The sequence below is a fragment of the Bufo bufo genome, chromosome 4, assembly GCF_905171765.1.
Source record: "Bufo bufo chromosome 4, aBufBuf1.1, whole genome shotgun sequence".
Classification (NCBI taxonomy): Eukaryota; Metazoa; Chordata; class Amphibia; order Anura; family Bufonidae; genus Bufo; species Bufo bufo.
In genome coordinates, this window is record NC_053392.1 from 69420929 (window position 1) to 69691065 (window position 270137).

At 44.6% G+C, this 270137-nt stretch overlaps 1 protein-coding gene across 1 annotated transcript; it reads left to right on the plus strand.

The window, feature by feature from the left end:
- Positions 1-56335: 56335 nt before the first annotated feature.
- Positions 56336-217964, plus strand: VSNL1 (visinin like 1). Its single transcript, XM_040427360.1, has 4 exons — positions 56336-56562; positions 128174-128342; positions 200223-200438; positions 215621-217964. Exons 2-4 carry the CDS (start codon positions 128181-128183, stop codon positions 215816-215818), a joined length of 576 nt encoding a protein of 191 aa, XP_040283294.1. The 5' UTR covers positions 56336-56562; positions 128174-128180; the 3' UTR covers positions 215819-217964.
- The last annotated feature ends 52173 nt before the right edge of the window (positions 217965-270137 follow it).

The window sequence follows — 270137 nt, forward strand, 5'->3', positions numbered from 1 at the left end:
AGGCAAAGCACGACTAACAATATATATAAACTTTATTATGGTTCCCAAAGAGGGAAAATCGGATAAAATACAATAACGGACAATACAGTGGTGGGTAGGAGACACACAGGGTGGAAGAGGATCACAATATGGACAACATGTAAAAACAATTGATGAAAAGGTCAAAGGGATACTAAATAATAAAAAAATACCCAAATGGAGAGTGTACAACAATGACCTAACCAAGGCATACACCCCCTGAGGAAGCTTACGGGAAACGCGCGTTGGGGCTTTTGGATCCCTATTTTTGGTATTTATGTAATTCTTTATTTATTATACTGTTCATTTTATTGTCCATGTACATTGTATCTTTTTCACTTTGCACTTTAAAACCTATGTACTGTGTTTGGCTCCAATATCTTGTTCATGGCTTTGGTTAGGTCATTGTAGTACACTCTCCATTTGGGTATTTATTAATTATTTAGTATCCCTTTGACCTTTTCATCAATTGTTTTTACATGTTGTCCATATTGTGATCCTCTTCCACCCTGTGTGTCTCCTACCCACCACTGTATTGTCTGTTATTGTATTTTATCGGATTTTCCCTCTTTGGGAACCATAATAAAGTTTATATATATTGTTAGTCGTGCTTTGCCTTTTTCCTCCTTTTTTGGTGTTGATACTTGGTGTACGGCCCTAGTATGCATACTCACATCGGGAGTTATCTATTATTGGTGTTTATTTACATGACAAACCAGGAAGTAGGATTCAAGCATTGGGGATAAGAGAAAACTGCAAATGAGGAAAATCTGGGGATAAAAGGGGATAGCAACTGATGAAAATAAATTTTAGAGTGAAAAATAGTTTACGGCACAACCCCTTTAAGGCCACTTGCAAACGAGCAATAAGGAATGTGTCAGGGTCTGTTCAATAAACTGATGGTTTTAAACGCAGCTTGAATCAGTTTTATCTGTGATTGTCTTCAGTGTTTCTTATCTATCTGTAGTGTACGGGGACTGTAATGCCCGTCACTACAGGAGGGTCACTTGTGTGCTGTCGCCCCCCTTATTTATGGGGAAGTTGGTATAAGTCATCTTTATAAACTGTAATGCTATGTATTTCCCTGTTACTGTGAAACTTGCATGTACAGGCCTGCTAGGGATGTCATTCCAGCTCTTAGTCACTAGAGGGAGCTAGGGAGTCCTAGGTTATATAAGGCCCAGTCAGGGAAAGGAGAGAGAGTGGAGAGAGACTTCAGACTGAGTGAGAGATCAAGTCCAGGCCTGAAGCCTGCAGACCAGGAGAGGGTATTGCAGTCCCTGTAACCGGGTTCCAGATTCAAAGAGAAGGTTCCCCTCCTGAGTTCACCTATGCAGAAGCAGGAACCCCTCAATTAAAGAGCCTGAGGAAGCTGAGGGAGAGACAGAGGCAAAGCTCAGAAAAGCAAGAGGTACTCAAGACAACAGAGGAGGTACTTGATAAAGATAAAACCAAGGATATACGCCAGAGCTAGGGTATTGGGCCTTGGAGAAGATTTTCTATGTTCCAGGATCAGTCAGGAATAGAGTGCAAGCCGCCTGTACTACAAATCCTGTGTTTAACACTCTGAAGTCACCTTGCTATACATATATTGCCTGCATCAACTGTATTGAAAATCAACTGTCTGCAAAGGAACTGCGTTTCCGTTAATGTCCCTATATGATGACTACTAAAGTTTGAGTTCTGCTTTAACATCACGTGGTTCCTCAGTTATTCCTGCTATCAGCAAACGGCGTGCCACCGTTTAATTGGCACTGGCGTCACGAACATTTTTCATCATCACCTGCCCTTGCAGAGAGTCAGCCGTCTCAGGTTAGTGTCTATTGCACTACAACACCCAGGAACATTTCTAAACCTAACTTGAGTACGCTGCACCTCTATCTCCTATCTATCTATCTATCTATCTATCTATCTATCTATCTATCTATTATCTATTATCTATCTATCTATCTATCTATTATCTATCTATCTATTATCTATCTATCTATCTATCTATCTATCTATCTATCTATCTATCTATCTATCTATTATCTATTATCTATCTATCTATCTATCTATCTATCTATTATCTATCTATCTATTATCTATCTATCTATCTATCTATCTATCTATCTATCTATTATCTATCTATCTATCTATCTATTATCTATCTATCTATCTATCTATTATCTATCTATCTATCTATCTATCTATCTATTATCTATCTATCTATCTATTATCTATCTATCTATTATCTATCTATCTCTCCTATCTATCTATCTATCTATCTATCTATCTATCTATCATATCTATCTATCTATTATCTATCTATCTATCTATTATCTATCTATCTATTATCTATCTATCTATTATCTATCTATCTATCTATCTATCTATCTATCTATCTATCTATCTATCTATCTATCTATCCATCAGGTTTGCATTTGTTTTACATCTGTTTTTCAAACATTATCCTGGCTCAGATGCAGCAAAACAGACCCAAACCATGATACTACTACCGCCATGTTCACAGAAGGGATGAGGTTTTTATGCTGGAATGCAGTGTTTTCCTTTCTCCAGACATAGCGCTACTTATTTATCCCTTTCCTGTCGCATTTTTGTTTTTCGTTCCCTGCCTTCCCGGAGATATAACTTTTTACATTTTTCCATTCACATATGAGGGCTTGTTTTTTTAAGTTGTACTTTCTAATTACATCTTTTAATATTGTATACAATGTAGTGGAAGCGGGAATATAAATCTCAAATGGGGTTGAATAAAAAATTTAAAAAATGCAATTTCGCCAGAATTTTACGGGTTTTGTTTTTAAGGCGGCCACTGACGGTAAAACTGACTTGTGCTCTTCATTTTCCAGGGCAACACCACATCCATATAGTTTTTCTTTCATTTTAACCCCTTAAGGACTTAGGGCATACTGGTATGCCCTGTTTCCCGAGTCCTTAAGGACTCAGGGCGTACCAGTACGTCCTAAGTTTAAATTGTGATTGCGGCACGGCGGGGGTTAATCCGAACAGGATGCCGGCTGAAATCATTCAGCCGGCATACTGTCACAACGCCGGGGGGGGGGGGGGGGGGGCAATCGCAGAAAACCGCAGGTCAATTCAGACCTGCGGTTTGCTGCTTTTCCGGTCCATTCGGGTCTCTGGTGACTCGATGAACCGGAAAAAGACTGTGATCGGTGGTGTGATTACACACCACCAATCGCAGTACGAAGATTTGGAGAGGCGGTGCTGGCCATGGTGCTGATGCCTGCTGTCCAGGGTGCTGATTGGTGCAGGGAGAGAGGTGCGAGATTCAAACTTCCTGCGCTCCTCTCTCCCCTCATCTTCCTGATCAGCACCTGCAGCACCGTCCTCACCAGGATCCTGCGATCCCCCCCAATCGGCACCCATCACCCTCCAGGTAGGTTAGGGTCAGCGAGGGAGAGGCACTGTTAGGCAGGGATAGAAGGGAAAAGTTAGTTAGGAAAAGAAAAATAATAATCACTTTTATCTAAAACTTTTTTTTTGTTTCAGCTTTGAGACCCTAGACCCCCCCCTCCCACATGCTAGGGACCCTGTGGCCCACCCTAGTACGAGCCGCCCTGGGGCTCGTACTGGTTTCCCGGCCCACCAAATAAGCCCACCGGAGCCCCCTGCCGGTGAACTTAGCTGGTGTCCCCCAGTGGATTTTGAGCCCGAGATTCCGGATTTTGTTGGCAATCCAGGAATCCAGATTCCCACAGTGGGGTTTACTGAAATGGACTTTTTTAGTTTTTTTTTCAGTGACCCATTTGTGAATCTGATGGTGGAGCAGACGAACCTGTACGCCCAACAGTTCGTTCCTCAGCACCCGGGCTCCTTTTTGGCTAGACCCGGTGGCTGGACGCCGGTTAGTGCAGCCGAGTTGAGGGCATTTTTGGGCCTCGTGCTGCACATGGGTCTAGTGCAAAAACCCAGTGTCAGGCAATACTGGAGTGGGGACGTCCTCTACCAGCCCCACTCTACAGTATGACCATGACATGTCCCCGGTTTGAGGCCATCCGGAAATGTCTGCATTATTCAGATAAGATACGGCCGGTCATCGATAACTTCGGGGCCAAATTTGTGCAGGCCTACGTACCTGGAAGGGAGGTCGCGGTTGATGAGTCTCTCGTTGCGTTCAAGGGGAGACTCCGTTTCCACCAATACATTCCCACTAAGCGGGCGAGGTATGGCGTGAAAATGTACAAAATTTGTGAGAGTACCTCAGGGTACACTTACAAATTTCGTGTGTACGAGGGGCGAGATTCCCATATTGAACCCCCAGAATGTCCCCCCACTCTGGGTGTTAGCGGGAAACTCGTGTGGGACCTTATGTACCCACTGCTAGATAAGGGTTACCACTTGTACGTGGATAACTTTTATACTAGCATTCCCTTGTTCAGGTCCCTTGCCGCCAGATCCACGTTCACTTGTGGGACCGTGCAGAAAAATCAACGCGGCCTCCCTGCCTACCCCCTCCAGGTACCTATCCCCAGGGGTGAGACCCATGCCCTTACCAGTAAAAACCTGTTGCTGGTCAGGTATAAGGACAAAAGGGATGTCCTTATACTGTCCACAATCCACGGTAACAGCACCACCCCCGTCTCTGTGCGAGGTACCGCGGCAACGGTCCTCAAGCCCGATTGTATCGTCGACTACAATCGGTATATGGGAGGAGTTGATCTCTCTGATCAAGTCCTCAAGCCATATAATGCCATGCGCAAAACCCGGGCATGGTACAAAAAAGTTGTGGTCTACTTGGTGCAGGTTGCCATGTACAACTCTTTTGTACTATCCCGAAGCGCTGGCAGCACAGGGACATTCCTCCAGTTCTATGAGGCAGTCCTCAAGGACCTGATCTTTTCGGACCGGAAAAGAGCAGGCCGGAGTACCTAGGGAACTGTAGGCGCCCGGATCGTCCCTGGCCAACACTTTCCAGGTGTGGTCCCCCATACTGGAAAGAAGGGACGAACCCAAAAAAAAGTGCAGAGTGTGTCGCAGGAGGGGGATACGGAAGGACACCACCACTCAGTGCGACACGTGCCCCGATCATCTGGGCCTCTGCGTTATCGATTGCTTCAGGGAGTATCACACTTCCATGGAGTACAACATTTTTATAATCCCCAACAGTCCCCTAGAGAACATAAAAAACTATGGCTCTCAGACTTTGGAGACACAAAACAATTTTTTTCCCCCAAAAAAATATTAGTTTTAGTGCAGGCATCCTCAAACTGCGGCCCTCCAGATGTTGTAAAACTATAACTCCCAGCATGCCCAGACAACCTACAGCTATCAGCAGGGCATGGTGGGAATTGTAGTTTTACAACATCTGGAGGGCCGCAGTTTTAGGATGCCTGCTTAGTGTCTCCAAAGTCTGAGAGCCATACATATTGGGCATCGCCGCGTCCGTAAAAATCTTCTCTATAAAAATAACATTTAACCCAACCCCCCCGGATGAACAGCGTTAAAAAAAAACTTTTTTGTCACCTAACATCACAAAAAGTGTAATAGCGAGTGATCAAAATGTTATATGCACCCCCAATTAGTGCCAATAAATCCGCCATCTCATCTTGCAAAAAATTAGCCCCTACATTAGATAGTCGCCCAAAAAAAAAAAAAACTGTAGCTCCCAGGCTATGGAGATACTAAAATCATTTTTTTGGGTTCCTAAAATGATAATATAGTGTAAAATCGAAATAAATTTTAAAATGTAAACATATTATCGCCGCGTCCATAAGAATCTGCCCTATAAAAGTAACATTTGACCAAACCCCTCGAATGAACAGCGTTAAAAATATAAAATAAAAATGATGCCAAAACACCAATTTTTGGGCAAAATTTCCATTTGAATCCTTTTTTTCCGGTAATAAAGCAAGGGTTAACAGCCAAACAAAACTAAATATTTATTGCCCTGATTCTGTAGTTTGCAGAAACACCCCATATGTGGTCGTAAATGGCTATATAGCCACACGGCAGGGCGCAGAACGAAGGGAAATCCATATGGTTTCTGGAAGGCAGATTTTGATGGCCTGTTTTATTTACACCATGTCCCATTAGAAGCCCCCCATGATGTAGCCTAGACTAGAAACTCCAAAAAAGTGACCCATCTAAGAAACTACACCCGTCAAGGTATTCAAAAGTTACTTTACAAACTTTGTTAACCCTTTAGGTGTTCCACAAAACTAAATAGCGAATGTAGAAACAATTTTAGAATTTAAATTTTTTGTTACCTTGCCTCAAAAAAGTGTAATATAGAGCAACCATATTTACCCCTAAAATAGTCCCAAAACAACAACCACCTTATCCCGTAGTTTCCTAGATGGGGTCACTTTTATGGAGTTTCTACTCTAGAGGTGCATCAGGGGGCTTGAAAGGGTACATGGTGTAAATAAACCAGTCCAGCAAAATCTGCCTTCCAAAAACCTTATGGCGTTCCCCTTCTTCTATGTCCTGCCGTTTAGACAAATAGTAGTTTACGACCACATATGGGGTGCTTCTGCAAACTACAGAATCAGGGCAACCCATATTGAGTTTTGTTTGGCTGTTAACCCATTTTTTCCAGTAATAAAGTAAGGGTTAAAATGGAAAATTTTCCAAAAAATTTACATTTCTAAATAGTTTCTCTATCTGCCATTAACTCTTGTGGAACACCTAAAGGGTTAACAAAGTTTGTAAACCCAGTTTTGAATACCTTGAGGGGTGTAATTTCTTAGATGGAGTCACTTTTTTGAAGTTTCTATTCTAGGGGTACAACGGAGGGCTTGAAATGGGACATGGTATAAACAAAACCAGTCCTGCAAAATCTGCCTTCCAAAACCCATATGGCATTCCCCTCATTCCATGTCCTCCCGTTTGGCCAAACAGTAGTTTAGGACCACATATGGGGTGTTTTTGAAAACTACAGAATCAGGGAAACTCATATTGAGTTTTGTTTGGCAGTTAACCCTTACTTTATTACTGGAAAAATGGATCATATTGGAAAATTTTCCAAAAAATCTATATTCTGAAATTTTATGTCCATTTGCCATGAAGTCTTGTGGAAGACCTAAGGGGTTAAGGACATTTGTAAAACCAGTTTTGAATACCTTGAGGGGTGTAGTTTCTAAAATGGGGTCATTTTTGGGTGGTTTCTATTACATAAGCCTCACAAAGTGACTTCAGACCTGAACTGGTCCATAAAAAGTGGGATTTGGAAAATTTCAGAAAAATTTCAAAATTTGCTTCTAAACTTCTAAGCTATGTAACATCCCCAAAAAATAAAATATCATTCCCGAAATGATACAATCATGAAGTAGACATATGGGGAATGTAAAGTCATCCCAATTTTTGGGGGTATTACTATGTATTACAGGAGTAGAGAAACTGAAACTTTGAAATTTGCTAATTTTTCAAAATGTTGGGCAAATTTGGTATTTTTTAATGCAAAAAAATTAACTTTTTTGACCCAATTTTAGCAGTGTCATGAAGTACAATATGTGACGAAAAAACAATCTCAGAACGGCCTGGGTAAGTAAAAGCATTTTAAAGTTATCAGCACTTAAAGTGACACTGGTCAGATTTGCAAAAAATGGCCAAGTCCTTAAGGTGAAATAGGGCTGAGTCCTGAAAAAAATAAAATAAAAACTTTTTTCTTGTCATCATCGTATTCTGACCCCCATAATTTTTCAAAAGTTGTCTACAAATATATGTGAGGGCTCGTTTTTTTTGTGAGAAGAGTTGGAAAGATCTGTAGTTTTTGCTAATACCATTTTGGGGTGTGTATGCCTTTGTGATCACTTTTTATAAAATTTTTCTGGAAAATAAAGTGATGAAAAACGGGGGTGATTTTAATATATATTTTTTTTATATCTTTCCAAAACATTTTTTTTAACACGGCATCTGAGGGGATAAATATCTGTGGTTGGCATTACTACCAATCATGGTCATTAGCCGCTAGTGTCTGCACTATGAAACATTAGGGGCCCGGCAGCTGTGGTGCTCATTCCGCTCCAGAGCTGGCGCCATCTTTAAAGATCCAGACTAGAGTATCTGTGCCCATGCTGCTTCCCTGGATACTATTAGTCAGGAGTAGTGTTGAGCGAACAGTTCGAGCATAGTTCGGGTCCGTACCGAATTTTGGGGTGTTCGTGACACGGACCCGAACCCGAACTTTTTCGTAAAAGTTCGGGTTCGGGTTCGGGTTCGTCGTTCGGCATGTATTTTGGCGCATTTTGAAAGGCTGCAAAGCAGCCAATCAACATGCATCATACTACTTGCCCTAAGATGCCATCGCAGCCATGCCTACTATTGGCAAGGCTGTGATTGGCCAAGTGCAGCATGTGACTCAGCCTCTTTATAAGCTTGTGCGCACGTCGGGACGTGCTCACTCCCGATGTGAATAGAACAGGGATAGACGCAGCTGATGCTAGGGCGAGAATAGGCAGGGATAATTGAATAACTGGAAGCAAATTTCTCTCCTCCACCTGTGATTCATCTGAACAACTGCAGCTGAGCTGCTTTTTTGATAGGGATTGGCTATTTTTAGAGTGGCCAGAGTGATTTTTCCATCCACATGTACCTGGGCTGACCGCCGGCCGCCATTTTGCGACTTGTAGTGCTGCAGCAGAAGCTGCCACAGTGTGCATTCCAAAGCTCCAAACAAGTCAGACATCTACACCTGGGATTCAGACCAATAGCGATTTAGCAGCACAGTCCAAGGCTATTTTTTTTAAAGGTTGTGCAGACCATTTTGTGGCACATGTTACTGGGCTGATAGGCGGCGGCCATCTTGGGACTAGTGCTGCAGCACAATCTCTCCCAACGTCCATTAATCACTTGTAATAGTGGTCTGTGCCATAGAAATCCTACATCAGGGACTTGGGTGTGCTTGTGTCACCCCTACTAATACCAGTCCACCTGTAATCCATACAGTGAAAAGCCATAAAGTATTCCAGTGAGGGAATTTTTTTTTTATTTAAAAAAGGCCAAGTTAGTTTATCTGGCGTTCAATATACTAGATACAGTTAGGCCTGCGTTTCATACATCTGGAATTAGCAAACTAATGTGCTGGGGTTGGGAAAACATATATGTACCCATACTAGAATCTGTCAAAGAAAGCGGTACTCACATATAACAGTCATTCCATCTGTAATCCATACAGTCAAAAGACTGAAAGTATTCCAGTGAGGGAATTTTTTTTATTTAAAAAAGGCCAAGTTAGTTTATCTGGCGTTCAATATACTAGATACAGTTAGGCCTGCGTTTCATACATCTGGAATTAGCAAACTAATGTGCTGGGGTTGGGAAAACATATATGTACCCATACTAGAATCTGTCAAAGAAAGCGGGTACTCACATATAACAGTCATTCCATCTGTAATCCATACAGTCAAAAGACTGAAAGTATTCCAGTGAGGGAATTTTTTTTATTTAAAAAAGGCCAAGTTAGTTTATCTGGCGTTCAATATACTAGATACAGTTAGGCCTGCGTTTCATACATCTGGAATTAGCAAACTAATTTGCTGGGGTTGGGAAAACATATATGTACCCATACTAGAATCTGTCAAAGAAAGCGGTACTCACATATAACAGTCATTCCATCTGTAATCCATACAGTCAAAAGACTGAAAGTATTCCAGTGAGGGAATTTTTTTTATTTAAAAAAGGCCAAGTTAGTTTATCTGGCGTTCAATATACTAGATACAGTTAGGCCTGCGTTTCATACATCTGGAATTAGCAAACTAATGTGCTGGGGTTGGGAAAACATATATGTACCCATACTAGAATCTGTCAAAGAAAGCGGTACTCACATATAACAGTCATTCCATCTGTAATCCATACAGTCAAAAGACTGAAAGTATTCCAGTGAGGGGATTTTTTTTATTTAAAAAAGGCCAAGTTAGTTTATCTGGCGTTCAATATACTAGATACAGTTAGGCCTGCGTTTCATACATCTGGAATTAGCAAACTAATGTGCTGGGGTTGGGAAAACATATATGTACCCATACTAGAATCTGTCAAAGAAAGCGGTACTCACATATAACAGTCATTCCATCTGTAATCCATACAGTCAAAAGACTGAAAGTATTCCAGTGAGGGGATTTTTTTTATTTAAAAAAGGCCAAGTTAGTTTATCTGGCGTTCAATATACTAGATACAGTTAGGCCTGCGTTTCATACATCTGGAATTAGCAAACTAATTTGCTGGGGTTGGGAAAACATATATGTACCCATACTAGAATCTGTCAAAGAAAGCGGTACTCACATATAACAGTCATTCCATCTGTAATCCATACAGTCAAAGGACTGAAAGTATTCAGTGAGGGAATTTTTTTTATTTAAAAAAGGCCAAGTTAGTTTATCTGGCGTTCAATATACTAGATACAGTTAGGCCTGCGTTTCATACATCTGGAATTAGCAAACTAATTTGCTGGGGTTGGGAAAACATATATGTACCCATACTAGAATCTGTCAAAGAAAGCGGTACTCACATATAACAGTCATTCCATCTGTAATCCATACAGTCAAAAGACTGAAAGTATTCCAGTGAGGGAATTTTTTTTATTTAAAAAAGGCCAAGTTAGTTTATCTGGCGTTCAATATACTAGATACAGTTAGGCCTGCGTTTCATACATCTGGAATTAGCAAACTAATGTGCTGGGGTTGGGAAAACATATATGTACCCATACTAGAATCTGTCAAAGAAAGCGGTACTCACATATAACAGTCATTCCATCTGTAATCCATACAGTCAAAAGACTGAAAGTATTCCAGTGAGGGGATTTTGCTTATAAAAAATAATATATTTCATTGTGGTGCGAGTTGAATCGCAACAATGAAGAAAAATACTATTAAGGGACGAGGACGCGGTCGTGGTGGTGTCCGTGGAGCCTCTGTTGCTGGTAGAGGACGTGGCCGTTCGGCCCCAGGCGCACACAGTAGGGAACGAACTCCCTCAACTAGCCGGCAGAATGTACCGCAATATCTCGTGGGGCACAATGCCGCTCTTAGGATGGTAAGGCCTGAGCAGGTACAGGCATTAATCGATTGGGTGGCCGACAGTGCTTCCAGCACGTTCACCACATGGTCTTCCACCCAGTCTTCTGCGGAAAGCGCACAGGTGGCACCTGAAAACCAAGCCCATCAGTCTGTCACATCACCCCCAAGCATATCAGGGAAACGGTCTGAGCCACAAGTTATGCAGCAGTCTCTTCTTCTGTTTGAAGACTCTGCTTCCAGGGTTTCCCAGGGGCGTCCACCTAGCCCTTCCCCAGTGGAGGAAGACATACCATGCACTGACGCACAACCACTTATGTCTCCAGATGAAGAGGACATGGGAATACCACCACAGCAGAGTCACCGACTCTCTGATGATGACGAAACACAGGTGCCCACTGCCGCGTCTTTTTGCAGTGTGCAGACTGAACAGGAGGAGGTCAGGGAGGGAGACTGGGTGGAAGACGATGCAGAGGACGATGAGGTCTTAGACCCCACATGGACTGAAGGTCGTGGCGATGACTTTCACAGTTCAGAGGAAGAGGTAGTGGTGAGACCGAGACAACAGCGAAGCCAAAGAGGGAGCAGGGGGCCAAAGCAGACGAGCCGCCGCCCCCAGAGTTCGCCTGCTACTGGACATCGCCAACAGGGACCCAGCCCCACAAAGGAAGCTTCAAAGAGTTCCCTGGCATGGCACTTCTTTAAACAATGTCCTACCGACAAGACCCGAGTGACTTGCACGCTCTGCCATCAGAGCCTGAGGCGAGGCATTAACGTTCTGAACCTCAGCACAACCTGCATGACCAGGCATCTACATGCAAAGCATGAACTGCAGTGGGGTACACACCTTAAAAACCAGGCACTCGCTGAGGCTCCCCCTGCTCCCTCTACCGCTGCTGCCTCGGCTTCCGCCTCGAGAGGAATGTTGCCACCTGCCGAGCAGCAAACAGAGGATGTGCCACCGACACCACCACCACCGCCACCGTCAACTAGCGTCTCCACTATATCACACAGCAGCGTTCAGCTCTCAATATCTCAAACCTTAGAGAGAAGCGCAAATTCCCCCGAGTCACCCTCGAGCCCTTGGCCTGAACGCCAGCATTTCTAAACTGCTGGCCTTTGAAATGCTGTCATTCCGGCTGGTGGACACAGACAGCTTCAAAAAGCTGATGGCCATGGCTGTCCCGCAGTATGTGCTTCCCAGCCGCCACTACTTCTCCAAGACAGCCGTGCCTTCCCTGCACATGCAAGTGTCCGATAAAATCAAGTGTGCACTGCGCAACGCCATTTGTGGCAAGGTCCACCTAACCACAGATACGTGGACCAGTAAGCACGGCCAGGGACGCTATATCTCACTAACTGCACACTGGATGAATGTAGTGGCGGCTGGGCCCCCGGCGGACAGTTCCTTGGCGCACGTCCTTCCGCCCCCTAGGATCGCAGGGCATCATTCTCTGCCTCCTGTAGCCTCCTCCTCCTACTCGGCTTCCTCCTCCACTGCTTCCACCAGCTCATCCGGTCAGCCACACACCTTCACCACCAACTTCAGCACAGCCCGGGGTAAACGTCAGCAGGCCATTCTGAAACTCATATGTTTGGGGGACAGGCCCCACACCGCACAGGAGTTGTGGCGGGGTATTGAACAACAGACCGACGAGTGGTTTCTGCCGTTGGGCCTCAAGCCAGGCCTGGTGGTATGCGATAATGGGCGAAATCTCGTGGCAGCTCTGGGACTAGCCGGTTTGACGCACATCCCTTGCCTGGCGCATGTGCTGAACTTGGTGGTGCAGAGGTTCATTCACCACTACCCCAACATGTCAGAGCTGCTGCATAAAGTGCGGGCCGTCTGTGCGCGCTTCCGCCGTTCACATCCTGCCGCTGCTCGCCTGTCTGCGCTACAGCGGAACTTCGGCCTTCCCGCTCACCGCCTCATATGCGACGTGCCCACCCGGTGGAACTCCACCTTGCACATGCTGGAGAGACTGTGCGAGCAGCAGCAGGCCATAGTGGAGTTTCAGCTGCAGCACGCTCGCGTCAGTCGTACTGCCGAACAGCACCACTTCACCACCAATGATTGGGCCTCCATGCGAGACCTGTGTGCCCTGCTGCGCTGTTTCGAGTACTCCACCAACATGGCCAGTGGCGATGACACTGTTATCAGCGTTACAATACCACTTCTATGTCTCCTTGAGAAAACACTTAGGGCAATGATGTTAGAGGAGGTGGCCCAGGTGGAGGAGGATGAGGGCTCGTTTCTAACACTTTCGGGCCAGTCTGTTCGAAGTGGCTCAGAGGGAGGTTTGTTTAAGCAGCAGAGGACAGGTTCACAAGTCGCCAGCCAAGGCACTGTACTGGAGGACGAGGAGGATGAGGAGGAGGAGGTGGAGGGGGACGAGGATGACGCAAGTTCACAGCGGGGTGGCAGCCCAGGCCCATCACTGGTGCGTGGCTGGGGGGATACGGTGGACGATGACGATACGCCTCCCACAGAGGACAGCTTGTCCTTACCCATGGGTAGCCTGGCCCACATGAGCGAATATATGCTCCAATGCCTGCGCAACGACAGCAGAGTTGCCCACGTTTTAACGTGTGCAGACTACTGGGTGGCCACCCTGCTGGATCCCCGGTATAAAGACAATGTGCCCACTTTAATTCCTGAACTGGAGCGCGACCGTAAGATGCGCGAGTACAAGCGCACGCTGATAGAGGCGCTCTTGAGAGCATTCCCACATGTCACAGGGGAACAGGTGGAAGGTGAAGGCAGAGGAGTGGCAAGAGGTCGCCAACGCAGCTGTGTCACGGCCAGCTCATCTGAGGGCAGGGTTAGCATGGCAGAAATGTGGAAAAGTTTTGTCTCCACGCCACAGCTATCTGCACCGACACCTGATACGGAACGTGTTAGCAGGAGGCAGCATTTCACTAACATGGTTGAACAGTATGTCTGCACACCCCTCCACATCCTGACGGATGGTTCGGGCCCCATTCAACTACTGGGTTTCGAAATTGTCCACGTGGCCAGAGTTAGCATGTTATGCCTTGGAGGTGCTTTCCTGCCCGGCGGCCAGCGTTTTATCTGAACGCGTATTCAGCACGGCAGGGGGCGTCATTACTGACAAGCGCAGCCGCCTGTCCACAGCCAACGTGGACAAGCTGACCTTCATAAAGATGAACCAGGCATGGATCCCACAGGACCTGTCCCTCCCTTGTGCAGAGTAGTCCTTATTAACTGCCTAAAACATGTCTTGTTGTGCTACGGGCCACTTCTTTATTTGATACAAATTTTATGAAACCCACAGTTGAATGAAACTCTTCTCTGTCTGGGCGCCGGGGCCTAACCAGATGAAAGTGGCCGGTTAAACTAACGGGTGACATGAAGCCATAACCTCTGCCATGCTACCTCTGTCTTCTGTCTGGGTGCTGAGGCCTAAGTCAAATAAAGCGGTCTTCTGCTGTGCTGGGGGATATGAAGCTAATCTCTGACCTCTCTCCTCTGTCTGGGTCCAAAGGCCTAAATCACTGAAAGAGGCCTTCTCCTGTGGTGTGTGATATGATGCCAGAATATGTGCTGTGGGGCCTCTCTCCTCTTCCTGGGTGCAGGGGTCAAATAAACTAAATTGTGGCCTACTCCTGTGGTGGCTGATATGATGCCAGAATATGTGCTGTGGGGCCTCTCTCCTCTTCCTGGGTGCGGGGGTCAAAGTAACTCAATGGTGGCTTCTCCTGTGGTGGCTGATATGATGCCAGAATATGTGCTGTGGGGCCTCTCTCCTCTTCCTGGGTGCAGGGGTCAAAGTAACTCAATGGTGGCTTCTCCTGTGGTGGCTGATATGATGCCAGAATATGTGCTGTGGTGCCTCTCTCCTCTTCCTGGGTGCAGGGGTCAAAGTAACTAAATGGTGGCTTCTCCTGTGGTGGCTGATATGATGCCAGAATATGTGCTGTGGGGCCTCTCTCCTCTTCCTGGGTGCAGGGGTCAAAGTAACTTAATGGTGGCTTCTCCTGTGGTGGCTGATATGATGCCAGAATATGTGCTGTGGTGCCTCTCTCCTCTTCCTGGGTGCGGGGGTCAAAGTAACTCAATGGTGGCTTCTCCTGTGGTGGCTGATATGATGCCAGAATATGTGCTGTGGTGCCTCTCTCTCCTCTTCCTGGGTGCGGGGGTCAAAGTAACTCAATGGTGGCTTCTCCTGTGGTGGCTGATATGATGCCAGAATATGTGCTGTGGTGCCTCTCTCCTCTTCCTGGGTGCAGGGGTCAAAGTAACTAAATGGTGGCTTCTCCTGTGGTGGTTGATATGATGCCTGATTCTCTGCTGTGAAACCTCTCTCCTCCATCTGGGTGTAGGGGTCAAAGTCTTTCAAAGTCGCCTTCTCCTGTGCTGATTGATATAAAGCTGATGGTTTGTGCCATCTGACATGGTTGCCAGGGTCTGATTCAATGGGGGCCTACTCCTGTGGTGGGTGATCTAAATGCCTGATTCTCTGCTGTGAAACCTCTCTCCTCCGTCTGGGTGTAGGGGTCAAAGTCTTTCAAAGTCGCCTTCTCCTGTGCTGATTGATATGAAGCTGATGGTTGTGCCATCTGACATGGTTGCCGGGGTCCCATTAAATTGTGGCCTACTCCTGTGGTGGTTGATATGATGCCTGATTCTCTGATGTGGAACCTCTCTCCTCTGTTTGGGTGAAGGGGTCAAAGTAACTAAATGGTGGCTTCTCCTGTGGTGGCTGATATGATGCCAGAATATGTGCTGTGGGGCCTCTCTCCTCTTCCTGGGTGCAGGGGTCAAAGTAACTCAATGGTGGCTTCTCCTGTGGTGGCTGATATGATGCCAGAATATGTGCTGTGGTGCCTCTCTCCTCTTCCTGGGTGCGGGGGTCAAAGTAACTCAATGGTGGCTTCTCCTGTGGTGGCTGATATGATGCCAGAATATGTGCTGTGGTGCCTCTTTCCTCTTCCTGGGTGCGGGGGTCAAAGTAACTCAATGGTGGCTTCTCCTGTGGTGGCTGATATGATGCCAGAATATGTGCTGTGGTGCCTCTCTCCTCTTCCTGGGTGCAGTGGTCAAAGTAACTAAATGGTGGCTTCTCCTGTGGTGGTTGATATGATGCCTGATTCTCTGCTGTGAAACCTCTCTCCTCCATCTGGGTGTAGGGGTCAAAGTCTTTCAAAGTCGCCTTCTCCTGTGCTGATTGATATAAAGCTGATGGTTGTGCCATCTGACATGGTTGCCAGGGTCTGATTCAATGGGGGCCTACTCCTGTGGTGGGTGATCTAAATGCCTGATTCTCTGCTGTGAAACCTCTCTCCTCCGTCTGGTTGTAGGGGTCAAAGTCTTTCAAAGTCGCCTTCTCCTGTGCTGATTGATATGAAGCTGATGGTTGTGCCATCTGACATGGTTGCCGGGGTCCCATTAAATTGGGGCCTACTCCTGTGGTGGGTGATCTAAATGCCTGATTCTCTGCTTTGAAACCTCTCTCCTCCGTCCGGGTGTAGGGGTCAAAGTCTGTCAAAGTCGCCTTCTCCTGTGCTGATTGATATAAAGCTTATGCTTGTGCCATCTGACATGGTTGCCGGGGTCTGATTCAATGGTGGCCTACTCCTGTGGTGGGTGATCTAAATGCCTGATTCTCTGCTGTGTAACCTCTCTCCTCCGTCTGGGTGTAGGGGTCAAAGTAACTAAATGGTGGCCTACTCCTGTGGTGGGTGATATGATGCCTGGTTCTCTGCTGTGGGACCTCTCTCCTTTGTCTGGGTGCTGTGGTCAAAATAATAGTAAGTGACCTTCTCCATTGGTGGGTGACTTGAAGCCTGATTCTGTGCTATGGGACCTCACTCCAATTAATATTGTTTAATTTTTATTTATTTTATGTTAACTCATCATTTCCCTATCTACATTTGTTTGCAGGGGATTTAACTACATTTTGCTGCCTTTTGCAGCCCTCTAGCCCTTTCCGGGTGTGTTTTACAGCCTTTTTAGTGCCCAAAAGTTCGGGTCCCCATTGACTTCTATGGGGTTCGGGTTCGGGATGAAGTTCGGGTCGAGTTCGGATCCCGAACCCGAACATTTTTCGAAAGTTCGGCCGAACTCGTCGAACCCGAACATCCAGGTGTTCGCTCAACTCTAGACTCAGGAGTAGAGATGAGCGAAGTTCTCTAAAATTCGATTTGGCTGCTTCGCCGAATTTTACAAAACCATTCGCTTTGTAATTAATTACTATGTCACAAAGCGCATTTCTTTGTAAACAGCAGGTGCAATGACAGGGAACCGCGATTGCGCCGCCCCCTGTTATTGAACCCTCTCATATGCCGTGTTCATCCCTGTTCGTTGCATCTGATATCCATATTAAAACATTTTAGTGTTTGCAAATTTTAAAAAAATTATATTGTACTTACCTCATCCATTTGATCAAAAAGAGGCCGCCGTGGCCATCTTGCTTGAAGATCCAGCACGAAATCTCATGCGGCGCATGATGACGTCATCATGTCAGCCCGGCGTGGTGACGTTATACGTCACTGTGCACAAGATTTTGCGCAGGATCCTCAAGGAAGATGGCTGCGGCAGCCTCTTCGCGCTCAAATGGATGAGGTAAGTATATATTTTTTTATTTTTACCGCCATTTCAGGGCAAAATCGATTCATTACCATGAAGCACAAGGAAATTAGGCTTTAGGCCTCTTTCACACACGGGTGCAATGCGTGAGGTGAACGCATTGCACCCGCACTGAATCCGGACCCATTCATTTCTATAGGGCTGTGCACATGAGCGGTGATTTTCACGCATCACTTGTGCGTTGCGTGAAAATCGCAGCATGCTCTATATTGTGCGTTTTTCATGCAACGCAGGCCCCATAGAAGTGAATGGGGCTGCGTGAAAATCGCAAGCATCAGCAAGCAAGTGCGGATGCGGTGCGATTTTCACGCATGGTTGCTAGGAGACGATCGGAAAGGGGACCCAATCTTTATTATTTTCTCTTATAACATGGTTATAAGGAAAAATAATAGCATTCTTAATACAGAATGCTAAGTAAATGAGGGATGGAGGGGTTAAAAAATAAAAATAAAATTAAACTCACCTCCTTCACTTGTTCGTGCAGCCCGGCTTATCTTCTTTCTTCTTCTTCTTTGAGGACCTAGGAGAAAAGGACCTTTGGTGATGTCACTGCGCTCATCACATGGTCCATCACCATGGTGATGGACCATGTGATGGACCATTTGATGAGCGCGGAGCCATCACATGGCCCATCACCAAAGGTTACTTTCTCCCAGGTCCTCAAAGAAGAAGATTGAAGACAAGCTGGGCTACACAAACAAGTGTGAGTTTAATTAAATTTTATTTTTTTAACCACTCAATCCCTCATTTACTTAGCATTCTGTATTAAGAATGTTATTATTTTCCCTTATAACCATGTTATAAGGGAAAATAATAAAATCTAAAGAACACCTAACCCAAACCCGAACTTCTGTGAAGAAGTTTGGGTCTGGGTACCAAACATGGTGATTTTTCTCACACGCGTGCAAAACGCACTAAAACGCGTCACCCACAACACCCGTGTGAAAGAGGCCTTACAGCGAATCAAATTTTTTCCTTAAATTCGGATTGAAGTCCACTTTGTGAACTACGATTTGCTCAACATTAGTCAGGAACTTCCAGCTGATTTGGTGCCCACTGCTGGATGCTCCCGCCTAACCTAAACCTGACTGGTTTGGATGTTGGCATTTGTAGTTTCACATTAGATAAAGTTCTGCCCATTAAAGCTTATCATGTAAAGTTACAGTTTATTATACAATAGTTATAGCCCATATTGATGAAATTCCCAGAGCCTGCCATTGTTTTCTTAAATTACTATTGCACATCTTCTTAGACTTTTTTCCCCATTTTATAATTCTGATTTTTAGAAATGTTTCTGTGAGCTTTATAACATTGCCTTTGTATGAGGCACCATGTCTTCTTGATGGGCACGTCTCTCAGGTGAAATGACAACTCCCCACTCAGTGGATGCAATTACTGAACATAAAGCTCCTCTGAATATCGACCAAACTGACGTAAAAAATGACAGCTTGTAAAGACAATACATGCTGCGCGAATGACACTGCACTGGTAATAAATGATAATAACACAATATATTATATATTTTTAATTTTAGGGTTTTTTTTACAGAAAGAGATTGCCCAAATTTTTAAGGGATATTTCATTATTTCAGCAGTTAATTAATAATTTAGCCTAATAAGGATGTGGCCTAGTTTAGTACTTAACTACTGTGAGGGCTAATGTACACAACCGCATGGCGTTTTCAATTTTTTGTGGGCCGTTTTTAACAGATCTGTTTTTCCGTTTTTTTGTTTCAGTAGTGTTTCCTGTTCGGTTCAGTTCAGTTTTACAGTAATTTCATAGGAAAAATTGGGCTGGGCATAAAATTTTCAATAGATGATTCCGCAAAAACGGAACGGATACGGACGAACATACGGAGTATATTCCGTATGTGTTCCGTTTTTTTTGAGGACCCATTGACTTGAATGGAGCCACGGAACGTGATTTGCGGGCAATAATAGGACATGTTCTATCTTTCAACGGAACAGAAAAACAGAGATACGGAAACGGAATGCACACGGAGACACACCAGTTTTTTTTGCTGACCCATTGAAATGAATGGTTCAGTATAAGAAACGCATACAGAACTAAAAAAACGGCCAGTATACACGTTCCGTGTGCATGAGCCCTAAGGCATCCATATTATGAGTAGGGCAGATGTCCGGATTTTAAAGCTGGTGCCTACTCAGGAGCTGAGCGGCTGCCATAGCTGCCGGGTGCCTGCTGTTTTACACATACAGTAAGTCCATGATCAGCTATAACAAGTGCGCCAATTGCGACCATGGCATCTGAGCAGCCTTTTCCCGGGAATGCTGCATTCCCAGGGACTGAACAGCTCCTCCATGCTGAGATTGAGAGAGCCACTTGAATGCTATGGCAGCCTCGGGCTATCTGAAGGTGGCAGGGCTTCACAGGAACATAGTGAATCTCAAGGATGATCACATATTAAAGTGAGTAATTCAAGGCAAAACCACAATAAGTATTGATGGTGCGGACACGGGAGCTGATCCAGAGCCATCACTTGCAGGTGCCACTTGTATTATACAGTGGACATCCCTCAATTTTGTCTGGGACTACTGGGGACTATCTGGGGATAAATGGGAAATGACTGTTCCAGATTTGTATAACTTATTAATTTACTTATTACTTACATAAATGGTATTACTTTTTGGCAGGGGCGGACACAGACAGCAGAGGGCCCCTGTGCAAAGAATGTGCCTGGGCCCCTGCAACGAGCAGGACACTGGTACAGTGGGTCAGGATATATGTGTAGTAGCTTGTGACGCCAATTGCAGCTTGCGCAGGGACTGTAGCAGGGCCCTTTAAGATGTTATATCTCACGTACCAGGTGAGGAATGCCAGAGGGGGATAATGTCTCTGTGTAGTAGGTATTGTAGTGTCAACGGTGTCTCCTACCTTGGTACGGCTGGACTCCTGGATCCTGGCTCACTTGCAATAAATTGAGTGCGGTTAGTAGGAGTAATTGAGGAATGAATGAGATCCAGACAGGAAATATAATCCAACTTGTCTTTACTGAAGAGATGGCAACTTGAATCCATACGAGTTACAGCTTTAGTCTTGAGTCCCAGCAGGTATTGGCAATATGTGGCAGGAATCTATATATATTCTGCTTCTTGTCATATGCCTAGGAATCTGGCAGGTATCTATCTTCTGCTCTGTCTGAGTTCTGCTTGGTTTGGGCCGGACTAGCTGAGGAGGTATTTAGCTTCTCCTGGACTCTGGATTAGTACTCACAGGACTGCAGGGTATGATGTTGTCCTGGAGATCTATAGTTCTGGAGGTGTTGCTTGCTTTGTCACCAGCTGAGGTAGATGACTCAGGGTGGGAAGAGTGATCCTGGGCCTCAGCCGAGGCTGGATCCTTGGTTGGGATTCCTGTGACTGGGAGCTCCTACCAACACAGCCTTCCCCAAGAGGGGGGCTGGTACACACTAACTAAACTTGCTTTCCTCCCCATGAGGTAGGATGTGGGAACATTCCACTCCTCCTCAAAGAGGGGGGAGCTAGACTGGAATGAACTATTCCAATCTAGCAATACTAAACTGGCTAAGGTCTGCTGAACATATTGCTGCCACCTGCTGGTGTACATGGAAATTACAGCATGATATATCAAACAGGCCTGGAAAATACATACAATAATGAATGCAGTGTTATATTACACAAGATGACAATACATATGCACCTGACATGATGCAGCATGGAGACAGAAGTTTAGTGACATACTTCAGGATGTTACACCCCCCCCCCCCCCCCTCCTCTCAAGCCAAATTCTCAACATAACCTATTCCGTCCTAACATTACTTCTAGCAATACAGAACATACAGGTTAAGGCTACTTTCAGACCTGCAGCACTACACTACGGCCACCTGATCCGACAGAGAATGCATGGAATTGGCCGGACACAAACTCAGGCATGCAGCGGTTTGTGTCCCGCTGATTCTCTGCATTTTTGCCGAATTGTGGCCGATCTCTGCCAGACCCCATTATAGTTAATGTGGCCGGCAGGCATTCTGTCTGCATCCAGCAGTGCTGGAGCATTCCGGCAGGTTGTTCTCTGCTGGAAGAGCCTGCCAGAATCACTAACTCAGAAGTGAAGGTAGCCTAATACAGGTCCACATACCTCTTACATCCAGGGACGTCTTCGTTGATGTAGATGTTCTCTGTCCTCATCTTCTTGTTTCAGAACACACCGCCATGATGATTTCTTTCAGTCATCTCTTCTTTCTGCAGGGTTTGACAGACAGACATCTTAGTTTTCTAGTTTTCCATCATCCTCCCACCTAATCAACACCCCTCCAATACTGTGCCCGCTGTGCTCCATATACAAGTTACACACAGATAGTTCCCCTTAAATTATTACTGGCACACAGTGTCCTAAAAAATAACTGCGCCCAGGAAACAGTGTCCCTGACACTAATAGTGTAAACATAATGTTCCCCAAAAATAAGTGTGCTAAGCTGATACTGTGCCAGGGTGCCCACCAAAGTAACAGTGCTCCCCAAAATCCCACCAATAGAAATAATTATCTACCAGACAACACGTAGTAGTAATAGTGCCCCTACAGTAATAATGACCTCACTGTGTCCCAGAAGTAATAATGTTCCCATAGTGCTCATACTAGTATTCAAGTTCCTCATAGTCCCTCAACTGTAATAAAGCCCACCATAATGTCCCCAGTGGTAATAATTCTCTTTATAATGTGCGCCAGTACATAAAAGTGCCCTGTTGTGTGGCAGTATAAAAAAATACTTCCTTTTAGTGCCCCCTGTAGAGTCAATATCCCCATAGTACCCTCATAATGTGTGCCAATGCCCCCTACTGTTTGCCCAAAAAACCCTCTTAGTGCCCCAGTTAAGACAAGGTCCCCATAGTGCCCTATAATTTGTGCCAGTATGAAATACTCCTATATCGTGTGCCTCCCCTTGTCCCCATGGTGCCTGACAATGTGCCAGTATAAAATGCCCCCATAATGTGTGCCAGTATATAAAATAGGGTCACCAGTAGATGCCCCCATACTGCTCCCCCCTTCTCCATAGTGCCCATGTGTGCTAGCATATAAGATAGGGCCCCCATAGTGCAACCCCCCACCATAGTGCCCCCCATGTCTGCCAATATATGATAGAGCCCCAGAAGATGCCCCCATAGTTCTCCTCTCCCCCCTTCTCCATAGTGCCCCCCATGTGTGCCAGTATATAACATAAGGTCCCCATAGTGCTCCTCCCCCTCCATAGTACCCCCCATGTGTGCCAGTAACTAAGATAGGGCCCCCCATAGTGCTCCTTCCCCTCCATAGTGCCCCCATGTGTGCCAGTATATAAAATAGGGCCCCAATAGTACTCCCCCCTCCATAGTGCCCCCATGTGTCAGTATTTAAAATAGGGCCCTCCATAGTGCCCCACTTGTGTGCCAGTATATAAAATAGGGCCCCAATAGTACTCCCCCCTCCATAGTGCCCCCATGTGTGTCAGTATTTAAAATAGGGCCCCCCATAGTTCTCCTCCCCCTCCATAGTGCCCCCCATGTGTGCCAGTATATAAAATAGGGCCCCAATCGTACTCCCCCCCCTCCACAGTGCCCCCCATGTGTGTTAGTATTTAAAATAGGGCCCCCATAGTGCTCCTCCTCCATAGTGCCCCCCATGTGTGCCAGTACATAAGATAGGGCCCCTAGTAGATGCACCCATGAGTGCCAGATAGGGCCCCTAGTAAAGTAAATAAAAAAATAAATAAACTTACATACTTACCTTCTTGCCGCTTTCAGCGATGCGATGCAGGCCTCTTCTGGCCTGTGTCCCACGCTGTATGGCTCAGGCGGCGTGATGACATCATCGCGCCGCCTGCGCCGTCCTCTGATAGGTTGCAGGCCTAGTGCCTGTAGCCTATGAGAGGACTGGGGAAGGGAGACGCCCCGTCGCAGCATCCATCTGTATTGCGATCCTAAGGACAGCGATACAGATGAATAGAGATGAGCTCTTCCACAATGGAAGCGCCCATCTCCCCCTGCTGCCGGTAGGAAGGGGCCGCCTCCTGCTCTGGGCCCCTGTGCAGCCGCACCGGCTGCACATGCGGTATGTCCGCCCCTGCTTTTTGGCTTATCAGTTATATTTGACCAGGAACTCACTGGTCGGCGCTGCCAGCAATATGGGTTTTAGAAGCACTGTTCTTTAAAGGTTCCTCTTTATTTATTTTTAAATATTATAAATGGTCAACGCGTTTCTGGGATGAAGCGTCCCCTTTATCAGAACAATAACAAAGTGACATACACAAGGAAATTTAAAAACACTTTTGGCGGGCTGGCCAGGGGGCAGGAAGGGGAGCAACAGAGACGTGTTCTGCATAATTAACCAAGTCAATAATACATTGTATGTAGTCCATGGTATAAGGGTCCTTTGTAGTAATAAGCATTTACATATTTCATGCTTGTTTTATTAGTTCACAGTCTTAGGCCTCTTGCTCACGAACGTGTGCTTGCTGTGCTCGTGCTGCGAACCGCGGCACTGACCGCGGGGATGCCGCATGCAGATCGCGACCCCATTCACTTGAATGGGGTCCGCGATCCGTCCGTCTCGCAAAAAGATAGGAGATAAGTTCTATCTTTCTGCGGAACTGAAGCACGGAACGGAACCCCACGAAAGCACTGCGTAGTGCTTCCGTAGGATTCCGTTCCGGGCTTCCGTTCCGCATCTCCGGAGTTGCGGACCCATACGGCCACGGGGGGCACAAGGTCGTGTGCAAGAGGCCTTACAAGGAGCGCTTGCAGGGAAAAGCTGTAGCGATCGGGTCCAGCGCTTGTTCTACAGGAGGCTCACAACCGCAGACCACGTGTAACCACCCCAGCCCAGGACCTCCACATCCAGCATGTTCACCTCCATGATTGTCTGAGACCAGCCACCCCGACAGCTGCAGCAACAATCAGTTTGCATAACCAAAGAATTTCTGCACAAACTGTCAGAAACCGTCTCAGGGAAGCTCATCTGCATGCTCGTCGTCCTCATCAGGGTCTGGACCTGACTGCAGTTCGTCGTCGTAACCGGCTTGAGTGGGCAAATGCTCACATTCTATGGTGTCTGGCACGTTGGAGAGGCGTTCTGTTCACGGATGAGTCCCGGTTTTCACTGTTCAGAGCAGATGGCAGACAGCGTGTGTGGCGTCGTGTGGGTGAGCGGTTTGCTGACGTCAACGTTGTGGATCGAGTGGCCCATGGTGGCGGTGGGGTTATGGTATGGGCAGGCGTGTGTTATGGATAATGAACACAGGTGCATTTTATTGATGGCATTTTGAATGCACAGAGATACCGTGAGGAAATCCTGAGGCCCATTGTTGTGCCATTCATCCACGACCATCACCTCATGTTGCAGCATGATAATGCACGGCCCCATATTGCAAGGATCTGTACACAATTCCTGGAAGCTGAAAACATCCCAGTTCTTGCATGGCCAGCATACTCACCGGACATGTCACCCATTGAGCATGTTTGGGATGCTCTGGATCGGCGTATATGACAGCGTGTTCCAGTTCCTGCCAATATTCTGCAACTTCGCACAGCTATTGAAGAGGAGTGGACCGACATTCCACAGGCCACAATCAACAACCTGATCAACTCTATGCGACGGAGATGTGTTGCACTACGTGAGGCAAATGGTGGCCACACCAGATACTGACTCTCCCCCCCACACCTGTGCAATATTCATGCTGTCTAATCAGCACCTTGATATGCCACACCTGTGAGGTGGGATGGATGATCTCGGCAAAGGAGAAGTGATCACTAACACAGATTTAGACAGATTTGTGAACAATATTTGAGAGTAATGGGTCTTTTGTGTATGTAGAAAATGTTTCAGATCTTTGAGTTCAGCTCATGCAAAATGGGAGCAAAACCGAAAGTGTTGCATTTATATTTTTGTTTAGTGTATATATATAAAAAAAATCCTACAAATTAGATCAGCAAGTGGATTTGTGTGGCCAAAGAAGAAATGCTAAGCTGAGAGTATATAAAAAAATAAAATAAAATATCTTACCTATTTTGTAGTAGGAATAATAGAGGAATGGTTACAAGGGTACAAAGTATGACAAAAATAGCTGGAAATTATGAAATGATTTCACAGATTTCATTAGGACCATTATGAGTAAAGATTTGTCGTTATTAGGGGATTGGTGTAATCTTACTTATTTTCTAGTAGGAATAATAGAGGAATGGTCACAAGGATACAAAGTGAGATTATGAAATCGAGATCGCAGAGCCTCCTGTAGAACAAGCGCTGGACCCGATCGCTACAGCTGTTCCCTGCAAGTGCTCTTTGTAAGGCCTCATGCACACGACCGTTGTGTGCACCCGTGGCCGTTGTACCGTTTTCCGTGATTTTCTGCAGACCCATTGACTTTCAATGGGTCCGTTGAAAACTCGGAAAATGCACCGTTTGTCATCCGCCTCCGTGATCCGTGTATCCTGTCCGTCCCAAAAATATGACCTGTCCTATTTTTTTGACGGACAACGGTTCACGGACCCATTCAAGTCAATGGGTCCGTGAAAAAACACGGATGCACACAAGATTGGCATCCGTGTCCGTGATTCGTGTTCGTAGGCTACTTTCATACAGACGGATCTGAAGATCCGTCTGCATAAAAGCTTTTTCAGAGCTGAGTTTTCACTTAGTGAAAACTCAAATCCGACAGTATATTCTAACACAGAGGCGTTCCCATAGTGATGGGGACGCTTCTAGTTAGAATATACTACGAACTGTGTACATGACTGCCCCCTGCTGCCTGGCAGCACCCGATCTCTTACAGGGGGCTGTGATCCGCACAATTAACCCCTCAGGTGCCGCATCTGAAAGGGTTAATTGTGCGTATCATAGCCCCCTGTAAGAGATCAGGGGCTGCCAGGCAGCAGGGGGCAGACCCCCCTCCCTCCCCAATTTTAATTTCATTGGTGGCCAGTGCGGCTCCCCCTGCCCCCCTCCCTCTATTGTATTAATATCATTGGTGGCCAGTGTGCGGCCCCCCCCGGCCCCCCTCCCTCTATTGTATTATCATTGGTGGCCAGTGTGCGGCCTCCCCTCTCCCCCCCCCCCGCCCGATCATTGGTGGCAGCGGAGAGTTCCGATCGGAGTCCCAGTTTAGTCGCTGGGGGTCCGATCGGTAACCATGGCAACCAGGACGCTACTGCAGTCCTGGTTGCCATGGTTACTTTGCAATATTAGAAGCATCATACTTACCTGCTGCGCTGTCTGTGACCGGCCGGGAGCTCCTCCTACTGGTAAGTGACATATCATTAAGCAATGCGCCGCACAGACCTGTCACTTACCAGTAGGAGGAGCTCCCGGCCAGTCACAGACAGCGCAGCAGGTAAGTATGATGCTTCTAATATTGCTAAGTAACCATGGCAACCAGGACTGCAGTAGCGCCCTGGTTGCCATGGTTACCGATCGGAGCCCCAGCGATTAAACTGGGACTCCGATCGGAACTCTCCGCTGCCACCAATGATCGGGGGTAAGGGGGGAAAGGGGAGGCCGCACACTGGCCACCAATGATATTAATATAATAGAGAGGGGGCCGGGGGGGGCGCACACTGGCCACCAATGATAATACAATAGAGGGAGGGAGGGGGGCCACACACTGGCCACCAATGATAATACAATAGAGGGAGGGAGGGGGGTCTGCCCCCTGCTGCCTGGCAGCCCCTGATCTCTTACAGGGGGCTATGATACGCACAATTAACCCCTTCAGGTGCGGCACCTGAGGGGTTAATTGTGCTGATCACAGCCCCCTGTAAGAGATCGGGTGCTGCCAGGCAGCAGGGGGCAGTCATGTACACAGTTCGTAGTATATTCTAACTTGAAGCGTCCCCATCACCATGGGAACGCCTCTGTGTTAGAATATACTGTCGGATATGAGTTTTCACGATGTAACTCAAATCCGATGGTATATTCTAACATAGAGGCGTTCCCATGGTGATGGGGACGCTTCAAGTTAAAATATACCATCGGATTGGAGAAAACTCAGATCAGATGGTATAATAGGGACTCCTGACTTTACATTGAAAGTCAATGGGGGACGGATCCGTTTGCAATTGCACCATATTGTGTCAACGTCAAACGGATCCGTCCCCATTGACTTGCATTGTAAGTCTGGACGGATCCGTTTGGCTCCGCACGGCCAGGCGGACACCAAAACGACTTTTTTTTCATTTCCGTGGATCCTCCAAAAATCAAGGAAGACCCACGGACGAAAAAACGGTCACGGATCACGGACCAACGGACCCCGTTTTTGCGGACCGTGAAAAAATACTGTCGTGTGCATGAGGCTGTGAACTAATAAAACAAGCATGAAATATGTAAATGCTTATTACTACAAAGGAACCTTATACCATGGACTACATACAATGTATTATTGACTTGGTTAATTATGCAGAACACGTCTCTGTTGCTCCCCTTCCTGCCCCCTGGCCAGCCCGCCAAAAGTGTTTTTACATTTCTTTGTGTTTGTCGCTTTGTTACTGTCCTGATAAAGGGGACGCTTCATCCCAGAAACTCGTCCCCTTGTCGTAGTTTTATTCCGGCCGCCTCTCTGCATGTTTGCCGTGCTGCCGCCTGAACTCCGGCCGGCCCCCCATTATAGTCAATAGGGCCGGAGCGGACCTCCGGCGGCACGCGCGCACTAGCGGCAGCACGGATCTGGCAGGCTGTTCACCTGCCGGAACAGGCTGCCATAGAAGGCTGCCGCTAGTGTGAAACTAGCCTAATCCGGGTTATAGGAAACGGGGTGCAGTATTGTCGTATTTATCACATGGGTTTGGAATGATACTTAAAGGGAACCTGTCACCGGGATTTTGTGTATAGAGCTGAGGACATGGGCTGCTAGATGGCCGCTAGCACATCCGCAATATCCAGTCCCCATAGCTCTGTGTGCTTTTATTGTGTAAAAAAAACGATTTGATACATATGCAAATTAACATAAAAGAGTCCTATCTTACTTGTGTGACCAGAGAAGAGTCATATTTTCAAGCTCTGACTCATCTCAGGATAATTTGCATATGTATCAAATCGGTTTTTTACACAATAAAAGCACACAGAGCTATGGGGACTGGGTATTGCGGATGTGCTAGCGGCTATACACAAAATCCCGGTGACAGGTTCCCTTTAACAAACAACTATAGATACCCATCAAGCATTGTATTTGCATAATTAAAATGCATAAACCATATACTTGCCTGTCTTCCTACATTGTCTGGAAGTCTTCTGAAAGTGGGACACCTCCATGATACCGGAAAGAGAAGGATAATACGCCAAACCTCAATCTATCCATCCCATTATTCTATTAACATATGTAATACAAAATATTATATGAACTGTTTGAGGGAGCTCACCAGCTGGTGTGGAGCCCAGTCTACCGTTCACCCCACGGTACCAAATGCTACAAATAACTCACTAATATGACCGGCTCTTAACACATCTCCTGTATTTTATTAATTTATCTTATATATAAACATACATTAAAATATAAAAAATACATTATTTGGTGATCCAGGCTTATAATATTCGGAGCTCACGTATAAAACTAAATTAAAATACAAAAATTGGCCGAACTGATATATCAAATCTGTGTTTTTTGGACGGTGATTTAATGGATATTAATGTCCATATGTTGTTATTCACATTAATTGACGATTCAGCAAACATCAATGCCCATATGTTGTTGTTCGCATTGATTAAGCTGCAATTGATCCACAGTGAAAATTAGCCGTTTAAGTTGATGTTCAGATGCTGCAAATACTCATGCGTTAATATGTCCATTCACATGGATATAAACCGTAGGGAATTTAGCGGCTGGCGATTTTGCGGTACTACAGGGTGGGCCATTTATATGGATACACCTTAATAAAATGGGAATGGTTGGTGATATTAACTTCCTGTTTGTGGCACATTAGTATATGTGAGGGGGGAAACTTTTCAAGATGGGTGGTGACCATGGTGGCCATTTTGAAGTCGGACATTTTGAATCCAACTTTAGTTTTTTCAATAGGAAGAGGGTCACTTATTGGGAATTTCACAAGTAAAACAATGGTGTGCTTGGTTTTAACGTAACTTTATTCTTTCATGAGTTATTTACAAGTTTCTGACCACGTATAAAATGTGTTCAATGTGCTGCCCATTGTGTTGGATTGTCAATGCAACCCTGTTCTCCCACTCTTCACACACTGATAGCAACACCTCAGGAGAAATGCTAGCACAGGCTCCCAGTATCCGTAGTTTCAGGTGCTGCACATCTCGTATCTTCACAGCATAGACAATTGCCTTCAGATGACCACAAAGATAAAAGTCTAAGGGGGTCAGATCGGGAGACCTTGGGGGCCATTCAACTGGCCCACGACGACCAATCCACTTTCCAGGAAACTGTTCATCTAGGAATGCTCGGACCTGACACCCATAATGTGGTGGTGCACCATCTTGCTGGAAAAACTCAGGGAACGTGCCAGCTTCAGTGCATAAAGAGGGAAACACATCATCATGTAGCAATTTCGCATATCCAGTGGCCTTGAGGCTTCCATTGATGAAGAATGGCCCCACTATCTTTGTACCCCATATACCACACCATACCATCAATTTTTTTGTTCCAACAGTCTTGGAGGGATCTATCCAATGTGGGTTAGTGTCAGACCAATAGCGGTGGTTTTGTTTGTTAACTTCACCATTCACATAAAAGTTTGCCTCATCACTGAACAAAATCTTCTGCGTAAACTGAGGGTCCTGTTCCAATTTTTGTTTTGCCCATTCTGCAAATTCAGTGCGCCGATCTGGGTCATCCTCGTTGAGATGCTGCAGTAGCTGGAGTTTGTAAGGGTGCCATTTGTGAGTAGCTAATATCCGCCGAAGGGATGTTCGACTAATGCCACTCTCCAGTGACATGCGGCGAGTGCTACGCTGTGGGCTCTTGCTGAATGAAGCTAGGAAAGCCACTGATGTTTCTTCATTAGAGACAGATTTCATGCGTCCACATTTTGGCAAATCCAACACTGAACCAGTTTCACGAAACTTAGCAAGCAGTTTGCTAACTGTAGCATGGGAGATGGGTGGTCTCGTAGGGTGTCTTGCATTGAAATTTGCTGCAATGACCCGTTTACTGCGTTCACCAGACATCAACACAATTTCTATCCGCTCCTCACGTGTTAACCTCGGCGACATGTCAATGGCTGTAAACAAAGAGAAACTTGTAAATAACTCATGAAAGAATAAAGTTACGTTAAAACCAAGCACACCATTGTTTTTTGTGTGAAATTCCCAATAAGTTTGATATGTCACATGACCCTCTTCCTATTGAAAAAACAAAAGTTGGATTCAAAATGGCCGACTTCAAAATGGCCGCCATGGTCACCACCCATCTTGAAAATTTTCCCCCCTCACATATACTAATGTGCCACAAACAGGAAGTTAATATCACCAACCATTCCCATTTTATTAAAGTGTATCCATATAAATGGCCCACCCTGTAGTTTAAGAAAAATACCAGTTGAAAAAAGCAGAATCTATGGTATAAATGCGCGGTGTTGTTTGATGATTCATAATATGTTCATTCTCAAGCCAGAAAGTTGTTGCAGGTTAGGCCCCTTTCACACGGGCGAGAATTCCGCACTGAATCCTGTTTCATTCATTTCTATGGGGCTGTGCACATGAGCGGTGATTTTCACGCATCACTTGTGCGTTGCGTGAAAATCGCAGCAAGCTCTATATTGTGCGTTTTTCGCGCAACGCAGGCCCCATAAAAGTGAATGGGGCTGCGTGAAAATCGCAAGCATCCGCAGGCAAGTGCGGATGTGGTGCGATTTTCAAGCATGGTTGCTAGGAGACGATAGGGATGGGGACCCGATCTTCATTATTTTCTCTTATAACATGGTTATAAGGGAAAATAATAGCATTCTGAATACAGAATGCTTAGTAAAATAGGGATGGAGGAGTTTAAAAATAATTAAACTCACGTCCTCCACTTGTTCGCGCTGCTCGGCTCGTCTTCTTTCTTCTTCTTTGAGGACTTAGGAGGAAAAGGACCTTTGGTGACGTCACTGTGCTCATCACATGGTCCATCACCATGGTGATGGACCATGTGATGGATCATGTGATGAGCGCAGTGACGTCACCAAAGGTCCTTTTCCTCCCAGGTCCTCAAAGAAGAAGAAAGAAGACGAGCCTGGCAGCGCGAACAAGTGGATGAGGTGAGTTTAATTTTATTTTTATTTTTTTTAACCCCTCCATCCCTAATGTCTGTATTAAGAATGCTATTATTTTCCCTTATAACCATGTTATAAGGGAAAATATAAAAATCTACAGAATACCTAACCCAGACCCGAACTTCAGTGAAGAAGTCCGGGTTTGGGTCTGGGTACCACATAAAAAATTTTCTCACGCGCGTGCAAAATGCATTGCACTCGCGTGTAAAAAAAATTAAGAACGCAACGCAATCGCATACAAAACTCGCAGGCAAAATCGCACGCGCGAGGCCCTCACACGCGACGCCCATGTGAAAGAGGCCTTACTCACGGCTGCGATCCTTTCTGCGGGATTCTCCACCACTTGTGTGTGTCCTCGCTGTGTGTTCCTTATTCGGATCGCGTCACTCGTAGCTGGCTCAGAACAGCTTTGGCGGCTACACTCACCGCTGCTTTAGAAGACAAGCGCACAAACCTCAGTCCCGCTGTAACGCCTTATGCCAGTCTGTGGATATTTCTCTTGTGCACAAAAAGAAAGAAAAGACACCGTCCTCAATATCTTCGTGTCGGCCCTCACAAACCAGACGCTTTTCTAGACAGAGTTTGTTTCTTCCTCAGTGGTATGTTGTGAAAAGACAATAGACCTGGGGACAAAATATGATCGGATAATCAATAGATTGTATAAAAAGGGCTTAGTCCGTGTACATAGGCCCTGTACATATTATGAACTTATAGGCTGCTCTATGGGACGTCTGTAATCTGTAGTGAGAAAAATCTTTGTATAGTATCAAAGGATTACAGAGGTACAATATGGCCCATAGCAGTTGATGGCCTTACACTCCTCACCTGCCCTAACCACCACCCCAGCCAACATATGGGAAAGCTGGTAAAGGCAGGGGTGTAGCTAGGGGGAAGGGGTGACTGACCCATGCGTGGGACATCTCCACAAGGCACACACCACCACTTCCAGCTCCCATTGCATTTGCACAAATGTGCACCCCTACTTCTATGACCAATGCGGCTCCTTCCTTCCCTTCACGTTGAGGAAAGCTCCATTCCCCTCTGTGATAATCATCCTTGTCATAATAAGCATCACTTCTGAGCACCACAGCTATGGCAACTGGACTCTTGGCCGGCTAAGGGGCTCCTGCTCCCTAGATTGCCCAGCAATGTGACTCTGCTCCACTGGGCTTAGCCATGCATGGAGAGCGATAATGACAGGAGTGTAAACTATACAAGGGATACTTCAAGTCCATGTAGATGCACATCACGGAGGTGAGATACAAATAGGGTTGCCACCTTTTTGTAATGCAAGGCACCAACGAAACAGACCAGTGAGGGTGCAGTAAAAGGGGTTTATTAACAAAATAAACAAAGCCCAGGTAAACTTCACTGGGCAAACATCAGGCAAACAAAAAACTAAGGAAAGCCAGGAGTAGTCCCGATCCGTCTCTGTGCAACTTGCCAGGTAAACGGATGCGTCACGGAAAGTTAGCAGTACTTACCTGCACCTGGATAAGGAAGGATAACAGTGGGCACTGACCGACCTGCCACCTTTTATGTGGCTGCTAACAAATCCCAGGGCGCCAAGTGTCCACTCCCCATAGGTCATGATCCTGCCCTACACCTGTGTACAAGGCTTTGGTCGGTCATTAGTCAATTAGACCAGGGGTCTCCAAACTTTTCAAAAGGAGGGCCACATTGAAGATTTTACAAGTATTCGGGGGCCGGAAAAAAAAATCAGTTATGTATTAAATTAAATGTATATATTTTACATGGATCGTTTTTGTAATCAGCATGATATGACTGAGAACAAAAGAGAAAAAACTTTAGCAAAACAACGCAAAGACACCCGTGTCCCTATCAGCGGTGTCCCCATCAGCACAAAAATGTCCCCATCAGCACAGCAATGTCCCCATCAGCACAGCAATGTCCCCATCAGCACAGCAATGTCCCCATCAGCACAGCAATGTCCCCATCAGCACAGCAATGTCCCCATCAGCACAGCAATGTCAGCATCAGCACAGCAATGTCAGCATCAGCACAACAATGTCCCCATCAGCACAGCAATGTCCCCATCAGCACAGCAATGTCAGCATCAGCACAGCAATGTCAGCATCAGCACAGCAATGTCCCCATCAGCACAGCAATGTCCCCATCAGCACAGCAATGTCCCCATCAGCACAGCAATGTCAGCATCAGCACAGCAATGTCAGCATCAGCACAGCAATGTCAGCATCAGCACAGCAATGTCAGCATAACAATGTCCCCATCAGCACAGCAATGTCCCCATCAGCACAGCAATGTCCCCATCAGCACAGCAATGTCCCCATCAGCACAGCAATGTCCCCATCAGCACAGCAATGTCCCCATCAGCACAGCAATGTCAGCATCAGCACAACAATGTCCCCATCAGCACAGCAATGTCCCCATCAGCACAGCAATGTCCCCATCAGCACAGCAATGTCAGCATCAGCACAACAATGTCCCCATCAGCACAGCAATGTCCCCATCAGCACAGCAATGTCAGCATCAGCACAACAATGTCCCCATCAGCACAGCAATGTCCCCATCAGCACAGCAATGTCCCCATCAGCACAGCAATGTCCCCATCAGCACAGCAATGTCAGCATCAGCACAGCAATGTCAGCATCAGCACAGCAATGTCCCCATCAGCACAGCAATGTCCCCATCAGCACAGCAATGTCCCCATCAGCACAGCAATGTCCCCATCAGCACAGCAATGTCAGCATCAGCACAGCAATGTCCCCATCAGCACAGCAATGTCCCCATCAGCACAGCAATGTCAGCATCAGCACAACAATGTCAGCATCAGCACAGCAATGTCCCCATCAGCACAACAATGTCAGCATCAGCACAGCAATGTCAGCATCAGCACAACAATGTCCCCATCAGCACAGCAATGTCCCCATCAGCACAGCAATGTCAGCATCAGCACAGCAATGTCAGCATCAGCACAGCAATGTCCCCATCAGCCGTGTCACCCTTAAGCACAGCAATGTCCCCATCAACGATGTCCCCATCAGAACAGCAATGTCCCCATCAGCGGAGTCCCCATTAGCAGCTGATAGGGGCCACCACTGATGGGGATACTGCTGTTGGGGACGCGGCTGATGGGGACACCATTGATGGGGACACCCGTGTCCCTATCAGCGGTGTCCCCATCAGAACAGCAATGGCCAAATCAGAACAGCAATGTCCCCATCAGAAAAGCAATATTCCCATAAAAAAAAAAATATTCCCATCAAAAAAACAATATTCCCATCAGAAAAACAATATTCCCATCATGGGGACACCCACTGATGGGGACGCTGCTGTTGGGGACATTGCTGTGCTGATGGGGACACCACTGATGGGGACGCTGCTGTTGGGGACATTGCTGTGCTGATGGGGACACCACTGATGGGGACACCATTGATGGGGACACCCGTGTCCCTATCAGCGTTGTCCCCATCAGCACAGCAATGTCCCCATCAGCGGTGTCCCCATCAGCACAGCAATGTCCCCATCAGCGGTGTCCCCATCAGCACAGCAATGTCCCCATCAGAACAGCAATGTCAGCATCAGCACAGCAATGTCCCCATTAATGATGTCCCCATCAGAACAGCAATGTCCCCATCAGCGGAGTCCCCATTAGCAGCTGATGGGGACACCACTGATGGGGACACTGCCTTTGGGGACGCGGTTGATGGGGACACCCGTGTCCCTATCAGTGGTGTCCCCATCAGAACAGCAATGTCCCCATCAGAACAGCAATGTCCCCATCAGTACTGATGGGGACACCTTTGTCCCCATCAGCAGTGTGCCAATCAGCGGTGTCCTCAGCAATGTCCCCATCAGCACAGCAATGTTCACATCAGCAGTTTCCACATTAGCAGCGTCCCCATCATTGCTGATGGGGACGCCGCTGTGCTGATGTGGAAACCGATGATGGGTCACCGCTGATGGGGATACCCATGTCCCCATCAGCGGTGTCCCCAGCAATGTCCCATCAGAACAGCAATGTCCCCATCAGCAGTGTCCACCGCAACATCCCCATCAGCACAGCAATGTCCCTGTCAGCGGTGTCCCCAGCAGCATGTGTCCCCATCACCGCTGATGGGGACACCTCTGATGGGGACATTGCTGTGCTGATGGGGACATCGATTATGGGGTTACCGCTGATGGGGACATTGCTATCCTGATGGGGACACCATTGATGTGGACACCCATGTCCCCATCAGCAGTGTGCCAAACAGCGGTGTCCCCAGCAATGTCCCCATCAGAACAGAATTGTCCCCATCAGCAGTGTGCCCATCATCGCTGATGGGGACACCTCTGATGGGGACATTGCTGTGCTGATGGGGACACCATTGATGGGGACACCCGTGTCCTCATCAACGGTGTCCCCATCAGAACAGCAATGTCCCCATCAGCACAGCAAAGTCCCCATCAGCAGTGTCCCCAGCAGCACAGCAATATCCCCATCAGTATGTGTCCTCAGCAGCTTGTGTCCCCATCAGCGCAGCACAGCAATGTCAGCGTTCCCCATTGTGTCCCCATCAGCGTTGTGCAACACTTGCCTCCGCTGTAGCCGGCTTCTGCTCCTCTTCTTTTTTTTTTCTTCTTGGACTCCTGAGTCCCGACTCCCGCCCGCTGCTACACACGTGGATTTGTTATTTCAAACAGCGGGCGGGAAGAGGGGAGGTGCCGCACCTGTGACGTCACTGGTTGCCGGGACATCGGCGGTCCCAGCAGCCAATCAAAAAGCACAGCGTGACAGCATGGGCGGTTGTGCGGATTTGGTTCCTGCAACCTGCCAGCTGCGGGCGGGCCGGATCGAACGCACAAGCGGGCCGGTTCTGGCCCGCGGGCCGGGGTTTGGAGACCCCTGAATTAGACCAATGCCAGCCCCTAATCTGTTTTGAACTTACGGCCAGGTGCTATTCCCTTCGCTGGTCGGCGAAGCACATAAGAAACGCGTACACGCGACCGCGTATCCCCTTGAGAACCCGTTTTCGAACGTAAATGCGGATGCACGACAGGCTCTGCGAGAGTGCACAAGCGCGTCGACGTGGACACCGGAATGGAAGCCGCAACAGGCACCGGAGACAAGCTCGGCCGCAGCGTACTGCCACTAGCCCGGCCAAGCTGTCCCCGAAAGCCATGCGGTCTTCCCCTCTGGTACACATGCGAACGCATCCCCGCGTCGGTTCGCAAAGGGGTCGGAGCTGGTGTATCAATGGAGACACGTGTAACCTGTCCCATAGCTCCACTAAGACCCTTTTTGGTCACACCGGAGTGCGAGACAGGTGAGGATCTTACACTTTCCCAACCACAAATACCAGCCAAGTTAAGCCACACCCCAAAGGGGGTGTGGTTGTGGGGACGTGGCTTAACACAGGGTGTTAAGTTGCTGTTATACTGTGGCTCCCAATAATATTAATGCCCCCATTAGTGCCGCCCAGAATTAATACTGTCCACATTAGTGCCTCCAGTAATATTAATGCTCCCATTAGCGCACCCCAGAATTAATGCCCCCAGTAATATTAATGCCCCCAGTAATATTAATGCCCCTATTAGTGCCCCCCAGTAAAAGTAATAGCTTTATTAGTGCCCCCCAGTAACAATAATACTCCCATTAGTGCCCCCCAGGAAGAATAATGCCCCCATTAGTACCCCCAGAAAAAATATAATGCCCCTATTAGTACCCCCAGGAAGAATAATGCCCCCATTAGTGCCCCCTACAAGAATAATGCCCCCCATTATTGCCCCCAGTTAGAATAATGCCCCCATTATTGTCCCCAGTTAGAATAATGCCCCCATTAGTGCCCCCAGTTAGAATAATGCCCCCCATTAGAATAATGCCCCTATTAGTGCCCTCCAGGAAGAAACATGCCCCAGGAAAAATAATGCCTCTATTTGTGCCCCCCAGAAAGAATAATGTCCCCATTAGCCCCCCCCCCCCCATTTAGAATAATGCCATTAGTGCCCCCAGTTAGAATAATGCCCCCATTAGTGCCTCCAGTTAGAATAATACCCCCATTAGTGCCCCCAGTTAAAATAATGCCCCCCATTAGTGACCCCAGTTAGAATTATTGCCTAGTTAGAATAATGCCCCCATTAGTGCCCCCAGTTAGAATAATGCCCCCATTAGTGCCTCCAGTTAGATGAGAACGCTCCCTGCTGACTGGAAGCTCAGGACAGGACCTGCGCTTGAGCGTGATGACGTCTCACAAGTCCTGTCCTGAGCTTCCAGCGAGCAGCGCGAGAAAATGGAGGAGGTGAGTGTTTTGTTTTTGTTTTTTTTTAATACAAGTGGGTGGAAGGTAAAGGCAGTACTAATGAGTGCTCATTAGTAGCAGTCCTTGTAATAAAATACTGGCAATTAACATTGCTGGTAGAAAAAACATACTGGCACCGGCAGGACCACTAAAAATACCTGCCTTTCCGGTGAGATACCGGCTGGGTGGCAACCCTAGATACACTGTCCTATTTAAATAAACAAAAACACCCCCTAAAGCTGTTTTCTTAAATTGACAGAAGCACTCAGTCATGTAGGGTCTATTCAGACAGTGCACTTAAGGTGGATTTTTTACCACCAGTACCAAGAAACCATGTAAAAATGCAGATGGTGGCAGCCACCTGACCCAGCACACTCATGCAGTGAGCCACTGCAGAGCTAGTGCAGAGGATGGGAGTGGTAGTGGCCCTGATGAGGTGTTGTGTCACAGTTTACTCCTCCATTCTCTCTCTCCCTGAGGTTTTATGCAGTGATCATGTAAATTGAAGAATCAATCCGGAAGTAAACGTATAACAGTTTTTCTTTACTTGCAGGCACTTGTGGATATAGGTGTGCACAGTGATACAGGCTTGATGTTAATCTGGCTTAATTATGGTTTAGGTAGGAGGTGGTGGTGTCTGAGCCGGAGTCCCTCACCTTGCAGCAGTGTCTGTAAAGCTGAAATTCAAATGATCACTCTACTGTCTAGTCTCATTGATGTTTTCTGGAAGCAGCACTCTTGTTACTGAAGATCTCTCTGGAGTGCTGGTCTTACAGGAGATTTAGATCCAGTTCATGATGATCCTTCTGGAGTGTTGGTCTCACAGGAGAATCGGAAACAGTTCCTAGGAGAAGGAGCTCTGCATGTGCTTCCTCACTCCTCCACTATCAGAACAGGAACTTTCCTCTCTAGACTGGAACCCCACCCCCCTCCTGGCAGGAAGCAGGACCAGCTTACTGTTCTTGCCATCCCATCCCTGTTCTTGCCAATCATAACTGCTCTGCTGGAACAAATGGTCAATACATAAAAAATACATAACATTACATATAAAACATATTAGCAAATAGCCTATCTGAGGTATTGCACCTACAAATCACCTATAGGTGTGTCAGGCCAGAAAGCTGCTACATCAACTGCTTTCTCAAAAAGACACTAATGCAGCAGCTGCCTGGTGAAGGGTAGTAGGTTTGATACGTGGGTGTCAAACTCAATCTTTTCCCTGGATGAAGGAAAGCCTATTGACCAAGGACAAATTTTTCTGTCAATGTACAAAAATTTGTTTTCTGGTCTTTCATTTTCAGCTTTTTGTGTTCCTTTAATTCCAGCCCATAAAAATAATCAATGAAGAACTTGGTCACTACAACCCATTTACTCCAAAGTCACCACATCGAAAGCCAGCTTCACCAGTCATGATCCCTCATACCATCTGGAGACACTGATCTCAGGTGGTAGCTGGACAGAGATGCTGCGTCATCTTTGTTTATGAGCTGATTTCACATCGGCCATGTGAGTGTAATTGTATATGTTCAGTAAACCTATAGTGTATTACTCTATACCCAAGTCAGAAATAGCACCTATGTGCCCGCTGGCTGTGGATGCCACCCACAATGACAACACCTAGTAAATATCTTGTCTCTGGGAAAATTAGAGTAACAGATGCCTTCATTCTGCCAGGTGCGGCTTCCGTGTAACATATAATTGTAATACTGTAATACTGTAATACACACATAGGGGCAGGGGCGGACTGGGAACTTAAAGAAGCCTTTGGAAAAAAACAAACTGAAAACTGACCCCGATGTTGTAGGTGGGTCCATATTGATAGAAGGTGGGGAAAGACAAGTAGATGGCGCCAATACAAGTTGGCAGGGTCATTAATACCATAGTGAAGCACAAAATACCTGTGCGTCTATGGTGGTCATCCATAGCTGCCATGTTCTGTCCTCCTCCTACCTCAATTGTCTCTAATTTGGATATGGAGTAGGGAACCTGGGAGGTGAGATGTTGGCCATAACACCAAGCCAGCTCTAGCTTTAGCATGCTGCCTGAAAGTTCTTTTTTAATGACCCCTATAGTTTTCGCAGTACCCGGCCAGTGGCAGTGAAGAAGGCACGGGTGGTCCTATGGGGCATCGGCCCACCGGGAAAATTCTCTGTAGTGTCTATGGCCAGTCCGCCCCTGCATAAGGGGTAGAGAACTAGCCCCATTAACAAGATGCCCATGAAGGCCTAAGTTAAAATGATCCTAAACCCACCCATGGTTATTTAGTGGTGTTTGATGGTAGAAATTGCATTGCAGTATTATATGGGAACCATATGGCAGGTTTATGTGGGCTCTTCAATTATTATTACTCTGAATACGGTGGAGTAAAACATCCATGGAAAATGAATGATAATTTGCTCGTTTGTTATTGATCGCACCTTTTATGCTGACATAAAATTATCAGAGCTTGTCCTTAGAGCATCTTCTTGGATAAACCGGCTGGGAAATGTATCTGATGAATGGAACTTACGCCAGCCAAGCCAAATGGTGCACGGACCAAGCTCCAGCAGCCAAGTACTTCCAAAAGATGAACGTCCTGCACTCAGAGAATAAAATCATAACATCTTTATTACAAATAGGTTAAAATGACTCCAGTGGCACATTGTAGAGAAGTCGACGTGTTTCCATTGTCATATACGTCATGATTAAAGGGGTTATCCCATGACTTATATAAACAATGCAAATCAGACATCATATACAGTAGTACAGGGGTAGGCAACCTCCAGATCTCCAGGTGCTCTGCAACTACAATTCCCAGCATGCATACTTGCTCTGCTCTTGTCAGAACTCTTATAGAAATGAATAGAGCATGCTGGGAATTGTAGTTTCACAACAGCTGGAGTGTCAAAGGTTGCTCATGCCTGATATAGTACAGGACAATCTCTCTCTAACAAAGCTAGAACCAGCCCTGCACCTCACATGGATCCAGAGATCTCCCCATTCATTGCTCTGCTAGATTTATATCAAGCTGGCAGCTCAAGGGGAGTGTATTTTCTGCTGCAGCTAAGGGGGCGTGTCCATGATCTCCCTATCACAGCTCAGGGGGCGTGTCCATGCTCTGCCTATCACAGCTCAGGAGGCAGATGAAGGATGAAACGGAGCATGTGCGGCCATCTCAGTGAGCAGGACAAAGAAATAAGAAAAAAACAAACAGCAGGTGGCGCTATACAGATACATTTCATTGAATAACTCACTGGCTATGCAAAATTTTTAATTACATGCAATTACAAAAGTGTTCAGATTTGAAAAATGAGAGAATATTTTGTGGGACAGCCTTTGAGATCGCTTCATGACTGAAATGGGTTGACTGCTCGTGTAAATGGACCCTTACAGCTCCTGCCCCAGGCTCCTTTGAACTTCACACACCGTCACATTGGGCCATTAACCAGTGCAAGGATGTAGTGAAGAAGACCCTGGAGCAAAGCGTTAGAAGTGGTAAGTGAATGCTGTATTCTGCATTAGTTTAGAGGGTCTGTTCTGAGACCTTTGGGGGCTTTATTTACTGTATTTAGGTTTTTTATTTTCATTGAGCAATAACAAGAAGATTCACCTCGGCAATCACCAGTCCATAAAATAATTTCCTTTTAGTTTTTTAAAAGACATCAGTATAGCGAAGTGGATGAATTACAGCAGGGATTGGGAACCTCCGGCAATCGAGCTGTTGTAAAACTACAACTCCCAGCATGCATACTTGCTCTTCTCTTCTCAGAACTCCCATATAAATGAATGGAGCATGCTGAGCATTGTAGCTGGAGTGCTGAAGGTTGCTGATCGCTGCATTACAGGTGGGCACAACTGCAGCACGTGCTTCTTCCCTATAGCCGAGGGCCCCACCCACATACAACTGGTCTTATTCTCATTAAAACTGGAAGACAACACCCAGAATAGTAATTAAAGGAACATGCAATAGGCTGATTCATTATCATTTTCTCCATATATACAACTTGAACTGCAACCTACTTTTTATCATTATATAAATGCAGTCAATTATGTTGATTTAATCCTACAGGGCCCAAGGCTTCACACCTGTTTATCAAGCGGGCCTCTCTGCAAAAGACATGTGGGGAGATTTATCAAACTGGTGTAAAGTAGAACTGGCTTAGTTGCCCATGGCAATCAATCAGATTCCACCTTTCATTTTTCACAGCTCCTTTCGAAAATTAAAGATGGAATCTGATTGGTTGCTGGGGGCAACTAAGCCAGTTCTACTTTACACCTGTTTGATAAATCTCCCCTGGGTATGTCTATCCATAAATGGAGGATACTACAGAACTGCTTCAATACCAAAAAATGACAGAGAAGTTTATGATGATATAAGTGTTTTCGAACTTTTGGGAACCCTTTTTCTGAATGTAGGGAGCACACATGCTACTGTATCTGCAGCGGACTAGACCCAGGACGTCTGGGGTATCCCTTGCCCCTTAGAAGTTTTTTTTCGATATATGTCCCTCTTACAGATCAAGTAGTCGTGACGCCAGTTGCAGTTAAGCAACGAGGACATGGAGTCCCCTTTGTAGATGCTAGTGTTGGTACCCAGGGTAGGATGGCCAGAGTGGTGTAGAGTGACCTACTATTTCTCTGAAGGTGTTGGATGCATGTGTCACGGTGCTCCTACCTGGATATCCTTGGATCCAAGACGTGGTGTAGTCCAAAGCAGTGCAAAAAGGGGGTTGTTGAACTTGGGTGATGAATAGACTTTGTATTAATGTTGAACAACATTGTATTAATGTTGAATAAACGGTCATCCAAGCAGTTTCCAGACTTTATCTTGGTCATCAGCAAATATTGGCTTAACTTTGGCAGGCAAACACTCTAAGATCTGCTACATCTGTAATCTCTCAGCCCTGCTATGTCGACTGGGTTAAATAGGAACTTTTTCTCTTCTGCTGGAACTTAGCTTAGCTGTCTGTAGTCTGTCTCTTACTTTAATCCTAGGAACTTCTTCCTGGCTTCAAGCTCACTTAGCTTGGCTTGTAGGCAATGCAAACCTAGGAGGGGACAAGCAACCATGTAGAACTCACAGGCAGTGCTCTGCTGGCCGACACACAACCTTCCCTTAGGAAGGGTGAGCTAGACTGAACTACGCCAACTAAACTAACTCTGCCAATGTTGCTGCCACCTGCTGGTGAACCAGGCACATTACACTTAGACAGTAATTAACAAGGGAATACATACACACATATTGCAGGAAATGGCAATAAATATAGGAGATGACACACGATGCACCAATAAAGATAGTGGGGGCCAGACAAAGTCGGTAATGTCACTCTGGGTCATTACATATCCACTCGGTCAAGACAGTACCCAGTCTTGCAATATACGGGCCCTGGTCATTTGTGCACCACATCACGGATGTGGACTCAATCACTTCCGTGGGGTTTCTCTCCACGCCTCCGCACTGCAAAAAAATAGAACTTGTCGAATGGGTCTGAATCCATCTGCGGCAACCGCACGGATGTTGCCCGTGCATTCGGGACCGCAAATTGCCAGCAGACGTGAGGCACATGGCATTATGTGCCTCATATTAAGTGACACCATCATTAACCCCATGATGCTCATTATATGAGGTATATGATGGGGTCACTGTTACTATTAATGTGAGGAACATGGAGGTACTAATGTAGTAAGACCAGGTGCCTCATATTAATGCAGGTATATAGCATGAAGCACATACCTGTAAAAGCAGCAGGGGAGGTCTCCTGCAGCAAGATTCTTCTTTACTTTGAAGGATAAAGGACCTTTCATTATGTCATTGACACATGAATGGTAACAAGTGGATGTTACTGGTTACATGGCGATGACATAATCAAGAGGTCCTAACACTCACCAATCGGGCCACTCAGCGTTTTCATTGGTGGCAATGGCCGGCCATGTTACAGTGATGAGGAAGGGACAATCTCTCTCCTCCTCCACTGTGCGGCAGATGAGGAGAACATGGCTGGCTATGTGCTCGGCGTGCGCTATGTTCTCTAATAAGAAAATGAGCGCAGCCTAGTATGAAAAAAATGCAAACCCCAGTATCGTATCGAACCGGGTGAAAAACTATTGAATAAATATCGATACCTGGTGCAAGCCTAGTACCCAGACCACATAAGCTGAGCAACAAGGACACTGTCCACACTTAGAATTTCCTTGTGGTACGGCACTGTGTAACTATGTCCTGGATGCGGACCTTCGCCGAATGATCCCTAAGATTCCTGCATCTACAGAAATAAACAATTAGCTTCCACCATTTTACTTCCAACAATAAGTAAGAGCAGAAAGTTCGTTCTTCCAGCACTTCCATAAAATATACCCTTTAGAAATGTCTTGTGGTTAGTCATGGCAGGAGAAGTACGTGTATGGACCTCTACAGGGGCGTAGCTAAAGGCTCATGAGCCCTGGTGCAAGAGTTCAGCTTGGGCCTCCCATCCATGCTTTGTGGCCAGGGGCAGGGGAGTATATAGCCCCCTTGCTGCCTGAGGCAAAAATTGAAACAGCACCCCCATTGCCAAATTCTTGACCTAACCCCTACAGAGGTGTAGCTTGAAGATTCTGGGCCCCAGTGCAAAATCTATGACAGAGCCTTTCCAGCATGCACTTTCTATGATACTGGTGTCTTCTTAAGATTCTTTGGGCCCCCTCAGGCTCCTGGGCCCTGTACCAACTGCAACCTCTGCACCCCCTATAGCTACGCCCCTGGTAGGTTATACCAATAGCTAGAGAAAGTCTGCAGCTAAGGCTCCATTCACACGTCCGTGGTGTGTTGCGGACCCGCAACACACCCGCCCGGCACCCCTATAGAAATGCCTATTCTTGTCCGCAAGCTGCGGACAAGAATAGGACATGTTCTATCGTTTGCGGAGCTGAAGATCGGGGCGGCGCTCACCGCAAATGCGGATGCTGACAGCACACTGTGTGCTGTCCGCATCCATTCCGTCCCCATAGAAAATAAATGGGTCCGCACCCATTCCGCAAAATTGCGGAACGGATGCGGACCCATTTGCGGACGTGTGAATGGAACCTTACAGTTCTGATTTCTAAGCTGTATTCATATGTGGCAGCCACAGGTCATGTGTAAATACAGCCTTAAGGCCCCGAAGAACGGTGGGTTTGGCCGACCCTCCCCTGACAGATGATGTGCGGGAGAAGTGAATATTTTCCCCTCATCCTTTTGGTCTCCGAGGAGAGAAGTCTCCACTAAAAGTGTCTGACAGTGGCTTTCTCCGCTCCCAGGGTCCACTCAGGTGCAAAACTTAACCGCCTCCGGACCGCCTAACGCAGGATCGCGTTCCGGAGGCGGCAGCCCTGCGCAGAGTCACGCATATATGCGTCATCTCGCGAGACGTGAGATTTCCTGTGAACGCGCGCACACAGGAGCGCGCGTTCACAGGATCGGAAGGTAAGCGAGTGGATCTCCAGCCTGCCAGCGGCGATCGTTCGCTGGCAGGCTGGAGATGCGATTTTTTTAACCCCTAACAGGTATATTAGACGCTGTTTTGATAAGTGTCTAATATACCTGCTACCTGGTCCTCTGGTGGTCCCTTTTGTTTGGATCGACCACCAGAGGACACAGGCAGCTCAGTAATAAGTAGCACCAAGCACCACACTACACTACACCCCCCCCTGTCACTTATTAACCCCTTATTAACCCCTGATCACCCCATATAGACTCCCTGATCACCCCCCTGTCATTGATCACCCCCCTGTCATTGATCACCCCCCTGTAAGGCTCCATTCAGACGTCCGTATGATTTTTACGGATCCACTGATACATGGATCGGATCCGCAAAACACATACGGACGTCTGAATGGAGCCTTACAGGGGGGTGATCAATGACGGGGGTGATCACCCCATATAGACTCCCTGATCACCCCCCTGTCATTGATCACCCCCCTGTCATTGATCACCCCCCTGTAAGGCTGCATTCAGATGTCCGTATGTTTTTTACGGATCCACGGATACATGGATCGGATCCGCAAAACACATACAGACGTCTGAATGGAGCCTTACAGGGGGGTGATCACCCCATATAGACTCCCTGATCACCCCCCTGTCATTGATCACCCCCTTGTAAGGCTCCATTCAGACGTCCGTATGATTTTTACGGATCCACTGATACATGGATCGGATCCGCAAAACACATACGGACGTCTGAATGGAGCCTTACAGGGGGGTGATCAATGACGGGGGTGATCACCCCATATAGACTCCCTGATCACCCCCCTGTCATTGATCACCCCCCTGTCATTGATCACCCCCCTGTAAGGCTGCATTCAGATGTCCGTATGTTTTTTACGGATCCACGGATACATGGATCGGATCCGCAAAACACATACAGACGTCTGAATGGAGCCTTACAGGGGGGTGATCACCCCATATAGACTCCCTGATCACCCCCCTGTCATTGATCACCCCCTTGTAAGGCTCCATTCAGACGTCCGTATGATTTTTACGGATCCACTGATACATGGATCGGATCCGCAAAACACATACGGACGTCTGAATGGAGCCTTACAGGGGGGTGATCAATGACAGAGGGTGATCACCCCATATAGACTCCCTGATCACCCACCTGTCATTGATCACCCCCCTGTCATTGATCACCCCCCTGTAAGGCCTCATGCACACGACCGTATATTTTTGCGGTCCGCAAAAACGGGTTCCGTTTTGCCGTGATCCGTGACCGTTTTTTCGTCCGTGGGTCTTCCTTGATTTTTGGAGGATCCACGGACATGAAAAAAAAGTCGTTTTGGTGTCCGCCTGGCCGTGCGGAGCCAAACGGATCCGTCCTGAATTACAATGCAAGTCAATGGGGACGGATCCGTTTGACGTTGACACAATATGGTGCAATTTCAAACGGATCCGTCCCCCATTGACTTTCAATGTAAAGTCAGGAGTTAATATACCATCGGATCGGAGTTTTCTCCAATCCGATGGTATATTTTAACTTGAAGCGTCCCCATCACAATGGGAACGCCTCTATGTTAGAATATACCGTCGGATTTGAGTTACATCGTGAAACTCAAATCCGACAGTATATTCTAACACAGAGGCGTTCCCATGGTGATGGGGACGCTTCAGGTTAGAATATACTAAAAGAACTGTGTACATGACAGCCCCCCCCCCCCCCCCCCCCCCCCCCCCTGTAGTTAACATATTGGTGGCCAGTGTGGCCGGCCCCCCCCTCCCCTGTACTTAACTCATTGGTGGCCAGTGCGGCCGGCCCCCCCCCTCCCCTGTAGTTAACTCATTGGTGGCCAGTGGGCCCCCCCCTCCCCTGTAGTTAACTCATTGGTGGCCAGTGGGCCCCCCCTCCCCTGTAGTTAACTCATTGGTGGCCAGTGTGGCCGGCCCCCCTCCCTCCCCTGTAATTAACTCGTTGGTGGCCAGTGGGCCCCCCCCTCCCTCCCCCTCCTAATTTAAATCTCCCCCCTATCATTGGTGGCAGCGGAGTGTACCGATCGGAGTCCCAGTTTAATCGCTGGGGATCCGATCGGTAACCATGGCAACCAGGACGCTACTACAGTCCCGGTTGCCATGGTTACTTAGCAATTTGTAGAACCATTATACTTACCTGCGAGCTGCGATGGTCTGCGTCCGGTCGGGAGCTCCTCCTACTGGTAACTCTGACCTGTCACTTACCAGTAGGAGGAGCTCTCGGCCGGACCTGTCACTTACCAGTAGGAGGAGCTCCCGACCGGACGCAGACCATCGCAGCTCGCAGGTAAGTATAATGGTTCTACAAATTGCTAAGTAACCATGGCAACCGGGACTGCAGTAGCGTCCTGGTTGCCATGGTTACCGATCGGAGCCCCAGCGATTAAACTGGGACTCCGATCGGTATACTCCGCTGCCACCAATGATAGGGGGGAGATTTTAATTAGGAGGGGGAGGGAGGGGAGAAGGCCCACTGGCCACCAACGAGTTAACTACAGGGGAGGGAGGGGGGCCGGCCGCACTGGCCACCAATGAGTTAACTACAGGGGAGGGGGGGGCCCACTGGCCACCAATGAGTTAACTACAGGGGAGGGGGGGCCCACTGGCCGCCAATGAGTTAACTACAGGGGAGGGGGGGGGGCCAGCCGCACTGGCCACCAATGAGTTAACTACAGGGGAGGGAGGGGGAGGGCCGGCCACACTGGCCACCAATGTGTTAACTACAGGGGGGGGGCTTCCCCCTGCCGCCTGGCAGCACCTTCCAGGCAACAGGGGGCAGTCATGTACACAGTTCTGTTAGTATATTCTAACCTGAAGCGTCCCCATCACCATGGGAACGCCACTGTGTTAGAATATACTGTCGGTTCTGAGTTTTCACGAAGTGAAAACTCAGCTATGAAAAAGCTTTTATGCAGACGGATCTTCGGATCCGTCTGTATAAAAACTAACCTACGGCCACTGATCACGGACACGGATGCCAATCTTGTGTGCATCCGTGTTCTTTCACTGACCCATTGACTTGAATGGGTCCGTGAACCGTTGGCCGTGAAAAAAATAGGACAGGTCATATTTTTTTCACGGCCAGGAAACACGGATCACGGATGCGGCTGCAAAACGGTGCATTTTCTGATTTTTCCACGGACCCATTGAAAGTCAATGGGTCCGCGAAAAAAAACGGAAAACGGCACAACGGCCACAGGTGCACACAACGGTCGTGTGCATGAGGCCTAAGGCTGCATTCAGATGTCCGTATGTTTTTTACGGATCCACGGATATATGGATCGGATCCGCAAACCACATACAGACGTCTGAATGGAGCCTTACAGGGGGGTGATCAATGACAGGGGGTGATCACCCCATATAGACTCCCTGATCACCCCCCTGTCATTGATCACCCCCCTGTAAGGCTGCATTCAGACGTCCGTATGATTTTTACGGATCCACTGATACAAGGATCGGATCCGCAAAACACATACGGACGTCTAAATGGAGCCTTACAGGGGGGTGATCAATGACAGGGGGGTGATCACTCCATATAGACTCCCTGATCACCCCCCTGTCATTGATCACCCCCCTGTCATTGATCACCCCCCTGTAAGGCTGCATTCAGATGTCCATATGTTTTTTACGGATACATGGATCGGATCCGCAAAACACATACGGACATCTGAATGGAGCCTTATAGAGGGGTGATCAATGACAGGGGGGTGATCACCCCATATAGACTCCCTGATCACCCCCCTGTCATTGATCACCCCCTGTCATTGATCACCCCCCTGTAAGGCTGCATTCAGATGTCCGTATGTTTTTTACGGATCCACGGATACATGGATCGGATCCGCAAAACACATACGGACATCTGAATGGAGCCTTATAGGGGGGTGATCAATGACAGGGGGGTGATCACCCCATATAGACTCCCTAATCACCCCCCTGTCATTGATCACCCCCCTGTCATTGATCACCCCCCTGTAAGGCTCCATTCAGACATTCTTTTGGCCCAAGTTAGCAGAAATTTTATTTTTTTTCTTACAAAGTCTCATATTCCACTAACTTGTGTCAAAAAATAAAATCTCACATGAACTCACCATACCCCTCACGGAATCCAAATGCGTAAAATTTTTTAGACATTTATATTCCAGACTTCTTCTCACGCTTTAGGGCCCCTAGAATGCCAGGGCAGTATAAATACCCCACATGTGACCCCATTTCGGAAAGAAGACACCCCAAGGAATTCGCTGAGGGGCATATTGAGTCCATGAAAGATTGAAATTTTTGTCCCAAGTTAGCGGAAAGGGAGACTTTGTGAGAAAAAATATATATATATCAATTTCCGCTAACTTGTGCCAAAAAAAAAAAAATTCTATGAACTCGCCATGCCCCTCATTGAATACCTTGGGGTGTCTTCTTTCTAAAATGGGGTCACATGTGGGGTATTTATACTGCCCTGGCATTTTAGGGGCCCTAAAGCGTGAGAAGAAGTCTGGGATCCAAATGTCTAAAAATGCCCTCATAAAAGGAATGTGGGCCCCTTTGCGCATCTAGGCTGCAAAAAAGTGTCACACATCTGGTATCACCGTACTCAGGAGAAGTTGGACAATGTGTTTTGGGGTGTCATTTTACATATACCCATGCTGGGTGAGATAAATATCTTGGTCAAATGCCAACTTTGTATAAAAAATGGGAAAAGTTGTCTTTTGCCGAGATATTTATCCCACCCAGCATGGGTATATGTGATACCACATGTGTGACACTTTTTTGCAGCCTAGGTGGGCAAAGGGGCCCACATTCCAAAGAGCACCTTTCGGATTTCACAGGTCATTTACCTACTTACCACACATTAGGGCCCCTAGAATGCCAGGGCATTATAACTACCCCACAAGTGACCCCATTTTGGAAAGAAGACACCCCAAGGTATTCCGTGAGGGGCATGGCGAGTTCCTAGAATTTTTTTTTTTTTGTCACAAGTTAGCGGAAAATGATTTTTTTTCTTTCTTACAAAGTCTCATATTCCACTAACTTGTGACAAAAAAGAAAAACTTTCATGAACTCACTATGCCCATCACAAAATACCTTTGGGGGTCTTCTTTCCAAAATGGGGTCACTTGTGTGGTAGTTATACTGCCCTGGCATTTTAGGGGCCGAATGCGTGAGAAGTGGTTTGAAATCAAAATCTGTGAAATCTGAGAGGTGCTCTTTGGAATGTGGGCTCCTTTGCCCACCTAGGCTGCAAAAAAGTGTCACACATCTGGTATCCCCGTACTCAGGAGAAGTTGGGCAATGTGTTTTGGGGTGTCTTTTTACATATACCCATATACTTTGTAAGAAAAAATAAAAATATAAAAAATCATAATTTTCCGCTAACTTGTGACAAAAAATAAAAAATTCTAGGAACTCGCCATGCCCCTCACGGAATACCTTGGGGTGTCTTCTTTCCAAAATGGGGTCACTTGTGGGGTAGTTATACTGCCCTGGCATTCTAGGGGCCCTAATGTGTGGTAAGTAGTTTGAAATCAAAATCTGTAAAAAATGGCCGGTGAAATCCGAAAGGTGCTCTTTGGAATGTAGGCCTCTTTGCCCACCTAGGCTGCAAAAAAGTGTCACACATGTGGTATCTCCGTACTCAGGAGAAGTTTTGGGGTGTCATTTTACATATACCCATGCTGGGTGAGAGAAATATCTTGGCAAAAGACAACTTTTCCCATTTTTTTTTATACAAAGTTGCCATTTGACCAAGATATTTATCTCACCCAGCATGGGTATATGTAAAATGACACCCCAAAACACATTGCCCAACTTCTCCTGAGTACGGAGATACCACATGTGTGACACTGAGGAAGAGGGCGGACCCTCGAAACGCGTCTGGCTGGTCCTGCGAGTGTTAAACTACCCACCCGAACCCGAACATAGACCTACTAAATACAGTATTGGTCATCGGAAGATCTTCATACAGCTCGAAATATTCCAGTGAAAGAAAAGCTGGCTCAAGCTATCGCGAGATTACGCGAACCCTGCAGACTACTTCCTGGTCGGTGACACGCAAGGAAGTAACCACGTGGAACGCCGAGACCAGCGAGCGGTAATCTTGAAGTATCGGATCCCGTGCTAACCCGGGAGATACAAAGGACCCAGCGACCATCAGAGTGGCAACCCCACTAAGGATAGTCACTCTCAAGGGCAAGGTAAGAGGGTTTGAAAAACAAGGGGGACGCCCCAGTTATAAAACCCGACCACATCTTACCTAACCCTAACCGCATATTTTATGTACAGAGGAATTGATCTATACCGATACAAAAGTGCTTTATCGGATGGACACAGTTACAATTTTTACTTAAAGAGTTGCTATTAAGTCTTTACAAGACTCCCTTCACAGAACACAACCACACAGGATTTATATATTTTTCTCCTTATTTTTCACAGGACACCTATATGTATTTTTCTTACAGGACACTTATTGCGTTATTGGATTTTGATTTTTATTCACAGGTTATTGGACTTTATTCACAAGTTATTTATATGCACATTTGAGCACAAACTTCATCCATCCTACTTATGAATTGATAAAGAGTAGTATATCCATCCAGATAGCTATTACATTGAATATATTGGAACAGATCTGTATGTACCAACTTATTGTTCCCAGTGCATTTTATACTATATTTTATGTGTAATTTTATGTGCTATTTTATTATTATATAAAGACACTACTTATAGACCTGCCAGCTGGTGAGTGCCTGTTTTTACTTTTACTTTACATCAAATAGACATTGCCATCATCAATAGTAAAAAACGGACAACCCTTTTAATTACTGCATGGCTGAGTTTTCATGGAGCCACTGCGGGGCGGTAGTTTACCGCACGCCAAAACCACAACGGTTTCTCATGAGTTTCTCAGCAAACTCCCTTCAGTAGTTCAAAATTCCTTAGTAGGGCACTTGAAAAAGAGTATATCTACGGCCTCGTGCACATGGCCATATATGATTTTCAATCCACAAAAAGACGACCCTTCAGAAACGGAGAGCTGTCAAGCGAATTCTGCTTTTGTTCTGACTTCCATCAAAATAAGATCTGCAAAGACATAAAAGAGTAGCACCTGCGCGGAGATAATCAGATCAGGCACATGGATCCATGAAAACAAAATGGCTGTGTGCATGGCCCCATTGAGTTCTACGGGTCAGTGTTAAAAATGAGTAGCACACTGAAGAAAAATATGGTGGTGTGCATGAGCTCCGAACTAGACAAATATTAAATGATTAAAGGGGATCTCATTCGGAAGACCCCGTTATTACCTAGAAATGCCATGACAAGACAAATACTTTATATGACAAGACAAAGAAGCCAAATAAATCAGCATTATCCTGCAGAAATGGAGCGGATGACATCACCACAGGTAGTCTCTAACAGGACAATATGTCTTTGTGCAGAGCAGCTGGTAGGTCGTCTCTCATCAGTCAGTAATAAGGGAGCGTGTATGGCTTTACGTCATGCTCTTCTCCTGGCGAAATGGACTTGGAGGAGAAGACATTGCAGGTCGTGTGGGTGGTAACCATAAATGATATGCTTCACAATATCATGCGCACTATATAGGGAACATCCAGCGTTCCCCATCTTGGTTATGGGCAGAGACTCCGGTATACTTACTTGACGCATGCACAGTAATATCCAAAGTTCTCTACGCAGGCGCATTGAGCTTCATGGAACGCCGAGTAGACACACCACATGGCGGATGATGTTATGGGTGAGCGCCTCATGAATTAGTATAAATGCACAAAAGCACAAGTGCACTTTATGAATTTTAATGAATAGATAATGGACACAATTATGAATTTTATACAATATATGTTTTTCTGAGTATCGCAATATATTAATTTTTTGTTGTCACTGCTTGACAAAGGCTCCATTGAGATGAGCTGAAACGTTGCAAACGTTGTCACCAGAAGACCGGAGTGCTGCCTTGTACCTTTTTTTCTTCACAATAGATAGATACTCTGCTTTGAAAAATTATTCACATCCCCTGAACTTTTCCACATTTTTTCACGTCACACCCACAAGCTTAAATGTATTTTTGGGGGATTTTATGTGATAGACCAACATAAAGTAGCAAGTATGCGTTAAGTAAAAATAAAATGATACATGGTTTTTCAAATTTTTCTTATAAATAAAAATCTTTATTCTCAGTATAACTACATCTGTGAAGGACTCAGAGGTTTGTTAGGGAACATTAGTGATCAAACATCATCATGAAAACCATAGAACACACCAGACAGGTCAGGGATAAAGTTGTGGAAAAAAGTAAAGCTGGGTTAGGTTACAAAGAAAATTATCTCAAACTCTGAACATGTCACGAAGCACTGTTCAATCCATCATCCAAAAATAGGAGTATGGCCTAACTGCAAACCTACCAAGACATGGCCTTCCACCTAAACTGACAGTCTAGGCAAGAAGAGCACTAATTAGAAAAGCAGCCAAGAGGCCCATGGTCACTCTGGAGGAGCTGCAGAGATCCACAGCTCAGGTGGGAGAATCTGTCCACTGGACAACTATTAGTCCTGTACTTTGCAAATCTTTATGGAAGAGTGTCAAGTAGAAAGCCATTTTTGAAAGTAAGCCATAAGAAGCCCTGTTTGCAGTTTGTCACAAGCCATGTAGGGGACACAGCAAACATGGAAGAAGGTGTTCTGGTCAGATGAGACCAAAGTTGAACTTTCTGGCCTAAATGCAAAACGCTATGTGTGGCAGAAAACTAACACTGCACATCACCCTGAACACACCATCCCTACCGTGAGACATGGTGGTGGCAGCATCATGCTGCAAGGATGCTTTTCTCCAGCAGGGACAAGGAAGCTGGTCAGAGTTGATGGGAAGATGGATGGAGCTAAATACAGAGCAATCCTGGAGGAAAACCTGGTAGAGGCTGCAAAAGACTTGAGGCTGGGGCGGAGGTTCACCTTCCAGCAGGACAACCCTAGCCAAAGCTACAATAGAATGGTTTAGCGCAGGGATGCTCAACCTGCGGCTCTCCAGCTGTTGCAAAACTACAACTCCCAGCATGCCTGGACAGCCTACAGCTATTAGGGCATGCTGGGAATTGTAGTTTTGCAACAGCTGGAGGCCCACAGGTTGAACATCCCTGGTTTAGATCAAAGCATATTCATGTGTTAGAATGGCCCATAGTCCAGACCTAAATCCCATTGAGAATCTGTGGTAAGATTTGTAAATTGCTGTTCACAGACGCTCTCCATCCAATCTGACTGAGATTGAGCTATTTTGCAAAGAAGAATGGGCAAAGATTTCAGCCTCTAGATGTAAAGCTGGTAGAGACCCCAAAAGACTTGCAGCTGTAATTGCAGCGAAAGGTGGTCCTAAAAAGTATTGACTCAGGGGGGCTGAATACAAATGCACGCCACACTTATTTATAAAAAAAAATTGAAAACCGTGTATCATTTTCTTTTGGCTTCACACATACTGTACTTGCTACTTTGTGTTGGTCTATCACATAAAATCCCCCCCAAAATACTCCTTCTCACATGTCATCAATGTCCCAGATGGAGATACCCCTTTAATACACACCTCCAGACCAGATTCCCTAAACATATACAGATCTCAGAACTCCTAAATAAATATAGACCCCGAAACTAAACTCCCTAAACGAAAAGGACCCTCTCGAGGTCTACAACTAATACAGAAGTGAAGACCGGACTCTACCTCAATACAGACTCCATATAGACTCTTCCTTAATATAGACCCTAGACCAGACTACTTTATAAAGAAAGACCCCACAACAGACTACCCCTCAATACAGACCCCAGATCAGACTTCCTCTTAAGACACACCTCAAACTAGACTACTCATGTATACAGACCCTAGACCAGTGGTCGCGAACCCATAGCACGGGTACCAGAGGCGGCACTCAGAGCCCTCTCAGTGGGCACCCAAACGCTAGAAAAACTCTATGGTTTATCAATATGCCTTAGACTTTTCCTGCCATTCTTCAGCACAGGCAGCGCATTGTATGTAGGCAGGCTATTATAGCTATAGGATGAAGTACATGAGATATATACTATATTGTATTCAGGTTATATTGCATTGTTGGCACTTTGCTATAAATGAGTGGGTTTCGGGTTGCAGTTTGGGCACTCGGCCTCTAAAAGGCTCAGTATTGGACCTCCAGTGATTGGCCAAGTGTTGTCTTCTCCGACGAGTCAAGTTTTCAGCGTCATAAAGGGATGGATGTTGGCGTGTCAGGCGAGGAACATGAGAGGACAAACTGCCTGCAATCATTGCTGGAAGAACACAAGCTGGTGGTGGCCTCGTCAAGGTCTGGTGAAGGTTTTCGTGGCATTCTCTGGGCCTACTCATCCATGTGGAAGGAAATCTCAGCCAATTTTTGTAGGACTCCATTCTTGCGGATCACATACACCCATACATGCTGATTGTCTTCTCTGGGCAGCAAGACAATGTGACCTCACACGGCTAGAAATGTCCAGCATTGGTTGGAAGAACATGGCCAAGACTTCCAAGTACTACCCCGGTCCCTAATTCCCTGGATTTTAACCCAATCTGTGGGACCACCTCGACCGTCTATGGATCCTCCCCCGCGCCCCCTCCATGCACTGCAGTCAGCATGGCTCCACACACCTGGGACAACCTACCAGGAGGAGGAGGATGACTGCAGGTGAATCCCCCCAATGTGGGTATCTAGCCATCTAGGTGGGCACTGGGGGAGGACAGAACACAAGGAGTGGAGGAGACTGGAGACAGAGGAGGAGTGAGGCTGAGGAGGCTGCTGCTCACCGCGCCTGCGCACTGCGGCTCCAGGGAGCCTTGATTTTGTCCGGGATTCCCAATTCTGCAGCACAGAGCGGAGGCAGCGCGGAGAGCAGGCGCCGACCAGGAGGGACTTACCGCCAGCAAGCACGGCCGGGACCTACCTCCTGACTGCCAGCTCGACCCCTGCAAGCCCCTAGCCCAGAGATCAGAGGGCTGTGTGCACCGCGCGACCATCCGCATCGCTCCCCGTGTAAGTGTCAATCACCCCCATCATCCTCAGTGCCGCTGCTGTATGGAATGTGTAGGTGACATTGCAGATGAGGGAGGGGGCCCCGTACTACATCTGTGGCTCCGTGTGACTGCAGCATGGATGTGGCATCTGCATTGTATCCGTACATGTATGGCGGTGCCGCATCCTGTGTGATCAGGGCGCTGGAGGTGCGGCATAGCCCCCACCATGGGCAGAGATGGGGGTGTCATGCCAAGGTCATAGCGGGGTTAACCCCTCACTTGCCAGCCGGGTCACCCGGACAGGTGGGGAGGGTGCGTGACCGCACGTGCCGCCGGTGTGAATTCTGCCCGAGCTCCGGGTATGAGCGGCTAATGGGGGGGGGAGGCTTTATAATTGTCTGGAGATTATAACCACAGTATATATATATGTGTCTGCCTGTAATCCGGGAGGAAAATGGCTGCAGAGGGCTGGGAAATCCCATATGTACCGGTATATCCATCTATATATATATGTACCGGTATATCCTTCTATCTATCTATATACACCTGTATATCCATCTATATATATATACACCTGTATATCCTTCTATCTATCTATATACACCTGTATATCCTTCTATCTATATATATACACCTGTATATCCTTCTATCTATATATATACACCTGTATATCCTTCTATCTATCTATCTATATATCTATCTATCTATCTATATATATATATATTTACTGGTATATCCTTCTATCTATCTATCTATCTACCTGTATATCCTATCTATCTATATATCTATCTATCTATCTATCTATCTATCTATCTATCTATCTATCTATCTATCTATCTATTATCTATCTATCTATTATCTATCTATATCTATCTATTATCTATCTACCTGTATATCCTATCTATCTATATCTATATACCTGTATATCCATCTATATCTATCTCTCATATCTATCTATCTTTCTCAGCTTTTTCCTCTTTTTTTTTTCCCCCTCTTTTTTTTTACTCATTTTTCCTCTTTTCCCTCTTATTATATACATCTGCTCCTTTCGGAGGATTTGCTTCTTATCCCGTAAACCCCATAAGTCGCCCAGCCTGGTGATTATTAGGCTGTAGTAGTGTCTGCTACGCGGCGGTGACATTATCCGCTCGCTGTGGTTCTCTGCCCCAGCAGACACCGGGTAGTAGTCATCATCCGCTGCTTGGAAAGGAAATGTGAGGAGGAAATGACCTCTGGACAGTGATTAAGGTTATTTGTTAGAGACCTTGCTGTTAGTGGAGAGTGAAGGCTCCAGGCATCGGCTCAGTGGCGCCCCCTTCTCCCCATCGCTGCGGTGTCCCCCCGCTCCGCTCTGCAGTCAGACTCTCCTGTGGACATGACATACACCCCTCACGCTGCCTGCTTTCCTATGGCATCCGTTCTGTGTCTCGTAGTCACCTACCCGACCTCCTCTAACCATTTAGAATATTTAAAATGCCTTTGTTCAAACGCAGATGTAGCAGAGCTGAGTGGGTTCATGCTGTGCGGCTGAGTTAGCCATCTGTGACAGATCCTGGCCATTATTTGAAAATCCTAGCGCAGTCAGCTCTGCTACATCAGCGCGTAGGATTTGTAGCCTTATACCAGTGAAAACATCCGTTTATCATATAATCTTGTGGTGGGGCGCGCAGGGAACTCCGCAGCAATATTTCCTATCATAACGCACTTTCTGCGTACGTGTGAGCGGTGAATGCTGCAGCACATAAAGGCCGCTCAGGCACGTGACGCGTGCGGCAGCAGACCCCTCATGTCGCAGAGCATCCGTGCGGGGGACCTTCACGGACCGGTCAGATCTTTAGGGACTGCGTTGGAATTCACAATGTCTTTAGACAGATAGGACATAACGGAGTTGGTCAGATGTAGCAGAGCTGAATGTATCTTAATGTTGGTTGTCAGACACTTTTTAAAGGGGTTTCCGCAGGTAAAGATTATTTATGGTGTAATGTGCCCCACAGGTTTAACGTCGGCCATGTTGGTTGTCAGACAGTTCTTAAAGGGGTTTCCGTGTTCAGATAAAGGTTAGTTATTGTATAGTGTAACGCTATCCACTATATCAATTGTTTTCAGGATCTCTGCTTGCTGTCCTTTATAAGAACTTACATGTAATGGACACTCTGGTAGCCTAGATCAGGGGTCAGCAAGCTGCAGCACTCCAGCTGTTGTGAAACTACAACTCTCAGCATGCATACTTGCTCTGCTCTTCTCAGAACTCTCATAGAAATGAATGGAGCATGCTGGGAGTTGTAGTTTCACAACAGTTGGAGTGCTGAAGGTTGTGGACCACTGGCCTAGATAGATATTGGCCAAGTGCTTGACTGCCCCCGACGTCTGCTGCTGGGACGCCGCCATAGGTATTTGACGAGCGCCTGGTCCTGCCGAATTCAGCTGGTTTGGAGTGTATGGCCACCAGAGCAGACGAGTGCTGTCCCCGGTCTCCAAGGACCAGTCACATATCACACGTCACTGGTTTTCCACGGACCGTGGTTTCCTGCTCTGGGAAAAAAATTGTCAGTGGAATACGGATGATACAGGAGGGCAAAGAATGGACCGAACACGGATCCTTCGTGGACATCTTCATGGATGAACCACTGACCATCTTCTCACGGAAGTCCTCACCAATCACAGATGTGTTACAATACGTTCCCAATTACAGAGGGAGGGCCGCAGATACGGTGTGGGTGGTCAGTAACACGTACATGGCGGTGCTATATCACACCGACAAAGTACCGCTATACCACACAGACGCATGGCGCAGCTACGTGTATACTGCACACACAGATAGTACATCACTAATACATGTATACGTATAATGCGCACACATACACACACATTAGTATGCTTGTATTTGTAATGTACATATACATACATATTACGCACACACATTAGGCTACTTTCACACTGGCGTTTTGGTTTCCGTTTGTGAGATCCGTTTCAGGGCTCTCACAAGGTCTAAAACGGATCAGTCTGCATTCTGAATGGAAAAGGATCCGCTCAGTTTGCCTCCGTTCAGTCTCTATTCCGCTTCGGAGGCGGACACCAAACTCTGCTTGCAGCGCTTTGGTGTCCGTCTGACGAAACTGAGCCAAACGGATCCTTCCTGGCACACAATGTAAGTCAAAGGGGACGGATCCGTTTTCTCTGACACAATCTGGCACAATAGAAAAACGGATCCGTCCTCCATTGACTTTCAGTGGTGTTGAAGACGGATCCGTCTTGGCTATGTTAAAGATAATATAAACGGATCCGTTCTGAACGGACGCAGACGGCTGTATTATCTGAACGGATCCGCACACATACTTACCGCGTGTGGAGAGGAGCCCTGTTGCGCTGAGCCTGCTCCCCCCAGCTTCTGCTTTAACCAAGTTACAACAGCCAGTAAGACGCTCAGTGGAGATGGGAGGCAGGACTTCCAGAGACCCCCGTTCACATCTGTACCTGACTTCACTCCCCCCCTTGTTACGGAGCCTTCACATGCTGCTGATTTTGTTGCAGAACTTTCTACGACTCTAAAGGGCTCGTTCACACGTCCGTATGGGTTTTTCAGTGTTTTGCGGCCGTTTTTAACGGATCAGTTTTTCTGTTTTGTTTTAGTAGTGTTTCCAGTTCCGTTTCGTTTTTCCGTTCCTTTTTTTCCGTATGGCATATACAGTATACAGTAATTACATAGAAAAAATTGGGCTGGGCATAAAATTTTCAATAGATGGTTCCGCAAAAACAGAACGGATACGGAAGACATACGGAGTACATTCCGTATGTGTTCCGTTTTTTTTTTGCGGACCCATTGACTTGAATAGAGCCACGGAACGTGATTTGCGGGCAATAATAGGACATGTTCTATCTTTGAACGGAAATACGGAAACGTAATGCATACGGAATGTACATTCAGTTTTTTTTTTGCGGAACCATTGAAATGAATGGTTCCATATACGGAATGCAAAGAATGAGCCCTAAAGGAGTTCTCTCACTTCAGCAAGTAGCATTTATCATGTAGAGAAAGTGAATACAAGGCACTTACTAATGTATTGTGACTGTCCATATTGCCTCCTTCGCTGGCTGGATTCATTTTTCCATTACATTACACACTGCTCGTTTCCGTGGTTACGACCACCCTGCAATCCGTCAGTGGATCTATCTTGTTGATCTATCCGTTAACCACTGATTTTCATCCATTGGAAGTAAACAAGGAATATTTCCATTGAATGACAGCAAGCAGAGATCTTGAAAGGAATGAGGAAGTGATACAGGAAGCATGTTGGAAATGTACAATGTGTTGAAGCTGGAAATCCCCCTTTGACCTGATGCGGATCTGCTTGGTAGGATGGAGATTTTTCCAGTGCTGTGGAATGATTTTTCGGTATTGTCGGCACATGTCGGTGGGTGACAATAAATGCCGCCGCCTGCCATCTGGTCACCATGGAAGCAGCCCGTATAGGTGGCCGATTGATTCATGACAGAGGTAGATAATGGGCAATCCTGTGGCATCTGAAGGATGTCAAATTTGATGTGTCCAGAGCAGCCTGCTGATGACGATTCCTTGCACTGCAGCTCCCGGTGCATGAATAGAATCCCGCAACTGCAGTAAACACTGACACACAGCGGTAGTAACTTGCTTTACATGCCATTTCTGGACACCTTCATGGACACTGTTAGACACATGCCCCCTACCGCTCCATTTATTCTTAGTAGGGACTGTTGGAGATTGGAGTGGCAGGGCGCATGCAATAACTGTCGCTCCACATTAGGACCCCCGTTCTCGGGATTGGTGGGGGTCCCAACAGTCATACTGCCAAGATCCTTCAGGCCACTTCGGGCACTAGGACCCAGCTGCTGCCTCTGCTCCCCCTATAGGTATACTTAGGGCACATTCACACGAACGTGGTTTGGTTCCGCGCCCAAGCCGTATTTTTTGCGGCTCGGATGCGGACCCATTTACTTCAATGGGGCCGCAAATGATGCAGACAGCACTCCGTGTGCTCTCCGCATCCGCTGCTCCGTTCTGTGGTCCCGCAAATATTATAGATCATGTCCTATTCTTGTCCGTTTTGCGGACAAGAACAGGCATTTCTATAATGGGCCGCAAATTGCTGAAGGCACCCTGGAGGCATCTGTGTTTTGCAGATCCACAATTTGCGGATGGCGTTCGTGTGCATGAGCCCTTAAGCGAATAAAATTGGGGACTTAACCATTTATTGACCACAACAACGGTCACCCACCTTTCCAAGGCGAGGTGGCCATGTAATTATGTCACATGATGTCATCAAATGCATGACCATGGATGGTGATTGGAGGAAAATTCCTTAAAGGCATATGGTTAAGCTACGTGCAGCACTTTAGATCTCTTTCTTCCTTTGTGAATCCCTCCATTGAATCGCGTTCATTACGTATAGTTTATAATTAATTGACACATTTTTCAGTTAAAATTTGCATAATTTCATAGTTTTTGTGTCGGCTGCTATTGTTCTGGGAAGAAGTGACAGCCTGACAATGGCGAAGGAAGGAAGTTTATTATACCAGAACTCCTCATGAATAGACCGCCCTGTCATAGTTTGCCATTGACAAACCCGCCTTGCAAATATGACACATGATACGTGCCAAAAACATAAAAAATACTACATTTCCTAGTAGAATTAAAGGGTACCCGACGCCATGAAAATGCAAGGTATCATGTTGCAGAGCAGAAGGAGCTGAGCAGATTGATATATAGTTTTGTGGCAGAAGATTCAGCGAAACGCGTAATTTATTCATTTAAACCTTTGCTCTTTCTGAGCTCAGCAGCTTTGTGGGCGGGGCTATCGGTTACTGACTACTGTCTATGCATCATGGCTGCCGAGCTCAGAAAGAGCAGACATTTAAATGGATAAATTGCAAGTTTTACTGAGTCTTTTGCCATAAAACTATATATCAATCTGCTCAGCTCCTCCTGCTCTATAACATGCTGCCTGCAGATTGCACTACATTTTTATTATTACAGCTTCCCTTTAAGGCCTTCAAATGCTATTTAGCTGAATAATGTTCAAAATATTCTGGAATTTGATTTAAAGCTGGATTTTCTGAAATGTTACCCACTACAAAAACTGGTAGGGGGTTAACGTGTCCTTAGGATCACCAAACTGCGCGAGATACTCTGCTTCAGGGGCAGATTGACTATTGGGACAATGTCCAAGGGCCCGAGCTAGAGGGGGCTGGAGGTTGTGGGCCGGAAGAGTGTGTAAAGTGGTTGTCATCTTGTAGTTCATACATGTTTCAGTCACCAGGTGGAGACACCGAGCACAGGAGAAATCCCCTCTTGAACAATACTTTGAAATCTGTGACTAATTCTAAATCCCGATCAGAGGGAATACACTTAAATGTATTAAATGTTTTTTATTGTTTTACCGTTTACAGTTTAAGATACTGATATTTATGACCTTATACACAGAATATGCTAAAAATGCCTCAATACCTCTGGTACCCCACCTAAATGGAGAACAAGGTTCCTGTGGCAAGAATTCCGGCAGTGGCTTCTAAGGGCCAGTTCACACAGCAGACCTTTGGTGTGGATTCCGGTGGGGTGGTATCTGCTTTCTATTATTTTTAATAAGAAGCAGCGCTGCAGTTCCTGGGCCAGCAGTTTATTGCCATGGCCGCGCCAAGAAGCAACATGTCTCTTCTTGGCATGGTGTCCAGACGGACGGTAGGTGTCCGCTCACAGTTTAGCTCCATATAGTAGAGCCAAGTCTCTGCGGGATTCAAAAGTGAACAACCAGGGCAGAAAAAGCAGCAGAGTACATAGTAGATTTTGACTGCGTTAAAATCCATTGTGTGAACAGACCCTAGTAGTAGAAGACCTGGCTTTCCTTAACTGCCATGGACCTCACTCCTAAGGCCAGCTCTGCTTGGTATCACCTTCTATTTGATGAGATCGCTATTGTAAAATGTGGGTTAAGGAACTCCTGATTCTCTGGTCCCAGAGGTGGATATTCTGTTGTTGTGTCACAAATGTCATTGGTTTGACCGTCCCAAGACGATGTCCTATTGGGACAACCCTTGCCTAACCTTTGATTTCCACTTCAAATCGCTATCTATAAGCTTTAAAGGAGAGTGACTCCAGCCCTGGTAGACTTGAGGTATCATTGTTTTATATGGACGGATAATCTTTTTTTATGTCACAAATGTCTTTGGTTTGACCGTCCCATTACAAGGCTGTCCTATTAGGACAACCCTTGCCTAACCTTTGGTTTCCTATTTTGAACCACCATCTATAAGTTTCAAAAGAGAGTGACTCCAGCTCTGGTAGACTTGAGGTATCCTTGTTTTATATAGACGGCCTTTCATCTGAATGGTCACCATATAATACTACATTTTCATTGCGGCTATCATTTTAAAGAGGTTGTTTCTTATGAGAAAAATGGCTGAAGTTGACCTTTTGAGAAGGTCTGGTCCAAAGTCACCCACCTGCAGAATTACAATTGCAGAGCTTAAGTATCTCTGGGTTTCTCCAATGTTTTTTCAACAATTTTGTTTTAGAGTTTTATTTTAGATGGGTATGTGATTTATATGTCCTCCATGTTTCTTAGATACCCAGTCACAGGTGACCTTTATCTGCAATAAGCTTCCTACCAGGTGACCTCCTAGGGATGAAGAATAATTTGGAAGGTGACAGAAGACATGGGGCAATAGTATTAAGCTGAGCAAATAAGTTACCATCACTGTACGGAGCCAAAACTAAAACTACTGTTGACCTCTACAAGTTTCCATTTTGGGATTAGTGCTCCTCTTAATCCATCCGGTCTTTGTTTAGCTTTTACAATATTGTACTTGCAGTAGATGATCGTGTGAGGATCTTATGCTTTCAGGAGCCTGCATGATGCTGGTGGGAGCAAGGTGAAAGTTTATTTGTTACCTTTGGTCTCCAAGGAAGTTGTCTGGCATCATTGGGCATGAATAATGTCCTTCTTGTTGAGAGAACCTAAGCGCATGGCAATGTTTTTGTGAAAACATAGGAGATAAAAAGTTTAATTCCTCTTTTTAGCCCGTGGTCTAAATGTTGTCCATACAAACAAAAGCGACGTCACGTGGAAATGTTTTGTGTGCCATCCCACTTTAGGATTTGTATGCCCTTGGGTGGTGGTTGGATTTTATTTACCTTTACCCTTGTAGTAAGGTATTTTTTTTAAATCAAGGTAAAGTATTGATTTGTAGTAATCAACCCTCACGGGTGGATTATAGGGAGGACAAAATAGGCAATTGCACAGGGGCCTCCGCAAATGAGAGACCTTTGCCTTTCAGTTCTTCTTCCTGCATTGCTAACCAGATGAAATCCAGTACTTCAGTGATTTCCCAAATAACAGACATCAGTGTTGGCCTCCACCTATAGACATTAGAGTGTGATTTAGCTATCCTGTTAACAAGCATGGCTACCCATTTACTGGTGAGAGAACCTTCAACAGTTTTCTTGCCAAGAAGCCTCCACCATTCTTCTACTCATAAGTAAAAAAAAAAATTTGGTAGGAAATTAACATTCCCAATTTCCCCATTACAAAGCACATTTCGCTTGGCCAATGGAGGAGTGAGATGGCTAGTAACCTCTGGTAACCCTTCCTTGGAGAAAACAATGCTTTTACTATTTTTTTCCCAAGAGCAGACACCGAAGAGTGTAAAAAATTAATTAAGAGTGTAAAAAAATAAAAAAGGCGCCCATACATATTTGATTAAAAGTGTTGTCTACCAGAGTCATGTCAGCGCTAAAGCTATTGGTTGGCTGAAGAGGTAACCATGTCGGGAGGAAGAAAACAGACCCTGGACTGGAAGATGGAGACACACTAGCAAGTGAGGAGGACCGGAGCGATGGGGAGCAAGTAAGTATGACCCATTCAGTAGGGGAGGCAGGCTGACTGCACCTTTGAGAAATTATGTATTCCCAGGAAGCACCGTTAAAGGGGTTGTCTCATCTGAGACAATCGGGGCATATTGCTAGGACCCACCGCTGGCTATTTCCATAGGGCCATAGAAATGAATGGGAGCGGTGGCCAGTCATGCGCGGTGTGCTCTCATTTTCTTCTATGGGGAGAGGACTTGGTGGGGGCCGGACCGGAGTCCTCCAGCGACCAATTTGCCTACTCCGTTCTCAATATAGATGTGGGTCCCAACGGTAGGACTGCTTCATGTGTATGAGCTCCTCTCCAGTGGGCCCCTCTCATCATTGAAAACGAGTAGTAAGGTAAGTAGGCATATGGGTCTACCAAAGGTCATTTTGAGATTAATGTTAAAGATTTCTAGAAATTCATTGACAACACGTCATGCCTCAGTCTCTTCTGTCAGTGCATGAGTTCTGAAGGCCTTCAGTATGTAGTAGACCATAATCTCTAATTGGATGAAGACACCTTTTAAAAGAGCATCCGTCAGCAGGATCGACCCTATTAAACAAGGCACACTGTTCCCGAGAAAGGAGACTTTCATACTGTATGACAATGAGGGCTTCAGTGCCCCAAGGGGCGTAGTCAGCACTAGAAACCTGAGAAGCAGAGGTGCACTGGCTGGCTAGGTCCCACCTCTCGGTGCACTGAAACATTCATTTGCACAAAGAATAAAAGTCTCGGGAACGCCACAACCGATTTTCTCAGGTATTATTTTTATCAGCAGGATCAACCACACCAGACAGTACACTTGGTTTATTAGGATTGATCCAGCAGACAGGTCCTCTGTAAATTCGTTCCCCAGGTAAAGTCTTTTACCTTTCCCAGAAGCTTTTTTACTTGGCTTTATAAATCCGAACGCTGCAAATTGCTGGCAATCCAATATACAGGGAGTGCAGAATTATTAGGCAAGTTGTATTTTTGAGGATTAATTTTATTATTGAACAACAACCATGTTCTCAATGAACCCAAAAAACTCATTAATATCAAAGCTGAATATTTTTGGAAGTAGTTTTTAGTTTGTTTTTAGTTTTAGCTATGTTAGGGGGATATCTGTGTGTGCAGGTGACTATTACTGTGCATAATTATTAGGCAACTTAACAAAAAAACAAATATATACCCATTTCAATTATTTATTTTTACCAGTGAAACCAATATAACATCTCAACATTCACAAATATACATTTCTGACATTCAAAAACAAAACAAAAACAAATCAGTGACCAATATAGCCACCTTTCTTTGCAAGGACACTCAAAAGCCTGACATCCATGGATTCTGTCAGTGTTTTGATCTGTTCACCATCAACATTGCGTGCAGCAGCAACCACAGCCTCCCAGACACTGTTCAGAGAGGTGTACTGTTTTCCCTCCTCGTAAATCTCACATTTGATGATGGACCACAGGTTCTCAATGGGGTTCAGATCAGGTGAACAAGGAGGCCATGTCATTAGATCTTCTTCTTTTATACCCTTTCTTGCCAGCCACGCTGTGGAGTACTTGGACGCGTGTGATGGAGCATTGTCCTGCATGAAAATCATGTTTTTCTTGAAGGATGCAGACTTCTTCCTGACCACTGCTTGAAGAAGGTGTCTTCCAGAAACTGGCAGTAGGACTGGGAGTTGAGCTTGACTCCATCCTCAACCCGAAAAGGCCCCACAAGCTCATCTTTGATGATACCAGCCCAAACCAGTACTCCACCTCCACCTTGCTGGCGTCTGAGTCGGACTGGAGCTCTCTGCCCTTTACCAATCCAGCCACAGGCCCATCCATCTGGCCCATCAAGACTCACTCTCATTTCATCAGTCCATAAAACCTTAGAAAAATCAGTCTTGAGATATTTCTTGGCCCAGTCTTGACGTTTCAGCTTGTGTGTCTTGTTCAGTGGTGGTCGTCTTTCAGCCTTTCTTACCTTGGCCATGTCTCTGAGTATTGCACACCTTGTGCTTTTGGGCACTCCAGTGATGTTGCAGCTCTGAAATATGGCCAAACTGGTGGCAAGTGGCATCTTGGCAGCTGCACTCTTGACTTTTCTCAGTTCATGGGCAGTTATTTTGCACCTTGGTTTTTCCACACGCTTCTTGCGACCCTGTTGACTATTTTGAATGAAACGCTTGATTGTTCGATGATCACGCTTCAGAAGCAATTTTAAGAGTGCTGCATCCCTCTGCAAGATATCTCACTATTTTTGACTTTTCTGAGCCTGTCAAGTCCTTCTTTTGACCCATTTTGCCAAAGGAAAGGAAGTTGCCTAATAATTATGCACACCTAATATAGGGTGTTGATGTCATTAGACCACACCCCTTCTCATTACAGAGATGCACATCACCTAATATGCTTAATTGGTAGTAGGCTTTCGAGCCTATACAGCTTGGAGTAAGACAACATGCATAAAGAGGATGATGTGGTCAAAATACTCATTTGCCTAATAATTCTGCACGCAGTGTACTTTTCAGTATATTGAGCAAACCAAATTTTTGTAAATTTTTTTTTTTTTAAAGACTAGAAGCAAAGGATGACAGTGGATTGGTGTTTAGGGTTATCCGCCACTTCCATAATAGAAAAACTATCAAAAAACAATAATAATCTCAAGTTCAAAATTTGATCTGTATGGAAAATGTCTCCAGACACAAGATACATCCTGAAAAATTACTTGTTTAAAGCTCGGAAATTAACAAAATAGTTTTCTATAGCTCCTTTCTTAAAAAAAAAAAATAGAGCCCACCTCTTTATGGACAGGTATTGTCCTGGTATTGCAGCTCAACTCCATTGAGGGCACACCACATGGGACTGCCGTAAATAACTGAACCGACACTCCTGTATTCTTGGAACTCCCATTCCGGTGAATAGACAGTGGCCACGCTTGCGCAGTGTGGCTATCTTTCACTATAGGGTTCCTATTCTGGTGTTAGGAGCAGGTCACAGAGGTGGGGCCCACACCTATCTGACATTGATGGCACATCCTAGCGATATGCCACCAGTGTCTTAGATGAGACAAACCCTTTCACAAGAAAAAAGTTTCCTCGGGGCTGTGTACCGTACATCCTGGTTCTGCTAGAGGGATACGGTAAAGGTAATATTCAGACATATCCCTCAGAGGTTCAGTGAGGCAGATGGAGCCCAGGCTTCACCTGCCTGCCATCTCTGTACTTCTTCTTGGCAGCATGGTGGACTACTCTATTGCGTCCTCCAAATTCTTGGTCCAGTTTTGCCTTCAGCCTTTGTCACCATTAATGGTCATCAGCCCTTTCTCCAGTATAGAGAATGACACCACCTGTCCGTGATATAAAATCCCAATCGCTTAGGCGAGTAGTGTATGTAGCCTGCATTTTTGGGTCTTTATTTCTTTTCCCCAAAGTGAAGAGCTGCAGCTGCATCTCCCCCCTCCCCTCGCTTCCAAGCTGAATATTTACTGTTTGATGACTGAACCTGCAGGTGAAGAGATGCCCTTTTCCATATGTTACAACATTTACTTCTGATGGATTGCTCTCCATTCAGAATGCATGGGGATAAAACGGAACTCAATGCCGGAAAAGAATAACGCTAGCGTGAAAGTACCCTTAGACATAAATTCACATAAATACTAATAAAGCCTCATTCACACGTCAGTGGTCCACGGACGTGCGCTGTACGTGTTCTCCACGGACAGCATACGTCCCCATTGATTTTTAATGTGTGTATTCACACAGTGTTTTAGCACGGTCTGTGGGTCCGTTTTTTTTTAGCACGCATGCTCTATTTTGTCCGTCACGCCCATTATAGTCTATGGGTCCATGAAAACTACAAATGCCATCTGTGTTTCATGGATCATTAGTAGGGATCGACCGATATTGATTTTTTAGGGCCGATACCGATACCGATAATTTGTGAACTTTCAGGCCGATAGCCGATAATTTATACCGATATTCTGGGAATTTTCATTTTTGAGAAAAAAAAAAAATTCCTACACAAATCTGCTGAAAATTAATATGTTTATTGTTAATGTGTATTTTTTTTGTTTATTGTTAATGTGTATTTTTTTTTATAAATCTTTTTCATTTATACTTAATATTTTTGTGTTTTTTTTTTTTACTAACTTTTAACCCCCTTAGGGACTAGAACCCTTGTCCTATTCCCCCTGATAGATCTCTATCAGAGTGAATAGGATCTCACACTGTCCCTGCTGCTCTGTGCTCATAGTGCACACAGCAGCATGGAGCTGAACATGGCAGCCAGGGCTTCAATAGCGTCCTGGCTGCCATGGCAACCGATCGGAGCCCCAGGATTACACAGCTGGGGCTCCGATCGGAGGAGCAGGGGAGAGGGGATCCTGTGGCCACTGCCACCAATGATTAATACTGGGTGGGTGGGGGGGGGGGGGGGGGGCGCCCGGCGCCACCAATGTTTTTACTATTGGCCGGGATTGGGATGGGGGTGGGGGGCGCACTGCGCCACCAATGATTAATACTGGGGGGCTTGGGGGGGGCGCACTGCGCCACCAATGAAGATAAGTCTATCGATCATTCATATACAGGAGGCGGGAGCTGGCTGCAGAATCACATAGCCGGCTCCCGACCTCTATCAGCGGTAGCTGCGATCCGCGGCACCTGAGGAGTTAACTACCGCGGACCGCAGCTATTGCTCATAGAGGCCGGGAGCCGGCTATGTGATTCTGCAGCTCCCGCCTCCTGTATATGAATGAATGAAAGGCTTATCTTCATTGGTGGCGCAGCGGCCACAGCCCCTCCCCTCCTCTTATGTTCTATCCCCTCATTGGCGGCAGCGGCAGCAGCAGCACAGGGGGAGGAGACACTGCTTCCTTCTCCCCTGTGCTGCGGAGGGAACACAGAGAGCGCTGTCAGCAGCGCGTTCTGTGTTCCCCATACGTTATCGGTATATCGGCAAAATAGATGCCGATACCGATAACGTTCAAAATCCTCAATATCGGCCGATAATATCGGCCAAACCGATAATCGGTCGATCCCTAATCATTAGGAAGAGATGCTTTGAAAATAATTTTTCAGCTGTTCATCGTCAGTGAAACACGGATGACAAACGGACCGCAAAAAACGGACACACAGTCCCAACACGGATCCATCACGGACATCTTCACGGAGGCATCACCGATCACCTTTTCACGGATTTAAGCGTGGACACGGGCGTGCGAATGAGGCTTAACTGTAATGCAATGTGGATATTCCATAGATTTCGAGCTCTACATCCTCAGATGGAATAACCATGGCGTCCTGTCTGCTGTCATGCAGAAGATTAGATATTTTTCCCCTAGCTGAATTTTCACTTTTGGCTGGAATTTTCCTTTAAATGCCAGCAAAACAGTCGATAGTCAGGGAATGTTAGCATTTTTTCTCCCTCAGCGTTACATTAGTACTGCATGAATGATGATGTGTTGTATGCTTTTAGCAAAGTGTGGCATTTTGTATTTTTTTTATTTTATTTTTTGTTAGTGCTCCGTTTCTGCAGAACAGGATTGTATCACACATGATGACTATTGCTGACTATAGGAACATGACGACTGAGCTCCTGGATACTGTGTACATTGCTAGCTGGAGAGTGAAGCTATGCCATTCGTCACATGATGAGCTTTCTTCCCACCTGACCGAACATGCCAACTCGCAACATTTGCATTTAATTAAAGGTTATTCGAGGGCAGTTTTTTTAATTATTGCATTCTACTCATTTTGGGCTAAAAATCAGTTTTACAATTGTTCTTTATTAAAAAATGTCGGCAGTTCTTTTGAGATACAGGGGTTAAATAACTTCTGATGGCCCATGTAGAGCCGTCTCTGATCTCCTGGCCTCATAAACATTAATTTAAGCCATATTCTTAGCAGTTTGATAAGATTTTAGCTATAACGAGTGTTTATGAGGTCAGGAGATCAGAGATAAGAGCTCTACATGAGCCTTCAGCTGATGGGATCAGTAAACAGAAAGTAATTTTTCACCTCTTTCTCAAAAATGGCTGAAATTCTTTAACCACTTCAGCCCCCCTAGCTTAAACCCCCTTAATGACCAGGCCACTTTTTACACTTCTGACCTACACTACTTTCACCGTCTATTGCTCGGTCATGCAACTTACCACCCAAATGAATTTTACCTCCTTTTCTTCTCACTAATAGAGCTTTCATTTGGTGGTATTTCATTGCTGCTGAAATTTTTACTTTTTCTGTTATTAATCGAAATTTAACCAAATTTTTGCAAAAAAATGAAATTTTTCACTTTCAGTCGTAATTTTTTTTTTAAAAAACGACATCTATATATAAATTTTTCTCAAAATTTATTGTTCTACATAGAGTTGTTGCGATACCAAATTTTTGATTCGGTTTCGATACCATGAAAAAGTATTGCGATACTCGATACCATTCGATACCACGCGAAAAAAATAAACAAAAAAAGCCACGTGCATTCCTCATTTTTAAAAATGGCGAATCGCGCAGTTTTTATTTTATTTTTTCTGTTCCGGCATTCACCACCTAGATTTTTTTTTTATATTTTAATAGTTTGGACTTTTCTGACGTGGCGATGTAATATGTTTATTTATATATTTTATATGTGAAATTGGGAAAAGGGGGGTGATTTATACTTCATATTTTAGTGTTTTGTTTTTTTTCACTTTTTATTTAATAACTATTTCCCCCCTTAGGGGCTAGAACCTGGGATCTTTCATCCCTTTTCCTATTCACCCTGATAGATCTCTATCAGGGTGAATAGGACTCCACACTGTCCCTGCTGCTCTGTGCTTTGTGCACACAGCATCAGGGATGTTACCATGGCAACCAGGGCTTCTGTAGCGTCCTGGCTGCCATGGTAACCGATCGGAGCCCCAGGCTTACACAGCTGGGGCTCCGATCAGAAGCTGCCACTGCACCACCAATGAGGGGGAGTGGAGAGGTCCCTGTGGCCACTGCCACCAATGATTTTAATACTGGAGGGTTGAGAGGGGCCGGCGCACTGTGCCACCAATGATTTTAATGGGATGGGGGGATTGAGGGGGGGGGGGGCACACTGCACCACCAATGATTTTACCCCTTTATACAGGAGGCGGGTACTAGCAGATCAGCGGCAGTTAACTGCCGCTGATCGCAGCTCCCTGTCAGGGGCAGGGTGCCGGCAATGCGATTCTGCTGCCGGCACCCGCCTCCTGTATGTGTTAAAGACTGACTACTGTATATGAGTCCAGACTTTCACTATTAGGCCACACAGAGCGGCGCCCAGCGATGTCTCAGCACTCACCATTTAGTCCTGGGCGCCGCTCCGTTCGCCCGCAGTGCCCCATTACTGTCTCCTCTCCTGCTCCACATGCTGCTGATTACTCTCGGAGCGATGGGAGGAGACATCAGCTTCACTAGTGGGCGTTCCTTCTCCCTGGCTGTAGCGCTGTCCAATCGCAGCGCAGGGAAAAGGAACGCCCACTAGTGAAGCTGATGTCTCCTCCCATCGCTCCGATAGTAATCCTATCATTGGTGGCACAGTGCGCCCGCCCCTCCTCCGCCCCTCTCTTCTCATTGCCGCCCCTCCTCCGCCCCTCTCTTCTCATTGCCGCCCCTCCTCCGCCCCTCTCTTCTCATTGCCGCCCCTCCTCCGCCCCTCTCTTCTCATTGGTGTCAGCGGCAGCAGCACAGGGGGAGGGAGGGACAGCTTCCTTCTCCCGTGCTGCTGAGAGAGAACATGAGCGCGCCGATAGCAGCGCGCTCATGTTCAGAGATACTAGACTGCGCAGAAGCGCAGCCCAGTATCGAAAAAACGGAAATCCCGGTATCGTATCGATACCGGGACAAAAGTATCGATTGGGTATCGAAATTTCGATACCCGCAACAACCCTAGTTCTACATGCCTTTGATAAAAAAAAAATGTTTGGGTAAAATAAAATGGTTTGGGTAAAAGTTATAGCGTTTACAAACTATGGTACAAAAATGTGAATTTCCGCTTTTTGAAGCAGCTCTGACCTTCTGAGCACCTGTCATGTTTCCTGAGGTTCTACAATGCCCAGACAGTAGAAAAACCCCACAAATAACCCCATTTCGGAAGTAGACACCCTAAGGTATTCGCTGATGGGCATAGTGAGTTCATAGAACTTTTTATTTTTTGTCACAAGTTAGCGGAAATTTTTTTTTTTTTTCTTACAAAGTCTCATATTCCACTAACTTGTGACAAAAAATAAAAACTTCCATGAACTCACTATGCCCATCACGAAATACCTTGGAGTGTCTTCTTTCCAAAATGGGGTCACTTGTGGGGTAGATATACTGCCCTGGCATTTTAGGGGCCCTAATGTGTGGGAAGTAGTTTGAAATCAAAATGTGTAAAAAATGACCAGTGAAATCCGAAAGGTGCTCTTTGGAATATGGGCCCCTTTGCCCACCTAGGCTGCAAAAAAGTGTCACACATGTGGTATCGCCGTACTCAGGAGAAGTTGGGCAATGTGTTTTGGGGTGTCATTTTACATATACCCATGCTGGGTGAGATAAATATCTCGGTCAAATGCCAACTTTGTATAAAAAAATGGGAAAAGTTGTCTTTTGCCGAGATATTGCTCTCACCCAGCATGGGTATATGTAAAAAGACACCCCAAAACACATTGCCCTACTTCTTATGAGTACGCCGATACCAGATGTTTGACACTTTTTTGCAGCCTAGGTGGGCAAATGGGCCCACATTCCAAAGAGCACCTTTCGGATTTCACCGGCCATTTTTTACACATTTTGATTTCAAACTACTTCTCACACATTAGGGCCCTTAAAATGCCAGGGCAGTATAACTACCCCACAAGTGACCCCATTTTGGAAAGAAGACACCCCAAGGTATTTCGTGATGGGCATAGTGAGTTCATGGAAGTTTTTATTTTTTGTCACAAGTTAGTGGAATATGAGACTTTGTAAGAAAAGAAAAAAATCATCATATTCCGCTAACTTGTGACAAAAAATAAAAAATTCTAGGAACTCGCCATGCCCCTCACGGAATACCTTGGGGTGTCTTCTTTCCAAAATGGGGTCACTTGTGGGGTAGTTATACTGCCCTGGCATTTTAGGGGCCCTAATGTGTGAGAAGTAGTTTGAAATCAAAATGTGTAAAAAATGCCCTGTGAAATCCGAAAGGTGCTCTTTGGAATGTGGGCCCATTTGCCCACCTAGGCTGAATGGAGCCTTACAGGGGGGGTGATCAATCACAGGGGGGTGATCAGGGAGTCTATATGGGGTGATCACCCCCCTGTCATTGATCACCCCCCTGTAAGGCTCCATTCAGACGTCCGTATGTGTTTTGCGGATCCGATCCGTGGATCCGTAAAACACATACGGACATCTGAATGGAGCCTTACAGGGGGGTGATCAATGACAGGGGGGTGATCAGGGAGTCTATATGGGGTGATCACCCCCCTGTCATTGATCACCCCCCTGTAAGGCTCCATTCAGACGTCCGTATGTGTTTTGCGGATCCGATCCGTGGATCCGTAAAACACATACGGACATCTGAATGGAGCCTTACAGGGGGGTGATCAATGACAGGGGGGTGATCAATGACAGGGGGGTGATCAGGGAGTCTATATGGGGTGATCAGGGGTTAATAAGGGGTTAATAAGTGACGGGGGGGGTAGTGTAGTGTGGTGCTTGGTGCTACTTATTACAGAGCTGCCTGTGTCCTCTGGTGGTCGATCCAAGCAAAAGGGACCACCAGAGGACCAGGTAGCAGGTATATTAGACGCTGTTATCAAAACAGCGTCTAATATACCTGTTAGGGGTTAAAAAAATCGCATCTACAGCCTGCCAGCGAACGATCGCCGCTGGCAGGCTGTAGATCCACTCGCTTACCTGCAGTTCCTGTGAACGCACGCGCCTGTGTGCGCGCGTTCACAGGAAATCTCGCGTCTCGCGAGATGACGCGTATATGCGTGACTCTGCCTGAGACTGCCGCCTCCGGAACGCGATCCTGTGTTAGGCGGTCTGGAGGCGGTTAATAAAGACCAATTGCAAGAATGATTTTTAGACCCAAATGAGTAGAATGCTAGAATAAAAAAAATAAATGCCCTTGAAGGTGTTCATAGCCTTTAAACATGAACACGGCCAACAAAACCAATACTGGACTGTTGTGTTCCTCAGGCTTCATTACATAACCATATTTCTCATACGTGTACTGTCTACTTTTTCTGCAGATAGCACACTGACCCATTCATTTCTGTGGGGCCATGTACAGTACACATCCAGATTTTTTCCAGATCCATGTGCCCGTTCCGCCAATTATGAAACATCTCCTATTCTTGTCCGTATTGCGCACAAGAATAGTGATTTCTATTGATGGGTGCGAGATAAATACGGAGTCCACACGAAAGGTATCCATATTTTGTGGATCCATCATTTGCAGACTGAATTATAAAGATGCACATGAGGCCAAAGTGATTGGTGCACTTCATTTCTTGGCAATCACCTGTGCCGCTAAGTTTAAAAAGCCTTGCACCCCAGTAGAAAATGTAAATGAAGTTGAAAAGTGTCTTACTCCTGCTGTTCTGGTCCTTCATAGTGACAAACCCAGTGTCTGGTGACCTTAAAGAGTCATTAGAGGCAGAGATTAAGAGCTCATTCTCATCCCTTCCTTACCAGAATTCCAGAGGAGCATGTATGGCCTATAAGTCTCCTCACGCTGATTAAGGCGCTGTCTCCCCAAGGATAGATAGTACCCCCCCAAATGGTGACCTTAAAAACTGAGGTGTAGAAAAGCATCTTGGGTAGACTGTTACATGCCAGTCTACCCAGTCTATTCTAGGAGCTGGGGTGTATGTATAGGGTGATTTCAATAAAGTGTTCATGATGCTCAACAGATAAAGCCCAAAGTGCCGGGAGATACTTAGATACTTCCAATAGAGTAACCCTCAAAGCAAAAAAAATCATATTAACTGGGGAATGAACAGAACACTAACATGGTGACTTCCTTTCCATATATTTGGCTACAGATCCACCAATTCCAGGATTCCTTATCTGTCATTAAAGATGGCTGCATCTCTTCTCAGATACCTTGTGCATGCTGTGCATTTGGTAGTTCAAGACGCCTTCTGCTGTTCTTGGATTGGCCAGCACTGCTCAAGCGACAAGTAGGAAGTGTCTTGGACTACCGAAGCACGCTGTGCACCAGGTAGTCTCGGAAGCAGGGTGGCCTCTTGGACGGCAGAAGAGGAGACCAGGACTTAGCAGATCTGCAACTAAAACTATGAACAGGAGGTCATCATGTGAGGGGTTTGTTAATTCCTAAGTTCATGAGAATTATTTTCTTGAACTGGAGGTACAAAAATGTACTGAAAGTCATAGCTCATCTGCAGCATAGTTGTCCAGGTGTAGAGGAAGACCAACCTATAAGAAAAAACTCACATATAATGTGTAGATAACACTGGGGTCTAGTATGATATACTGAGCCAACCCAAAAACAAAACCAATAACCCCAAAGAAAAGTGGGAGACACACATATAAAATATATGTAATTTATTAAGACATGATCAAATAACAAATACTATATGAGACATAAGGCACAAGTGTACAGGAGGGGGGGAGACCTCATGTAAGGAGGTCAGATACAACCTCTCTCCCAAACACCCAGCTGGCAGGGAAAAGAGGTCACAGCCCTAGGTATACATCAGCATGAAAATTATGAGAACTGTAGGTTCACTCAAAGTAACATGTACTGGTATGTATGTTGTATGCACAGAAAGAAAAATGAAAAAAAAAAAAGTACAAATTGCACAAGGCAAACTAGCCCACCCAAAGACCTGGGATGGCCGCATAAAGTATGCACATAGCCAAGTGTGCCAAGTGCAAGTGGTAATAGAAATATAGAAGGAAAAATAACAACTAACTGAGCAAAACAACAAAACATGTATTACCCATGATATGCTGGACCCAGAGCGTGTGACTAAAAGCTGCACCTCGACGTACGTTTCACCTGGAGAGGCTTCGTCAGGAGCACTACTGGCTCAGTTCACCATTAGCTGACGTAGAAAGTGCACTACTGGTTTAGCTCACCATCAACTGACAGAGTGTGCCCTACAGGCCGAGTTGACATAGAGTATGCACTACTGGCTCAGTTCACATTTAGAAGACAATGTATGTGCACTACTGGCTCATTTCACACTCAGTCACCAAATGTGTACACTATCGTCTCGGTTCATGATCAATTGACATACTTGTGTGCACTACCAGCTTAGTGCACACAAGGAAAGGACAGCCGCAGGTACCAATTAGGTATTTTGGATGTAGTTATTCAAGTTAGCCAAGTACCCTATACTCAAACAAATTACCTCAAAAGAACCTCCATGGTAATGTTCTCCATATTAAAAGCACCAAATGGGTACACAGTACCACATAGAAAGATGGCATGTCCCCCTTGGGGTACATGTTACACAGGGTGAGAACTAAAGTGAGGCATACACTTTAGTCTAGTTTCACACCTGCGTCTGCCTTTTCCGGCATAGAATGCCAGCCAGCCAAAAATTGTTTTTTTGGCTGGCTGATTCCCGGAATTCTATGCCGGAAAGGACAGCTGTAGGTGTGCAACTAGACTAAAGTGTATGCATAAAGTGTACACTACGGGCTCAGTTCACTACTGTGAACTAATTGTAAACTTATCACTGATAGGGTGGACACTATTCGTTTAGTTCACTATGTCAACTGATCATGAACTAAACCGGTAGTGCACATACTACACTGCTCAAAAAAATAAAGGGAACACTTAAACAACACAATGTAACTCCAAGTCAATCACACTTCTGTGAAATCAAACTGTCCACTTAGGAAGCAACACTGAGTGACAATCAATTTCACATGCTGTTGTGCAAATGGGATAGACAACAGGTGGAAATTATAGGCAATTAGCAAGACACCTCCAATAAAGGAGTGGTTCTGCAGGTGGTGACCACAGACCACTTCTCAGTTCCTATGCTTCCTGGCTGATGTTTTGGTCACTTTTGAATGCTGCCGGTGCTTTCACTCTAGTGGTAGCATGAGACGGAGTCTACAACCCACACAAGTGGCTCAGGTAGTGCAGCTTATCCAGGATGGCACATCAATGCGAGCTGTGGCAAGAAGGTTTGCTGTGTCTGTCAGCGTAGTGTCCAGAGCATGGAGGCGCTACCAGGAGACAGGCCAGTACATCAGGAGACGTGAAGGAGGCCGTAGGAGGGCAACAACCCAGCAGCAGGACCGCTACCTCCGCCTTTGTGCAAGGAGGAACAGGAGGAGCACTGCCAGAGCCCTGCAAAATGACCTCCAGCAGGCCACAAATGTGCATGTGTCTGCTCAAACAGCCAGAAACAGACTCCATGAGGGCCCGACGTCCACAGGTGGGGGTTGTGCTTACAGCCCAACACCGTGCAGGACGTTTGGAATTTGCCAGAGAACACCAAGATTGGCAAATTTGCCACTGGCGCCCTGTGCTCTTCACAGATGAAAGCAGGTTCACACTGAGCGCATGTGACAGACTAGACAGAGTCTGGAGACGCCGTGGAGAACGTTCTGCTGCCTTCAACATCCTCCAGCATGACCGGTTTGGCATTGGGTCAGTAATGGTGTGGGGTGGCATTTCTTTGGAGGGCCGCACAGCCCTCCATGTGCTCGCCAGAGGTAGCCTGACTGTCATTAGGTACCGAGATGAGATCCTCAGACCCCTTGTGAGACCATATGCTGGTGCGGTTGGCCCTGGGTTCCTCCTAATGCAAGACAATGCTAGACCTCATGTGGCTGGAGTGTGTCAGCAGTTCCTGCAAGACGAAGGCATTGATGCTATGGACTGGCCGCCCCTTCCCCAGACCTGAATCCAATTGAGCACATCTGGGACATCATGTCTCGCTCTATCCACCAACGTCACATTGCACCACAGACTGTCCAGGAGTTGGAAGATGCTTTAGTCCAGGTCTGGGAGGAGATCCCTCCGGAGACCGTCCGCCACCTCATCAGGAGCATGCACAGGCATTGTAGGGAGGTCATACAGGCAGGTGGAGGCCACACACACTACTGAGCCTCATTTTGACTTGTTTTAAGGACATTACATCAAAGTTGGATCAGCCTGTAGTGTGTTTTTCCACTTTAATTTTGAGTGTGACTCCAAATCCAGACCTCCATGGGTTGAAAAATTTGATTTCCATTTTTTTATTTTTGTATGATTTTGTTGTCAGCACATTCAACTATGTAAAGAACAAAGTATTTTAGAAGAATATTTAATTAATTCAGATCTAGGATGTGTTATTTTTGTGTTCCCTTTATTTTTTTGAGCAGTGTATGTTAACTGAACGTGAACTGAGCCGGTAGTGCACACTGTATGTGAACTGAGCTAGTAGTGTACACTCTGTGTCAACTGATTGTGAATTGAGCCGATAGTGTACACTGTATGTCAACTGATCACAAACTAAGACAGTAGTGTACACTCTGTGTTAACTGAATGTGAACTGAGTCGGTAGTGCACGCTGTATTTCAACTGAATGTTAACTGAGCTGGTGGTGTACATTCTGTGTCGACTGATCTTGAACTGAGCGAGTAGTGCACACAGTATGTGAACTGAGCCGGTAGTGAACTCACTATGTGAACTGATAATGAACTGAGCCGGTAGTGCACACTGTATGTCAACTGATCGTGAACTCGGCCAGTTGATGGTGAACTAAACCGGTAGTGCACTTTCTATGTCAGTTAATAGTAAACTGAGCCAGTAGTGCACACCCTAAGTGAACTGAGCCAGTAGTGTGCACTCTTTTGTAAACTAGTCATTAATAGAGCTGGTAGTGCACACACTATGTGAACTGAACATGAACTAAGCTGGTGGTGCACATGCTATGTTAACTGATGGTAAACTGAGGCAGTAGTGCACACTGTATGTCACCTGAATGTGAACTGAGCTGGTATTGCACACTCTATATCAAATGATCGTGACTTGAGCCAGTAGTGCACAAGCTATATTAACTGAACATGAACTAAGCTGGTAGTGCACACAAGTATGTCAATTGATCATGAACCGAGACGATAGTGTACACATTTGGTGACTCAGTGTGAAATGAGCCAGTAGTGCATACTCTATGTCAACTCGGCCGGTAGGGCACACTCTGTCAGTTGATGGTGAACTAAACCGGTAGTGCACTTTCTACGTCAGCTAATTGTGAACTCAGCCAGTGGTGGAAACACTATGTGAACCGATCGTGAACTCAGCCAGTGGTGGAAACACTATGTGAACCGATCGTGAACTCAGCCAGTGGTGGAAACACTATGTGAACCGATCGTAAAATGAGCCAGTAGTGAACACATTATGTGAACTGATCATGAACTGATTCGGTAGAGTACGTGCTAAAGTAGCACCAAATTGGACATGCTGAAATCCAACATGCCCGACCCTTCTATTCCCATTCGAGAAAGTCAGGACATCACTGTGCACATTACATTGTTGGATTTAGCTGACATTCACCTGATGTGTGTGGCCAGGCTGAGACTATGGTTCCTTTTGCTCTCCATTGCCAGTCGATGTCCCCGTTCTCTGTTACTGCCACCAGGTCTGTGGGTCTCTGCCCACCACAAGGATCTAGGCTGGCTACTGCTTCCAGATCCGTTCTGCCGGACATTTATTACATCTGTTGCTAGGCAACTAGGCTTCAGCTCCAGAAAGAAAGGGTTGAGATTTCTCATCCCCCGAACACTTTGCTGGATGGAAAGCCAAGAAGTGCGCAGCCCCGGTGGAAGGAGCGGAAGCATTAACCCTTTCCTCATTTATCCACCCGTAATTACAATGCCATACGTGATAACGACTGTACCTAGGTCATAAAAAGGTACTGCCGTATAAATGGACGGAAATCGCAAAAAAGAAATCACATTGATGGCATCTGGACAGTGGAGCAGCCATCGCTCGTTGTAAAGACTCCGTCATGCAAACCTACCTGAGGCCATGTCCCCTGCCACTGTCATTAACCTCCTCTGAATACATTGTTTTTTCCTTCCCACCAATAGGATTTCATTTTTTGGGTTAAAAAAACCTGGAATAGATTAAGAACCTGTTATGGAGCCATATGGTTGAGCCCAGGGCTACAGAGAACATTCCTTCATGGTGGCCCTGCCAGGTGTCTTACCAATGTCATCTAAATGTATTGTGGTTTGCTGCATGTTTGTATTGTCATGTCTATTGTTCCCTGTGTAACCGGTATAACTGCAGAGACCATATGAGATGGAAAGATATGAGATGGATAGATGATAGATATGAGATGGATAGATAAATACTATAGATAGATAAATACTATAGATAGATGGATACTATAGATAGATACTATACATATATGTACGATAGATACTATAGATAGATACAATTGATAGATACAATTGATAGATACAATAGATAGATACAATAGATAGATATAGGCACTATTTTAAATGAGGGATTATGGGGTTTTGGCATGTAATTGTAAATAGGATCCATAAAGAGAAAATAATCCTTATAACATGTTCCGTTTTCCTGGAAACCATTCTGTACTGGGGTTGTACAGGTTTAGAAAACTACCATTCGCTGCCATGGAGCTGAGCTGCAGTACCACACACAACCTGTAGACAGATGTGGAGCTGTAGAAGAAAACAGCCATGCTTTTCTAATTCTCTACAACCCCTTTAAATGTAAGCCCGCTTGCTTTAATGACTGGGGATATAATTAGGTGTGATATACCGTATACCCTCCACAAGGCTGGGGCCCCAATGTCACCACATCTGTACTGACACTATGAATGATTGTTAGGGCTCTTTCACACCTGCGTTATTGTCTTCCGGCATAGAGTTCCGTCGTCGGGGCTCTATGCCGGAAGAATCCTGATCAGTTTTATCCTAATGCATTCTGAATGGAGAGTAATCCGTTCAGGATGCATCAGGATGTCTTCAGTTCCGGTACGGAACGTTTGTTGGCCGGAGAAAATACCGCAGCATGCTGCGCTTTTTGCTCCGGCCAAAAATCCGGAACACTTGCCGCAAGGCCGGATCCGGAATTAATGCCCATTGGAAGGCATTGATCCGGATCCGGCCTTAAGCTAAACGTCGTTTCGGCGCATTGCCGGAGCCGACATTTAGCTTTTTCAGAGTGGTTACCATGGCTGCCGGGACGCTAAAGTCCTGACAGCCATGGTAAGTGTAGCGGGGAGCAGGGGAGCAGCATACTTACCGTCCGTGCGGCTCCCCGGGCGCTCCAGAGTGACGTCAGGGCGCCCCAAGCGCATGGATCACGTGATCGCATGGATCACGTCATCCATGCGCATGGGGCGCTCTGACGTCATTCTGGAGCGCCCCGGGAGCCGCACGGACTGTAAGTATACCGCTCCCCCGCTCCCCGCTCCTACTATGGCAACCAGGACTTTAATAGCGTCCTGGGTGCCATAGTAACACTGAAAGCATTTGGAAGACGGTTCCGTCTTCAAATGCTTTCAGTACACTTGCGTTTTTCCGGATCCGGAGTGTAATTCCGGCAAGTGGAGTACACGCCGGATCCGGACAACGCAAGTGTGAAAGAGGCCTTACCTTGTAACGGGAGTAATTAAAAAGCGATTGAGTGCGGCCTGTGACGGATGTGCTGGTGGGGATGCATCTGTCTTTACCATGTATATAGCGATGGCTTCGTCTGACCGGTGGCGATGTAGCAGTGTTGACCACCGCGCTGACCCATTCTCTCTATACACAGGTTTGTGTCGAGTAAACACATCACATAAATCGCGTGTTGAAAAAATCCGTCCACTTCACACAAAACAGAGACGTGGCACTAGTACTTCAGCTTTTAATTGGTTGTTTTAATTTGCATTGATTTTACTATTATAATGCCGCTGACTCTGTAGTTTCCACGTATGGTGCGCTGTATTTCGTTTATTAGCTAAGAATTGCCTATCATACCCAGACTGCTTGTGGGCTGACGTGGGTGTTTTTACTGCAGTGAACAGAACTGTAAGAAGGTTTAAATTGTACCTGAACTTTCAACTCAACTTTATTAAAATGTATTTTAAATGAGCAAAAAAGAAAGTTTGTAATATACGTTATTTAATTTTTTGCACTTTTCCTTATGAAATTAGGAACCTAATATCCTGCATCGGAACAGACTTTTAGCAGACTGGGGGGAGAGGGTGCATAGAGCATTGCTGCCCCTGCCTGTGCCCGCTCTGCTAAAGCCTGGCATGGTACATCCGTGAAGTGCTATGCAGAATTTTTAGTGAGTGGAGTCTGTATAGGCAGGAGCAGCGCTCACTGTAGCCCCAGCAGAATCCGTACACCAGTACAGCGCTGAAATGTCAGCGGTGTACGGATTTTAAAGCGCGACAGGCACTTTAACTTCAGGTACTTATTTTGGAAGGAAAAGTAAAAAAAATAAAGTATATTTCCGAATATTCATATATATTTTTTTGCATAATAGAATAGGTTGTAATAAAGTTTAGGTACACTTTAGTACATGCCAATCAGAATGGATTTAGTGCCAGCTTCTGAAAACTTTAGACTCCTTTTCTACTTCCACACCCCTTTCCTGCGTAGGCTACTCCCCTTTGCAACACATCACCCCCCCTCTCCATGGCACTTTACGTGCCCTCAGAGCACATCTAATGATGTAGCATTCTGCTGCCTTAGGTTCATGGAGGGCTGCCTTTAGCAGTCATCTCATTATCAATAAAGACAGAGTGTCTCCTCTGCTAAAGGCACATAACACAGGATCACATTTGATAATGAGCTTGTTCAGCTCCTCCTCTTTCCTCCCTCTCACAGCATAGAAGTCAATTAGGCTTAGTTTTCGTACGTCCAGGTGCAAATCTCTGCAGCTGCTCTTCCATCAACTAAGGCAAGATATCTGTCTTATAAATTAGTGTGAAATGTATATTTTATTGTCATTTGATCTTGACTGAAGAGGCCATGGTAAGGGACCTTTTTGATTATAGATAGTAAATGCCCTTTAAAGGGCATCTGTCAGCAGATTTGTCCCTATGACACTGGCTGACCTGTTACATGTGCGCTTGGCAGCTGAAGACATCTGTGTTGGTCCCATGTTCCTATGTGCTCACATTGCTGAGAAACATGATGTTTTATTATATGCAAATGAGCCTCTAGGAGCAACGGGGGCGTTACCATTACACCTAGAGGCTCTGCTCTCTTTGCAACTTACGCGTTCGCTGCACTTTGACAGGGCCAGGCAGTGTAGATATGATCACACCTGACCTTGTCAATCAAAGTGCAGAGGGCACGGCAGCTGCAAAGAGAGCGGAGCCTCTTGGTGTAATGGCAACGCCCCCGTTGCTCCTAGAAGCTCATTTGCATATATTAAAACATCATTTTTCTCAGCAATGCGAGCACATAGGAACATGGGACCAACACAGATGTCTTCAGCTGCCAAGTGCACATGTAACAGGTCAGCCAGTGTCATAGGTACAAATCTGCTGACAGATGCCCTTTAACCACCTCAGGACCGCCGTACGCAGGATTGCGTCTTTGCGGCGGTCCTGTTGTTCTGGGTGGACGCGCCGGTGCGTCCTCTCGCGAGACGCGAGATTTCCTGTGAACGCGCGCACACAGGCGCGCGCGCTCACAGGATCGGAAGGTAAGCGAGTGGATCTCCAGCCTGCCAGCGGCGATCGTTCGCTGGCAGGCTGGAGATGTGATTTTTTTAACCCCTAACAGGTATATTAGACGCTGTTTTGATAACAGCGTCTAATATACCTGCTACCTGGTCCTCTGGTGGTCCCCTTTGTTTGGATCGACCACCAGAGGACACAGGCAGCTCAGTAATATGTTGCACCAAGCACCACTACACTACACCCCCCCCCCCCGTCACTTATTAACCCCTTATTAGCCCTTGATCACCCCTGATCACCCCATATAGACTCCCTGATCACCCCCCTGTCATTGATTACCCCCCTGTCATTGATCACCCCCCTGTAAAGCTCCATTCAGATGTCCGCATGATTTTTACGGATCCACTGATAGACTGATCGGATCCGTAAAAATCATACGGACGTCTGAATGCAGCCTTACAGGGGAGTGATAAATGACGGAGGTGATCACCCCATATAGACTCCCTGATCACCCCCCTGTCATTGATCACCCCCCTGTAAAGCTCCATTCAGATGTCCGCATGATTTTTACGGATCCACTGATAGACTGATCGGATCCGTAAAAATCATACGGACGTCTGAATGCAGCCTTACATGGGGTGATCAATGACTGTGGTGATCACCCCATATAGACTCCCTGATCACCCCCCTGTCATTGATTACCCCTCTGTCATTGATCACCCCCCTGTAAAGCTCCATTCAGATGTCCGCATGATTTTTACGGATCCACTGATAGACTGATCGGATCCGTAAAAATCATACGGACGTCTGAATGGAGCCTTACAGGGGAGTGATCAATGACTGTGGTGATCACCCCATATAGACTCCCTGATCACCCCCCTGTCATTGATTACCCCCCTGTCATTGATCACCCCCCCTGTAAAGCTCCATTCAGATGTCCGCATGATTTTTACGGATCCACTGATAGACTGATCGGATCCGTAAAAATCATACGGACGTCTGAATGCAGCCTTACAGGGGAGTGATCAATGACTGTGGTGATCACCCCATATAGACTCCCTGATCACCCCCCTGTCATTGATTACCCCTCTGTCATTGATCACCCCCCTGTAAAGCTCCATTCAGATGTCCGCATGATTTTTACGGATCCACTGATAGACTGATCGGATCCGTAAAAATCATACGGACGTCTGAATGCAGCCTTACAGGGGGGTGATCAATGACAGTTGGGTGATCACCCCATATAGACTCCCTGATCACCCCCCTGTCATTGATCACCCCCCCTGTCATTGATCACCCCCCTGTCATTGATCCCCCCCCCCCCTCTGTAAGGCTGCATTCAGTCTTTTTTTTGGCCCAAGTTAGCGGAATTTTATTTTTTTTCTTACAAAGTCACATATTCCACTAACTTGTGACAAAAAATAAAATCTCACATGAACTCACCATACCCCTCACGGAATCCAAATGCGTAAAATTTTTTTGACATTTATATTCCAGACTTCTTCTCACGCTTTAGGGCCCCTAGAATGCCAGGGCAGTATAAATACCCCACATGTGACCCCATTTCGGAAGAAGACACCCCCAGGTATTCCGTGAGGGGCATATTGAGTCCATGAAAGATTGAAATTTTTGTCCCAAGTTAGCGGAACGGGAGACTTTGTGAGAAAAAAAAAAAAAATATCAATTTCCGCTAACTTGTGCCAAAAAAAAAAAATTTCTATGAACTCGCCATGCCCCTCATTGAATACCTTGGGGTGTCTTCTTTCCAAAATGGGGTCACATGTGGGGTATTTATACTGCCCTGGCATTCTAGGGGCCCCAAAGCGTGAGAAGAAGTCTGGTATCCAAATGTCTAAAAATGCCCTCCTAAAAGGAATTTGGGCCCCTTTGCGCATCTAGGCTGCAAAAAAGTGTCACACATCTGGTATCGCCGTACTCAGGAGAAGTTGGGGAATGTGTTTTGGGGTGTCATTTTACATATACCCATGCTGGGTGAGATAAATATCTTGGTCAAATGCCAACTTTGTATAAAAAAATGGAAAAAGTTGTCTTTTGCCAAGATATTTCTCTCACCCAGCATGGGTATATGTAAAAAGACACCCCAAAACACATTCCCCAACTTCTACTGAATACGGAGATACCAGATGTGTGACACTTTTTTGCAGCCTAGGTGGGCAAAGGGGCCCATATTCCAAAGAGCACCTTTCGGATTTCACTGGTCATTTACCTACTTACCACACATTAGGGCCCCTGGAAAATGCCAGGGCAGTATAACTACCCCACAAGTGACCCCATTTTGGAAAGAAGACACCCCAAGGTATTCCGTGAGGGGCATGGCGAGTTCCTAGAATTTTTTATTTTTTGTCACAAGTTAGTGGAAAATGATGATTTTTTTTTTTTTTTTTTTTTTCATACAAAGTCTCATATTCCACTAACTTGTGACAAAAAATAAAAACTTCCATGAACTCACTATGCCCATCAGCGAATACCCTGGGGTCTCTTCTTTCCAAAATGGGGTCACTTGTGGGGTAGTTATACTGCCCTGGCATTCTAGGGGCCCAAATGTGTGGTAAGGAGTTTGAAATCAAATTCTGTAAAAAATGACGAGTGAAATCCGAAAGGTGCTCTTTGGAATATGGGCCCCTTTGCCCACCTAGGCTGCAAAAAAGTGTCACACATCTGGTATCTCCGTACTCAGGAGAAGGTGGAGATGTGTTTTGGGGTGTCATTTTACATATACCCATGCTGGGTGAGAGAAATATCTTGGCAAAAGACAACTTTTCCCATTTTTTTATACAAAGTTGGCATTTGACCAAGATATTTATCTCACCCAGCATGGGTATATGTAAAAAGACACCCCAAAACACATTCCCCAACGTCTCCTGAATACGGCGATACCAGATGTGTGACACTTTTTTGCAGCCTAGGTGGGCAAAGGGGCCCACATTCCAAAGAGCACCTTTCGGATTCCACTGGTCATTTACCTACTTACCACACATTAGGGCCCCTGGAAAATGCCAGGGCAGTATAACTACCCCACAAGTGACCCCATTTTGGAAAGAAGACACCCCAAGGTATTCCGTGAGGGGCATGGCGAGTTCCTAGAATTTTTTATTTTTTGTCACAAGTTAGTGGAAAATGATGATTTTTTTTTTTTTTTTTTTTTTCATACAAAGTCTCATATTCCACTAACTTGTGACAAAAAAATAAAAACTTCCATGAACTCACTATGCCCATCAGCGAATACCCTGGGGTCTCTTCTTTCCAAAGTGGGGTCACTTGTGGGGTAGTTATACTGCCCTGGCATTCTAGGGGCCCAAATGTGTGGTAAGGAGTTTGAAATCAAATTCTGTAAAAAATGACGAGTGAAATTCGAAAGGTGCTCTTTGGAATGTGGGCCCCTTTGCCCATCTAGGCTGCAAAAAAGTGTCACACATCTGGTATCTCCGTACTCAGGAGAAGGTGGGGAATGTGTTTTGGGGTGTCTTTTTACATATACCCATGCTGGGTGAGAGAAATATCTTGGCAAAAGACAACTTTTCCCATTTTTTTATACAAAGTTGGCATTTGACCAAGATATTTATCTCACCCAGCATGGGTATATGTAAAAAGACACCCCAAAACACATTCCCCAACTTCTACTGAATACGGAGATACCAGATGTGTGACACTTTTTTGCAGCCTAGGTGGGCAAAGGGGCCCATATTCCAAAGAGCACCTTTCGGATTTCACTCGTCATTTTTTACAGAATTTGATTTCAAACTCCTTACCACACATTTGGGCCTCTAGAATGCCAGGGCAGTATAACTACCCCACAAGTGACCCCATTTTGGAAAGAAGAGACCCCAAGGTATTTCGTGATGGGCATAGTGAGTTCATGGAAGTTTTTATTTTTTGTCACAAGTTAGTGGAATATGAGACTTTGTAAGAAAAAAAAAAAAAAAGAAAAAAATCATCATTTTCCGCTAACATGTGACAAAAAATAAAAAGTTCTATGAACTCACTATGCCCATCAGCGAATACCTTAGGGTGTGTATTTTCCGAAATGGGGTCATTTGTGGGGTGTTTGTACTGTCTGGCCATTGTAGAACCTCAGGAAACATGACAGGTGCTCAGAAAGTCAGAGCTGCTTCAAAAAGCGGAAATTCACATTTTTGTACCATAGTTGTAAACGCTATAACTTTTACCCAAACCATTTTTTTTTTACCCAAACATTTTTTTTTAATCAAAGACATGTAGAACAATAAATTTAGAGCAAAATTTATATATGGATGTCGTTTTTTTTGCAAAATTTTACAACTGAAAGTGAAAAATGTCATTTTTTTGCAAAAAAATCGTTAAATTTCGATTAATAACAAAAAAAGTAAAAATGTCAGCAGCAATGAAATACCACCAAATGAAAGCTCTATTAGTGAGAAGAAAAGGAGGTAAAATTCATTTGGGTGGTAAGTTGCATGACCGAGCAATAAACGGTGAAAGTAGTGTAGGTCAGAAGTGTAAAAAGTGGCCTGGTCTTTCAGGGTGTTTAAGCACTGGGGGCTGAGGTGGTTAAGACCTTCTCTAGACATAGCATGAAACGCGTAATGCTTTTCAATGTTCTTTCAGTCCGTGCATGAGAAGATGACGGAACAGCGCCAGGCAGAATATGCCAGACCTGTGTTTAGTCTCCTATTTTTCATCCTTGGTATCAGAAGTGAAATTTTGTTCTTGTTTATAAGCTCAACCTTCCGTCATCACCCGCTGTTTGACGCCGCTGCCGCACTCTCCTCTAGCACCGTTTTATACCATACCGTGATTGCTCCTGACAAGTGGTTTGTGTCCTGAACGCTCACGCTGTGCTGCAGTTTTTCCCTTTTGTAAATGATGGATCTTCCGTGCTCTGATGTCAACTTCAATTTTACAGTCGGCCTGGAAGAATAAAATATAGTAGCTATTTATGGCCGGGTAATAGGACCGATCGGGAAGAGTCATTATCGATTGAGCGCGGGAAGTCAATCATTTCTCTAAGAGGGACCAAGACGCTCGCCCACTTCCCGTCATTTCGTAAGTCAATAGACTTGTTTAGAGGAGAAAAGACTTAACCTGCAGATATAGCTCTTAACCTCTGCTCCGGCGGACTGACGAGTCCTTGGGATTGGTCCTTTGACGTAATTAAATAAGCTCTACCTGTTGTGTCTCCTCCTAATCCTGCCCTCGGGGGTCCGGTGTAATCACCTCTCGGTGCCTGGGTATTGTGGTACTACGGTGCGTACACTGCTGCCGTGTCCTCCAGTACATGGCGCGCTAGGTGTTATAACGCATATTACGTGTGACCCTGCAGTTTACTCAGTATAGGACAATATATAGTACTGGGAGCTTAAAGGGGTTTTCTGGTTTTCATCAACATCTCTTAAAGGGCATCTGTCAGCAGCTTTGTATGTATGACACTGGCTGACCTGTTACATGTGCGCTTGGCAGCTGAAGACATCTGTGTTGATCCCATGTCCATATGTGCCCGCATTGCTGAGAAAAATTTTCTTTTATTGTACAAAAATTAGCCTCTTGGAGCAACGTGGGCATTGCCATTACACCTAGGGTCTCTGCTCTCTCTGCAGCTACTGTGCCCTCTCCACTTTGATGATGTTTACACTGCCTGCCCCGTCAATCAAAGTGCTCCTAGACGCACAATTATGTATATTAAGACTTTGTTTTTCTCAGCAATGCGGACACATATCAACATGGGACCAACACAGATGCCGTCAGCTGACAAGCTGCCGTGCTGTGCCACCGGCGGGGCGTGTTCGACGTATAGTCCAGTACTGCTCAGCCGAACAGGTCGTAGCAGGGTTATTTTAACACATTGGAGCCATATTGTTTGCACGGTGTTCGTTGTTTAATGGCCACACGGTTTTGCAAGTTAGGCTAGTTTCACACTTCTGTTCGTAGTTCAGACAGAGAGCAGCCTGCAGTGCCGGATGTTACTGGAATGCCCGCTGGCCCCATTGACTATGATGGAGTCCGGTGGAGATCTGCCCGCTACCTGGCAAATATGCCAGGATTCAGCCGGTCAAAAACGCTAATTGCAAGTCGCAACATTTTTGCCTGGTGGTGACAACTTCCAGTGCTGGAGCTACTTTAGATCAGCGGGAGTACGTGGTGTCGATCAGATAGCTGTGGCCTATCCTGAGGACGAACCATCACTTATATTACTGCCTGTGCATGAATGCCCCTAAGAGACAGTCTAGACGGCCCTGGGGGCAGTTAAGAAGCCTGGCTATCACGGTTTTTCCGTCACCCCTGGTGATCGCGTCGCAGAGACTGACAGGACAGTGGGAGCTCAAAGATGCCTTGCAAGGGTTTCCCCGACATTTCTGTATACCTGAGGTGCCCCTTGTTGTGCCCTCTCTTCATCCTCATGCACAGGTCAGACACAAATGTATTTTCCGGAGAGGTGTCCTAAGCCGCCCCAGTCCACAGCGTAGACGGAATTCTGTCCCACTTCTATCAATTAACATTCAGTCGTTTGTTCCTATGCAAATAACGTCCATTTACTGCGCTCCTCATCCCGGCGCGTGTTTGTATAGTGTTGCCAAGGTTTTACGCTGTCTGTCTTTGTCACACTTTTCGTTGGTGTAAGGAAATATTTCATTAGTTGTATTGTGTATGGAAGGAAAATGGGTTACATATCAGAGTCTGTCACTTTGCTGGCTCTGACCTTGTATAATCCCAGTGCCTCAGGGAGCCTGCAGCACGTCACAGCATGAGAACAGCTTCTGTTATTGTGCACCAGAAGACCCCGTGCACGTTGCTATCTGCAATTTAAAAGGGGCCTGCACTAAATTTCCATTCCTCTGGAGATCCATCATTTGGACTTCTGTCCTTGGACTATGGAACATTTTGCAGGGTTGGACAGGCAGGTCTTTAGTTTGGTGTAAGTCAGTTATGGTACTGTGAAGTTAATGGGTATGGGCAGTGATATGATCTGACTAGAAGCCATAAGACACAACAAACAGCCATATGTTCAGACTAAGGTCTATATGATGAGGCCTAGAACCATATGACCAGGCAACAAACCATATGATCATCCTAAGAAGAACCATATGACCAGGCAACAAACCATATGATCATCCTAAGAAGAACCATACGACCAGGCAACAAACCTTTTGATCATCCTAAGAAGAACCATATGACCAGGCAACAAACCATATGATCATCCTAAGAAGAACCATATGACCATGGTAAGAACCATATAATCAGCCGAAAAGCCACATGGCTTGGCAACAATTAAATGATCAGACCTAAATGATTAGGCCAAGATAGATATGACCAGACGTAGGTCTTTTTTTGAATAGGCCAAGTGTATGGCTAACAAATACACCATTTCAGGTTCAGATACTCTTTAAATAAAGACCACACACCCCACTAGAAGAATAGTAAAATATATAAGTAAGTTTATTAAGGCAAATGTATGTCCTTCTTTTGACAAATTAAGTAAATTCAAAGAATAGAAAACTTCAAGTTAAGAATATACATAGAATAGAAAATTTACAAAGAATAAGGGTTAAATCAAACATAACACATAATTCCTAATTAGAGTCCTGACTACATCCAGAATGAAGGTACTTACATCAGCTATTGAGTTAACATCATCTGACAGCGACACATCAGCTGGGAAGTCCGTTTCAGCGAAAGCAGTCAGATACTCGATTGGGAAAACACTTTCCTACACAAGGAAGTCTCCGTCATAGGTGAACTTACGCTGCTTTTCTACCAGTTGAATAAAGAGCTTCACCCCCTATTGGAATGTAGCCATCTTATGCAATCCCTAATGGTCTCTGTGCATATCTTGTTTATCTGTTAATATTTCGGACCTTGGAGGAGTTAATTCCCAGATCCGAAATAAATCAGAATCCCAGAATAAACCTTGACAGACAATAGTTAACTCTCTTGCACAAACATTTCATTTTCAGGTCAAATAAGTGGGATAGTACCTTGTACACGTCTTCTTTGTTCAAAAAATGGACAGTCTTCCTCAAATATTCCAGACCAGTTTCTTTGTTCACTCCATCAGAAATGGACAAGATCTCACACAAACATTCAGTTTATACATAGGTCAGGATCATTTTATCAGACCCTATGAATTCCAAATGATTAGAGACTCCATATTCACACTTCACCAAGAACCATATTTTTTGCTCTATAAGACGCACTCCCCCCCCCCAAAAGTGTGTGTGTAGTGCGTCTTAAAAAGCAAATGGTGCAATTTTTACATGCCTGACACTGATACTGTCACGGCTGTGTCTCAATCCCGGTGTAGTTTGCCGTAACACGTCTGCCGTGCATGCAGTTATCTGGGGAAACATGTTGTTTCAGCATGTGTGTGCACCGATCCGGTTTCCTGGCCTCTCCCCAGTCTGGTGGTTATGGGGTTAAGGTGTGGATCTGGGTGTGGAGTGGGGGGAAACTCCCCACCTAACACTGATGGTGGCGGGAGTTGAAACTAGGCCAGGACACCGGGGAAAGGGAGCAGGGAACCTCCTAATGCATCCCTAAACCTTGCCCTGACTCCTAACCGTATGAGCGGACCCAGATGGTAGGAGAGTTCATACACAGGAACCTCGGGCCCTACTACCCCTAAAGATCCCTGTAATAGAGTCAGGACCAGAGACGACCGGTTCCTCTACAAGAAGAAAGAACCAGAAGTCTCCCACTGGCCTAGCTCCAAGGAAAGGGGAAGACAGTAAAAAGCAACTAGATCTGCAGGCAAGAACCCAGAACAACTAGCACTTACCTGCCACAGCAACACACCAGAAACTGCCTGGACCCCCATGCGAACCGGATACATGACTGCACCAGGCAGAGCTGCTCACTGACTTGTAGTTCCCCCTCCAGGGAACCCAGGAGCCCTTTCACCGAAGGCACAGACACAGGGGAGTATCTAGCATCCATGCAGGACCATAGACACCAAAGACAGACCAGACATGTAACAACAACTAGACATACAACACCAACCCAGAACATAACCCACACCACACATAGAATAGGGAAGGTAAGGTAGAAGACATAGAGGAGACATTGATGTCTCACTAGGTGGCCCTCAATAACTGGGCAGATGGAATACCCAGGACATGAGCAAGGCTCCAGCACCAACCAAGGCTGGAATACAACTGACCTCAAACTCACAGCAACAGGATAAGTAGAGCCATGAGACCACACCCAGATCCACACCTTAACTCCATAACCACCAGACTGGGGAGAGGCCAGGAAACAAGGCAGACATGCATGCAAGGCAGACATGTCACGGCAAACTACATCGCCGGCCGCTATGCTGCACAGCACGGCCTGCAATGTATCGATTACAGTAAGCGGGGTGGGAGGAGGTGCTGGAGGTCGGCAACTGCTGTTGCACTCGTGGCGGGGCCCGCTGCAGTCACTGTACTCCATTACACCGGGCCCCGCTCACAGCAGTCTTCATATGTAAAGTCTGTTTATTTAATGCTCAAGCAGTGGTTCCCTCTTTGTTAAACTACCATAATCGTCTGTAGTAGTACTCACTAGCTCACTCAAAGCAGCGGTCAGGCCGGCAGCGTTAACGTCACTCACTCGGTCATGCTCCTCCCACTTGATTAATGAAGCTGGCAGGAGCGTGACTGACTGAGTGACGTTACGCTGCCGGCCTGACCGCTGCTTTGAGTGAGCTAGTAAGTACTACTACAGACGATTATGGTAGTTTAAGGCTGCATTCACACGTCCGTGGTGTGTTGCGGACCCGCAAATTGCGGGTCCGCAACACACCAGCCTGGCACCCCCATAGAAATGCCTATTCTTGTCCGCAAGCTGCGGACAAGAATAGGACATGCTCGATCCTTTTGCGGAGCTGCGGACCCAAAATCGGGGCCGCGCTCCGCAATTGCGGCTGCAGACAGCACACTGTGTGCTGTCCGCATCCATTCCGTCCCCATAGAGAATGAATGGGTCCGCAACCATTCCGCAAAATTGCGGAAAGGATGCGGACCCATTTTGCGGACGTGTGAATGGAGCCTATAACAAAGAGGGAGCCACTGTTTGAGCATTAAATAAATAGACTTTACATATAAAGACTGCTGTGAGCGGGGCCCGGTGTAATGGGGTCACTTCACACAGGGACATGAGGGGACACATTAATAATGTAATACTGTGACACATAGGGCCATGAGGGGGTTGTGCAAGAATAGTGAAGGGATGCTTACCTACCTGCACGCTACTTCTCCTCGCGGCCTGTGATGCTCCGCTGGGCTTCCTCGCTGTAAACATCCGGTTTGACGCCGTCTGGAGCCAATCACTGGCCGCAACAGTGACCAGCTCCCCTTATGTCATGGCAAATGGTCACATGACACAAGGGCCACATTCTTGAACAACCCCTTTAAAAGCTGCCCTGACCTAGTTTAGCTCGCACAGCTGCCGGCGGCACGGTTGGCCACATGCGTCCAAGCTCTGACCATCCACGCAGTCAGTGGCCGCACAGTTTTGCAGTAAAATCATGCAACCATTAGTGGCTCGGAGTGCGGCGTGACTTGGCGTGGGTGGCTGCATCCGGCCATCAGGTCATACCCTCAGAGTAGGCAGTAGTCTGTGACAGCGGTCAGTCATACTGCTGACACCTCGCCCGAAACTGAAATGGCTGAGAACAGGGAATGTTTTCTTTGTTTACTCCATGACAGCACCACGCATCCTTGGGTTATCGTTATACTGTATCGGTTATTGCAGCTTGGCTTTAGGGAAGAACATGTGGCGAAGCTGCAATACCACACACAACCTGCGGGCAGAGGAGGCGCTGTTTTTGTTTAAAAGCAGCCACGTTTTTCATTTGGACAGCCCCTTTAAATCTATAGCTGATGTAGAACTTTCGGATTAGTGTCCCTTTTAACTTGCATTAGCTAGAAAAATCTTCTTTTCTGTGTGTGCGTTGCGGAGCCGAGTAATTTAGGTCATTCTTTTATGTTTGCCATTGTAAAAGTATTAGCGCTCAGACATCAGTCTTGATGAGTCCTCATCCATGAAGGACAAGGCCGGCTGCGGAGTTCCCTGTAGTTCTTTACTACGGCAGGTGTTTTCCTGACGATATAAAGCACAAGAAGAAACCTCAGACGGTATTATTGAGCCACTAATTGCTTCTGTAGCAGACGTCGTGTAAAATAACGGAAGAGGCAAATCTCCAATCGCTTGTCACTCGCCATTTATTCACTTTAATCTGAACTGTGGAGGGTTTCTGGGCCAGATGGGGGGTTTATGTGCTGTTACGTGTGCGCTTGTATCATTCTTCTTAAGGCGCAAATTATAAAAACTGTATCTGTATATGCTGATATGTGACTCCACTGCTGGATGAAAAATGGATGATTGATGAAGGGATGGAAGGGTGGCTGGATGATGAATGGATAGAGGTTTTGGTTTTTCCCATATAATTGTGAGCTTTGTTTTCATATTGCATATGTATAAACACATGGATAAATAATGATGGATGGGTGATGGATGATAGGTGGGTGGATGATGATTGATGGATGAATTCATGATGATGGTTGATGGAGGGATTTAGTATCGATGGATGATGAATGGATGATGATTGATCAGTAGATTTAGTATGGATGGGTGGATGATGAATGATGTATGGATTGATGGGTGGATGATTAATGTATGGATTTGTGATGAATGTGTGATGGATGATGGATGGATTTAGTATTGATAGATGGACGGATTGTGGGTGAATGATTGATGGATGATGAATGGATTCATGGGTGGATAATGATTGATAGATGGATTTGTGATGAATGGATAATGATTGATAGATTTAGTATGGATTGGTGGATGATGATTGATGGATGAATTTGTGATGGGTGGATGATTGGATGGATTTGTGATGAATGGATGATGGTTGATTGATGGATTTAATATGGATGGGTGGATGATGAATGGTGGGTGGATGATGGATGGATTTGTGATGAATGTGTGATGGATGATGGATGGATTTAGTATTGATGGACGGATTGTGGGTGAATGATTGGTAGATGATGAATGGATTCATGGGTGGATAATGATTGATAGATGGATTTGTGATGAATGGATGATTGATGGATGGATTTAGTATGGATGGGTGGATGATGATTGATAGATGAATTTGTGATGATTGGATGGATTTGTGATGAATGGATGATGGTTGATTGATAGATTTAATATGGATGGGTGGATGATGAATGATGGATGGATTTGTGATGAATGGATGATGGTTGATTGATGGATTTAATATGGATGGGTGGCTGATTGATGGATACTCTCCAGGTTTTTTCTGTGTTTCCTTTGCTATGCTCACTACTGAGGCTGGAGACCTCTCTGTAGCGGAGGCCCTGCAGCTGTGCTGACCGATAACGCTTAGAATCATTTAGCCATTTAGATTGCATCCACCTTACAACATGTTCCACTTTCTCCCCTGGTTATTATTATTACACTTGGTGACGGCGCTCGTGTTATCAGCAGAATAACAGAGCCGTCTGCAGATTGCAATTTACATGAAAAGCTTCAGGAAAAAATGCTGCCCGTCGGGAAGTGGAGAAAAGACAATTACAGTGATTTAGCCGCATTCATATAACGCCGCGCAGTAACCTCCCAGCAGGGGAGCTATAAAATATTACTGCACAGGCGCGGCCAGCATCCACACTGCACATTTATACTTTTGATCTTTTTTATGATGAACTTTAGGTAGTATACCTACAGAAAGAGGAACATCACACCAGGCTTTGAAGTACAGCTCCGACACTGATACATAGCACTAAACTGAGCCTGGCGGGAACCATTTAGACTGTGCGATCCCTGCATCTCATTCATTATTGTGTAGCTGCGCCTTAGCGGATAAGGGGTTGTGTCATCTGGGACTTTTATTGTATGTCGCTAGGATATGCCATCTAAGTCAGATAGGTGCGGCTCCCACCTCTGGTCAGTGCTGGGCCATTTGCAGTTTACTTTTCCAAAGGACACCACCATATCACATAGTCATTGCCTTGGAGTTAAAACTAGAGATCAAAAATTTAAATTTATACAGTTTTTACCGCATTAAGTGCCCTTGCATATGGCTGAAATACCAATCTGTCCACGTTCCTGTCTCCTTTATAACCAAATGGCGTGGCCCAGTGATCGCTGCAGCCACAGCACGTCACAGGAGGTCCTAGGCTGGACAACCCCTTGAGGGAATGCGCTAATTTAAGGGTCCATAAGCAAAGACCCTTTACGGCAGCACATTGACTCCCAATTTGGACCCAAAGGTACTCTGTATGTCCCATAAGGTGCCTCCAAGAAGGACCATAGTCCTCATAGATGGACAGTAACTTCATTAGGCTTCACTCTGACTCAGTGTGCTGCCATACTGGGTCTTTGCTTATGGCTTTGCCATATGCATGGGCCCTTAGAGGGGTTATGTCATAATTGATGTAAAATATGGAAATCAGACATCATATATTACATGACAATCTCTTTCTAACAAAGCTAGAACCAGCCCTGTACCTCACATGGATCCAGAGATCTCCCCATTCATTGCTCCAATTGCTCTGTTAGATTCTCTTCAGTCTGGCAGCTCAGGGGATGTGTCCTTTCTGCTTCAGCTCTGTCCCCGTAACTGCCACAGCTTCTAACAGAACACATGGCGAGTGGCAGTTAAAGATTTAATCTGAGCGCGTGCGACCAGCTCAGTGAGATGGACAAAAAATTATGAAAAAGAACAAACAGCAGGTGGCGCCATACAGATACCGTACAGTTTATTGAATAACCTCGGTGGCTATGCTAAATTTTTAATTACTTGCAATTACAAAAGTATTCAGATCCAGGTGCTGGTGTGAAAAGTGTAGAACATGTTTCTTGACACAACCTGCATTCCTTAAAGGCACAGTCCAGCCTAGGATCTCGAGCGATGTGCTGTTCGAGCAGAAGTGACTGCTGAGGCCTGTGATCGGCTTCCCCGATCAAAGAACCATGCCTCTTCCTGGTCCTATAGGGATCGGAAGCAGCTGTGAACGGGACCACGGACAGGTGAGAGTGTTTGATGGGGCACAGGTTAGGACTATTGGGGTCCTAGGCAGGACAGCCCCTTTAATGAGAGTTATCATATAATACTACTCAGCATCCCCGAGTTGTGTAATCCAGTTATTCTAATAATCGGATTATTCCTCCATCTTGCTCCCGGCTCAGACCTATGTCACGTTCCAGCTGTAACATAACGGTTTATATACTGCAATTTCTACAGTTTATCTGCTAAGTGGCAGCGCAATTAATAGACAATTAAAGCCTGGTTTTCCTCATGAATAATTTCATGCCTTTATGCATGAAGCAATTGGAGGATTTAGTCATTTTCAGAATTGTTTTAACACTGAATCCTCTCGGAAGAAAGGTGTGAAAAATAAGCCAGGGAAAAAACCCAGAAAGAAATTAAAGGAATATTCCATCCGAGTCGCCATGGATTTCACCGGCATGGGATTTGATAACTAAATGGTTTTTGAGACGCAGGCAGCGGCTCTAGCTAAAGCTTCATCTTCCGTCTCTCTTCCCTAGGGGCGGCATTCTCCTCCTATTTTTTTTTTTTTTATAGAGACGTCTTTTTTCTTCCAGAATTTTCGAAAGACATATTAGCCATAAGTCGGCAAGCATTTCATGATTGTCTTAGCAAATTATCACACGCATATTAAAGCGTAATAAAGCAAAAAAAAACATAAATGGTCCCTCCAGCAGTGGAGCTGATAAGATTAGTAAAATCCAAATCTGTAAAGAGGACACGTCCCCTCTCCTGACATGTCTGCTTTAGGAAATGCCTAGAAAATAAAGTGCAGAAAACTTCCTTTATTAAATCATGGAAGATAAAAACGGTAAAATCTTAAGCAAGGCCTACGCGTTTCGAGTGGAGACCCATGGGCTTAATCATGTGGAAAGGGCGATTACAAGGCTGGGTGAGCTGTCCTTTACTATTTTTTGTATCTGTAGTCCCCAATATAATCTAACCATTCCTGAGCATTTTATGTTTTACCTTTTGTACCGTTTTCCTGTTTTTTTCCTGCTACAAATGCGTGAATAAATGCAAAACTGAGTGTTAGCAGTTGGCGGTGTGTCCCTGCACACTCTGGCTTTGTCCAATCACAGCTGACAGTGTTAGAACTCATGCACACGACCGTATGTATTTTGCGGTCTGCAAAACACGGATCCGTAAAAAAAAATACGGTTGACGTCTGAGTGATTTCCGTCAGGGAACAGGATCAGGTAAGTACACAGGTATCCAACAACTGCCAGGAACCTAAATTAACAGGCAACCTGTGGCCAGCAGGCTGCCTGTATTTATAGTGGGGAGTGAGGGTCATGTGACGTGGCCAGCGTCACATGACCGACAGACCAACCAGTCGAGCACCGAGTGATCAGCTCGGCGCTCAAGGCAGACCTAGGAGCAGGGAGCCTCCCAGCTAGCAAAGCCGCCCTGGGAACGAGGTCAAACACAGATCCTCGCTCCCGAAGCTAAGCAGCAGGTCTGCGGCTGATGGGAGACCGAGTGCGCCTTCGGCACCCCGTTACAACATGTTCTATTTTTTTGCAGAAACAGAATGCACACGGAGTACCTTCTGTTTTTTTTTTTTTTTTTTTTGCAGACCTATTGAAATTACTGGTTCTGCATACGGTCTGCAAAAAAAAACCTGAATGAACGCGGAAAAAAAATATGTTCGTGTGCATGAGATCTTAGACTCCCTTTTGTCTAGGTATTGCCCAGTTTTCAATATATTTGTACATTTTCTAAGAGGAGTGACCTAGGGACAGCACAACACAAAGTTATAGGAAAAGATGCTCCAGAATTCAGGAGGAGGTAGGTCCTCTTTAGAGGGGTTCTTTCATGAAGACAACCATATGGATGTCATAGAGGGGATCACCCTCTGGCGACTCAACTCTATGAGCCAAAGTAAATGCTAACTAAATGCCTTATTACACAGGCAGATTATTGTTAAGATGATCGCTATGAACGCTTGTTAGTGATCATCTGGCAGTGTAATACTGCCTCCAGTTACATGAAAGGGATCTTTTAACTTGTTAAAAAATCCTGGTTTGCCAACGGCAGATCTTGCTGTGTAATAGGCGCTCTGCTGCCAGCCAACAATTAGTATAGGGACGAGCAATGCATTAGCGATCACCCGTCCCTATACTGAGGAGGAGATCACTGCATGACCGATTATGGGAGATGTCATGCTTACAGTTATCCACAGATCTTCCATAGGTCAGCATATTACACATAGTAACGAGAATCAACAAACTGAGATAGTGAACATATAATAATTTAGCCCACCGGGACAGATAGACCCAATTTACATGGCTCTCGTCTCTGGTTCCCAAAGGAGGTCCCAATGAGGGCCAATTAATACAGATGATAAAAGCATAGCCTGCTCCTTTTGTAGTGACCTTCTGGTTCAAGAAGATAAAGATAGAACACTTACCAGGTGACCTTTATTTCATTTGCAGATCCTTAAATTCTCAGGCTCCTCTTGTGTTATTCAAGACCACTTGTCAGACCACCTGGTGCATACTGTGCATTCGGTAGTCCAAGACACTTCCTAATGTCCTTGGATTGGCCAGCAATGGTCAAATGAGGAGTACTAGCCAACCCAGGAGCAGGACTGGACAAGCAGGCAGAGTCTTGGAGTACTGATGCAATGTGTTCATCAGGCAGTTTGAGAATCTGTGCCGCCATCTTGGATCACAGAATCGGAACCCAAGAATTGATGGATATGCAGCTGAGAAGAAGTAAAGGAGGTCACCAGGTAAACGTTCTGTTTGTTCCTCTTTAAGATGCCCTACCTGCATGACTCAATCATCATTGTAAATTCACCTCAAAAGCTAACAGTGCTGCATATCTGATTATGTCTGGGATTATTTCACTGTTTAAATGTCACCTTCATGTTCTGCATTACAATGTCGGCCCTCAGACAGGAAGACAATGTCAAATACATAAAACATAGCAAGTGATTATTTTGGAAGTTAGACAAGGACTAATAAGAGCAAACTAATGACCAGGCAGAAGCTATGTGCTCGCTATTAGATGCAGGGCTGGAAGCACTCCGACACTGAGATGCTTTGCAGTAGAAACATTGTGATCTTCAGAATTGATATTTTCTTCGACCTGTAGGCAGTTCCTTTCTTGTAACTAAGGATAACATTGAAGTGTAATGATACAACCTCAACTATATAGTCCAAGCCACAGCAAATCCCTGAGTTGTTGGTGGTAGGTGGTGAGGTTCATAAGTACTTTGGATCTCCATGTGAAGCCATGACCCTTCCAGGTATCCAGCTGTTGTTATATTTTTGTCGGCAAGCTTGTAAAATTATTCTGAGGGCTCAAGCAGGACCACATTATCTTTGATGCAATGGAGCACATGCTCCAGGATCATATGTCTAGTGGGCTCCTAAACAAGGAAGGCTGGAGATCAGAGCAGTTGCAGAGTGGTGGCCTAGGATGTAGGTCCTCAACCTGTGGTACATGGAACTCATGGAGTTCATACCATTTCTTAAAAGGGTACTTTCACTGCCCTAGTCCTATGGTTATGATGCTGCAAATTATGAAAATTGCCTTGGGGTATATTTTTAGTAATGACGTACTTGGCTTAGAAACACTGAGGAACACTAACCTGAAGGGTTGAGCAGGCACTTCAGGCCGACAAATAAGAGTCTGCTTGGAAGAGAATTACGATGGGTGAAGTACTGTTGTAGAAAGAGTCGATAGGAAGTTCTTCATTCCATAGACACTCATGTTATAGGTCTGGCCTTATGTGCATTTTAGACAAGGTTCAACTTCACTCTAGAGTATATTTATGTACTGTATGTTCTAAATATACTTGGGTTCGAGAGAGAGAATATCATCCAGACAGTCCCAGAATCAGATTTGGGACAATGCCACATTGGGGCCGGAACACTAGTTGGGCTTTGCCAACAGTAGGTAACATGTTTACTAATTTGATATTGTTGGTGTAAAGATAGATGGCATTGACTGTGGCATGTAGGCCATATAGGTCTTACACAAAGTCCCATAACCACAGTCCTTCTCAGTTAACTCGTGGTGGTGAGAACACAGAGGAACAAGAGAAAATATTGGCATCCTTAGTGGAATACAGGTGATCACCAAAAAGTCTGGTGTCCAAATCAGTTGAGGCATCTGTTTTAGGCTCAAGAAAAGCCAATAAGTCAAGGACATAGTCTTTCATTGTGAGATAGGGTTAAAGAGATAAGGTGCCCCTCCAGACCACAAACATCTCTATGATACCAAGTACCATAAAGTCTACAACAGCCATCCTAAAACAGTACAGATTAATGCTTCTCAGACTGTGGGCCTCACTGGTAAGGTGCCACCTAGGAGCAAGCATGGCCTTTTCCTAACTATATTAATAATTTTGCAATGTAATTTACTCATTTTGTGCTTATTATTGTAAGTTTGGTTTGAATTTTGACTTGTGAGGCCCTAAATTCTTGCTTGTGAGGGCTTTATAGAAAAAGCTTGAGAAGCCCCACAGTAGGTAAGTTGCCCCTTTTTTTGGTATATGTGCTGAATGCTATTGGCCTTTGCTAACATTACTGTTTTCTTCTGCTTATCTCGCGGCCCACAACAGACCACGCTTTCCTATGGTCTGGACACCTTTTTGCCATACTTTTGCTCTGTGGAAATACTCCCATTAAACGACCACTCCGAACGGTGGTGTGAACAGAGCCTAATAACTACATTCTCTCTCATGCAGTCTTCAGTTTTCTGGATTTTCCGTTCCTATTTTCCTTGGTGAATCTTAATTTATTCTCCATCTCTATCTATTTTTCTGTTTTGACAATAATAAATTGAATCCTTTTTCATAACAGTAAATATTTTTACAAGAATCGTTTCCAAAGCAAATACTTCTCCTGTTTTTCTCCCGTTACATTGTGAATATTTCTCCTGTTTCACTTGCCTTATTTTAAAAGTCACGTTACCAGACAGCGGTTTAGTAGGTGTGTAATTAATTCTTACTGGCAGTGTTTTACAGCACTGGGACATAATGGCCAGCACCATGACCAGAATCATTAAGTCACCCTTCCCCTCTTCAGCTCGGTTATCATCCTTTAAAGCTTTTTTTGTTTCTTTGTTTGTTTGATTTTTAATGATTGCAATTCAGTAATTTTGGGCTAAAAATCTTTTTTTCCGTTTTTTTTATTAAAAGTGTTCTGCCGTTTCTGAGATACAAGGGTTAAAAAACAGCCGGCAAGCTGTCGCAGTCTGTTTTCTTTAAATCCCTTCATCTGATGGCTCCTATGTAGCGCTTATCCCTGATCTCCTGACCTCATAAACACCTACATAAGCCATATTTTTTTAAAATAAGAATTGAGCTATTATGAATGTTTTCTGAGGTTGAAAAAAAAAAATTCTTAACCCAAAATGAGTAAAATACAATCCTAAAAATGGCCCGAAGGTGTCCATAGCCTTTTAAAAGGGGTTGTCTCACTTCAGTAAATAGCATTTATTATGTAGAGAAAGTGGGCCACCCTGCAATCCAGTAGGGGTGGTCGTACTTGCACACTATAGGAAAAAAACACTAGATTAGTTTCGCTACCATGGTCCCGGCCACCAGAGATTCCGATGCTTTTTCCTAGAGTGTGCAAAAACGACCACCACTGATGGATTGCAGTGGTCGTAACCCCTAGAAACGAGCAGTGTATAATGTGCTGGAAAAATGACTAAAGCCAGCAAAGGAGTCAACATGGACAATCACAATACATTAGTAAGGGCCTTGTAATAACTTTCTCTACATGAGAAATGCCATTTGCTGAAGTGAGAGAACCCCTTTAAGGCTCATGTTGCACATCCTAATTGTGTTGTGTTCCTACACACTCTGACTCTAACACCCAGTTATCAATTTACTTATACATGTCCAAGTGGGAATAGCAGAGCAACAGCAAAATGTAGAGTTCTAATAAAGATTGTGACTACAGAGCTTCCAATGAGCAAGAAACTGCAGTGGGACTAGGTCCTATGGCTATATAATCCGGTCAAAACTCATGGATGAAATATCGATAGACTACCCTTCGGCTAGGCAACAACACTGGTAAACCCCTTTAAATCCTGGCTCATAGTCCAGAGCTGCAATCACAATTCTGCTGGAGTCCAGAGTTGCAATCACAATTCTGCTGGAATCCAGAGCTGCAATCACAATTCTGCTGGAATCCGGAGCTGCAATCACAATTCTGCTGGAGTCCAGAGCTGCAATCACAATTCTGCTGGTGTCCAGAGCTGCAATCACAATTCTGCTGGAGTCCAGAGCTGTAATCACAATTCTGCTGGAGTCCAGAGCTGCAATCACAATTCTGCTGGAATCCGGAGCTGCAATCACAATTCTGCTGGAATCCGGAGCTGCAATCACAATTCTGCTGGAGTCCAGAGCTGCAATCACAATTCTGCTGGTGTCCAGAGCTGCAATCACAATTCTGCTGGAGTCCAGAGCTGTAATCACAATTCTGCTGGAGTCCAGAGCTGCAATCACAATTCTGCTGGAGTCCAGAGCTGCAATCACAATTCTGCTGGTTGACACTCAAAACCAGTGCATGGCTTGTTGACAGGCACATTCACATGATTCTGTGGTACACTTTCAAGCTTCAGAAAGACCCCCTAAAAATAAGATGATCACAGGGTATGCAGCGTCTAGGACTCCCAGCTATCAGCTGTAATCTCCATTGTTTCCCTGCAGCGCCACCTGATGGAAAATGAAGCATTGCATGCTGCTTATTGCTGGGTCTTACAGAGGGGGATACACTTTGCAGCCATTCTGAAAAATAGATGAGTATTTTGCATAGAATTATATATATAATCCCGTAGAAGAGCACAGGTCTTGGGACTCAGCCCAGCTCGATGATGCGCCAATTTTTTTTCAGCAAATGCCATCATTATCTGATTGCCAGTCTGAGCCTGGGCAAACTTTATGGAAAAATCCTAAAAATGAAACGTTTGCCAGGTGATTATAAAGATAGAAATCACTTGCTTGATACGACTTGTGTGCAAGATGACATGGAAAGAAAAACTTCAAGACAAGAGGAAACATGCGCGAAGGGTATTGGTGCTAAGATGTTATTTTACCTGCCTTTATGATGGGATTATGTTGTTTGTCTACGTGTTAAATCTCGGTGTTTGAGAGGCGATGATTATAATCTTTATTCATATAGTGCCAACCTATAAGGTGCAACGTTTTACAATCGAGGAAGTAACAAACCAAAAGAGACAAATAATCGAAACAAATGAACAAACAGTGAAATAAAAGAAGAGAGCGCTCCCTGCCCTTAAGAGCTTACAATCTAAACGGTAGGGGTGACACAATAGGTACAAGGTGCAAGTTTTTGCGTTGGCATGGGGAGCGCGTATATAAAGTGTAAAGTGATATGACAAGGGAAGCTACAGTAGCAGAATGGAGTGAAGATATCTGTGACCGGGTCAGGTTGTGTACGTGACTTGGGCTATGGTTATGTGCCATAGAGTTTTCGACACAAGCTTAAAGGGGTTATGCTTATGCTATGATTTGATGTGAAAAATTAAAATCAGACATCATATAGCACATGACAACCTCTTTCTAACAAAGCTAGAACCAGCCCTGTACCTCACATGGATCCAGAGATCTCCACCTTTACTGCTCTAATGACTATGCTACATTATCTTCAGCCTGGGAGCTCAGAGGGACGTGTCCTTTCTGCTGCAGTTCTCTCCCTGTAACTGCCACAGCTTCAAACAGAACATATGGCTGGTGGCAGCTGAAGATTTAAACTGAGCGTGTGCGACCAGCTCAGTGAGACGGACAAAAAATAAGGATAAGAACAAACAGCAGGTGGCGCTATACAGATACATGTTATTGAATAACTCACTGGCTATACTAAATCTTAAATTACAAAAGTATTCAGATCCAAGTGCTGGTTTGAAAAATGTAGAATGTTTCATGACACAACCCCTTTAAGGCCTCTTTCACACTTGCGTTGTCCGGATCCGGCGTGTACTCCACTTGCCGGAATTACACACCGGATCCGGAAAAACGCAAGTGTACTGAAAGCATTTGAAGACGGAACCGTCTTCCAAATGCGTTCAGTGTTACTATGGCACCCAGGACGCTATTAAAGTCCTGGTTGCCATAGTAGTAGTGGGGAGCGGGGGAGCAGCATACTTACCGTCCGTGCGGCTCCCCGGGCGCTCCAGACTGACGTCAGAGCGCCCCATGCGCATGGATGACGTGATCCATGTGATCACATGATCCATGCGCTTGGGGCGCCCTGGCGTCACTCTAGAGCGCCCGGGGAGCCGCACGGACGGTAAGTACACTGCTCCCCCGCTCCCCGCTACACTTTACCATGGCTGCCAGGACTTTAGCGTCCCGGCAGCCATGGTAACCACTCTGAAAAAGCTAAATGTCGGCTCCGGCAATGCGCCGAAACGACGTTTAGCTTAAGGCCGGATCCGGATCAATGCCTTTCAATGGGCATTAATTCCGGATCCGGCCTTGCGGCAAGTGTTCCGGATTTTTGGCCGGAGCAAAAAGCGCAGCATGCTGCGGTATTTTCTCCGGCCAACAAACGTTCCGTTCCGGAACTGAAGACATCCTGATGCATCCTGAACGGATTTCTCTCCATTCAGAATGCATTAGGATAAAACTGATCAGGATTCTTCCGGCATAGAGCCCCGACGACGGAACTCTATGCCGGAAGACAAGAACGCAAGTGTGAAAGAGCCCTAAAACTCAAAGGTGATGGTCCAGGACAGTGAGTTCCACAGGATGGGAGTAGTCCTGTAGGCATGAGTGAGCAGATGTCTTAAGGGAGGATAAGAGTTGTAGGCTAACTAAAGAGCTCTAGTGCGTTGGTATACGGAGATGGCAGTGGAGATGTATTGTGTAGTTGTGGAGAGTTTGGAATATTAAGAGGTTGTCCCACCTCCCGATTTTTGGCCGTTTCTGAGCTGGACGGGGCAGATCCCTTGACTGATGGAACAGGCAAGCAATGTTGGGATCGCACCCCTCACCTGTGTGTGCGCTCTCCTGATGTCCCGAGGCTTCAAATGTCTTAGGATTGTTAGCAGCCTCGGAATATCGTGACAGATGTGATCGCTCTGCCCGGCACAGTAGGACACTTTCAGTGATGAGGTGTGAACTTATATGAGAATTATTATTTTTTACATTAGCTGCATATGAGTCCAGCTCAGGTTTTTAAAGATGTCTTAAAGGGGTTTTCCACAAATTATTTATTGATGACCCATCCTCAGGATGAATATCAGAACGATGAGGTCCAGCACCCCACACCTCCACCGATCAGTTATTTCAGAAAGCATCGGCAACAGAAACTATACAGTGGATGGAAGACCTTGTCCATTGTGTAGTTCCCAGCTTCGGCGTACTGCAGCTTAGCTCCCAATCATTTCTTTTGCAGCCCAAACAGGTGATTGGTGGGGGTGCTGGGAGTCGAGCCTCCACCGATCTGATGTTGATGACTTTTATAAAGGATAGGTCGTCAATATCTACGTCATGGAAAACCCCTTTCATTTACTGTGATAGAAAGACGTATAATAAAGTCTAGAAGGAAACGCAATGTATTTGGTACAGTACGGCAATATTCAGACCCAGCAGATGCTTCATTATCAAATCCCATCATTTTCAGACTTGCATAGGGAAAGATGAAAGAGGAGGCTTGAATTCCTTGAGGGGGACATAAAAATGATGGTTTGAAAATATCATTTACAATCTGTTTTCTTGCTTCGTTTTGCTTATTTTCGTCCATCCTTCCCCTTCCAGAATTGTGAATTGTTAAGCACGTCTCATCAAAGCACAAGTGCTCGTGTGAAGACAATTTACTGTACTGGTAACGTGTGTTTTTCTGTCTCGTAGAACTTCAATTACAGTCAGGTCCATAAATATTGGGACATCGATACAATTTTAACATTTTTGGCTCTATACACCACCACAATGGATTTGAAATGAAACAAGATGGGCTTTAACTGCAGACTGTCAGCTTTAATTTGAGGGTATTTACATCCAAATCAGGTGAACAGTGCAGGAATTACAACAGTTTGCATATGTGCCTCCCACTTGTTAAGGGGCCAAAAGTAATGGGACAGAATAATAATCATAAATCAAACTTTCACTTTTTAATACTTGGTTGCAAATCCTTTGCAGTCAATTACAGCCTGAAGTCTGGAACACATAGACATCACCAGATGCTGGGTTTCATCCCTGGTGATGCTCTGCCAGGCCTCTACTGCAACTGTCTTCAGTTCCTGCTTGTTTTTGGGGCATTTCCCCTTCAGTTTTGTCTTCAGCAATTGAAATGCATGTTCAATCGGATTCATGTCAGGTGATTGACTTGGCCATCGCATAGCATTCCACTTCTTTCCCTTGAAAAACTCTTTGGATGCTTTTGCAGTATGCTTTGGGTCACCGTCCATCTGCACTGTGAAACGCCTTCCAATGAGTTCTGAAGCATTTGGCTGAATATGAGCAGATAATATTGCCCGAAACGCTTCAGAATTCATCCTGCTGCTTTTGTCAGCAGTCACATCATCAATAAATACAAGAGAACCAGTTCCATTGGCAGCCATACATTCCCACGCCATGACACTACCACCACCATGCTTCACTGATGAGGTGGTATGCTTAGGATCATGAGCAGTTCCTTTCCTTCTCCATACTCTTCTCATCACTCTGGTATAAGTTGATCTTGGTCTCATCTGTCCATAGGATGTTGTTCCAGAACTGTGAAGGCTTTTTTAGATGTCGTTTGGCAAACTCTAATCTGGCCTTCCTGTTTTTGAGGCTCACCAATGGTTTACATCTTGTGGTGAACCCTCTGTATTCACTCTGGTGAAGTCTTCTCTTGATTGTTTACTTTGACACACATATACCTACCTCCTGAGGAGTGTTCTTGATCTGGCCAACTGTTGTGAAGGATGTTTTCTTCACCAGGGAAATAATTCTTTGGCCATCCACCACAGTTGTTTTCCATGGTCTTCCGGGTCTTTTGGTGTTGCTGAGTTCACCGGTGCGTTCCTTCTTTTTAAGAATGTTGCAAACAGTTGTTTTGGCCACGCCTAATGTTTTTGCTATCTCTCTGATGGGTTTGTTTTGTTTTTTCAGCTTAATGATGGCTTGCTTTGGATCTCATTTTGAGAGTTGACAGATTCTAAATGCAAATGGCACACTTAAAATAAACTCTGGACCTTTTATCTGCTTATTGTGATTGGGATAATGAGGGAATAACACACACCTGGTCATGGAACAGCTGAGAAGTCAATTGTCCCATTACTTTTGATCCCTTAACAAGTTGGAGGCACATATGCAAACTGTTGTAATTCCTACACCGTTCACCTGATTTGGATGTAAGTACTCTCAAATTAAAGCTGACAGACTGCAGTTAAAGCACATCTTGTTCATTTCATTTCAAATCCATTATGGTGGTGTATAGAGCCAAAAATGTTAGAATTGTGTTGATGTCCCCATATTTATGGACCTGACTGTACTTTTCATCTTTAACTGTCCATCTTGGGATCTGTTTTTAGAAACAAGAACCTACTATCGATGGAGGCAGATAATGCAGTTGCTTTGGCGCCCTTGTAGAGCTTGGGCCTAGTCCTGGTCTCATCCCTTTTGCTGCTGGGTTGTAAAAACTGTGTAGGGCTTCTTCTTCCAGAGAACCAAGAGAAAAAGGCACAAAGGAGGAAGCAAACCCAGCACCATAATAGTGGTCTATTTTGGTTTTTGCAGTCTAGACACTTCTCCTCGGCACTGTTCAGAAACATCAGAAAACGGATTAAACAGAGTGACCCAACTGGACAACGCCTGCCCACATGTCCCATGAGGGCCTATTGACTTCATAGAGAATTGTCTCCCACGCGGAACCTCTCTATTAGCCCGAGTAGGTAAATCTACAGTTCTTGAAAGACTGGCTTCTGCTTTAGCGTACACAACAATCGGATGTATCACATGGTCAGCCATTTATTTGAATAGGCAGATGTCAGGTGTGGCCATCTGTATCCTCTAACCTGAGAAGATCATCTGATTGTCGAGGTTTTAGTAACCACTCATTGTCTGTGAGCTAATTGGCAACCCTTTTAAAAAACTGTTTTCATGGGGAGCAGAAGCAGATTTCTCTTCACATGTTTCACAAAAATTTATGATAGGCAACAATGAGCACTAATAGTATATTTCTATCAGACCTATATAGTTTAAATATGGTGCCGGTGAAGGAGCTGAACCAGTATCATAAATGGCAGATGACTGTTGTGTAATAGAGAATATACCTGCAGACAGGGTCCAAGATCGGAGACTCCAATCATAGACATTTAACCCCTCAGAAGCTGTTGTCAGTTGTGACCGCAGCATTAGAGAGGTCATTTGGTGGAAGAAAACTAATTCCGCAACCCCCCCACCCTGGATTTCATGATGTATTTGCGGGACACATTTGGTTACTATGGCAGCTTGGATAGGTTCCTATTGAGCACTGCCTAATAGCTCTGGGATAAGTATTGTAAAAATGCTAAAAATTTTGTGCAAATAAGCTCAAAAAGTCACAGCTTTTTGAAGCCAAAATTCTGGTGTGGAGGGTGTGTTTTTGCAATAGACTGCAACAGTATTTTATTAAAGTCTATGGTATAAGCCAGTGATAGGCAAACTGCGGCTCTCCAGCTGTTACAAAACTACAACTCCCACCATGCCCTGCTGTAGGCTGAAAGCTGTAGGCAGACTTTGCATGCTGGGAGTTGTAGTTCTGCAACAACTGGAGAGCCGCAGTTTGCCTATCACTGATATAAGCAATCCAATGCTTGCATGTTCAAAAATAAAGTTGTTGTTTTTTTTATATAAATCTTTATAGCATTTTTCCAGTTTTTACATAATTATTGAATAATCATCTTATTCTTACATTATTATATTAGTTCATTACATATAAATATTTCCCCAACCCCCCACCCGTGATATGCCGGTTGCTAAAAGAAATAAATTTTTTTTTTTTAAAAAAAGGTAAAAGAATATTGCTCTCCTCTCTCTCTCTCTCACCCCTCCCCCCTGCCTACCCTCAGTTTTTATTTAGCTATTTTTATGATTGGGATTAAGAAAAAACACAGATTCGCTAGGTTATGGCAAAAATAAATAAAGTTAAATATAAAAGAATTAAAAAGTCTAATCATCAGTCTACAAATAAAAATAAACAAAAAAATTTGCTTTATTATCGCCAGATCCAAAAATGCCTGAACTGCTTAAATATAAAAGTACTGTGATTGCCAAAACAGAAAAAATTAAAATTTGTCAACATTTTTTGGTAGCTTCTCCTTCTCCAGAAAATTGTAATAAAAAGTGATAAAAAAATGATAGATACATACAAAATGGTATCAGTAAAATCCGAAGCTTGCCCAGCAACAACAGAGCAACCACTCATCTCTATAGAGAGAAATATGAAAATGTTATGTTTTTCAGAATCTGATGATGCAATTTTTTTTTTTTTTAAGTCTTACAGTTTTTTAAGTATAAAAAATTTCAAAGTAGAACAACTATATAAATGTGGTATAGCTGTAATCGTGCTGATCCACAGAATAAGGGCTCATGTACACAAATGTGTTTTGGTTCCGCATCCGAGCCGCATTTTTTGTTGTTCGGATTAGGGCTGCAGCTATCGACTATTTTTGTTATCAAGCATTCTACCGATTAATCCAACAATTAATCGAGTACTCTAATAACAAAAAACGAATTAAAAAAGGGAAAATACAAATGCAATAGCACTCTGCAACCAGCATTCTGCCCTGCCTCTATGCTGGATGAGACATTGGTGTGCATTTTGAACAAAGCGTAATAAGCCACTCACCACGGCAAGGTCGCCTCTATTTGAGTGGTCCCTAACACTTGTTCCTACCTGTTTATGGGCCATGACAGCCACACAAAGTCCAGGGAATGCAGGTGCAGCATGCACGCCAAGCACACTCTGCTTTTAACCCCGTCCGGTGCCATTACAGCTTTCATCGGATCCAGGGATGCAAGTACCAACATGCATGCTGAGCCCACCATATACTTCTCCTGGAGCCAAATGGCTACTGGTAGGTGCTATATAAGCAGACTCCGTTTTATACTGACTTTAAAACCAGCCTTTAAAAGCAGAGTGTGCTTGGCGTGCATGCTGCACCTGCATTCCCTGGACTTTGTGTGGCTGTCATGGCCCATAAACAGGTAGGAACTAGTTCCATTTTTTCCAGACTCTCAAAACTTTTTATGGAATATGAAATGGTGCCATTAGGAAATACAACTAGTTCCACAAAAAAACTCTCATATGGCTAAATTAAAACAGAAAATTAAAAAGGTATGACTTTTAGAAGGCAGGGAGTGAAAAACAACAATGGAAGGAGTTAAATAGAATATAATCATCTTTTGCTATTGTATTTCTAAATAACGAGGCTAAAAATTCTAAAAAGAAGTGTAATTTTTCACCAAAAAAGTCACAAAAATCACATTGATAGCCCAAAAAATATAAAATGTATAGCCGCAAAACTAATACATACTAAAAATGACCAAACTGTGCCTGATACTGAAGGCCCAAAATACCCTGGTTATAACCGGTTAATGGAGCCATAGCTAGATCTGTTTTGGATTGGATCCCTATGAATCTTGACAGATCCCATTGTCTTATAATGGGATCCATTGGTTTTAAAGCAAGAAGATACAGTAGTTGTAGACTGCATTATTTTTCCCTTAAAAAAAAAAAGGAGAACCCCAACAGAGAAGAAATTGGACATGTGAACACAGTCTTACGTTTTATCACTGCAACGACTCTTTCCTCTTCTTCTTCCTTCCACACAGATGGAAAAGTACTCATATTCTGCTCTGTTTCATCGGCGTTCACTCGGTTGTGTCACAGTTTGAACCTGACTGCTTTTGACATAATGGTGTCTGTACGACGTGGAGTTTACTATGTAAGAAATCCCGGAATATCTAAGCAACACAGGAAGACGAAGACCCAGAGAACACCTTGTCCGTGTTTCTTGTAGGCTACGCTCACATCTGTGTGAACGCAGCCTACTGGAGACGCCATAGCGCGCTACTGGATGCATCATATGACAGATAACAACAACCATATGGACCTACAATGGGGTCCATGGGAGATCCGCCGTGGTGTCCATCATTTTGAGGTGAATTATTGAAGGAGTTGCCATCCCTCCCACAAAATCTGTCTAACAATATGTGACCAACAAAACAAAAAAACTGAAAAAACAAAAACAAAATCAATTTATGACCCCGGAATGTACACTTTTTTAACCATTCTTGCGACCATTTTTCTAGTCCACCCAAATCTTGTAAGTCCAGTTCGCCATGACTTATTGTCTCTGCTGTTTAGAAAGTGGCCTCCGTGGTCACTGGACGTGTTGTTAATAGAGACAAGACATGACATGTCAACGATAGCATCTGAGATCCTGTTTTGTCCATTTGCCCAGAGGTGTCACTAGAACCAAGGTCTTCAGAACTTTAAAGGGTTGTCCATGTTAAAGGGAGTCTGCCACCTCTAACATCGGCCTCAAAGTGAGCATGCTTCAATGTAGAGTCCAAAACAGAACCAGACCTTTTGTTTGAAAATACGGTTTTCTAATCCTGAGAAATGTTTCGATTAGTGAGGAATTACTTCATCACGAAACGCATTTCTTTGAATATACCGAGCGCATTGACGGGGAAAAGTAATCGCGCCGCCCCAGTCATTGAACCCCTCGGATGCCACGTTCATCGCTGGTCACGGCATTTGATTGTACCATTTAGGCCTTTCAGGGGTTAATCAGGGTAAAAATGTAAAAAACTCACCTTGTCCATTTGCTCGAGTAACTGCCGTCACGGCCATTTTAATTGAAAACACAGTGCAAAATCTTGTGCTCGGCCAGCGCGCCAACATTTTGCGCGTTATGTTCAATAAAGATGGCCGCGACAGTATGTATTTTTTTTTTTTTTTACCGCAATTTCAGGGAAAATTAATTAGTTACCAGGAAGGGCGAGGAAATGTAGCTTTGCGGCAAATCTAATTTTTCCGGAAATTTTGATCAAAGTCAAATCATTTGACTTCGATTTGTTCAACACTACTTATCGCCGATCACAGACACAAGCCCCAGGTTATCTGTTGTTTAAAACAGCAAAAACATGGCGACATTGCAAGCAGACAACCTCTGTAAATGTGGTAAAATAGCAAAAGAAGCATTATTCACCCCTTTTCTCCCTTGCCTCTTCCAACACTGAGCGTCGGTCCTCGCCATGCTGACGTCATTTTCCTGGCAGCAGCGTTGATGTTCCATGCAAACCGGTCACTGCTGCAGCCAATCACCGACCTCTGCTGTATATGGGTTGTCACTTCTGTGGCCAGTGATTGGCCGCACTTCTACAGTCATGAAGATGACGTCATTGGCAGGGAGGAACGGAGCTCAGCACTGGAAAGGGATGAGTTTATATTCTTTTGTTATTTAAAGAAAGTTTTTAGATCTTTTTATTTTATGTGTTTATATATTTTTTGTTTAAATCGCACAACTCCTTTATCAGCAGCCCTTTGCTCTTGTTACCTCTTCTGTGCTATTCATTGTAGTATCTTATCCAATGATCTGTAATACTAGAGCTTTTTGGATGCAGCCTGTGTTACTGGTCCTTCGCTGTGTTTACGTCTCGGGGGCCCCTATGCATTAGTCCCTTTAATTCTGTTCTTTGGCTTCCGAGAGCACCATGTCTCTTAGGAGCGGAGAGTGTCAATTTGGCAGAGAATTAACTTCCCTTTACTGACTTCCTCTATTAGAGGAGAGTGCGTCTAGCAAGCACCCCTTGCCAGGTACGTTTTTCATTTCGCAGCAATGACCTACAAGACCGAATGTTCACATATTTTGTAAAATGTCATCAGCACCCTTACATAATGTACACATCTAGGTATGAATGTTATTGGATGCTCTGCATAAGTATTACATTGAAAAAAAAAATTATGGACAGAAAATTGATAAAATGTCCTGTGTATATATTGGTGTTTTCGAGAGTATATGCCTAAAGGGATCCTGTCTCATTAAACACGCTGTTTAATCTGCAGGCAGCACGTTATAGAGCAGGAGGAGCTGAGCAGATTGATATATATATTAAGTATAACTTGTAATTTTTTGTATTTCAAAACTCTGCTCTTTCTATGCTTAGGAGTCCAGTGGGCGCAGGGCCGGTGCAAGGATTTTTGCCGCCCCAGGCAACATAAAAATTGCTGCCCCCCCCCTTATCAGATGATCTGCACATATCATGACATCACATATGTTCCACCCCTTTCTCAGCATTTAAATTAAAAGAACTGCTATGTTTCCCTTAGGGTTAATCCAGCTTCTTGTAGCCGTCTCCCTGACAGCCGCTAGAGGTGCTTCCGCGATTCTCACTATGAAAATTACAGTGGGAAGACGCGGAACATAGTTTTGAATGCGTGCGCATGCGGAGCTGAGAGGAGGATCGGGGAGAAGAGTTCCCAGTGCCGGCGCTGGAGAAAGGTAAGTGGCTGAAGGGGTTTTAACCCCTTCAGCCCAGTGGGAGGGGGACACGAGGGTGCCCCACTCCTAACAACTATATAGTGCCAGGAAAATGAGTTTGTTTTCCTGGCACTATAGTGCTCCTTTACCACCAGTACTGCACAGTGTCTGTTCTCTGCAGGAACAGGCTATAGACACCAGTACCACTACATTAAACTGTACTGGTTCTGGGACTATAGTGTTCTTTAAATGTGAGGTAAATTAGTTTCCAATGTAGCATTAATAACTAAACAATTACCGTATTTTTCAGTTTATAAGACACACCTGATGATAAGACACACCTAGGATCTGTGGATCCCGCACTGTTATGGGGGATCTGTGAATGACACACTGTTATGGGGGGATCTGTGGATGACACACTGTTATGGGGGGATCTGTGGATGACACACTGTTATGGGAGAATCTGTGGATGACACACTGTTATGGGAGAATCTGTGGATGACGCACTGTTATGGGGGATCTGTGGATGACGCACTGTTATGGGGGGATCTGTGGATGACGCACTGTTATGGGAGGATCTGTGGATGACGCACTGTTATGGGAGGATCTGTGGATGATGCACTGTTATGGGGGGATCTGTGGATGATGCACTGTTATGGGGGGATCTGTGGATGATGCACTGTTATGGGGAGATCTGTGGATTACACTGATGGGGGATCTGTGGATTACACTGATGGGGGATCTGTGGATTACACTGATGGGGGATCTGTGGATTACACTTATGTGTGGAGGGATTAGGCGGAGACACTCATGGCGGGGCCCGGTGCAGTGATTCTACTCTAATACACTGGGCCCCGCAGCTGTTAAGTACATTCAATCCGAATGGGTCCGCAATTACTGTACTGTACTTACTGTAGTACCATATGTATAGCATTAAGACTGCGCAGACCCGCAGCTCCCTCGGTCATGCGCCGCCTGCCGCAGCTCCCTCCTCATGCGCCGCCTGCCCGCCTGCCTGCTTATCTCACTTTATGAATGAACAGGCAGGCGGGGCAGGCGGCGCATGAGGAGGGAGCTGCCGATCTGCGCCGTCTTAATGCTATACATAAGGTACGGTAAGGTACAGTACAGTAATTGCGGACCCATTCGGATGGAATGTACTTAACAGCTGCGGGGCCCGGTGTATTAGAGTAGAGTCACTGCACCGGGCCCCGCCATGGGTGTTCCTGCCTCCTCCCTCGACACTGATACTTCGCTGGCCACGCTGTGCAGCATAGCGGCCTGCGAAGTATCCGCTTTATAAGACGCACGGCCATTTCCCCCCCACTTTTGGGGGGAAAAAAAAGATGCATTGTCTACTTACCACCAGGACAATAAGATGATCTGGTCTCTGGCTGCAGCAGTCTGCCTCTTGGTCTGGCTCTGGGGACTAGAGACAAACACCAATGTCGCCCTGGGGAAGAAGAAAGCAGCTGCACCTGCACTCCAATCCAGGAGCCCACTTCTGTCCCAGAAGGCACTGGGAGGCAAATTGCTGGTGGCTGGCTGCTCAGTGGCCTTCCCTTCCTTCTTCGCTCTACCCCCTCTCTGCTCTGCGTCACGTGCTGCTCAAGGGTGGGAGGGGTCAGAGGGGGTAAACTAGAGATCAGATCAGGGCGCACAGTGCGCGGCTGTGCGCCCTTGAGCTACCAACCCAGCCTTCTCCAAGTCGGCAGAGCGCCGCTTCCACCCTCAGCCTGAAGCCAGGTAAGCTCAGTGAGACCAGAGAGACAGCGGTGTCAGTCTCTCTGGTCTGCTGCGATGGTGCGCCCCCACCCCCACGGCTTCACTGAGGCTCATCCTCTGGACTGTCTGGACATACATCATCTCCGGCCGCCGGCTCAGTGCTGTGCCGCCTGAGGCCGGAATTCTTACTAGAGCGCCCAGGCGGCGCAGCATGAGGGGCGCCACCGGCCACCACTTAAGTTATAACCAACGTTGTTGTTTTTTTTAAACCGCACGGTTCCGGGGCCGGCGCCCCCTGCTAAATTGCGCCCTGGGCGGCTGCCTAGGTCGCCTTACAGGTGGCGCTGGCCCTGAGTGGGCGGGGCTACTCAGTGATAGGCAGCTCTGCCTGTATAAGTGTACATAAGGTGTTGTCTTTAGCTGTTAAAGGGGTTTTCCAGAATGTTTAAACTGATGACCTATTCTCAGCCACTGCCTTCTCTCAGGTTTGTCTAGGTCATGTGACATCACGTTCATCGGTGACATGCCCTAGGCGCAGCTCATCCCCATTGTGCTTGATGATCAGAGAGAAGGCCGTGGCGCTACCTCGAGCATTGGTGGCTTCTCAAACAGCTGATCGGCGGGGTCCAGGATGTCGGACCCCACCGATCAGATACTGATGAGTAGTAAAGTCTTGGAAAGTAATTTTAAACTAGACAGAAATCTACTTAAAAAAAGTTTTTGATCCTGCACTTCTGCCCTGATAAAACCTATCGCTGCATTGTTTATAATTTTCTACTTTCACGTCACGTGAACTCACCATCGTTTTTGGTGCCTTAGCATCTAGATCATTCTTTCCAAATTTTCAGATCCGGTGTCTGTGAGAAGCAAGAGTGTGATGATTTTTTGCAAATTTTTATGGGGGCATAGCCACGCTTTATTTTGCAAGTCACGCCCCTTTTCCACAGGCCGTGCCCCTTTAGATAGTGGCGGCCCCTGAAAGTGCATTTGACCAACACAAGATCCCAGCATGACGCACAAGAAACCTTCATAAAGCACTGCTTTCCAGGAGATTTTTGTGTCAACACTTCGAGGTCTCTTCTTTTTTTCTGGAGACGCCGGGACATTCCGAGAGAATAGACATGTATTGCAAAGAAAAAGGGGGTCAGTCAGCACATCCCAATGCGCAGGGGCACATTGCTATGGCTGAGAACAACACTGTAAAACAAAACATGCAATGCAACAGCTCTCTGCAAACCAAATAAAGTACAAAAATGCATAATAATTGCTAATGCTAATTCGAGATGCTTGGCAAATCATTTTGTACAAAATTAGTTGAGCCCGTCTGCCGCACGTCAAGGCGTTCTCTGTAAGACGGGTTCATAACACTAAATTCTACCTGTTATGTGCCATGACGGCTACCATACAATTCAGGGAGTGTAGGTTCCACATGCATGCTGGGCCTGCTTTAATTTCTGTCATTTTTGGTGCCAAAATGTCCTCCATTATATCCAAGGAATGCAGGTATTATCTAAATTCCCTAGCCACGGCAGAACATCTTGATCTGATACCAGCTCATAGGAGCCATGTTCCTGCAGCCCCCCGCCTCTAGGAATATGCAATCATATGTTTATTGATGTCTTAGTGTGTCTATATTTTTCACATACGGCTTGAGGGCCAAATTAATTGGTGACTTTCTATTTCTCCACTGGTTCCCATCCTTTGTATTTTATACAGCAAATCCTTGACAACTCCAGGACAGTTTAGTCTTGGCTTTAATCTTCCTGATTTAGGAGCATACAGGGCCTTAAAAGCAGGTTTCCAGGATTTTCTGTTGAGTGCCTATATTTGTGATAGACCACTCTATATATACTGTACCTGATTGGTTGAAAGATCATGGAGCAACCTGAATTTTGATCCCTAGTTTATTTGCATGCATTGTCCATTTGATGACATCCTGTACCTCACTGTTTTGATTGTTGCTTCCTTGGTTTCCAGCACCACAGTTGACATTTTTGGACTTTGTTCAGATCTGCATTGTGCGCCTCTGTGGGTTGTACCATTACTTTTTCCTGCCAGACTAATGCAATATGGAGCGCTATTCTTGCTGTTAAAATGATGTAAAGGTCCCAACAGGCCCCATTATAAGTCAAGAGGTTTTGGATCTATCATACCACATAACCGTCACACCGTCATGGCTTCCTTGATGTTAGTCTGTTATGATTGGAAGGTTGGGGGTGGCCAAAAGACTTTAAAGGAGTTGTGCAAGAATGGGAGGGGGCCTTTTGCAACCCAACCCCCCTATTCAATCGGACCACTCTTTCTTCTGCAGGCCAACGATGCTACTCTGGGCTCCATCAATATCAACATCCAGTTTGACATCTCTGCAGCCAGTCACAGACCGCAGTGGTGTCTGGCTTTCCTTGCGTCATGAAAAATGGTCACATGATGCAAGGGGAGTCTGAAGAGATGTCAAACCTGAGGTGATGTCAAACCAAACGTTAATATCGATGGAGATGTCAAAACCAAACGTTAACATCGATGGAGCCCAGTGGAGCATCGCAGGTTGACACCCCCCCCCCCCCCCTCCCTTCTCCCATCCTTGCACAACTCCTTTTAGGCAGAGATAGATGGATTAATGTGATTTTTAGGAGACTACTAGACCGTTGTAGGACCTTTTTTGGTCTTATATGGAATATAATCCAAAAATACTATCAGTTTTGTAGGTTGATTGGCTATCTAGCTTGTGGATTTGTCCAGCCCTTGCTTGACTTCTCATGCCATGCTCTGTTTTATTACATCCTACAAGGATAAATTAAATCTTTTCTACATAAATACTTGTTTTCAGTGAGAATAATTGAAATGCAGGGACAGCATGAGTGAATTTGTCTTTATCTGCCTTTGACGTCTGTCTCAGCCAAAGTGCATCCTGACAAGTGTTATGTGTTTTATCTGCTATTTTATTAATTCATCTACATTTACCATATGTGTTTATTGCTGCAGGAACGACGCTGCTGAGCTGTGTCCTTGAATATGATTTCCTTTGTCCTTTTCTTGCCGTTGTGATTTTATTTTTCTATTACACCCACGTTCTGTTGGCATTGTGTGGTGTGACCTTCTTTTTGTCCATTGCCATATGGAACGCAAGATAAACGGGAAATGTATTCCACCTACTGTTGTCTTGGAGGCATACAAGGCAGTGGTTCATCTGTCAAATTTCTAAGCCTACAAATGAGGTTCTCGTCCTTTTTTTTTTTTTTTACTCTTGTTATTAAACTGATTAATGGACCGGTCGTTGCCGATGTACTTGAGTGTTTGAGTAAACAAGAAGTCAAAATTGTTCCAGTATCTTATAACTAAGATGGACAATCACCAGTTATAATGAAATCAATTACGGGAGAGCTCAGTAGAACGCAATTCACAGAAAGGAAATCTTGACCACTTATGTTGGTCATTAATGTGTAGACCAGGGCTTATCATGTCCCTGGTACCAGGTAGCAAATCTGGCTAGGAGACTGCTGTTTATGTCTAGTTGTTTGGGTTATCATCTAGTTTTTTTTATCATCTGTTAGTTGGTGACAAACATAGCATCACAGGGACCCCCACAATCACTGGAATGGGGGCCATTGATCCCCCTCCCCCCCCCCCCCCCCCCGTGCATCTTCACCGCACTACCACAGTGAGGAGGAGACTGAATGGAGCGACATTTGAGCGTGCACAATACCACACCATTCAAAGTCTAATGGACTGACACAAACAGCCGAGCACTGTGCTCAGTCCTCTCCTTAGTCGAACACTGAAGGTATTAGTGTTTTGGAACCTCCATTCTGGTTATTAGTTGAGGTCCAAGGGGTGGAGCATCCAGTGATCATATATTTATTGTGTGGAAAACCCCTTTAATCTTTATTGAAGTCGTATTGTGTGACCACTAAAAAATTTGAAGTGCCTCCTCGAATGTCCTAAGTCAGGGATGCTCAACCTGCGACCCTCCAGCGGTTGTAAAACTACAACTCCCAACATGCCCTGCTGTAGGCTGTTCAGGCATGCTGGGAGTTGTAGTTTTGCAACAGCTGGAGGGCCGCAGGTTGAGCATGCCTGTTCTAAGTAGATCTTAATATCAGTAGTAGTTTGTCGACCCCAATGTATAGACATCTAGTGTACTTTAGATGACATGATTTTTGTTCCTTGTTATAGTCACAACAGAGGGCAAGATCAGTACATATATGGTAGGTTACAATAGTGTGGTCCAAGCAATAGAACCCCAACCATGGTCAACAACAACGGGTCCCATCATTCATTTTAAGGTATAGATGAGACACCGCTCTGTTAGAATCAGTGAGTCTTCAACCATTGTTTTCCACAACTTCCGCTGTTTTTGGTGGCCAACCATGATCTTAAATCTGCATTAATTACTTATCAATATGTTGTTATATTTTATGCAGATTTAATAAAGCATCTTCGAGGGGATCTACTTCCATTCTGGTTATTAGTTGAGGTCCAAGTGGTGGAGCACCCAATGATTATAAATGTATCATCTATTGAGTAGGAAACCCCTTTAATGTTTATTGAAGTCTTATTGTCTAACCACTAAAAAATTTGAAGTGGCTCCTCGAATGAAGTAGATCTCAATATCAGTAGTCAATCTATAGACATCTAGTGTATGTTAGATGACATGATGGTTTTTTAGTTTGTTCCCTGTCATAGTCACAACAGAGAACAGGATCTGGTATTTGGTAGGTTACAGTGGTGTGGTCCCAGCAATTGATCCCCAACCATTGTCAACAACGGGTCCCATCATTAATTTTAAGGGATAGATGAGCCACCACTCTGTTAGAATCAATAAGTCCTCAACCATTGTTTTCCACAACTTTCACTGTTTTCAGTGGCCAACCATGATCTTAAATCTGCATTATTTACTTATTAACAAGTCCTTATATTTTATGAAGGTTTAATAAATCATCTTCAAGGGGATCTACTTCCCCCATTAAAGCATGGAGAGATGATTTTTCTCAGCAACCTCTCTTTTGGAATCAATGATCCTTCAATCATCGGTTTCCACAACTCCTGTTGTTTTCAGTGGCCAACCATGACCTGAAATCTGCATTAAAATCTGCCCTGATTGACATGTCAAAATGTCCTTATACCGTATGTAGGTTTATTGCCGCATCTTCAAGGAGATCTACTCTCCCCCCTCCTCCTTTAAAGCCTGGTCTTGTGTCTGAATGGCTGCTGCTCATTGATTAGTTATACGAGAAGCAGGCCAATTTAAGAGATGATCATCATTGTAATTGGAGAATGAAAATCTCTAACAAGCCCGAGGCGACAATAAGACATATTTATTACAGTGTAAGTATTATGATTGAAGGAAATTGCGAAGAGAACCCTTAGTCCACCTCGAAGACTCGCTGGAATCTGACAATTTCCATGATAACACTACCCAGCTGTGCTAATGTTAATGGACTTTATTGAATAAAGGATGACAAGATAACACCAAATTCAAGTATAATTTGGATCTCATATCCAGTTAAGTCCTTTTATATTAAAACTGAGATTGTTATACAGTAACTTCAGGGAAAGGTATCTCTAATTAAAATGATTCTCAGCATTAACCCTTTATATTCCAACAGTCAGATGAAAGGGAGTATATGATATGTAGTATAAGGGCACTGCTGGAGCTACCGCATGAGCGCTGACGGGTTGTGGCATCTATATGAGCCTTATAGGGTCTATGGCTTGTTTATCAGCTCTGCAAAAGAAAGTATGGGTTCTGTTGTTCACATAAAGGCTTTGATGGTTAGATGAACCTTTTTGTGGCTGTGATTAACATTAAATATCGTCCAATTTTTTGGGGAAAGGTCTCCTGAAAATAACCTGATCATAGATCATCTGTGTTCTTAAGAGCTGTCTGGCAGTAAGTGCTCAATTTCCCTGCAGCAGCACCACAGGAGAATTGAGGAATTACATTGTGTCCTTAGAAATCAGTAGATTGTCCACGTAACGAGCACAAAGACACTTTTTGAAGCTACTGTCTGCTCTAAGTGATTGATGCTGTCTGCATGTTAGCTTTAAGAATGTGCACCTGTTACTTTGGATTTTCTTGCACTAGCTGATTGATGGACATTCTGGAAGATCTGACCCTTCTTCTGTTAACTTTGAATTAAGTAAAATGGTGTGTGAAAATGTGTTTTTCCAAACCAAACCACCCGTAGTTATCCAAAATGTAATGCTGCGTTGATGTACATAGACAATGAAGGACCCATAACAAAGGTACGACTTAAGTACCTGCTTGACACCACCACGCCACTGACTGCCTGGACAGTCAGGTCTTGGCCTGGTCGTGGTGCTCCATCCCATTTCATGACTCAAGTACATTCTCTCTTTCCGTGTTATTAATATACATAGAAGACCCATAGCAAAGATAAAATGAGGCTTCTTTGTAGGTGCTGCTGGAAGCCACCTAATTCCTAAGCACCTGGAAAGGAGGTTCTGGTGTCTCCATCCTATTTTCTTGACCTAAGTACATTTTTCTCTTCCATGTTTGCTAACAGAACATATGAAGACCCTGTGCAGGTTCTCACCACCTTTTAAAATGTGGGAAAGACTATCCTACAATGGGCATCCTCTCTCCAGGGACTCTAGCATATAGGGTTGCCTATCTGGTACATATGCCTTTTGCTGTAAGGATTAGAGGGCTTCATACTGCCTGGGTAATTTCCCAATGTTGAGGTTGCTGGATATTTTGTGTCCTCCCTATAAAAAAAGACCTCGACCCTTCTTCTTGTCTTGTCAGATATTAACTTGCGCAATTATGTGATCAGACGGGAAGCGAGGAAGAGTCTTTCCTGTAATGAATTTGTGGTTAATTAGAACAATCCCTTTGACACAGTTGTTAAGGTGCTTACATTTTTCTTAGTGTTGGTACGGACTAGTAGAAGTCAGGTTTGGCTGATGGCCAATATACAAATGATTTTAGGCTTAACGAGGATATCCAGCGACTAAATGGATGATATGAGGGACATTACAAGCAGTCTGGAAATTAATACAGTTTGATGTTTATGACTCTGGGGAGTTCCAGGCTCTCGATCTGAGTATATTACAGGGCACCTCTGACAGAAGGTAGAACATCGTAAGCCATCCATTCATTAAAGGACATTTCTCGGCCTGGGTTATTTTTTTAGTACCTTTTTGAAGTATGTAGGTCATGCTGTAACAGTGCTTAATTGAGAGCAGGGCTTCTTAAAGGGGTTGTCCAACTCCTAGAGCAATTTTTATTCTCAGGCTTCAAAAACAAACCCACTACCCTAAACACAGGAACTCCAGAGGGCTCTCTGTGCACCGGATGTGAGACGTTTCATCACATTCATTGCCCCAGCCATTCACTGGGCCCTGGGGTCATATGCCGCTTGGGGACACGTCACTGCTGAAGGCAGTGAATGACTGCAGCAGTGTATGTGACGATGGACGGGATGTCCCTAGAGCTCCAAAAGCAGTTGAGGAGCATGGACCTGAGCTGCAATACCCTACACAGTGGACAGACTCTTCTGCTTCCGACTCAATCCACTTTGTAACTTCCAATTCCGACAACTGCCCGAAATAGCTGATCCGCGGGAGACAGTGATAGGGACTGGCATTATTTGCAGATTTATGTGGAATATTCTGGTATTCAAGAAAATCATGACAAAGAGATTTATTTTTCTGTGGATTGCATAATGCAGCATTGTGTTACACTTCAAAGATTTATTGTTTGTTGGAAGCACAAATACTGATTCTTAAATGAGCTGTTTTCTCTGGCGACAGCCACGCATTTCAGACTGACAGCTTCTTAAGGATGTTTCCCGAGTAAGTCACGGAAGCCGCCTCTCATCTTAATTTTATTTATTTTTTTCATTATTTTTATTTTGTATTCTCTTTGTTTATGAACCAGATAATAATTACCATCTTCATTTTTGTATCTTCATCTGTCATTAAAAGGGACAATCAAACCCACATTTAATATTGCACTTTTTAAACTTATGACATGTCCACCTATGGGACCTCCACCTATCGGGAGAAGGGAGACCCCTAATCTGATCAAGCATGTTTCTGTTACTCCCATTGATACCAATACAGATTTCTGAGAACATGGTGGATGCATCCGCCGTTGGACATTGTTTAAGGATGAGGAGATCATCCACATATGGGACAAGTGTGGTGGGAAATAGCATTGTTGTCACGAGGCTGTAACGACCTATCGCTGCGGGTGGCTACTCACTCGGTTTCAAGAGATAGCTCCATGATCTAGGGGTGAGAATGGATTCCGGTCCAGGTTTTCCTGCTTAGGTTTGCGATCCTTTTTTATCCCATTTAGGAATCTGTAGCTTTTCCTTTCTGCTTCTCTTGTTGCCAGATATAGACCTTCTTTCCAGATCTTCTTCTATTCTGACATCAGGTGAACAACAGTTGCTGTGGAGGTGTTGGAACTGGAACTGTTGGATCTCCGGTTCACTCCTGTTGTTGGTGTCTCCCTTCGGGGATTGTTTATTGTGTTTGTGTTGTTTGTCCTTTCCCTGTTGTTACCCTAGGTGTCAGTGGTGAGGAGTAGTGCTCCCACCGCCCTACTCATTACCTAGGGCTTCTTCCAGGGTAAGTCAGGGACGAGGCACGTGATCGGCGTACGGGTTAGCAGCCCGTCTAGGGACGTCAGGGCAGCCAGGTGCCAGGTAAGCCAGGGGTCACCACTCCTCCCTCTCCCTAGTGGAAGGGTACTCCGCTTCCCTCCCCTCTGCGCCACACATCTATTACCTGCCATCTCACACGTGATAATTGTGTTTAGCATTGGGGCCACTGCCATAAAGACCCTGGACATGATAATATCAGGAATGTCTGCTTGTCACTTGTGGGCAAAGAGGAATAACTGGAAGAGGTGATCTGTGATCTTCCAAGCATCCATCACTTCCACTTCAGATCTTCTGTGTTGGTATGTGTGATCTAAATACAAAGACTGTTAGGGCTCTATTCACATCTATGTTAAAGGCGCTGCTTAGAGTCTCCATCACACTGGGCAGGAAGAAAAGCGCTTTCGGTTTTAATGATGAACACCGTCAGGGTCCCAGTAAGTAAAAATTAAAGGCTCCTCAAATTTTAAGGAAAAAATGAAAACCTTCCCTCACCACCAGGACTATCCTTTGTGACATGAATGCATTTTACATGAGCTTCATGCACCCGTGTAATAATGATCCCCCAAATTATTCATAATCACTGATTTCATCATACCCAACACTGCATCTGTCCGCATGACCTAGTTGGCCATAAATGCTATAAAATAAAATGGGGAGTGCCACACACATGCCCGTTAAAATCTCCACAACCTGTGAGGGACCTCCTTTCTGCTGACTCTAAGGCCTCTTGCACACGACCGTGTGCTGGCCGTGCCTGTGCTGCTGACCGCAAGCTGCGGTCTGCGATGCACGGGCAGCGACCGTGGGGCAGCCGCATGCGTATTGCGGACCTATTCACTTGAATGGAGTCTGCGATCCGTCTGTTCCTCAAAAAGATAGAACAAGTTCTATTTTTTTGCGGAACGGAACCCCACGGAAGCACTTTGTTGTGCTTCCGTTCCGCACTGCATCTCCAGTTTTGCGGACCCATTCAAGCGAATGGGTTGGCATCCGTGATGCGGAATGCACACGGCTGGTGCCCCGTGTATTGCGGACCCGCCGTATGTGGGCCGGAATATGGCCACGAGAGCACTACGGTCGTGTGCAAGAGGCCTAAAGGTGGAACAATCAATATCTGTGTTGGGAACCTCTTTGCATTCCTATTAATTTTAATGTGGTCTTGATGCCAATGTGGAGATATCCAAAGGTGATTACACTAGGGTAATAAAGTAAAATCCTTATGAATGGTGAATTCCATGTACTGTACAAAATGTCCATATTATGTAGTCAAATGGGGGAACCGGGGCCGTTTTTTATTTTTACTTTTCTCTATTTTTCTAGAACCACAATGGGTAAACAGAACAGCAAACTTGCCCCAGAGGTGATGGAAGATCTGGTGAAGAGCACAGAGTTTAATGAACATGAACTGAAACAGTGGTATAAAGGTTTCCTTAAGGACTGTCCAACCGGAAGACTCAATCTTGATGAGTTTCAACAACTCTACGTAAAGGTAGGCCAACTCTATGTATGAGTCACGTTTCCTGTCTTTCCCACCAGAGATAGATCGGTCAGTCATCCACATGAGACATGGTGTGATCTGAAACCAAACAAGTGGCTTTTAAGAACCTCAAGGAACATTGTGCCTGACTTCAGAAATACGTCATCTTCCACTTGAATGGCTGTTAGTTTTCAGCAGTTCACTTACAACACTCAAGATGTTCTGGACAAACTTCTCAGATCAAGATTCTTATTAGTCCGTGCGTGTTTCAGACTTTTTGTCTGTACATACCTTGTCTATATTATCTATTTGCAAAGCCCAATGGTATATTTTCTTTGCAGTCCAATGATTCATGCTGCCTTATTCATGTTTCTTGGCCTCTTTAAATTTAAGGCCCACTGTAACTTACTCTAACATCTTGCAGGAACCTTCTCATATCTTCTCTGTTTTTCATCCGTGTCAAAAATCTTGCAGTTGTCATGTAACTTTTTCCCCCATAGTGAAGCCCTGAACTTGCGAGACAGACAAGATTTTACAACCATAAGTCATCATGGAGCCCTAGCCTTAAAGGGCCCTATTAGGGCACATGAGCATCATAGAAAGAGGTCCCCCTCTTAGGACCCCCCTGTATGTGCCAGAGCATAGAGACACTCTGTAGGAGCATCTAGCACCCTGGCCGCCCCAGCACATTCATGCATTACATGGACTATTATTTGTCAGTAGCTGTAAGGCCAATATATGCCTGAAATCAGCTTTCCCCAGCTAATACAAGCTGCCTTCACTTTTGAAAAGGGGTGTCACGAGACCACTACTTAAAGAGCACCTGTCATTAGGATCGACCTATTAAATCAGGCATACGGCCTGGTAGGGTTGATTCTGCTTATGAAAATGATACCTGTCTTGTGAAAATAGGTTTTGGCATTCCTGAGAAAAAAGATACTTTAATTCTTTATGCAAGATAGAGCTTCGTTGCACCGAGAGGCGTGGCCAGGTTCCTTAGTGCACCAAAGTCCTTGTTTAAATAAAGAATAAAAGTATATTTTTTTTTTCTCAGGACTGCCACAACCAATTTTTACAAGACAGATGTTGTAATCAGCAGGGTCAACCCTACCAGGTCGCATGTGTGGTTTAATAGGGTCGATCCTGCTGACATGTGCTCTTTACAAATCACAACAAAGTGACAAGTTGAATGCAAGTTATAGTTATTAGAATCTTTGTAGAAAACCCATGTTATATATATTACATAAATGCACGTTCCAGAAAAGGTATTGATCCATACATGTAAATTGGGTTGTCCGTCACTGTAACCAATCAGATCATTGCTTCTGCTTTCTTTCTAGCACTTAAAAGGGGTGATCCCATGACTAATGTAAAAAATGAAAATCAGACATCATATAGTACATGACAATCTATTTCTAACAAAGCTAGATCCAGCCCTGTACCTCACATGGATCCAGAGATCTCCACATTCATTGCTCTGCTAGATTTATACCAAACCGACAGTTCAGGGGGAGTGTCCTTCCTGCCTCAGATATCTCCATATCACAGCTCAGGGGGCGTGTCCATGCTCTCCCAATCACAGCTCAGGGGGCGTGTTCAAGCTCTCCCAATCACAGCTCAGGAGGCAGTTGAAGAATAAAACTGAGCATGTGCAGCCATCTCAGGGAGCAGGACAAAGAAATAAGAAAAAAACAAACAGCAGGTGGCGCCATACAGATAAATTTTATTGAATAACTCAGCGGCTCTACAAAATTTATAATTGCATGCAATTACAAAAGTATTTAGATCCAGGTGCTGGTTTGAAAGCTGTAGAATATTTTTTCGTGGGACAACCCCTTTAAGTAATACAAGCTGGAATCCGATTGGCTTCTATGGGACACAATTATATATATTTTTTGTATTTGTGTCTTCAGTCTTCTTTATACATGAGGCCCATTGAGACGAAACCCAGTATGGACTTTAAGGGACGTTACTGGACTGTTTTCTATAATGAATGGTGTTGATGTCATTTTTAAAAATACAGATTGCGTACGGAAAATGCAATCCGCATTTTTGCTGAACAATAGACTTGAATGAGACCACGGACCGCATTTTGCGGACAAGTATAGGACATGTTTTATCTTTTATGCGGACATACGGAAGTGGATAGCACACGGTGTGCTATCCGTGGATTTTGCGGTTTCATAGAAATGAATGGGTCAGTATCTGATCTGCAAAAATGCGGAAAGATAAATACAGTCGTGTAAATGGGTCCTAAGAAAGATTAGCACACTTTCCAGTCTTAAAGGGTAGCATTAAGACATTTGGGCTTCATAGAGGGACTAAACCTAATGAGCCACGCCTGTTCTGTTAGCCGTAGACATAGACGGCCATTGATCTGAAACTACTTTAGGTTTACAAAGTTCTGGCGAAATCAGGTATCCACAAGCAAAATGAGATAAATGGGCTTTAAAGGGGTCTTCCGAGATATTTTAACATGACCTGTTCTTGGGATAGATCATCAATATCTGATCGGCGGGCGTCCGACACCAGGGACCCTCTCTGACCAGCTGTTTAAGAAGGCACCAGTGCTCGCAGTAGCACCGCGGCCTTCTCCAGCTTTCCCTAGGCCATATGACGTCATGTTCATTGGTCACGTGGCCTAGGTGCAGCTCAGCCCCATAAAAGTGAATATGCCTGAGCTGCAATACCAAGCACAGCCTTTATACAATGTACGGCTCTGTGCTTGGTGAGCAGAGAGAAGGTCGCAGCACTATTGCGAGCACCAGTGCCTTCTCATTGGCAGGGGTCCTGGGTGTCGGACCCCCACCAGATATTGATGACCTACCTAGAGGATAGGTATAAAAAAGAAGAGATGGCTCCGGCAGCATTTCGTAACATCCAATTTTCTTTTATTTCGACCTCAAGACACAGTACAGCAACGTTTCGACTGAGAATCAGTCTTTGGCAAGCCTAATGACATCAATAACCATAGGCATATATATACCCCCCACACATAAAATACACGCCCCTTTGAATCATCAAGATAAATCAACATATAATAGAATGCCTGTGTCCACAGATTACCTTGCCCCTGATTAACAGCCCGCAAAAGCCGCGTTGTACATGTCGGCGTTGTCACATGTGGAATGCGCAGTCGCGCTTCAATACATTTGCATTACCGGATGTGTCGATCGTCTCCGTGGTGACTGACGGCGCTCGTACCTTAGACCAATCAGCCATCTCAGACTGATGCTGATGTCAATAGTTGTGCGCCCATTCAGCAAACGTCATCCGAATGCGCACATATGTGCGTCGGTCAAGCGTATCACGTGATTATCCACGTCAAGTGTCAATACAGCGCAAACGTCAGTGGCATGGTAACGAAGATACATCCCTGGGAGAAGCTTCCTCTAGCAATAAGTAATCAGATTTATATCCAGATAAACAAAATGTACATTAGACAATTTCAATCCAACATGATCCAATATGTACATATCCAGTATAGTCATGTGATCTGCAAAAAAATTAATATATATGCGGCCGTACATAACATGTACTAACACTCATGGCAATGGTGGGAAAGGTGCACATTACATCATATCTGGGAAGCATCGATCACCAGCATCACAGATGCAGATAATGTAACACATATACATTACATATTAACATATTGATAAATATAATATATAATTTCCCTGTAAATAGGGAGTAGATCCCAAAGGAGTGTTTTACATATATCTTAAAAACATGATGTCCCTATACCTAGCGGACATACTAGCTCCTCATATTAGTCAATGGACGTGACATTGAATTCTATATTTAGGCCAAACGGTTGTAGGGACCTAAGGGTATGGATCCATTTAAGCTCCTTCCTCCTCAGGATTCCCTTTCTGTCACCCCCCCCCCCCTTCTCAAATATCCTACGCTATCAATAGCACGGAATCTCAATTGATTAGTGGAGTGCTTGCATTCAATAAAATGTTTTGCAACAGGTTTATCAAGTGCACCCTTTCTTATTGTACTTTTATGCTTGTTGATTCTTTCCCTCAATTCCATCGTGGTCTCGCCCACGTATATCAAGCTGCACGGGCACTGTATCATGTATACCACATCAGTGGATCTACATGTATAGTGTCCTTTAATTTTGAACCGTTTTCCACTGTAAGGGTGTGTAAAACCATCGCCTTTCATGATGCAACTGCAGTTGCAGCAGGAAAGGCAAGGGAAATTACCATTCCTGAGTGGTGCCAACCTCTTCTGTCTTTCACTATCCTTGCCCCCGATGTCGGCTTTCACCATTCTATCACGCAAATTAGGACTTTGTTTATATGCCATCATTGGGGGAACCATAAATTCAGTGACTGTGGGCAATCCTTTCTGCAGGATCTGCCATTCCTGTCTAAGGATGGTCGCGATACTTCCACTGTCACTCCCAAAGACGGACACAAAAGGAATCCGAGGGGTATCCTGTTTCTGTGGCTTTCTTGTGAAGGTGGAACTGCGTTCAATAGATAAAATTTTTTGTTTGGTACGGTTGATCAATTTTTTGGGGTATCCCCTCTTGCTGAACTTATTGCACATTTCATCAACTCTATAACCAAATTGGGTATCATCCGATACAATGTGCCGTACCTGAGTAATTGACTCCATGGAAGGGAGTTTACCATATTCTGAGGGTGACTGCTGTCATACATCAACAAAGTATTCCTATCCGTAGGTTTTTGGAAGAGGTCAGTAAAGATCTCCCCATTTTGCACAAGAATTCGGACGTCCAGGAACTGCAGCTCACGGACAGAATGTGTCACAGTGAACCGCAGGTCCCGGACCCCCGAATTCAGGTGCACGTGAAATTCATTTAATTCTGATGTAGTACCCGTCCAGACCAAGAAAATGTCATCGATGTAGCGCCACCAGCACAGAACCCTCTCAGAAAATTTGGAGCGATACACCAGCCGATCCTCGACCTCTGCCATGAAGATATTTGCGTAGGTGGGGGCCACATTGGACCCCATCGCCACACCACGAGGGGATACCCCAAAAAATTTATCAACCGTACCAAACAAAAAATTGTATCTATTGAACGCAGTTCCACCTTCACAAGAAAGCCACAGAAACAGGATACCCCTCGGATTCCTTTTGTGTCCGTCTTTGGGAGTGACAGTGGAAGTATCGCGACCATCCTTAGACAGGAATGGCAGATCCTGCAGAAAGGATTGCCCACAGTCACTGAATTTATGGTTCCCCCAATGATGGCATATAAACGAAGTCCTAATTTGCGTGATAGAATGGTGAAAGCCGACATCGGGGGCAAGGATAGTGAAAGACAGAAGAGGTTGGCACCACTGAGGAATGGTAATTTCCCTTGCCTTTCCTGCTGCAACTGCAGTTGCATCATGAAAGGCGACGGTTTTACACACCCTTACAGTGGAAAACGGTTCAAAATTAAAGGACACTATACATGTAGATCCACTGATGTGGTATACATGATACAGTGCCCGTGCAGCTTGATATACGTGGGCGAGACCACGATGGAATTGAGGGAAAGAATCAACAAGCATAAAAGTACAATAAGAAAGGGTGCACTTGATAAACCTGTTGCAAAACATTTTATTGAATGCAAGCACTCCACTAATCAATTGAGATTCCGTGCTATTGATAGCGTAGGATATTTGAAACGGGGAGGGAGACGGGGGGGGGGGGGGGTGACAGAAAGGGAATCCTGAGGAGGAAGGAGCTTAAATGGATCCATACCCTTAGGTCCCTACAACCGTTTGGCCTAAATATAGAATTCAATGTCACGTCCATTGACTAATATGAGGAGCTAGTATGTCCGCTAGGTATAGGGACATCATGTTTTTAAGATATATGTAAAACACTCCTTTGGGATCTACTCCCTATTTGCAGGGAAATTATATATTATATTTATCAATATGTTAATATGTAATGTATATGTGTTACATTATCTGCATCTGTGATGCTGGTGATCGATGCTTCCCAGATATGATGTAATGTGCACCTTTCCCACCATTGCCATGAGTGTTAGTACATGTTATGTACGGCCGCATATATATTAATTTTTTTGCAGATCACATGACTATACTGGGTATGTACATATTGGATCATGTTGGATTGAAATTGTCTAATGTACATTTTGTTTATCTGGATATAAATCTGATTACTTATTGCTAGAGGAAGCTTCTCCCAGGGATGTATCTTCGTTACCATGCCACTGACGTTTGCGCTGTATTGACACTTGACGTGGATAATCACGTGATACGCTTGACCGACGCACATATGTGCGCATTCGGATGACGTTTGCTGAATGGGCGCACAACTATTGACGTCAGCATCAGTCTGAGATGGCTGATTGGTCTAAGGTACGAGCGCCGTCAGTCACCATGGAGACGATCGACACATCCGGTAATGCAAATGTATTGAAGCGCGACTGCGCATTCCACATGTGATAACGCCGACGTGTACAACGCGGCTTTGGCGGGCTGTTAATCAGGGGCAAGGTAATCTGTGGACACAGGCATTCTATTATATGTTGATTTATCTTGATGATTCAAAGGGGCGTGTATTTTATGTGTGGGGGGTATATATATGCCTATGGTTATTGATGTCATTAGGCTTGCCAAAGACTGATTCTCAGTCGAAACGTTGCTGTACTGTGTCTTGAGGTCGAAATAAAAGAAAATTGGATGTTACGAAATGCTGCCGGAGCCATCTCTTCTTTTTTATACTTATCACATGGCCTAATGGATCAAGGGCCTACGGTGAGGCTGTTGCATTGAACACGTACATCATTGAGAGACCGTATAGTGCTGCTTCTATCTACTACTTGTGCCTACCTAGAGGATAGGTCATCAGTTAAAATATCTCTGAAAACCCCTTTAATATGAAGGAGGGGGGTCACTGATGAGACAACCCCTTTAAACAGCTTATCACATGGGACCAGATTACATTTTACTTTCGAGTATAGGTGGACAAAATAGATGGAGAATTTATGGTCTCTTTAAGCCTCCTCTTCTCGTGGGTGACATTTTGGCAGGTGTTCTAGATCCTGATGGTGTCCGCAGCTATTTCTCAACAAACCAGTCATAGGTAACCGTATAGCTTAGTAATTTGCAAATAGGCCCTTCATGGCTGTTCTGTAATTTTGAACATCTGCCATATCTATTCATAGATGCACAGATGGATCCATGGATTTTACCACTGAATAACTCGTTATGGATATTTTGAGATGCGGGTTGCCCACATGCCTCAGTACTACTGCCCACACTTTGTACGCCGTATAACACATTCTTGCTTGTTTTACTTTAGTTTCACTCTTTAAAGGGGTTGTCCTTTTGGGGATCTCTCAACGATAAACTGGTCACAGGGTGTCCTTCTGCCAGAACCTCTATCAAACAGCTGTAATCTCTAGAAGTACTGGGTTGTGTTTAATTTCCCTACAGTGCCTCAACAGGTAAATTGGGGCATTACAATGTATCTGATGACATGAGGAGACTGTCTATGTAAGATATGGATGTGCCGGCTACCTCAGACCAAGAGATGTTACTTGTAGCCATTTTGTCTTCTGGCTAATACGTCCTGAATGGTGGCTTCTTCCTGTTTCTTAAAGGAGCTTCCCCAGCTTGCCGTTTCAGTGGCCGAGATGGGACTAAGCGCTGGCCATGGAGTCACAGAAAAAGCAAAGCTTGCTGTCCTTCGCTGTTTGCTTAGCTCCCATTCCCTGCTATGGGAGTCATTAAAACAGTGGAGTGCCGGCAACATTTCCGTAACTCCGGCTACTGCGGCCGTGGATACAGCAAGATGGGACAACCCATTAATAAGGTATTTGAAAGTCACGCAAAAAGAAGCCATCAATGATGCTGTCTACAAGACATACCTACCGGTCCCTCCGTTCACTACCATTCAGGTGCACCATTTTGGCAAAAGTCTGCAAATTATGGATCCACAAAACACGGATACCGGCTATGTGCATTCTGCATTTTGCGGAACGGTATGGTCGGCCCCTAATAGAACAATCCTGTCCTTGTCCGTAATGCGGACAAGAATAGGACATGTTCTATAATTTTGCGGACGGAACAGACACGCGGATGCGGGCAGCACACAAAGTGCCGTTCATGTCTTTTGCGGCCCCATTGATGTAAAAGGGTCTGCATCTGACTTGCAAAAAATGCGGATCGGATGTGGGCCCAAACCTCGGTCATGTGCATTGACCCCGTAGGATGAGGTCTGCGCCTTGTCATAAATTACACACCTCCTCCTGGCACACAGGTCCTATCAGAACCAGCACAGCAGACGCGATTGTCCAGAAATGACCCAAAATAAACAAGTTTGCCAATTATTATACTGACTTTACTCATTTAAAATTTAAAGCACACGTGAGAGCTTCAGTGTTAGTAGTTCTGCGGACATTTTGCTAGCTTGTACTTTTGTAGATATATTCTGGTAGTGCATTGCTTTTCTGCCTCATTTTTTATGTCGTTGACAACATTGCCTTAATTCCAAGGACATTACAATGTTTTTCTGGCTTCACATCAGACGTCTGACCACTTTCCATCCTTTAGAAACACTAAATAAAGATTTGAAGGTGAAGGCCTTTATTCCTGTCTGGATTCTTTGGTAAACAAACATATTGTGAAGTAAGGAACATGTACTGGACTCAAGCAAGCATGTATATACAAGAAAGGAGCCCCATAACATGGATTAAAAAGGTTATTTCTGATGTTGGTTTATAGCACCACACTTCCTTGATCTTTGGATCGATTCACCTCAGCCCTTGTGCCTTTTATGCACAAGTTTTCACTACCCTTTAAAATAAGGCACCCCCTCTGTGTTATGCTGCATGACTCACCTGCACCCTCACTCCTGTGATCTGGTGGTCCAGACCTGCTGGCCTTCCACTCCTTCCCTGCTGGCCTGGCCGCTGTAGTAGCTGGCTGGTTCTCCTTGCGGGTCTGCTCCTAGTCTTCTAGTATCCTGCAAAGATGTGCTGTTTTACACTTGTTTTCCCTTGTACCGACTACTGTCTGTTTCCTGGATTTGACCTTTCTTTGCTTGACCTGACCTCTGCCTGTTCTCTGTTCTGACCTTGTCCTCAGACTTTTTATCGAATCGCACATACTTTGCCTATCCTGACCTCAACCAGTTCCTGACTAAAGTTTTGCCTGATCCCTTGGTGTTCCACACTGTTGTCTCTTGATCCCATTGGGTCAGCAGAAACTTGATCAAAGGCTACTCCAAGAGGTAGCAGCCTGGTGGTTCCCCTGCAGCAGAGTCCAGATCCCTATATAGGAGTTAAAGGGTGAATATCATGGGGACTACTTAGATAACGCTCTTGAGAGTAGCCGCCTGCCAAATCTGTTCAAGTGAAAGACCCACTGCATGACACTCTGCCTAGGGTCCCTGCATGGTCTACTTCTTTGACACTGGAGCTGTTGACCAGTGTAATCACGTCAGTAGATCACATTGGACAACATGTCACCTGAAGCTTACATACTACAGTGTGTGTTTTATTGCATATGTTGGAGGAAATGACGTGGAGAAAAGTATTTATTCACAGTGGGGTTTTACAACGCGTTTAAAGGTATCCCGACATCTTCCATGCCACAAACATCTAAAATGCAGATGTCACTCACCTTGTCTCTTTTGTCCACCAATGTCACTAACTTGCTGGTATCTTAGTTAGCCGGGAAGAGGAAGATGGTAGCCAAGACCTAACACCAATGTGAGTAAGGAGGAGGACCAGCAGGAGGACAGAGTTTTTTTATTTTAACTCAGTTTATACTAGTTTCATGTGATTTTTTATATGTCGTTGAACACCACAAGGAATTTTGGCCAAATACAAAAGTGAATTCCGATTGAGTGTTTTGGGCAGAAATTTACTCTCCGCACTCCTCTGCATTCCGATCCAGTCAGCAAAACTATGTCAATGATTATCTATCAGATTTTTGGAGAGCATTAGTGCCTAGTCCTGCTCCCAGCCTAATATTTTTAGAGTAAAGCACATAGCATTTGTATTCTGCCTTGTATAACACCAACTAATGACAAACTACACAATGAACACGGAGTCTACAAGCCACCGAAAGGTCAGATACTGTACAATGACAGGTTTATAGGCCTAGATGCTGATAGCCATTACATTTTCAAAATGCAAAGGACTGGTTTTAATTTTTGGTGTGTTTTTTTTTTTTTTTCTTTCTTTTATGTATTCTGTGAATTTTTACAAAAATTGACAGTAAAAAAAAAAAATTTTTACAGGATCATTTAGCAAAGAAACAGGAAAATTTAAAGGGGTTTTCCAGGGGTTTTATGTCCCTTTTTAACTAGCCCTCGACAGTTTATTTCCAGCTGGGGTATGGATTGAGTCATGTGCGCCGCTGCAGCCAATGACCGGCCTCAGCAGTGATGTGTCTTCAAGTGGAATGTGACCTGGCGGTGACATGCCGCTTGGGGACACATCATCATTGAGGCCAGTCATTGGCTGCAGCAGTGAACATGACCCCATCCATACCTCAGCCAGAATTAAATAGCCCAGAGAATAGAAGATTGTTGAATGGAGCCAGAGTGCCAGAACATGGGGAGCAGGTGATTGTAGGCGCAGCACGCTCTGGGGGCTAGTAAAAAAAGGCAGTAAAACTGGAAAACCCGTTTAAGGACGTGTGTCATAGAGGCAAACCATTTGACTGCTATGGGGCTCCTGTTGAGAGGGGCCCAGTCTAGATTGGTTCCATCCCCTTTGCTGAGAGGACAAACAAGTCCCACGACCTTGTGTCTTGGGTGGCATTACCCATCAGAACTCACAAAGAGATTATCATTAATTGAATAGATGAAGTTAGACCTCATGTCAGTGATGATCATGGTTCACAGCTCCAGCAAACCAAACGGACATGGAAGTCATCCTTACCATTGCCGTAAAGGAGGTATAACTTGTGATCCATTCATGTGGACAAACCAGCAGTAATCCCTCTGTGCATTTTGTTTGGAGGTGACGGTAGTGACCTGGGATATTGTATGTTTGTAGGCTCTTTCAAATTATTTTTGTCATCTTTAAAGGGGAAATCCACCATAATAGCAGGGGAGAACAGAGCTAAGCATGGGGTTTATACTCTTGTGCCGTAGTCATGTAGTAGCACAAGCTTCCCCCCCCCCCCCCCATTCATTGCAATGGCGAAAATATGCACAAAAGAAAACTACATGTAAAAAACGTAATTTTGCACGCATGCCGATGATCGCAGTGTTTGCATGAACATCGGCCCAGTGGTCAGCAGACAAATGGCCAAACACTCATTTGTCAAACTCATCAGAACTTTTATGCATAAATAAAAATAATCGTTTGTGGGCAGCATATTGCCCCAACTAAGCAGGGAATTTTTTAGGTTGTGAAATTTAAAACATGCATTTTTAGGGCTCATGCACACAAACGTATTTGCTTTCTGTGTCCTTCCATTTGTTTTTGCGGACCATATGCGTAACGATACATTTCAACGGGTCCGCAAAAAACGAAGTCCCGCAAAAAAATAGAACATGTCCTATTCTTGTCCGCATTACGGACAAGGATAGGACTGTTCTATTAGGGGCCAGCTGTTCAGTTCTGCAAAATATGTAATGCACACGGACATCATCCGTAAATTTTGCGGATACGTTTTTGCGGACCGCAAAACGCATACAGTCATGTGCATGAGCCCTTACTCACGGAAAAAAGAAAGTGTTCGTGTACATGAGCCCTTATACAGTTGCAAGAAAAAGTATGTGAACCCTTTGAAATGATATGGATTTCTGCACAAATTGGTCATAAAATGTGATCTGATCTTCATCTAAGTCACAACAATAGACAATCACAGTCTGCTTAAACTAATAATAAACAAATAATTAAATGCTACCATGTTTTCATTGAACACACCATGTAAACATTCACAGTGCAGGTGGAAAAAGTATGTGAACCCTTGGATTTAATAACTGGTTGAACCTCCTTTGGCAGCAATAACTTCAACCAAACGTTTCCTGTAGTTGCAGATCAGACGTGCACAACGGTCAGGAGTAATTCTTCACCATTCCTCTTTACAGAACTGTTTCAGTTCAGCAATATTCTTGGGATGTCTGGTGTGAATCGCTTTCTTGAGGTCATGCCAAAGCATCTCAATCGGGTTGAGGTCAGGACTCTGACTGGGCCACTCCAGAAGGCGTATTTTCTTCTGTTTAAGCCATTCTGTTGTTGATTTTCTTCTATGCTTTGGGTCGTTGTCCTGTTGCAACACCCATCTGTTGAGCTTCAGCTGGTGGACAGATGGCCTTAAGTTCTCCTGCAAAATGTCTTGATAAACTTGGGAATTCATTTTTCCTTCGATGATAGCAATCCGTCCAGGCCCTGACGCAGCAAAGCAGCCCCAAACCATGATGCCCCCACCACCATACTTCACAGTTGGGATGAGGTTTTGATGTTGGTGTGCTGTGCCTCTTTTTCTCCACACATAGTGTTGTGTGTTTCTTTCAAACAACTCAACTTTGGTTTGATCTGTCCACAGAATATTTTGCCAGTACTGCTGTGGAACATCCAGGTGCTCTTGTGCAAACTGTAAATGTGCAGCAATGTTTTTTTGGACAGCAGTGGCTTCCTCTGTGGCAGGGGTGGCCAACTTGTGGCTCTTGAGCCGCATGTGGCTCTTTGCTTCTTCAAGTGAGGCTCTAGCTGTGGAGCCGGGAAGCAGTCAGGCCGGCTCACTCTCCACCCCATGCTCAGATCTCTTCTCCTGAGCGGGCACTGTTGCTACTTTGCAGCTCCAGCTCACTCTCCACTACGTCTTGATGCACACAGTGTGAGAACGTAGTACGTGGAGAAATACTACGATCTGACGTTGTGCTCATCAGGTCACAGTGGAGAGCGTGTCAGACCTGCAGAGTAGCAGGTGCCTGATCAGGAAAGGGACAAGATTTTATTTATTTATTATAGAACTGAGCATGGGGGTCTGAGCTAAGCATGGGAGGTTCTGATCTGAGCATGGGAGGATCCTGATCTGAGCAATGGGGGGTCTGATTTGAGCATGAGGGTCAGATCTGAGCATGGGGGGAAGATTTGAGCATGGAAGGCAGATCTGAGCATAGGGGGGCAGATCTGAGCATGGGGGTCTTGTTTGAGCATGGGTTGGTCAGGTCTGAGCATGGGGGGTCAGATCTGAGCATTGGGGGGGGGGGGGATCTGAGCAATGAGGGTCTGAAATTTGAGTCCGATTTGTGTTGTCTGATCCGAGCATTGGGGGTCTGATTTGGAGGTCTGATGAGGTTTGGGGATCTTATTTTAGGTCAGATGAGGATTGGGGATCTGATTTAGGAGTCTGATCTGAGGTCTGATGATATTTTTTCTTTTTTTCTCTGCTAATGAAAAATAAGAAGAAAATATTTTTATCAGATCAGATGAAAAATATTTTTTTTCTCTTATTTTTCTTTGTTAAAACCTAGGTGCATCTTGTAGGGCGAAAAATAACTTGTGTAAATGTATAGCTTGTGGCTCCTGGTAGTCATATGTTGTTGTTTTTTGGCTCTTTGTGTCTGTAAAGTTGGCCACCCCTGCTCTGTGGTATCCTCCCATGAAATCCATTCTTGTTTAGTGTTTTACGTATCGTAGATTCGCTAACAGGGATGTTAGCATATGCCAGAGACTTTTGTAAGTCTTTAGCTGACACTCTAGGATTCTTCTTCACCTCATTGAGCAGTCTGCGCTGTGCTCTTGCAGTCATCTTTACATGACGGCCACTCCTAGGGAGAGTAGCAGCAGTGCTGAACTTTCTCCATTTATAGACAATTTGTCTTACCGTGGACTGATGAACAGCAAGGCTTTTGGAGATACTTTTATAACCCTTTCCAGCTTTATGCAAGTCAACAATTCTTAATCGTAGGTCTTCTGAGAGCTCTTGTGTGCGAGGCATCATTCTCATCAGGCAATGATTCTTGTGAAAAGCAAACCCAGAACTGGTGTGTGTTTTTTATAGGGCAGGGCAGCTGTAACCAACACCTCCAATCTCATCTCATTGATTGGACTCCTGTTGGCTGACACCTCACTCCAATTAGCTCTTGGAGAGGTCATTAGTCTAGGGGTTCACATACTTTTTCCACCTGTACTGTGAATGTTTACATGGTGTGTTCAATAAAAACATGGTAACATTTAATTCTTTGTGTGTTATTAGTTTAAGCAGACTGTGATTGTCTATTGTTGTAACTTAGATGAAGATCAGATCACATTTTCTGACCAATTTGTGCAGAAATCCATATAATTCCAAAGGGTTCACATACTTTTTCTTGCAACTGTATGTGTTTTTTTATGTGGATTTGATGGCAACTTGGTGTTTACATTGCAAATGGTGAAATCTACAACAGTAAAACCAAATGTAAATCCACAACAAAATCCGCATGCAACACGTGGTGGATACGCTGCAGCCAAATCCATGGTGGAAAAATGTGCCATGCATCAATTCGCCCTTCGAGGGAAGTCCTGAGCACGAAACCCTTCACTAAGTTATACATATTCCCTAAATAGGATTAATATAGAAGCATTGACACTATGGTAATGATAAAATTCACTGACAACATCTGTGACCATGTTCACATTAGGGTAGTGTCGAGTGAACCTGCCAAGAATGGTCTAATGTTGGGTGCAGTAATTCATTTTTTTTTAAACTTTCAAGTTTTATTGATTTTTCAGCATAAGAAAATCAGACAGTAAATATGTCACTTGCATAAGCCAGAACAATGTTAAGATTTGCATAGTACAACTTTGGCATTCATATTGTGATGCTACATAATATATGCAAAGCATAATGGTGACATATACAACAGATTGTAACATAGTCATTCCAAGAACAAAAGTAATAAATTGAATCCAGAACTTGTGATCCATTTCTAAGATATAACTTATTCTATACTTTAGCGTGCCCCCCTATGTGTTTACCTTACACCTTTATCCATCCGCCGTCCTCCGTCCACCGCTCTCTCCCGCCATATATGTATACCACCTCATCAGTCACTACAGAGCTATAGAATGAATCTTAACTGCGAACGGGCAAGAGTTCCACAATTCCCACCTTTTGTGAGCCCTTAGGCGTTCCGAGTGAGAGTCTGCATATATATATTCATGTTGCATATACTGGTTAACTAGTGAGATCACATCAGATACCTGAGGAGTAATGGGCATCTTCCAGGAGGTCGCGATAAGCTTCCTTGCAGCCGAGAGAATGCCCATCACAACCGGTCTATGGTAGTGAGGTAAAACTCCTATTCCGATGGACAGCACAGCTAATGGAGGGTCAAGGGGGATCCGGAAGCCCGCCACTGTCGAGATAAGGTCAAAAATCTTCCTCCAAAAAGGGAGAATAATAGGGCACGACCACCACATATGTGATAAGCTTCCCTTCTCCCCACAATTACTCCAACAGTTTGAACTATATTCAGGATCCATGTGTGCTATACGGGCTGGAGTCAAGTACCATCTAAGTTGTATTTTCCTATTTTGTTCAATGTGATTAATGCATTTGGCAGTAGCTATCGTCCAGTGGAAAGCATCCCTCCACTCCTCGACCGACCAAGAGCTCTCAAATTCTTCTTCCCATTTCACCATAAAGTTCCATTTTGTTTCTAGAGTAGGGTCAAGTGCATGATATGCAGTAGCTAGACCTTTCCCCTGACCTGTCGTACTAATAAAGTATTTACCAAAAGGGGTAATTTTATTCAATGAAACAATAGGAGGTCTCGGTCTTTGCAGCATATGCCTAACTTGTAGGTATTGATAGAAGCAAGTATTAGGTATACCATAATTTTGGTGCAAGGTCTCAAATGTTTTCATAGTGTCACCTTCATACAACTGATCTAAATATATGATACCTGCTTCCTCCCATTTCTCTAAGGAGAGATCAGGAACCCCATACGTAAGCGCAACCAGTGGAATCTCAGATCTCTTAGGTGAGAAAAGCAACCCTTTCTCTATATAATTGGACCAGGTCCAAACTGCCGCTTGCATAGTCAAGAGAGGGGGTGAAGATTTAGGCGCTTCCAGGGAAAGGGCGGCAAGAAAGCCTGGAAGAGAACCCCGTTTTGTGTAGGTGGATTCTAATTCATGCCATCTCTGTAGCGAGGAAGGCGCCCACCACTCTTTAGTCTGCTCAATGAGGTTCGCCTTGTAATAACGAATGAGGTCCGGGACTCCAAGACCCCCTTCTCTCAGTTTTGGGTATAGGGCTCGTCGGTCCACTCTAGGTGTTTTGTTACCCCATATAAATTTTATAAGATCCGACTGCAACAATTTTAATATTTTTTGAGGAATGATAAGAGGGATACATCTAAGTTTATAGAGGATCTTAGGTAGAATCATCATTTTGACCGCATTAATTCTGGCCAGCCATGACATAAACAACTTAGAATACTCAGCATAATCTGTTAGTAATTCTTTTCTCAGGGAATCAAAATTGCTCCTCACCAAATTTAGTATACGAGGTGTTAGTAATATGCCCAGGTAAACTATGCCCTCTTCTGCCCACTGAAATGGAGCCCTCTCCAGAAGCTCCCTTTCGAGAGGTTCTTGGATCGCAAATGGGAGAATATGCGATTTTGTAACATTAAGTTTATAGAAAGAGGCTTGTGCATATTCTTTTAAGACTTCCATGACGTTTGGGAGAGATATCTCTGGATTCGTAAGTGATAACAGGACATCATCCGCGTACAGTCCTATTTTATGTGATGCATTACCCACATGAATACCCAAAATACCTGGGTCCAACCGGATTCTTTCTGCCAGGGGTTCCATCACTAGCGCAAAAACCAACGGTGACAACGGGCAGCCTTGTCTGGTACCGTTCGTTATATCAAAGCTTTTGGAATAAAAGCCAGATGCTAAAACTCGAGCTGATGGCAGGGAATATAGATTTAAGATAGCCGATAGAATAGGTCCCCGGAACCCAAAATGATTTAACACCTCCGTCAGAAACCCCCAGTGCACCCTATCGAAAGCTTTTTCAGCGTAAAGCGATATAAATATTGTGGGTGCACCGGAGGTATCCGCTATTTGGAGCAGAACAATTACTCTACGAGTTCCATCCCTACATTGGCGGCCAGGGATAAAACCAACTTGGTCAGTGGACACCAATTTAGGAAGAAGGGGATGTAACCTCAGAGCCAGTAGTTTAGAGAATAATTTTAAGTCATTATTTAATAAAGATATGGGTCGGAAATTTGCTGGAGTATCATGAGGTTTCCCTGGTTTAGGGATTGTTGTGATAATAGCACATAACATCTCTTTGGGTATAGCACCCGGGAGTAGAAATGTATTAAAAAGCCGCGTAATGTATGGTAACAAGCTTACTTTAAAGGATTTATAATAGTCCCCCGAAAAGCCATCTGGGCCTGGAGCTTTGTGCAGTTTTAATGATTTAATAGCTATATCTACTTCCCGTTCTGAAAAGGGGGCATTGAGTAATTCCAAATCTTGGGAGGCAATACTTGGGAGAGATACTGATTTTAAGAAATTCTGTATGGTATGTGAGGTAGGTTGTGGGGTGCCATCGTCATTTTTCAAATTATAAAGGGAACTATAGTAATCCGCAAACGCATCCGCAATATCTATCGGGTGCGTAGTCATCTTTCCATTATTTTGCTTCATTGAATCTATACGGGAGGCTACTTCCCTTTTTTTCAGCCTGCGGGCTAGCATAGCCCCGGCTCTATCTCCCAAGTGATACCATTTTGCCTTTGATCTGGTTAGGGACTTTTCAAATTTGCAAAGCAAGAGAGAGCGTAATTGAAAGCGCAAGTCTGTGATTTGGGCTGATAGTGTATCTGTAGGTGTCTCCTTAAATCGCGTTTCTGCCTCCACTATTTGAGCTAAAATATCTTGCATCCGTTTATCTCTTTGCTTTTTAAGTTTGGACGCAGTCTGAATGAAAAGGCCTCTCATGAAACTTTTATGGGCGCACCATAATGTGGAGACACTAATATCTGGCGTGTCATTAAGAACAAAATATTCGTCCAAAGCTTTAGAGAATATTTGGTGCCGATTCTCATCCCTCAGTAAAAATAAGTTAAGGCGCCAAAGCGGTGGGTTAGGATTAGGCAGTAATTCATTTTTGCCCAATCTCTTCTCCTGGGAAATAAGACGTGCTGGCAGCAGCTTTCTCCCCTCTCCCCCCCTGAATACACATACGCTTTTGACCAAGCCATATGAGTATGTATATGGTGAAGCCGGGAGGGAGGTGGGAGACATGGCTGTCGGCTCATAGCTATTGAATGTGTGTGGCCGCCCATAGGGAACCGGCAAAACTTTGTGTTAATTTGCTAAAAACTGAGAATGCGCGAACTCAAGAGACCTACTGTATATTCATTCTAGAGGCAAGAGGTGTATGATCAAAGTGAACAATAAAATATGTCATGGCTTCTCTGTCTCTCCTCTTTCACTAGGGGTAGAGGATGGGGCCTAGACTTCAGACCTCCTGACCTTCACCAAACGATGGACTTCTGAAGTTCTTAGGTCATTCCTTTAGACCTAAGTCCTTGCTGTTTGCCATAGTTCCTTTTATTTTATTTAGCCACGAAGGTATTATGGCTGAAAGATTACAGCAATATGCCCCCAACGTCTGAGAGTTGCATGTCCCACTTCTGGGACCTGCAGCTATCCTTAGAACGGAGACCACAAAGTGTCGGAGGGCGCACCGCGCGTGCGCTACCACCATATATTAATTTCTATGGGAGTGCCAAAAATATCTGAGTGGCATGCTCAGCTATTTTCAGAAGTCAAAAGATACAAATACCCTTAAGTACAGTATGGCTAATCAATTTCTATGTTGCCCCTAGGGGTACAGCTGCCAGCTTGCGGTATTAGTTAAAATGCACTTAAAAACTGGCGCTTGTACTAATAAGTATATATCTAACTGTCGCTGCGGTATTGCTGCAAAACTGCTATTGCTGCAAGTAATCTAAAACATCAAAAGATACAAATAGCTCCCGCGCGACCTGGAACCTTAAATAGAGGTATACGTGCATACATAAAACCAAGTATGTGACTTACTGAGGCTTAAAGAGTCCCAACAGAGCAATATAAAGGAGAACTAAAAGAACTGACACATAAGGGTAAAAAATGAGGTATATTAAATGAAAAGGAAGCTGAATTCATAGGGATTAAATACCCAAAAATTGCAGCCTTCTACCATAACCCCAAGATGCATAAAAGTATAACTGTGCCGCCATGCAGACCTATCGTTTCTGGCATAGAATGCTTGACTAGTAATCTATCTAGGTACGTGGATTACCATCTGCAACCTTGTGCCCAGATGTTGCCAACGTACCTGAAAGATACCAAACATATCCTGCAGATAATAAGTAAAATAGAATGGAAGCCACATTACATCATAGGCACGCTTGATGTAAAATCGCTTTATACTGTGATAGAGAAGGTAAAGGGGTGTGAAGCTTTGAGGAGAACTCCCTGAAGATCACATTGATTATATAGGGGAATGTATTCTTTTTATTTTACAGAAAAACTTTTATTTTTGAGGATAATTTTTATTTGCAAGCATGGGGTACCGCAATGGGGACGAGATTCGCTCTGGGGTTTGCCAATCTATACGTGGGGCAATGGGAACAGGAGACCATTCACCCCAATGGCGAGCTCCGGACGAATCTTGTCCTCTGGAAACGGTTTATTGATGATGTGGTTTTTATTGGTGGGGGCAGATGAATTGGATATATTTTTTAATGAATGAAATAAAAATGATTTTTATCTTGAGTTTACACCCACCTGTAGCACACAAGAAATTAACTTTTTAGATTTAGCAATCTATATAGAGAATAATAAAATATGCACTAGGACATATAACAAACCGACTGATGCTAATAGTTTCACTTCACGTGAAAGTTGTCATCTCCCGCAGTGGCTACAGTATATACCTAAAAGCCAATTCATGCGGATTAAAAGAAATTGCACCAAAATGGAAGATTAGGAAAAGGAGGCAGAGGCATTACAGCAAAAATTTGAGTTAAAAGGCTATAATGGTGACAGGTTGATAGAACAAAAAACATTGATAGGTGAATTAGATAGACAGGATATGATTAATAATAAGATAACTTGTAAAATGGAAAGAATGAGGGGGTGAAAATAGTAATACCGCCAATTATCACACAATATAATTGTCAAACTAGAATATTTATATATATATACGGTAATATTGTTAAAAAACATTGGGATATTTTGAAAGATAATAGGTGAAAATATCCCAAACGCACATAAATTTTATATATAAGAATGGCAAAAATGTAGGGAATATGGTGGCAATCGACAAATAGATGCATAAACACACAGACAACCAATGTAAGAACAACAAACCAACTACTGAAAGGATTTTTTCCATTTGGTATGTGTGCGGTATGTAGAAAATTGAGGATAACTAGAAAAACAGGAGAAGTTACACAAATAAAAAATACTGATGGCACATATATGCATATATGATATAGGTGACATGTAGTAGTCGAGGAGTCATCTATTCGTTGACCTGTCCATGTAAGAAAATATACATAGGACATTAAGTAGAAGAGTGGGGGAACATATCTATAATATTCATAGAAAATATGATGGTCATCCATTATCCGGTCACTATAAAGAGAAACATGGGGGACAGAGCAAAGGAACATTGTTTAGTGTAGGGCTCGACAAATCCCAGGCGCCAGGTCGCCATGGCGACCAGGAATTTAGTCCTGGCGCTTGGGTATTTGTCAGCCCGTTTTCAAAGGTGCCCGGGCGATGGGTGCGGAGCTGCCGTTCTGTCCGGAGGCAGCACCGTGTGAGTCAGCTCCGTCACAGCACACAATAGCAGAGACGCTGGCAGCAGGGAGGGGAGGGACTGGGGAGGAGTGTAATCTGATCCTAGAGTGGAAGCTGCTTCTGCCAGCCCCTCCCCTCCCCGCCCACCAACCAATCAGAGCTCGGGCAAGGCAAGCACTAGCAGCTCTGAGCCGAGTCACTGACACAAGTACAGGAGGGAGTCAGTAAGAAAGAATCGAATGAGTCTCAGGTTCAAAGAATCTAAAGATCCTACAGTTAGTGACTCATTCGATTCTTTGAGTTAAAAGAACAGTCAGTCAGACTCTAGAACAGTTTACACTGAGGCTGTGGCTGATGCTTTTGCAGCAGTGATAAGATTAAGGGACAGGAGCAGAGAGATAAGAGAAGTGACAGGACAGTTTAGATTACAGTTTGAATTAACCCTTTAGGATCAAATTGGCTTCTCAAGGAGATATATATGTTAAAGGCATCCCTTCTTCTGTCTCATTCAGTAGCTATAGAACTAAGGCCTTATTCACACGTCCGTTGTTTCTTTCCTGATCTGTTCCGTTTTTTGCGGAACAGATCTGGACCCATTCATTTTCAATGGGTCCTGAAAAAAAACGGACAGCTCAATGTCTGATTTTTTTTCAGGACCCATTGAAAATGAATGTGACCAGATCTGGTTCAGATCTGTTCCGCAAAAAACGGAACAGATCAGGAAAGAAACAACGGACGTGTGAATAAGGCCTAAGGGTACTTTCACACTTGCGGCAGGATGGATCTGGCAGGCTGTTCACCCTGTCGGATCCGTCCTTCCGCTGTTTCGCCGGACCACCGCTCCGTCCCCATTGACTATAATGGGGGTGGAGCTCCGGCGCAGCACGGCAGTGCATGGTGAAAGGCCGCCGGACTAAAAGTACTGCATGTCCAACTTTTTAGTCCGGCGGCCTCTCACCGCGAACTGCCATGCTGCGCCGGAGCTCCACCCCCATCCCCATTATAGTCAATAGGGTCCGGGGACGGAGCGGCGGTATATGTAACATGGTATACAGCATTAATGGGGGGGGCTCTATGGAGAAGTGGGGGGGGGGGCACCTACTAGGGGCTTTATGACGCGGCTCCGCCTGGCTCCTAACTTTTTTAGCTGGCTCCTAGATTCCAAGGAAATTTGTCAAGCCCTGGTTTAGTGGACTTGGAATAGTAAATGGAGACTATATAAAAAGAATGTCAAAAGCAGAAACACGTTGGATTTCAATATGAACACATTGATACCTGCAGGGTTACATTCAGAAATTGAACTATTTGCATTTGAATGAGAAAATGAAGCAGGTTGAGTATGAAATAGTGCAAGGTGCATTAGGGGTTAAAATGGGATGGGAGGAGGAGCCTATATAAGGAATAGCAGGAGAGCCAGTGTACATCCCTGACGAAGGATATCGTAGTATGCGAAACGCGTTGGATTTTTTGACACCCTCAGGCATTCGTACTCAGTAAGTGACGTCACTAAGCGCTCTATTCTCAGTAAGTGACGTCACTAAGCGCTCTATTTGAGCGCGAGTAAGTGGATAGGACACCAGCCGGTGGCACCACTCTATCTTACCCTAGTTGATAGGACCTCTTACCCCACCCCGGGGTAGAACGGGCAGCAAGTGACAGCGGAGCTCAGTAAGTCACATACTTGATTTTATGCTGTGTATGCACGTATACCTCTATTTAAGGTGCCTTAATAGGTGCGGGAGCTATTTGTATCTTTTGATGTTTTAGATTACTTGCATCAATAGCGGTTTTGCAGCGGTACCGCAGCGACAGTTAGATACAGTACAGACCAAAAGTTTGGACACACCTTCTCATTCAAAGAGTTTTCTTTATTTTCATGACTATGAAGGCATCAAAACTATGAATTAACACATGTGGAATTATATACATTACAAACAAGTGTGAAACAACTGAAAATATGTCATATTCTAGGTTCTTCAAAGTAGCCACCTTTTGCTTTGATTACTGCTTTGCACACTCTTGGCATTCTCTTGATGAGCTTCAAGAGGTAGTCCCCTGAAATGGTCTTCCAACAGTCTTGAAGGAGTTCCCAGAGATGCTTTACACTTGTTGGCCCTTTTGCCTTCACTCTGCAGTCCAGTTCACCCCAAACCATCTCGATTGGGTTCAGGTCCGGTGACTGTGGAGGCCAGGTCATCTGGGGCAGCACCCCATCACTCTCCTTCATGGTCAAATAGCCCTTACTTTCAAAGTTTTCCCAATTTTTCGGCTGACTGACTGACCTTCATTTCTTAAAGTAATGATGGCCACTCGTTTTTCTTTACTTAGCTGCTTTTTTATTGCCATAATACAAATTCTAACAGTCTATTCAGTAGGACTATCAGCTGTGTATCCACCTAACTTCTCCTCAACGCAACTGATGGTCCCAACCCCATTTATAAGGCAAGAAATCCCACTTATTAAACCTGACAGGGCACACCTGTGAAGTGAAAACCATTTCAGGGGACTACCTCTTGAAGCTCATCAAGATAATGCCAAGAGTGTGCAAAGCAGTAATCAAAGCAAAAGGTGGCTACTTTGAAGAACCTAGAATATGACATATTTTCAGTTGTTTCACACTTGTTTGTTATGTATATAATTCCACATGTGTTAATTCATAGTTTTGATGCCTTCAGTGTGAATCTACAATTTTCATAGTCATGAAAATAAAGAAAACTTATTGAATGAGAAGGTGTGTCCAAACTTTTGGTCTGTACTGTATATACTTATTAGTACAAGCGTCAGTGTTACTCAGTTTTTAAGTGTATTTTCAGAAGTCCCATACAAATTAATCAGACGAGCACCGTGCAAGCGCAGCCACCGATCCAATCACTTCTGTGAGTCTTTACTTTGTAGAAATCTGATGAAGAAAACTGTAGACGTTGTGCAAGGTCTGGAGGTAGTACGTCTCCCAATACCAGAGAATCAGGATCTTATTTCTGGCAGGTTTCCAAAGACAATGTTTCGACCTTCCACGCTCAGTGACTCAGCAACTCAGCAACGTACTGTATACTCAAGTGTCTGTCTCTTGTTAGTTCAGTATTGGCCGTGCTGTCTCATCAGGAAGGTCTTAAGAATTTGTTGAGATCGTACATCTACCCAGCCTTCAGTTTCTACAAATCCTAAGACGTATAGTGGTCGGTGCAGGTTTCCCCTCTATAAAATACTGTACATCCTCTGTATTCTGTTACTAAGTGGATCAGAAGTGGATGACTAGTATGTGGCTTCTAATTAAGACTTGGAAAAGTACACACAAGAAAGTCAGAAAATAATAATAGTCTTCGGTAAACAGAGCATTCAGTCTGGTTTATTCAATGACGACCTAGATGCAGCTCTCCACCTACGTAAATGATTCAGGGATTCAGAATTGAAATGAGTGAGTCTGTTGTATTTCGCTCTTTGTACTCTCAAGTCAGTGACTCATCCCCAAGACATCAGTTTAGTTTTCTTCTCCAGTAAACTCTGTCACTACATGCGTAGTCCCAGGATTGAAATAACGTAGACGTAGAAAGTATCCAGGTCCGTGTATTTATAGTGGGGACAGAGATAGCAGTCACACTCGGGCCCTGGGGCTTGAGGGGTCCCAAAAACTTCCACCACACACCATTATTATAAATGGTAGGTAGGGTCCCTGTTACATATTTTGCTAAACGGTGCAAGACATGTAGTGTTCCATGGTGGCCATTCAGACTCCTGGGTCTGGCAGAGCAGGAGCAAATTATACTTTTCGGCTCTCTGTTGTGGTTCGTAGAAGGGGTTGAGGAGTGGGGGATGCTTCTCTAAACATCCGCCTGCCCTACTAGGACAGATTGGAAGGGTTTGTTTTGGTGAAAATAAGCCTTTAAATCAATGTTCATTAAAAAAAACTGTATAGTTAGTGCACACCACCTTTTTGGGAACTTTTATTGTCTTCCAAAGATTTAATGAGTTATTTTTGTCTTAGTCCAAGACATTGATTTCTGCCACTCACTGTCCTGTTTTTCCCGTGCCCAGCACCTTGACATCCCTCTTGCACTGCAGCCCGGTGCTGCCGGGCTCTGACATGTTCCTGCTGCCAGGTCTCATCAGACAGGTACCAGGCTGCACCCTCACACATGTTGTCTCTCGGCCCTTAAAGCGTTATCACAAGCCAAGGTCCACTTGACCATCCAATGTTTGCCTAGGCTTCTGACTGATTTCTGTATTCTGCTAAGGTGTCCTGCTGAATTGTATCCCTGACTTCTGATCCGGTTCGTCCTTTGACATCGTTACCTTTCTTCTGTCCATCCTGATTACCTGCCTGGTTACTTTGCTGCCTGAACTTCGCCTATCCTGACCTTATTTTCTGGCTACTTTTGTTCTGCATCCTCCTGTTATTTCCTAGCGGCATGTCAGCTGTTCCTAGCGGAGGCTATGCCAATAGTTGTGTCCGATAGGTTCCCTGCAGCAAAGTCCAGACCCCTGTACAGGGATTAAAGGGTAAATACCGGGGAATCCTTTAGATTCGACTCCCTATTTTAGCCCCTAGTCAAATCTCTTGCAACACAGTGGGGTCCACACCTGCTAGTAAGGTCTTGACCCTACCATGATTACACCTTACTAAGGTGCCTCTATATCCAAGTCAGTAGATTGTATTGACTGTGGCCCCACTTTCTAGAGTGGCTGCCTCCATTATGTCTATAGGATGCCTTTAATAAACTCAGATTCTCAATCTCTTTCTCTCTTTGTACTGACATGGTAAATGCTGTGCGCTGCATTGGTATTTTCCGATTTCTCTTTTCATCTGCTGACCATCTGCAGTGTGTTGTAGCAAGATGGTGTTTGCACAGTCCGCTGCTCATTTGAATGGCGTTACCTCCTATAAAATAAGCATCAGTGATGTTACAAGAGCCAAATATAGCAGTGGGCAGGAAATGGTAAAACTAGCAGACTTAGGATCCTCGATCCTTCTGATATTGTGCGTCCAAAATAAACCGAGACATTTTAAAAATGAATACTGAATTTACACCAGCACGATGTTACAGCCGATTGTCAGGAAGGAAGCGTTCCTTCCTGACAGTTGGCTGCTCGTTTGTGTTGACTTAAGAACCAGGATTTAGGTTTTGGGGGTGCTTTACCCCTTTCATTCCCCAAAGCAATTCTTTATATTCGTTATATTGCTTGTGACAGTAATTGTGACAGTAAATTTAGTGACAGTAATTGTCTGCAAATTAGCAAAACAATCAGTGGCGAATGGAAAAATATGACGTAGACTAGATCTGCAAGGCTTTGTGTAGCCTGATCCCACATCTCAACATAATGGAAGTGCATGTTGCAACCCCCTGTTGCTCGAGATCCAGCAGGTTTGTAATTCCGGTGACTTTCACATCAAGGACGTGGCAACTTGTGGATCACAACCCAACTATATTAACTTCCGTTATGTTGTGATGTAGCATCACGATCAGTTCAGTGAAGTCAGTAAGCCAAAGTCCCGACTCTGACTCCTACATTTTATCACACTCCGATTCCACCCAAAACTGGCTTCGACTCTGACTCCATAGCCCTCATCACAATATTGTGTCGCACGGCCAAAGTTGCCATGTAGCCTACTATTTCACTCCAAATTACGGGACAGTTTAAACAATCCCCCACCCAGTCCCACCTGGGAAGATCCCCTTCTGCATCCATGTGTTGGTAAGTCGTTTATAACCTACTCAAGTCCCACCAGCCTCAAAAAAAAAATCATGGACACATCTATTTTTTTTCACAGACAAAGGAAAACATTTTGCCTATTTTTAATGACTGTCCTAAAATTTCTGGACGGTTGGCAACCCTGTATGTTATGTCTCCAAAAATATTGCATTGCACTATTGCAGCTTATTTTGCATGATTATACAGCAGTGGTCAAGCCTCTGTATACCAGCAGGTGCCATGTCCGTGTTCACATTAGTCAAAATCCCATCTCTTCTGGCATCATCATTTCGTTGCCTATCTGACATATGAATGATGTTGAAGCTTGTTAAGCATGTATACTATGAGAGCGTTTGGAGAGGCCACTTGAGTGATCAGAGGAGACAGCCTGCCAGTGACAGCTGCTTCATTGCCTCCACTTGAATATTGTCAATGTTAAAAATACATTGAAAGGGAAGTCGCTTCCAGAATGATTTCCATTCCCTGCCGAGGCTTAGGCCGTCAATAGTGCCTGCTGTCTGTGTATTACTATGCTGTGTTCATAGTTTTTATATGTTCAAGGTATACACCAAACATACTGTACCGAGGCCTGCAACTGCATGTGTCCCCCATTGACAGCTTATGTAGATAGCGGTATACTGTGCAGTATATTTTGTTATTCTGCACACATAATAGTTAAAGGGGTTATCCCATGATTAATGTAAAAAAATAAAATCAGACATCATACAATACATGACAATATCTTTCTACCAAAGCTAGAACCAGCCCTGTACCTCACATGGATCCAGAGATCTCCACATTCATTGCTCTGCTAGATTTATATCAAGCTGACAGCTCAAGGGGAGTGTCTTTTCTGGTGCAGCTCAGGGGGCGTGTCCAGGCTCTCCCTATCACAGCTCAGGAGGGGTGTCCATCCTCTTCCTATCACAGCTCAGGGTGTGTGTCCATGCTCTCCCTATCACAGCTCAGGGGGTGTGCCCATGATCTCCCTATCACAGCTCAGAGGGCGTGTCCATGCTCTCCCTATCACAGCTCAGGAGACAGCTGAAGGATGAAACTGAGCATGTGCGGCCTTCTCAGTGAGCAGGACAAAGAAATGAGAAAAAGAACAAACAGCAGGTGGCGCTATACAGATACATTTTATTGAATAACTCACTGGCTATGCTAAATAATCAGATCCAAGTGCTGATTTGAAAACTGTAGAATATTTTTCGTGGGACAGACCCTTTAAGTTTGCTTTTCAATACAGCCAATGCATAATGCCCGAATATGTGCCAAATGGACACTGTATCTGTATACATCAGACCCATAATATCCTATGAATATGTGTAGTGAGAGATTTTATTGGCATATTCAACATACCGTACACCAGAAGTGGACTGGCCATAGACGGTACAGGGAAAGTTCCTGGTGGGCGGATGCCCAGGGGGCCACTTGAGCCCTTCTCGTGGCCGCTGACCAGGTACACCTGATGCTTTCCTGAATTCAGTTGCATTGCTGTCCCCAGTGAGGGTGGTGGTATTTTGTGCTGCATTTTAGTATTTGGTTCTGCTAGAACAGTATTTCGTGGTGCACTACAGTATTGCTGGCCCTGACTTCTTTTGTTGCCCCTCCTTCTGTCTATTTGGACTTTCCTACAACATAGCGCCACCTTTAGGTTTCCAGGGCCACTTTAAGTTCCCAGTCTGCCCCTGCTGTACACTTCATAGTGCTAGAGGAAAACTCGATCCATGATCCACCATATGACGGGCCAATATGTACACTGTTGTGTTGCCTCCACATGAGTCTCTGTTACCAATGGAGTCTACGACCTAGTTGCCTACATCCACCCTGCAGCTAGCACTTTATTTCTAGTTATATATTTTTGGATTATGTAAGAAAACATGAAAACCCAATGGAAAACGCTCTTACATGAGGAGAACAAAGGTTGCCCTTGAATTTGGAAGCCAGCACCCCAGGACAGTGAACCGCTGATCCGCCATGTTGTCCTGTGTAGCCAGAGGAACCTTCCTTTGCTCTTCCGATTGTTTAGGCTGAATATGGGTGAGGATTACGATATCCCCACTCATACATGTGCGTTCCTGGGTGGGTTTTGGGTGTTCTTGGGGCACAGCTTACATGCCCCAAATTTACAGACTACAATGTTTGTATGTATGACTTGCTTTGAAGGGAAAATACGTATTACGTGCAGTGTATCGTTATAAATAGTCAGTAGAACATCGGAGCCAATGTCCGATGGTTTAATAAGCTTAATTCTTGTTTAGTAGCAGTTCCTCTCCCCTGTGGGCCTCGCTGCAGTCCCAAAATGGCCACTGGTGAAGAGTTATGTAATTAGTTGCATCCATCAGTCGGTTCTATTGACTGTGGAGAGGGAACTAACGGATGTGCAGTCCAACCGCAGTCTAAGTCCTTCCGTGACCCTCCATAAGCCATATAAAGTATCGCTAACCAGCAGGTAAGAAGATCTGTTAGCTCCTCATTTGTTGGATGAGCACATCTTTTATGAAGCATTAAAAATATTTCTTTTTCAGCAACACATGACCTGTGTAAACTGTATGGGCATAAACAATCGTATTGACGATCGTTTGTCCCCATACTATTGATAATTGCTGATAACGTCCACCAAAAGACACTCTGTTATCTTCGATCATAACTAGTTACAGGACAGAATATCTGTCCGTGTCAAAGGACCCTAAAAACCAGAGCTTGATGGATTCGGCCAATCACATTCACCGTTGCTCAGAAGTGTAGATGACGTCACACGAAAGGCCGATTAGCTTTCAGTTTGTCGGGAAAGCTGTTTAAATATGTGTTCTAAAACGTCCAAACCCTTAATAAATATTCTGCCATTTTTCTTAAGGCCACTTTCACACTTGCGTTGTTAATTCTGGTATTGAGATCCGGCAGTGGATCTCAATACCGGAATTAAACGGATCCATTTTGATTTAGCACATCAGAATACATACGTTGCGTTAGGATGCGGTTGTGTGAAATCAAAATGGAAATAAACAGATCCTAGGCTCCTAAGAAACCAGATCCGTCACCATTGATTTACATCATTTCCAGTGCCGGATCCATTTTTTCCAGTTTTTATGACCGGACACAAAACAGCAGCTTGCAGGGGTTTTGTGTCCGGTCACAAAACGGAATGCTACCGGAACATAAGACATCCTGATGCATCCTGAACGGATCTCTTTCTATTCAGAATTTATGAGGACTAAACGGAAACATTTTTTTCCGGTATTGAGATCCTCTGCTGGATCTTAATACCGGAAAACGAAAACGCAAGTGTGAAAGTAGCCTAAGATACACAGATGAAATTCAGGAGGATCAGTTACATGAAGAAAGTTTAAATAGTGTAAAATCTATACTAATAAAAGCCCTCTGTGCCTGCGCTGTGTCTGTACATGTGTGCCGATCCAATGAGGACACAGCGCTCCACACGGACACAGCTCTACACACAAGTTTGAAAGGAAGAAAAAACACAACCGCACACAGCGCGGTTGGAGGAGCCAGGGAGGGACGCTTACCGGCTTCAGTGTGTTCCGTAGGTCCATGAAGATCTGGGACCTGATCACACTCATCAAGTTACTTCCTGGAAGGATGAGGTGGGCATTCAGCACACAACAGCTGTGCCCTCTGTCTCCGGGGACGGCAGGAGGCAGACGTGGGCCGAGTATAGGAAAGACAAAGGATAGAGAAGGGCACGGTGCAGAGACACGAGGGCATGGGTGCAGAAATATATGGGCCCAATAAGGAGGGAGTGAGAGGACAGAGCAAGGGTGGAAATGGAGGAGAAAATAGAGACACAGGGCAAAGAGGAGAGAGAGAGGAGAAACAGAGAGAATAGATGCACACAGATGAGGAGAGAACAAATAGACAGAGGTGAAGAAGACAGAGACAGCGGAGGCAGTGGTGAAGAAGACAGAGATAGCGGTGACAGGTGAAGAAGACAGAGCTAGCAGAGGGGAAGAAGACAGAGCTAGCAGAGGTGAAGAGGACAGAGCTAGCAGAGGTGAAGAGGACAGAGCTAGCAGAGGTGAAGAGGACAGAGCTAGCAGAGGTGAAGAGGACAGAGCTAGCAGAGGTGAAGAGGACAGAGCTCAGAGCTAGCAGAGGTGAAGAGGACAGAGCTAGCAGAGGTGAAGAGGACAGAGCTAGCAGAGGTGAAGAGGACAGAGCTAGCAGAGGTGAAGAGGACAGAGCTAGCAGAGGTGAAGAGGACAGAGCTAGCAGAGGTGAAGAGGACAGAGCTAGCAGAGGTGAAGAGGACAGAGCTAGCAGAGGTGAAGAGGACAGAGCTAGCAGAGGTGAAGAGGACAGAGCTAGCAGAGGTGAAGAGGACAGAGCGTGTCTGGGACACAGCGCTACACACAAGTTTCCCTGCAGGGTTTCAGCAGCCTAACTGCCCATAGATACCTCAGAGACCTTATAGGCAGGCCACAGTTCCCCCGCCGCCGTCCGCTCCTGCCACAGCTCCCGTGCCGCCATCCGCAACTCTCTGGGCTCACTAGCAGCATAGCGCACAAACAGCCAGTGCGCATGCGCCGCCTTCGCGTACAGACCTGTCAGCAGTCTGACCTACCAGTCGCTAGCAGCAGTCTCAGCACCAGCAGTCAGTGCCAGTCATCCAGCCACCAGTTACAGTGCCAGCTGTGTTAGCCACCAGTCAGTGCCAGCAGTCTCAGCCACAGCCAACAGTCTCAGCCACAAGCCAGTGCCAGTGCCATTTAATATAGACTGTTCCTACTAATGTTCATTATTGTAACGGGCTTAATGTCTAGTATATTTATAATATCATTCTAATAGGATTCTACAAACACCTAAAAACTAAATTTTCAATGATCCAGCATGCCCAGAGTAGTACGTCTTCTATCTTTGAGAATTATAAAACTTCTGAGATCTGAGCCCTAACAAAGAACAGCAAAAAAAAAATAAAGTCAAGAACTAGCGGGTGAGTGTCATCCCGTAAAGCATTGATTTCACGCCTGCTATGAAGTGACCTTTATCTCTTCACTTTTGTGAGGGTTTGCAGCAGCGCAGTCATCTCTGCACCCTCTTCCTCGCCTCTGACTGAATTCCTTTTTTTAAATATTTATTACGCCTCTCCTTCCTGCGCTGTATGAAGACGTACAACGTGTTCTAGATACAGAATGTAGGCCGTCAGCTCTTCCCCTGCCATGCTCTTCTTTATAATACATTCACAGGCTCCTATGTATCATTTCTAAAGTCTTTAAAAATGTTTAGACAAACAGAGAAGTTGGCAGTAGCGCTCGTCTCTGCTAAACGAGGGTGTAAGACAGTCGGTTACTGTATATCCAGTTTCACCACTGCGTTAGCCAATTATAGTCTTTTGGCCGGTGTTGTCCGTTAGGGTGGCGTGCCAAGCAGATATTGATAGCCTATCCTGAGGATAGACCATCTATATTTAAATCCTGGACAACCCTTTTATTGGGTGGACAGAACCTGTTGGTCCATCACCGATCTGATATTCTTGATCTCCTGAGGATGGGCCATCCATCTCCTAACAGAGACCACCAACCTCTGCAAAGAGGGCAACTGTAAAAGGCTTGTAAGTATGGAACTGTATGGGAAATCTTAAGTAGTTGGTGGTTACAGTGATTCCTGGAAATGCTTGGAGCTTGGGGAAGATGAAATGGAAAATGAAACTTGAAAGAGTACAGTTTTTTTATTTGTACACATGGTTAACTTCATGAAACTAAAACCTAAAACTGCATCTCCAGATCCTCTGAGAAAGGTCTAGGACCCGATGCACCCGATGTACATAGGTAGGGCTTTGCAGGTGGATTTCAGGTTGACAACACCTAGAGTCATGGTCTGAAAACTGCTCACATTGTGATGATAGTGACTGCTATTTGTATAGCTGGGTCTATGCTTGTGGTTGGACTGGAGAAGAAGGCACGTGTTAGCACAGAATTCATCCAGTGAACATATCTTCCCAGTTATTTAATAATGTTTCTGCTTTGGCTTTAACACGCTGTTCTTATCACCAGATGTCTTTTTATTCCAGAGGCAATGTCTGTAAGTAGGTAGGAAATAAAGCCAAAGGTGGTCATACACTTTAAAAATGGACAAACCCACCAATCTAATTTATGGGCAGCTTGACAAATCCCCAGTGACCACCATCAGCAGACTTCTTGGATTTCTGAATGCACAAAATAACCCAATATCAGGTTTCGGTATGGCCTCCTGGGACTTGATTGACCTTATTGGATGATTGGGTCTCTGAAAATATCAATGGACTAACCAAAAAAAAACATAGGTTCACGCTGTCATTGTATTTCTGTTTTAGAAATTGTATTAGGTGTTCTTTACACAGTCAGTGGTCATCTTTCCACTGTTGTGGCCTATCCAATAAACTCTGGTTGTCCATAAACATGTGGTGGTTGTCAGTCTGTACTGGATGGATAGCTATGGTCATGCAGATGTAAAATCTACTGATTACCATCTAAGTATTTTTTATATTTTTTTACAGTTTTAAACATACATTGCTGCTGTCCTTTGTGGCCTAGGTCAATAAGGACTGTATTTACTATACTATACAGTAGGTGCCAATCGACAGGTTTGGAGAGAGAAGCAGTGGTTCCCTCACCAGTAAAGAACACATGAAATTATTGGCAGTGACTTGTCTTCCATAAAAACAAACAATCGGGTGTGTGGAAATCCTGAGTTGGGGGAAGAGTCAGATGTCCACCATACACATTCGATTGTTGGCTGATCTTACAGAAGTTGGGCGTTTCAGCTGACGTGTAATGTGAATGAGCACCTTTGAAGCACAGTTTTGGCCCAGATGAAGAACCTCTTCAAAGTCCTTCCAGATAGCAGATACATTAGCAGGAAAACTCCCGTTGAGGAGAAGTGGTTTAAACAGAGTTAATTTTTAATACTTATATATAGACATTGCCTCTGGAATTAGAAGACATTTGGTGATAAGGATAGCACTTTAAAGCCATAGCAGAAACATGATAAACTTTGGAAAGCTCCAGATTAGGACTGCACTCGGCATGAACTAAGGGTCAGTAAGATACTGCAATGAGGCTTTTGTCACGTCTCTGGTCACATCCAGTAAGAGGTTAGCCCAAAGCTTGGTCTATTATGCTCTTCACATTTATTGTCTCCTTTCTTTAATATATTGATGCAACTTATTAGGAAATCCCATAAAAAATCAGTTTCTCGTTTGTTAAGTAGGCATCCCATGTGAGAAGATGACATTTGGGCCTCCACCCATCCCAAAACCATATGGGCAACAGAGAACTGTAGAACACTAGTATCCTTCCAGTATTTTCCATCACTGGAAATCTTTGACATAGCATTGGCCTGAGATGTTGTGCGTCTCATGCTCCATCACTGGAAATCTTTGACATAGCATTGGCCTGAGATGTTGTGCGTTTCATGCTCAATCACTTGAAATCTTTGACACAGCATTGGCCGGAGATGTGCATCTCATGCTCCGTCACTGGAAATCTTTGACATAGCATTGGCTGAAGATGTGCATCTCATGCTCCATCACTGGAAATCTTTGACATAGCATTGGCTGAAGATGTTGCGCGGCTCAGGCTCTGTTCGGGTTAGTCTTATAGCTACACACATACATTTTTATTATTATTATTTTTTACAAAATGTTATGATTTGATGCAAGGTGTTGGCGGACATTTTCAAAATGTGCTAAATATAGGGGGGGTTTTAACATAATTTTTATTTTAGAATTCAGGTTTTATCTGTCTGGCTGTCCAACATGGAAAAATTGTGTCCATTTAGAAGGCCCTTTTATGGAGTTTCCACTTAAAAAAAAAAAAAATGAATAATATAATTTAACCATGATTTAATTTCTACATTTTAATTAATAAACCAGAGAGTGTTAAAGATAACCACATTCTATTTTTGGCAATGGAAAAACTGTATTTTAATCTTCGCAGAAAACACATTCTGTCTGAACATAACGTAGCTTTTCCATCACGTGCGTTAGCAGTTTTAATATGGAAAATAATAGCAGGTACTTCATTAGATGAGGAGTCTATCGGAGAGAAAGAAATTGGATCGGACCTAGGAACTTGGATTAAATAGACGGAAAAACGCTCAGTGATTAGTGTGAAGAGGATTACAGATTTTGGCTGTACAGTGGGCTTTGAAGTTGCATGTTGGTCAAAGATTAATTTTTCCATCTACCAGCTGGTTTGTTTTGGCGCCTAGTCTTTTCCTGAAGACGTGGACATTTGTGGGATTTGTATGAATTGTTGGTGGCATTTGAGATTGTTTCCTAATGTGCCCATTGACCGCATGCATGCCAGTATAAGACGCTCTTCCTACACACATTTATTTGTTGCATATGGGTTATTTGTTGCATCCATTTTTTTTTATCACTGCATGAATGAAATAAAAAATAAAGGGACTTTGTACATTTTCTTGATTTAAAATTGCCTACTGTTTTGTGTGTACAGCTCCTATGCATGCCTATGTGTCTCTACAGACTACAAACACACCTTGATATTGACTTCATGTGTCTCCCTTTTCCTTCGGCCCTCTCTTCTAATTTCTGTAGGTTAACATGAAGATGGGCAGGTGGAAAAATAAGGCTAGTTTCACACTAGCGGCAGGGGAGTCCGTCAGGCTGTTCCAGTGGGTGAACAGCCTATAGGATCCATTCTGCCGCTAGTTCACGTGTGCCCCCAGACTGCCGCTCGATCCCCATTGACTATAATGGGGGCGGGGGCGGAGTTCCGCCGGCAGAGCACGGCGAGAGGCAGCCGGACTAAAAGTACCGCATGTCGTACTTTTAGTCCGGCTGCCTCTCACCGTGCTGCCGCCCGAACTACGCCCCCGCCCCCATTATAGTCAATGGGGACGGAGCGGCAGTCCGGGGGCACACGTGCACTAGCGGCAGAACAGATCCGACAGGCTGTTCATCCGCCGGAACAGCCTGACTGACTCCCCTGCTTCTAATGTGAAAGTACCCTAACGCATGACTGCAAGATCAGACTACACAGGGTTTGTTTGTAGTCTGTCACCATGGAGATGTGAACAACTCTACTTAAAATCTGAGATTGCTTAGACTTTTTTTGCAAGGTCACATTGATTGTTGATGTAGTTCTGTGGTTTTGCCAAATTGCTTTCACAATTAAATGCCGTCGTTGATGTCAGGGGTATCTATATAGTTTTAATAATTCATTGGCACAGTAATCCTATTAGTACCTAATACCTGCTATCATCATCCACCTAATTTGCAGTCCACTGCCTATTTGCAGGAAATATCCATCGCTAGTAACAGAGACTTTAGAAGATAGCTCACAGGAAATGGGGACATGTCAGAGCGCTGGCTGAGATCCTGAGCCTGATAAAAGAAATGCTTTTACGCAGCTTTTGAACATTTAGGAGCCTCCTGTGTGTCTTTAGGTGTGATTTCCCCCTTCTTATCTATTCTTTGAGCTTCGGAGCTGAAAACAAACATAGCCAGAGGTAAGGAAAAGGATGTCACAGCTGTACAGTGCTGGCAGATTTAACAGAAGGGATACGGACCCTGCTTGTGAGAGAAATTCATCTAGCTGTGCAGCTGAAGCAGGAAATAATATAGCTGAAAGAGATACTACAGAAGCCCAGAAAAGACCTGTGTCATCACAGTTATGATTGTACAAAGAAGCACAGCTGTTATGCAAACTTTTTTGAAAACTCAGGTACACTTTAAGCATGCAACCTGTAACCAAATGATGAGGATCTCTTGTGATGGGACCCCCAGTAATGAACTGTTGACGTCAGAGTAGCCACATCTAATCTAATGCTCCTGGAGATATCATATGTTAGATAGCAAGGATTCAAATCTGTAGTCATCCCTGTAATGCACAGACGTCAGCATTTCTCAAGAGCATGTACCACTCTACGTAGCCTCCTAACACGCTAACTCCATATGCCGCAAAAAGTAAGACAGAGATGTTCAAACAGAAGAACCCCCTCAAGGCCAGCACAAGTTGTACAAACGCTCTTGTTTCTAGGAGCGATACGTTTGCTATACTATATCGTATGAAGACACATATGGCGGCACACAGAGCCGTGCGGACCCCTTGAGGCCTTACACTGAAAGTGAAGCTTGGAAAGAATTCATTATTTTTTTTTTTATATGAACCAGCTAAAAATAAAAACCCCTAATAAAGGGTCGAGAAAAACAACAGAGAAAAACAAATCCCAGGGATGTGTGCAGTCCTGTCCACTGTACAGGAAGTATTAATGTCGCTTTATCACCGCAGTCTGTTTTTTTAATTCCCCCAGAAATTCAACGTAACAGGAACAGAGTCATTGTTTTGTTGCTATTTAAAGCCCCTCTCCGCTCTTCTGTAACTAAATATATAATTCAATAGAATTGGGATTTGAGTCCCCATTCCCGACGCGCTAACGAGACAGCGTTGCTGAGCAACAGACCCACGTGTAGAAACACAGGGAAAAAAATGCATCACACTGTGTCAGAAAAATGGAAGCGAGAAGAGCAAAACAAGGTGAGGTTTATAAATGGCTTCGGTATGGAATCATTTCTCATACTCGGTGAGCACCTCCGAGTGCACCTGTCGTTGCGTATTCTTGTCGCTTCCATCCAGTGCGATATAAAAAGATGCGTGGATGGGTATTGCTTGCTGCACGCTTTTACTGCAAATTTATCTTTACCTTCTGCCAGATGTCAGTGGGTAAAGAGGTAGAATGCAGGAAGGAGGCCTTAAAGGAGTTGCCTCACAAAAAAAAAACATTCTGCAGTTTTTAAACCAGCGCCTGGATCTGAATACTTTTGTGATTGCATATAATTAGAAATTTTGCATAGCTACTAAGTTATCCAATAAAATGTATCTGTATAGCGCCACCTGCTGTTTGTTCTTTTCTCTTATTTCTCTGTCCTCCTCGCTGAGATGGACGCACATGCTCAGTTCCATCCGTCAACTGCCTCCTGAGCTGTGATAGGGAGAGCTCTGAGGCAGAAAGGACACACACCATGATCTGAGATAGGAAGAGCTCTGAGGCAGAAAGGACACACACCATGATCTGAGATAGGAAGAGCTCTGAGGCAGAAAGGACACGCACCATGATCTGTGATAGGAAGAGCTCTGGGGCAGAAAGGACACACCCCCTGAGCTGTCAGCTTGATATACATTTAGCAGAGCAATTGGAGCAATGAATGTGAGGTACAGGGCTGGTTTTAGCTTTGTTAGGAAGAGATTGTCATGTTCTATATGATGGCTGATTTTTATTTTTAAGGATAGCCCTTAAAGAGGTTGTGGCATCTGGACAACTTTAATGGGGTTTCCAAGATTTTGATTTATGTCCCACCCTCAGAATAGGCCATGAATATCAGAAGTTTGGTGATCAGACACCCCGCACTCCCTCCCATCAGCTGCTTCATTGTAGCTCCTGTGCCGGAAGTAGGTTCTGGAGCTGCACAGCTCTGTCCATTGTGTGGTAGATGGATCTAGTCTGGCATTGGAGCTACAAAGAACCAGCTGATCGGTGGGAGTGTGGGGCATTAGACCCCTGCCGATCTGATTCTGAGGCTATGCTATCAGTACCAAAATCCTTGGCAACCCATTCAAAGGGCACACAGTCAACTGGGAGTAATTCGCAGCAAATCTACAACAGTCTGCAGTCTTATATCTGCAGGGTTGGAAAACTCTGTGATGGTTCTCCAAATATTAATGTTCCAAACTTTGTAATATACCTGTAAAATCACTCTCCAGTCTTGCCAGTCCAACCCGTCTACTGTAATACGCTGCCGTTTTTCTGCACAAAATCTGCATGGAAAAAACTTGCCTAATCCACAACATGTGCTGGTAAAGTATAGTTACGGAGAGAGAGGCTCTATGTTTCCCTGTGTAGCCTGTCAGCACTTCCCTCCTCCTCCTCCAACACTGGCTGACATCTCTGCTGGCTGAAGCGGGGAGGGCTGCTTTCTGCCAGGTCTTTTTTTAAGGCTGACATTCTCAGCTTTAAAACAAGACCATTCATATGCTGTTTTCCTGAGACCCGTTTCTAAGGGTTTTAACTTGTTTTTTATTGAGACTGAAGGCTTAAATTAGTTGAGAATGTCAGCTTTAAAACAAGACCCAGCTGTAATCTCTAGCTCTTATACAGTCTGAGATCCAGCCATCAGTAGCTTGGATGTACCAGATACGTCATTAGCTACTGAATATGTCCTTGGGTGGGAAAGGGTTAATCGGGCACCTATCGATTTTGTCAATCGGTACTCGTTACGGCCAGGCATCGGGCCATGCAAAATAAAAAAAATTCTATCAATATATTTTGTACTGATCCTGAGTTACAGCCTGTATTATAGATACACGCCAGAGCTGTAATCACAATTCTGCCGGTTGTTATTAAAGGCAGCATGTTGACACATACCTTTCTTATGAGGGATGTCCAGCCTTTAATAAACGATGGCTCATCCTCAGTGTAGGCTATCCCTAGCTGATCAGCGGGGGTCCCACATCCCGCTGATTAACTATTCGGGTGGAACTGTACAACTCCATCAACCTGGCAGTGGAGGGAGCTTTTTACTACAGCGCTGCTCCGATTGAAGACAACAGCTGATCCACTATGGATTGTATAGCAGAGAAGTTCTCTGCTATACTATCCACCAGTACTGTCCTCTGGTAACCAATAATGACAGGCTGGACACGCTGAGCCTTGTAGTTCTCTGCTATACCATCCACCCGTACTGTCCTCAGGTAATCAGTAATGACAGGCTGGACATGCTGAGCCTTGTAGTTCTCTTTCATACTCTCTCCCAGTACAGCCCTGTGGTAATCAATAATGACAGGCAGGACATGCTGAGCCTTGTAGTTCTCTTCCATACTCTCTCCCAGTACAGCCCTGTGGTAATCAATAATGACAGGCAGGACATGCTGAGCCTTGTAGTTCTCTTCCATACTCTCTCCCAGTATAATCCTGTAGTAATCAATAATGACAGGCAGGACATGCTGAGCCTTGTAGTTCTCTTCCATACTCTCTCCCAGTACAGCCCTGTGGTAATCAATAATGACAGGCAGGACATGCTGAGCCTTGTAGTTCTCTTCCATACACTCTCCCAGTACAGCCCTGTGGTAATCAATAATGACAGACAGGACATGCTGAGCCTTGTAGTTCTCTTCCATACTCTCTTCCAGTATAATCCTGTAGTAATCAATAATGACAGGCTGGACATGCTGAGCCTTGTAGTTCTCTTTTATACTCTCTCCCAGTACAGCCCTGTGGTAATCAATAATGACAGACCGGACATGCTGAGCCTTGTAGTTCTCTTCCATACTCTCTTCCAGTATAATCCTGTAGTAATCAATAATGACAGGCAGGACATGCTGAGCCTTGTAGTTCTCTTCCATACTCTCTCCCAGTACAGCCCTGTGGTAATCAATAATGACAGACAGGACATGCTGAGCCTTGTAGTTCTCTTCCATACTCTCTTCCAGTATAATCGTGTAGTAATCAATAATGACAAGCTGGACATGCTGAGCCTTGTAGTTCTCTTCCATACTCTCTTCCAGTATAATCCTGTAGTAATCAATAATGACAGGCAGGACATGCTGAGCCTTGTAGTTCTCTTCCATACTCTCTCCCAGTACAGCCCTGTGGTAATCGATAATGACTGACAGGACATGCTGAGCCTTGTAGTTCTCTTCCATACTCTCTTCCAGTATAATCGTGTAGTAATCAATAATGACAAGCTGGACATGCTGAGCCTTGTAGTTCTCTTCCATACTCTCTTCCAGTATAATCCTGTAGTAATCAATAATGACAAGCTGGACATGCTGAGCCTTGTAGTTCTCCTCCATACTCTCTCCCAGTACAGCCCTGTGGTAATCAATAATGACAGGCAGGACATGCTGAGCCTTGTAGTTCTCTTCCATACTCTTTCCCAGTACAGCCCTTTGGTAATCAATAATGACAGGGAGGACATGCTGAGCCTTGTAGTTCTCTTCCACACTCTCTCCCAGTACAGCCCTGTGGTAATCAATAATGGCAGGCAGGACATGCTGAGCCTTGTAGTTCTCTTCCACACTCTCTCCCAGTACAGCCCTGTGGTAATCAATAATGACAGGGAGGACATGCTGAGCCTTGTAGTTCTCTTCCACACTCTCTCCCAGTACAGCCCTGTGGTAATCAATAATGACAGGGAGGACATGCTGAGCCTTGTAGTTCTCTTCCACACTCTCTCCCAGTACAGCCCTGTGGTAATGACAGGCAGGAGCTGTGTGTGCAGACAACCAAGTGCAGGTACTAAATGAATCGGATTCTGCTGCACACTGCCTGTGCAAACCTGAGGCTGCTGGACTGCTGATAGTAGACTGCTGCCCGCCCTGCTGTGCTCCAAATTAAAATATCATCATATTGATATTTATTGGGGGCACAGGGGCAGGCAGCAGCATAGTGCTATCAGCATTCATATTGAAATGTATTTTCATGTTCAATGTCTGTTTCTCTTTAGAGGGTGTGCAGTAAAAACTGAATACTGAGTAGATCTGAGGGATTAAAACACCAGGTAGATAAAAAGTAGGGGCATAAGGATTAATTCACATATATCCGCTCTGTAGCGTGTTCTGTCTATTGTATTTGGCAACATCTATAACACATGCAGCTTCATTGCCGTGTGTGTTGTGCAAAATGCCACAGGGGGCCCACTGAGGCTTTATCGCCCAAGGGCCCACATGAACCTGGATCCGGCCCTGGTTGGGGACATGTGTCACCTGCCCTGGAGGAGCTGTGTAATTCACTACAGGGGTGATAGCATGGTGTGTAAACTGCCTTCAGGAGCATGGACCTTGACGTATAGCGGGGCGACGGTGCTGCTGGTATACTGATTTAATTGAAGAATATAAGTTAGCAAAAGTTTTGGCCCCTTATCTCCCAGCGATGTACACGGTCCTGAGTTGGGGACATTTTTCACCGACCCTGGAGGAGCTGTGTAATTCAGTACAGCGGTGATAGAATGTGATGCTATATAGCAACGATACGATGTAAATCTGAAAAAAAAGGGGGTTAGTCAGCACATCCCAATGCGCAGGTGCACGCTGCCATGGCTGAAAACAAGACAACACACAGGTTGTATTTAGTGTTAGGTTCCCGTCTTACAGAGATCGCCTTGACGTTTGGCAGACGGACCCAAATGGTTTTGTACGAAATGCATTTGCCAAGCATCTCACTTCATAAATAAGCGTAGTATTAGCACTTGAATGTTTTTTGTGACTATGGCATTACTGTACTTTATCTGGTTTGCAGGGTGCTGCTGCATTGTTTTTTTTCTCTGTTTTCAGCCATGACAGCGTGCACCTGCGCATTGGGATGTGCTGACTAACCCCCTTTTTTTGCAGATTTACAGCGCTGGAGATGTGGCACTCCGGCGAGTCGTGCACTCCTGATTAGCCTGTCTGCCCCATAGGCTGATTTTAATTAGTCTCAGTATAAAGCTGTGGCCTGCTCTCACTATATTCATTGGAAGCCGTCTGGCGCCGGGAAAGGTATGGCGTGGGCTCGGCATGCATGTTGGTATCTGCATCCCCTGGATGTAATGGAGGCCTTTATGGCACCAAAATGGTAAAAGACAGAGTGGACCCAGCATGCATGTGGATCCAACACTTACTGAACTTTATGGCGGCCATTATGGCGCATATCAGGTAGTATTTAGTGTTAGGTTCCCGTCTTACAGAGATCGCCTTGACGTATGGCAGACGGGCTCAGATGGTTTTGTACAAAATGCATTTGCAAAGCATCTCACTTTATTAATAGGCATAGCATTAGCACTTGAATGTTTTTTGTGACTATGGCATTACTGTACTTTATCTGGTTTGCAGGGTGCTGTCGCATTGTCTTTTTTTTTCAACAATATGATGTATCTATTTTGTACTATGTTATGTAAACATTCATGTTATATTGTAACAGCCAGTGAATAAAGCGCAATTTGTGATCTGGGTAAAAACGCCGCCGCTAGACACCCACTCACCGGTTATTTTAGCAGGCTCTTTCCTTTGCATGCTGCAGGCTGCACCTTTGTTCAGCACAATTCATGAGGTGACCCTTTAGCAATTTATTCCAGACCCCTCTGCACTTAGACATTTTCTATGTCTCCTTTAAAACCTGCAGGGGTTTGATGTATTGTAATAGTGCCAGACCGCATCATGTCAGATCTGAGACTCGGCCTCTGAAGGCTTTCAGATGATTTGCACAAATAGGTGGATGTGGGCTCTTGATTTTGTGCTTTTACATTTCAGAGACACTGAAATCCAGTCAGAGAGGGCACAGAGAGAGAGAGAAAGAAATCCTCCGTGTCGCAAGTTGTAAAAAAATAAAAATGAAAAAATTCTTCTGTAGTTTTTTTTTTTTAGAAGACATCCATTTTGTCCCCTCTCCAATGTTAGAGGAGTTATCCCACGACTAATGTAAAAAAAATGAAAATCAGACATCATATAGTACATGACAGTCACTTTCTAGGGCCTCATGCACACGACCGTATATGTTTTGCAGTCCGCAAATCGCGTATGCGCACAATACAGGTGAAATCTGTGGTTGACATTTTGAGGACATATTTTATGTTTTTGTGAAACGGACATAGGGATGCGAAAGCACAAATGTCCTATACTAGGCCACAAAATGCAGACCACGGACCCACTGAAGTCAATATGTCCGCAAAAAATGCAACATGGAAGGTATCCGTATTTTCCAGATCTGCAATTTGCAGTCCACAAAATGCATACGGTTGTGTGCATGAGGCTTAGCAAAGCTAGAACCAGCCGTGTACTTACCTCACGTGGATCCAGAGATCTCCCCATTCATTGCCCCAATTGCTTTGCTAGATTTATTACAAGCTGGCAGATCAGGGGGCATGTCCTTTCTCGGGAGGTTTGTCATTTTTGCTAGAGCTCTCTCCCAATCACAGCTCAAGAGGTGTGCCCTTTATGTTGGAAGTCTCACTCTCTCCTATCATAGCTCAGGAGGCATGTCCTTTCTACTGCAGCTCTCTCCCTATCACAATTCAGGGGGCATGTCCTTTTCTGCAGATTTCCCTCTGTCACAGCTCAAGTGGCTTGTTCTTTCTTCTGCAGTTTTCTCCCTAGCACAGGTTAGGGGGCCTTTCCTATCCACTGTAGCTCTCTCCCTATCACAGCTCAGGGGGCATGTCCTTTCTGCTGCAGCTCTCTATTTATCACAACTCAGTGCCCTTTTTGTTGCAACACTTCCCCTTTTCTCTTTCAGAGCTCAAGGGCCTTGTCCTTTCTTCTGCAGCTCTCTCTTTGTCACAGCTCTCGGTATGCATCCTTTCTGCTGCAGCTTGCAGCTCTCTCCCTATTACAGCTCAGGGGACTTGTCCTTTCTTTTTCAGCTCTCTTCCTATCACAGCTCAGGGGCTTATCCTTTCTGCTGCAGCTCTCTCCCTATCACAGCTCAGTGGGCGTATCCTCCTGCAGTTCTCTCCCTATCACAGGCCAGGGGTTGTGTCCTTTATGCTGCAGCCCTCCCTATCACAGCTCAGGGGGGCATGTCCTTTCTGCTGCAGCTCTCTGCCTATCACAGCTCAGGGGACAAGTCCTTTTTGCTGCAGCTCTTTGTTTGTAACTGTCACAGCTTGTATATATGGCTGGTGGCTATTGAAGGATGGATCTGGGCATGTGCGACCACCTCAGCAAGGTGGACAGAGAAATAAGCAGGTGACGCTATACAGATACATTTTATTGAATAATTCAGTGGCTATACCAAGTTTTTTTATTACATGTAATTACAAAAGTATTCTGAAACTACAACTCCCAGAATCCTCCTTTCACTTCTGTGGGAATGACAAAAACAGCCGAGTAAGTTTGCATGCTGGGAGTTGTAGTTTCACAGCAGCTGGCGTGCCAAAGATTGCTGATCCCTGATCTAATACATCCGCAAACTCTATGATTTGATTTGACCAAATGGAGAGGTCACGTGGCCGCTGTGTGGAAGGCTGTATACGGGCTGTTGTGTCCATGTATGGATGGGGCACATATGTACTAAGGCCGTAGACTTCACCATCTGTTTTAGATTAAAAAAAAAAATCCACCCCCCCCCCCCCCACCTCTAAACATTATACCTGCGCTGGAGACCAAGCCTGTTTATGGTCTTGTCGACAATAAGAGAAACATGGCTGCTTTCTTCCAGAAACGGTGCATCTGTCTGGAAGTTTCTGTAAGAAAGCGTCCATGTTCTGCTCCTTTAGCTGAATCCTATTCCTTTATCCCCCTGCCCAGATGAAGGTTTGTAGGATATACTACGTTAAGTTTTTCCTATTTTCCTAGTTGTTTCCTGGAGTGAATGCAGCTCTGTACTTAGTGTCTCCTGACCTGGCCTCCATATTCTTCTTTTCAAATACTCTGGAGCTCGCTGATTAATCTCTTTTATTCCCTCTTGTCTGACGCCTTTTTCTAGGCTCTTTAGCTTTTGTCATATTTTTTAATGGTGTTCCCTTCTTTTCTTCTAGTGTAGTTAGAGGTTGGGGAATGTGATTAGTGTGAGAGCACTGTGGCCTTTACAGAAGACCTTGTGAGGAATCGATATCTAGGTTCTATGAAATGTCAAATGTTTCCTATAGACATACATTCTCCTTTATGATATTAACTCTCTAGGTGACATTTTTTTCTGTTTTTAAAGGGTAAATCCAGCATTAAAGCATCTTCTGACATGTAGCTCAAACATTCAACCCTGTCTGAAGGAACCACAGTGCCCTACAGGTCTTGCTAACCCCTTTAGATAGCATAAAAAAATGGAAGTGTCCACCATAATTTTCCTGCTTTTGTAACAGTGAAAAATCAGCCATAAATCCATCAGTGATGGAAGCTGTAACTTATTTCTCAAAAATAATATTTCAAGACAAATTCCCCCTTTAGTTGGGAGACATTCGTAGATACTTGGGACATTTGTGTTTGGGTTCAGATCCAACTGCAGACATCATCTGCATGGTTCTAGTAGGTTCTCCTCATGTTTGTATAAGTGTCCGCCAGGTACTCAGGCTTGCTCAAAGACTCCCAAAAGATATTGATAGGTTAAAGGGGTTTTTCGAGAGTAGAATATTGATGACCTATCCTCAGGATAGGTAATCAGTATCTGATTGATGGAGGTCCAACTCCCAGCATCCCCACTGATCTGCTGTTTGAAGAGGCCTTGGCTCCCCGGTGAGCGCTGAAGCCTCTTCCTAGGCCAGTGACGTCACATTCATCGGTCACGTGGCCTAAGCACAGCTCAGTCCCATAAAAGTGAATGGGCCTGTTCTGCAGTACAAAGCACAGCCTCTATACAATGTATGGCACTGTTCTTGGTAAGGATTGGCCCCATTGAATGACAGTGAGACTAATGGTCATGGGGTTAAACTGCATTACAAACTTAATTCAGGGCCAGTCTCAGATTTCTTGCATGGAAAGTACACGCCGTAAAATATTAGTTGTGTGAAAAATCCCTTACTAGTCAAAACCTTCTACGGCAGGGTTCCTCAACTCCAGTCCTCAGGGCCCACCTGCTGGTCATGTTTTCAAGATTTCCTTAATATTAAGCAGGTGATATACAGTAATTAGTGTGGTCAGTGCATCAGGACAGTATTCATTCTGTGGGATATTCTCCAATCATGACCAGTAGGTGGGCCCTGAGGACTGGAGATATGGAACACTGGTGATATCACCAAAGATTGACTGCAACCATCACTTTTTATAGAAGTCGATGGAATGCGCCACTAGACTGTGACTCAACTCCCAAGATATCGGCACCATGCATATAAAATTGCTTAATGTCCAATACTAGGATGATAAATTGATACCAAGGATGTACATATCATGGAACAATGGTGCCTAACTGTATTTGACCTCATCCACCTTGCTACTGCATAGCGAGAACGTGTGCTCCATGGGAACTGCATTATCGGCAAGTAAAGAGGGGTGGAAATGGTTCATGGATATAGCATCTCCTGGGTGGCAATTCCCAGTGGTGGTATAATAGGTCCCATTTTGATCTTTGCTATAAGATCCCCTGTCTTCCATCTACCACTGATTGATACCATTTTATTGTCTTACATAATATGACTATTGCCAGAAATCTTACCGGAAACATGAAATGGATAATTTGATTTTTATTCAGCCAGACAAGTTCCTTATAGTTCCCAGGGGGCACATAAGCTCTACTAACTGCCGTTTCTATTTTACGGGTGTATATAAAATCGGACTTGATACGACCTGCTTTTGTCAATGCTTGTATTCATAGTATCTTCTCTCTTGAAGACCATCTGGACGATGACCCCAACTTTGCAATGAATTATTACTCATGTAATTCCTAACGCTGGGTCTCAGGTTCATTCTTTCTATTTTTACATATCTTCTGTCTACTGAGCTTCTCATCTCCTTGATCAGTACCTGAAGCCGTCATTCGGCATCAGTGTCATAGCTGTGAGCCGCTCTCTCTTCTGCCTGAGTTTACGTGAGACCTTAGAAGGAAGCCTAATGCAATATTGCTGACTTGGTTGGAATGTATTGTTTGTATATCAGTAAGGTTGGAAATGCTCTGAACCTAGAAAAGTGTTTTCTGTGTAGCAGAAGCGTAACTAAAATTCTTTGGACCCCTTTGTAAAGTCAAGAATAAGCCTCCACCTTCTTGTAAATTACACTGTAGTAACACAAACTGCAAAACGCCTAATTTTACTGCGCCTCTTACCTGATCTTACAGGACGAGACCTGGTCTCAGGCTGGAATATGCTTGTATGACACAGGCCTAAAAGGGATTATAAACTTTGGAAAATTCCTTTTAGCAACAAGGGTGCCCTGAGGACAAGCTAATAACAGAGAATCAATTTCCCTACAGCGCCACCACAGGGGAAACAAAGCATTGCACAGTGTCCATTGAACTTATTGGACTGTCCATGGAATGCACGAGAAGGAGAAACAATGTTTGATGTCGTCCTCCACTCTGGCTGATAGATCACTGTCTAGAATGCAAAATTTACCCTCTGTTAAAGGGGTTAAGCCATGAATGATGTAAAAAATGAAAATCAGACATCATATAGTACATGACAATACCTTTCTAACAAAGCTAGAACCAGCCCTGTACCTCACATGGATCCAGAGATCTCCCCATTCATTTGCTACAATTGCTCTGTTAGATTATCATCACCCTAGCAGCTCAACTCTCTTCCTGTAACCGTCACAGCTGGTGGCAGTTGAAGATTTAAACTGAGCGCTTGCGACCACCTTAGTGAGGTGGACAAGAAATAAGGAAAAGAACAAACAGCAGGTGGCGCTATACAGATACATTTTATTGAATAGCTCAGTGGCTATACAAATTTTTTAATAACAAGCAATTACAAAAGTATTCAGATCCAAGTGCTGGTTTGAAAAATGTAAAATATGTTTTGTGACACAACCCCTTTAAGTGAATTTAATTTAAAGAGCATGGTCAACCCTAGTAAAACAGGCTCACAGTCTGCTAGGGTTGATCATGCTGAGTTAAATGATTCCTCTGTAGTTGGCTAATTAGGTGTTTAGAGCACCACAGGACGGGCCTAACCCCTCGGAGTACCACTTCCCCATCGCCTTTCCCTTTAGCCACTCCCACTCCCCTTGAATGATATGGCCAGGCATCCTCACTTTCTTCCCACGCAGTGTATCTCAGTCGGTTTTCCCCGGACTACTCATGTGCCAATTCAACATTCACCGGCACATTTGCAGGATTACGGGTCCAGGCAGAAAGAAAGTGAGGATGAGCATGAGCAACCCTAACGGGCAGTATGCTTAGTTTAGTAGGGGTTTATCATGCTGTAGGATGCTCTTCAAATATGGGTTTTCTAACCCAATCATTTGTAAGTAGCAGTCAATAGGGGATGATATCAGTACAGTAATAGCAGATCTTCCCCCCACAAAAAAGTATAATGTTCTTTTTCTAAGTGGGCTCCCTGCACCTCTAGGCCCTGAAGAAGCTGCCATAGCTTTTGTCATCTCGATACTTTCTCCAGTAGCCTATAGGAGAAAGATCTTCTAATGAGATTTACTCTGACAAGCTTATTAGAGATCCACAATCTTCTATGCCTTGGTCAGAATGAGATGCTATGCGGCATTGCAGCTGTTTTACAAATTGGGCAAGATTAGCATTTGATCTTCATCCACTAGCACTAAGGATACTTGGGAAGAAAGTGAAAAGATGTCAGATATTTTCCTTCCTCCAATTCCCTTCTCTTTCCTTTCCCAAAGTTCCTACTAGAATACCAGGAGCTCCTTTATAGGCTGGTCATACATGGTTACTTGTCTTAGTGCCAATGCATTTGGTAGGAGATATCTCTAGTTTTATATGTTGCTGCTAGCATAGCACAGAGTCGAGGTCCTCCTGGAACTTTAAGAAAAGGAAGGATTGAGTAGTTGCCAAGAGATCTTTCATCATCACTTTGAGACAAGCTGACCTCTACGGATTGTCACTAATGGGACACAGAACTTGGTAGACCACCTCAGGCCCGTTCTGGTTGAGTGATTATAACCATACACATCAGGGCTATCTTCTGGCATATGGTAAGATCAACCTTCAAAGAAAGTTGGGCGAAGTTGCATCTTGGGTCTATCTATACAACATAGGACAACTGATAAATTCTATACTGCTCATAGCCAGAATTGCATTCAAAGTCTTTACAAAGGACAATCTCTGTGCAGACACTGAACCAGCAGGGGGTGATAAGGTTTTGTAACCTGAATGCATACAGGGAACCATCAAAATTCGAAATATATACTAAAGGCCCTATTACATGGAGCGAATATCGTACAGATTATCGTGCATGCGAGCGAAAATGAACGAGAATCGCGTGATGTAATAAGTGTAAACTATTCAAAGACGAGCGACAAATTGCTCATCTCTCGTCTATCGTGATCTTTCAGCGTGCTAACAAATTATCGCTTCTCATTAATAGATCGGTTCGTATTATATGGAGTCGTCCACTCGCTAGGGATTGACCAAAGTTGAGAAAGCCCTTTAAGATCGTCATATCACTTTATGAGACCCTTATTCATGCAGATACATTTTCCGCACTCGTCATTTCCACCCCAGTGAACGTAATGAAGTTATTCGGTTTGTGCTCTCACTGCACAGTCAACGGCTATGGTCTTGCTCTGTTACTTAATTTACACTGACCATATGTTTTCTGCACCGGTGGCTTAGCTGATGTGCTCTGCTGCTCCTTCCTTGCTGAGGAAATAAGACACCTTTGGGGCAATTTTTTTTCAAAAGCATTTTACTCATTATGGGCTAAAAACATTTATTAAATTGGTCCTTATTAAAAAATTTCAGCCGTTTTTGAGATACAGTTGCTTAGATTAGAGATGTAATTAGTGACTTGGGAGAGTTTCACCTCTGGGGCCTGCACCTAGGCTTAGAACGGAGCCCACAAAGTGCCAGAGGGCGCACTGCACATGCGCGACTGCCCTTCATTCATTCCTATGGGAGCACCGAAAATAGCTGAGCACTGGCTCAGAAGTGAATGGAGCGGTAGCCGCGCTTGCGCGGTTCGCTTCCCACTCGTTTCAATGGGACTTCCAAGAATATGGCAGCACAGAGTGCCTCCGTTCTAAATATAGATGTGGGACTCGCACCTATCAGACATTGGGGGCATATCCTAATGATGGGAATACCCCTTTAAGCTACATCTTTATCAATTTGATAGCAGTTTAGCTTTGATGAGTGTTTATGAGGTCAGGAGATCAGAGATAATGCTTTGCATGAGCTGTCAGCTGAAGGGACTGAGAAGAGATACAATGCAAACTTAGGCTGCAGCTAGCGATTATTTTAGTAATCAAGTATTCCAACGATTAATTGAGTACTCTGATAAGGAAAAACTAATTAAAAGAACATTTTTCCATAAAAACTCATCAGCTCCCCATGCCATCATCAGATGCCCCTGCCATCAATCTATCCCCATACCATCAGTCCTCAGTATCATCAGCCTCCCTCCATGCCATCAATTTCTCCCCCAGTGCCATCAGCTCCCCCAGTGCCATGAACTCCCCCATGCCATCAGCTCCCCCCAATGCCAATTTGCATTAGGAATTTTTTTGTATCGAGTTACTCGATTGATTTGAGGAATCGTTTAATCCCCACTGCAAACAGACTGTATGTCAAAAACTTCTGATTTTTTTTTTAATAAGGACCCATTGAAAAAAAAATATATATTTTGCCTAAATAGAGTAAAATGCAATAATAAAAAGATGTCCAGAAGGTGTCCTTAGCCTTTAATCACTCCGCCAGTGCGCTTTATCCATCTGTTGCATGCAAAGATTAAGGCCAAATATTGGCCTCCGCTATAGAGACCTCATACATGGGCCGTTTGTGTAGTTTGGGGTATATATCATTCGCTGGGCCCATCCATGGAGTCAGATCCGACCAGGAACCTGAGGTGATAGGTTTTTCTTAATTGTAAGCCCCCCCCCCCTTCAGATATCTGTGGATAAGACCAGCTAATCCTGGGTGACCACAGAGCAATGTTCAGCGCTCAGATCTAATTAACGAACAGCTGCAATTGAAAATCAATTAATTTACTGCAGGTCAAGGCCTCAAATCTCACAGCCTCGTTTGGAAGAAAACGGCTTTTTTGTGTGTAGTTTTGCATTTATTAATGACTCTGCAGAGGAGGACGGGCGGCAAGGATCTTACGTTGTCATCTTCTTGGAGGTTTTTCCATCACCTTTGGGAGTAAGGAGTTGTGGTGTTCTGGAAACTAATTGTAGATCTGTTCATGTATTAATTAGTGACTTGTTGAACCAGAGACCTATGGATAAGAGCAAATTAGGAAACTGGCGCTTATTTCATTACGGGGTCTCACAGCAGCACAGGATGTTCCTGCATTTCCATGGACTATAAATCCCAAGGCACTCTGTGCTGCCATATGGTGCCTCTGTGAGGCGCTGCATTCTCTCTTGATGCCTCTGTAATTCATCATACAATAGAACCGCTTAATGCCGCCATATAATATCTAAGATACAGTATAGGCTTATGCCACACCTGCTGACACTTAGGAGCTTCCTAAACTTACCCATAGCAAATGATGCATGGTGGAAAATGAAATTCGTCTGAAAGATTTTTTTTTTTTACTGTAAATTACATTTAAAGGAATAGTGACCCAAGAAATGAATGATAAAAAATGATAGGGGTTGCCTGGTGGGGGTTACACTTCTATATGTGGGGCACCATGGGTTAAAAAAATAAAAAGAATCATTCCTCACCAAGCTGTTTCCCTGCCCTTTTTTAAAATTCAATTTTTATTGTATTTTTTATGTAAAGCCGTTTGTGCACCATATCACAGAAGGTGCAGAACGAAGGCGCTGAAGCACTCCATAGTTGTCCGTGCCTCCGCACCGCCAAAAAATTGAACTATGTCTACGGAAATCGCATGGATGTTGCCCGTGCATTGGGGACCGCAAATTGTGGTCCCCAATGCACGGATTCTGCACCTTCTGCAGTTTATTGTTGGAAGAGAAGCATTCCTTCCCGACAGTCAGCTGCTCGCTCAGTGAAGAAGACCACGTATTTACATGCAGCGGTCTCCATCTCTGCATGAGGACGAGGGATAGCTATTGCGACAGATTCATGGTTTCGCTGTTTAGACCAGACGATCTGCTGCCCAGAAACTATGATCGTGGTGCCTGCATGAATGACAGGCAAATATACACAGGCAGATTGTCGGGAATCGCCGTTCGCAGGGAAGATCGTTCCCAATAATCTGGACGATTATTGGCTCGTCTAAATGCAGCTCAAGGGGCTTTCAATGACCCTGGTATTTTACGAAGCCCCCACCCTTTCCAGACTGCTCCTATCCCCGCCACCGGTGTTCTGCACAGCGCCGTCACCTCCGCTGAGGTACCACATAACCTATCCTATCACCACTGTAAAGAGGTTGCCTGAAAAATATCTGGATCTCTGCAAATTCCTTTAAAAGAGGAATTGCTGGGATTATTTCATATACATTTTCTTTTTTTCCGTACGATTAGTGTTCCTTTTAGGCTTTATTAAAATACTACATGGTACTTAATTGGAGGACCTGTCCTCCCTCCTGACTATCTTAGTAACTGCTGTGTACCATAATAGCAATTGAATTCTGTAGTTTCCATTCCTATGATTCTGTATTGTGCAATTCCTCTTTTATTCCTACTAGAAGTTCTGAATGACTTGCCAGGAGTCTACAGTAGGGTTTTCTCTAGGTGACACCAGTTGGGGATGTGTCCCTGCTCAGTCTGACTCTACCCGATCAGTGCTGGTAACACCCATCTGGTCTTTTATTGTAGACTGCTGTCAATGAATTCATAAATGTCAAGAAGTAATAATAGAGGAGTGGTACAACATAGTTATATTAAAAGATGCTTCAGACGTGTTATTAGATTGGGAATGTAAGAAGTGTAGTTACTGAAACGGACATTTCAGGAGAGGGGACGGGCCCACTTTAAAGGGTTTCTACCACCAGAAATACCGTTATGTAGCTGACTGATATAGCGATGCGCCAATGTCAGCACTACATAACAGTGTGTTTTTTCCCTGCAGCCGTTCTGATAAAATAAGCACTTTCATAATATGCTAATGAGCCTCTAGGTGCTATGTGGGCGTAGAATCAGCACCTAGAGGCTCCGTGCACTCACCCTTTATCCCGCCCAGGTCCCCTGTTCTTCCCGCCCCGCTCCTCTTGATTGATGTCACGGTTCGCAGCATCGCTGACGAAATCCCGCGCCTGCGCCGTTCACTTCTGTATTCGGCGCAGGCGCAGTGAGTGAAAGCAGCTCTCCTGATGTCGGCTTTATCACTGTGACGTAGTCGGCGCAGGCGCAGTGAGGAATCCGGCACCAGGAGCGCATCATTCACTCACTGCGCCTGCGCCGAATACAGAAGTGAACGGCGCAGGCGCGGGATTTCGTCAGCGATGCTGCGAACCGTGACATCAATCAAGAGGAGCGGGGCGGGAAGAACAGGGGACCTGGGCGGGATAAAGGGTGAGTGCACGGAGCCTCTAGGTGCTGATTCTACGCCCACATAGCACCTAGAGGCTCATTAGCATATTATAAAAGTGCTTATTTTATCAGAACGGCTGCAGGGAGAAATGTCAGAAACATCCTGTTATGTAGTGCTGACATTAGCGCATTGCAGTCAGCTACATAACGGTATTTATCGCAGTCAGCTACATAACGGAGCACTGCAGTAGAAGTATAAGGGCGATATGGCGAGGATTATGGCCCGTTGAGTGCCTCTTTAAGGTGACGTTTTCTCTTTGAGCTCATGCACGTAGCAGAGCCTTGTGTGCAGAATCCTATAGCCTCTGAGTGCTGTTAGTTTATGTGTAAACTGTGCACTGCTGTTCCAGAGCAGCATGTTATAAAGACCAGGCTAAACTGTGTAATATAATACATTTTAGCTGATATGGCGAGGCCCCTTTAAGTTTGCCTTGAGTGAACCCAGCGTTGAGCAGGAAGACGATGGCGAGCGTTGTCAGCGTTAATAAATTGCTATTGTTCGCGTTTGCAGCGGTTCAAAGAATTTGCCAACAGATGCTGAATCCTGCTATGCCAGCAAAGACTCCTTCCACGCTATAACATATTCTCATCCTCTGCCAGATGAAAGGCCTAGAAACGCTTAGAAGTGGCTGCTTTGTGATTTAACCCCATTCCCGAAGCAGCAGGACGCTCTCGTAGAAAAGTGCTCAGGAATCTGAGGAAGGGGAAAGAACATCCTCCGTAAATTGAATTGTGATGAGACTCGCTGGACGGGCGCTGATAGCTTCATATCACCTTCTTCAGGATCCAGCGGGGAACCAGGCTGTATAGATTTGTTTAATGCGCCTCACTTCAAGGGACTCCGAGCAGCCATTATAGGAAGACTTATTTAAAGTAGAAATATATACAGTACAGCACTCCAGCGACGGTGCAAAAAACCGACTGTGTCTTCATTCACCGGTGTCCATTGCGACGTTTCAGCTCCTACCCCGAGAGGACATTTATGAAGTGATCCATAGAGGGCGACATATCGCTGCAAGTTCTGGAACACTTGTCCTGTCCACACAGCTACAGTTTGTAACAATGTATCAGTTTAGGCAACACTGTGTGAGCTATACCCCATAGCATAGGGCAAACTTTTCTGGAAGGTCAGTAAGTAGACCCCCGTAGGTCATTGTGTTCTGACCTCTTAAGGGGTCATCTGTTTTGCACGGTGTCCCATCAATAAGGCTGATCACAGGCTGCCTTTCTGTTTAGACCCCCAGCAATCTGTAATCTGGTGGTAAGCGTTCAGTATTCCTGCAGCGCCCCTACAGAGGAAATGAGGTATTACAGAGTTGGAATCAGTGGGCTTGTCCTCCAGAGTTTGTAGCCGGCTAACCCTCTTAAATAGTAAATTATAATACTTTTGATTTGTACAAGTGTTTTTAAAGGGGTTGTGTCATGAAACATTTTCTAGTTTTCAAACCAGCACTTGGATCTGAATACTTTTGTAATTGCTTGTAATAGCCAGTGAGTTATTCAATAAAATCTATCTGTATAGCGCCACCTGCTGTTTGTTCTTTTTCTTATTTCTTTGACCTGCTCACTGAGAAGGCCGCACATGCTCAGTTTCATCGTTCAACTGCCCCCTGAGCTGTGATAGGGAGAGGATGGACACGCCCCCTGAGCTGCAGCAGAATAGACCCTCCCCTTGAGCTGCCAGCTTGATATAAATCTAGCAGAGCAGTTAATGGGGAGATCTCTGGATCCATGTGAGGTACAGGGCTGGTTCTAGCTTTGTTAGAAAGAGGTTGTCATGTACTAAATGATGTCCGATTTTTATTTTTTACATTAATCATGGGATAACCCCTTTAAGGCCCCTTTCACACGAGCGAATTTTCCGCGCGGATGCGTTGCGGGAGGTGAACGCATTGCATCCGCACGGAATCCTGACCCATTCATTTCTATGGGGCTGTTCACATGAGCGGTGATTTTCACGCATCACTTGTGCGTTGCGTGAAAATCGCAGCATGCTCCTCTTTGTGCGTTTTTCACGTAACGCAAGCCCCATAGAAATGAATGGGGTTGCGTGAAAATCGCAAGCATGTGCGGATGCGGTGCGATTTTCACGCATGGTTGCTAGGAGACGATCGGGATGGAGACCCAATCATTATTATTTTCCCTTATAACATGGTTATAAGGGAAAATAATAGCATTCTGAATACAGAATGCATAGTAAAACAGCGCTGGAGGGGTTAAAAAAAAAAAATAATCGTTTAACTCACCTTAATCCACTTGATCGCGATGTCGGCATCTCCTTCTGTCCCCTTTACTGAATAGGACCTGTGGTGAGCATTAATTATAGGATCAAGGACCTTTGATGACGTCACTCCGGTCATCACATGGTACGTCACATGATCTTTTACCATGGTGAATCACCATGGTAAAAGATAATGTGACGTACCATGTGATGACCGGAATGACGTCACCACAGGTCCTGTTGCTGCACAGAGATCAGATGAAGCCAGAAGGAGATGCCGGGCCGCGAACAAGTGGACTAAGGTGAGTTAAATTTTTTATTTTTTTTTTAACCCCTCCAGCACTATTGTACTATGCATTCTGTATTCAGAATGCTATTATTTTCCCTTATAACCATGTTATAAGGGAAAATAATACTATTTACAGAACACCGATCCCAAGCCCGAACTTCTGTGAAGAAGTTCGGGTTTGGGTACCAAACACGCGCGATTTTTCTCACGCGAGTGCAAAATTTGTTACAATGTTTTGCACTCGCGCGGAAAAATCGCGGGTGTTCCCGCAACGCACCCGCACATTTTCCCGCAACGCCCGTGTGAAAGAGGCCTAAGAGATTTTCTTGAATAGCAATTCAGCTCCATCAAGTAATATTCATTCTTGTGTGACAGATGGCAAAAAGGGACTTGTCCAAGGTCCTGATATCACCGCAGGATGTGTTCCACTAGGCCGGGGTTTGTCAAAATTGCCAAATTTGAGGTCCAAGGTCCCTCTTGTATTTTCATAGACCTAGATGAGATGGCAAAAAAGGAAGATCTTAGATGGATTGTGTAGGATCCCCTGACCTCAGATACAGGAGACCAAAATCTGGATATGTGCGTAAGGTTCTGTCCACATTTCAGTTAAGAGGCACTGTCAGGTTTCCATCACATTTGACAACAAAAATAGAACAGCATGCAGTAACTATTTTGCCTTCAAAGCATCAGAAGAACCTCTCCCATCATAGACTGAATTGCTAGCAGATTTCACTTAAGGTCCAGATGGGTGTTACCTGTTGGGGGGGGGTGTCCCTGCACAGTCTGACGCTGGCAGCACTGATTAGATAGTGTCAGACATGCCCCCAGCAGGTAACACCCATCTGGACCTCCATTGCAAACTGCAAGTAATCCCCCCCTCCCCCTCCCCTCCCCTCCCCTCCTTTTTGGCTACTGGCTGTTTTTTTTATCCTATTTAGTAAAATTCCTGTAATCCAGCATCCAATAGTCCAGAATCTCTGCATGATATCCCCAAAGATTAAAGAAACTGAACTGTGATATTATTTCTGTATCTTTGGCATCGGTCATTAATACCGCTCTATCTATAAAGGTCACAGTGACCTTATCGCCGATTCCCGACTCTTTATAGTATACGGTACTCAAAGCCAAAACCTGGCAGCGCACAGCAGTGCCCCGTGCCAGGACTAAAGCAGAAAAACCTGTCTTGTGGAGATGACGTGGGCACTGAAGGAGCCCGCGCCTGTGTGGTAATCCTGCAGGATAATGAACGGCTGTTCAGCGCCTCTACCCTCCCCCTCCCCTGTTTTTCCACGCTACACTCTATTAGAAGAACCTACTTGAGGGTCCCCTCCCCCACCTCTTCCAAAACACCATTACATGAAGTGCATTCAGGATGTTACTCCACGAGTATTTACCACCGATCGGGTCACACAAGGTGCAATATTTTCTTGTCTTTTGAAGTGTATATTATACAGATGAAGCAGAGCTGAGGTTGTCAATGTAACAGATTTGATTTAGTCTTTTGTTATGTCCTGTGGACAACCCCTTTAAAAGTCTTTATTGAGAAGCAGACCATGATTTTATAGGGACTAGTGTCCTACAAGTGTGTCGTCTCCCATAGGTCCTTACTGTAAAAGTCAAATACCAAGTGATTGGCACGCTCCCACCCATAGACCCGCTGGACGGGACCGCGCTCGTACTTGGTAGTAGTAAAGATGTCCACACACAAGATATTTAGCCCTGATCAGACGGGCTGCCGGGAAAGGGCTGTATAACGAAATATCTCCCATATTACAACCTACTTAACCCTTCAATCATTCAGAAATTGGGAAATACTGTACCCTTGTACTGGGCCATAATGGATTACTGAGGAAATCATCTTAGCAACATGTATACGTAACCCGTACTTACCATCATCTTCAGTTAGATTTCATGCGTGCAAAATTTTTGGGCATAATCCACGCCTCGTTTTCAAGGCCACACTCTTTTTGTGAGGACCCTTTTGTGAGGAGAAAAAGGAGGAGCGTACATAGCCATATGCAGCCTGCTGACACCTCATCCAGCCATCTGCTTGCTCTCTATAGGCACAGAGGGTATTTATTATGCGACTTGCGCCAATTTTCCCGAGTTAAAAAGTCGCATATTTTGCAAGTGAGACCCAGTTGGAGAAGCGGGGCGTCCTCGTGTCCTGATAGATTTAATTGAATTTATGGCAGAAATTGATATTCAAGTTTTTTTTTTCGAGATCTTTTTACTGATGACCTATCCTCTGGTTGGTGGGGGTCCGACATCCGGGACCCCCGTTGACCAGCTGTTTGAGAAGGTACGCTCACAGTGGCGTCGCGTCCTTCTCTCTGCTCATCAAGCACAGCGCCGTACATTGTATAGTGGCTATGCTTGGTATCGCGCCCAGAGCCATGAACGTGATGTCACATGGCCTAGGAAAAGCTGCAAGCACCGGTGCCTTCTCAAACTGCTGATCAGCAGGGGTCCCGAGTGCCGGACCCCCACCAATCACATACCGATCACCTATCCAGAATATAGTTCATTAGTAAAATGATTTCAGAAAACCCCTCATTCTATTCCAGCTCAAAGATTTGTTTTTCTGCGCCACTTAATAAATCTGGCACATCTTACTGCAGCACGCCTTTGATTAAAGGGGTTCTCCGTGATTTAAATATTGATTGGCAGGGGTCCAACTTCTGGGTCAGACTGGGGTTCTCAGGGCCCAACCCTCATATTATCAATACAATCTAAAAGGTTTTGATTCAAAGAAATAAACCCTTCTGGCAATTTATTGGCTCCAAAGGTAGCCCCAAATGTTTTTTTTTTCCTTTGGACCTTTGTGGTCCACTGTGGTATCAGAGCCTGGGCCCAGCGGAGGATCCTTTGATGTTCTGGTGGGCCAGTCCGACTCTAGATCAGTTGTACAAAGAGGCCACAGCGCTCCATGCGCACTTAGGCCTCTTTCTAGGCCATGTAATGTAAAACAGCTGATCGGTGGGTGCCTTGAGTCAGACCCCCGCTCATATGGATGTAAAGACTGGCTCTTCATATTGACAAATCATATTCACAAGTCATATTGGGCAGCGGCCTGAAAATGGATACACGGGAAATGTCCACTGAGCTCTGGTTTCCAGCTTCGGTGGCACTTGGTAGACCTGCCAACTCTTCCAGGAGTCTGTTAGGGCTCAAGCTTTTTCTGGCAGGTCTCTCCCTTTTATCTTGGAGCCTTCAGAACATTCTTGGAAGGTTAGAAAGTATGACCTAACTGCTTGGCCGTGGCACAACTACCTCAGAAGGAGGACACATAACTACAGTATAGGCTAGTGGTGGGACAGTGTACGTGATTGAACTGCTTACCCGCTCATAGTAGCTACTTGTAGTCACCACTAGAGGGAGCTCACCGCATACAGATTTAAAAAACTTACATTGAATTGTATACATCTTTATGTAAGCAGTTTACAACAATCATGGCATAACCCCTCTAAGAATTGAGTAGGTCTGTAAGTTATTTAAAGCGACTCGGACAGAGCACTGTACTTGACTATCTTAGTGAGTCCCATGGCCTTGGTGGTGGTGAGCATAAGTGACCACTGCTCCATTAAAAATCCTCCAGAACAGGGTCTTGGAACCCCCATTCTAGTGATTGGTGGGGGTTCAGGCCCCCAACGGTCATATACTTGACTATCTTAGTGAGTCCCATGTACTTTGAGTGGTGGTGAGCATACATGGCCACTGCTGCATTCAAACTCCTCAAGAACAGGGGCTTGGGACCCCCTTCTAGTGGGACCCCCATTCTAGTGGGACCCCCATTCTAGTGATTCAGGCCCCAAACGGTCTTATAATAAACACCTATCCCATGGGGACAACCCCTTTAAGGGAAAATGTACTCATAAAGATAACTTTGAGTGGTGATGAGCATACATGACCACTGCTGCATTCAAACTCCTCCAGAACGGGGGCTTGGGATTCTAGTGATTGGGGATTTAGGCCCCCAACGGTGATATATGCACATAAATGACAGCCAGCCCAGCTCCTTATGCAGCCCCACCTCTAGAGGGCCCATGTGCCTGCACTGATATTGACCTGTGTTGACCCAAACTTTGGTCCTGGAGGAGGACATGCCATGGAATAGATGCTCAGGATGAAGTATGTACCGTATTTTTGCACAATAGAATAAGGCTGCATGTCTTTCAGATTGTTTGATGCATCAATTTCTTCTACAGCCAAAATAATTGACTATATGGTATATACACCCTATACTTATACACGTATGGTTCATGGCGGTGTTATATGTGTCTGGCAGGTGTTATACCGCCACATAGCATTGTAAGTAGACTGAGCATGCGATTGCTGCAATTATAGGATTATTGCCGCCCGGATTCCCTGATACCCCATACATAGGTACGTGACCTGTGATTACTGGCAGTATAAACAGCCCCCAGTCATATTGTACCACTCGACAGGAGGGCAGCGGCGGTGTATGCATGTACGGGGAGTAGTCCTCATTAAATAATAGAAACAGGCGTAATAATAATTATAGGTATGAAGTGTATCACACAACATCTCCTGACGGAGCTCCGCTTCTGACACAATAGAAGATAATGAAACAATGGCCTCCTGCGGGGGACGGCGCACCGATTGGTGTGTTTTCTCTGACACTGGTAATTGGCAATTACTCTGTGCATCGCAGCTGAAACTCACGTCCTCCTCACTACTATTACCTATATAGGGTCCGGTATACATACTGGTAGACAGGAGGGGGTTCACTTATCTTCCCTCGCAGATGGTCCCTCAGACTTTAGACTGTCTCCTAACATGGCAGCCCTTTGGATAAAATTAAATTCCAGCCATGTTTTAGGTTGGTATCACAAGGGTATTCAAAGGGGGTTTCTTAGCAAGAAGACCCCCCCCCCCATGCAAGCAGAAGCTAGTGCCACAGATCTGCGCTAAGGAAGCCACGATGGCCCCACCAAGTGGCCACCGCCTGTGATATCCATATGCTTTCATAAAGCATATGGACAGAAGTTATCTTTATGAGTGCATTTTCCCTTAAAGGGGTTGTCCCCACGGGATAGGTGATTGGTCTGAACACCCACCAATCACTAGAATGGGGGTCCCAAGCCCCTGCTCTGGAGGAGTTTGAATGGAGAAGTGGTCACTTATGCTCACCAGCACTCAAAGTCTATGGAACTCACTAAGATAGTCAAGTACAGTGTTCTGTCCGGGTCCCTTTAAATACTTACAGACCTACTCAATTCTTAAAGGGGTTATCCCATGATTTATGTAAAAGAAATGAAAACCTCTAACAAAGCTAGAACCAGCCCTGTACCTCACATGGATCCAGAGATCTCCCCGTTCATTGCTACAATTGTTCTGCTAGGTTTATTTCAGGTTGGCAGATCAGGAGGCATGTCCTTTCTGCCATTGTTCTTGTGGTGGCTTTTGTCCAGGCTGAATCCGGTCACTAATGCCAGAAACAGGTTGGATCCTCTGAAGGAGAAATGTTTCCCCTGGCAAACTGTGTGCCAGGAGCTGGTCATGGTGATCGGCTGATCACCTCCGTGGTTGGGACTCCTTATGGACCTGCAGGCACAGTCCCACGTCACACTCAAAGATCTTGGAGCTTCTCATCGAGATAAGTGAAGTGGAATAGATTACAGCGATCGCTCGATGATCCCGCTGTGTTTGGTTTTGCCTTTTTTTTTTTTTTGTAAATGAATAAAAAAATCATTGACAATTTGATTTTTTTTCTTTTATCAGCCGTACGGTTCAGTCCCGGTGGAATTGCAGATTGAAAGTGGAATTGATCTGGTGGCCGGGCTGTGATTGTTTTCCGTTTCTGCTGAATACTGTTTAGTAAATGAGTCTAGTAAATCCCATCATCACCGCGCTTCGTGAATTCTTACACTCCAGTAACCAAACCTGACTCTCCTTTTCTTTGTATTCTGCCGGCTGTCTGTGAACCGACTGTGCAAGCCTTAGTGTGAATTCACTCCTAGATCCTAAGTAACCAGATCAGCGTGCACACGGAGAACCAGAAAAGGAATCTGATGAAGAATTAGTCTTAATCTTAATATCCAACACCTACTGAATTCAACTCTATGATGTCTGTATGTCCTAATGGAGAATACGGACAAAGGTGCACCTCCTGACTGGACATCCCCTTTTATTATATGCTACAGTGTTCTGCTATGTTAACGCCACTCATCAGCATAATGCTAAACCTCTCCTTTACCCTGCTATATCCTTGGCCATTACCCTTGTCTGTCCTCTCCATTATATCTCTTTACCTTCTTCCACCATATTTTCCCCTCTATTATTTCTAATTAAGTTTTTGTCCTCCTTGACCTTCCCTTCCATCTTCTTCACTTCCATTTACTCTACTGTCCTTCCAGTTACCTTTTTTTCACCCTTTTGTCTTCAGTGCCATTACCCTGACATTTTTCCAGTATCTGTCTATCTCTCAGGTTCTCCACATTATCTTTTTTCTCCCTCCACATTCATCTCTAGCATTATCTCATTTGGCTGTCCATCTGCTCCATTATCTCTGTTCTCTTTCGGTTCTTCTCCCACAGTACCATTATCCACCTTCACATCCTCTCATTAATGGCCTCCATCCATCCTCCCATCTTGTCCTCTCTACTTCTGTCCACCCATTATCCTTACCCACCATCTGTCTTCTCACCATTTCATCCTCTCTCTCCATACTTTATCTCTGTCCACCCAGTGCTATTGCCTCTCTCCATACTCTTTGGCACCATTGCCTATTTGCATTCTCTATCCCGTCTTCATCTTCCTGCTATTATTTTAATTTAGACGTTAGTTATTATTTATGTTATTTGTCACACACAACACCCTACAAGTATGACGAACGGTGAAATGATTAAATGACGTTCCATTACAGACGGAACAGTTATGATGGCCTGCCTCACCAGCGCCATACAAAAAAATTCTACTGGGTATTGAACCCAGGACCTGCTGTTCATATGACAGAAACCTTACCAGTAGAGCCACAGGCAACATCTTGTTTTCTTTCCTCTTCATTATTGTCATCATCAATCCTTCCATTGTGTCATTAAAGTTATTCACTATAGTATTGTCTTTGACATAACTGTCCATCCTCTTCTTTCTTCCACTGTCCAGCACCCCTTCATTTATAACTTCTCTATCCATCCTCCATCCTTTTCATCATTGTCTCTAACCTCTTCATCATTTCCTCTATCCACCCAACCACATCCACTTTCATTACTACTGTCCACCCAACCTTATTCATCATTATTAGAGATGAGCAAATTTCATATTTTGAAATTCGTTCACACTTCGTTTGTTGGTAAAAGCAGAATTGCGTTATGGATTCCGTTACCACGGACCATAACGCAATTCTATAACGGAATGCCTTTAGAGGACTCCGTTATTCATTCCGTCATAATAGAAGTCTATGGGCTGCATAATAGATCAGTCCGGTTTCCGTTATGCATTCCGTCATAGAATTGCATGATGGCCCGTTGTAACGGAATCCATAACGCAATTCTGCTTCTACCAACAAACGAAGTGTGAACAAATTTCATAAGCGGAAATTCGCTCATCTCTAATTAGGGGTGGGGCATATAGACGATATGCAATATAAACAATATACATTTAGCCAACGATAGAGATTTCGTTTATATCGCCATATAGAACATGGCATGCGCCGCTCTCGGCACGTTCTCCTGAGCCGGCACAGTAGAGAAGGAGGGAGTCCCTCCCTCCCCACTGAGTGCGGCTGCCGCTGACCACCAATGAGAACAGACTAGGAGGAGGAGGTCCTGAGGGGTTAATTGCGGCGGAGCACCATGTGAACAGGTATGGAACTCACCCTATCACATCCTCTCAGGGACTCCAACTGTGCCTCCCCCCCCCTCCACACGATTAAATCATTAGTGGCAATGGCCCCAGGGTGGCAGCTTCTGATCGGAGCCCCAGCAGTGTAATCCTGGGGCTCCGATCGTTTACCATGGCACCCAGGACGCTACTGAAGCCCTGGCTGCCATGGTAATCTCCCTGCTGCCGTGTGCACTATGCACAGGGCAGCAGGGAGAGTGTGAAGTCCTATTCACCCTAATAGAGCTCTATTAGGGTGAATAGGACAAGGGTTCTAGCCCGTAAGGAGGCTAATCGTTATTAAATAGAAAGTAAAAAAAAAAAAGTTTACCCCCCCTCCGAAATATAGAATATATTGCATATCACACATGCTTAAAATTATATCGCAATATAGATTTTAGGCCATATCACCCACCCCTATCTCTAATCATTATCTCTGTCCACCAAACCACATTCTCCACCATTACCTATGTCACAGTCCCATCATCTACACCACAAAGTTAGGGTATCTTCAGAGCTTTGCAACTGGGTTTAGATTCTCCATGATCATTGTATAGTCACCAACCCCCCAATTCTAGATGGCTGCAATGTAAAGCATTAATTATGAGGTACATGAGAATGAAACATACCTCTCTGACCCTAGAATCTGCTATATATCGATAGGTTTAAAAGGAGCTTGTATCCTTTGTCATGCAGAATAATAGAATTTTCCTTTTCCACTACACTGCAGCCAAGGGCTCAATACATAGCACAAAAAGGAGGGGGGAAAGTGGGCAACCCTGACGCGTACCGTTAAAGATGGGAAATGGTGTAAATTGTACATGAGGCATTTTGATAGTAGCCATTGGCCAAGTGTAAAGTGCATGGAGTGCAGTGATAAAAGATCCTGTGATGCCAAAGGCTCCTAGTGTGCAGAACATGAAGGGCCAGCTCAGGCGGTCAAACGCCTTTTCAGCGTCGAGGCTTAACAGTAAAGCCTGGTGATTGTGTTTGTTGACAACATCTATCAAATCTATAGACCTTCTCGTATTATCTTCCCCCCTTGCGTCCCATCACAAATCCCACCTGGCCTTTATGCACTAGCTGGGGTAACCAATACGCAAGTCGATTAGCCAGGATTTTGGTAAATATTTTTAGGTCTGAGTTGAGGAGAGCTTTAGGTCGGTAGTTTGTACAATCTCACGGATCTTTACCGGGTTTTGGGATGAGGGTTATATAGGAATGTAGAATAGATGCAGGTATGGAAGAGCCCTGTAGAAAAGAATTGCAAAGCGATGACATATGTGGGAGGAGAATAGAAGGAAGGGTCTTGTAGTAAAGATAGGGTAGGTAGTTGATTCACCACCTCTTGAATTTCTTCCATCGTAATCTGGGCATTAAGAGATGACAAAGCCTCCCCTGATACCTTTGGCAAGTTACATTTGTTTAAAAAAAGAGGTGAAAATATTTTGGCATTCCGCCTGGTCAGATGGCACCTGCTGTGGGAGCAAATAAAGAGAAGCATAAAATCCTTGAAAAAGGTCAGAGATTGCCTTAGGGTCATATATCTTAGTTCCATCAGCACGCTTCAGGACTGTAGGAGATCCTGAGTGGTTAAAGTCTCAAAGTTGTCTTGCTAATATAGTGTGGGGTTTATTACCCCAAACATAGAAACGCTGCCTTGAATATAAGAGCTTTTCTGTTTTTGCAAAGGCCAGTTTGCGTAATCTGGCTCGCAGAAGTACTATCCAACGTAACAAGTGATATGAGCCACGTGTCTCTAATTGGGACTCTAGATCCTTCAACTGGGTCCTAATAGTGTCTTGATGCAAAGTACTTTTTCAATCTCGAGCCCAAAGCAATACAGCTGCCTTTAAAAAAACGCTTTATGCGCCTCCCCTAGTGTAGAGATAGAGGAGACAGAAGATTGATTAGGCGAAAAGTAGTCAGAGAGATTGGTTTGAAGTTCTTCTCTAAGTATTGGTCTAGTGAGCAAGGTATCATTTAATCGCCAATGACACACCCTCGTACTCATATCAGACGATTTGATGGAAATCAAGATCGGAGCATGATCAGACCACGTGATATCACCTATTTCCGCGTCACTGAGTAGCCGAAGAGTAGAGATATTACTAAAAGAAATAATCAACAAGAGTGTGCTTGCGATGTGGATGGGAGTAAAAAGTATAAGTTCTGGATGTGGGATAGTAGATGCAAACTTTCGGACGAAACGTGAGACGTGAAAGTCTGCGCTGGGAAGTCGAGGGTGTAATCCCGCTAAGGGAAGTCCTATCCAATTGTTCTGAGAAAGAAATATTAAAGTCACCCCCTATGATCAGTGCAGCTGGGAAGTACCGAAAGAGCGGCAATAACACCTTATTCAAAAAGGGTATTTGGGCAGAGTTGGGGGCATAGATGTTACATAGTATGAGTGGATTGACATTGAGGGTGGTTTTGAGTATAACATATCAACCATTCGCATCAGAAACTGAAGATTCAACTTGCAGAGGGCAATTAGCAGACAGAAGAATAGCCACTCCTGCCTTTTTTTTTTGTCCGCTGAGGAAGAGTATACACGGGGATAAGACCTAACTGCAAATTTAAAAGATCCAGTTTGATCAAAATGGGTCTCCTGAAGGAAATCCACATCTGCCTTTTGAGAGCGGCATTCATTGAGGGCTAACCTCCTTTTAGCGTTAGAATTAGGGCCTTTTACATTCAATGAAATGCACTTAACCATCTGTGTGTGTACACAAAGCACCATACTTGCTATTAGATGTGCACAGAATATTCCTCCCGGAGAGAGCCAAGGATGTTGGGCAGAATTTTTCACTGCACCTGAGACGTATCATGGGCATCTGTAAATAGAGACAGGAAAAGAGAGACACAGAAGGGAATGGGGAGACATACAATACCGTGAACATATAACATAATACCATAAAGCTTTTCAATCATTGGGTATAAATTTAGTGTATCATTCGCTGGCTCTTCTTCTTCTTCTCCTCTTCCTCTTGATGTTGGAGTTCCTCAGGGCTCAGTACTAGGTCCTCTACTCTTCTCCCTCTGTACAGCCCCCATCGGACAGACTATCAGTAGATTTGGCTTTCGATACCATCTCTATGCTGACGACACCCAACTATACACTTCGTCCCCTGACATCACCCCTGCTTTACTCCAAAACACCAGTAATTGTCTGGCAGCTGTCTCTAACATCATGTCCTCTCTGTATCTAAAACTGAACCTCTCAAAAACTGAGCTTCTCGTCTTTCCCCCATCTACTAACTCACCTAAACTTGATATTTCAATTTCAGTCTGCAGCATTATCATAACTCCTGTGCAACATGCCCGCTGTCTTGGGGCCACATTTGACTCCAATCTCTCCTTTGTTCCCCATATTCAATCACTTACACGCTCTTGTCGTCTACACCTCAAGAATATCGCCAGAATCTGCCCGGTGGAAACGGCAAAAACTCTTGTTGCCTTGATTCATTCTCGTCTTGACTACTGCAATGCATTACTAATCGGTCGCCCTCTCACTAAACTCTACCCTCTTCAGTCTGTTCTAAATGCTGTAGCCAGGCTCATCTATCCATCCAACCGCTACACTGATGCTACTAACCTGTGCCAATCACTTCACTGGTTGCCCATCCACCACAGAATACAGTTCAAACTTCTCTCCCTCACCCACAAAGCTCTCCACAGTGTTGCACCTCCATACATCTCCTCCCTCATCTCCATCTACCACCCTACTCGTGCTCTCCGTTCTGTTAGCGACCTAAGATTAATAACCTCCATAATTCGTACCTCTCACTCCCGTCTTCAAGACTTTTCTCGAGCTGTACCTACTCTCTGGAATACTCTGTCCCGGAATACTAGGTCAATCCACAACTTCTCCACCTTCAAACGTGCCTTAAAAACCCATCTTTTCAGGCAGGCTTATCAAGCTACCTAAACTGACTATTCCCCGACTAAACCTCCCCCCACCAACCCCTCTGGCCTAAACTTGATCCTCTAGTAGTCCTAAACCCGAAGCAGATCGGCCGGCACCTCTCCTGTCAGTTGAATAATGGCTCAAATCCTACTTATCACAATCAACTACCTTATGTGTCACCCCCAATTCCTCATAGATTGTAAGCTCTTGCGAGCAGGGCCCTGACTCCTAGTGTTTCAGTTGCATATTATCCAGTTATTTTGTTTTGTATATGAACCCTATGAACTTGTAAAGCGCTGCGAAATATTTTGGCACTAGATAAATACATTTTATTATTATTATTATAAATACCCAGGTAGCGGTCGGAAGGGTGTATAAAACTACCCCGCATCCTCCCCCCGTCCTTTAATGAGACGGGTGGAGGAAGAAGGGCATAAGAAAAAAAAACATCTGTTGGGGTATGGCTGAACGCCCACCGAAATGACGCGTACAAAGAGAAAAGAGATAATGAAAAAAGAAAGGAAAAGAAAATTAAACAAAAACATGTCAAACAGCTGGAATGACTATACAGTTTCTTCAAGCGGTGCAGGTGCCGCTCAGTGGTAGAGCTTCAAGTAGGGGACGTTGAGTGGGTGTCAGCCCGCAGTTGATCGTTTTCATCGAGGCGCATCCCGGTATCCAGATTTGGACAGGTAATCTTGCGGAGGGGAACAGTGCCTCTTCTGACGGACAGTATGCCACATCAGGGCTGGAGCAGGTGACGAATCTGGAATCTCCCAGTCATCAATGGGTGGAACAGAAAATGTCCAAGGCTGAACAAAATGCCTGTAAATCTGCATGACTTCATAAAGTAGATGTTTTGCAATTCTTAGAGGCTATTAAAGCGAATGGAAATCCCCAGCGGTACGGTATTTTCTTATCACGTAGACAAGCTCATAGAGGCTGCAAAGATCTCCTTTTTTGGAGGGTTAGTCGGGAGAGGTCTTGATAGAGCTGCACAACTGTGCCCTGAAATTCAATTGAACGTAAGGAGCAAGCCTTAGCCATGATGGTTTCTTAAAGCTGGAAATCATGCAGACAGCAAATCACATCCCGTGGTTGTACGGAGGAGCCTTTTAGTGCGCAAAGCTCTATGTGCTCGGTCTAACCTAATAGCCTGGGGTGGTTTTGAGCCCAGTATTGCATTAAAAAGTTCTCCCAATAAATCATACAAATTCTCCTCTGACTCTGGTTCTGGTAGACCTCTAATTCTAATATTATTCCTGCGCCCCCTATTGTCCAAATCTTCTAGATGAAGGGACAGTCTGAGAATGACTGGTAATGACAGACTATAAGTGGGCGATATATCTACGTGTATCATCGTGGTCCGATTCAATAGAGTCAATGCGAGCAGACATCTGTTTAAGATCTTGACGCAGAGAGGATATTTCACATTTACATGCATTTCTCACCTCTGCTATTAACGCCTTGAAGTCTTCTTTGGTAGGCAAATGCTGTAGGGTCTGGTGTAGCAACATGGATGACTGGGAGGATGGTACTGCGCTCTCTTCTCACTCCTCCACAGAGTCTGATAGGTGATCCCAGCTTACATGGTCTCCTTCCCCTTTTCCCAGGGTCTGAGCCTGGTCTGTGAGGTCTTCTGAAGGGTCTCCCCAATCCCGCTGCTACTGGGATGGTGTTGCCGCCTGATTCCCCCGCCTTGCTGCCGATTTAGGCGGCATGGCAGTCAACTGATGTGCCTTTATATTAGGCCTTAGAAGTGCTTCTGCGGTCTGGCCGTGATTTTCGGGGATAAACTCCTCTGCTGCTAGAGAGAGGGGAGGCGGAAGAGCCCTCTGAAGGGTGTTCTGCGACAGACCTCGTGGTTGCGGGAGCGCCGGGGCGGCCGCGCTTCTCAAATCTGCGGAGGTCGGAGGCGTAAGTAGGCCGCAAGCGGGAGGCGCGGGAGCCGGACTCCTATTAAGGTAGATATCCAGCATGGGATACACAGAGCCTGTGACCGAAGGGTTCATGGGCTTCTTGGGGATCAGTTTCCTCCCCATGGGATGCGTCACTCCTGCAGATGGGTCCCCTTAGCAAGTTGTAGCAGCGGAGCTCAGTGTTCATGCCGCCATCTCCCTAGACGTCCAGGCCACACCTCGTCCATGGCCTTTAAAGTTGATTATTAACCAGCTGAGTATTCTACAACGATAATGTTGGCATATTTTATGATCTGTATCCCAACTGCAATTACTGACCCGAAATCTGCACTTCTCATGACCCGAATTTACGGCATTGTGCAAAACATTATGGACCCAAAAATAGAGATGTCAGAAATTGTGGAAGTGTCAGATGTCCAAAGCTGAACCTGGAGGGACCCGGAGGGACCTGCTGATACATATTTGCCTCATGCTGTGTATCATGTCATGTGATGCAGCTCTGGTGCCTTAAATCTGCACCGTAAATATACAGAAGTGGAGGGAAATATAAAATGTAGGTCGCGTCAACTGCAGCGTGTATTTTCTATTGAAAGGTTATTATCAAAAATAAAGTCTCATGTCTATTTCAATTTTTCAACATTTTCAAATCTCTTCTTGCTGTCAGTGAATGTAAATGTGATTTATAGACATTCTGGAGACTGAAAACTCCCCCTGACCATGTGCTGCTCACACAGCTGAAGGGCTGTAATATGCCATACATGTGGACATGATCAGTACAGGCTACAACCCTTGGATGTAAACAAGAGTGTTCCATTCTTTGACAGTAAGCAGACATAATAACCAGGGGTAAGGAGCTGAAACACAAATTTTGCAAATGGAAATGTAATCCCATCAACGCCAAGAAAATCTTGATTAATCGATCTCCTGATATATTATGGATGAGATTGGTGAAGTCTGTGATCTCGGACTATCTCTGATTTCCATAATTAAAATGCTCCATACAAAGTTTTAGCCACTTTGACATCGCTTAGAGCTTTCTATTACTGGAAAATCAATGTCATACTATATTCTTATTGAGACTGCTATTCTATACAGAGCTCCAAATCCACAGCATAGAAATATGGGGAGCTCATTGTATGCCCCCTCATTTAATGGTGGCTTCAGTATGCAGTAGGCCCCTCCTAGTGGTGGCTGCAGTATGTTGAAAGCTCCCCCTAGTAGAGGCTGCAGTATACGGTATGCTCCCTCTAGTGGTGGCTGTAATATGCAGTAAGCCCTCTCTAGTGGAGGCTGTAGTGTGCAGTAGGCACCCCCTAGTGTTGGCTGCAGTATGTCAAAAGCTCCCCCTAGTGGTGGTTGCAGTATACAGTATGCTCCCCCTAGTGGTGGCTGTAGTATGCAGCAAGCTCCCCCTAGTGGTGGCTGTAGTGTGTAGTAAGCCCTCCCTAGTGGTGACTGCAGCATACGGTATGTGCCCTCTAGTGATGGCTGTAGTGTACAGTATGCCCACCCTAGTGGTAGCTGTACTGTGCAGTAAGCTCCCCCTAGAGGTGGCTGTAGTGTGCATTAACCTCCCCCTAGCGCTGGCTGCAACATACGTATGAACCCTTTAGTGGTGGCTGTAGTGTGCAGTAAGCTCTCCCTAGTGCTGGCTGCAGTATGCACTAAGCACCCCTTGTAGTGGCTTCAGTAGTCACCCCCAAATGTTGGCTGCAGTATTCTCTAAGCGTCCCCTAGTAGTGGCTACAGCCCCCTAGTGTTGGCTGCAGTAGGCACTAAGCACTCCCTAGTAGTGGCTGTAGTAGGTACCCCCTAGTGTTGGCTGCAGTATGCAGTAAGCTCCCCCTAGTAGTGGCTGCAATGTGCAGTAAGCTTCTAGCTTCCCCCTAGTGGTGGCTGCAGTGTACAGTAAGCTCCCCCAAGTGGTGGCTGCAGTATGCAGTAAGCTCCCCCTAGTGGTGGCTGCAATGTGCAGTAAGCTCCTAGTTTCCCCCTAGTGTTGGCTGCAGTATGCAGTATGCTCCCCCTAGTAGTGACTGCAGTGTGCAGTAAGCTCTTAGGTTCCCCCTAGTGGTGGATGCAGGCAGCGAGAATTTTTATCATACTGTATCCATGGCTTTTATAATTCTGTGGCTGCCCAGAGGAGTCATGTGACTGGCGCCTTACAGTCAGCATCATGTTTGTGTCTTATTACTATTATAAATAGCGCTTTAAACAGAATTGTATTTTTTCTCTTTGCTAGTTTTTCCCATATGGAGATGCATCGAAGTTTGCCCAGCACGCTTTCCGAACCTTTGATAAAAATGGAGATGGTACCATCGACTTCAGAGAGTTCATCTGCGCTCTATCCATCACTTCAAGGGGGAGCTTTGAACAGAAACTAAATTGGGCTTTCAATATGTATGACCTGGACGGAGATGGAAAAATCACCAGAGTGGAGATGCTGGAGATCATAGAGGTTAGTACCCGGAGCTGCGCTGTGAAACACGTCACCACCCATCACAGCTCATCATGGGCAGCGAAGATGAACGCTTTTATGGAGGGTAATAATTAACACGGCACAAAGTGAGATGAATGTAATGTCGGAGTGCTATTGTCCTCGGCTACATGGCATAGTGTGATAACACTGTTGGTTTTTACTTCTGTATCCTTATGTGACAAGAAGGTAATCAGATTCCCCCTGGCCGTATGTTTCTGGTGAGACTGTAGGCTCTGCTGCCTTTATACCAGTGGTTTGGGTATATACTTTATTAGGCAAATGTGTGTTGTTGTTTTTTATTAGAATATAGCCTGTAAAATTTCTCCTTATCAAGAGCCTGTCTTCAGGATATACTGTGTAACATACAGAGGCAGTCTTCTCAGCCTGGCTCTTCTCTCCCTACTTCAGCCTCTGCCTTCCTACATGTGCCCTACCTGTCAGTGCGGTTCACTGTTGTCTGGCTGCCTGCGCTCTTGCGTACTGGCCAATTATCGTTTTCCGTGTATGCTAGTTGTTTGCGTGGGGCGTGCTGACTGTGGTCTTTTGTAGTGTGTGTCTTCTAAATTGTGTACTCCCTGTATCTGTATCACAGTGCAAATCACTGTGACACCGTGTTGCGGTGTAGGCTGTCTGCCTGTGCTCTTTCGTACTGGCTGAGGTCCGTTTCCCGTGTATGCTGGTTGCTTGGGTGGTGCGTGCTGACAGGGCCGTCTTTACCAAGGGGCAAAAGGGGCAGCTGCCCCGGGCCCAGTTGCTCCTGGGGGGCCCAAGGCAGCTGCCTCTTGAGCCCTGCTAGCCACTGCCCCGGGTGTCAGGCTGTCAGCTACACAGGGGGTGCTGCCATGCCATGCCTGCCGGCACTGAGTCCAGCCAGCGTACTGTGAGAGCTGTGATCTAGGACCTTAGATGACATCATCACCATGTGACCAGTAACCTAGCAATATTACTGGTCACATGGCTATGAGGTCATCACAGGTCCTACCAGGAGTGTTGCAGGAGAAGTTTGCCTTAACTGTGGAGCTTTTAATTTGTGAAGATTACATCAGAAAAAGGTGACAGGGGCTGTTATGCTAATATACTGTAAACTACTGAATAGTGGGGTGCTGTATAGTGGGGTGCTGTATAGTGTGGGGGCCTGTATACTGTGTGGGCCTGTATACTGTGGGGGGCCTGTATACTGTGGGGGGCCTGTATACTGTGTGGGGAGCTGTATACTGTGTGGGGGGCTGTATACTGTGTGGGGGGCTGTATACTGTGTGGGAGCCTGTATACTGTGTGGGGGCCTGTATACTGTGTGGGGGCCTGTATAGTGTGGGGGGCCTGTATAGTGTGGGGGGCTGTATACTGTGGGTGCTGTATAGTGTGGAGTGCTATACTGCTGTACTGTATAGTGTGGGGTGATGTATCGTGTATAGTTTGGGGTGCTGTATACGGTGAGGTGCTATACTGCTCTACTGTATACTGTGAGGTGTTGTATACTGTGGGGTGCTGTATACTGTGGGCTGCTATATACTGTGGGCTGCTATACTGCTCTACTATATACTGTGGGGTGCTATACTGCATACTGTGTGGTGCTGTATACTATAGGGTGCTATACTGCATACTGTGGGGTGCTGTATACTATAGGGTGCTATACTGCATACTGTGGGGTGCTGGGGTGCACTGTAACACTAGGGTGAGCCGAGCCCTGGTCTCCTTCCTGCAGAGCGGTGCCCACTTCCAGCCCTGAGCCCAGCTGCCCAGAGCACTGATCCTGAGCCGCTGGAGTCTTCAGAACTGGAAGTATGTACAGTCATTCACTGGACTCTACCAGATGTGTGGATTTTTTGTGTGTGTGTTGTGGTGGAGGGCGTGATTGCCTAAGGTGTGGGAAGGCGGGATCCAGGGGACCCAAGTAAATTTTTGCCCAGGGTCCAATCAATATTAAAGACGGCCCTGCGTGCTGACTGCGGCCTTTTGTAGTGTGTGTCCTCTGAATTGTCTACTCCCTGTATATGTAGCTCTTGCTTACTGTCCTGTATATTGTGCACGCTTTGTGTCTTGTCGGGTAATTCTTCCCTGAGCCTGTGCTTGATTACCAGGTGGTCAGGTGGCCTCATCACCCTAGTATTTCGACCTGTGTGCTGTATGCCTGGGAGTTTAGTCTATCTCCAGGAATGCCGTGTGCAGGGTGCATGTTCCTGACCAGTGTTTGTGATTCTATCCTGACTTGTCCTAGTCTGTCTGGGAATGCCATGCTCCCCATTCCGCATGGGTTCCAGGCTATGTACCACGTTTCTATATTGTTATGTTTCAGTATGTCCTACAGTATGTTACAATGTCTCAGTATGTTTTATGTTACTTTGTCTTTGTTTGTCCGGATCTGTCTGTGTGCGCGCCATGCATCAGTTCCGCATGGGTTCCAGGCAATGTATCTAGGGTTGAGCAGATTGGGTTTTCATTGCTGTATCCGAACCCCATTCTTTTAAAAACGTCATTAATAATATGAGCTCCGTCCTAATGTAAATGTACAAACCGGATTCCAAAAAAGTTGGGACACTAAACAAATTGTGAATAAAAACTGAATGCAATGATGTGGAGATGGCAAATGTCAATATTTTATTTGTAATAGAACGTAGATGACAGATCAAACGTTTAATCCGAGTAAATGTATCATTTTAAAGGAAAAATACGTTGATTCCAATTTTCACGGTGTCAACAAATCCCCAAAAAGTTGGGACAAGTAGCAATAAGAGGCTGGAAAAAGTAAATTTGAGCATAACGAAGAGCTGGAAGACCAATTAACACTAATTAGGTCAATTGGCAATATGATTGGGTATAAAAAGAGCTTCTCAGAGTGGCAGTGTCTCTCAGAAGCCAAGATGGGTAGAGGATCACCAATTCCCACAATGTTGCGCAGAAAGATAGTGGAGCAATATCAGAAAGGTGTTACCCAGTGAAAAATTGCAAAGACTTTGCATCTATCATCATCAACTGTGCATAACATCATCCGAAGATTCAGAGAATCTGGAACAATCTCTGTGCGTAAGGGTCAAGGCCGTAAAACCATACTGGATGCCCGTGATCTCCGGGCCCTTAAACGACACTGCACCACAAACAGGAATGCTACTGTAAAGGAAATCACAGAATGGGCTCAGGAATACTTCCAGAAACCATTGTCAGTGAACACAATCCACCGTGCCATCCGCCGTTGCCAGCTGAAACTCTACAGTGCAAAGAAGAAGCCATTTCTAAGCAAGATCCACAAGCTCAGGCGTTTTCACTGGGCCAGGGATCATTTAAAATGGAGTGTGGCAAAATGGAAGACTGTTCTGTGGTCAGACGAGTCACGATTCGAAGTTCTTTTTGGAAATCTGGGACGCCATGTCATCCGGACCAAAGAGGACAAGGACAACCCAAGTTGTTATCAACGCTCAGTTCAGAAGCCTGCATCTCTGATGGTATGGGGTTGCATGAGTGCGTGTGGCATGGGCAGCTTGCATGTCTGGAAAGGCACCATCAATGCAGAAAAATATATTCAGGTTCTAGAACAACATATGCTCCCATCCAGACGTCATCTCTTTTAGGGAAGACCCTGCATTTTTCAACAAGATAATGCCAGACCACATTCTGCATCAATCACAACATCATGGCTGCGTAGGAGAAGGATCCGGGTACTGAAATGGCCAGTCTGCAGTCCAGATCTTTCACCTATAGAGAACATTTGGCGCATCATAAAGAGGAAGGTGCAACAAAGAAGGCCCAAGACGATTGAACAGTTAGAGGCCTGTATTAGACAAGAATGGGAGAGCATTCCTATTTCTAAACTTGAGAAACTGGTCTCCTCGGTCCCCTGACGTCTGTTGAGTGTTGTAAGAATTAGGGGAGATGCCACACAGTGGTGAAAATGGCCTTGTCCCAACTTTTTGGGGATTTGTTGACACCATGAAATTCTGATTCAACATATTTTTCCCTTAAAATGGTACATTTTCTCAGTTTAAACTTTTGTTCCGTGATTTATGTTCTATTCTGAATAAAATATTAGAAGTTGGCACCTCCTCATCATTGCATTCAGTTTTTATTCACGATTTGTATAGTGTCCCAACTTTTTTGGAATCCGGTTTGTATGTCCTTCGCAGATGTTTTTCAGACGTTTCTGCAGATATACTAAGCCGAGTTCAGCTTTGTATTTTGATACAGTAATTTATGCAACTAAATTAACTGACAAGTGATAGAGGCGAAACAAAGTAAGTCTCGCGATATTTGCGTAAACTTAGGAAACACCTCCGCAGAGGACATACATTTTACGGTAGGACGGAGCTCATATTAACGTAGTTTATAAAAGAATCTGGTTTGGATACAGAAATCCGAACCAGATTTGCTCAACCCTAAATGTATCTATGTCGTTTGTATGTCCGGCACGGTCTGTAACTCATTTCTATCTTCTTGTGAGAGCAGGGAAGAGAGAGGTGAATGGGACTGCTATGATCAGTGCCGATTGTAGGTATGTATACAGGGACTTAGTACACTTTCTGTCAGCATTGATAGTTGAAGCCGATTCTCCACTCTCTATCTTCCCAGCGTTAACCACTGACGTACTGGGATGGTGGGGATAGGAGAAGGGCCACAACAATCAGTGCTACCAGTAAGTGTACTGTGTTCCTGTATACCTACTGTCAGCACTGATTGATACAATCCCATTCTGCGTTCTCACTTCTTTGAGATGGAAATGAGTAGGGCTACCCGAAATCAGCGCTGTCACAAGTCTGATAATGCACATATAGTGAGGCTGTGGTAGGGGTAGAAGAGGCAGGCTGAGAAGACTGCCTTTGTATGTTATACTGTACATAGCTCTCCTTATGTCTGTGAAGGTTTTTATTTATCCAGGTCATGGTATATCTTAGGGGTGGGCGATATGGCCTAAAATCTATATTGCTATATAATTTTAAGCATGTGCGATATGCGATATATATATCGCGATATATTGTTTTCTATATTGGGGAGGGGGGGGTGTTTAAACTTTTTTTTTTTTTTTTACTTTTTATTTAATAACTATTAGCCTCCTTAAGGGCTAGAACCCTTGTCATATTCACCCTAATATAGCTCTATTAGGGTGAATAGGACTTTACACTCTCCCTGCTGCCCTGTGCTTTGTGCACACAACAGCAGGGAGCTGACCATGGCAGCCAGCCTCTCATGTGCCCCCCAGCCTCTCATGTGCCCCCCAGCCTCTCATGTGCCCCCCAGTCTCTCATGTGCCCCCCAGCCTCTCATGTGCCCCCCAGCCTCTGATCAGTCCCCCAGCCTCTCATGTCCCCCCCAGCCCATGATCCGCCTCTCATGTGCCCCCCCCCCCCCCGCCTCTGATCAGCCCCCCAGCCTCTCCCTCTTATTAGCCCCCTCTGGTAACTCAAACCCACCCCCCCTCCCTCCCCAGTATTAATCATTGGTGGCAGTGCCCACAGGGTCCCCCTCCTCCTCCCCATCATTGGTGGCAATGGGCAGTTCCAATCGGTATGTTAGTGAGCAGCATTATACTCACGTGCGCCGTGGCCGCCGGGCGCTCCTTCTTCTCATAGGTCTGTGCGGCGCAGTGCTAATGCTATAAGCATTAGCAATCCGCTGCACAGACAGAAGAAGGAGCGACCGGCGGCCACGGCGCACGTGAGTATAATGCTGCTCACTAACATACCATCGCAGTCAGGACTTCAGTAGCGTCCTGGCTGCCATGGTAACCGATCGGAGCCCCAGCATTACACTGCTGGGACTCCGATCGGAACTGCCCACTGCCCACCGATCGGAACTGCCCAATGCAGAGACTGAAGACAGGTTAATCGCGCGGATCACAGCGTGCATTCATAGGGGCCGGGATATGGTCGGCACATTGGTATTCAGGCATTCATTGGTGGCGCAGTGGCCACAGTCCCTCCCCTCCTCCTCTTCTTACTCTGTTCTTAGTGGCCAGCGGCAGCAGTGCACAGTCGGGAGGGAGGGACTCCCCCCTACTCCACTGTGCCGGCTCCGGAAACCATGGTGCGCGCCGAGAGCGCAATCATATCGCGGTCCGGCGATATAGGTGATATGCGCAAAATCCATATCGCGGCACAAATTTATATCGCATAGCGCCTATATCGCCCACCCCTAGTATATCGGTAAAGAATAAATAAATGTGTGTACTTCTATTAGAAAACTGTCTCCTTCTCAATCCCTGAGTGTTGCTAAGGAGAGCTATATCTGTAAAGAATAAATCAAGACTACTGGACTTACTGTAGATTTCTTGAAAACGTTTCACTCGTTCTTCCAACGAGCTTTCTCAATTCAGCGGTAAACTCACTCAGAATTGAGAAAGCTCGTTGGAAGAACGAGTGAAACGTTTTCAAGAAATCTACAGTAAGTCCAGTAGTCTTGATTTATTCTTTACAGATATAGCTCTCCTTAGCAACAGTCAGGGATTGAGAAGGAGACAGTTTTTTAATAGAAGTACACACATTTAGCTACACAATATAAAAAAATTATATTTATACTTTAATCCTGCATTGGTTATACACAGAGTGAATTGACAAACTGAGCTCTGCTACATAGCAGCGTGTGCAGGAAAAGCTTATTCCAGCAATTAATGTGTGTTAGTCCAGGATCATCGGCCTCAGGCCAGGGGCAAGTGGAGCGAGATAAGAGCACATTTTCATACAGACGTAGCTTGCTGTCACAATGTTGTGTTAATACATTCCTAATCTTATGAATAATGGACATGCAGCAGCTGAAGGGTACAATACATCTGTTATGCTTGTGCTTTCACATCACCAGATACTGATATGGGAGTCTTATATAAGGGACATGACAGGGCCGATGCCACTGTATGAAGGGGGGAGGCTTTTCGGTCACTGCTGGGCTAAATTCCTGAGCTGTACGGATAGAGCCGCCATAGAAATGAATGGGATTGTTAGGTCTAAATAACAGAGGTGCAGTCTACAGATCTACGACAATTATGTGTCGTCTATTACTACACTGTGAAATTCCAATAATTCAGCAGCCATAATCTGGCGCAAGTTATGCGGAAGAGTTGAACGGCACACCTCTAGAGTGAAGGCGGTGCTCAGTGGTACGTTAAGTCTTCATAAATTCAGAATAAACCGCGGCACTCTTAAGTTCTGTTGCATAAACTTCTTATTTTATTTCGTTTATAATTTTTTTTATCCATCCAGAAGAAGTAATATTTAGTCACTGGCCAACGTTTCGGTCCAACCTGGACCTTGTTCACAGCCTTGGACATTTGTAGGAAGGAGTATGCAGGATTTAAAAAATTATAACAAAATAAAATAAGAAGTTCATGCAACAGAACTTAGAGTGCCGCGGTTTATTCTGAATTTATAATCTGGCTCAAAACTGCAATATTATATTATTTCTTCTTAAAGGGGTTCTGCACTTTGTTTAAACTGATGATCTATCCTCTGGATAGATCATCAGCATCTGATCGTCGGGTGTCCGACACCCGGGACCCCTGCCGATCAGCTGTTTGAGAAGGCAGCGGCGCTATAGCAGCGTCGCGGCCTTCTCACTGTTTACCGCTGGCCCAGTGACGTCACGACTAGTATAAACTGGCCTGGGCGGGGCTAAGCTCCATTCAAGTGAACAGAGCTTAGCCCCGCCCAGGCCAGTGATACTAGTCGTGATGTCACTGGGCCAGCGGTAAACAGGGAGAAGCGCCGCTGCCGTCTCAAACAGCTGATCGGCGGGGGTCCCGGGTGTCGGACCCCCCGCCGATCAGATGCTGATGATCTATCCAGAGGATAGATCATCAGTTTAAACAAAGTGCAGAACCCCTTTAAGGCTAGAATAAGAATACAGTCTGAAAAGAAGAAATTAGGAAGTGCATTTTTAGGGTGACAGTGATTGAATCCCCAACCATCCACAGAACCAGTATGTTGTAGAGCTAGGAACAACTCTAAACCATGGGATATAAGAGGTATCTGATGTCAGCCTCTTCGCCTCTCCCAACTGAAGTAAGGGCGCATGGCCAGCTGACGTCAGTGTCCATGTTTATGGTGAGGTCGGGAGATGAGGGGAGCACATATGAACGCTTCAGGCGTCATACATTCTTAAAATGGGACGGATGTATAAAAGATGATTTTTTTATTCTAGCGCTGCGTTCGTTTCTTGCAGAAGCTTCATAACCGGAGGTCAGGACACAGCGTTGAGGAGCCTTTTTCTCCTTCTCTTCTGGGCATTTCTAGTTGATTTCCTCCAAATGTAAACTTATAAATGCAGATTTTCGTTCCATGAATAAAGTATATTTACATGACCCAGTTTAATCACAGCTCTATAAAAATAGCATGGTTCCCCCACGCATGAAAAATAACACGAGTATCGGTAATTATAAATGCAGCAATAATAAAGTGTCCAATTTTCTGTCAGTTCAAGTATATTAATACTTATTTCGCTGTACCGGCACTCCCGATACGGCATTAGTGAAGAGGCCTACTGTATGCTTCCTCCCTTTCCCATGAAAAGCTGCCAGTCCACGGCCTTAGATTTCACCTGAGCGGCCACTTTGTTGTCCAGTTAGCAGAGTTGGATTTTAGCTCCTCAGTAATGTCGACACCGTTCTTCTCTCTGCTGTAAAATAGAACAATAAAAAGTGGACATAGTGCAGGCACTCATTCATCAAGAAATGTATCAGGGGCCAATAGATATCAAAAACGAAAATGTATTATAATTGAACATATCAAATGCATAAGCAAATTAGAATTTTTAAAAAAGATATATAAAAAACATAAAAAGTCTTTAAAAAATGTCCACACAAGTGATAATGTGTCAATCCGTCTGGCCCAGTAGAAACAGTGGAAGATTGTAGATGTATGATTTAGAACCTGACCCACACCATCAGTCGTGTGCATTGCAATAAAATCTACCCAAGGGATCCTCTATTGGTACAATATTCTTGTCTTTCATAAATGAATAAATGTCCTTTTATAAAAATCTAAGTTCACTCATTGCAAATACCACACAGGAAAGTCCGTGTTTCATAATTCCAATTGATAACCACGATTATATATTTCAATTTGTTTTTTGAAGATATTAATATAACAGCTCCAATCTCTTTCGGAATCTAAACACTTGATTAGATGGATTAATCAATGTACATGATTATGGAGAAAAATTTATCGCATGATTGCTAATAGAAATGTTCAATTTCACTCATCGATCAAATCTCATGATATTCTCTGGCTCCTTCCAAAGATGACTCGTCAATGTTCGTAATTCATATCATATAACATCTGGCTTGTTCAGTACAAAGTGGCGATGTCATTAATAGTTGAAGCTGTTGTTATCACTGCCATTTAGTATATAACATTCTTTGTTCTGAAATAAAATGTTACCACATTGTTTCTCCGGAGTAGATCTTTTCTCTGAGCGGTATCGCTTGCTGGGAACGAGTCTCCTGACTCTTTGCGTTGTGCCCGGTATATGTCCTTGTTTGGCATCCCATGTGATCGGGCTGTTTGTTGAATCACCGAGGCGGCGCGCTTAACTTCATATGCCTCGGGGAAGGAGCTTGACGCTCCGAAACGCGTTTGGTACTATAGCAACCCATAAAGACCCCTGACCGAGCCGCTATGAGATCCCGGTAACTACAAGAGCCATCCTTGAATTTTTTCAAAAGACCCGAGGCATATGAAGTTAGGCGCGCCGCCTCGGTGATTCAACAAACAGCCCGATCACGTGGGATGCCAAACAAGGACATATACCGGGCACAGCGCAGAGAGTCAGGAGACTCGTTCCCAGCAAGCGATACCGCTCAGAGAAAAGATCTACTCCGGAGAAACAATGTGGTTTTTCTATTATTCAGCATCTTCTCTTTTTATAAAAGGACATTTATTCATTTATGAAAGACAAGAATATTGTACCAATAGAGGATCCCTTGGGTGGATTTTATTGCAATGCACACGACTGATGGTGTGTGTCAGGTTATAAATCATACATCTACAATCTTCCACTGTTTCTACTGGGCCAGACGGATAGACACATTATCACTTGTGTGGACATTTTTTAAGAGTTTTTATGTTTTTTTATATATGTTTTTTATCATTTCTAATTTGATTATGCATTTGATATGTTCAATTATAGTAAATTTTCATTTTTGATATATATTGGTCCCTGATACATGTCTTGATGAATGAGTGCCTGTTAATATATTTTCAAAATAACTAACTCCTTTACAGACTGAGGGGCATCTATATCAATCAGCCAGGACGGGAGAGCCGCTATACTGTACATATCTATTACACAGTGCTGAAACTGCATAGAAACACCATTTTACAACCTCGTGGCATCAAATTCCAAAAGCCCAACTCGAGTTTCACCATCTACTGGCTTCTAGAAGTTAGTTAATGGAGAAACTCAAGTCGGGCTGTTGGAATTTGACGCTACAAAGATTTTAAACCACAGATTACAGCTAATCAGTTGGGGGTCCTATCAGTAGAACAGTATACAGTACTAGGGTACATTTACACGTCCATAAGTGGTTTGCGGTCGGCAAATTGCAGATCCACAAAACACAGACTTTTTGCAGGCCGCCCATGGCTGGCCCTATGATAGAAATGCCTATTCTTGTCCACGATTGCGCACAAGAATAGGACATGTTCTATCTTTTTTGCAGGCCCGCGGAACAGAACTACGGATGTGGACAGCACGCGGTGTGCTGTCCGCATCTTTTGCGGCCCCATTGAAATAAATGGGTCCGCACCCATTCCGCAAAATTGCGGACCTAGAACTATTGACGTTTGAATGGACCCTTTGGTGTGGGTTCACATATGTGTTGTATATTCCGTTATACCGTCATAATGGAACAAGACAGAACCGTTATTTGTGCCCATAGAACTCTGTTAGGACGGATCAAAACGGAATGCCTCTAATGAGTTCCGTTTTGCATTCCGTCCTTATATTCCGTTATAACCCTGTTATAACGGAACGGTATAATGGAATATACAACGTATATGTGAATTTGTGAACCCACCCTAATACTGTATTAAAAATTAGCCAAAATTAGTTTTTTTTACTGGTTTTAATAAGCCTAACAATTCTACAAAATAGCATAAACTATATGTATAAAATAATATTTAAAAAAGTCTGACCTAAATGCAGAAAAATCACATCTGTAGCCCAACAAGGAAAAAAGTTTTAGCTGTAAACTAATGCGTGAAAAAAATTTCAAAACTGTGCCTAGTCCTGAAACTACCCTGGTCCTGAACAGGTTAAGGCAGCTTTTCGTCCATGTAAGTACTATACTGTAGGTGTCATTGTTACTTTTCGGGTGTACATTGCACTTGGTACAGTATCAGTTTGTTCTCCAGAGCAGCTCTTCTTATTGTACCTGAGAACAGAATATTGCTTTCTCATTTCGTCTCCATTTTTTCAATAGATAGGCAAGCAACAGACAAAAAATATGGTTCTATAAGGTACGATGTGATATACGTGACGGGAAGGGATACATTTGCTTACGGACAGATATTTAGTTGATGTTGTGCCCCGCTTCAGTCATCCAGGACCGGGACTTTGGTTCACTGACCAGGAGTAGCTTTGCAGTATTAGTCACAAGGAATTCAATGGCTAATTGCTAGCATTAATCTGAATTTGGCCTGCCAGTAGAGAATTGCCTCGGCTGACGCTGAAGCCACGGTTATTGCCTGTTATATTATTATTGTCTCAGATATGAAAACAAGTAAGCGAAAATATTACAGCACCATAGCAACATAGCGTTTCCGTTCTTCAGGAGCGACTCGCTGCTGCCGTGTGACCATTGCAGGGAAGTATTATCTTCTGTATCAGTACAACAGCGGTGTCTGTAAGGCTTACCATACACATTAGATACGTAGCTGTCGGCTGAACGCTCAATCAGCCCCCCGCTATTCCTCCTAAGATTTCCTCCCATACACCTGCTAGTTCAACTTGGCCAAAGGGAGAGCAGAGTAAGCAGCGGCCAGACACCTCCGGTGGTGGCTCGTCTCCCATCAGGAACAAAGAATGAGTTTTCAAAATTGCCTGTGACATGCACGCTGCTTCACAGGGCACAATCTCCAGCCTCTCATGGGCCTTAGACTTGCTTCTATGTCCAGCATCCTGATCACAGTTTGGAAGAATCAGACGTGTTAAAATCCCTCTTCCCCAACATCTGCAATCAAGAGAAACACGGGAGGCATCCATACACGATCAATCCCGCCCAACTGGGGAGGTTTGTCCACCTTTTATGTAATGTGTATGGCCAGTTTAAGGGTATGTTTACATGTTAGGAAGTTTTAGAGCCAGATTTAAGAGACACCGCTAAAAACTAGGGGCCAGCAACAACATGCTGTAGGAGCGGGGACACACTGCAACCAGGGAATTGTGAGCCTTGCGTTTGACGTCATTCAAATTTTTCCTCTAGCTGTAAAACTTACCATCCAGTCTGAATGGACCCAAAAACTTGTGTCCTAGGCTTCCCCACCTACTTCTTCAGAAGGCAAAGCTGCACTTCTCACTTTTCAGTATTTTCAGAAGCGCAGTCCCCACTCCCCTATTAATCACAGCAGTTCCCTCCCCACTTCCCCAGTAGTCACGACGGGCTCCTGCCCCAGACGCCCCATGATACAGTTGAACGCCCACGTCCTCAGTCGTCACGTAAGCTCCGCAGCTTTCCCAGTTTTCACAGACATTGTCCCCATTTCTTCACTTCCCCAGTGATTATAGAATGCCCCTATTCTTATTAATCAAAACAAGACCACCCCCCTCCCTCAAAGGCAGTAATAGTAAGGATCCCTCCCAGTCCCTGCTGTAGTCTGGTACAAGAATGCAGTGGTTACACAGAGATACATCTCTCTTGATGGTAGCACTTTGCGTCAGACTTCCCCATCATAATTATTGTTATAACTGTTTTTGCCTAAATGCGTAGAAAATGTTAACAAGAAACTGTGTATAGATCTTGCTCACCTTCTTGCAGTTTGTAGTCCCCCTTTTCTTTGTACATATGTAAATGTTCTGGAACCTCCTCAGCTTCCAAAAAATCCATCTAGAATAATCCAGTAACTAGAAGAGGGGAGGAGGGGGATGCAGCTGCAGCTTCTCACATTAGTGTTTCAGTGTTAGGTACAAGCACGTGTCATGGGGCAGAGATAACATACCTACCAAATATTCGCCATTAGAAAACAGTCTTATTACTGTAAGGGCCTGTCTGGCCGTAAGTGGGTCATACCAGAAAAGGCACATCAGTTCAATTGTTGCATCAAAACCTTTATACAATTCAGCATACAACTGTGTCCCAACGTCATGTTGGCTCGTGGGACCTTCTGGCAGGCTTTACACCATATTACAGTCTAGTATTGCATCACATTGGACACAGTGGGCAGTATATACACCTCTTCCCTGACACAGGGGAATTCTCGAGCCTCTTCGACTCCTCTAATGCTGTGGCAAGGTGGAGGTTCTTTCGCCCATGATCGGATATCGGGTACTTTCTCCTAGTCCTGAGCCACGCCACACCACCTGTGCTAATCTGGTAACTGTCTTATTAGGGCCCACAGCTTGCCTACCTCTCTGATCTCTGCTCTGGCCACGCAGCCCTGGACACAGGCTTTTCTCCCTTAGTGGCAGGCTCCCTGGTTCCGCAACAGTCGCTATACAGGACTACCTCAAGTTTCAGAATCTCCACAGTCATCTATACCGTACAGCTTCCCCTGGTAGTCACAGCCATCTGTTCTTCCATTGCTGCTCAGGGTCTCTGCCTCCATGTCTGCACCCTCTATGATCCCAGCAGCAGTGTCCAAGAGATCTCTGCTGCTGCTACAACTTCTCATGCACCTGGAGCTGACACAGATACACTCCCTCAGTGTTTTGTGGGAGGGTGCACAACCCCAATCTGCTTTGTGACACCAAAATCAATCTTATTTATAGAGGTAGCTCTTGCGTCACTGAAGGACCTGTTTTTCTCATGTGATCAGAGGTTCTCAAAAACATAGCACACGCCAGCATCATACAGCAAAATGGCCATCTTTTGTACTGGACTCAAAACATATCAAGGCTGTCCCGGGACAGCCACTGAAACCTTAATTCCGGATGGTTGAGGAGTATGTTTATACATTTAAATCTCAGCCCCTGAGCTTAATTGTAGACGGAGCCATCTTATGAGTGATTGATAGCATTACCTGTATAAATCTGCACAGAGATCGCTGTCAGTCACTGATGGTTGTGCATGGGGTGGTCTTACCATCAATTGATAGCATTCGCTGTTAGCTGTCAGTCACTGATAGTGGTGTACCAGGGCAGTCTTACGTTTAAAAAGAGCAGAGGTTTAAAATGTACAAATTAAAAAGTTTTGCATACTCTTTTCCCATAAAACTATATTCATGCTTAAGGACCTGCAGGCATGTGATCACAGGTCCTGCGTATACAACAATATTAATCAGCATGAACCCTGGCATATGTATGTATAAAACATCAGCAGTAGTCTTATTCTAGGCTGGAGCCTGGTGTGAGCTGTGGGAAACACAATTTCAGCACAGTTCAAATCGGACATATATACACCACATAGTGCAGTCTCTATACATTTTAAGGAACGGTGGTCCTGAACATGGCTTTAGAGGGTTGGCCAACATCCTTATATCGGTATAACAGAATGACATCACACCAGGAAATGCTCGGCCAGTCCACAAATGTGGATTGTGAAAATGTACGCAGCAGAGAGAAGAAAAAAAAAGCATATTTTAATGATCGGCTTTCTTTCATTATCTTTACAGCTTGTGAATACCCGATAAGGCTACATGCATATGACAGTGAAAAACGGACATGTGATGGACGTTTTATTTTTTTTTATGGTTGTCTATGGGGCTATTCACACTGCAGTTTTTTGACAGTCAGTGAAAAACAGACATCAAAAAATAGAACATGTTTTATCTTGTCCGTTTTTTACTGACCGACTGCCCCCCTCAGAAAGGCATTAGTGAAAAAAAAACGTCTGTTAAAAATGGACAGTTTATCCGTTTTTAACTAACGTTTTTTAACTAACGTCGTGTGCATGTAGCCTAAACTAGAATACTACAAGAAAACACAACATAGGTCGGCCGCCTTTGTTAATGTAGTAAATGTGTGAACCTTTCCTCCCCTATACGTCTCTCGGGGCTGCAATCATTAATCTCTTTTTTTTTTTTCTCCAGGCTATCTACAAAATGGTGGGCACTGTGATAATGATGAAAATGAACGAGGACGGCCTCACGCCAGAACAGCGAGTAGACAAGATCTTCAGCAAGATGGATAAGAACAAAGACGACCAAATCACACTGGATGAATTCAAAGAAGCCGCAAAGAGCGACCCTTCCATCGTATTACTGCTCCAGTGTGACATACAAAAATGAGCTCACGCTGACGCATTTTGGACTGCACACAAAAAAAAAAGTCAATGTTCCATTCAGTTTGCAGCTATTTCCACGACGAAAACAGAAAAAAAAAAATAACAAAAATAATTGCTTGGACTACCTATAAATGGACTTGCTTCTTGTGTTTGAGACACTCGTGTGCATGAGAATGTCATTTGCTAAAGAATTTTAAAAGTATATACTATATATATAAATATATATATTAAAAAAAAAAAGAAATAGGAAAAAAACTGAAAAAAAAATTGACTGCCACAATGTGAAGTGTGCAATGTAATTTCATAAGTCCCTGAAGCCTGTGCATCAGTAACGTACTGCATCATGATGCCTATTTATTGTTTTACTGATGCTAGCTGTGTGTCTCTTTTTACGTGTTCGTGGTAGTGACACTGATTGCCATGGCGATGTTACTGTTCCGACTAGCGCATCTCACCTGCTGTAAAGTAGTCCCGGGCAGGGCGGAGGGACATGACTTCGGCTCATGGATCTACCCCGTCCCTTTCACACATGTGCTTGTGATGTCGGTGAATATATATGTCATTCATTTGCATGCCACTTAGGTTTGCCTTAATTCTTACCTCATTTTGCACCCTTAATGAATTTGGAAAGAAGCGCGTCGAGAGAATCTGAGAGCGAACAAAACGCCAGCCCCACCGAAACCCTCCCAAATTCATTTAGAGAAATAAATCTATATATATAGATAGATAGATGTATGTACATATAAGCTGAAGCCAAGATGATATACGTATGTTTGTGTATATAAGTACTATATACATGGGTACTCCTACATGAGATGCATAGATGACGATATATAAAGATGACCTGTTGATTCAATGGGATTGAACGCAGTATTGAAAAGTAGATTGATTTCAGAATTTTCAAGAGGTTGCAATATATGTCCCTAAATAAATAATTTATACCATTTGACTCTTTTCTAGGTGGTGTCTAGAATTTGTGTGCAGAACGTTACCCATTGTCCTTCATGTACTGAGACATAGGCGTCCTACGTCTGATCGGAATTGTGGTCAAAGCGATACAGACCCCCCCTTGTGAAATCCCATGTAAATTAACCCCTGTAGTGCTGTCTGATGACCCTGCTATCAAGTTGCTGTGGACCGTGGCATAGCCACAATCCAATTATGCACTGCTTGCTGTTGATGACGTAAGGCTATTGCACTTTACAAAATGCCTGTGACATGCAGGCTGCTGCATAGGGCGCATCCCCGAGCCTCTCCTGTGCCTCACACCCCATTCTGTATTTTTCCAGCCAGCTGCTCACAATTTGTAGTGATCTATAGGAGCTCTCATAAGTGTGATATGGACTTGTACATGGCATCATGGGACATGCAGTTGAGCTACTGCAGGCTAGTTTAGGCGGGTGGTGGGAATTATTTAATATGCCTGCTGGAGTTCCTCTTTAATTAGTTTTTTCAGCTATGGTTTATCATCATTGTCAGCATATTGTTTCCTGTTTATATTCTTAAAGGTACGCTTCCAACTGAATGGGGTATTTTTTAGGCCTTGGCTACACTGCGACTTTTTGTAGCGCGGCTGATTGATTTTAACTATTGAATGACAGCTGCAGTCCACAAGATTGCATTCAACCGGATGCATTCATTTGGTCTACAGCTGTAGTTAAATAGTTAAAATCAATCAGTCGCGCTACAAAAAGCCGCAGTGTAGCCAAGGCCTTAAACTCATTCGGTCAGATTTACTTTTGAAAGCGCGCAATTAGCGCAAAAAAAAAAAAGATGTATATGCCTTCACATTTATTAACAATTTTGGACACCTTTTTCCATCTCGTCTGACAAGAGGTATGGCTTTGGTGAAAGAGGGTGTGGCTTTGCGGGAAAGGGGGCATGACTTAAATGCGCCATCATGTGCACAAAGTGCGCTCGAAATTTGCGACGTTCTTTGGAGTAAACTAATTCATCAAAGTAGGTGGTGTAAAATGACTGTACACAAGCTAAAGATGCGCCAGATGTATCATCCAGCATCAGCCCCTGGGATAAATCTGGCGTAGTTTAAGACTGTCTGTCTAAGGCCTATTGCACACGACCGTAGGTGTCCCGTGCCGGTGCTGCGGATCCGCAATACACGGGCGCCGTTCCGTGGGCATTCCGCATCACAGATGCAGACCCATTGACTTGAATGGGGCCGCAAATCCGGAGATGCAGAATGGGGCGGAACGGAAACAGGGAACGGAACCCTATGGAAGCACTACAGAGTGCTTCCGTGGTGTTTTGTCCCGTACTTCCGTTCCGCAAAAAGATAGAACATGTCCTATCTTTTTGCGGATCGCGGACCCATTAAAGTGAATGGGTCCGCGATCCACTGCGGCTGCCCCACGGTCGGTGTTCGTGCACGGCCACGGGGCGCACACATTCATATCCAGGAGGCCTAAGGGGGAAATGTATCAATATTTGACTCTTTGCTTTATTATTATTATTTTTTTTTTGAGTGTCTGCTTGGTTTGAAGGCAGTTCTTTTTTTTTTGCGACAAATTTACCTTAATGTTGCATGTTTTTATTTTAATTTGTCGCACAAAATAAAATCTAGTTGTATTTATTACAAAGGCTTTGTCAGTTTGTACGCCACAAGGGAACTGGAGTACATTTGTGACTTTAAAAAAAAAAACTGGTTAAAAATCTGCCCCCCTTCCTTAATAAATCAAAGTGCAGGACATGGTGCAAACTATCCTAAAAATAATACGTCATTAATTTTGCAGAAATGTCTACTCCGCCGACAAAACATCCAAAATTACTCCACTTTTATAGAGCAGCGTACTAATTAGTTTTAGAAAGTATTATTAAATCTGTCCCAATAATTATAGAATTTTATTTTTTTAATATGTTCCATTTTTATTTATTTCAGTTACTGGGACAACATAGGTAAGGTGTGTTGCACCATCCTCCCTGGTCTGACTGATGGTCTGACCAAGAGTGTTAAGTCAACCTCTTTGTCATGCTAAAAGGGTAGATACACAGGAAGCTAAAGAGCCAGGACAGGAGCTACAGAACTAGACCCCTGTTATCTGTTCAGTGTCCTATATTGACAACAGCTGAATTTGCAGACTGCCAGGACTGGATGGCAACCTTGAGGACTGTAACTATTGCTCTACTATGTGGCACTGTTCACAGGGAAGATGGAGCAGGATGGCACAGCTGCATTCACTCTTTAGATGCCCTGTTCAACTGCGGCGTCTAGGTGGTTAGACAGAGATAAGGGCTTCCACGGTCACTCCATTGGTTCCCTTCATCCTTCTGCCGATGGTAGTCATGACAGTCGGAGGGGTCTAACAAATGCTCCAGGTCTGCCATGCCTAATTTCTATTTGGCAGGCAGTTTGATACAGGAAAAAAAATTATTTGGCATACCGAGCATGCCAACACATTATAGAAGCAATCAGATTGTGAAGTCCCCTAATGGGGCCCAAAAAAGTTTAATAAAGTGTATTTAAAAAAAAACATAAAACACTGGGGGGGTTTTCTATCCTACCCTAAAAAAAAAAAAAAAAAAGCAAATAATTTATATTATACACCCCAAAATAGTTCTTTTTAATATGATTCGTCCTGCAAAAACAATGTCCCGTACAGCTACATTAATGTGATTTGACTGAAAGGAGGTGAAATAAAAACGTCAAATGTGCTATTATGGTTGAATAGTAGTAAAACATAATAAGGAGACAGGTGTAGATTTAAAACTCAAAAGAACAATGGTAGAATTTCAGTTTTTTTTACCCAAGAAAGATTAATAAAAGTGAGTTATATGTGCCACAAAAATGGTTTCAATAAACATATAACTTTTCCCACAAAAATCAAGTCCTCATACAAATTACTGAGCCTGTTAATCTGGGGGATACCTGGCAGTAAGTGCTTGATATCCCTGCAGCGCCACCACGGGGGAGCATTAAACAACTTCCATTTATTCCCAAAGGGTCATCTGTGTAATTAAAGACAGAACAGGTCCTCCAAAGAAATGCCCCTTGTAACCTCCACTTTGGCCAAGCGATATGGATCCTGATCACAGGACTGTCCCCTCCCCCTCTTTTTCTTAAAATTTTTCTAATGGGTTGTATGAAAATGGGTTTCTGAAGTTGACATCCCATTTAACCCCTTTAAGACATATGGCTCAAGTCGGGCCTTTAAAGATCGTGCCCGCTTAGGAGCCCGACGCACGTTCGATAAAAAATGTGCACGAAGCGCTTCCATTTTTTATGTATAGTCAGTATAGTACCACTGTAATCCAGAATAATCCCTAGTTCTGTTTGCATGTATAACAGTGTGCTGCCATATTTTGTTTGCAGTTTGGATGTGGACCTGTGACTTTGGATGTGCTAGTCTAAATTTTCTTGCAGTTTTACCGCATAGGGAACGCGATAAAAACAAAACCCATAAAACAATGGTGAAATTGTGTTTTTTTTCCACCAATTTAACCCCATTTGAATTTTTTAGCTTCCCACTACATTGTATGTGATATTAAATAGTGCCGTTAGAAAGTGCAAGTTATCCCACAAAAAACAAGCCCTCATATGGCTATATGAACGGATCACTACATCCTTAAGGGTTTGAGAGAGGTTTATCCAGTGGTGATAGTTGTGGTGGTCTACCGAGTTTTACATGTTTATTGTCCTTAAAAGAAGGGATGCAAATGAGCTCTTAACAAGTTCTGCCTCTGATGCCACCAGATGTAAGGCAGCTATCCTATAAATCAATGTTCAACCGTTTAAATAGGCCTTGAGACATGTCTTGGATATTAAGTAAGCCAGCATCTTAACTGCAGACAGCTGTTTCGGGGTTATTGCCCCTCATCAGTGCAGAGCAGAGAGTACTGGCTTAACTGGGTGAGAGGCCTCTGTCAGGATTCAAGGGGGGATACTATCTCTCCTTATGATGTTTCTTTTGACATTCGCTCATGCAAATGCATTAGCTTACACCAACCAGCCATAACCTTAAAAGCAGGTGAAGTGAATAACAATGACATCTCTCAAGCGGTTCAGTCAGTTCTTGAAGTTGACATGTTGGAAGCAGGAAAAACTGCCACGTTTGAGGATGTCAGTGACTTTTATGAGGGCCAAATTGTGATGATAGACAACTGGGTCAGTGTCACCGCCAGCTCTCTGAGAAGCTGTGGCAGACGTTCTTCTGTACCTCTTGCATGATGTTCTTTGTTTTGGTTTCACTTTGTCATCTCTTTTCCTTCTCCCAGCTGTCATCTATTTACACTGATTGCCTCCCTTTATATTCCCTCCCATACTGCCTCACTTTGCGGTTTATACTTCTTCCTGGATTGTGTTCACTGCAAGAGGCTGCAACTGCTGGTTCCTCAGATAAGTCTTTTCCTTTATTTGTGTTTCCGTGCTGGCTTGAATCTAGGTGACCCTGACTCCCTCCGTATTAAGTGCAGGGAGCCGGAGGTCGTGTCCCCTCACTATTATAGGGTGCCACTCAGTCTAGGTACGAGGGCATGCCATTATCTATCATAAAGATCTTTGCATGGGCAAAGCAGTCAGGGAGAGCTCTAGGGGTTTTATAGGGCTCACCCATATGTTCCTTAGTTTGGGATCAAGTCAGTCGGATGTTTATTTATAACTTCCAGTTTTCTGCAACACCATCCGTGACAGTCAGATCGTCTCCAATGCGGCATTAGTTGTGGGGTCTTCCTTGTATGTTAGTGTTTAGTACCTACCAAACGTTGGTCCAAAGAAGGATGACCAGTAAACTGACGACAGGGTCATGGGTGCCTGAATATCATTGATGTGCGAGGGGAGCAAAGGTTAGCTGATCCCACAGAAGAGCCTCATGTACAGTTGAAACCAAAAGTTTCCATACACTATATAAAAAGACACATATGCATGTTTTTCTCAATATCTGACATGAAATCAGAATAAACCTTTCCTGTTTTTGGTCAATTAGGATTACCATAATTATCATTATTTGCCAAATGCCAGAATAATGAGAGAGAGAATGTTTTAAGGCAGGGATGCTCAACCTGCGGCCCTTCAGCTGTTGCAAAACTACAACTCACAGCATGCCTGGACAGACTACACCTATTAGGGCATGCTGGGAGTTGTAGTTTTGCAACAGCTGGAGGGCCGCAGGTTGAGCATCACTGCCTTAAAACATTATCTTTCTCATTATTCTGGCATTTGGCGGGCCACAAAAATTGAGCATACCTGTTTTAAGGCATTTTTATTACTTTCTGCAAAGTCAAAAGTTTACATACACTAAGATTACTATGCCTTTAAACAATTCTGGACTGCCCATATGAAGACGTCATGTGTTTGGAAGCTTCTGTTAGGTTTGTTGGTAACATCTGAGTTAATTAGAGACACACCTGTGGATGTATGTAAATGCACACCTGAAACACACTGCTTCCTTGTGTAGCATCATGGGAAAGTCTAAAGAAATCAGCCAAGACATCAGGAAGAGAATTGTGGACTTGCACAAGTCTGGCTCAGCCTTGGGTGCAATTCAAGATACCTGAAGATGCCTTGTTCAACTGTACAAACAATTATACGCAAGTACAAACAAGATGGGAATGTATAGTGTATGTAAACTAGTACAGAGCAGTAATAGGGTGTATGTGTATATATATATATATTTCTATGGGTCCTTATTGTACATCCACATACCTATTTCTTCAGGTGGAGGCATACAGAGATTTTCTCTTGGATTTTGCACATTGTCGGAGCATGCTATTAGTTTGGCATTAGTTGGAGAGATCCAGGTTGGAGACTACTGGATTAAGGTAACAGCATTACCAGGATGAAAAAAAAATGAGCCTGGTATTGAGGTATTTACTTGAATAAGTCAGAGGTCATAAAACCAGTCTATAGACAGGAGCAACACTTTCTTGAAAGTCTCAGACAAACCCCTTTAAATTTGCAAAATGTAAGCATAAAATAGGTGCAGCTGATAACAGAGCCAATTATCCATGTCCAATATTAATTTCAGCCCGGCAAACAATGTTTTATTTGCGTTCAGATAATTCTTTGTGCAGATCCTCAAGGCATGCCTCCATTTATCCTGAGACGGGTGCAGGGAGATATGGCTACTTACCACCGTCATGACTAATAAATCATGGTTCCAGCCCTCGGTTTCAAGCTGTGAATTGTTTATTTTTAGAAAGTTTCTGGCAGCGGATCCGGGGCCAACACTGAGCAGCACTGTTAACGGTGACAGATGATGGGGCCGGCCACCCCTCTGCTGAACCCATAGCCGTCCCAGTCGTTTCGTTATTCTCTCCTGTGGATATTGCACCCTTAGGCATTTTGTATTATGCAGTCATTTATCATTGTAGGGGATGAGCCGCCGTCTTCCTCTCCTTTCAGAGACTTACACAGTGATGAAAATGAACGGGAGGAACTGAATTTGGAGAATAGCTCCATGATTTCTACAGGGTGGGCCATTTATATGGATACACCATAATAAAATGGGAATGGTTGGTGATATTAACTTCCTGTTTGTGGCACATTAGTATATGTGAGGGGGGAAACTTTTCAAGTTGGGTGGTGACCATGGCGGCCATTTTGAAGTCGGCCATTTTGAATCCAACTTTTGTTTTTTCAATAGGAAGAGGGTCATTTGACACATCAAACTTATTGGGAATTTCACACGAAAAACAATGGTGTGCTTGGTTTTAACGTAACTTTATTCTTTCATGAGTTATTTACAAGTTTCTCTTTGTTTACAGCCATTGACATGTCGCCAAAGTTAACACGTGAGGAGCGGATAGAAATTGTGTTGATGTCTGGTGAACGCAGTAACCGGGTCATTGCAGCAGTTTCAATGCAAGACACCCTACAAGACCACCCATCTCCCATGCTACAGTTAGCAAACTGCTTGCTAAGTTTCGTGAAACTGGTTCAGTGTTGGATTTGCCAAAATGTGGACGCATGAAATCTGTCTCTAATGAAGAAACATCAGTGGCTGTCCTAGCTTCATTCAGCAAGAGCCCACAGCGTAGCACTCGCCGCATGTCACTGGAGAGTGGCAGTAGTCGAACATCCCTTCGGCGGATATTAGCTACTCACAAATGGCACCCTTACAAACTCCAGCTACTGCAGCATCTCAACGAGGATGACCCAGATCGGCGCACTGAATTTGCAGAATGGGCAAAACAAAAATTGGAACAGGACCCTCAGTTTACGCAGAAGATTTTGTTCAGTGATGAGGCAAACTTTTATGTGAATGGTGAAGTTAACAAACAAAACCACCGCTATTGGTCTGACACTAACCCACATTGAATAGATCCCTCCAAGACTGTTGGAACAAAAAAATTGATGGTATGGTGTGGTATATGGGGTACAAAGATAGTGGGGCCATTCTTCATCAATGGAAACCTCAAGGCCACTGGATATGCGAAATTGCTACATGATGATGTGTTTCCCTCTTTATGCACTGAAGCTGGCACGTTCCCTGAGTTTTTCCAGCAAGATGGTGCACCACCACATTATGGGTGTCAGGTCCGAGCATTCCTAGATGAACAGTTTCCTGGAAAGTGGATTGGTCGTCGTGGGCCAGTTGAATGGCCCCCAAGGTCTCCCAATCTGACCCCCTTAGACTTTTATCTTTGGGGTCATCTGAAGGCAATTGTCTATGCTGTGAAGATACGAGATGTGCAGCACCTGAAACTACGGATACTGGAAGCCTGTGCTAGCATTTCTCATGCGGTGTTGCTATCAGTGTGTGAAGAGTGGGAGAAGAGGGTTGCATTGACAATCCAACGCAATGGGCAGCACATTGAACACATTTTATAAGTGGTCAGAAACTTGTAAATAACTCATGAAAGAATAAAGTTACGTTAAAACCAAGCACACCATTGTTTTTCTTGTGAAATTCCCAAGAAGTTTGATGTGTCACATGACCCTCTTCCTATTGAAAAAACAAAAGTTGGATTCAAAATGGCTGACTTCAAAATGGCCGCCATGAACACCACCCATCTTGAAAAGTTTCCCCCCTCACATATACTAATGTGCCACAAACAGGAAGTTAATATCACCAACCATTCCCATTTTATTAAGGTGTATCCATATAAATGGCCCACCCTGTACTGTACTTTACTATGTTATCCAAAGGGCAAGTGATAAAAATTGAATTGCGGTGGATGGGGACCCTTACCACTGGGGCCCCTGTGATGCCAAGAACAAGGGGTTCTAAGTCCCCTCTCTGAAAGAAGTGAGTGGAGCAGTGGACCAACATGCACACTCCCAATCCATTCAGAAAGGGAACTTGGGGACCCCTCGTTCCCAGGATATCTCAGTCTGATTTTTATTATTTTATTTATTAACATACATTATTTTGATGGGATAGCCCCTTTAAGCTTGCCATACACATTAGATGTGTGTCAACTGAACCCACCAATTTAACCAGGATTGGCCAACCATCTAATAAGGTGTATGAGGAGCCTCCCAAATCTCCTTTGGCAGAAAGATGTCAGGGGAGAGAAGGTTCTGGCTTGTTGGATTCGAACATGATGGATCTTTTTGTTCTCGGGGAGATAAGTCGCCCTCTGGAGGCATTTGATAGTGTCCTTCTCATCTCTCATTTATCTCATGTGCATGACCAGTTTTCGTTTAGTTGAAAGTCTATCTTATAGGGGTTATCCCATGACTAATGTAAAAAAAAAGCAGGACAAAGAAATATGAAAATAATAAACACCAGGTGGCGCTATACAGATACCTTTTATTGAATAACTCCGTGGCTATGCAAATTTTTTAATTACATGCAATTAGAAATTCAGATCCAGGTGCTGGTTTGAAAACTGTAGAATATTTTTTGTAAGACAACCCTGTTAAAGAGGTTTCCACCTTTTAGATATTTATGTCCTATCGTTAGGACATGTCATCAATATCAGATCAGTGGGGGTCCGACATATCACGCACGCGATAAGTTGTTTGCGACAGCAGCCAGAGCTGGAAGCACAACAGTGGACAGAGGGCGCCATCCACTGTGTAGTGGCCATGCTAGGGTACTGCAGCTTAGCTCCTATTCACTATCCAGAGGATAGGTCATCAATATCTAAAAGGTGGAAAACTTTAAACTGAGAGGCAGACTTGTTGCTAAGGGACTAGATTATTAACCAGACATGTTGTTAGGCAGAGTATCCATCTTAAGCAGACTGTCAGACATGATTAACCATAACGGCACTGTTTATGTCTGGATTGGAATGGTCACGTGATCTGTGACATCCCGCTTGTGGCCACATCACCACTGAAGCCAGTCATTGGCTGGAGCGGTTCATGTGATCATTCTCATTGCCAACTGGATGTAAACCATGCCAGGATCGGTAGATGGAGAGAGCATTGGCATTGTGGAGTACTGAGGCCGTGGGAACCGGTAGGTATGACTCTTCTTTTTCAGGGGCCATGCTGCGGGGACTTGTTTAAAGATTTTTTTACCAGATAACCCCTTTAAGGAGGACATGTTGCCTCTCCTGATGTGTCAGGTTTCGTAACTGCTTGTATTGCTCATGTACTAATTCTGGAGCATCTATTCTTAATGACTCTATGTTGTGCCATATCTTATTTCTTCTGCAGTCTGCAGTAGGTCCAGATGGGTGTTACTAGTTGGGGGGGGGGGGTGCCCCTGCTCAGTCTGACACTATCCAATTAGTGCGGCCAATGTCAGTCTGTGCAGGGACACCCCCCAAACTGGTAACACCCAGCTGGACCTTCCATACAGACTGCTGGCGATTCATTCATAAACTTAACAAAGTGTCTGTGGATCACTACAGCTGAGTAATTAGGATAAGGTGCTCTTGGTCTTTGTGACGCACCCAGTCACAGAAAACAGGAAACAAAGTATTAAAAATAAGACCAGGCACTCAAATATGGAATCGAATGAGATGTCTATATATTGGAGATTATACTCCCTAAAATGGCAGTGTATAAAATAAATAAAATAGCAAATATCAATACATATACACAATAGAAGCAAATAAATGAATAAATCGCATTAATAGCAGCAATGAACACAGCATATGAGACCGCAGTCAATTGATAAACATCAGAAAGTCCAAATATAAAAAACTGCAATTCATATATTAGTGAATATCACCCTTTACAATGATTACATTCAGCTTCAATAGGGTGATCAGTCCCGTATGTTGCTCCTACCAAGGGTTAACAAAGCATAAGCAGATATTGCAGGAGCTCAGGAAATCGGACAGACACAGTGCGATGATGTATCGAGGTGGCGTCCCACCTATTAGCGCAACTGTGTCAATTTTACCTAGGTCCAGCCGGTGTCCTCGTATCCTTACAGGGACTTGGAATGTTCGCAATGAAACAGACGCCAACTGAATGTCCGCTCACGTGACTTGTTTGAGCTTCGTATGATCGGAGCTTTTGGGCGAAGGTTCCTCCAGTGATCGCCGGTCTTTAACACGGCCGTTCAGCTTTAAAATCCAGGGAAACTACTGTCCCAGCATGCCGGTGCAAGGTATAAACCATACGCGTTTCGTTTTCTTTTTTAATAACCCCTTCCTCAGTGGTAACCTTGAAATGTTTCCCCACATCCTTTTATATTGGATTATGGCAAACGGTAAAATCCGAACCGGAATCACATCATCCCAGAGACATATAGAAGACCCGGATTTTCCAATGATGCGGTTTCTGTAAGTTTACTGCGCGTTTTTTTTCTCTTAACTGCATTTTATATGCTATTGCTGCTTAAATACAATACAGATAACATTCAATGTAAAATGTAATTAAAAACAAACTTAGATTCCATGATATAGCTCATCAACATCCATAATACTTAATATGCGACTGTCAGTCCAGTAAAGGCAATAATTCACTTATATTACGGCTAATATTCATATCCTCAACAAATATATTCCCACATTATGTGGAACAAAAATTGTATATATATATATACAGTACAGACCAAAAGTTTGGACACACCTTCTCATTCAAAGAGTTTTCTTTATTTTCATGACTATGAAAATTGTAGATTCACACTGAAGGCATCAAAACTATGAATTAACATATGTGGAATTATATACATAACAAACAAGTGTGAAACAACTGAAAATATGTCATATTCTAGGTTCTTCCAAGTAGCCACCTTTTGCTTTGATTACTGCTTTGCACACTCTTGGCATTCTCTTGATGAGCTTCAAGAGGTAGTCCCCTGAAATGGTTTTCACTTCACAGGTGTGCCCTGTCAGGTTTAATAAGTGGGATTTCTTGCCTTATAAATGGGGTTGGGACCATCAGTTGTGTTGAGGAGAAGTCAGGTAGATACACAGCTGATAGTCCTACTGAATAGACTGTTAGAATTTGTATTATGGCAAGAAAAAAAGCAGATAAGTAAAGAAAAACGAGTGGCCATCATTACTTTAAGAAATGAAGGTCAGTCAGTCAGCCGAAAAATTGGGAAAACTTTGAAAGTAAGGGCTATTTGACCATGAAGGAGAGTGATGGGGTGCTGCGCCAGATGACCTGGCCTCCACAGTCACCGGACCTGAACCCAATCGAGATGGTTTGGGGTGAGCTGGACCGCAGAGTGAAGGCAAAAGGGCCAACAAGTGCTAAGTATCTCTGGGAACTCCTTCAAGACTGTTGGAAGACCATTTCAGGGGACTACCTCTTGAAGCTCATCAAGAGAATGCCAAGAGTGTGCAAAGCAGTAATCAAAGCAAAAGGTGGCTACTTTGAAGAACCTAGAATATGACATATTTTCAGTTGTTTCACACTTGTTTGTTATGTATATAATTCCACATGTGTTAATTCATAGTTTTAATGCCTTCATAGTCATGAAAATAAAGAAAACTCTTTGAATGAGAAGGTGTGTCCAAACTTTTGGTCTGTACAGTATGTGACATATAACATACAATATATAATATATAGGGAAAGCCCATTGACAAAAGGAGACCAAATGTATCATGAGTCTTCCATTATGCCAAGGGGCGCCCAATCACAAAAAGCTGTATAACTCCCAATCTGCATTTAACCCATTAGGAACTAATGAGCCAAAATCAAATATGAACTTAGATTCCATTCTCGACATCTTCTTAACCAAATCACCACCTCTCCAATCTGGTGCCACATTGGTCAATGCTGTATAGATAAGGCCCATAGGGTCTTTGTTGTGGCATAATTTAAAATGCTTGGAGACAGAGTGATTCTCATATCCTCTGCGTATGTTGGCTACATGCTCTGAGATCCTCTTTTTTAGACATCTCTTGGTGCGGTGATTTGGTTAAGAAGATGTCGAGAATAGAATCTAAGTTCATATTTGATTTTGGCTCATTAGTTCCTAATGGGTTAAATGCAGATTGGGAGTTATACAGCTTCTTGTGATTGGGCGCCCCTTGGCATAATGGAAGACTCATGATACATTTGGTCTCCTTTTGTCAATAGGCTTTCCCTATATATTATATATTGTATGTTATATGTCATATATATATATATATATATATATATATATATATATATATATATATGTATATACAATTTTTGTTCCACATAATGTGGGAATATATTTGTTGAGGATATGAATATTAGCCGTAATATAAGTCAATTATTGCCTTTACTGGACTGACAGTCGCATATTAAGTATTATGGATGTTGATGAGCTATATCATGGAATCTAAGTTTGTTTTTAATTACATTTTACATTGAATGTTATCTGTATTGTATTTAAGCAGCAATAGCATATAAAACGCAATTAAGAGAAAAAAAACACGCAGTAAACGCACAGAAACCGCATCATTGGAAAATCCGGGTCTTCTATATCTCTCTGGGATGATGTGATTCCGGTTCGGATTTTAGCGTTTGCCATAATCCAATATAAAAGGATGTGGGGAAACATTTCAAGGTTACCACTGAGGAAGGGGTTATTTAAAAAAAAAACGAAACGTGTATGGTTTATACCTTGCACCGGCATGCTGGGACAGTAGTTTCCCTGGATTTTAAAGCTGAACGGCCGTGTTAAAGACCGGCGATCACTGGAGGAACCTTCGCCCAAAAGCTCCGATCATACGAAGCTCAAACAAGTCACGTGAGCGGACATTCAGTTGGCGTCTGTTTCATTGCGAACATTCCAAGTCCCTGTAAGGATACGAGGACACCGGCTGGACCTAGGTAAAATTGACACAGTTGCGCTAATAGGTGGGACGCCACCTCGATACATCATCGCACTGTGTCTGTCCGATTTCCTGAGCTCCTGCGATTATCTGCTTATGCTTTGTTAACCCTTGGTAGGAGCAACATACGGGACTGATCACCCTATTAAAGCTGAATGTAATCATTGTAAAGGGTGATATCCACTAATATATGAATTGCAGTTTTTTATATTTGGAGCTTCTGATATTTATCAATTGATTGCGGTCTCATATGCTGTATTCATTGCTGCTATTAATGCGATTTATTCATTTATTTGCTGCTATTGTGTATATGTATTGATATTTGCCATTTTATTTATTTTATACACTGCCATTTTAGAGAGTATAATCTCCAATAAATAGATATCTCATTCGATTCCATATTTGAGTGCCTGGTCTTATTTTTAATACTTTCATTCATAAACTTCTATGGGATATGGGAGGAAGGGCACAACGTGGAGTTATAGAAAAAGACGCTTCAGAATTATGACATGGGGAATGCAAGTAGTTACATGGCAGAATAGGTTACAGGTCCTTTTTAAGTTATGGTGCAGATTGTGCATAATAAACTTAATTAAATGCAAATTCTCTTTTTTTCACTATTTTCTGAGACCACAGAAGATAGTGGCAGCTTTAAGAATTGAGGACCAGCCCGAGACTCTGTCTGCATTGCACCACGAGCTGCATGGGCTTTTCACGTACATGCTGTGACTTACTCCTCCATTCATTAACATTGTACACGGTACACCGAGCTCTGCCGCAGCATCCAGGGTCCTCTGACAGTATGTGAGACACTACACAGTCATGTTTCTTGGATTGCTCCTTCTTAACCCTGTCAACAGACTTGACAAAAGCAAAGCCTCAATGTGACCCTGAGGAGCAGAAAAAACGAAACGTATGACTAAGTCCATGTAACCGGAAATGTATTTGTTGCAATCACTAAAAAGATTGTCAGTCCTCCAGGATTGATATAGAAAGTTACTTGGTCCTATTGAAAAGTTTACGCACAGAGGATAATAAAAAATAAATGCACAACTACAATATAGAAAAATCACACCAGCCAGCGTCCAGAGGTGCAAATCATGAATGTAGTATCCCATGGTAGTGCATAAAAACATCAAGGGTTAGTAAGCCAACAAGAAAATGAAGTCCAATGATAACAGGTGCATGTAAAAGATAAGGCAAGGGGTAGGGAAGCTGAGGGGCCCCAGCAAAAATGTCACCAAATATACAAGAAAATGGATCACCTAACGGTCATCTATAGAAGTAGATATGGAGAATCTCGGTATGTTGTTCGTGGTGTCATCAAAGCAATTTTATGCATTCACATCTTCCATGCGCATAATATAATTCAAGGTATTAACCCACTGTATCCTAAAATGTGGGATGGGAGTTCTCCAGAGCAGATGGACTGTGGATGATCATGGTGTATTTCTATGAGAAGACCCTTCCATACACACAGTCAAAAATAGATCAATGGCTCTTTCCCATAACGTACGTACGCTTGAGCATCCCACCAGATGTGGCTATCATAGACTACCTCATACCATCTGGAGCTGAGACATAGACATGGGGTAGGAGCACCAGGGTCGAGCACTGACTGGCAATGATTGGAGAACTTTCTGTCCCCAAGAATGGAAGTAAATCAGACCAACTCTACAAAGTTTCCTCACCCAGTAAGAATATCTACCAGTGTGCTCCATCAGCCATAAAATGGTAAAACTATGTTTAGGTGTAGATTTGAGGACACAAAGGGAGTCAAGTTCCTGGAGGGTAGCCTATGGAAACTTTACCATAGGCAGTAAGAACTTGATGTATATGGGTGGATGACATAGCCTGATTGAAAATAAGATCTGTCCTTAGACCAGAAGGGCACAGATTTTTCAGATACCCCCTATTATTTCATTCTGCCGCTTAGCAGATGAGGTGAGTTATTGCCACTTGTGATGAAATGGTTCTATATTAGAGTATCTGGCCCCATGGCTGGGGTTTGTGTAGCACAGATGTTGCTGGCATTAGAAATATACACCTGTCGGCCCTTTAAAGAGCAATGAGGTTGGAGTCGCAGAGAGCGACGAGAAGAAAGCAAAGCTGTTAAATATTTTTTTCCCCAATGTAATCACTGAGGAAAATAAACTGTCAGATGAAATGCTGAATGAAGTGTCCTGTCTGACCCAGGAAGAAGTACAACAGCGACTTAAAAAGATTAAAATAGACAAATCGCCAGGACCGGATGGCATACACCCCGTATCCTAAGGGAATTAAGTAATGTCATAGCCAGACCCTTATTTCTGATATTTGCGGACTCTATACTGACAGGGAATGTCCCACAGGATTGGCGCATCGCAAATGTGGTGCCAATATTCAAAAAGGGTCCAAAAACAGAGCCTGGAAACTATAGGCCGGTAAGTTTAACATCTGTCATGGGTAAACTGTTTGAAAGTTTTCTGAGAGATGCTATGTTAGAGCATCTCAACGGAAATAAGCAAATAACGCCATATCAGCATGGCTTCATGAGGGATCGGGCATGCCAAACTAATTTAATCAGTTTCTATGAGGAGGTAAGTTCTAGACTTGACAGCGGCGAATCAATGGATGTCGTATATCTAGACTTCTCCAAAGCATTTGACACTGTACCACATAAAAGGTTAGTATATAAAATAAGAATGCTCGGACTGGGAGAAAATGTCTGTATGTGGGTAAGTAACTGGCTAATAGAAAACAGAGGGTGGTTATTAGTGGTACACACTCAGATTGGGTCACTGTCACTAGTGGGGTACCTCAGGGGTCAGTATTGGGCCCTATTCTCTTCAATATATTTATTAATGATCTTGTAGAAGGCTTGCATAGTAAAGTATCAATTTTCGCAGATGACACTAAATTGTGTAAAGTAATTAACACTGAAGAGGACAATATACTACTACAGAGGGATCTGGATAGATTGGAGGCTTGGGCAGATAAGTGGCAGATAAGGTTTAACACTGACAAATGTAAAGTTATGCACATGGGAAGGAATAATGCAAGTCACCCGTACATACTAAATGGTAAAATACTCGGTAACACTGACATGGAAAATGATCTAGGAATTTTAATAAACAGCAAACTAAGCTGCAAAAACCAGTGTCAGGCAGCTGCTGCCAAGGCCAATAAGATAATGGGTTGCATCAAAAGGGGCATAGATGCCCGTGATAAGAACATAGTCCTACCACTTTACAAATCACTAGTCAAACCACACACGGAGTACTGTGTACAGTTCTGGGCTCCTGTGAACAAGGCAGACATAGCAGAGCTGGAGAGGGTTCAGAGGAGGGCAACTAAAGTAATAACTGGAATGGGGCAACTACAGTACCCTGAAAGATTATCAAAATTAGGGTTATTCACTTTAGAAAAAAGACGACTGACGGAAGATCTAATTACTATGTATAAATATATCAGGGGTCAGTACAGAGATCTATCCCATCATCTATTTATCCCCAGGACTGTGACTGTGACGAGGGGACATCCTCTGCGTCTTGAGGAAAGAAGGTTTGTACACAAACATAGAAGAGGATTCTTTACGGTAAGAGCAGTGAGACTATGGAACTCTCTGCCTGAGGAAGTGGTGATGGTGAGTACAATAAAGGAATTCAAGAGGGGCCTGGATGTATTTCTGGAGGGTAATAATATTACAGGCTATAGCTACTAGAGAGGGGTCGTTGATCCAGGGAGTTATTCTGATTGCCTGATTGGAGTCAGGAAGGAATTTTTTATTCCCCTAAAGTGGGGCAGATTTGCTTCTACCTCACAGGGTTTTTTTTTGCCTTCCTCTGGATCAACTTGCAGGATAACAGGCCGAATTGGATGGACAAATGTCTTTTTTCGGCCTTATGTACTATGTTTATTATGGGCAACATTACACCACTGTACTGTGCCAGATGACTACATCACCCATTGTGCTTTGTATGATTCTGTCTACATCATTTCATGACAGCCACTGAATAATAGGTATACAGTGCAAGTCTTCAGACCCTTTCACTTTTTCGCATTTTGTTATGTTGTGGCCTTGTGGTAAAATAAAAAAAATATCAACTTTTTCCCCATCAGTCTTCACTCAATACCCCATAATGAGAAATGGAAAGAATTTTACAAAATTTGCAAATGTATTAAAAAGCAAAAACTAAAAGTTCCCATGGACATAAGTAAGACCCTTTGCCATGACACTTTAAATTTATCTCTGGGGGGCTCCCAATACTCTTGTTCATCTTTGAGATTTTTCTACACTGTTGTAAATTCAGTTGATTTGATATAATTTGGAAAGACACAGCCCTATATAAGGTCTTACAGCTGACAATTGAATATCAGAGAAAAAGCATGAGGAGGAAAGAACTGCCTGTAGAGATCAGAGATAGCATTGTATGGAGGATCTGGAGAAGGGTGCGAAAACGTTCTGTTGCACGGAACAAAACTAAGTAATCAAGGTAGAAGGACCTTGCTAAGAGGTGACCAAGAATCCAATGGTCACTCTGGCTGTGTGCAGATGGGAAAACAACATTGCTTACAGGTAATCGTTTTTCTCGATACCCATGACGGCACCCCATGCGACCAGGGACCTCCCATCCGGGACAGGAAACCTGAGAAGATAAAAGGTTCACACCCCCACCAAGCACCAGTGATAGTAATAAACAGTACTCCGGAGGTGAACACACTTAAAGAGGACCTTTCACCATAATAAAACCTCTAAACTAAATATACAGACGTGTAGAGCGGCGCCCAGGGATCTCCCTGCACTTACTGGTATCCCCGGGCGCCGCTCCGTTCTCCGGTTATAGGCTCCGGTATCTTCATAGTTAGGCTCCACCCAGGGGAACCTGACGCCGTCTCATTCTCCTATGCTGTAGCGCTGGCCAATCGCAGCGCTCAGCTCATAGCCTGAGAGGTTTTTTTTCTCTCAGGCTATGAGCTGACCGCTGCGATTGGCCAGCGCTACAGCATGGAAGAATGAGACGCCGGCAGGTTCCCCTGGTTGGAGCCTAGCTATGAAGATACCGGAGGCTATAACCGGAGAACGGAGCGGCACCCAGGTATAACAGTAAGTGCAGAGGGATCCCTGGGCGCCGCTCTACGCGTCTGAATAGTTAGTTTAGAGGTTTTATTATGGTGAAAGGTCCTCTTTAAGAAAAGAGAGAGACATCCAATACGGTAAATTATATCTCTTCTGATTTAGACTGTTCATCAGGGAAATTCCCTAAGAACTTTACCGAGGAGTAGAAGGCTACTCCGTATTAAACCTATTAAGGTAAATATAAATATATATATATATATATATATAAAAACACAAATAGTGCAGCAGCACAGTCAGATGCGATGTACCGGGTGCAAAATCCCCACAGAGGTCGGCTCTTCCTCCACGAAATATATCAAACGAATGATGAGGCAGCACTTCCAGTATAGAGTGAACGGGTGAGGACCCCAAACTTTATTCAAGCAACGTTTCGGCCTCATTGAGCAGGCCGAAACGTTGCTTGAATAAAGTTTGGGGTCCTCACCCGTTCACTCTATACTGGAAGTGCTGCCTCATCATTCGTTTGATATATATATATATATATATATATATATTATAATTATTTTTTTGGGGTAGGGAAAAATTTTGTTGTTTTCCCCTCACCCATGACGGCACCCCATGCGAGATAGACTATTAATGAGGAAATTAGGGGGGGACCACCGCCTGAAGCACCTTCCTACCAAAGGCGGTATCCGCATAAAGTTGGAGCCTGTGATGCTTTAAGAAAGTATGTGGGGAACTCCACGTTGCTGCTCTACAAATTTGAGCCAGAGAGGCATCGGGTGGAGTGAGCTCCAAACCCTGAAGGGGGAGAGAGACCCTGTGCTAGGTAGGCCTTGGAAATGGCCCTTTTGACCCATCTAGCAATGACTGCTGTGGACACTTTTCGCCCCTTATTCTTACCCCAAAACTGAATAAGGAGGTTTTCTTCTAACCTCCTGGCCGAAGTAGACTCCAGATAAGTTAGCAAACATCTTTTAACGTCAAGGCAATGATACTCCCTTTCTAAATTATTGGAAGGATTTGTGCAAAAGGATGGAAGGATAACATCCTGACTTCTGTGGAAGTCCGTAACCACTTTTGGCTGAAAGGACGGGAGTGGCCTGATGATAACCTTGTCATCTAAGATCTGGGTATATGGTGGAAAAGCAGAGAAGGCTTTTATCTCTGAAATCCTTCTAGCCGATGTAATGGCCAGTAAAAAGGACATTTTAAAGGAGAGCATGTCTATGGGGATCTCTGACAGAGGTTCAAAAGGTTTCTGTGACAGGGCCGTCAAGACCGTGTTTAAGTCCCAAGGAGGGGACAAAGGTCTTATCGAAGGGTGGATCCTGGAGGCCGCTGATAGAAACCTTTTTACCCAAGGATGAAGGGCCAGCTGCACATCAAAAAAGTAACTCAAAGCCGCCACCTGAACTCTCAGGGTGGAAGCCTTAAGCCCTTTGTCCAGACCAGCTGGTAAAAAGTCTAGGACTTTTGAAACATCTGGAGGAGAGAAAGGGTCAGGACTGGTACCTAGGAAAGAGGAGAAGACTTCCCAGATCTTATTGTATTTCCTAGCCGTAGTGGATTTCCTACTACCCAAAATGGTGGTATCTACCGACTGGGAAAGACCTTGACCTAACCAGATCCCCCTTTCAGTCTCCACACTGCCAGGTGCAAGATTTTTAGATTGGGATGCAGAATCGGGCCTTGATACAATAGATCCTCCCGAGGAGGCAGAATCCAGGGGGGGGGGGGGGGCTATCGCTAAGTTTAGCAGGTTGGAGTACCAGGATCTTTTCGGCCATACTGGGGCAATCAGGGTAATTATAGCTATTTCCTTCTGGACTTTCTTTAGGACTTGCGGAATTAGGGAAAAAGGAGGGAAGGCATAACCTTCCTCCTGTGACCAATCCTGCGCCAATCCGTCTAGGGCTGTTGGATTGTCCGAACGGTTCAGGGAGAAGAATCTCTCTACTTTTTTGTTCTTCCTGGAGGCAAAGAGGTCTACCGTGGGAGGCCAAATTTTTGAGCTAACTGGGAGAATACCTCTGGGTTTAGACACTAATCTCCTTGTTTTAGCTGGACGCGGCTCAGAAAATCGGCCACTATGTTCTCCTTCCCTTTTATGTGGACTGCCGACAGGAACAGAAGTATCTGTTCTGCCAGCTGGAAAATCTGCTGACAAAGTTTTGCCAGAGGGGGTACCCTCGTTCCCCCTTGATGGTTGACATATGCGACTGTTGTTGAGTTGTCCGAGTATAGGATTATTTTCTTGTGGGATATGCCCGGAATTACTGATTTTAACGCCATTTCCACTGCCTTTAGCTCTTTGAAGTTTGAGGTGGCTTTCCTGGTGTTCAAATCCCACCTCCCCTGCAAGCCTTTGTTCTTGGAGTGAGACCCCCACCCCCATGGGCTGGCATCCGTAGTTATTAGTATCGGATCCTGAAAGTACCAGGGTACTCCTGCCAAAAGATTCTCTGGCACTGTCCACCAAAGGAGAGACATCCTTGCTTCCGAGGATAAATGGAAGGTCTGATCTAACGACTGTTGGCAACTGTCCCATTGATGAAGGATGCAGGACTGTAGTTTTCTCGTATGGGCCTGCACATATGGGACCGCCGGAATTGTTGCTGTCAGGTGGCCCAGTACTGCCATCGCCTTTGTGAAAGAGCAGAGGTAAGACCTGAAGAGATCCCAAACGTGTTCCCTGATGGAAATTATCTTGGTAGATGAAAGGAACGTTTTTTCTACCCGGGAATCTAAGAGGATGCCTAAAAACACACAGGTCTGAGATGGTGACAGGCAAGACTTTTCCCAATTTATTTTCCAGCCCAGGTTCTTTAACAGGGAGCAGGAAACACTGATGTTTTGGTTTAATTTTTCTTTTGTTTGGGAAATAAACAGAAAATCGCCTAGATATGGCAGTAACGGAACCCCTTTCGTAAAGATTCTGGGGGCTTGCGAAACCCCAAATGGCAGGGCTTTGTACTGCAGGTGTAGACACTCTCCCTGAACCCCGACTGCCGTTCTTCAAATTTTTTGGGAGGACGCATGAATTGGCACATGGTAATATGCGTCCTCTAAGTCCAGAGTCGCCATCCAGCAATCTCTTGATAGAAGTTCTATGGTTGATCTTATGGTCTCTATACGAAACTTCTTGTATTTGAGAAGCTTGTTTAGTTTCTTTAGGTTTAGGATTACCCGGAAGGAGCCATTGGGTTTCCTCACTAAAAAAAGAGGAGAGTAAAATCCCTTGCACCTCTCTGCCTGTGGAACCGGGACTACCACCCCCTTGCGCAGAAGAAGTAGGGTCTCTGACTCTAGGGCCTGTCTTTTGATCTGGTCTTTGGGGCAGTCTGTTTGAACGAATGAATCCCGGGGAAGGGTCAGAAATTCCAGGCGGAAACCTTCTCCAATCCCCCCCAGGATCCAACCGTTTTTGGTTACCGTTTTCCAGGCTGGGAGAAAAAGAGATAATCTTCCCCCCACCTGGGACTCGGCGTCATTGCTTGTCCTTAGATCTTGAGTCCTGGGGCTTAAAAAGGAAACCTCCGGATTTCTTAGGAAATCTATCCCTTTCCCTTCTATCGTACTGTCTACCCCTCTGTTTTTTACTCTGGTATTTACAACCGGAAAGCCCTTCTTTTTATCTGAGGCTCTTTCAAGTATGTCGTCAAGAGATGACCCAAAAAGTCTGTCACCTTCACAAGGGATGGAGCAGAGTCTGGCCTTTGAGCCCTGATCCGCTTTCCAGGACTTCAGCCAGATAGCTCTCCTTGCTGCATTAGACATGGCGGACGATCTGGCCGAAAATCTAATCATATCCGTGGAGGCATCTTCTAAGAAGTCAGCGGCTTTAGAAAAAGTAGGAAGAGAAGCTAAAAGATCCTCTCTTGGCTTTTTTTTCCCTGAGATGCTGTTCTAACTGATCTAACCAGATATGCAGTGATCTTGAAACCCAGGAGGCTGCGACTGCTGGTCTCAGGCAAGCAGAGGTCGATTCCCACACCCGTTTTGAATAAATATCTGCTTTTTTGTCTAATGGGTCTGACAGGCTACCCAAATCATCAAATGGCAATGCAGATTTCTTGGCGATCTTTGCTACCGGGGCGTCTACTGTAGGGGCCTTGTCCCAAATAGCTGCTACTTTTTCTTCAAAGGGATATTTTCTTTTAACTGAATTTGGGATAAAAAAAATTCCTGTCAGGATTTTTCCATTCCTTTTTAATTAACGCTTGAAGATTGTCGTGAATGGTGAAGACCCTGTGCTTCCTGGGGCCTAATCCCTGAAAAGCTAGGTCTGCTATTGACTTAGGCTGTTTCACATCCTCAAGTTGCATTGTCGCTCTGACAGCTTTAAGTCGGTGTTGAGTGTCCTCAGGTGGAAATAGGCAACTCCCTGCCTCCTCATCTTCTGATGATGTAGCGTCGTCAGAAAATAACTGACCCGCTTCCCTTTCTTCCACATCCGAGAGGTCTACATCAGAATCCCTAACATCCGGGGACTTGTCTGGTGACCTATGGCGGCCCTTATTAAATGATTTTAAGGAGGCCCTGACCTCGGATCGTATTAAGGACCTCATATTTCTGGAGAGGCTCTGAGACTCCTCCGCCACCAGTTCATCAATACACGACGTGCATAACGGCTTAGAATAAGAAGATGCTAGGGCCACTCTACATCCCGCACACTCTTTATGCTTTGTTTTTGAAGCCGCTTTTTTGGGAGTCTTTGCAACCTAAAACAAGTCAAAAAACACCCCATTAATAAAAAAAAGGATCAATCTCACCAAGCAGATCTTTGTCCCCACTCCTCAGGACCGGTACCGGACTAGCGGGCCTCGAGGGTTCCAGGGGTTCGGCGTGTCCATCTGCTGGCTCTGTCATCTCTAGAGGAATGGAGCCTCTTCAGCACAGCACTGTGTGCTACATCAGCTGGCTGGATTCCCCCGCAACCCCATTTATATTTAAAAGACGCGCCTAGGCTATCCCGGCGCTTTTCCCGGCTTCCGGGTATAAGCCCCGTCCCCTTAGACCGCGCGCCAGAGGTGCACGCATGCGCAGACGCCTCCCCGACGCCCGGCAGGAACCGGGCAAAATGCCGTACAGCATGAGGGAAGCCGTCTGAGCACGGCCACAGTGGCTCCCTCGGGATCAGCGCCGGAATGCGGGGGAAGGCAGGCTTTAGGCAGCAGCTCTCAGAGAGATTTCAGCCGCCTGGGGAAGGCCCCACACTGGATCAGAACCTGGGCCTCCCCCCAGCTGCAGGTGAGAATCATCTTCAATCTTCCCAGGAACCTCCTATCCGGAGGACAGGAAACCTGAACTGGTGCTTGGTGGGGGTGTGAACCTTTTATCTTCTCAGGTTTCCTGTCCCGGATGGGAGGTCCCTGGTCGCATGGGGTGCCGTCATGGGTGAGGGGAAAACTTCACTGCAGGACTCCACTAATCTGGGCTTTATGGCAGTGTGGCCAGAAAGAAGCCTCTCCTCAGTAAAAGACATGACAGCTCTCCTGTAGTTTGCAAAAGGGACCTAAAGGACTTCCAGACTGTGAGAAACAGGATTCTCTGGTCTGATAAAAACCAAGTTTAAACTTTTGGCCTCAATTCTAAGCATCATGACTGGAGGAAACCAGACACTGCCCAATACCATCCCTACTGTGAAGCATAGTGGTGGCAGTATAATGCTGTGGGTAGGATTTTCAGTGGCTGGGACATAAAATGTGAAAAAAGTGAAAGGGTCTAAAGAGTTTCTGAATGCATTGTAAGTACAAGGTTCGCACTGATGGAACAAATTCTTTAATATTTGTTTCAAACATAAGAAATTTTATTGCAATTGTGACTCCTGCTCTACTGTAGTTATATAATGCTCTTAGTACAGGGCAGGAGGATGAAGAACCAAAAACTTTTGTAGAAACTCCTCCTGACTTACACTGATCAGTCTTTACAACATGAAGACCACTGACAAGCAAATAACATTGATTATCTCAAGACATATTTCAAGCGGAGGGATATATCAGGCAGCAACAGCCCATTCTCAAAGTTGATGTGTTGGAAGCAGAAGAAATAGGTATAGGCAAGTGTGAGCGGCCCTGCCGCCTCCCCCACTAATCCCCTGAGTGTGAGTGACTTTGACAAGGGCCAAATTGCCATGGCTAGACGACTATCCATGTCTAGAGCATCTCAGAAACATCAGGTCTACTGGGCTGTTCCTGGTATTGGTTAGGACGTACCAAATGTGGTCAAAGGAAGGACAACTATTGAACTAGTGACAGGGTCATGAGTGCCCAAGGTTTATTAATGAGCCTCACCCTACAGAACAGCTACAATTGCTGAAAAAGTTACTGCTGGTTGTGATGGAAAGGAGTCAGGACACACAGGGCACCACAGTTTGCTGTGTATGTGGTATGTAGTGTGGCAATGTGAACATTGAGGTGTTGTTTCCCCAGGTTCCAGTCCGGGACTTAGGGCATGCTCATGTCCAGGGATGCTATTTAATCCTGCTAATGGATCCTGGGTGGGTCTCACTCTGGAGAGTGTGCAGACAGAGGCCTGGTGAGGCTCTGTCAGTATGGTCTCAGCTAGGCAAGGCTGAGGGGCCACGAGGCTATGCAATAGCCTGGACTTTGGGGGACTCAGCGACACCCAAGAACAAGCATTGAAAGGTCAGAGTCAGGAGGACTGCTAGACCACAACCCCCTCCAAAGGTACTGCATTTGTTACAGTCTGAGGGCTGGTGGACTGTATGTCTGGGGTAAGCCGCACCTGGTTCCATGTGTGAACGCTATCGTATAGCCGAGTTAGGGATACGATGTTTATTATGTTTAGGTAGAGCCCAGACGGGCAGGCTTTTGTTTTATGCCATGTTGTGTATGAAGAGTGTAAAATAAATTGCACTGTTTGGACCTGAAACCCAGTGGTTATGAAGATCCTTGTGAGAATGACCCCCGAATAAGAGGCGATCCCTTACATATGGTGGAGGATGCGGGCAATAACAGCAGGTTGCTAGGGGCAACGACCTGACGGAAAAGAGCAGGTTCTGCTGAATGTTGCCAAGGAATTGCTGTGTTTCTGTGCAGTGACTTAAAGGGCCGGAAGCCTGCTTGTTCGCTGGAGCTGGAGCAGGTGCTGCTGGAAAACTGCTGGTTAATCTGGACTTTATTTTTCTGAGGTGTAAGGTGTGCAGGGATTTAAAGGGCACAGTAAAAGAAACTGACCTGTGAAAATGGCTGCCAAATGGTGGAGCGCGTGGGAAAAGTCCTGTGAGATGGTGATCGGGGGGATCCCGCTGCTGGTTGTACTAGACTCCCGCCAACAAGTGTCTCAGGTCCTGCCCGTAATTCTGGACTTTCTGGAGAGAGGGCCAGAGACAGATGTCACCGTGTCTCTGACCTTTATAACAGACTATGGCCCTGTGCAGTGGGAGCTCTTAAAATGTGAGACCCTGGAAGTGGAGTTTGTGCTTGGCAAAGATTTCCCGTTATTTTGGCAGCTGTGGAGAGGAGAAAATGCTACAAATTGTGTACCTGGAGAATCCGATGAACAGCAGATATGTGCCGTTGCCAAGGGCAACCGTCGGGAAGACAAAGAGGTGGAGAGCGGTGCGGTTCTCAGGAGTGCATATCTTCCCTGCGACTGTGTCCGGAGTCCTGGAGAGGAAGTGCGGAGGTGCAGTAAAGCTGTTGCTAGGAGCAACCACAACCTTGATGAGTCCGCGGGAGAGAATGTCACTGCTTTACCAGAATGGTTTATTACAAAGGGTAAGACTGTTCCTGTTATTAACTATGTGGCAGACCCAGTGACAGTGAGCCGGCGGCAGTTGATACCTGCTGGTCCGGTAGGTAATAAGTCACACAGAGAAAAAACTGTGTCTGAACAGGCGGATAAGCCTGCTGTGATTGCTCCCTCGCAGAAACCTGCAGGGGAGAAGGTTTCTGGGTCGCCCAAAGAGCTGGTGATCAAAGCTAGATTTGGGGTGGTGAAAGTCAGAGATCCCATGCTAGCCCAGGTAAGAGGTAGCATGATGGCCGCCCCAGAGACTGGTAGGGTGTTACATGTTCGGGACAATTATGTGAATAATACGGACTCTCAGGTGGTTCTCACTGAGAGTGAACCTGATGTTACAAATACGCTCATACATGAGGAAATGGTGGGCCGTAATTTCCCCTTATGCTTGGAGGTTTTAAGTAATGGAGACATTTCTGCAGAGAGTGACAAAACTCCTGCAGAACCTGTACCTGTCCCTTTAAATGATAATGTGAAGGAGCTGCACATTGAGAACAAGGGTGCAGATAAGGTGAAAAGTGATGGTACCATGTTTGACGAAATGCATAATGGAAATGTGATGTCATGTGAAATATGTGATAATAATGACAGGCCTTTTCCTTTGCAGGCTGTGATTGGGGAAAAGGCTAACCCTGTTGGTAAACATGTTTCTGATATAAAAGTGTTGATAAATGTTGAAGAAACACCCCTAGGAGACCCCATTGTAGACAATGTGGCGGGGCTAGAGGGTGTACCACACGTACCAGAGGTGGATGTGCAGTCTCCACAGGTTTCTATGATTAATAAAATGTCCCAGGTGGGGATTGACTCATGGGTGCCCCTAGAGGTCAGGGTTAATAATGACACAAACAGTATAAGTGGCGTATGTGCCGTGACAGTTAGCAACTTTGAGAGTGAGGCTACCATGTCAAGACCCAGCAAAACTAAAGTGGTTACTAGTAGCGACCAGATGACAGTTATATCTGACGAGACGAGAGTTCAGTCGGGTGACAGCCTAGTGTCTGAAGCTCATATCCTGACAGTTGTAGATGACCTGACAGGACAGTACAGCTACAAACTTGAAGATGTTTTCTCTCGCTCTGCACAGTCCCTAGATACACTAGAAATGGGGCTAGCGGTTCTAGCAGAGCAACTGCAGGGGTCTCCAGAGGAGTCACAGAAAGAGATGAATGAACTGAAGGAACTAGAGTCACTAATAGAAGCGGAAATTCTCCAACTTCAAGAGGAACTTGCAGCTTCTGAGCGATCAAGACTTCATGCAGAGCAGGAAAGAGATGAGCTGGCTGATGAGGTTCTAGACAGCGCCTCAGAAAAATCTGCTCTCTTGGAGGAGAAAAGTCATTTGGAAGCCAGGATGGCTCAACTTGATCAAGAGTTGCGTGTTCGGATGGTAGACCTGGACCACCAGAAACAAATTGTGTCTAAATTGGAGAAGAAACATAAGATGTTGGACAAGCTCCTGGCTGAAGAGAAAACCACCTCGGCCAGATATGCCGAAGAACGTGACCAAGCGGAGACTGATGCTCGAGAGAAGGCGACCAAGGCCCTCTCCTTGGCTAGAGCCCTTGAAGAAGTGCTTGAGGAGCGAAATGAATTAGAGAGGCTGAACAAGCAACTCCGAGCAGAGATGGAAGCTCTCATGAGCTCAAAAGATGCCATCTATGAGTTGGAGAAGCCTAAGCGTGCTGCTGCACAGCAGGTGGAAGAAAATGAGAAACTGGAATATCCTCTGGAAGGTGCCAAGAAGTCAGAGCCTGGTAAAAGTGGGTCTGGAGATGGTGGTGCCGGGGTGCTGGCCAAGGCAGAGAAGGTGGAAAAGGTATCGGCTGAACCAGTTGATGGGGCTGATGTGCATGCAGAGGCCAAGAGTCTCATGACAGTGTGTAACCAGGACCAGGTTGCAAAAGACGTCCCCTCTGCCTACAAGGTCTTCCAAGTAGCCAGCAGCCTGCTGGGGAAGAGATATGAGGAGATGGACGACCAGTTTGCAGATCCGGGCTATTACGATGGGCTGTCTCTCCTGACTCCTCCCCAAAAGGAGTCCAGTATCTTGGGTGAGCCTCTGGAGAAAACGCCAGAAGACAAGGAGTATGCTGAAGACCCCAGTGCCTCCAACCTTGATGCGAAAGGGAAGGAGGAATTAAGAAAGCAAGGATATGATGCCATGTCCCTGAATGGTGAGAAGGCTAATAAAGTAAAGGAGGACACCAAAGAGACCAAGGCCAAGGAAGCTAAGGCCGAGCTCTTGAAGTGGGAGAAATCCTTGGATGTTCCAGAGATCAAGGGTAAAGCCGAAGTGGGGAGAGGCAGTGAAGAGGCAGAAGACCCTGAAACTGAGGCACCATCTGAGGAAACCACTGCTGGAAAAGAAGCGAGCGGGGGCAAGCCAGCTCTGCTGACGGAGCTTCGCAAAGACAAGAAGAAAAGGCCTAAGCGTCTGCAAGAGCCAGCGAAGTCAAACAGAGAGTCGGTCGTTTGCATAAAAATATATTCTGAAGGGAGTTCCAGAAGCCGAGATCGAAATTCTAAGAGTAAAGGAAAAACAAATGTACGATCTACTGTTAAAATAAAGAGACAAAAAGAGGCGAGTCATAAGAAGCGTGCTCGGCTGAAGCAGCTGTGTAAGTCAAAGAGCGAGAAAGATAAAAAAATAAAAAGAGAGGGTCTGCCTGTCACATGGACATGGGAACATTGTAGACAATGTCTCTTGGGCAAGATGTCAGTGTGGGTAACAAACCAAGCACTGATGGCATGGGTCTGGCAAAATAAAGGGAAGCCTCTGACCCTGACCACATCTTCCAGGGGGAAGGTTGAGCCAGGCGATGGCAAGAAAATGCGGATGCCCTGTCACGAGCATCCAGTTGGTACATGTGTTCACCCCCACAGGTTTGAACAGAGGGGGGGGATATGTGGCAATGTGAACATTGAGGTGTTGTTTCCCCAGGTTCCAGTCCGGGACTTAGGGCATGCTCATGTCCAGGGATGCTATTTAATCCTGCTAATGGATCCTGGGTGGGTCTCACTCTGGAGAGTGTGCAGACAGAGGCCTGGTGAGGCTCTGTCAGTATGGTCTCAGCTAGGCAAGGCTGAGGGGCCACGAGGCTATGCAATAGCCTGGACTTTGGGGGACTCAGCGACACCCAAGAACAAGCATTGAAAGGTCAGAGTCAGGAGGACTGCTAGACCACAACCCCCTCCAAAGGTACTGCATTTGTTACAGTCTGAGGGCTGGTGGACTGTATGTCTGGGGTAAGCCGCACCTGGTTCCATGTGTGAACGCTATCGTATAGCCGAGTTAGGGATACGATGTTTATTATGTTTAGGTAGAGCCCAGACGGGCAGGCTTTTGTTTTATGCCATGTTGTGTATGAAGAGTGTAAAATAAATTGCACTGTTTGGACCTGAAACCCAGTGGTTATGAAGATCCTTGTGAGAATGACCCCCGAATAAGAGGCGATCCCTTACAGTAGGCACAGATCAAAGTGCCCATATTGACCCCTGTCCATTGCCAAAAGTGCCTACAATGGACAAGTCATCCTCAGAACTTGACCATAATGCAATTGAAGGAGGCGGCTTGGTCTGATGAATCACAATTTCTTTTACATCATATGGATGGCTGGATGCATGTGCATCTCTTACCTGGGGAAGAGGTGGCACCAGGATGTACTATGAGAAGAAAAGCTGGAGGCAGTATGATGCTCTGGGTAACGTTCTTATAGGAAACCTTTGGTCCTGGCATTTATATGGATGTGACATATGCCCCCTTCTTGTCAGCAGTATTCCCTTATGGCAGTGGCTTTGTGTAGCTGTATAATTTCCCTGCCACACTGCAAAATTGTGGCTTGAGGAGCATGGGCCTCTGTGGGTTGTGCTGGAAAATCATCTCTGACCCATGGTGGCCGCACCTCACAATTTACAGGACTAACATCTTGGTGCCAGATACCACAGGAATCTATCAGAGGTCCTGTGGAGGCCATTTCTTGGGGAGGGAGACCTACACAAAATTAGGCAGGTTCCTTTAATGTTATGACCTAGCAGTGTATGACATGGTCTGAAGTGTATAACCAGTTAAGCAGGTTATGCATATTAGATAATTGTCAGATCCCACCAATAGTATTACCATATAGTGTTGAGTACAGCTGATTGCTAGAAATAGCAAGAGAGTATGGAAATCGATGAGCTACCTCAGCTCCTGTCTGATCTGTTCTGCTTTTTTCGTTGGGCCACCTATCACCGGGGTTCAAGTTCTAGCAACAAGCTCCCTTCTACTCTTCTTTCGGTCTAGTAGAGATCAGAAACGGAGAAAAAGGGAGCTTGACGCAGGAACCATAGCACTGGCAACAGGGAAATCTTTCTTTTTAATGCCTGTACCCTGCCTGGACATATGATAAGGGTTTCTCGGTCTCTGAGAACCTTAATGGCACATGGTAGGCACAGGGCCCTGATACACATTTTGCCTTGGGACCAGGTGCTTACAGAATTATGCATACAGAAGATGCACAGTCTGTGCTCTACAAACTGTGGACTGTGTATAGCAGGCAGTATGGTAATATCTAGGATTACATAAGACAAGCAGCAATCCTATACACATCTCAAACAACAAAGAGAGTATACAATACAAGATGAAAAGAAGGAAAGGCATCTGCATGCAGGAATAGAAATTGTGCTTCTTACCAAAGGAGATTCGACAGCGGAAAAATGGGTCATGTGAAGAATAATTAAGAAAGTATACAAAGAATTAAGAAATGCGCTTCTCCCTGGAGATGATTACCCAGGGATGTTCATTAATATACTGATTAATTATGTTCCTATCTGCTGAGCTGGGTATGTCTATAAGCTGTACAGACTAACTGAAGTAAGGTGGTGGAGTGACCCCATCTGACATGTTCGGGACTACTGCTGCCTATTTATTTGATTAAGGGCATATCCGTTTTTGCAGCCTGCAAATTGCAGATCTGCAAAACACGGATACCGGTGGTGTGCGTTCTGTATTTTGCAGATCAGAACGGCCAGCCCTATGATAGAAATGCATGTTTTTGTCAAGACAAGAATAGGACATGTTCTATCTTTTTTGCAGAGCCACGGAAAGGAAGTATGTTCCCATCTTTTGCTGCCCCATTGAAATTAATGGGTCCCCAAGAGGTTGTCATGTATTATATGATGTCAGATTTATTTATTTTGTTACATTAATCATGGGATAACCCCATTAAGTTTCTGCAACCGTCAAGCTTTATGTGCCTGTGTTATGAACCCATATTCTTAAAGGGATTCTGTCACCAAGTTTTAGGCTATAGAGATACAGACATGCACGGCTAGATCGCCACTAGCATGTCTGCAATATACCTGTCCTATAGGGCTGTGTGCTTTTATTTTCTTTAGAAAAGGATTTTAGAGATATGTAAATTAGTCTTGTAAGGTGTATGGACTGATCCAAATCCTCTAAGCTTTTATTACAAGTTTGGATGCAAACCACATGCCTTTGTTCTCCCCTAGAAGCAATGCTTTCCTTAACTGGCATGTGTTGGCACATACCATACATCAAAGGCACATGAAGGTCTGGTATCTGCCCATACAGGCTGTAGGAGCCGTATCATGGCTTCGTACAACATGGATCCGTAACAAGACATCAGGCCTGAGGAGTGTTTGCATATTAGCCTATAAAGCGCTTCTACCCACTATATTGAGAATAGACAGCGTATAAATAACCAAACCATACATACCGTATGTTACGCAAAGTGTAATGCCATGCAGTGGTCAAAGAACATTTCCATACAGTATACAATGCATTCAGAAAGTCTTCAGACCCCTTCAGTTTTTTCACATTTTAGTATGTGCCAAAGTAACAAAAAAAAGTTAAAGTTTCCCCCCATCATTCTGCACTCAGTACCCCATAATAAGAAAGTGAAATCAGAAAGTTCTAAATTTTTGCTCATTTACTGAAAAGGAAAAAATAAAATCTTGCATTGCCATAAGTATTCAGACCCTTTACTCAGGACTTAGCTGAAGCCCCTCTGGCAGTGATTACAGCCTCCTGTATTTTGGGGAATGATGCCAGAAGGTTTGCACACCTGGATTTGGGGATTTTCTGTCATTCTTCTCTGCAGATCTTCTCAAGCTCTGTCAGGTGGATGGGGACCATCAGTGGACAGCCATTTTCAGGTCTCTACAGAAATGTTTGATTAGGTTCAAGTCAGGGCTCTGGTTGGGTCACTCAAGGACATTCATAGACTTGTCCCTAAGCCAATCCTGTGTCATCTGTGGGCTTGGGGTCATTGTCTTATTGGAAGGTGAACCTTTGGCCCATCTGAGGTCCAGGACACTCTGGGTCAGATTTTCATTAAGAATCTCTTTGCTCCACTCAGCTTTTCCTCAACTCTAAACAGTCTTCCTGTCCCAGACCCTGAAAAAACTCCAGAGCGTGATTCTGCCATCACCATGTTTCACTTTAGAAATGGTATCGGGCTGTGATGGGCAGTGCCTGGTTTACTCCAAACATAACGATTATAATTAATGCCAAAAAGTTCAATCTTTAGGTGCTTTTTTTTTGCAAACTCCATTTAGTCTATTATATGCTTTTTACTGAGGAGAAGCTTCTTTCTGACTAATCTGCAATAAAGTCCAGATTCTTGGAGTGCTGCAGTGATGGTTGACCTTCTGGAAACTTCTCCCATCTGCACACAGGATCTATGGAACTCAGCTACAGTGACCACTGGATTCTTGGTCACCTCTCATACCAATGTCCTTCTCCCCCGATCACTCAGTTAGGGGCCTAGGCCAGCTCTAGGAAGAGTTCCGGTTGTTCCAAACTTCTTCCATTTAAAGGAATTGTCCCACAAAAAAAATTCTGCAGTTTTCTAACCAGCACATGGATCTGAATTATTTTGTATTTCCATGTAATTAAAAATGTAGCATAGCCACTGAGTTATTCAATGAAATGTATTTGTATAGCCCCACCTGCTGTTTCTTTTTTCTTATTTCTTTCCGAATCCATTGTAGTTGCTTAAATAACAATCCAAAACAGTGCTGCCACCACCATACACTGCAAAAATAATATACTGTATAGTACTGCAAGAATACCAACATACATCGATCAAAGAGCTCCTTATATAACGTAATCTAAGAAAGATTCATGGTGGTCACAAGTCTAAGGTACTAGTCCATCTGCGGCACTCTCTTCAGCAGGGGAAACTAAAGCGTCACACACCGCTAAGGCCAGAAATACCCGGGGACAGCAGAGTACCAAGAGAAAAAAGAAATTGACTTCAGCAGCTGATGATGGTCTTACATGGTCATGAAATTGTACCAAGTATGACCAGGGTAAAATCCAAGTCTCTCCCTGTGTTTGCATGGATTTCTCCCACACTCCAAAAAGTCATAAAGTCAGTGAGTAAATAAAACACAGGACATGAAGAGGTAAGTGTGTAAGAAGTGTGCTGTGTGTAAGAAGCCTATTGAATACTTTAAGTACATCCAGCAAGTTTACCCGACCTCCTGACATGCACAAATCACTGCTGAGGCTGCTGTTCCTGTGCTACTGATGCAAGTTATTGCTTGTGGCATAAACCACCAGACGAGCTGTTTCAGATAGCAGGAGAGGCGGCAGATTGCCGGCAAGCTGACAAGGGCTTTCTTAACGTAGATGCCAGAGGGGCTCTGGCTGAAAAGAGCTGCCAATTCTTATTTTCATCGTTTTCTTCTAAGCTTTTCTAGAAGAAGATAGAAGAGGATCTGAAGAAGTGTGGTACCCTAGACCTGAGGGTACTACAATACTGTATACAGATTGTATCATTACTGTATTGTTATGTAGTGTTATATATTGTTGTCTATTTTTATATATATTTGTATTATTTTACCAGCACTGATGGATGGCAAGGGTCAACCAGGAACAGGGCTAACCACCCTGTTCCTCCACTCTTGGTAGGAGTGTGCTGGTGCTGCTTTCTTGCCAGGAGTGGGAGTCCCTTTCCAGAGAGATCGACAGCAGAGTGAACACCTGAACACCTGCATCAAAGACACTGCTGTGAGGTGAGGGACTACAGCCAAGACACCCATCACCCAAACTACCACTAGGCCAGGCATAACTAATCTCTGGTCCTAACAGTCGACACCTACACTTACAAATGTTAAATTGCAGCTATCCAACCTCCATAATCCTTACTGGTGCAAGAAATTGCGCTTGGAATCCGCTGCTATTGAATGTACCTGTAGTTATACTTTGCACTTAGTGAAAGAGACTGTTATACATTTAATTCTGGCCTCATTCTTCAATACTACGTTTCCACTGCACCGATCCCCAGCCTGAGGGAGTACATTGTGACATAACAAGTCATCAAGGCCACTACCACTCCCATCCTCTACACTGACATCTCCGGGCTAGCTGCAAAAGTGGTTGCCCGAGATTAGAAAAAAGCACCACTCTTATTTCTAGTCTAGATCAGGTATTGCAGCATAGTCACTTGAATGGAGTCAGGCTGCAAAACCAGGCACCGGCCATGGACATAAATGGTGCTTTACCTGGAAAAATAACTAACCTTTTGTCTCATATTTGAACCAAATGCAAGAAAAAAAAAGTTTTTGGATGTTGTGCTGCTACAGTGAGTCTATGTAACACTGGAGGTGCGGATCATTTTTTTTTTGTATTTTCACTTTAATAATATACCGTAGGGGTGCACAGTGACCAAACTGCTTTCAGGACTGGATCAGTCCCATCTTTAGTAGGGACCAGTGAGATCAGGGCTGAGCCAGTCCCTTCATCAAGGTAAAAATACACCTAGACTTTCTTCCCTTGTTTACCTTGATCAGGGTGGTACTATTTCTTCTTGTGGAGAGTACCTTGTAGGCGTAAGAAGTCTTATAGGCCAGACAATGGTCCTCGGGAAAAAAAGGACTGTAGCTCTATTTTCCTAAAAGAAAGAAAGCTGAGCCTCTAATGTCACCGGTGGGAAAGTACAGATGTAGCCGAGGTAAAATGGACTCTGATAACACATATATAATATAGACAGCACTCCAATGGTTTGGTGAAGGATTTGTATTCAGCCAGACATGGTTGTGCACATCATACAGTTTTAGCTATCAACGTTTCGGGCTTTTTGAAGCCCTTCCTCAGGCCATATATGGACTGCACATGTGGACGCCAACCGGCATCCATGGAAAACAAAGTCCTGCATAACGGAAACCAGATGGATCTGTTATGCTTGGCCACAGACTTCTATTATGACAGGTCATAACTGAATGCGTCTTAAAGGCTTCCATTTTGCATCCCGTCTACGAATTCCATTATAATTCGTTATAACGGAACCTAGAATGGAATTCCTAGCCCACCTGAACACCGAAACAGATCCGGTGAAGTTCGGGTTTGCTCATCCCTATTTACAACCCAAACTTCCAGGTTGTAGGCGTAGATGAGCTGCAGCCACAACACTTCCCATAGTGCTATGTGCTGCAAGATCAGCCATAAATGTAAACCCCTACTCCACCCACTACACCCTCCATCATCCCTATTCTGTCTCCTCCTAATGTTTCCCCCCCACACAGCTTCAATACAACAAGCATCGGACTTACGGTTACCCTGCTTGTGGATTTAGAGAGCCGGCCTGCCTATTCCAAGATCACATGGGTCTTACATTACGACCATTCAGGTGGGGATTATGCAGTACCCCAGACCGGGGGGTATCAGCAAAGTTTGGTTTGTTATTTAATGTTTGTAATGGTAATGCTATATACTGTTGTACTGTACTGCACACTCAGTTGTACCAGTATGAGCCTGGCATGACCAGAGTTAGGGTGGGTTCACATCACCGTTATGGATTTTGTTTTTGTTTTCTGTTATAACGTGGTTATAACGAAATCCATAAGACGGAAGTCAAAAAGGAAGCCTTATGATCCGTCATAATAAAGGTCTATGGGCAGCATAACAAATCCATCTGGTTTCTGTTATACAGAACGGAAAAAAAGTCTTGTCGACAGGACTTTGTTTTCCTTCTTGCATAACAGAAACTAGACGGATCCGTTATGAACGGAATCTATATTTGTCATGTAAAGCCGCCCTTAACAATCCTAGCCCAACGCTCACTAGAGCTCAGGGTGTAGGCTGTCTCCAACCCCTATTTCAAGAAGATTCCAGTCAGAGCAGCTGTAGAGAGGGAGGAAGAAGGAGCAGTCTCCTCCTGTGCTTCTCTCTCATATACTCCAGCTCCAAGCCCTGGAGCTTCAGTCATCTCCACAAGCTCCTGGAGAAGCAAACAAGTAAGAACTAAAGGAGGAGGATGTGCATGGCTTGAGAGAGACAGCAAGGTAACCCAGTTTAAGGAGAACAAGGCCCTGATGCTGCAGATGGATAACAAGTTAAGACACCCTATGTACCCCAGAATAGCGGAAACCACAGCCACTATTGCCAGATTGTGGTTGCTAGCCAGAGCTCCCAGTAACAAAGATTTTAGCAAGAGAAGGAGTAACTAGAGGGCCATTGCTGCAACCTTCTGGCTAGATAATGCTTATACATCTGGGAGAAATTTGCACTGTGTACAGACAACATTTTATTAAGTTAAATCTGGCCTGGTCTCTGACTGTCCATTGCATTCCTATCACATTCCCTGCCTAGGTACCCACATGGTCATAAACACCATGGGCACTCCCCGATCTACCATTAGAGGGGGAGCACACAGCTATAAGGAGTGCCCCAAGGGAACACAGAGTGCCCCTCCTTTACTGCACAGACTCCATTGAGTGACAGCCTAAGGGAGTACACCGCGACACATCATCAGGGCCACTACCACTCCCATCCTCTGCTCAAGCTCCTCAGGGGCTCTCTGCAATTCTGAAAGAGGGGATCATGGGAGGCCTGGTCGTGTGGTCGTGATGTAAGAGGAAATACAGCCTCCGCAGACCACTGCGCAATCTGTGCAATTATGACCACTCTTCCAAAAGTAGTAGTAGCAAAAGTAGCAGGCCCTGGCAGAGAAGGCACAGGGAAAGGTAAACATTTATACCTGGATAACCCTTTTAATTGAAAGAAAACCAAAAAACTGTCCATGGTTGTCCCTATTTGCTTAGAAAACTGTGAGGTATGCAAACAGTCATCACAATGTATGCATTCAGAGGGTACTGTATTGTCCCCAAGTACTAGAAGGGATCCACGACGCAGGAGTAGGACAGGGCATTTGGGTGCAGATGGCAAATATTGCAAATTGCAGCCCCAAGGTCAAGGTGATGTACAACTTTACAAACCTATATCTGTTGCACCTGCAGTTGATCACAACTGAATGGATGCTCCACTGAAAGGTCTTCAAAAACCGGAGATTGTCCATTCTGATTATCCTAATGTCAATGGCTTGCCCTTACCAGACGTCTGCCCAAACACAATCAGCCCTAGTGATGTATATGTCTGTGGGTTTGGCTGCCAAAACCACTGAAGATCAGCCCATGGAAGGCGCAGGAGATCATACATTTTAGATGTTGCCTATGTAAAGCGTGGTTGCATGGCCAGCTCCAGGTGGCCCTTGAGTTATAGCCACAGGGGTAGTTTTAAATATGTTTTGGTAGCTGGCAGATGATACCTACACACTGAAAGTTATTGTGATCAGAATTAGGGTTGCACCGGGTATCAAATTATTGATACCAAATCAATACTTTAATACCCAGATCAATTTGATACCAGGATTTGTTATTTACTAATACTAGGCCGCGCTGCTGCGCAGCCTAGTATCACTGAGGGGACATGGCACACGCCGCTCTCGGCGCGCACCATGTTCTCCTGAGCTGGCACAGTGGAAAAGGAGGGAGTCCCTCCCTCCCCACTGTGTGCGGCTGCTGCTGGCCACCAATGAGAACAGAGAGGAGTAGGAGGGGAGGGACTATGGCCACTGCGCCACCAATGAATATAGTTTACGCCTGAATACAAACGTAGGCTGCGGGTGCCGTCCATATCTCATACCCGGCCTCTATGACTGCACCCTACGATCTGCCACAATTAACCCCCTGGTCTTAATACCCCTGCACTGGCGCTGGATGTGCCTAAGTAATGTAGAGGCGCCGGCCTCTACATAACTTAGGCGCATCCACTGCTGGCATACAACAGCCTTAAATCTTTGCCGGCTCCCTTAGATAATTTTCTACGCCAAACACTGGTGTAGAAAATAATAAACGAGACGGGCCTGCTGGCCCTTCCCCGCCTGATTTTTTTTTAGAACTGGTGTATGTGGCGTGGAAGGGGAAGAAGTCGCAGATTTTGCCGCAAATTACCTTTGCGACAAAATCTGCTTCAAATATATGCCAAAAAGTGGCATATATTTGGTCATAAATTACCCTGTATGTTCCTTCAGATGTCTTCCTCCTCCTTCAGAAGCTTGTAGCAAGAGTGAATCTGTAAGGGTACGACCACACGGTCAGGTTTCCTGATGCAGTTTTGGAAGCCAAAGCTTCCAAAACTGGGCGCAGAAACCAGATTGTGTGGTCCCCAAGTATCAAAATTTATGAAGAAATACCATCCAGACCTCCAAATACGAATAAAAACAGACACTAGCTGAAAAGCATTACACGGTATCCAGTAAATACAATTATAACGACGCTTAGTCAAATTAGGCCGGGCAAGCAATTAACATACATGTAATGAACCAATCACAGTTCCCATGATTTATTTTTTTTAAAAAAGAGAAGCGACTGAATCTGGGACTAATCAACAAATGTTGTGATAGCCTTCAAATCCCAGCGATCATAACACAGATTAGCTGCCAGCCAGACGTGTTCTAGCGAGCTCCTTCACATCAGCTGAGCAATGGCAGGAAGCTGCAGCATCTGCTCCCTGTTCCTCAGGCTGTGAGGACCTCCAGTGGGCAAGTCCCAGACTCCCAGCCAGCGTTCTGCTGCTTCTACTAATGCAATAAAATAAATCTTAGCTTCCTGGAGCTCAAAGAACAGACATTAACCAGCAAATTATACACAGTCAGGCTGGATTATAAATTGATTTCCTTTTGGGACTTCATTTTTTTAATACAAAGCTCTGAATCTTCTGATGGTCATGGTGGTTTGTCCAGTAGATGCAGCTGGTGTTATGAATAACACAGGGTGTAACATGAATGTTCTACATGTGTGTACTAACACTTAAAGGTAAGGAAACAAGATCTGCGAACTTAGCCCTCGTCCACTTTTCCGTGTAAGTGACAAAAAGCTTATGTGTTTCATCCGTGAAGATGTCATGATTGGTCCGTGTGTGCGTTTTTACCATCCGTGTGCCATCCGTAATTTACTGATGTGAAATTAATTTCCAAAGAATCTCCTATTATTCTTCAGTAAAAAACAGAGGCACCACAGATGCCATCCGCGTTGTGGCCGTAATTTTCACGGACCCATAGACTTCAATGGGCGTACTTGGTCAGCAGCACGGATCAAAGTAGTGCATGTCCCCGTGATTTTTTTTTACTGTCCCACGTACAGTAAAAAAAATTACTGAAATGTAAACAGACACATTTAAATCAATGGGTACGTGTGCTGTCCACAGAAAATGCGGACAGCATATGTCAGTGAAAAATGGAAATGTGGAGGTGGCGATCATGTCTAGGGATAATTTGGATCTGGTTGCTATAACTGAGCTAGGCTACTTTCACATCTGCGTTTTTGCTGTCCGGTTTTGAGATCCGGCATGGGATCACAGCAAAACGTTTCCGTTATAATAATACAGCCGGCTGTATCCGTTCAGAACAGATCCGGATGTATTATATTGAAACTGAAGAAACCGGATCCGGCACTAGAACCCTTGTCTGAAAAAAAAACTGATCCGGCACCATTGGCTTACATGGTTTTTGGTGCCAGATCCGGCTTCTTTAGTTTCACATGCTGCACACAATAACGCTGCTCGAAGCATGCGCCGGCGCATGCGCACTTCGCTCCATGAAGCCGAACGGAGAAGTCCGCACGGGCGCATCAGGCACAGGCCTGTGCGCACGCGCGGGATGTTAGAGAAGAAGGAGGGGGGAGAGAGGGAGAGCCGGAGGCGTAGAAAAGGATTCTGAGGCGGCGCTGATGACAGCAAAGGAGGAGCTGGGCACAAACGGCGGCGGGTACGGGCGGCATCTGGAAGACATGATCATCCCCTTGGGCACATTTGTGAGATGAATGACAGGTTAGTTATAATGTTTTTTAGACAAAATGAGCCTACGGATTTCTGTTATAAGACCACATTAGGAATCGCTAGTGCTCCATGAACATAACCATATTTTTAAATGGGGGGGTAAGAAACTGGTGACAGAATCCCTTTAAGTGTGTTGGCAAAATGTTTCATTGAATAGACTCTCCTCATTCCCGGAGCCATAACTTTTTTTTATTTTTCTGTTCCTATAGCCGTTATTTTTAGGCTTGTTTTTTGCGGGACTTGTACTTTGTAATAGCACCATTTCATACGGCATACAATGTCAGAAGTGCAACGCCCACGCCCTAGGGGTGTTATGTGAGTGTAACGGTGGTGATGTGTCGAGTGAGGGAAGTAGTACTCAGTTCAGTTTAGTCCCCTGGGCCGGCCTGCAGTGGACGGGAAGACAGCACTAAATCCCCCGGGGCACTCTATATTGCAGGGAACACCAGCCAGATGGTGGTTGAGGTCCCCTTGATGGTGTAGGTGTTTAAGGTGCTTTGGTGGCTGGGCCCCTGTGTTGTCCGTGATGCCAGCACTGTTAGGTGCAAAGATTGGTGGTGGAAAAGATGGGGAGTGAGTTGTAGTAAAACAAACTTTTACTTGAATCACTTGTCTTCAGGTAGTCAATACAGTTCATTTAGATGGCAAAGTTGATAATCCCAATAATATCCACTGCAATTTGTATAACAGGCTTGGCAATTGTACTTTAAGGACAGCAACTTAATGGAAATCTTATCAATTGGCTCAAACTCCTCCTGAGATAGGGCAGAAAAGTCGCAGGGGGGAGAAAGAGATCTTAGGGAAGGATGCATACGGGAGGCTGCAGACAAAAACCTCTTAATCCAGGGATGCTCCGCCAGCCTGGTGTCAAAAAAATAACTGAGGGCAGTGACCTGAGTCGAGGCTTTCAATAGAGTTGAAACTACCTTGTCTGATAAACCTCTTCTAGACCAGATCTGCCTTTCAACCTCCAAACCGATAGATGAAAAATCTCTGGACTGGGATGAAAGAGTGGCCCCTGATGGAGAAGATCTTCCCTCGCTAGAAGGGACCAAGGAGGTTCTACAGTTAACTTCATTAGGCTTGAGAACCAGGATATCTTTGGGCATTTTGGAGCTATGATAAGTACTGATGAACCCCCTCTCCTCTATTTTCCTTAACACTCTGGGAATGAGACAAAAAGGTGGGAAAGCATATCCCAACTCCTGACTCCAGTCCTGAGTTAATCAATCTACTGCTAGTGGATTGTCCAAACGATTGAGGGAAAAGAATCTCTTCACCTTTCTGTTGGCTCTTGACGCAAATAGATCTATTGTGATAAGATCATACCTCTGGACTATCTGCCGGAAGATCTCCTCGTTCAGACAACACTTTTTTAGGAGACGTGCAATTGTGTTGTCCTTCCCTTTGAAGTGTACTGCAGATAGAAAAAGCCCGCTTCTTTCTGCTATACTGAAAATCTCTTGAGAAAGATTTAAACAGAAACGGGATTCTGGTAACCCCCTGGCGATTTATATAGGCTACCGTTGTTGAATTGTCTGAATGGAAAACTATTTCTCTGTTCATCAACTTTGGAACTGCTATCTCTAGAGCCATTTTTATTGCTTTCAACTCCTTGAAATTGGAGGAGGCTTTCCTTGAGGCTAGATCCCACCTCCCCTGCCAGAACCTGTTCTGGGAGTGAGCTCCCCAACCCCAGGAACTGGCATCCGTGGTGATTACCAACTGATCCTTGAAGGACTATGGAAAGAATTTGAGCATAAGCTACTGCTGGAATAGTCAATGTCATCAGACCCAATAATGCCATAGCCTCTCTGAAAGAACACAGGTAGGAGAGAAACATTAACCCCCTAACTCCCAGTGCCATACATGTGCAGCTCCTGCACCCGCCCGATTCACGGCAGGGGTCCGGCAGTCACGGATAGCTGGACCCCTGCTGTATGCGCCGGCACCGATGCCGCAGTCAGCGCTGACCGCGGCACGTGCAGGCTTCAGACGTGTGCGGGGTGTCCATCGGATCTTTGCGCTGCTGGGCCGGGGACCCGATGGCAGGGAAGGCAGCCCGATGCACTGTGTAATACACTTACAGCCAATTAATTACAATACAGAAGTATTGTAATGCATTGTAAAGGGGATCAGACCCCCAGAAGTTGTGATGAAAAAAAAAGGAAAGGTTTTACAAAAAAAATTAAAAGTTTCAAGTAAAACAAAAAAAAAACGTCCTTTTCCCAAAATAAAGTTAATTTTTTTTTTGTAAAAAATAAGGAAAAAAATAAAAGTAGACATATTAGGTATCGCCACGTTCATATCGACCGGCTCTATAAAAATATCACATGACCTAACCCCTCAGGTACAAAATTTAATAAAAACTGTGCTGAAAAACCTATTTTTTGTCACCTTACATCACTAAAAGTGCAACACCAAGCGACCAAAAAGGCGTATGCCCCCCAAAATAGTACCAATCTGTCACCGCAAAAAATGAGCCCCTACCTTTTTGCGGATCCGTTTTCTGTGGACCACAAAATACACACTGTTGTGTGCATGAGGCCTTAATATGAGACTCCAACTGGTTCAGCCATTATTTTAAGGATCTACAGTGCCTTGCAAAAGTATTCACCCCCTTGACTTTTTTTTCGTATTTTGTTACATTACAGCCTTCAGTTCAATGTTTTGTTAATCTGAATTTTATGTGATGAATCAGAACACAATAGTCTAAGTTGATGAAGTGAAATGAGAAAAATATATAAATAAAACTATTGTTTAGAAATAGAAAACAGAAAATTGGCATGTGCGTATGTATTCACCCCCTTTGTTAGGAAGTCCATAAAAAGCTCTGGTGCAACCAATTACCTTCAGAAGTCACATAATTAGTGAACTGATGTCCACCTGTGTGCAATCTAAGTGTCACATGATCTATCATTACATATACACACCTTTTTTGAAAGGCCCCAAAGAATGCAACACCTAACAAGAGGCATCAATAACTAAACACTGCCATGAAGACCAAGGAACTCTCCAAACAAGTAAGGGACAATGTTGTTGTGAAGTAGAAGTCAGGGTTAGATTATAAAAAAATATCCAAATCTTTGATGATCCCCAGGAGCACCATCAACTCTATCATAACCAAATGGAAAGAACATGACAACAGCAAACCTGCCAATAGACGGCCGCCAACCAAACTCACTGACCGGGGAAGGAGGGCATTAATCAGAGAGGCAGAACAGAGACCTAAGGTAACCCTGGAGGAGCTGCAGAGTTCCACAGCAGAGACTGGAGTATCTGTACATAAGATGACAATAAGCCGTAAGCTCCATAGAGTTGGGCTTTATGGCAGAGTGGCCAGAAGAAAGCCGTTACTTTCAGCTAAAAACAAAAAGGCACATTGTGAGTTTGCGAAAAAACATGTGGGAGACTCCCAAAATATATGGAAGAAGGTGCTCTGGTCTGATGGGACTAAAATGTAACTTTTTGGCCATCAAAGAAAACGCTATGTCTGGCGCAAACCCAACACATCACATCACCCAAAGAACACCATCCCCACAGTGAGACATGGTGGTGGCAGCATCATGCTGGGGGGATGAGACTGGGAAACTGGTCAGAGTTGAGGGGAAGATGGATGGTGCTAAATACAGGGATATTCTTGAGCAAAACCTGTACCACTCTGTGCGTGATTTGAGGCTAGGACGGAGGTTCATCTTCCAGCAGAACAATGACCCCAAACACACTGCTAAAGCAACACTTGAGTGGTTTAAGAGGAAACATGTAAATGTGTTGGAATGGCCTAGTCAAATGCCAGATCCCAATCCAATAGAAAATCTGTGGTCAGACTTAAAGATTGCTGTTCACAAGCGCAAACCATCCAACTTGAAGGAGCTGGAGCAGTTTTGCAAGGAGGATTGGGCAAAAATCCAGTGGTAAGATGTGGCAAGCTCATAGAGACTTATCCAAAGTGACTTGGAGCTGTGATTGCTGCAAAAGGTGGCTCTACAAAGTATTGACTTTAGGGGGGTGAATAAGTATGCACACTGACTTTTTCAGTTTTTTTGTCCTATTTGTTGTTTGCTTCACAATCAAAAAAAATAATAATCTTCAAAGTTGTGGGCATGTTCTGTAAATTAAATGATGCAAATCCTCAAACAATCCATGTTAATTCCAGGTTGTGAGGCACCAAAATGCGAAAAAAGTCAAGGGGGGTGAATACTTTTGCAAGGCACTGTAGATACCCAGATTCCTACATTCCTAGATCTCCCAGGCATCTTAGATCCTCAAATGGAAGTGCTATCTTAGCAACCGGAGCATCCACTGTAGAAGCCCTATCCCATATCTCAGCAACCGACTTTTCAAAAGGATATTTCCTTTTGACTGAAGTTGGAATAAAAAATTTCCTATCTGGATTTTTCCATTCCTTCTTAATGAGTGCATCCATATTCTTATATACTGGAAAAACCCTATGGTGTTTGGGATCTAACCTCTTTAACCACCTCAGCCCCCAGTGCTTAAACACCCTGAAAGACCAGGCCACTTTTTACACTTCTGACCTACACTACTTTCACCGTTTATTGCTCGGTCATGCAACTTACCACCCAAATGAATTTTACCTCCTTTTCTTCTCACTAATAGAGCTTTCATTTGGTGGTATTTCATTGCTGCTGACATTTTTACTTTTTTTGTTATTAATCGAAATTTAACGATTTTTTGGCCAAAAAATGAAATTTTTCACTTTCAGTTGTAAAATTTTGCAAAAAAAAACGAGATCCATATAGAAATTTTGCTCTAAATTTATTGTTCTACATGTCTTTGATAAAAAAAAATGTTTGGGTAAAAAAAAAATGGTTTGGGTAAAAGTTATAGCGTTTACAAACTATGGTACAAAAATGTGAATTTCCGCTTTTTGAAGCAGCTCTGACTTTCTGAGCACCTGTCATGTTTCCTGAGGTTCTACAATGCCCAGACAGTACAAATACCCCACAAATGACCCCATTTCGGAAAGTACACACCCTAAGGTATTCGCTGATGGGCATAGTGAGTTCATAGAACTTTTTATTTTTTGTCACAAGTTAGCGGAAAATGATGATTTTTTATTTTTTTTTTCTTACAAAGTCTCATATTCCACTAACTTGTGACAAAAAATAAAAAGTTCTATGAACTCACTATGCCCATCAGCGAATACCTTGGGGTCTCTTCTTTCCAAAATGGGGTCACTTGTGGGGTAGTTATACTGCCCTGGCATTCTAGGGGCCCAAATGTGTGGTAAGGAGTTTGAAATCAAATTCTGTAAAAAATGACGAGTGAAATCCGAAAGGTGCTCTTTGGAATATGGGCCCCTTTGCCCACCTAGGCTGCAAAAAAGTGTCACACATCTGGTATCTCTGTATTCAGGAGAAGTTGAGGAATGTGTTTTGGGGTGTCTTTTTACATATACCCATGCTGGGTGAGATAAATATCTTGGTCAAATGCCAACTTTGTATAAAAAAATGGGAAAAGTTGTCTTTTGCCAAGATATTTCTCTCACCCAGCATGGGTATATGTAAAATGACACCCCAAAACACATTCCCCAACTTCTCCTGAGTACGGAGATACCAGATGTGTGACACTTTTTTGCAGCCTAGGTGGGCAAAGGGGCCCATATTCCAAAGAGCACCTTTCGGATTTCACAGGTCATTTTTTACAGAATTTGATTTCAAACTCCTTACCACACATTTGGGCCCCTAGAATGCCAGGGCAGTATAACTACCCCACAAGTGACCCCATATTGGAAAGAAGACACCCCAAGGTATTCCGTGAGGGGCATGGCAAGTTCCTAGAATTTTTTATTTTTTGTCACAAGTTAGTGGAAAATGATGATTTTTTTTTTTTTTTTTTTTTCATACAAAGTCTCATATTCCACTAACTTGTGACAAAAAATAAAAACTTCCATGAACTCATTATGCCCATCAGCGAATACCTTGGGGTCTCTTCTTTCCAAAATTGGGTCACTTGTGGGGTAGTCATACTGCCCTGGCATTCTAGGGGCCCAAATGTGTGGTAAGGAGTTTAAATTCAAATTCTGTAAAAAATGACCTGTGAAATCCGAAAGGTGCTCTTTGGAATATGGGCCCCTTTGCCCACCTAGGCTGCAAAAAAGTGTCACACATCTGGTATCTCTGTATTCAGGAGAAGTTGAGGAATGTGTTTTGGGGTGTCTTTTTACATATACCCATGCTGGGTGAGATAAATATCTTGGTCAAATGCCAACTTTGTATAAAAAAATGGGAAAAGTTGTCTTTTGCCAAGATATTTATCTCACCCAGCATGGGTATATGTAAAATGACACCCCAAAACACATTCCCCAACTTCTCCTGAGTACGGAGATACCAGATGTGTGACACTTTTTTGCAGCCTAGGTGGGCAAAGGGGCCCATATTCCAAAGAGCACCTTTCGGATTTCACAGGTCATTTTTTACAGAATTTGATTTCAAACTCCTTACCACACATTTGGGCCCCTAGAATGCCAGGGCAGTATAACTACCCCACAAGTGACCCCATTTTGGAAAGAAGAGACCCCAAGGTATTCGCTGATGGGCATAGTGAGTTCATGGAAGTTTTTATTTTTTGTCACAAGTTAGTGGAATATGAGACTTTGTAAGGAAAAAAATAAAATAAAAAAAAATCAGCATTTTCCACTAACTTGTGACAAAAAATAAAAAATTCTAGGAACTCGCCATGCCCCTCACGGAATACCTTGGGGTGTCTTCTTTCCAAAATGGGGTCACTTGTGGGGTAGTTATACTGCCCTGGCATTTTCCAGGGGCCCTAATGTGTGGTAAGTAGGTAAATGACCTGTGAAATCCTAAAGGTGCTCTTTGGAATATGGGCCCCTTTGCCCACCTAGGCTGCAAAAAAGTGTCACACATGTGGTATCGCCGTATTCAGGAGAAGTTGGGGAATGTGTTTTGGGGTGTCATTTTACATATACCCTTGCTGGGTGAGAGAAATATCTTGGCAAAAGACAACTTTTCCCATTTTTTTATACAAAGTTGGCATTTGACCAAGATATTTATCTCACCCAGCATGGGTATATGTAAAATGACACCCCAAAACACATTCCCCAACTTCTCCTGAGTACGGCGATACCAGATGTGTGACACTTTTTTGCAGCCTAGATGCGCAAAGGTGCCCAAATTCCTTTTAGGAGGGCATTTTTAGACATTTGGATACCAGACTTCTTCTCACGCTTTGGGGCCCCTAGAATGCCAGGGCAGTATAAATACCCCACATGTGACCCCATTTTGGAAAGAAGACACCCCAAGGTATTCAATGAGGGGCATGGCGAGTTCATAGAAATTTTTTTTTTTTGGCACAAGTTAGCGGAAATTGATATTTTAAATTTTTTTTTCACAAAGTCTCCCGTTCCGCTAACTTGGGACAAAAATTTCAATCTTTCATGGACTCAATATGCCCCTCACGGAATACCTGGGGGTGTCTTCTTTCCGAAATGGGGTCACATGTGGGGTATTTATACTGCCCTGGCATTCTAGGGGCCCTAAAGCGTGAGAAGAAGTCTGGAATATAAATGTCTAAAAAATTTTACGCATTTGGATTCCGTGAGGGGTATGGTGAGTTCATGTGAGATTTTATTTTTTGACACAAGTTAGTGGAATATGAGACTTTGTAAGAAAAAAAAAAAAAAATTCCGCTAACTTGGGCCAAAAAAATGTCTCAATGGAGCCTTACAGAGGGTGATCAATGACAGGGGGGGTGATCAATGACAGGGGGGTGATCAATGACAGGGGGGTGATCAATGACAGGGGGGTGATCAGGGAGTCTATATGGGGTGATAACCACAGTCATTGATCACGCCCGTGTAAGGCTTCATTCAGACGTCCGTATGCGTTTTGCGGATCCGATCCATCTATCAGTGCATCCGTAAAAATCATGCGGACATCTGAATGGAGCTTTACAGGGGGGTAATCAATGACAGGGGGGGGTGATCAGGGAGTCTATATGGGGTGATAACCACAGTCATTGATCATGCCCCTGTAAGGCTTCATTCAGACGTCCGTATGCGTTTTGCGGATCCGATCCATCTATCAGTGCATCCGTAAAAATCATGCGGACATCTGAATGGAGCTTTACAGGGGGGTAATCAATGACAGGGGGGGTGATCAATGACAGGGGGGTGATCAGGGAGTCTATATGGGGTGATAACCACAGTCATTGATCATGCCCCTGTAAGGCTTCATTCAGACGTCCGGATGCGTTTTGCGGATCCGATCCATCTATCAGTGCATCCGTAAAAATCATGCGGACATCTGAATGGAGCTTTACAGGGGGGTAATCAATGACAGGGGGGTGATCAGGGAGTCTATATGGGGTGATCACCACAGTCATTGATCACGCCCGTGTAAGGCTTCATTCAGACGTCCGGATGCGTTTTGCGGATCCGATCCATCTATCAGTGGATCCGTAAAAATCATGCGGACGTCTGAATGGAGCTTTACAGGGGGGTAATCAATGACAGGGGGGGTGATCAATGACAGGGGGGTGATCAGGGAGTCTATATGGGGTGATAACCACAGTCATTGATCATGCCCCTGTAAGGCTTCATTCAGACGTCCGGATGCGTTTTGCGGATCCGATCCATCTATCAGTGCATCCGTAAAAATCATGCGGACATCTGAATGGAGCTTTACAGTGGGGTAATCAATGACAGGGGGGTGATCAGGGAGTCTATATGGGGTGATAACCACAGTCATTGATCATGCCCCTGTAAGGCTTCATTCAGACGTCCGGATGCGTTTTGCGGATCCGATCCATCTATCAGTGCATCCGTAAAAATCATGCGGACATCTGAATGGAGCTTTACAGGGGGGTAATCAATGACAGGGGGGTGATCAGGGAGTTTATATGGGGTGATAACCACAGTCATTGATCATGCCCCTGTAAGGCTTCATTCAGACGTCCGGATGCGTTTTGCGGATCCGATCCATCTATCAGTGGATCCGTAAAAATCATGCGGACGTCTGAATGGAGCTTTACAGGGGGTTGATCAATGACAGGGGGGTAATCAATGACAGGGGGGTAATCAATGACAGGGGGGTGATCAGGGAGTCTATATGGGGTGATCAGGGGCTAATAAGGGGTTAATAAGTGACGGGGGGGGGGTGTAGTGTAGTGTAGTGGTGCTTGGTGCTACTTTACTGAGCTACCTGTGTCCTCTGGTGGTCGATCCAAACAAAGGGGACCACCAGAGGACCAGGTAGCAGGTATATTAGACGCTGTTATCAAAACAGCTTCTAATATACCTGTTAGGGGTTAAAAAAAACACATCTCCAGCCTGCCAGCGAACGATCGCCGCTGGCAGGCTGGAGATCAACTCTCTTACCTTCCGTTCCTGTGAGCGTGCGCGCCTGTGTGCGCACGTTCACAGGAAATCTCGCGTCTCGCGAGAGGACGCGCCGGCGCGTCCAACCAGAAGAGCAGGGCCGCCGCAAAGACGCAATCCTGCGTACGGCGGTCCTGAGGAGGTTAAAACTTGATCAGCAATTGTTTTTGGTTGTTTAATGTCTTGTAACTGTATAGTAGCTTTGACCGCCTTTAACAAAAGTTTAGTATCTTCTGCAGGGAATAGAGCCCTCCCTGCCGTGTCCTCTTCAAAAGAATTAAATTCATCGGATATGTTCTGGTTGGAAACATCATAATCTTCCCCGTCAGAGATTTCAGACTCTGTATCTTTACTGTAACTGACCCTTTCAATGAATAGAGGTCGATTTCGCTTCAGGGATTTAAGTGAGGATCTGACTTCAGATCTCGCCAAAGCCTTAATATTTTTGGATAAAAACTGTGATTCTTCTAACAACAATTTATCCACACACCCCTGACATAGAGGCCTAGAGTAAGAAGCAGGTAAAGGTACCCTGCACCTACTACATTCTTTATGCTTAGTCTTGCTAGAAGCTTTCTTAGGTGTTTTTGCTACCAAAAACAACAATAAGCAAACAGCCCCAAGTAATTAGGGTGGATCTCACATGTAGATGTATACTTCCCCGCTCCTCAGGACTAGTTCCAGGCTTGAAAGCCTCAAGGATTCCAAGGGTTCGGCGTGTACAGAATCTCCCGGTTCCGACATGGTTCCAGACCACTGGGTCCAGCACAGCACTGTGTGCACCAGAGGAGAGCTGGCTCCTGCTGCCACTTATAACGCGCCTAGGCCTCCTTTATCACATGGCCCACTCCTAATCCAGACCGACAGAGGCCTATGCTTCCTGCAGCGTCACAGGAAGTGATGTCGGAACACAGGAAGCCGCCCCCATGTGCATGCTCAGTAATCGCAACTGCCCCAGCGGCCATATTTGAGAAGGGAGCGAGCGCCTCACCCCACTGGACCAGGGGCAGCCTGAACACGGCCACAAGCCCCGCCCCCCAAGAGGCTAGGAGGAGGCAGGAGAAAAGGCAGACTTGGCCAGCTGCTCATAAAGGAGACTAACGCCGCCTGGGATAGGTCCCTTCACGGTTAGTTGACCCAGACCTTCCCCAGCTCCAGGGTGTGAACCCAAATCCAGGAGCAGGATCTCCCTAGGTACATCCTATCCTGAGGACAGAAAACCTGAACTGAGGTGTGGGGGTGTGAACCTTTTTATCAGGTTTCCTGTCCTGGATGGGAGGTCCTAGTCGCATGGGTAGGGAAAAACCATATTACTTACCGGTAATTTCCTTTTCATGAATTCTCCATGACGGCCATACCATTTTTTTTTTTTTTTTTGCACACACACATACCTATAACACCTAGTTTTTAGAACAGTGAATCCCTGCCATCATGGAGGATTCATGAAAAGGAAATTACCGGTAAGTAATATGGTTTCATCCTCCATGAGATATATCAGATCAATATTCTCCTAGGGAGGGACGATGGCTTCTAAAACTCTCCTACCGAAGGAAAGCTCCTGCTTTGACCGCGTGTCCACCCTATAATGTTTTATAAAGGTGTGAGGGTTGGACCATGTTGCTGCCCTACAGATCTGTTCTATTAAAACATGAGCCTTTTCTGCCCATGAAGTGGAAATCGATCTAGTGGAGTGAGCTTTGAAATTTTTTGGTGGAGAAGCCCCCATAGAGTTGTAAGTTTCTAGTATTGCCGACTTAATCCATCTGGCTAAGGAGTCTTTTGTGGCTCTATGGCCTTTAAATTTTCCCTGGAACTGTACAAACAATCTGATTTTCTGAAAACCTTTGTGGCCTCCAAGTGTACTGAGATGGCTCTGCACACATCCAGAGTTTGTGTAATTTTTCTTCACCTTCAGTTTTTGGATTGGGACAAAAGGAAGGAATCACAATCTCCTCCTGTCTATGAAAATTTGTAACCACTTTAGGAAGGAAGGAAGCATCCAACCTAAACACCATTCTGTCTGGAAATATCATGAGAAACGGCTCCACTATCTTCAGTGCCTGGATCTCACATATCCTGCGAGCTGATGTGATGGCCACTAAAAACAAGACTTTTAGTGTGATATATTTTAAGGACACATCTGACAATGGCTCAAAGGGTGCTATCGTTAACCCTGAAAGGACCAGATTAAGATCCCAAGGAGAGACAAAAGGTCTAATAAAGGGTTTCAATCTATCCGCTCCTTTCAAAAAACTGATAATCCAAGGGTGGTCCACGATTTTAATATCAAAGACTCAGCTCAGTGCTGATACATGTACCCTTAACCCCTTAAGGACTCAGCCCTATTTCACCTTAAGGATTTGGCCATTTTTTGCAAATCTGACCAGTGTCACTTTAAGTGCTGATAACTTTAAAACGCTTTGACTTATCCAGGCTGTTCTGAGATTGTTTTTTCGTCACATATTGTACTTCATGACACTGCTAAAATTGGGTCAAAAAAGTAATTTTTTTTGCATACAGAAATACCATATTTACCAAAAATTTAGAAAAATGTGCAAATTTCAAAGTTTCAGTTTCTCTACTTCTGTAATACATAGTAATACCCCCAAAAATTGTGATGACTTTACATTCCCCATATTTATACTTCATGTTTGTAGCATTTTGGGAATGATATTTTATTTTTGGGGGATGTTACAAGGCTTAGAAGTTTAGAAGCAAAACTTGAAATTTTTCAGAAATTTACAAAAACCCAATTTTTAGGGACCACTACAGGTCTGAAGTCACTTTGCGAGGCTTACATAATAGAAACCGCCCAAAAATGACCCCATTCTATAAACTACACCCCTCAAGGTATTCAAAACTGATTTTACAAGCTTGGTTAACCCTTAAGGTGTTGCAGAAGAGTTATTGGCAAATGGGGATGAAATTTGAGAATTTCATTTTTTTGCCTAATTTTCCATTAACAAAGCAAGGGTTAACAGCCAAACAAGACTGTAACTTTATTGCCCTGACTCTGCCGTTTACAGAAACACCCCATATGTGGCCGTAAACTACTGTACGGGCACACAGTAGGGCGTAGAGGGAAAGGTGCGCCGTATGGCTTTTGGAAGCCAGATTTTGCTGGACTGGTTTTTTGACACCATGTCCCATTTGAAGCCCCTCTAGAGTAGAAACTCCATAAAAGTGACCCCATCTAAGAAACTACACCCCTCAAGGTATTCAAAACTGATTTTACAAACTTTGTTAACCCTTTAGGTGTTGCACAAGATTTAATGGAAAATAGAGATACAATTTCAAAATTGCACTTTTTTGGCAGATTTTCCATTTTAATAATTTTTTTCAAGTTACAAAGCAAGGGTTAACAGCCAAACAAAACTCATTATTTATGGCCCTGATTCTGTAGTTTACAGAAACACCCCATATGTGGTCATAAACCGCTGTACGGGCACACGGCAGGGCGCAGAAGGAAAGGAATGCCATACGGTTTTTGGAAGGCAGATTTTGCTGGACTGGTTTTTTGACACCATGTCCCATTTGAAGCCCCCCTGATGCACCCCTAGAGTAGAAACTCCAAAAAAAGTGACCCCATTTTGGAAACTACGGGATGGGTGGCAGTTTTGTTGGGACTATTTTTAGGGTACATATGATTTTTGGTTGCTCTATATTACACTTTTTTGAGTGGCAAGGTAACAAGAAATAGATTTTTTAGCACGTTTTTTTTTTTTTTTGTTATTTACAACATTCATCTGACAGGTTAGATCATGTGGTAATTTTATAGAGCAGGTTGTCACGGACGTGACGATACCTAATATGTATACAATCTTTTTTATTTATGTAAGTTTTACACAATGATTTCATTTTTAAAACAAAAAAATGTTTTAGTGTCTCCA

Excerpts from the sequence above, each read along its gene's own strand:
- VSNL1 (XM_040427360.1), top strand. The coding sequence starts at position 128,181 with ATGGGTAAACAGAACAGCAAACTTGCCCCAGAGGTGATGGAAGATCTG. Across the intron at positions 128,343-200,222 it reads TTCAACAACTCTACGTAAAG|TTTTTCCCATATGGAGATGC; the intron begins GTAGGCCAACTC and ends TCTCTTTGCTAG. Across the intron at positions 200,439-215,620 it reads AGATGCTGGAGATCATAGAG|GCTATCTACAAAATGGTGGG; the intron begins GTTAGTACCCGG and ends TTTTTTCTCCAG.